The sequence below is a fragment of the Zalophus californianus genome, chromosome 7, assembly GCF_009762305.2.
Source record: "Zalophus californianus isolate mZalCal1 chromosome 7, mZalCal1.pri.v2, whole genome shotgun sequence".
NCBI classification, from domain to species: Eukaryota; Metazoa; Chordata; class Mammalia; order Carnivora; family Otariidae; genus Zalophus; species Zalophus californianus.
The window spans coordinates 40,532,322-40,788,937 of NC_045601.1; the positions used below are offsets into that span (position 1 = coordinate 40,532,322).

The 256,616-nt window shown below is 37.4% G+C and overlaps 4 protein-coding genes across 15 annotated transcripts; 1 reads left to right on the top strand and 3 right to left on the bottom strand.

The window, feature by feature from the left end:
* Nucleotides 1–20,125: 20,125 nt before the first annotated feature.
* Nucleotides 20,126–37,375, bottom strand: SMPDL3A (sphingomyelin phosphodiesterase acid like 3A). Its single transcript, XM_027602653.2, has 8 exons — nt 37,112–37,375; nt 31,549–31,762; nt 30,261–30,405; nt 25,705–25,801; nt 24,772–24,941; nt 24,129–24,309; nt 22,433–22,557; nt 20,126–20,759 (listed from the first exon to the last, which is right to left on the bottom strand). Exons 1-8 carry the CDS (start codon nt 37,221–37,223, stop codon nt 20,442–20,444), a joined length of 1,362 nt encoding a protein of 453 aa, XP_027458454.2. The 5' UTR covers nt 37,224–37,375; the 3' UTR covers nt 20,126–20,441.
* Nucleotides 37,376–40,893: 3,518 nt separating this feature from the next.
* FABP7 (fatty acid binding protein 7) lies at nt 40,894–44,937 on the bottom strand. Its single transcript, XM_027602376.2, has 4 exons — nt 44,626–44,937; nt 44,013–44,185; nt 43,293–43,394; nt 40,894–41,255 (listed from the first exon to the last, which is right to left on the bottom strand). Exons 1-4 carry the CDS (start codon nt 44,696–44,698, stop codon nt 41,205–41,207), a joined length of 399 nt encoding a protein of 132 aa, XP_027458177.1. The 5' UTR covers nt 44,699–44,937; the 3' UTR covers nt 40,894–41,204.
* A 33,687-nt stretch (nt 44,938–78,624) lies between these two features.
* On the bottom strand, nt 78,625–221,385 carry PKIB (cAMP-dependent protein kinase inhibitor beta). 12 transcript variants are annotated; one of them, XM_027602619.1, is made up of 7 exons: nt 221,337–221,385; nt 220,518–220,576; nt 157,815–157,912; nt 119,440–119,507; nt 101,703–101,807; nt 84,451–84,627; nt 78,625–79,843 (listed from the first exon to the last, which is right to left on the bottom strand). In XM_027602619.1, the coding sequence occupies exons 5-7, from the start codon at nt 101,785–101,787 to the stop codon at nt 79,776–79,778; spliced, it is 330 nt and encodes a 109-aa protein (XP_027458420.1). In that variant the 5' UTR covers nt 101,788–101,807; nt 119,440–119,507; nt 157,815–157,912; nt 220,518–220,576; nt 221,337–221,385; the 3' UTR covers nt 78,625–79,775. The 12 variants fall into 12 exon arrangements, with proteins under 12 accessions (XP_027458420.1, XP_027458427.1, XP_027458418.1 ...); XM_027602626.1 differs by lacking the exons at nt 101,703–101,807; nt 220,518–220,576; nt 221,337–221,385 and adding exons at nt 89,809–89,846; nt 181,284–181,318; XM_027602617.1 differs by lacking the exons at nt 220,518–220,576; nt 221,337–221,385 and adding an exon at nt 181,284–181,318.
* Nucleotides 221,386–239,174: 17,789 nt separating this feature from the next.
* Nucleotides 239,175–239,891, top strand: LOC113927053 (40S ribosomal protein S8). Its single transcript, XM_027602615.2, has one exon. The coding sequence runs from the start codon at nt 239,204–239,206 to the stop codon at nt 239,828–239,830; it is 627 nt and encodes a 208-aa protein (XP_027458416.1). The 5' UTR covers nt 239,175–239,203; the 3' UTR covers nt 239,831–239,891.
* The last annotated feature ends 16,725 nt before the right edge of the window (nt 239,892–256,616 follow it).

Sequence of the window (256,616 nt, forward strand, 5' to 3'; positions counted from 1 at the left end):
GAGGGACCAATAAAGTCCCAACACATGCAAGGCTGATATCGTGGACCCATTTCTCACCACACCATAAATTTTTCTTCATCTTCTGTCTCCCTTTACTTCCCCCTCCCATTTTAGAACCTCAGTGAAAAATGTGTGTGTGTGTGTGTGTGTGTGTGTGTGTGTGTGTGTGTGTATAGAGAGAGAGAGAGAGTTCATATAGAGAGAGAGAGTCTATATATAGAGAGTCGTCGTTATAGTGAATTCAGGGATTCTCACGGAAAAGCAAGCATGTCTTGCTCTTTTTCCCAGGCTTTCTTGTCTTTTTTTGAAAGACCAAAAAAAGGGGAAAAAAAAGAAAGAAAAAGAAAAAGCAACAAGGGGAGACTGTTTGGCGCTGCCCAGCTCCCCATCATGCGATGCTGATGTAACGGGCTGGGGGCGCGCGGACTGGCTGCCCGAGAACTGGTCATGCTCTCTTCACACATGGAGCGGCAATCAGCTTACAACTAAATCACATCTGAACACAATCTGTCTCCACAAAGGCTATCAAAGAGGCGGCATTCAAGAGCTGACAAAGCATCTCAAAAGCCAGAAAGAAAAGGAGATCCTGAAGCTGCTGAAGGGGAAGGCTTCCAACAGTAATACCACTCTGTGTGGGCATTGTGCAGCCTACAGAGGGAGAATGACGGATGGAGCACCGTCTGAAGTTCACACTTGGAAAACGCTTCATGTTTAACACCAGGACTTAGAAGAAAGTGCCAAGATACAGAATAAACAAATAAATAAGGAGAAGAGGAAAAGGAAGATGTTGTGTGGTAACAGCGGAACTGATGGTGTTTGTTAAATCTTAGGCTTCCAGTGAACTCAGCTAATTATTCACAAGCAGGAATTTGTGAATTGCATATAATTTGCATGTCATTTATTTTCTAATATAAGCATTAGGAAAAGTCATTTCTTGAAAATTCAAATGCTTTTGTTGGAAGCACTTAAAAAAATTTAACACTGACCAAAGACCATCAAATGATATCTAAAATAGCATTTAGTAAATCTGTTCTTCCTGGGCAGAGATTGTTAGTTAATACACTATAAATTATTTACAGTCACATCATTGATCATCTCAGAAATGGATTGTACTAGAAGAAATGTAGCAGTTCTGACTTAATCTGGCCCTGAGATCTGAACCAATTCTCCTCACAGGATAGTTTGTGTGTGAAATGGAGATGGAGAGACACTTCAGAAAACATACTCCAGTTCAATCCGAGTAGTCCTGTTTCTTACTTTTTTTTCAGAAGTTACTACTCAACATCAAAAATGATTTGTTCAAAGAAATGCATAATAAAATTGCACTGTCATCGATCACATGGTTGAAAGTCATTTGATCCAGTAATTCCATTTCTAGAAACGGATGCTAGGAAAATAATAAAAAATCTACTTGAAGATTGATGTATAAGAATATCCCTTATAGCATTATTTGTTATGGCAAAGCATTGGAAACAGCCTAGATTTCTAACACTAAGTAAATGGTTATATTATTGGTTATATTATTTGTTTTAACTGCTATGTCAATGATTACCCCTGTTTTAAAGAACATTAACTACTAAAATCCCTCAAGAGATTGTGGCCCCCGGCTCCACGCTAAGAGGGCTGCACTCAGCTTTCTGCTTTGACCTAATCCTCCGTTCCTTGTCTCAGGCTGCTGCCTATCCCCTTCCTTTCTAGTTTTCCACAGGGACTCAGCTTTGCATCTCTCTCCTCAAAATGCCATGCTATAAAACTGGTTCCAGTCCCTAATCTCTCAGCTGCCTTCCCCTCCTCCACACAACTCAGGAGGGAGCAAGGTGGCACATTTCTCAGTCCTGAATTGGAAAATTATTGGTACTTAGGAACCCAATTAAGGAAGAGGGTCTTGCCATTAGGAATCCATGCAGTATCTGGCTATTCCAGAGCCAGACATACAACAGGGACTCACTTTCTGGGAAATCTATTTGCTTGGGGCAGAACCCACACTAAGGAGGTAAGGAACAAGGCTGGATCCAAAGGAATTCAAAGCAGCTGCTTAAGGCTCTGTTTATTTTAATAATCTATCTCTGTTATTTTTAAAAATCTATCCATATATTGAAAGCAGCTACCTCACTTACAACAGGATTTGTTATTCAGTCATTAAAGAAGGGTATTCACTTTTTCCACATTGCAGTATTTCTAAGTGACCCTTTATTTTGGATCTGGGGAATTTTGACACAGTGGGGGTCGTGAGCCATAGAAAGATCCTAGATAGATGAGAGTACCGTCTTTTTTTGTAAAATGGGAGGAGGGTGGTTATGAATGAGACAATGGAAAAGGACTGTCTTGAGGCTCTATCATAGGTGCTTTCTTAGGTGGATAAATTTTAGAAAGAGTGACCTTGGAAAATGCCAGCATTATATGGCATTAACTATATTCTCTTCAAGCTCTAATGTTGCTATGATTACATAATTCCAGGGATAGAGTAGGTACTGGGAATTTCAAGTCCTTCCATCTATATTCAGACAAACAAAAACTAATGCTAAACATGCAAAAAAAAGAAAAAAAGAAAAAAGAAAAGAACCATTTCTTGGACTTTCGGGCAAGCCCCCAACTTCTTATTACAAATTACAAAGACGTTTTTTCATAATTACCTCCATGCCAAAGTGCTTCTTCATTTGCAACAAAAGCCAGATTTTCAAACCTTTCCTCCTGCAAATATTAGTGTTTAATTATAAATTCCAGATGCTTCAAAGAGAAATATAATCTAAGGGAAACATGTCTGCAGTGACTTGGACAGTAAAAGAGACACGGTAGGGCTGATTAAGTCTGCCTTAAAACTCTGCAGTAAAAAGCAGGTACCACAAAAATCCCCTGTTGCTAAATCACTGTTGTTCTTTCAGTGATAATAACGTAATAGCAGCAGGAAGCACCAGGAAATGAGGAAGATCCCAGGTCACTGGTACAATGAAAATACCCTTTAAAGTAGTGCTGGGTAAGTTCTTTCATTATAACGTGCCCGTTTTTATCACTAAAAACTTAAAATTTTGAAAATATAAATTAGTGTATTTGCATAAGACATTAGGTCATCACAACCGCAAACACAAAAGAAAGCTCTACATTTTCCTTCTTCTCTAAGCTTTAAAGGGAAATGTGAGAGAAGCAGTTCCTTTCCCCAGGAAAATGTAGCTCCCAGTCACATGGCTTCTGGCTGGCTACTCATTGCTGCGTTAATATAGGAAAGAAAGAAAGCATTTTTTCAGGATCATTTAAATAGAGGGATGAATATGTCTTAAAGAGAAATGGAAAGAAGCCACGCTAGAAAGGTTATCCATTTTAAAGGCTCAGAAAGAAACTGAAAATGGCTGTGGGAAAGTAAAAAGCATGGTTCCTACAGATCTTGAACTTGGCCTTTTGGGAGAACAGATAGATTCTACCCAGTGCTTGCAGCGTCTAATCCCTATCACCTCCAGGAGAAGAAAGCCTGTAATGAAAGCTGATTACCTCACAACATGCCCCTGAAAGAATGAGCCCTCTACTTTACACTGCTTACTGAGTTACAGGGTTACCATGGTTCAGGCAGCCTCATTACAAGCAATGCTAAACATGCAGTGTGTGAATGGAGATGACATAAATGCACCGGGGATGGTGCTGTGTGAAATCCAATGGTCCCTTGTTGTAGAGCAACAAAACCATCTGCTTGAATGGTGAGTATAGCAAGAGAGAAAGAAGTTCAAGAAAGCATAATTAAGTTGTCTTCTATGCAAAATTTCGTAAGCTACCTAAAGCAATTAAGAAATAGTTTATGACACCGAAGCAAAAAAAAAAAAAAAAAAAGTGGACCTTTTAGAGAGTAAGAAGAGTGTGAATAAAACAAACCTAACAGTTTTGTCCCTAATCTTTATCACTTGGTTTAAAGTATTCTGTTATTTCTCAGGCCACAGACTGCAGGAAATAACAACCATTGTTGTTTCAGTAAGTTTCACTTTTGTTTCGGTTTTTAGCTTGGAAGTTTTTCTTGAATTACCTTTTTCATATTTTATTTTACTTTTTAACATTTTATTTTAGGCCTATGTATGTGTGTGTGTGTGTCTGAGTGTGTACGCGCATGTGCGTGCTAGGCTTTTTTTTTTCTGACTTATTTGACAGTTGCAGACACCATGCTCTTTATCCTTCAATACTTACTTCAGTGTGTATTCCAAGAACAAGGACATTTTCTTACCTCACTACAGATAATTATCAAATGCAGAGCTTTACATGAGTGCAATATTATACAATTTACATCTTATTTTCAATCTTCACTAATTATCCCAATCATGTTCTTTTTGGAAATTTCTGTCCCAGTCCAGGACTTTGCACTGCATTTACCTGTCAGGTCTCCTTGGTCCCTTTCAACTAAAATAATTCCTAGTCTTTTGTTTGCTTTAATGACATTAATCTTTTTGAAGATTATGGACCAGCTGTTTCACAGAATGTCTCTCAATGTGGATTTGTCCGATGTTTCCTTAAGTGTACATTCATTTACACTACACATCGTAGGCAGGGGTAGCATGTCATTAATGAATCACAACAGGATGCTCAGCTGTTTGTTAGTGACTTTAAAGATTAAGACTTGGTTAAGGTGGCATCTGCCGGGTTTCTCTATGAGAAAGTTACTCTTAATTTTTATAATTAACGTGTAATCTGTTGGGAGACACTTTGAGATCATAGTTTTAGCATTTTAACATCCATCAGTGATGCTTGCTGGAAATAATTATTAAATAATGGTTGAAAAATAATTTCAGTAGCTTTTGAAAAAAACTATATTGGTAGAAACTAAGAAAAGAGATTTGGATTTTGTCATTTCTCATTTTTATGTCTTTGGATATATGAAGAGATGCTTGTGCAATTTGATCGAACACGCAATTTAACCGACTTCCTAAAATGATACAGAAATTTCTTTCCCACTCACATTATCTTTGAATAGGAAGCCTTTTCTCTCATGAGGGTACCTTAATGTGTGCGTAAATGCATGTGTGTGTAGCAGTTATATTATTTATTGCTTCTTAAGAAAGATCTGTGGCATAATATATACTGGATATATATATATATATATATACATATATAGTGCGTGTGTGTGTGTGTGTGTGTGTGCGCATGTGTGTGTTTTCCAGTATAATCCTTATTTCTTCATGCAGTTGTAGGACTTTTCCTCTGTGAACAAAAGGATTGGTGGGTGGATGTCCAAATTATGGATCCTTTTTAAATATCAGATGCTCTGGGGACCCAGAAGCAGTGCAGAAACTTGAAAATCATTCCATAAACTGGAATAATCAGGTATATAGGAACTAATTTTGTAGCTTGCATAAAATGGATGCTCAATAGACTAAAATGGATAATTGACTGAGCTCCATTAAATACATAATAAGCTGTTAAAAAAGATAAAAGAAAGTTTTCTAGCAACATATTAAAGGTAACGATGCACTTAATACGTAAAAGTCAAGATTGAACAAAACTCTTTTATACTTGAAAGGTTACATTTTACCTACTCTGAAGCAATAGAAAAAAGATAAACTCTTTCTTGCATGATTCCTAAATTATATCTTGGTCAGGAGAAAAAGCAAACCGAGATAAACAATAGAAGTGTTAAATTAACAGAAGCAGGTCAAAACAATATCCTGCAGCTTTAGTGTTGGTTGTGTTTTCAACTCATCAATAACCATGGAGTATTTCTTTATAAGAAGGCACGTAGTATCTGAGGAGTGCTGATTCCGAGCTCTCAGAACAGGAAGAATCTAATATGACAGACACAAGAGGCTTCCTGAATAAACACAACATTTTGAAATATCGACGGGCAATTTTCAAAAAAATCCATCGTCTGACTCAGTTGTGAAATATATAACTAAAATTGTTCTGGTGGAAGAGTTTATTATTGGTTGTCCTGTGAACCTGATGAATCATGCATCACTGTGGAAAGTCCTGGAAACTACAAACTTGCCTGGTATAATGGAAATAGTACTGAACTTGGAAGCCAGAAGGCTTGGGCTTGAGTTTCAGCTTCTTTACTTAATTGGGTATGTCCCCTGGGGAGGTTACTCAATCTTTCTGAGTCAACTCTACCCATAAGTAATGGGGCAGATAGGTTAAAATGTTTTTGAAATATTAAAGTGCTAAAAAAGTACATTATTTTGAAAGTTCATGGAGGAAATAAGTGATAAAATATTTAATCTCATTGAGGGGTAACTTATGGATATTAGAATCGATTAAACTGATAATGCCCCTAAATATTGAAGTTTACCAGATATGCCTAAAATGTTTGGGGTTGGACTTCAAATGACATCTGTCTAGCAGTTCATCATACTGCTGCCCCATGAATTCTTATTCAGAATAAAATCAAAAGGCACAACAATAATTTAAGCTCCGTAAAGATGGGGATATTTTTTCCTGTATCCTTAGTGCCTAAAATAGCACCTAGCATGAAGGAGGAATTTCATAAATACTTGATGAAAGACTAAATTAATTAACTAGGACTAGGTGTCATCCTATTGTGAGAATCTGGGAAGTATTTGAATTGATAACTAGTTGGGAAGAAAAATTACCCACCTCCGTAAAATATACAGTCAAGCAATGCAAACTGCTGGCTTGAAAGAAGAAACTTTGTCCTTACCCCATTGTCTGCCACTGGCTCAGAAGCACAAGGTATTTACCAACCAGAAATCAAAGCTCCAGCCAGAGTGCAGGAACCTGAGTGTTAGTTTCCTTCATCCTCAATCGATCTATCTCTTTCTGTAAAAAAATTAGACTAAGACCCCCAGAAAATAAATAGGCAAGAAATAGGGAGGAGAAATGTTTGTAGAACTGTGGAAGATGTAGTCTTCATAAAAAAAATTATACGTACACGAGGGCACCTGGGTGGCTCAGTTAAGCGTCTGACTTAGACTCAGGTCATGATCTCAGGGCCCTGGCTGGGATCGAGCCCCGGGTTGAACTCCCTGCTCAGTGGGATGTCTGCTTGTCCCCCTTCCTATGCCCTACCTCCCTCACTCTCTCTCTCTCAAATAAATAAAATCTTTAACAAAAAATTATGTGGGGGTTCCTGCGTGGCTCAGTTGGTTAAGCGTCTGCCTTCAGTTCAGGTCATGATCACAGAGTCCTGGGATCCAGCCCAGTATCAGGCTCCCTGTTCAGTGGGGAGCCTGCTTCTCCCTCTCCCTCTGCAGCTCCCCCCCCCGACAAATAATAAACAAAATCTTTTAAAAAATTATATGTATAGATGTAGGATGAGCCCAAATACTACAGAAAATTATGCCTTGTCCCATAATAATGGTGTTTTAGCATCTCAGACAACCAAATAGTAGAGACAAAATAAGATATCAGCTTAAGTCAACAGAACCCCATTCTCTATATGTTTGGCATATATTTAAATTAGCTTAGGAGGTAAGCGGCAATGTGCTGTCCAACTTTAGATCAAATAATATATTGACTAAAATTCAGGGTTGCACTGTGACTTACTTTAAAATACCCCATCGAAGACATAGTGTTATGTATGTGTCACTTAGTTTAAGCTTCAGCTCTAGGGGCAGTCCATTTGTAATCGAAAAGTTCACATGCTTGAAGGATCAATGAACTTTCCATCAAGAATACAGGCCTGGAAGTGGTCAGTGTGGGTCCTAATCAGAAAGCTATTGCTCTGCTAATTTTCACACAATTGCAAAAATGGGTTTTTATTGGTCGAAACAATGGCCTGTGGACTGGCATGATGAGTGTTGGAAATGAACTCTCAAAAGTTAAATTAATGATATTCAAAGTATTTCAATTAGCTAAAACAGCATGGCTAGAAAGATGGATGGATGGATAGATAGATAGATGATAGACATAGACAAATATGCATGTATTTTTTAAGAGATACTCACTCCTACCACATAAACAAGGTAGAAGAGCCCAGAAAGATCAGCAGCCTTTAGGGATGATGCCTTAGATTAAAACTCTACCTTCTTTGCCTTCAAAAATGAATCTTGAGGGCTTTGAGTGGTGCCCTGTCCAGCCATATTGGAGCCTGAGCTCAGTAACAAAACAAGTGTGCCCTTTTACGCACTAGCCAAAATGTTCTCCCATATTTTGAACCAAATGGAAAAAGTTAATGGAATCTCTATAATCAAAAATACAACCATATATAAAACCCTGCATTGGCATAATGGGATCAGATGCCATTGTTAACCTCCATAATCGTTATGGAAGGCCAGTAACGACTGGCTACTCAGAAATGACTTTTTTATTGCATAATAATGCAGAAACTTAAACAGTCTGTCTTTATTTAAAATTTTGACATTTTGCTCATAATAAATTATTTTGCATTCATTTTGACTTTTTAAAATATTGACTTTAAATTTTTCTCTTGATTACTAAGTTTTTTGGTAACTCTTCAAATTTTGCACCAGATGCTAATGACTCACCGCCCCGATTTTGAGTGTCAGAGAATGCTACAAGACTGAAATATCTTGTTTCTAGAATTTTGGCACTTGGCTCCAGCAAACCTTTTATTCCAAGTAGTACTCAAAGCACCTCAGTGGATGATGAACTGTATCTTCTAGAGACTATAAAATAAGTAGTGTAAAATTTTTGTTTTGTTTTTATTTTCTATTGTTTTATGTTATCTTACTCATAAATAGTTAGTTTATAATTGTCTCTATGTGTGGTATAACTTAGCTCAAACCAGCTTTCATTTTAACCTGCCACCCAACAATTTCAGGATGGCTACCAATATCTGCCAAAAAGAAACCAAGAGCAAGCTGACTTAGGTTAGTTCCTAACACTCAAGGACAACCAAAGAATGAAATCAAGGGTAATGCAAATTCAGTTTCATTTACCTACATTTTTGTAGCACTTACTATGTGCCAGACATTATTTTACATGCTCTACAAAAATTGACTCACAACAAACTTCCATGTGAAATACTGTTAGCATCTCTGTTTATAGATGAGAAAACTTTCTTCTCTCTCAGTAAAAGGCAGAATCAGGTTTACTTCAGTTGAAACTGCATGACGGAAAAAGTCCACATGGATATTATATAAAACTAACACAGCAAAAGGAAAACAAAAACAAAAACACTGAAACTTAGGACTCAGAGGGGGACTATATTTTTAAATAATTCATCAAAAGAACAAAAAAAATTAGAAACCTTGTTAAAATCCTCCATGTAATGCAAAAACAATTCATAATTATGAAAAATCAGGCAAAACGAGGCAGCAAATCAATTAGAGTTATCTACTCTAACAATTTTTGGGAGAGCAGAGTAAGTTTTATTGTTAAGTTACATGTAAATCTTCATAAAGCCTTCATTAAAAATGTTTCTGCTCCACTCTTGGTTTAAATATACTTAAAACTCAATTGCAGCACTGATTAGCACAAAAATATTCTGGTTCAGAAAAATGTCTCAAAGACTGGCATTTAATGCTATCCATTCTCAGAGTGTGTCATGTGAATTCTATGGGTGGATATAATTTCTGAATTTAGAACTTCTCAGCCTAATAGCCCTTTTTTTCCTCCAGCTTTATTGAGATGTAATTGATATACAGCATAGTGAAAGTTTAAAGTGTACATGTTGATTTGATACATTTATATATTGCAATAGTACTACAACCTTAGCATTAACTAGCACCTCCATCACATCATATAATTACCACTTTTTTTGTGGTAAGTATAATAATTTTTAATTATTTATTTATGTATGTGTCTTCCCTTTTGTTTCATGATGCAGTTACTTTTGTACACTCATACCTTGCCTGCACACAAGAGGCATTAAAAAATGTTTAATGAATAAATGTAGGAATCCACTCCTCCCTTTCCATAAAATAGGTGTTGAACATATGAGTAACTTAAATAAACACATTACAAATGAGCCCACAATTTAATATTCTGTGGCCTGTCATTCTCAACTAAAGAAGATGGATAACATCTTAAAAGTACTCTTATTGAAAAGATCCTCTTTTGCTTCTAAAGTATAAAGATTCCATATGAAAAATATTGGTTCTTTCTGATACAGCAAACATATCCATAAAATATAACAATAAGTAGGGGTGACTGGGTGGCTCAGTTGATTAAGTGTCCAACTCTTGATTTCAGCTCAGGTCATGATCTCATGGTCGTGAGATAGAGCCCCGCATCCAGCTCTGTGCTGAGCATAGAGCCTGTTTAAGATGCTCTCTTTCCCTCTGCACTGCCTCACATCCCCCCACCCCCGGTTAGAGCATGCATGCACTTTCCCTCTCTCTCACTGAAAAAAGAGATCTCAAATGCCTCTAACTAGAAGCCTTACTTCAATACCTTATCATATCACTTCCCCATGACCTCTTACTCACTACACCTCCTCGGTACCACAATGGTAAGGGGACATGATACCCTTCTTTTCTTATGTCTCAAAACCTCCACCTCCTTTCTCAGTTCCTTTTCCTCAACCTGCCAATGCCAGAATCCATCTTCTCTACCTCAACTAGAATAGGGATGCTTCAATTATGTAGGATGGCTGACTAATCAACTCATTACCCTTTTGGGTAAATAAGTTTCAGTCGATGTACTGCCTAAGCCAAACATTTCCATCTTAAACTTTTAATCTCTGCTCAATGGTAAGTTTCATCTATTCATCTGGGAATTCAGGCACCAGCAGAAAATTAAGAAAAACATCTCCAAAAGGTATATACGATTTATTCATTCAACACTCTTCATTATAAAGCTGATTTGCCTATTTGTCAAGCATTGTGCTAGGCACTGGGGATATGAAGCTGAGTAAAGCAGAGCCCTCATCCTCTCAGAACTAATGCAAGAGAGGAAATGAGAGAAAAAGGAGGCATGATAATAGCATTAATGTTTTTAAATAAGGTGCAATGGTAGTCCCGAGAGGAAGATTCATTCTACATGAAGAGGTTAGATAAGTTTTGACAACAAAGGCAATTTTTATGTTGGGTCTTTTAGAAAAAATAGTATTGGAGAGAGAAATAAATGGTGGAGGGAGTAGACTGAGAAAAGGAACAATGTGAGCAAAGGTGAAGAAAATGGGTAATTGTATTTGTGTTTAGAAACTGATCGTCTATTTTAATTAGAATACATCCATGGCCGTCTTTCTAAATTACCAGTTTGAGGACACAGACTTTTTAAAAGGGAATGTATTATATATAGAATAGAATGCAAAAGAGCTGAAGTTTTACAACATAAGAGAAAGAAGTTTTATACTGATTTAATTTTTAAAATTAAAGAAGAGATACATATTGTAGAAAGGAACTCATTTTATTAAAAGATAAGGATGCTGAGGGCTGCTAAAATTTAATGAGGACAATTTTGCAAAACAGGAACTTTAGTTATGTCTTAAAAAACTAAAGTTATAAAATAGGTATGATCCTTATCTTTTCATTATTTCTTTCAATGTTTCATGGAGTGGTTGCCTACATTATGCATATGCATGTAATTACTCCAAGAAGAAGCAACCCAAGTAAGGGATTCTGTAGCAAGAGGAAATCCATTCTCCACCAAAAGAATAGATAGCTCATCAATAATTGAATCAATACTATTTTTCTTTTCCATAACTGTCCTCAACATTTGTCTAGAATGGTTTAGGCAATACCAGTAAGGAGGCAGGCAGACGATACACTTTCATAAGTCAGTCTTATTTATTCCTAACAAATTTTAAATATTGTAGAAATAGTCATACTAGTAGTGTCTAAGTTGGTTTGGCTTCTTTTTTAGGATACTAATTTATTTTTAAAAAGAAACCCTAAAATCCTAAAGAGTTGATTAGCAAAACGTTTAATGAACAAGATGAATTCTTCAGCAGCCTGCATCAGCTATAAGACACAAGGATACCCTCAATCTGTTACTCTACCCCCCCACTTACTCCCCACCAGCCTTCTCCTCACCTAGAAATCCCAACTCCCTCATGACACCACCAGCTTCCAGTTTTCCAGCCACATATCTAGGAATCATCCTTTATTTCTCTCTGTACTTCATCTCTTACATCCATGTCATCAACAAATCCTGCTGCTTCTACTTCCAAAATATATCACAAAATGGGCTACTTTTCTCCACTGCCTCGGCCTCCGTCCACCTACAATCCCCTCAGTGTGACTATTCAAACCCTCCCAATGTCTCCATGCTTTCATTTTGAAGCATTCTCCAAGAAGAGTTAAAACAAATCAATTTTTAAATGCTGGGTTTCTAATTCCCCTTACAGAAAGTGAGTATATGATATTTAACGTATAAAAAATGTATACAGAAAAATAGGGCAAACCTCAGTGTAGCCACTGGACTATACTAGGAAATAAAACTTTACCAACACATTTCAATCCCCTTACCTATCTCTCCAATCAACTTTCTCATTCACTAACCTCCAACATTCCTGTATTTGATGTTTATTTTACCAGCATACCTCTTTTTGGTGTGCTACAGATTATCTCTAAGCAATGCTATTTCTTCATTTTTAAAATTTGATATAAATGGTATGATACTGTATTTATTCCTTGGCAACTTGTTTTTTCACTCATTGTTATGCTTGTGACATTCACGAATGTTAATTTTCAGTTCTGCATAATACTCCACTTTCTGAATAAATAATATTTCATTCATCCATTCTCCTGTTGAGGTATATTTAAGTGGTTTTTAGGGTTTTTTACTGTTACTACAAACAATGCTTCCATAGATATTTTTATACTCTTACTGCATATTTTTGAGAGCTTAATCTTAGGTATACTCCTCAGACTAAATTGCTAAGCAGCAGAGAATTTCATCTTCAAATTTATATTATAGAACCAACCCACTGTGGTTATTTTCAGTGATTCAGTTCTTTTGGAAGATAAAATAGCTCCAGTAGTTAGAGGAAGGTGAATACTACGTTCACCTGCCAAGGGTCTAGAGTAATAGAATTCTTTCAGGAGTCTGAATGCAAGATCAGATGATGTCTCAGGACAAGGCAACACGCGGAGGGCTGCTGAATCCACGAAGCAAATTCTTCAACTGCATTCATGCAAGATGGAAGATGTCTGCTCAGTTTAGCCAACACACTCATAATATGCAAAGATATTACTATTATAAATGGGAAGAATTCATTCGAATAGATATTTCTAGTATTGCATACATAAGCAGGTGCATTTTGCCCTTAAATCTCTCTACCCACTGAAATCAGTGGCTCTTATTAAGACCTATCTGCCATTTTCCTCACTTTTGCACCCCTCCTTCCTATCAACAAAACTGGTTTCAAAGTAGCAATTTTAAAAATCTAAGCAGGATGTAGGTTATGAATTTGTCAAAGCGCTATCCATAACCAGAGACAAATCAATACAAGTTTTAGTGTGGCATTATAATATTTATCACATATTTGAACATAATGTTACTGAATCCCAAATTTGACTGCCTGTTGCAGGAAAGATCAACACTCAGTAGACAAGTGTTGATTGGGAAGGAACAGGAGCTTTATTCAGGAGGCTGACCACCTGGAAGACTGCAGGCAATGAACAGGTCAGGGCTAGATGGTCTCCAGGAGGGAATCTGAGAGATCTGTCCCTGAAGATGCGGAGGCTTCTTTTGTCTCGAGGAAACTGCCTGTTGATTCCCAACTGCCAGTTTCACTTTTGACTTGAAGGGAAAGGAAAAGAACATTTGGAGCAAGGTGACTACGGGTGAGTTTGTCAGAAGGTGAGTGGACCAGGTGAGTTTTTCAGAAGTGCACAGCGATGTAGTTTTTTGTGACGTGCCAGGTGATTTTGTTGTTGTCTGAGCTCTTCTGTTCTGGGAGAGGCACAACATTTGAGAGAAACTAAGAACTTGAATAACAGTCAATTTCTTCAAGATTCAGGGCAGATATGTTGTGTGTGTGTGTGTGTGTGTGTGTGTGGGTGTGGGTGTGTGTGTGTGTGTGTGTGTGTGTTTATAATCTCTTGTGTAATGGGAAATTCTATTTCTATCCCGCCAATTACCCCTGTTTGGTTGGATTTTGAATAAATGGAAAGAATACAGCCAGGAATCTATGACTCAGAAAAGATGGTTTTCTATTTTTTTTAAGATTCTATTTATTAATTTGACAGAGAGCACTAGCGAGAGCAAGCACAAATGGGGGACAGAGGCAGAGGGAGAAGCAGGCTCCCCGCTGAGCAGGGAGCCCGATGGAGCGCTCGATCCCAGGACCCCAGGATCATGACCTGAACTGAAGGCAGGCACTTAACCAACTGAGCCACCCAGGTGGCCCAATTTTCTATTTTAATACTGCCTGGCCAATATGCCATCTAGAATCAGATGAGAGATGGTCCCTAAATGGATCTTTAAAATATTACACTATTTTACAGTTAGAGTTTTTTTTGTCAAAGGGCAGGAAAGGATGATGAGATACCCTATGTTCAGGCCTTCATGTCCTTACATCATAAAGATGCTGCTCAGGAAACCAGTAACTTAATGGCGCAGAGACTAAAAGAAAGACCAAAAGTGCATCTTGATGATGTGAATGAAAATCAAAGAGAGAAGGAGGAGGAAGAATATACGGTAAATCTAGCTCTACTGTTTCCTCTGCCAGAGTTCTTACCTCCACCTTCTTCTCCTCCTGTTGGGGCTTTAATCCCACCATCCTATGGGATGTGACAAGGGAATCCTGGAATCGTCTCTCCCTTTAAGACCTGACAGGGTATCCAATTTGGACAGGGAGCACCTACTATGGTGCCTAGGCAATATCCTTTGAGACAATACCCATTAGAGAGCATTGATGCTCAAGGATAGCCACTCAGATATTATTGGACATAAACTCCTTTTTCAATTTCAGACTTAATGAATTGGAAAAAAATGACAATCTCTCTTATAGGGATGACCCCCAAAAGGTGGTGGAACTCTTTTTGAGCATTTTTGTGACCAATCAACCAACTTGAGCAGACATATAAGCTTTAATGAATATGGTATTAACTGCCAACAAAACACAGCTAGTACTAGCTAAAGCAGATGAGGAAATCCAGCCCAAACCCCAGACCCAGCAACTGCCGTCCTATTGGTTGAGTGCAACTGGGACCCAAACCGTTTGAGCATTATCAGTGGTGTAGGATGGCAGGTTTAAGTAAAGAGGTTCCTAGGAGCAGTACAGTTTGGGTAAGATTCAAGAATCAAGGAAAGAAATAACTGAAAACCCAGCAGCCTGGTTAGAAAGAACTTATCAAGCCTGTTGGAAATATACATATTGACCCAGGGGCCCCAGAAACATGACCTTCATTGGACAGAGCACCCCTGATAGATGGAAAAAAACTCCAAAAGGAGAAAGGAGCAATAGGAATGAATGAAGAAGCCCTGGGGCTCCCTGTACCTCACTGATCATTTCCCCACAGGATCCCCAGGTACAATTGACAGTAGGCAACCAACTGATGGACTTTTGAGTAGATACAGGGGTCACACACAGTGTCTTGAATACTAAATTGACACGGAATGCCCAGAAGACTGTCTCCATGGTTGGGATCTCAGGTCAAGCACAACAAAGCCCAGCAAAGGGCCATATATACAGAAAATGGCCCATATCATCACCCAGAGATGCCCTATATGTGCAAAGAATAATCAGAAAATGAGAGACACCCACCAAGCCAAGGGATATAATATAAACGGGAATTGGCAAATAGACTTTATACAATGCCTAGAACTACAAGGAATTTTAAATATTTAATAGTGTTTGTAGATACCTTTTTGGGATGGGTTGACTTTTTGGGACGGGTTGAAGATTACCCCACCCAAAAGGAAAAATCTTCAAACATTGTAAGACTCTTGCTAAAGGAAATTTTCCTAGGTTTGGTTTACCCTACACTATTCAGAATGATAATGGACCTGCCTTTGGATTTAATGTGGTACAGAAAGGAAATACTGCTTCACAAATCAACTAGAAATCATATGTTTCATGGAAACCTCAAGGAAAAATAGCAAAAAATGAATCATACACTGAAAAAGACTTTGGCCAAAATCTCTCAAGAAACAAACTTGAAATGGGATAAAGTTCTATTGCCCTGCTCTGCATTAGGGTGGCCCCCAGAAGGCGGCTAAAATCAAGCCCTTTTGAGATTATAAATGGAAGACCCTTTCAGAACTCGGCTCTGGGGACAGCACCTTTAGACTAAGAAAGTGAAAATGGGAGTAAACAACATGTAAAACTTTTGAGTCAAATATGGACTGTTTTGCAGAGGTTTGTCCCCTCTAGGTCTATGTATCCATCAGATGAGCCACTACATCCTTTCAGGCCTGGAGACACAGTACTATTAAAGACCTGGAAAAATTAAGGACCCAGTCAGCAGTTGGCTGAGAAATGGTTGGGACCTTGTGAAGTCTTACTAACCACTCATACTTCTCTAAAACTTGCAGGGGTAAAGTCATGGATGCACCACACCAGGGTGAAGAAGGCTCCACCTACTGACAACAAGAGGCCACTAAAACCCCCCTGCTGGGAAAGCCATCATATTCAGGATTTAAAATACTCCTCCGGGAAAGGAAATCCATGACAACTGGGTTTACTCTGTGATCCATATTAACCATGTCTTCTCTCACCCTGGATTGGAAAGACAGGACGCTAGGATGGGTAATTCAGACTTTGGCTGCAGCTACATGTGCTATTGATTGTTGGAGATGTCATCCAAAAACCCGGCCGGTGCTGGACTATGGAGACCCCTTGGTCCACTCCATTTATAACATCTCAGAAATCCCCAAAGGCAATTGGTTTCCAATCCCTAAGGCCAGGATAAAAATGCATAGGGTTAGAGGGCGCCTGGTTGGCTCAATCAGCAGAACACGTGACTCTTGATTATGGGGTCACGAGTTCATATCTCACACTGGGCATAAAGCTTATTTAATTAAAAAAAAAGACTATTTAAAAATATATAGTGTTAGAATAGCTAGATTCTCTCAAAATGATCACGAGGCACCCCGATGTCTCATAGTCCCTCTAAGTACTGTATTAAAAGAGGTTATTTTCAAAGGACAGAAAATAGGCAGCTATTCCCCAGTTAGATATCACATGAAACCATCTCACAAAGGGGACCAGCTCCCTATGTGTGAACAAGAGTCTTGTTTACTTTCTGGCTACGGATGACAGCCATAGCCAGGTTCAGGCAAGCAGAGATTGGATGGACTGAGCTGCCCTGTTGGTAAGCTGATTCTCACGAAGACTTGAGAAGGACTCCACCTTTCGTCATTGTTCTCTGGCTGGGTTTATCTTTACTTGCAAATCAGATGGAGTCCCCTGGGCCACGGACTGTATTACAAATTCCTCTACCCTTTCTGGACACCCCAAGAATCCCCTCGTCCCTCTGCTTGGCTAATGAGACTAAACATTGGGTTAGTTCCCTGAAATTATTTACTAGACTGACTGTGACCACACAGGTAATATCCCTGATGGGGATGAATATTTCTTTGGTTACACAGTGTTGCCATAATGGGAAGCTGCCGCCCAGCAACATGTGCTTTACAACTTGTCCCAAACTCTAACCATCACGAAACCACCAAATCTTTGGCTAACTTGAGCAAATATCATTAGATTCCCTAAAGGCCTGGATAAGCATATGGCCCTAGACTATATCCTAGCTTATCAAGGGGGAGCTTATGTTGCTGCAAATTCATCTTACTGCACTTATATCAATACCTCCTCAGAAGTGAAAACCAGTATTGATAAAATCAGAAAGCAAGCCACTTGGTTGCAACAAACTCTAGATTGCCATGCGCCCCTGTTCCAGAGAGGATGGAACTGGTTCATAAACATCTTGTCCTGGATACCATCAGGACTTAGGTCCATATGAGAAGGCATTCTAAGGCATTCTAAAATTAGGACTCACCCTCATGTTAGTAGTATTATGTGTATACATAGGAATTAAGCTCATTACAATGTGTGCGACAAAACTGTGCAAGCCAGTCACATCAGTTGTGCATAAAGGAATGCTTCAAACCCACATTAACATGTTCCATTCGAAGGCCCTGACTATGCCCTATATCAGCATAGAGAAGCTATGGAAAATGGACTTTGGTCCTTAATCCCATAGATATGGAATGGTAAATTGACAGTGGGGAATTGAGGCTGCCTTGATCTTCATAACTAGCAAGATGGTCTTTAATAGGTGTTCTTAAGTTCATATGATTGATTTACTAACCCTCCTTGTGAATCTATAAATCTTACCTTCTTTTCTAGAAGGAGAAAAGCCCTCACACATCCCAGAACAGGAATTAGGCCTCTTGCACTACCCTCAAGCACTGAAAGTTGTAAAGAGGCACCACTAGATCTACAGAGAATCAAGAAATGATACAGGCCACTGCACCCCCTCACTGATTAATAAGACCTCCTGTCCTTCTAAAACCCTCTTGGTGAGACAGAAACCTCAGAGTTGGCTTTTGGACAAGTGTCTGCCTTCTCTCCAGGTGGCTGGCCTTCTGAATAAAGCTCATATTCCTTTCCAATCAACACTTGTCTCTTGAGTATTGACCTTTCAAACAATGGGCAGCTGAATTTGAGATTTGGCAATAATAACCTGAAAAAAAAGCCATGATAAATAATTGTAACATGCTCTGATTTTAGAATGGTAAAATTCATTTAATTACTGATAAAATCCCTGAATATTACTTGAAATATGAGACCATTTATTTCTATTTTAAGGTAAAAGTAATCTGAACACAAAAAGATAGCGTTAAAGATTTTAAGCCATAGAATAACGTAAAAAGGACCCTGCCTGTTCACTGCCCCAAATCCTACCCATTACAAGAATTTCCTCCACCATAACCCTGCAAACCCAAACTTCTTCACTCCCACTGCAGGGACTCATTTGCAGTCAGTGCACACCATCTTTGGTTTTCGCCATTTAAAATTCTTTTTCTTATATGGTACAAACCTGTTTTTCTTAAAACTTCTGACCATGAGTATAAATATATATAAATACATAATGTAGGCATTTGACAATACCAACTTTGATTATAAAATTGAAGGCAGGATGAATTCTAAATAATGAGATTATTTTATAACAATGAATTTTTGCTTTGTTCCCAGATCCTCACTTTTTTCTAATTAAGAAAATATTTCCTTAATGAATATCGATAGTCTCTTAGATGTTATATTTTTATTTTGCAATATTTGTCTTCTCAGCCCTTTGGAAATCAGAATAATTTAGTGTCATTATGGTGAGATCTCACATGTATAAGGTTGTTTTGTTTTGTTTTGTTTTACACAAGTCAAACCAGTCACAGGATAATGAGTTTAACCCTTGTTGACTGACCTCAGGACTGACCTCAGGTTGATTGTATTCAGTGAGCCAAAGTATTGAGGTTTCCTAAATCTCCAGGCCTCCTCCTCTGCTCTTCTACTCGAATTCTCCCACTTAGCCCTGAAGCAAAGAGCAGCTTGAGGGAAGCTGCTGAGAGGCAAGCAACCGTGGGAGAACCCAAAAAACAATCCCACAAAATAAAAGATAAAATTTTTATCTTCTCTTGAAGTATCGTGACAAAGAAAACACCACTGCTGCATCCTCACAAATTTCTTTGAGAAATACTCATACCTTTCAATTCCTTTCGACAATTATTTACCAAGTGCTACGCACTGGGCCAGGATCTAGGCCTTATGCTAGTACTGCAGTTACAAGAAGCACAACTTGTGACATTCTCTTCCTTAAACGTTAGCGGTACTAAAGAGGACTCCCCTTCATTCACAGAGTAAAGACAGCTAAGCAACTCATGTCCTGTGGTGTTTCCAGGCTCCATGATGGCCTTGATGAGACCTTGGTGTTTTCCCAACAGTAGACAGTGCAGGGAAGCAATGTTAGCCTCAGTTTACACATGAGATTTAAACAGTTTGAACCTCAGTTTACACGTAAGTTTTTACGAGTGAATTAAAAGAAAATTTTCCTATTAAAAATAATTCATCATGGAAAAAATAAAACAAGATGAAATCAGAGAGGGAGACAAAACATAAAGAGACTCTTAATCATCAGAAACAAGCTGAGGGTTGCTGGAGGGGAGGGAGTGGGGGGAGGGAGTAACTGGGTGATGGACATTAAGGAGGGCATGTGATGTAATGAGCACTGGGTGTCATGTAAGACTGATGAAACAGTGACCTCTACCTCTGAAACCCATAATACATTATATGTTAATTGCATTTAAATAAAAATAAATATATTAAAAAAATAAAAATAATTCATCATACTTGAGGAGAAACATTTGCTTTATTGCATAAATGACAATTTCAAGAATGTACAAGAGTTTACATTAGATCTATAAACTGGAAGATAAAATAGTCACATCCAGACATCATTCTAGAAATGCGCAGTTCAAATATATTCGATATAATAAAGACTTAGAATGTTACAAATATCTACATTTGAGGATTATAAAAAAGAAAGAAAAGATAGGAATGCTGCTTGCCCACTCAGTAACTCACAAAGATTTATGTAACAATTCCCACAAACTAATCTCAGAAACAGAACAGTGTTACATTTTCTATGAACACAAACCTTGAAATACTAGGGATGGAACTTTATATAATGCTGTTTGAGGCAATCTACATAGGAACTATGATCAAGACTCAAAATTGCACAAATTTGATAGGTCTTACACTTCCCATCACAAATTACACTGCTGTCGTAACTCACAAAGAAGTAATTGTAGTATTTTGTAAACTGCTCACTGCCTAGGACTGCAAATTGTTTAGCTAATCCGTACAAACTTTTTGGCTGCAAATCTTCAATGCTGTAGGTCTGAGTTAGCACATACTCCAGCTTCCAATTGGGTTCTCCCTTTAGATTTGCATCTGTCAGGTTCAAATAATACTGCAACATATCCTATAACAAAAACAAAGCTGGGTTCATTCTTTGGCATATAAAGTACTGCACAGCAAGAAGAGTCCTTATTAGGATTTGTGTGACATTCTTCATTTAAAGTTGTAGTCATTTAAAAACAGCGAGAATTGGTTTTGTTAAAAAAAAAAAGTCCCAATAGAAAAATCTATATTGCTTTTTTCTATGGGAAATAATGAAGGAACATAACAGAAAATAATCTCAACGATACAGAGAGATGTACAAAATAAAAAGCTTTTGATTCACACACCTCAAAAGTAACCACTGCTAATCAAATCCCTGCATATAAATCAGTGGTGTGCTGAGGCCCCTTGTATCAGCTTGTATCAGCTCGCAGAGCCGACAATCCAATTTTCAGCAGTCTTGCAAGGTAACTGACATCACTTTGGCAGCTTAAAATTGGCCGTGATGGGAGTTCTGCATCATGGAAATCGGCACTATAAATTAAAGTGGGTCTTTTTTCCCCAATGAACAACTTGTTAAACATTTATCAGCACTCCAGTGTATGTGTGTTGTTCTAGACTTTATGTACAAACCAAATATAAATATTTAGAATATATATACCTATTTACTATCTTTTTGGCTTTTTCAAAAAATGAAGTTATACAATGCACTGTTTTGCACTATTAAAAATAATTCAGTGCTATATCACGGCATCTTTTCATGTCAGTATGTGTGTCTGTATATACACACACACGTATATGTACATGTATACACATATATAATATATATAATATATACGTATATATACGCGTATGTGTATCTGATGTTCAGATCCAAAAATAGGAAACTAATAGTTGTAAAAATAATTCAGTCAATTGTTTCATTTAATCTAATGTTTACAAATTAAATCAGACTTTCCCTGCGCTTCTTCCTTCATAAAAACATGTTCTACAGAATAAGAGAGCTACTTCCTATTAAATTTATCTAGAAAAAATGCATTTACATCAATAGAGCTTTAATTGAAAATTTCTCTTCAAATTATATTAATTAAAAGGGGCAGTACTCATAAGCAAAACACCCAGCCTTTCGAGGCTAAATTGATCTAAAACATAGTCATGTGTAAGCTCCAGAGAACGTGTGTCTCAAAAATAAATGTCCAGCTCAATTTATTTTCTTTACAAAAAAAAAATTTGCCAACATGTATTAAGTGCTTACTATAAGCCAAGCATTTTTCTAAGTGTTTTACATATATCTGTTCACATAATCCTGACAGCAACTCTGTGAGGTCAGTAATGCTTAGTTTAATCCTCCTTTTACAGACGAATAGCCTGGGGACAAGGAAGTTAGGTAAAACAACTCTTGAAAGAGTAGGGCTTTAGAGTCTGCAATGATCTGCACAACTATGTTTTAGGGAAGAGTAATTAGTAACAAATAGGGCTTAGTGAAAAGCTTCAGTATGTATACAAATCCACAAATCAGGCCCTGCCCAATGTGCTAAACCAACGAGAAGTCCTTAAAAGGACAGAAACAACCTCCCAAAAGCTGACCTCCTATACCCCTACTTAGCAAATGCTGATAGGCCAAATATAAAAAAGAAGAAAGACATCATGAGATTTCAATGTAGAAACAACTTACATAGTTAAGCTGAAAACGTTCAACTAAACTAATGAAAACTGTACAAAGACATGAATAATTCTAAAATTGTGCCAACTTACCAGTAATTTATAATCATGAGGATCATACTGAAATAGCCTGACGCCGGGATTGTTGGTCTGTTTTTGCAAAACACTCTTCACTGGGGTAACAGCAGGAGCCACAAACAAAGAATTTATTGGACTTCCTGGATAAAACATATGTACATAAACATATTTTTTTAAATTGAGTTTAACTTTATTAAAAATGTGAACAAATTCAAGATTAAGAGATTAACAGACATAACAGCCAAATGACATATGATCCTTGATGAATTCTGACTTGAAACAACTATAAAGAGACACTTTTGAGAAAATAGAGGAATCTTTATTACGATTTGGTATTAGATGATACCAAAGAATTTTTGTTGATCTTGTTAGGTAAGTCAATCATATTAAGATTTTGTAAGTTAGGGGCGCCTGGGTAGCTCAGTCGGTTAAGCGTCTGCCTTCGGCTCAGGTCATGATCCCAGGGTCCTGGGATCGAGCCCCATATCAGGCTCCCTGTTCAGTGGGAAGCCTGCTTCTCCCTCTCCCACTCCCCCTGCTTGTGTTCCCGCTCTCTCTGTGTCTCTCTCTGTCGAACAAATAAAATCTTTAAAAAAAAAAAGAAAGATTATGTAAGCTAGTCATATATTTTAGCAATGCACACAGAAGCACGTAGGGCTAAAATAGATCTAATGTTTGAGACTCACTTTCAAATACTTGAGGAAAAGAAAAAAGAATAAAAAAATGAATAGATAAAGCAAATGTGGCAAAATCTTGATAGGTGTTAAATATAAGTGATGGTACATGGGGGGTTGTTTTATTATCCTCTGCTTTTGGGCATATTTGAAAATTTTCATAATAACAAAATCCAAGTTATTACAAGTACACACATACAAAAATACAAAACTAGTTTGTTCTATGCATCTAACTAGAACAATATGCCAATAATGACACATAAGGATCTGATTAGTGTCACCATGTTTTTATACATAGCTACTATAGGACTAAATTTCTGAGTAAAAAAAGCTATCAAATGCTGGAAAATGGTCGTTTTTTTACCAAGCCTATTCATTGTAGATGAAAGAGGTAATGCATTTTGAAAACATTCCCCAATTGCTGAAAAAAATACATAGTTTTTTCCCTAGCTGACTACTCTAAAATCAGAACTCTTATTTTGTTAACTCCCAATTTCCTGTCCTTGTGAGGAGGTCATCTTTAAAAATAGGTAATCATTGTTTGATGCTCGAGCTTCTTCTATGTTTTTTTCTTCTAATTCTGAGTAAATGACAATGTTGATTTGCATTTAAAATTAAGTGCTTGATATATTTTAAACCAATGGTAAATTGTGCTTTGCTAATCAAATTCTGAGAAGTAAAACGAATCATATCACAAGAAATTTGAGTCTAGGAGGTAAATAACGAACAGCAGTATTTCTCTAAACGTGAGGATCTGAACGAAAAGTGGAGTGAGCTAAGGGTTTCAGAGTGGTTTTTTGTTGACAGCTATCAAATGATGGTGGCCCCATGGAACAAATAGGGAGAAACCCAACTGCAGGCCTAAATATGAATTAGACACTTGACTTACAAGCAAAGAAGATAATTCAGAAAAATCTGGGGCTGGCAAGTTGATTTAGTGAAACTTTTAATTTGCTGGCTCAATGAAAATTACCAGATACCTACTGCTCTGCTCTAGCATCTTGGACTGGCGAGATGCAAACAAAATATCGTATTACCTTTTTTATCAGAAAGAACCATCATGCTATCTCTGTGAGTGTGTCCATAAAATTGTCCTGCAATGACACTGCTGTATTTTCTGAAAATATCTATCAATTTCTCATTATGGAATTCCCTCATTGCTGTGGTGCTGCTGGAATAGGGCAGATACCCCACCGGAATATGTGCTATGATGTACACCTGGGAAAAAGAAACACAAGGAAAACTGATGAGAATCTTTTTGCACACTTACCACAATCAAATGACAGTTAGATACCCGAGATTGAAAGTATATTAATTAAAATTTAGAAAGCTAATATCCCACCTCTCTTATGCCCCCAAAAAGATAAAATTCTAAAACTATTAATATCACTATATTTGCATTTGACTCATTTAAACTACACTGTTGATGATATTTGGTAACTGTGACCTTGGTCATAATTTTTTTTTTTATAAAAAAAACAGATATCAGTCAATCCTCAAAGCATTAAAAGCAATGCAAAATCAAACAAACACAACAGAGTTAATTAAACCATAAGGTGTTTCGTGTGAAAACATCTTCAAATTTTAATACTTTTATTAATACCTGACCCCACTCGAGTTAATAAATGCACACATTTCGCCCCTGTTTATGCCCTGATAGATTTGGTCTCTGGGATCTACCTTCTCCTTATTTTGCTGAGAGGTGTTCAGTGTATTCTCGAGCCATTCAAACTGATTTGCTGGGTCAGTCTCATTCAGAGTCATGATATTTGGGCCGTAGTACAAGTTTGTGTTTAGACTGATGATCCTAAGGTTCAGATTAGGTGATACTTTCTGTGAATAAAAGCCCCCTACAAAAAGAAATTTAAGACACACTCTAGAAAAACACACGTAGAGATTCACAGTGACTATGAAAGTAAATTCTTAATTATGGCTCACAAGCCAGTCAGGAAGGTTATACTTATTTCTCATTATTTAGTTTGTATATACACAGGCTGTTCTTAAATAAGAATCAGGTTTAACACTTACTGGAAACTTACTGTGTGCCAGGTCCAGCGGCAGCCTTCCCACATACCGAGCTAATCACAACAGTTGTGTCCAATATTCAGATGAAACATGAATTGTTTGGGCACTAGGCCATGAGGTATCGAATTTTAGAAAAGAAATATTAGTGCATCAACTTCTACCTCTGCATGTTTGGGGAGTTAAGATGAGAGATAGAATGAAATATAAAATGCAAAGAATGGGAACACAGTTGGACCTTGCCAGAGACTGCCGTGGAAGAGACATCAGATAAACCAGAGCTGCTACAGTCTCCGGGGGGCTGAGGCTTAAAGGCAAAATGCCCCTCACACCCGTGAGCCGGTGATGACAATACCCAAGGAGCTGCTGCAGTGATACTTTTAGAGCTAGCCCCTGACCTTGGACCTGCTCCCTTTGCCCTGGGTCCGCTCACCACCCCTACCTCTCCTCAGCTTTCAAAGATGACTTATGGCCTCCAGAAAAACTGGGCACATGCAGAATGAATACACCCAAGCAAACATTAAAGATCTTGGTCTAAACAACATGAATAAAAATAGAGACAAATTAAGGATGAATAAATCTTTCACTTACCTTTCCGTAAAGTACGAATAGCTTCTTCATCTAACCAGGGTTTCCAGAGATCTGCTACTGCGTTGTATAACTTGCTGGTGACTACAGGCAGTTGATCCTGGCCACAAACAATATAACCCACCATTGAAACTTTAAAGACACGTGGATTAACTAATTTAAACATTACTTGAGCACATACTACTATGTTAGACATCTGGAGATGCAAGGATGAATCCTAGATAGACGTAACCTTCAAGGAATTTATAACTCAAGGAGACAAAAAAAAATATATAATCAATCACCTATAAGACAATGTGCAAGGTGATACCACAAAGGTTCTAGGAGGATAGAGGCATGAATAACTGAGTCTGGCCCACAGCATCAGGGGGAAAGTGAAGAGAACATACAAACCAGGCCTTGAATAATGATTTCATCAAGTTGACAAGAAAGGGCATCAAAGCAAAGACAATGACCCAGACGCCTACATGCACAGTGCAATTTATAGAGAAAAGCACTTTTGCTGGTTGGCCAGGATATAGGATGGATGTGGGAGTGAGCTCATTAAACAGACACAGAGGCAGGTTTGAGTCTGAACATGCACACTGGTATAGCACGCTGAGGGAATGGTTTTAGAACTAAACAATGTCCTCTGAAATGCTCACCCCAGTATAAAACTTCTGAACTTCTTGAATGAAAATTTACAAGCACATGATTTTGATTAGAACACGTCTCTTTATATCAGGTTTTGATTTTTTTTTTTTTGAAGATTTTATTTATTTATTTGACAGACAGAGAGACACAGCGAGATAGGGAACACAAGCAGGGGGAGTGGGAGAGGGAGAAGCAGGCTCACCGCTGAGCAGGGAGCCCGATGAGGAGCTCGATCCCAGGACCCTGGGATCATGACCTGAGCCAAAGGCAGACGCTTAAAGACTGAGCCACTCAGGTGCCCCACAGGTTTTGATTTTTTAAACAATATGTGTATAAAACATATTTATTATCATAAAGTATTTTTTATCATCCTATTTTATCATATTATAAAGAATCTTTATGGTGACATAAGCTTTAAGGAAGGAAAAATACCCCAAACTTTAAGAAAATACATACTGAATAAAAATGCACAAATCATGTGTGAAATTTGGTAATTATTCCTATTTTTCATTTTAAAAAATTGTATTAATAAACTGAAGCCATTTTCTTCACTCTCCTTATATTCTTCTGTATATTGGTAATATGGACCTATCTCTTAAAGGAGTTTTCCTGTCAGCATTAGTTAAAATGCTTAGTTATTTTTCAAGATGACACCCAAGTTACATTCATTCCTAATACATATCTCTAATACATGATGAAAATATAAGTACATTCAGGGAATGTAATAACCAAATGACTTGTTCTAACTAGAACTAACTATCCTAAGTATATTTTCAGTTATGTAAGATATCAGAATCATCTGTCTGAAAATCATACAGTGACTTATAAATCAATCCGGATTCTGATTAAAAATTGGTTGTCATCAACATCAAAAACTTAAAAGTGTTAGCCATGCCAACATACTGTTATGGTCATGTGCAATCTTAAAATTACACAAAATTACTCTAGACTCTTCTCTCAACTTTAGATACGAGAAATATGAGCACCAGAGAAGTTAGATGATTCATCCAGCGACAGCTGATCAATTCCAGAGCTCAGTCTAAATCCCAGGTCTTTCCACCATCACTCCTATGTCTAATTATCTAGTGTCCCATGCCATTATCTCAATCCTCTTTGGCTGTGACATGAGCACTGCCAAGAAATGAGGTATAATGAGAAGTGATTCACCCATAAGTTTGTTGGCACCAGTCTTGCCAGTGTAGGAGTAAATGAGGACCCTGGCCCAGACTGCTTCCTTGGGTGGCAACTGGAAGGAATCCCTGGGCTGCCCATGCTAATATCTACTTCTGATGTAATGGGTGGGAATGTGCATCTGTATATGTATGCTTAAGTAACTAGGTTTATGTGCATGTTTATGAGATTAAAATGAAGAATTAATAGTTAACAAATTTGCTCAATTTATTACTAACATATTTGTTACTAACATTCACCAGAATCCGACCTTGGCTATCCATCTGTCAGAGAATTTGTTGTGGGGCTTTCATGTTACATTTGACATTTCTGAAACTGGGGTGGAAGGGTGGAAGTAGAATAATAGAAGATTTTCAGATATAAAGTCATAAGCTAGAAAGAGAAAAAAATTAACTCTTTAAGGTATACAGGCTGCCCAATATACCCTAGCTATACATATAATAGGATGTATTTTAGAATTTAGATATCATCTATATCTTTGAATTATTATAAGATTTGACTTCACAAAAAGAAGACAGAAATAAAAGTAAAATGAAACAAATCCCCAAAGGAGTTAGGAAAAATGTATCCCATGTCACTGCTTATTGCTGTAATAACTGCCACTTTCTACTTACTGAGGGCTTAGTATGTGCCAGGCAAGAAGCCATGGCCTTTTCATGTAATATCACTAATTCTCACAAAAACTTTCCAGCATAGCTATTTATTGCTCCTATTTATAAATGAGTGACTTATGTGTCAAGGACAGTAAGTGAATTATCCAAGTTAGTCAAGCTGTTAGGAGTAGAGCAGGATGGGGTTTTACATTCTAGTGAATACAACTCTAAACCCCATGTGTTCTCCACAACGCCATTCTGCCTGTCACCTAAAGCATATAAAAACAATGTGTGTGGGGCACCTGGGTGGCTCAGTCAGTTAGGCGGCTGACTCTTGTTTTCGGCTCAGGCCATGATCTCAGGGTCCTGTGATTGAGCCCCTCGTCGGGCTCCATGCTCAGTGGGGAGTCTGCTTCAAGATTCTTTCTCTCCCTTTGTCCCTTTCCCCTCTCACTCTCTCTCTCTCAAATAAATAAAAAATCTTTAAAAAACAAAACAAAACACCAACGTGGGTAACCTTTGGCTTCTAGAGATTGTTTATCCCCAAGCCTTTGCTCTGTGTGGTCTACCATCTTAGCAGTAACAAAGTTGACCACCGGCTTACAGGATGACTTGGCAAAGACATATTGTTCATTTCAAGCCTGGAGGCCGGTGCCAAGAAATTACTTGAAACTTAAGCTCATCCTAGAGTACAACTTTTCAAAATCATTCTACTTCGGTGATCAAACCCCTCATGAAGCATTCTTTTGACATGAGATAGAAAAGATATTCTAAGCAAGGAGATAAATCTAGACAAAGAGAGGTAGGAAAGTAAATACCATGTTCAGGAATACTGAACATGTGAATCTGGCAAGAACAAGGGATATATGAAAAAATGTTAGTCTAATTGAACACCAAAGATCCAGGATGTGGGCTCTACAACTAAGCAATTGTGAGCACGTGAACAAACAATGTGACATTTCTGGGCCTCAGTTTTCCCATCTATAAAATGAAGAGTTGATCTAGACCAAGGATCAGCAAATTTTTTCCTATAAAGGGCCAAATAATAAGTATTTTAAGCTTATGGGCCATATAGTCTCTGTGGCCACAAATCTACTCCGCTGTTCTAGCGCAAAATCAGAAATTAGCCACAAGCAATACAGAAAGAAGAGCCACGGCTGTGTTCTGATAAAACTTTATTAACAAAAACAAGTGGCATGCCCAATTTGGACCACAGATCACAGTTTGTCAAGCCCTGAACTAAAAAAACGATCTCTGAGATCTCTTGAATCTGTATAAGTCTAAGATTCTACATTACTCTAACAGGACCCTGTAGGCAGGGCCCAGCATCCAACTGTTATGTATAGGCTGTTTAACAAATGGCCACTCTAATAGGTTGAGACCTGGACTTATCAGCCATTAAATATTCTGAACATAATCTCTGTCTTGAATCACATCTTAATTAGATAAACTAGACTTGAATAGGAACCTCCCTTTTTGGTTCTTATGATAGTTTGCTATGTTTTGGGTTGGGTTTTTTTTTTAATATTTTTTATTTATCTATTTGAGAGAAACAGAGATAGCGAGAGACAGCATGAGCAGGGAGGAGAGGGAGATGCAGGCTCCCCGCTAAGCAGGGAGCCTGATGTGGGGCTTGATCCAGGGACCTGAGCCGAAGGCAGACACTTAACCAACTGAACCACCCAGCCGTCCCTATGTTTTTGTTTTTAATCACAATCTAGCATAGATCAGAGTGTGGAGAACTGTGTATGTCCAATAGAAATTCTGCAAGATGTTAACATTTGTCAATATTAAACTTCCTTGCTAACCTTATCATGGAAATGTGAATGGATAACAAAATGATTCAAAAGAATGTAGAAATTGAGGAAGAATATGAAGGAAAACAAGAACCAATAATCCATAAACTAGGCAATTTGCTTCCATAACTCACTAAGAACATAACTTTTTTTATGGATTATTAAGAGTCACTTTAAAGTCTCCAAAGCACTTGTCTTACCTTCTTCAATAGTTATTAAGAGCACACTCCCCTACCGCCATGAGCCCCGCTCCCACGCCCTACCATCAGCTAGTTATTGTCATAGTTTTGACAGTTCTGATGGGAAAAATCCTTTAAACGCTTTTGGAAGTTAAAATCAAATTTACCTGTGGCCAATAGTCATGATTACCCAGTGCAGGGAAAACCTGGAGATTTGGAAAGACACTCCGGATGGTCGTTGTCATATTAGCAATTACATCTATGACTTTGTCTGTTGAGAGTTCATGCACTGGAACATGAGGTGGGCTATCCCTGAAAAAGAGACAGAATCATAGAGAACAAAATCAATTTCTAAACTTTTTTTTTTAAGATTTATTTGTTTATTTTAGAGAGAGAGTGCAGGCAGGGGGAGGGGCAGAAGGAGAGGGTGCAAGCAGGGGGAGGGGTAGAGGGACGGGGAGAAAGAATCCTCAAGCAGACTCCCTGCCGAGTGTGGAGCCTGGAGTGGGGCTTGATCCCAGGACCCTGAGATCATGACCTGATCTGAAATCAAGAGTCAGCAGCTTAACCGACTGAGTCACCCAGGCGCCCAGAGAACAAAATCAATTTCTATAACAAGTCACTAGATTTATGCATGATGTCTTGTTACCCTGAGGGTAAACTGTACACTTCCACAACAAAACAACAGATGATTTTTAAGAGTTGATAAACTACTCTTCATTTACCTTTCTCCCATAGAGAGTCCTATTTTTAAAAAATTGCATAATACAAATACAAGCCTATTACACCACTTGACAGAAGATTTATGAGAAGCAAATATTTTAGCAACTAAAAGCACAGATTCCAGAGCTAAAATGCCCAGCTTTGCCATGTACTAGCTATGTGCCCTTGAGCAAGTTACTTAGATGCTCAGCCTTCATCTCTTCATCTGTAAAATGGGAATAATAATAATATCAATTGCAAAGATTACATGAGTTATAATGTATAAATTAAATAGCACCATGGTCATTAGAGCCAGCACAGGAAATCTAGACCTCGTCAGTCTGTCATGACAGACAGAATTAATTATATCACCAGGAGATGATATTTACAAAATTGCTATCACAGGTTAACTCCCATTGTAGCCTTTTATTTTTGATTATCTAATCAAGACCTATTATCACATTAATAAACACCTCAAAACACTGATGTAAGTGTTCTGTTTGTGGAGTCATCTCTTAGCTAACATCGACATTTTTCTAGAGCCTGTATACTAAAAAAAATAAAAATTCAGAGACTTCTAAAATCTTCCTTATCTCTAATAATCTAATGATTAATTTGATATAGTATTTTTAAAACCCAAATAATTCTTAACCTAAAACCTAATTAATCTTCATAGGAATTCAGCATTCTAATGAAGCTTAGGACACCATAGATAAATATTGAGTAACTAACGGTATTTATATAGTCACTTACCCTGTCCATATCATGAAAGATGCTTCTTGTCCTGAATTTTTAATAAAATCAAATGCTGACAAAATAAGGTGATATGGGGAATCACACAGAACATCTCCAAAAGGGCCAGGATTGGAGGCATTGGCGCCTTTAGATGAAGCACACACTTTTGTGTGGTCATCTGTGATGTGGTAAGTAGGGTCTAAGTGCAAGTCAGTCACATGCCAAAACTGTCCTGTTGATTAGAAAAGAAATGGTGTTAAATCTACTTCCCTTTAGCAATTCCTTTTTTTTTTTTTTAAAGATTTTATTTATTTATTTGACAGAGAAAGAGAGACACACAGCGAGGGAGGGAACACAAGCAGGGGGAGGGTCAGAGGGAGAAGCAGATCCCCTGCTGAGCAGGGAGCCCGATGTGGGGCTCGAACCCGGGACTCCAGGATCATGACCTGAGCCGAAGGCAGTCGCTTAACGACTGAGCCACCCAGGCGCCCCCCCTTTAGCAATTCCTATAAAAATATTTACAGTAAAACTAGAGATAGTCCTCCCTGTGATGGAGGAAAGCCTTAATGATTGAAATGTTCATTTGCCCTGGAGGTAAATACAATACTTCTCTGTCAGAAGATGAGGATTCTGAAGATAGTAAGAAGAATTTACTAAAATTTACTGCTTACATGTGTCAGAACTCATGAGCTCAGGGATGGCATGACTACCCAACAAAGATTACATAACAAATGTTAAGTTGCATAATGAAATATAGGGAGATATCCTTCTGGGAGGTCACTAAAAATATATATTGTGTCTTAGTATGTTTCCTTCCTTGTAGAATTTAAGGTTTTAGAGTTTATTTATGTTCGTCTTGTGGAAAAATTGACATAGAAACATGATGTGGTCTGTTAGAGTTTCACAGTGAATAGATTGCAGAACCAGGAACTAAATCTCACTCCTACTTTCTTGAAAATCCTTGCCTCTCAACATTAATGGAAAAAGAATATAAATTTTTAATACTAGCTTTAAGCCAAAAGTAGGGATTGCCAGAAGTTCTTAAAAGGTACTAAATACAGGAAAACCTCCTAGTGTACACTTGTATCAAATGTTACTAATATTAAGGAAAGCATTTGTTAAAGAGGATGAAACCTCAGGAAGAAACCGAGAACTCATTTGAGAACATGGGAAAGATTCTTTAATTGAAGGAAATACAAATATAAATAATCATAGTAGTACCTCTCTTTATTAAACATTTGTGCCGGGCATTATAATAAGGAAACTAAATATACTATGTCATTTCATTCTCAAAACTTGAAGTAGGAATCACTGTTCTCATTTTAGAGTTGAAAAACGAATGCTGGGTCAATTAGGAAATTTGCTCAGGTACACACAGCTAATAATGGCAGAGTCAAAATCTGAACCCCATTTTGAAAGGTCCTCCAGTTTGCTTATACCTAATTTACATATATCATCTATGATTTTGCTGCCTTATTTGCAATTAATAAATTATTTTAATATTGAGGCTTTCTCACACTTTGAATTTGGAGTTCACTCTGATGATGTCTAATTTATATCAGAAACACATCGGAAGTGACATAGCAGCTAATCCTACACCAGAAACGTGGAGCAAACAAGTAGAAGGCAAACTTGTATCTGTCTGTACAAAGGTGACAAAGGCTGAGTATGGATGTGAGCAAACCCCTGAAAAGAACCCAAAGCTGGGATAATAAAGCAAAAAACTGAAAACTGTTAACTTGTTAAGGTGAAAAAAGCATGTTATAATTGGGTTTTTTTTTCTCCGCAACATTGTTATAATTATATAACTTATTTAAGTTGACAGCTAAGAAGTAGTAGACAGAAGATCCAGGAGAAAGTAGACATAAAGCAGGCTTTAGGATCAGTTATTTGGTATTCCGTCCCCATTTGAAAACATTTGCCAAGAGAGATTTATTTTATTCTTTAATGCAGAAAAATACTCCAACTTTTATTTTTAGCTTAGACATACTTTAGCCAGAGCACAAAGTAGGATTGGCAAGCAGCTCAGAATCATCCTGGAGGCTGTCCTTCTTGGCGTATAAATATATATTACCTCTTATTTTTATGCAAACTTTTTTTAATTATGTGTATAATGTTAAGATACAATAAACTGCAAACAGAACAATATAGTGTTGTGATTAAGAGTGGGGACTCCAGAGTGAAACTACCAGGACTTTCAATCCTGAGTGACACAGTTGGTTGAGCTATCAACTCTTGGTTTCGGCTCAGGTCATGATCTCAGGATCATGGATCTAGACCCGCGTGGGGCTCCACGCTCAGCACAAAGTCCACTTAAGACTCTCTTCCTCTCCCTCTGCCCTTCCCCACCCTGCTCTTTCTCTCTCTCTCAAATAAATAATCTTTAAAAATCAATCAATCCATCCAAGCTCCACTTACTAATCTAATGTTGTGATCTTGGCTTGTTTTATCTGCAAAATGGGAATATCACTGCCTCCTGTATGAGAGTTAAGTGATTTAGTAGAACAAAGCTCTTCGGAGATACCTGGCATCTAGTAAACTCAACGTTAGTTATACTGTTATTATTTTGACCCCAAGCTTGAATTGAAGATTGAACCTCCTCATCTCTAAGTAAGAGTCAGAATTTATCAAGTACTTACTATAAGTTTCGTAGTGTTTTTTTATGCTTTACATGCATTAACTCATCATTATTTTCAATTTACAGATAAGGAATTGCAGCACACAGAGATTAATTCAAATCACATGTGTCATATACAACAGAGTCGAGCTAGGGATTCAGGAAATCTAACACCAGATTCCATGCTGCTCTTAACCACTGAACTGCTGGCCTCGCTGTGTGTGCTCATCTTCAAATGTCCTTCCGTCCCACTTGCCTCATGTAAAATAGATGACAACACCTGCATGAGATACCGTGATGATTAAGGAACATGAGATAATATTAAAATTTTATAAACCCAAACTGGAAACACATTAAGAACACATCTCTAGTACCTAGATTTATGTATCTTCAGTATCTGGAAGATGTCTGACCTATAGTGGGCCCTCAATAAACATTCTTTAATTAGGCATAGGCAGATTTCAGGATTTCCTCAAGATCACATGGTGACTCAGTAATGAAAGCTGAACCAGAACCAGTCTCTCCAGACTTCCAGTAGAGTGCTCTTTCCACTAACTTGCATTGCCAGATCCAGATAAGTGAGGGGGTAATTACTGAGGTGCACTGAAGGAAGTCTTTAAATAGAAGCCAAGAGGAGCTCAGCCAGGTTCTTAGCCTGGGATTTATGAATAATGAACCTCTGGAGGCCTCACCTTCCACCTCTAGTGAAATTATAGATAAAGTGCGGTGTGTGTGTGTGTGTGTGTGTGTGTGTGTGTGTGTGTGTGTGTCTAAGGCCACAAACCTGGCCTGTGGCAGAGCCCACACTCTGCTACAGATTCTCTGGTTTGCAGTCCCAAGTTCTTTTCACTACACAATGATTTCTCTCTTGCTCTGCAGATAATATTCAACAAGATTTCCACAAATGTATATGCATATGCATGTGTGTGTTGTCAACATAGCTAGATAAATGCTCAACACTATACCAAAAAAACCCCTTATAATTTATCTAAAAACATAATAATTTATCCTAAAGAATGTAGGAAACCATAATTCAGATGTTTAGACACATTATTGTTTCAAATAGGTATTTTTGTTTGTTTGCTTATAATGTCAGTTCCTACCAAATACTCCCGTAGGCCCTGACCTACTAATTCTTTTTTTTTTTTAAGATTTTATTTATTTATTTGAGAGAGAGCACACACAAGCAGGGGGAGTGGCAGGCAGAGGGAGAGGGAGAAGCAAGCTCCCCACAGAGCAGGGAGCCTGATGCGGAACTTGATCCCAGGACCCTGGGAGCACGAACTGAGCCACAGGCAGATGCTGAACCAACTGAGCCACCCAGGCACCCTTAACTCTAAAGAGTTGTAGACAAACACAGCCACATAAGGTCTCCCTGGGTTGTTGTCCTCTGACCCCTGGGACTTGACAGGACTGGGAATTTACACATACACACACACACACACACACACACACACACACACACACACACACACACACACACACACACACACACACACACACACACACCAAGGAAGCAGAAGCCAGTTAAGGTGGGTATTGTAAAGGAAGCAATTTGGGATGGGGTCAGGAAGAAAGAGAAGGTCACATTAAGTGGAAAACATATAAAATAATATATCCAGTGAAACTGCTGAGTCGACACGTCAGCAGGTCTTTAAACACCAGTTACTGCATCCTTACCCCCTCCCTAAGTGACTCAGCCTTATAGCTTCCCTATCAAAATGGGGAAGTGTAAGTGAAAATACCCTACACATCAGAAAGCTGTTGTTGAGGCATTCTGCAATCAGATCCTTAAAGCTGAACAGCAAATTTGCCATTGGGTGGTCCCATGCAAGCTGGGACATTTTATCTCAAAATCCGAAACAGTCCCATAATTAAAGAAAAACAACACTAGCTTTAATAAAAGCAGAAACCAGCATGCATAAGTATTTCGGGACAATTTCTTGTTATGACTGACAGTTGGGAAACCAGATTCACAGTTCTTGCTTTCAACTGCCTGACAGCTGAGTCATGAAAACTTGGCTCTCAGACAAAGGGGAGGGATTTTTTTTCAGAGCGTTTCCGAAGTTGTGTGAGAGCAAGAGCGTCAGAGAAGAGGGGAGGTTTCAGCACCAAGCACTGTGCTCGCTGAGGCGGGGGGGGGGGGGGGGGGGGGGGGGGTACATTGATCTTTGAAACTGAAGGCTCAAAAGGCATTCAAAAATCTTAAAACTCATTAAACAGGTTGTTGGGCCCCCATTCTCAGAGTTTCGTACTCCATAGGTCTGGGGTGGGTTGGAAACTTGCCTTTCTAACAAATTTAGTTGATGCTGATGCTGATGCTGCTGGTGCCGTACCACATTTTGAGAACCACTACTGCAACAGCTACTGAATTAAAGTGTTAAGAATGAATAAAATTGGTCCCACCCACAGAGAACCCCGTGGCATCCAGGTCCCACAAGTTCTAAGATAGACTAAGAGGTGGGCAGCGTCGAGACTGTGATGGTCCTCTGCTGGAGGAGTGGGAAGAAAAGGCCACCACACCCCGGCGAGCAGGACAGAAGACACCCCGAGTCCCACCGAAATGTACACCCCTGTGGGGAAGAGAAAACTCCGCCGCTCCCCTACGCTCTGGGCAGATCAAGCCCTCTGGGAAGGCGGGACATCCAGATACTCTCTTCAGTTTTCCCTGGGACAAGCAGAGATCTTCCTTCCTCCGGGGACAAACACCGGAGGAATCTGGTCTCCGCAGCCCCCTGCAGCGCCCTCCACTGGCAAGGACACTTCCCCAGCCCGACCTCCCGCCCGTCGCTAGGCGCTCTGGTCCCGCAGTAGCCCTCCTTCTCCCAGCGCCCCGCGCGTCTGGGGCTCCACTCCCCTGAGCCCCGGCGGGGGCGCACTTCTGCCCCCAAGCACTTCTGAGCACGGGCGCTTTAACCCGGCGCTCTCCGGCAGGTCCCGGCGTGGAAAGGTTTGCGGACTCACCCATGGCCGGAGCGGGACCCGGGCTGCCACCCGGCGCCAGGGGCAGCCCGAACCCGGGACGGCCATGCCAGGCGACCAACAGGCAGCAGACGAGAGCACCCAGCAGCGCCATCGCGGGTCAAGGTCACGAGCCGGGGAGCCTGGGGCTGTCTGGCCCGGGGGTGGAGAGAAGGCAGAAGGCTGAGGGTGTAGACGCCCAGCGGTCACGTGCGAGGGCAGATTCCAAAACGAGTGGGTTCGTTTGACCTTCTGCAACTGTCTAGCGATTACCTGCCCTTTTATGTCTTAGCGTCAGTGACTGGCCTAGGAAGGAATGTGCTTGGGCAAACCCCAAGCAGATCATCTTTCCTAAACGCCACTGGCACCAAACGGATGAGGCTCCTCTGCGGAACACACGCAGAGAACCTTGGAAGTATCATAATTTGGAGTAGGTCATCAGAAGTTTTGGATAGCACAGTGGATCTCAAAGGGCGGTCCCTAGACTAACAGCATCGGGACCACCTGGGAATTTTAGTTAGAAATGAAAATTCCCGGGTCCCATCCCGGATCAATGGCATCGGAAACTCAGGAGGGAGGGTAGGAGTAGTTCAGTAATTTGTGTTTTTAATAGCCCTCCAGGTGATGCTAAAGTGATGGTGATGTTTGAGAACACTGCTCAGAGACACTAGGTTTTAGTTTTTTGGTTGTTTGGGGGTTTTGTTTGCTCAACTGAGTTAGAACAATGTCTCAGAACTGTGCTTTAAGTGGTCCAGAGATACATGAAAAGCATAGAGCCAGTTGATTTTACTCTTCTAAGAAATTTTTGGAGATGCTCAGTCTGACAATGGAACCAAGATCCCCAAACTGCTTTGGGTTCTGTGTTCCTTCTTTTACCATTTATGATATAAGGATGCTGATCTCTTTAAGATAAAAAACATATAGCTTAAATTTGTAGGGCATGGAATTCCTTTGGAGAAGAAAATGTCCCGCAGAATGACTAACCTCATAAAAGAGGTTGTTAAATGTATTTGTTTCTCATCAGAGGAAACCTTATATTGTGTCCTGTGTCATGGGAAAGTGCCACATGAAAGGGGCTTTGAAATGGGAATTGAGGTGCCTCCATCTAGGTTCATGTATTGCCAGAGTGCTTAAGTCCTGCCTCAGTTTTAGGATAATTCAAAAGCCTTTCTAGAACCAAAATGCTTTCCAGCGGTGGACAGAACGGTCTTTGGAATTTCTCAGTCCACAACCTCAAAAGTCTGGAGGAAAATGGGCAGGGGAAAAAATGGTGAACAGATGAGAGAGTAACTGTAAGGACAGCAAAATAACTTGTGTGTTTCTAGCCCAAACATTTTCAAAGATAGGAAAAGGATTTTTTTAAGTGTAAAAATAGCAATTTTCGGTCTTCTCCATCCCATCTCCCCAGTTTCCGTTAAGCTTTAGTGGAAGTGGATTGATTGTGAAACAATTCTTCAGTAAGTAAGCATAAAATACCACCTGCACATTTTGAAACCTAAGAAATGCTTGAAATCCTAAAAAGACAACGGGTAGAAACATCATTCTGCCTTCTACTCCCTCTGCTTTCTTTTGTTTTCCTTTATACCTAGTCTCTAAGAAGCACAAAGCTCAGTGCCTCAACATCTCTGCCTTTTCACCTTAGCTTTGGAAATGTATTGATAGGTCCCCATGTTCCAGAAGGAGGAATGGTTTGTTGTGAAGTTGTACATTTGGGTGAGAGAGAACACATGTGACCAAGTGGAAGCCACTGCTTACTCATCATCAGTGGTCCAAGTGTGGATTTCCCAAGACAGCCTTTACTCAAGTTTGCAGACCTTGGGATTTCACAAACGTTTTTCCAGGGCCTGTTGGTCAAATTCCCTGTGGGCTTGGTAATTTTCCCTTTTCTATTAACTGTGTTAAAAACAAAAACAAAAAGGACAAATCAGAAAAGTTAGTACACTGGCAGATTACTGTAAGAGCTGGAATACTGCTTGAAGAAAAACTGATTTGCAACTACCCTATAAACATTTAGGAGGCAAAAACATTTGTTAATTACTTTCCCAGAAAAATACATTTGGTCCACCACTGCCACCCTTGATCTTTGTAATTGTAATTTTCATTTTGTTCTCATTTAGGCCACCCAAAACCTTTCCCATTCTTCACTCTGCGAGACAGTTGTTATGGAAATAAACGGCAGCAGGATGTTATTTGGCCTAATTATACTGAGCCAAAGCTGCCAAATCCCCATCCTGGGCCTTGTGTCTTTAAGAATAGAGAGGCCAGAATCCATGCTTCTACTGGAGCTTAGGCTGGAATCACCAAGAGAAATCAGTCCTCCAACAGAAGCAAAGATGAAGGGTGTCTGAACAATTTGGAGCAAACACTGTCTCGATGTTCTGTGTCATGCTTTTAAACACAAAGTTATGGGGTGCCTGGGTGGCTCAGTTGGTTTAGCAGCAGGCGCTTCATCTCAGGGTTGTGAGTTCAAGCCCTGCATTGGGCTCCACTCTGGACTTGGATCCTACTAAAAAAAATGGGGGGTGGGGAGATAGAGCCTGTGGTTTTAGGAATTTTCATCTTAGCCAGCCTTATCTTGGCATTTGGTAATAAGTGTATTCAAATGTTAAATCCTATAGCTACACTTTAGTTTTTTCTACTCTTCATTATAGTAATTAAAGTGATCCAATAGTCAGATAATAGTATCATTATGGTGAATTTTGTAAGTTGAAGTAAGTTTCCTCATGCTTATATCGGTAAGTTAATTGGGCCTTGAATTAATTTATAGAAATTTACTGAAATCGGATGGCTGATTAAATGAATATTGCATATTTTTTCTGAAAAAATATTTACCCTATTTTCCTACCAGAGGCTAACAGAGAAAAGATTTCCTAAGGAGTGATCAGGGAAACTAAAACTCTTGCTTTTTTTTTTTTTTTTCTCAGAAGAGATGTTAAATGAAATGTCAATTTTTGAGAAGAAATGAAGGGGAAAATCACAAGGTTTACAGTTCTCAGTATTATTCATTAATCATGAGAATGTGGACATGTAAAGCTAATATTCAATTTCCTCTTCAGTAAACTAAAAATAATAGTATCTGCCTTACCTGTTTCACATTGTTGGTTTGGGGAATTGGCTAAAAAAGTATTTTACAAACATGAAATACAAAATAACATTTGATGTTTCTACTTACAAAGGCAAATCCTAGCCAGTTACAAATAGATATTTACTTTCCCTTGGTCAACTCAGTTCGGACAACTCCCACCCCACCCCCACCCCCCAAAAGAAGGGAATTTGAATGCCTTAATGCATTCTCCATTTTAGCACTCTTATTGACTTAGTTGAGCTCAATGTACTTGTCTGGAGACACATCTTTATAATCCAGGATAAAATTCACTTTCTTTTCCTATATACCTTTCAAAAAGAAGCAAGTTACATGACATTTTGATTATGTGATATTTTGACTATATTTACCTTTAAATATAAATAAGACATTTTCATGTATATCATTTTGCTTCAACAAACTACCTGTTTCTAATAGCAGCACAACCCATCATTACAAGGCTCCTTTGGGTTCTGGCCAAATGAATTTAATTGTCAAAAATTCTCTATGGCAGTCTCAACCAAAACTGTGGCATTTCCACTTTTCCCCAGGCTTCTGCTTGTTTCTTTTTAATTCATATTTTAAACAAAGTGCTAACTTTTCCAGCTTTACCTTATACAGTAAGAAAGGCTATTTTGTCTAAAACCTCCTAATGTCTAATTCCCCGCTAGATTGCTGATATTAAAAACAACGACAAAATTTCTCATGGATGTAAGATTTTTATTCCAATTTGATTTGCATTCCAATGGAAATTATAAAATGTATTCACTTTATTTTAAAAATGTGGCTTAAAATTTTTAACGTGAATTATAAAACATGATAAATCTGCAGATCAAAATTGGTCTAGTTGCAGTAAAAAGTTTTTAAAACAAGTTTTTAAAGCACCGTTTTCTACCTCCACATCAGAGATAACCTTTAATTAGTGATCACCCATGCTGTAAGAGCAGGATAACACTGAGACTTGAGTAAACAGAAAAATTGTAGAGATTTTCCAACCCCAGATCAGGAACCTTTCTATGCCTTCTCATAGTGGCGAACGGCAACCACATCACCAAAAGTAAGAGTCTGAAAGATGCAAAAGATAATCAAATCTTTTTACACAAGAATATCAGTAGCTGAAATTTCTAAAGATTCTCCTATATATAATTTATGTGTTATGCAAAAGAATAATGTCATTTACAAACATTAAATGCTGCATCAGCTCTTCACTTCTTAAAATAAAAAGAAAAGAAACTTTTTTATTTATGGAGTGAATAACACGTATACACAGTTCATGTCTCTAAAAGGAAAATGAACTGAAACACCGAGATTAACTATGTAGATTCAGGTCAAAAGAATTCCTTTTGCCTTAAATTATCAGGGTAATTGGAGCAAAATAGCTATCTGCTTTGAAAGTGAATCTGTTTTCATAACAGATAAATTTTGAAGAATTTTTAGAAAATCCAAATAATTTGGACAAATGGTATTTGGAATGACTGGTTTCAAAGTCATCAGGAAAAAGTAAAGTTACAAATGTTCTCATTGTTTTGGTCATCATACTTTAGCCGACGTGGACCTAGGTGGCTAGGTGGGTATGATATGGAACATGGGCTTTTATGTCAAATTGGAAGAATTGTTCTAAAACCTCTACAAAACCTAGGGAGGTTTTTAATGTTCATTATTTTCATGTGTTGACATGACTTTCAAGAATATAGCATGCTTTCATCATCCATTGTTTTAATCTTTTTTGAAATCAGTCTTTACTGATCAGTCATACATGCCAAAGCTGAGCTATCCACTGTCCTGTATCCATGGGAAAAAAATGGAGATAAAAGCATAAAGGAGAATCTCAGATTGGATCTTTTATAAATCAGTCCTTTTCTTCGACGATCAGTGCAGAAATAAGTGGGCAAATATTCGTTCACGTAAAAGGAAAACTGATCCTCTGTTATCCATCCCATTTCCACCCATGAAAAGAAGTATGAATAATGTAAGCCCTATGTCTTAATCTAGAACAGCCCTCATAGCAGCAGTTATGGAGAAGAGAAAAAAAACAACAATTTCCTTAAATCACAAAAACGAGAAACCCCTTTCGTCCACTTAGAAGGAATAGGTACAGCAATACCCACCCCCCCAAAAAACCCCAAATGATATATTTACTATTTTAATGTTATCAAAATACCATTACTCAGTTCACAAAATAGTGCCTGGATGTTAGATTAAGGCATTACATTTTCCCCAGTTTATGATGTTACTCCATTATTAGAGAAGTTTTATTTTATTTTATATCTTACAGGTTTTTACATGACTACCAGTATTGAACAGGCATGTTTACAAGGCACCTTATGCCTCAAAAGAAAGACTGGAAGGAAGTAACCCCAAAATGGTTCCCTCTAAAGAAATACTACACTTTTCTGTTACATCCTAAATTATCTGCCCTGAACATATGGAATTTTATAAACTAAAATATAAAATGCTTAAAGATCTCTTATTTATTACAGTAGCTGTAATTTCTCTGATATTCAGGAAACTTGAGATTTTTATAGTAATATCACTCCTTTTATATATTTCCATGAATATTTTTTTAAAGATTTTATTTGTTTGTTTGTTTGTTTAGAGAGCGAGAAAGAGAGAGAGCGTGAGCAGGGTGAGGGGGTGGGGGAGGAGCAGAGGGAGAGGGAGAGAATCTCCAGCAGACTCCGCACTGAGCACAGAGCCCTACATGAGGCTTGATCTCACGACCCTGAGATTATGTCCTGAGTCGTAACCAAAAGTCAGATGCTTAACAGACTGAGCCACACAGATGTCCCCACGAATATTTTTTATATTTAGATTTCATTTGAGGTTTAGACATTCATGGTAATCCTACACATTCTTTTGGCACAGTTGTAGCTAAATCAGTGGCAACTTTTTAAAAATACGCTACGTAGAATTTTTCTTCTTTTGTATAATTAAAGAGGCAGAGCTGAGGATACAGTTAGCTAGGACATTTGTACTTCCTCTGTTTTATGCATGGTCAAAGAACCTTTGTTATCAACGAAGGGAGGGAGGGAGAAGGAGCTGGGGAACAGGAGTGAGCTGTGCCAAGCTAGAAGGAACCAAGGGACAATTGCCATTACTTACCATAGCCATTTTGCCATCCTTAATTTCTCTTACAAAATTTGTTTCTTTGCCATCCCATTTCTGTACATGAACAAGTTTGTCCCCATCCAGGCTAACAACAGACTGAGACCAACAACAAAATGCAGAACATAGCAAAAGGTTCAGATTAGATTCTCATATAAAAATCAAGTGAAGTGGTTTTTGAAGGAACTACATAATTGAATAAATGGTGGGCAACTAATTATCATATTAGTACCATACCCTCTGTTGCTTCTAGAGTCATTATAGAAGCTAATAATTCATAATTTGATTGAAATATGTACTTCTAAATGCAAAAACTTCATCAGAAATGAAAATCCTGAACAAGTACTCTCAGACCAGTCACTCTACTCTTTTAAACAAAGCTTTAAGATGAGGCAAACTATTTAGTCAAACTGAGGCAATCAGAGAGATTAAGCAAAATGCAGTCTTTATTTTAAATGAACACTGTTACTTTTTGAAATACAGATATGAAAAGAAAAGTGCAGAGTAAGAAATAGACGAGATTTGGGCTATAGTCAGCACCCACTGTTCAGAACATCACATGTGTGCACTAGAATGCGAAATTAATCCTCATGTCCTCTTTGAATTGAAATACAGAGAACATTCTCTACTTCTCATCATCTAAAAAAGAGAACCATGCGGACTCTCTCTTTTATTCCCTGCTCCCCACCCCCTTCCCGCGAAGGCTCGGCTCCTTACCTTACAGTTTCTGTCGTCTGCAGTGGTTTCGTCAAACTCTTCTCCCAGATGGAAACGAATCTCTGTGTTCTTAAATGTGCTTTGAGTCCTGATCACCACTTTGTCCCCATCCTGACTGATGATCACTGTTGGTTTAGTCACGTTTCCCACCTGCCTAGTGGCAAAGCCCACACCTAAAGAAAAGCCATACAGTTAGCTACAACTTCCCAAATAAGTCACATGACGAGAATCTGCTTTACTATTCTGGAATCCGGGCCCTCAAGTGTAAGTTTCATCAGCCCCCTAATCAGCCAACACAACTACTGAGCTATAATCACATATGGATGCTTAATTGGATGCACAAATGGTAAGTGGATGCTGAAGAGAAAACAAAAAGGCACAGAAGCTTCCCATCCTCCACAGACTACCAAATGCCCCATTATTTAGCCCCAGGCAAGAAAGCAGACACATGCCACATTAAAAATCCCTTCTGTGGGAAATGCCTAGCCTAGCATTCGATTACGACAATAAGGTCTGTCTTTGTCACTCGCCAATCTCATGGGTGAAGAAAGGAATGGGCGTACTACGGAAGCTGCAGGTTAAAAGGAGAGCAGCACATCTTATTTTTACCTACCTAGAGCCTTCATGTACTCGTCGAAGTTCTGGCTGTCCGTCAGCTTCCAGGTAGCACAGAAAGCCTCCACCATCCTTGCCCTTTCTGTCAGCTTTGAAAACAGGTAAGAGACAAGAGGGAGGATCTCTGGATCTTACTGCCACTGCAACTCAGAAGACCGCTTTGCACCTCACTGCAGCTCCTGCCTTCTTATTTGGAAAAGAGGCAGGCAGAAAGCCAAGGATTTGAATTGCAAACGCACCCTCCCAGTGTCCCCCTTTCCAGGAGGCTGTTGCTGGGGGAGGGGGGGGAGGGGGAGCTCAAGTGAGGTTCCAATCTGCTTTGTGATTGGCTTAGGCCACTGGGTTAGCGGAGTAGGGCGAGTGCCTCCCTAACCTCACTCTAGCCTTTCTGCTGAGAAAGCTCTGCAAGGATTCAATGGGGCTGGAGGCAGGGAATGGGGGAAATGAGAGAGGGTCTTTCAGGTTTGGCTCAAAAACTTGGCAAAGGCAATTTCAGACTGTGCGGGAAGAAAAAGATGCACAATAGGACATTCAGATTGATTTCCGTTAATGGCAAAGCTGGTTACAAATGAGGACCCCCTTTAAAGAAAACCACTGAAATATCAGACTCTTCAGACAAAAGAGGCTGAATAGTGTCTTTTATTTTCTCTCATATTTACAGGGAGAGCAAAACACAAGCTACAACATGCCAAACTAGGAAAAGAAGAGGGGGAGGGGGTATAAATGCCTTCCCTAGATTGTACAACCAGAAGGCTACTCCGTCTGAGTATCAATGGGGCACTAACTAACTTTGGCCTCTACCCAGCACAAACTGAGTGAATTTAAAGATCCATTGTCCTTTCTAAGAATCTGAGAGCCAGACTGAAATGGAAAAGGGACCTAAGGAAGAGTATGGTTAGGACTCATTAATGAGGTGCAAAATAAAAGAATGTTCTTTTTTCTCTCCTTCAACAGATTATAGAATCCATGTGGAAAAATTGAACATAAAATCATTTAATAAGATTTTGAATACATTATATGTTAAAAAAAGAAGAAGAAGAAGATAGCAGGAAGGGAAAAATGAAAGGGGGGGAATCGGAGGGGGAGACGAACCATGAGACACTATGGACTCTGAGAAACAAACTGAGGGTTCTAGAGGGGAGGGGGTGGGGGGATGGGTTAGCCTGGTGATGGGTATTAAAGAGGGCACGCTCTGCATGGAGCACTGGGTGTTATACGCAAACAATGAATCATGGAACACTACATCAAAAACTAATGATGTAATGTATGGTGATTAACATAACATAATAAAATTAAAAAATATATATATATATAATATCATAGAACATCCTATATGACCCAAATCATCAAAATCAAATAATTTTGGCAGTGAGATTACTATCCATATGGCTGAGAAATAAATCATGTTTATTAAAGACTAAAAAAAAAATAAGATTTTGAATGACCTGCACTGTAAGACCTTTTGATTTCCTGAGGCCACATCTATGTAAATACCATCTGTATATAAGTTGGGTATTAACAATGGGGGTAGGAATTGGAGAAATTGTGAGAATCAGAGGAGCTTTGGCTTTCCTTGTTCTGATTCAGGGTACCCCCAAGTAGCAAAATACCTCAAGAGTTCTAAGTAGAGTATTTAATGGAGGTCTCTGAAACTACCTTCCCCAGAGGTTCTTCGTGCTTTACTTAGTGTAGACCAAGATGAAAAGTAGGTTCCCTGGCTTTCATGGGGATGGAACAAGGGAATCTGATTTGGCAATTCCTGCTCTCCTCTATCTGCTAGCATTTAAGCCTCAGCCCACTGCCTTTTAGCTTCTGCCCACACCGCAGATGAGACACAAGCCTCAGAACATGTCTCATTCCCCTGCCAGCTCCAAGATTCTACTGTGATGTTTCAAAGATACCTCAAAAGTGCTCTTTTAATATAAATTTAATCTTTACCCATACCTGGCCTTTCTCCAGTTTCACCATGTTTGTAAATGGCACCATCAGCCACCCCACGGCACAAGCCAGAAAATCTGGAATCATTTCTAACACTCTATTCTCTAAAATCAAAATCAATGTCAAGTTCTATCTATTTTGCTTCCTGAATATTTGTCCAATTGTCATCCACCCCCTGTCTCTACAACCACCATCTTAATTCAAGCAGCCACTGTCTTTTATGAATCCTTTTGATGTGGGAAACAAAGGCAGAAGAAAAATTATTAAATCTCCTTACTACTTAAAGCTCACTGACAAGTCTTTGAAACAGGCAGAGTGACATTCCTCTAGGAACTCAACTGCCTCGATGTTAATACTTTGCTAAGGGCAAGAGGCAATTCTAGTCTGACCACCTTCCCCCCATTCCTGTAAGTCTACTTTAACGTATAAGAATTCCTTTGGAAACTTCCTTTATCTTTACACCCCCAAGATACATGTTGCCAATCATCCACTAAGCATATGACCCACCGACATACATCTGAAGAGTCTCATGACTGAGTTTTTACTAAACAGTGATAAATGACCTTTTCTTAAAAATAGCTAGCCCCCTCAGGATCCTGGAGACCTTGTTTCCAAAATGCCAGGAATTGGAGGAACTGTGGGGAATCAGAGAGGTTTTGGCTTTACTTGTTCTGACTCAGGGTACCCCCCAAATAGCAAAATACCTCAAGAGTTCTAAGTAGAGTATTTAACAGAGGCTCTGAAGGTCCCTAACCCTCTCCCAACTTGAAAGTATATAACGGGCCACTCCTCACAGCCCCAGCACAGCTCTTTGTGCCCACAGGTCCTGTCCCCATGCTTTAATAAAACCACTTTTTTTGCACCAAAGGTGTCTCAAGAATTCTTTCTTGGCTTCGAACCCTAACATCTTTCTTACATCACTATGGCAACAGCCTCTCAACTGTTCTTCCTTCGGCCATGCCTGATCTCCAGTTCTTTCCCGACACTGGAGCCTGAGTGACCTTTTAAAATACAAATCTGCATCTTCCTAGTGACAAAAGGTGTTGAGATCCTTTTCATGTGCTGCTCTGCTATTTGTATATCTTCTTTGGTGAAGCGACTGTTCAAATCTTTTGTCCATTTTTAATTGGGTTGTTTGTCTTACTGCTACTGAATTATAGAGTCCTCAATATATTCTAGATACAAGTCATTTGTTTCTTCATTTTCTTCATTTTTTTGATCGTATTAATGGTTTCATTGGTGTGTCAAAATTTATCAGGTATGTACATTAAATATGTGCAGTTGACTCTATGCTGATTATAGCACAGTAAAGCCATTTTTAAAAATCTAAATTTTCTTATTATTATGTTCAATTAGCCAGCATATAGTACATCATTTGTTTTTTAACATAATAAATAAATAAATAAAAATCTAAATCTTATCTTGCTCCTCTCCTGCCTAAACTCCTTCATATGACTTCCTCCTGCCCTCACATTAAAGAACAAAATTTCTAACATTGTATATACCTGGCCTGCCCCTAACATTTGAAGGACTTGGAGTAAGAACTCAAAGGGAGGCTGACATGCCATTGTGTCTCAACCATAAAAGTTAGGGATCCAACGATGCCCACAGCCTCACTAGTGTCCCAGCTAGAACTCAAAGCCTACCCCTCTACCCTTTCCTGACAGGTCATCCTGTGGCTCCTTGCAGGCCTGAGCACTAGCACAGATCTGGTGAGGCAGGCGGGCAGAAGCTGATCTGGAATCCCCTAAACCTGGGATGGGGACTAACCTGGACTTGGTGTTGTGCTGACATGACTAAAGATGCCAGAGGCCACCATGAAAAGCCTGAAATGAAACCAACCCAGAGAAAGCAAAGCGTATACAGTCAGACCCTTCTGACATCAGTTGAGCCTTTGAACCAAGTCCCTAAAGCTAGCTCCATCTATGACCTTTTCATAAATTCTCTTTTTTGTTAAATCTAGATGACTAATTAATCCATTATGCAAACAATCCTCTATGATGGAAGTTCTTAGACCATTTTATTTTGTAACATCAGAATATTCTTATATGTTCCATTTAATAAAATATGCTAAAACTAGTAGAATGTTTAAGTATTATTCTAAAATATAATAAATCATTTCTTTTCCATTGTCCAAGAATGTAAGATCATTGAAATTGTACATATTCACCTTAGCTCCTTTTAGATCATGGTGCTGAAATTATTCAACCATACTCATTTATTTCTTCCACTCTCTACATAAGGATATAAGTTGATGATATACTAATTTTAACTTAAAACTTATAGTCTGTAACTCTGATTCTTTCTTACCTCATATAAAACATAAAATCTCAGCAATTTAGAGACAGTCTTTTGGTTGTATATTAATATAATGTGAAGTGGAAGAGAATTTTGTTATACACATGTCTATAGTAGAAATTTAAGGAAAAGCCACGTGACGATTTTATAATTCTCTAAACTGACACTTTAACCTTACTCTTTTTAATTATTTAAGATGTATTAGTTTATACCTAAGAATGTTTGCTTTCAAATAATAGGTTATTTTTCTCTGATTATTGGAGATTTTACTAGAAGAGAAAGTGAAAGAATAGCGAAGAGACTTTGTTGTGCTAAGAATGATTCAACTAATAGATATTTTTTCCAATTTTCCTACACCTGAGAGCAGTTTATGATTTTGCTATGGCTTTTATAACACAAATGCATCCACAGGCTTTAGAAAGGAAATACTGTGACAGATTGACCACTCTTTCATGGCTATTTCCTTTATGTATTAACTAATGACAATAAATGAAATAAAGATTTTTTTTAAATAGTGAAATTAAAGGAACAAAGAAAGAAAAGTTGCTTTGGGAGATCTTGGCAAAATCTCCACGTGGAGTTGAATCTCCTGGCACCTGCTTTATGGTATTTTTTTCCTCTTAAGAAAACAGAAAGTATTAATTTTAACACTGTTCTTGAGCAAAGTAAGCCAACCATGCATAGCTTGAATTGGAATTGCTGGGCCATAGATTAACCTTCAATTTTGGAAGATAATGCCAAAATGTTTTCCAAAATGGATGCACCAGTTTAGGCCCCCACAAGTGGATTCACATCTTCCCCAACACTTAGTATTGACAAGCTTTTTTAAAATAGGCCCATCAGATGCATATAAAATGACAATTTTGTCTTGATTTGTGTTTTCCTAATCTCTAATGAGGTGAACATCTCTTCATGTGTTTATTGGTCTATGGTTCCTTCCTCTGTGAAATATCTATCCATCTTCTGCCCAATATCATGTAGATTGTTTGTGTTTTTCTTATTGCATGTTCTTGATCCTAATTGTTTTAGAGTGTGGTTGTCATGAATATCTTCTGTAAATTTGTAACTCACTTTCTTTAATGTAGCTTTTGATAGCCAAAATTCTTACTTTTTAATTTTTTTTTAAAGATTTTATTTTATTTGACAGAGAAAGAGCACAAGTGGGTGGATTGGCAAGCAGAGGGAGAGGGAAGGGGAGAAGCAAACTCCCTGCTGAGCAGAGAGCAGGGTTCTGGGATCGTGACCTGAGCCAAAGGCAGATGCTTAACCAACTGAGCCACCGAGGCATCCCTTTAAGTTCTTGCTTTTAATATTGTCAAATATATTAATATTTTATTTTATGGTCAATGTGTTTTGTCTTATTTAAGGAAATAGCTTACCCAAGTTCCATAAGATAATTATCTGTATTTTCTACCAAGAGTTTTAAAGTTTTAACACTTGAGCACTTAACTATCTGGACTATATTTTTACGTGTCGTGAGAAGTAGGGACCCAAACTATACTCACCTCTGTAATTTTCAACATTCCATACATGTGTTGATCTCTGCATCCTATTTAATGCTACTAATCAATTTTAAAATCCCTCTACTATTGTTAAGTCATCTTAATTTTTATAGCTTTGGGACAATCCAGTATGTGGAAGAGCAATTCTCCCCAACTTGTTATTCTTCTTTGGAAATATCCTAACTATTCATGGCCCTTATTTTTATATATATACTAAAATTCTATTAACATCCATAAAGAAATTTTTTTAATTGGAATTACACCTATTTTATAGATCAATTTAGAAGAATTGATACCTTTATGTGTTCTTATTTATGTAAATGATGTATCTATTTATAGAGTCTTCAATATTGTGTAATAATGTTTCATCATTTTCCCTCTAATGCTTTTGTACATATACTCTATAGACTTAGATAACTGGGGTTCCCTGAGACTATGGAAAAGAATATCTTCTCCTTAATTATATTTTCTAGTGGTTTGCTGCCATTTCATAGAAATATAACTGACCTTGGGAAACATCTGATCTGTAGCCTGTTCACTACTATCTTATTATTTTAATAACCCATAGATTATTTTTCTAGGTAAATAATGATAGCATATATAAATTATGCTATTTCAACTTACTCGTCTCTGATATAATTTTTCCTATAATATTGTACTAAGAACTTCAACTCAAGGTCAAATATAAGGTAAAAGCATTGTTGTCTCATTCCTGATTTTTAAAGGAATGCCTCTAATGTTCACCTATTTACTATGTCATTTCCAGGATTTTTATAAATCATCTCTTTTTATAGTAACAATGTTCCCTTAAATTCCAGGTTCCCCAATTATTTTTATTATGAATGGGTATGCTGGTGGGTCATATGCCCTTTTGCCATCTAATATAGTGTGCCTTTAAAGCTTAAAATAAAGCAAGAAAGTCTTTGATCTACTCCACCATCTGCCTCCTGGCCACAGGATGTTAGGTCTGTGCCAACCAGAAACCTAGCAAGACATATTTCCTTGGATATTGCAAACAGGAACATTACATTTTAGATTGTTATAATTCTATTCCCTCTTTCCTGCCCTTTCCTTCTCCTCCCTTGAAATTAGAAAAGGGCAGGAAGTAGCTAGCATAATGCTCCCTTAGAAGTGTGGTTTCTACATACAAGGTGCTATTATCTCAAGCAAATAGTTTAAAACCACTTAAGCAGTAAATGATGAATATGGTCATTTTTTTGCAGGTATATCCCCAAAGTGTCAGAGAACTAAGCAGTGAGGACAGAACATTCCAATTCATTTCACATTTGTTTCACAACTGGAAGCTGATCCCACCAAACCTACCCTCTAGCTAAGATAGCTCATTCAGACAGCTCCTCTATCTGAGGGAGGGGTCTATCAGTTACTATCTGTGTAGCAAGTTTAGTTAAAAAAAACAAAAACAAAAAACACTACTCACACTGTATGTAACAAATGCCACATCTGAATGATTATTTCTTTTACTACACTTGATCTTAGCCAAAAGGCAATAACCAAAAAATAATAATCAAATGACACATGAAATCTGTGGGCATATCTACAAAAAAGTAAAGGTCACATTATCCTGACAACAGAGAACAAGAGTATACCCTTGAAAATTTTATCAAAAGAAACAGAAGAAAAAAAAACAGAAAAATATATCTGGCATATTAATAGGTGCGAGTGGCTTCTATAAGACAAGAGAAGAACTGGGGTGCCTGGGTGGCTCAGTCAGTTAAGCAGCTGCCTTCAGCTCAGGTCATGATCTCAGGGTCCTGGGATGGAGCCCCACATCGGGCTCCCTGTGGGTCTCTCCCTCTGCTGCTCCCTCTCTTGTGCTCTCTCTCTCACTCTCTCTCTCGCTCATCTGCACACACACACTCTCTCAAATAAATAAATAAGATATTTAAAAAAAAAGACAGGAGCAAGAACCCATAAGAAGAGAACAGATTGAAATAAAGGATAAGCCTAATGAAAACAACAACAACAAAAAGACTGAGATTCAAAACTAAGCTGAATGTGATCAAAAGACGCAAGGAAATTAATAACTAAATAGAAGGTATTATATCAACCGAAGAGACAGTAATAAATAGAATGATATTGTTTGAAGAGACTCTCCAGAATGCAGGGAGACATTGTGAGTAGTGAAAGTGAAAACGTTAGGTATGAAGAGAATGAAAATGCAGCCTAATTATTACAGATATCATTAAGGTAGACATCAAAACAAATGGAATAAACAAAATCATAACTGAGAAAAACCTTCTGTAGCTGAATATAGGCATCAGTATATAGATCAAAATAGCACACCATTTCATATAATAAATGAAAATAGAATCCAAACTCTATTTCTAGCAATATTTTTGAATCAGATATAATTCAAATAAGTAAACATATAAATAAGGGGAAAAGCCAACAGACATTCAATCAGAGTTGAAAAGACCCATAAAATGTTATAAGAAGTATAGCTGACCAGTCTTTCCATTATAGCATTTACATACCAAATCAATATAGAGTAATGTCACAGAGTGTTTGAAAACAGCTGTGGTTCAAATCTGTTTTCATTATATGTGAATGTAGAAGACATGTTCTCTTTGAAAAATCAATCAACAGGCGTTCTTATTATACCATTTTCATGTGTTGTTTGTCTGCAGGAAGAGACTACATTAGGCAATGGACTTGAGAACCCAACTTACTCTATAATTTTATTTCTCTTACAAATTAGTAAATTCTGATGGCATAATCCAATCCTGACAGCCTAGTTTTGTCTGCTCCTGGGACAAGATCAAGCTTTGCTGTCAAAATGTGTTTCAAAATTCTCAAGATCAAGTCCGAATTTAGAACAATGATAAACACTTTAAGGAAATGGCTTGCAACTCATAGAAAAGATACATACATTAATCCTTTCTCTAAAGGGAGGCTCTTAGGTGCGGGAAGGGAGGATGTGTTCAGTTAAAGAAAGCATATAAAAAGTACTCATCGTTTTGACTTATAATGTCAAGGGTCAGCATGCAGTTTTTATCAAAGAGGTGATGGGTCATAGAAGATTGAAGTAATGCTTCAGTTCAAGATTTCTTGGGGATCCTTTTGGAGAGGATAATCTTTCTGTCTCTTTGAACATCTCCTTTTCAAAATTTTAAGAGATCAGAATTGAGTTAAAATTTATAAATTCTGTCAGCAAGGATTGAATCATTATAATATGTAGTGTTTCCATTTAGAGACCATAGGTGTTAGCTCCATTTATCCAAAGTATGATACTTCTTTCAGGAAAATGTTTACTTTCCACATAAAGTCTGTATCCTCAATCCTTTTACTCTCCTCAAGACAACTTTCAATTGAACAAATAATTAAAACAAAAACAAAATGAAGCAAAACTCCATAACCCAGGGATTAGCATTTTTAATCTTAAATCTATTCAAATTTAGTACTCAAATAAGTTAATATAATAATCTTTGGCTGCCCTATATTAAAATCCTATTATGAGAAGATTTTCTTGTTTTGACTTTGAAAGATTACTGTCTAGGCTTAAAACAGGGTTTCTTCCACTGGCTCTCTGTACATTTTTCCTTAGATAAATTACCTAACCACATTAACCATCTGAATCCTGGTCTAGAAATGATGACATTACTCTAGATCATCACTCAGATTCCTTCTTTGTTAAATGTCCTAGGATTCTCTGATACTTCTACATTATGTTGGTCTATTTTCAAATTTAACTTCATGGAAACCCTGTCAGAGAGTTTAAGAGACCTTGGACATATTTATGTTAACGGTGACCTTGTATGAGCCTTAGCCACTCACCCAGATAGAATTGGGGAAGGAAGAAGGAACTAAATAGCTATGTTTGAGGTTCTTTGGTAAATAAAGCTAACTTTAACCTGTAAATCTCATAAATTTTGTTTCAAAACAAGTTTTATTTCAAAATTTGATTATTCACTTAATGAGGAACTATACACTAGTCACCTTCAAAAATGCAAAAGCACTCATTTTAAGTTGTTATAATGATACATGCTCAACTCACTATTATTTTTCAAGTATTTATGGCTAACAAAATGGCCCTAGTCAACATCAAAGAAAATGCTCAGCAAAGACTCATTTTATTGTTCACAACAATTTTGAAACAAGTAGTGCATTCAAGAAGCCACATTTACAGATTTATTCCTCAAAAACCTTCATTTTCTCATTTCTTGTATTTTGTGGTTTTCATTTTATCCATTTTGGATGAAACAACATAAAATATATATATAACTATGTATATATAATATATAAAAGCACTATATATGGCAGAAAATAATATACAATATAATAAGATATAGTAATACATAACAATGTAAAAATAGTGACTTTATTTAAATAAAATCGAAATGTTATAACAAATTAAGATATTGTTTTCAAAAAGAGCCACTTTAAAAAAATTAGCTATTCCAATTGACCAATTTAATAATTAATGTAAAACTACTCCTCAGCCATATTTTTACAGTCAAAAAGAAAAAGAAAAGAATTACACCTAAAAAGCTTAAAGTGCCTATAACAATTAAATGCTAAAAAATGTTCAATTAACCCAAAAAAAAAGACAGGTGCAGAAGAAAAAAGGAACAAAGAACACATGGGATTGGACAAATAGAAAACAAAGAAAACATGGTAGAATTAAGTATATGTACATATATATTCCTGGGATATGCTTTCTACAAGAAAGTTTACTTTAAATAGAAAGTCACATATGTTAAAAGTGATAGGAAAAATATCGTGCAAATGTTAATCGAAGAAAGCTGAAGTGGTTGTGTTATTATGAGACAAAATAGAACAGTACAAGGAAACTTACTGTGGACAAAGAGGGACATTTTATAATAATGAAAGTCTCAGTTACTATTTCTTGCAAAGGGGCTAAAGACATAATGAAATATAGAGTGATGAAAATAATCTCTGTCTTGATTAGTCTGTTGTACACTTGGGTGTACATTTGATAAAATTACCAAACCGTACGCTTTAAATAGATACATTTGTTGCATTTGAATTATATCTTAATAAAGCTTTAAAAAAGGGGTTCCTGGGTCGGTTAAGTGTCCGACTCTTGATTTCAGCTCAGGTCATGATCTCAGGGTCATGAGATTGAGCCACATGTTGGGCTCCAAGCTCAGTGGGGAGACTGCTTGAGATTCTCTCTCTCCCTCCGACCCTCCTGCCCACCCCCCCCAACATGTGCTCCCTTCCTCCCTCTCTCTCTCTAAAATAAATAAATAAATCTTTTAAAAAATAAAGTTAAAAAAAGATGAAGAGGGGATGACTGGGTGGCTCAGTCATTAAGCGTCTGCCTTCGGCTCAGGTCATGATCCCAGGGTCCTGGGATGGAGCCCCGCATCGGGCTCCCTGCTCGGCAGGCAAGACTGCTTCTCCCTCTCCCACTCCCCCTGCTTGTGTTCCCTCTTTCGCTGTGTCTCTCTCTGTCAAATAAATAAATAAAATCTTTAAAAAAAAAGATGAAGAAAAAATTGACATCTGCCAAATGAACCATAAGTAGGCTAGAGGTAGCCTTACAGCATAGCAATTCAGATCATGTGCTCTTTGGCCAGACTGTCAGAGGAGAAGTCCTGCCTCTCCTCCTTACCATATAGAAAATTAGCTAAATCAGTTCATTTCTCTGTGCTTCAGTTCCTCTTTAAAATGAGCAGAGTCATAGTTAAACAGTCATTGTAAGGAAAATGAATTAATATAAATAAAGTGCTTAGTAAGTTACTCAATAGAAGTTAGTTATTATCATGTCCTGTATTCTCTGCTTAAACCTGATTAACTGTGGATGCTTCTGACAACCTGTAACATTATTTTAATGCATTGAAAGTAGAAGAATAGAAGGAGAAAAAGAAAGAAAAATAGCCAATTTTATTGGAAATAATTTCTAATTTATTGGAAATAATTTTTTAACCTAGGGATTAATTAGAATTCATTTTCACGTCTAGATTTTTAGCTTGAGCAATGCCAAACCTCTTCCTGTAATTTGATTTGCATAGTTGGCAGACACCCTGTGGGGAAAGATGGCAGCCAAATGCAATTTGGAATTGTTGCCAAGAGTTCTTGTTACTTGATGTGGAGACTTTTAGGAAGAACTTCTGGACTCTATACAGATAAGGTGTACTTAATTAATATGTTTGAATAAATGAATGAATGGGAGGGTGTAAGACTCATTCTGAGTATGTGATGCTAGTGGCCCTGCTTCATAACTTTATAAAGGAAAAACCCAAGAAGAAAGCAAAATATGATGTTGGTCCCAACGGAACTTAACAAACTTCTCAAAGCACTATGCAGGTCTACCATTTTATAAGATTTAGAAGCAGCCCTGCTCATTGCTGTCCTATTGAGCAATGGTGTCTAAATATTTTTTATTTTGCACCTCATCAATAAAAAATGCTTGTCCTTCATGTATATAATTTATTCACTTATTCATAATTTATATGTTTATATTACTATATTAATATAGTATGAATTTTACATAAAAATATGAACTGAAGAATGAGATGAAGATGAAATAATTTCATTTACCATCCTGCTAATTGCAGATGGCTTCCTATTGCCATTAGCTACTATTTCAAGGCCAAATATACTCTTAAGGGTGAGGGTTATCTTCAGTAATAATGAGCATAAATTCACATTTCAAGTGGACTTCTTGTAACTGTGAACTTTCCAAGCCAATATTTTTTTGTTAAAATGATCTATATGCTCCCAATTTATATTTTAGAATGTGGCTTAGAAAAACTCACACTAGGAAGAGAACACATTAGCAGCACTCATTTTTTTGTTATAATGTTGTACATTATTAACATTGTCTTAAATCTTCAGTATTTTTGTACACATTTTCCCAATCTTTTTATTTCATTTTATAATGCTTTGTTTAAATAAACCTAGATAACATTATTTGAGAATTCACTTCAGTGGATTCACATACAAGCCAGTAATTCACAGTAAGCTGAAACGGGATGAAAAATGGGACTACCATTAGACTACCACGTCGCTTTTTCCTCAGGACATTTCATGACGAGTGACAGACATTATACCTGTGTGAAGGGCCAGTATCAATCCACATCTAAAGATAGTAAAGATTAATGTAAGTCTTGTTTTATATAAAGTTAAATATAAATAGGAGTACTAATAATTTCTTCTGGAATCTTAATAGATCATCTTGCAGACTCTGGGATTCATGTACCCTCCTTGAGAGACCAATCAGGAAAGGAAGTCCACAAGCCACATAAAGAGGAGAGAACCCTCAAGGATAGCATGTATGAATTTGTAGTCCAGACCTACATATTATAACATATGTCTTTCTTTTCCTATAACTGAACTTGATTACTAACTCAACTTCCCATTTTTATCTAAGGGCAGAAGACTTGACATAGTCCCTTATCGGCAAATTCAGTAAAATTTGTGATTATTGAAGCATTTTAGGTTTACACTAAGTCAATTCAAGAATTTCCTCTTCTTCCTTCTCTGCAAGGTTTCATCCAAGATCCGAAGACCAGGGATGAAATGGAGGTGCCAGAGAACAGGGGCCAGGAAGAAGTGGCGTTATGGTGGTATCTTGGCATCTAGTTCTCATTCCTCTTTGGGCATTGGCACTCATCTCCCGTGTATCTGATGCCGCTGGTTCCTGCCCCATATGAGAGAAAGGGCAGTGTCGAGAAACATTACCAGACTTTTGGCTGGAGCCACTGCTTGAGGCTAGACTTCGAGGCACCTATTGTCACCACTGATGAACAGGGAAGGGGAAAGCCAAAAAAAAAGAAGAAGAAGAAGTTGTAAAGGCTAACACTCTTGAGCTGAAAAAGGTTGAACTTCTGAATTATTTGAAGGTCCCTGGGAAAATTAAGAAAAAGGGTACAGTCTCTGGAGAGAAGTCCTCGAGGGGGTGGAAGGCCTGAGAAGTCCGGTGCAGCGAAAGAGTTGCCTTAGGAGTGGCAGCATTTCTCTCACCGAAACCGAAGGCATATGGCACAGCATGTGGCCAGAGAAGCAGGGAATCCAGTGGATCGGATTGCAGAAATGAGAAAATACTTGCCTGATTTTCCTCTCCAGAAGACTAAAATTAAACTGTAAATGAATTGAGATTATCTAGGTTTGTTGGAGATGAGGTAGAATCCGCTTTGTGGAATTCCTGTTTGAAACCAAGTTTGAATGTAGAAAAATAAAATTACATTTCTTATACAACTGAGTCTTGCGGGCTCATAGTGGTACCCACAATACGTGGAAGCTTCTCTCTACCAAATACATGCATTACAGAACCTAATCATCTTGAGGTGAGAGATGCGAGAGAATTGGTGGGTGGGAATGAGGTGGACTCTAAAGTCAAACTAATTTCAGATAAACCTCTGGGTGTGAGCAAATGACTGAATTCTTAAATTTTCTAGGTAGGGGTATGGGAATCTATGTAAGGGAAGAAACAAGAGTCAACAGAACTTTATGAATTGCTACAGAAATTCAATCTTCTAAATCCCTGGAAAATACCTAGGAAAGAGTGAAAGTTATATTAAAGCCCATTCCTTAGGTTCTGAATTTCTTTAAAAAATTGTCTATGGAAACACAGCAAGACACAGAATTTCTTTTACCTTGCAGATTTGCCATCAAGCAGTGGCTTGAGGTTATGTGCCAGGAGACAGACCTTGCTTTGGGAGAGGAGTTTGGACTCCCCTCCCTGGTAGTGCCAGAGAGAACCACTTAGTCCCTGAGAAAGAACTCTGTCAGACAACTGCTAAATATTTAGTCTGGAGAAAGCATTTTTCTTTTTCTTTGCCTTTAGGAAAGCAGCATTTTGTTCTTAGCTTACGCTCTTAAAAAGAAACCATAGCTAAAAACAACAAAGGCCATGCAGGCTTAGGCAGACTCAATAGGTCAGAGAGGGGCCCCAGACCCTAGGCAGCCTAAGCTCAACTAACGTTTTCTTGAACTGAACAATTGAGGCAAAGACTAGCCAGTTGCCATGTGGAGGGAGTGGCTATGGCTAGGACTCTGGTGGGGAACCTGGCCACATTTTCTGTAGACTCTGAGTGCCATAAGGCTTGGTTTGCTGGAAGGGAGAGATTATCTCAGTTCGTACCTATTGTCCTGGCAAAATTAGAAATGATGTCCCCTTTCACTTTCAAAATGTCTGAAGCTTGGACAAAGTGTAAAAAGCATCTTAGCTATAAGCAAAGCCAACCCTTCACACCTTATATAAAAGCTTTCATCAGAGCTTATTCGTGAAGGATGGCTTCAGCCTGCATGATGGTCAGTGTCCTCAGAGGAGGGCAACGAGGGCCAGGAGTGGCTTAGGCCAGCACTGGAAGGAGGAAAATCCCCTCTAAAAATGACCGGCAATTCTACTCAAGGGGGTTGCAAATGGAAGCCACTATTTGGGCTTAACCCTGGAGGCGGGGGAGGAAATGTCACCCAGAGGACCATGGGATACATTGCGTGATGCGGAACTTACTCTTCTTGTGAAATAGATTTTTGTATGGAAAAACCAGCTCTCAAATTTTTTGGAGATTGCAGAGAGGGACAAACGCACCTAAATGAGAAGTCAGTTTTCTTTCTCCGAACACAAAGAGTGACTAGACCAAAATAGTATTTGGAAAAGTAAATCATTGATTCTTTCTTTTTGCTCCTTAGCCTTTTTCTCAATCACATTAGTAAATTACCTAGCTAGTCAGCTAAGTCACCAAGGGAGGAGAGTTTTCCACAGACAAAGGCAGGAATGGGGTATGGTGGAAAGCCTGGGGTGGGCAGTAGATTTTTCAGTCAGAGAAGTAGAAGTATTTGGGTTTGGGGACTCAGGCATAAACAAGAGCCAGTCCCCCATCTCAGATTCTATAAGGTCCATAGGAAGGAAAGATGACCTGGGCAGAGGCAGAGGGATGAGAGAAAGCAAAGGGGGTTGAGGAGGGAAGCCAGAGAGCTTGGGAGCTAGCGAGTCCCTGATGAGGCCCAGGGTCCTTCATTGGCTCCCTTTCCCCAGGCCTAGTCCTGAGGTGTAGTACAGAACGAAATCCTGTACATGTTTCGAAGGATCTGAGAAAGAGTTTGTGCCTCAGTTCTCAAGTGGAGAGAGAGGAGGTAGCAAGCTTAATTAAGTTCCTTTCTTATCCAGAAGCAGAGCAAAGTGTTAAAATAGAGATAGCCATTTGCTTATCTAAGTAGGTGTGTCTGACACAGAACTTTCCTGAGCTAAATGTGCGGAAAAAAGGTGTGAAAATAGCTAAGTGTGAAATGAAACCAGAAAGGCCTGTAGCCAGGATGTGGTAGTTACCTGACTGGAAACTTCAGAGGAATGGTACTTCTCAGCAAGGGTACCGGCATTCATAGTGATGAAAATCGAGGACAAGATGTATCTGACCATACTTTGCTCCTTGGGGACCCACCATCATCACCTGGAATGTATGCCTAACAGCAAGGATGAAGGTGGAGGTAATAAGAGTAGTAGCCAAGATACAGGGCTTCCTACAGACCAGCCACTATTCTTTTTTGTTGTTGTTGTTATGTTAATCACCATATATTACCTCATTAGTTTTTGGTGCAGTGTTCCATGATTCATTGTTTGTTCATAACACCCAGTGCTCCATGCAGAACGTGCCCTCCTCAATACCCATCACCAGGCTAACCCATCCCCCTACCCCCTCCCCTCTAGAACCCTCAGTTTGTTTTTCAGAGTCCATCATCTCTCATGATTCGTCTCCCCCTCTGACATACTCCCCTTTTCTTCCTCTCCTGTTATCTTCTTCTTTTTCTTTTTTCTTAAAATATGTTGCGTTATTTGTTTCAGAAGTACAGATCTGTGATTCAACAGTCTTGCACAATTCACAGCGCTCACCGTAGCACATATCTTCCCCAATGTCTATCACCCAGCCACCCCATCCCTCCCACCCCCAACCACTCCAGTAACACTCCGTTTGTTTCCTGAGATTAAGAATTCCTCATATCAGTGAGGTCATGTGATACATGTCTTTCTCTGATTGACTTATTTCACTCAGCATAACACCCTCCAGTTCCATCCACGTCGTTGCAAATGGCAAGATCTCATTCCTTTTGATGGCTGCATAATATTCCATTGTGTATATATACCACCTCTTCTTTATCCATTCATCTGTCGATGGGCATCTTGGCTCTTTCCACAGTTTGGCTATGGTGGACATTGCTGCTATAAAAATTGGGGTACACGTACCCCTTCGGGTCCCTACATTTGTATCTTTGTGGTAAATACCCAGTAGTGCAATTGCTGGATCGAACGGTAGCTCTAATTTCAACTGTTTGAGGAACCTCCATACTGTTTTCCAGAGTGGTTGCACCAGCTTGCATTCCCACCAACAGTGTAGGAGGGTTCCCCTTTCTCCACATCCCCGCCAACATCTGTCGTTCCCTGACTAGTTAATTTTAGCCATTCTGACGGGTGTGAGGTGGTATCTCATTGAGGTTTTGATTTGGATTTCCCTGATGCCGAGCAATGTTGAGCACTTTTTCATGTGCCTGTTGACCAGCCACTATTCTATGTAGTTTATATATATGAACACATTTAATTCTCACAACAATCCTAAGATAGAGGTACTATTATGAAACCCATTTTGCAGATGAAGAAGCAGGCACACAGAGGTTAAGAATAAAAATCCAGAATTAATTTAGATTAAGTAGAATTGACTGACATCAGTTTTATGATTACTTCTAGACTGCTCAAAAAATTATATATGTGTGTGTATGTATAAATGTATGATATAATTGAATTTTCACACAAAGATTTAAACCCACTGAAAAGACGCTTAAGTGTGAATTTTTTAATTATGAGTTATTATATATAACAGATAATGGCAAGTCAAAGTAACAGCATAGTTAAAAAAAAAAAACCCACAAAACAAACAAACAAAACCCCAAACCAGAAAATGTCAGAGTAACTGAAGCAATCCCAAAGAACAGGATAAATGCCACAATATTTCCTCTTCAACGTAAACCTAGCCTTTCAGTGTTTCCTTATTTTCTCTTTTGTCAGCTACCTCGTGACTTCATTTTTCTCTCTTCATGGGCCTTATCCTAGAGTAAGTCATTTCAATGCTGTTTTTATCAACAGCTTATATTTCTTTCACAACACCCAGGGTTAGACTAAGTTTCTTGTCTCTGTTCATTCCACCTTTAACACCAGCAGATCCCAAAGTAAGAGTAAAAATGGAGGCTCACATACTGTTAAGTACATGTTCTATGATTTCATGAGGGTGACAATTGGCAAAATATCAAAAACAAAAGAATTCAGTTATTATTGCCCATGTCTGATTGCACTGTTAATGAACTACCAACATATGAATGGGTAATAATGACAAGCATAATTTGTGAATTGTTATACAATTATTCCATAAAGTATATTTTCTTGCCTTCATTTAAGCAAAATAATTAGGTAGTAATAATCAAGATTTTCCCCCTATTTTGTATTCTATTGGGAGTAATTATTCTAAAGGATTAAAAGAGAGTATGAAACTATATTCAATATGTACAAAACTTGAACAGTTTCATTAAAAAGGAGATTAAAATTAACATAAAAATGTAAAAATGAAAATTATTTGTATGTTTTCAAAACACTTTTCTTCTGAAATGTCCAACATTATCTATTAAAATTATAAAGCCAATACAAAAAACTAATGAATATTAAACATATTTAAATTAATAAATATTAAACATTTTAATTTTTAAAATTCACATAGATCTTGTTATATATGTCAATAAAGTGTAAACCTCTCAGAATTCTAGTATTCAATTTTCATCTAGTTGAACTGGCCTCACAATGTATATCCAAAAGTAATATCAATTACATACTACTGTAAACCTTAAAAATAAAATAGCTAACTACTTTACCAGCAAAATGAGCTTATTTGGGAACAGCAGAGGAATTGGAATTCCAGAGATGGAGACTATGGTGAACTGTTAGCAAGTCCAGAGAACAAGGGAGTGGAGGTTTCTTTTATAGAGGAAAAGAAGGAGGTGAAGAGAGGCTGTTTGGAATGAAACGGTGTTCAAGATTGTGGCGACTTACTGGCTGGAAATGTGGCAGTTTCTCATTGGCTGGGTTGATATCAGCTGGGCAAGGAGCAAATTCTCCCTACTCCTCCTGGGGCAGTAAACTAAGCTGCTTCCTGTTGGGTAAAATAAACTGCAACAAATGGTGCATGGGTGAAGGTAATAATAGTAGTAGCCAAGATACAGGGCTTCCTAGTGCAAGTTCCTTGCCCTTCTTTCCTCTAAGTAATATGGAAATGTTCACATATACACCAATGCAGAGAGAATGTGAATCATCATTTAGCTTCCACTGTTACCACCATGGTCACATGTTCTTTAAAAATGTGTGTAGTATCACAAAATATTTTCAAAACTCAGGAAAATAAGATGTTTGCCCTTTGCTGATTTGCTCCTTTAATAAATATAGGTATCGAAGTCTTCTCCTTCTATTGAATTTCACTGGGTTCATATGGGGCCAACCCTCTTTGTTCCTTGCCACAGTGGGAAGAACCAGTACCAGTCATTGCCCATCCAAGTACCTTCTTTCTAGAGCCAAAAGGTTCAGTACAGGAGCATATCTTCAGTCAAACTGACACAGTATTCCAGAAATTATTTGCTAGAACTGTTGGGGAACAACAGTCTCTTTCCTCTGTGAGATCTTTAAGGTGGGAGTCAGGAGTTTGGGATTGTTGGTGGCTTTCTTGTCAGTCACACGTCTAGTCCTAGAAAAATCAAGCCAGACAGAGATAAGCAGAAGCAAGGGAGAGGGGCAGATCCCTGGTGACACAGCTAGAGCCCCTGAATACACCAGACACAGAGGGCTAGGAAATATAGACAGAGAACAACAGCACTATTGAAGGCTCTGGACTTCTTTTCTTCAGAAGTCATACCTCTGGACTCTAGTTATGTGAATCAATAAATTCTTTTTGTTTAAATTCAGATTGAGTGTCTGCATCTTGGAGTCAAAGAGCCCTATGAGTAATTTAAGTTCATCTACAATAACTTGATTAAGATGGTTAAATACAGTCATACAAGATACAATGTAGACATGACCAGCAGGGGGTTGGAGGAAGGCAGACAGGAGAGTGTCTGTACTCAGTGGTGGTAGGAGTGATACAAATCGCCCCATCACAAAAAGTGGGCATTGAAGATCCTCTCACAGCTAGTTTAGTAGTACTGAGTATCTGTGCAGCAAAGATTTACTGGTTTAGTGTCCTCACATGAGAGATATTTTGAGGTTTGAAAACAGTGAAAGTATTCAAGGTGTGAATGATGTTTTGGGACGTGAGGAAGAAAGTCTCCAGGTCAATATCTCCACCTCCCCTGCCTGCTCGCTCCTGTTGGTGCACGTCTTCCAGAGAACTGAAAATCTGGAAACTGTGGGTCAAGTTGCAATGTTTCAGTTATTTTATTTTGAGAGACGGAGATTTTTAAAAATTGTAAGAAAAATTGAGAAATTAATCATTGTTATGAAAAATAAAAATGGAATACTTGGGAAAATCCATGTTAATTTACCCATTTCTGTGACATTAGCATATATGAAAGAAATAGTGAAATAGGGTTAAAATAAAGCTTTTTCTCTCTTTTTTAAAAACATACTTGACTAGAAATAGGAAATTTAGAATAACAAATCATTAAGTTTTAAAATCCCAATATCAAGTTGCTTAAGAAACCATGTAATCCCGACAATAAGGTTGAATTAGCTCATCACCAAAGAGCCATAGAAAAAGTACTAATTTGACTAAAATCTTTTGTGACAGTATATTGAAAATCAAGATTTAAATCTTTTCATTACCATAAAGGAATTAAGAACCACCATAAGCAAAAGGTTTTACATTTAAGAGCATTATGATAGCCATCTTTTAAAAGATATGAGGTCATTCTCACCAAATATTAAAAACTATGGTCAAACTTAAGCTTGGTGTATCTTAATTACTGGCCATTTTTATTCTGAATATAGTCTCAAAAACTATAGGATACTATGAAATGTATAGCTATTATAGATAATATAAATGCATTTATTTATTATCAATGGAGTTTTGTTTTATTATGTGTAATTCAACAAATAGAAGAGGTATTTTCTTAGCTAAAAAAACATGTTCTCTGCTTAATACTGCCATACTTCTTGGAGATTAAATAGTCTCTAAGTTGTTACAGATTTATTGTAAATATATTAAAATAGAAGAATCTCTTAAGAATCTTTTATGAAAAATATGCAATGTGGTTAAATAATTCAGTTGAGTAGTGAAACATATCAGTACTTTTGCAAATAAATAAGTTTATTTAATTTAAGCATAAACTTGCAAATGGTTGGGTTTTTAAAACTGTACAGCTAAGAATTTTAGAGACCTGTGGGCGTTCCCAAATTTTTTTTAAAAGATTAGTATACCTGTGGATAATACACCTGAAATAAATTCTTAACTGCAATAGAATTTTATGTTCAAATTTTCAAAATAAGATACAGAATTTATTACACAATGATGATAAAATATACCCTTTAAACAATATTGATGAGTTTATAGATTTTTGTTGTTCTTATATATTTATATGCACATATAAATATATACATACATACATTTTGCTGTGTGTGTGCATATGTGTGCATGCATTTTCTTCTCATAAAAAGAGGTGCTGAAACAAAACAGCTTAGAAGTGAAACAGTCTTTGTTAAAAGGACGATCTAGGAACATTTAATTCATAGTGATTCCCAAACTAAGATTGCTAGATCCACTTTGTGGTATTATTAAAAACTATTTAAAGCATGTTAAGGACTACTTAATATTTCATCAATACATCATCCAATTGCTTATTAAAATGTCTGTGCCACTGTACATTTCCACCAGCATGAGAGACACAATAACTTATTAAGATTAAACTCTTAACATATACTAGGACTGTGCTGAACACATTAAGCTCATTTAAATCATCACTCATCACTCTAGGAAGTCGCTGCTATTGTTATTCTCAATTTGCTGTAGGAAGATGGAAACTTGCCCAGGGCTGGTAATCACAGAGGCATAACAGCCATTGTCTCAGGTCTGTTGGCCTCAGACCCTGGCTCTTAACCACCACACCATATTGCTTTATTTTGGCTAATTCAATAGTCGGAAAAAGCAAAATATGTATTTTATTCACATTCTCTTATTATTTTTTCAAACATTTGTTTTTCCTCCTTTGTGAACTATTTTCTGGTATTGATGTGGGAAGCAAAGGAGGAAGAAAAATTATGAAATTTCTTTACTACTTACAGCCCTTTGACAAGTCCTTGGAACAGGCACAGTGACATTCCCCTAGGGACTCAACTGCCTGGATGTTGACACTTTGCTAAGGGCAAAAGGCAATCTTAGCCCTACCCCTAGGTTCCTGTAAGTCTACTTTAACATATAAAAATTCCTTTGGAAACTTTCCCTATCTCTACCCCTCAAGATACATGTTGGCAATCATCCTCCAAGCATATGACCCACCGACATACACCTGAAGGGTCTCATTAAGTAAGGGACGGGCAGGGCTAGGTAAGGAGAGATAGGTAGGGGGCTACCTGATCAGCCTCACAGAAATTCCGGAAATGCTGAGACCTAACTAAATCAGAAATACGGGAACAAACCAGACCACTCTGCCCTGGGCATCAGAGGTGGGGTCTTTTTATGGCAGTCACATTGTGACCGACAAAGAATAACCAGACCCCAAAGAAGAAACCATCAAAGGTGTTATCACCAGTCCTTACTCAAACCAAGATGTCACAAGAATGTTAAGGCCACCAGCATCCTGGTCAGTTCTAAATAAAAGACTGTCAGTGGAGGCCCACATTGGCAGCCCTGTCGGGACCCCTCTCACTCCTGAGAGCTTTCTCTGTATCCCTGCTTAATAAAACTCTTATCACCTTACTCACTCTCCTTTGTCGGCGACATTCATTCTTCGACTCCGTGAGACAAGAATTTCGCTCTCCCACTTCAGTATCATCCCTTATTTATTTTTTAATTTGAATACTAATGCTTTTCATACTGTTTTGAGTTCTTTTATATTGTCTAAGGAATTATATTTTGCTCAATTTTTATCTTTGTTTTATATAATGAATTCTTTCTTAAATAGTAAAACCTAGAGAATTTTTTCAGAATAGAATTTGTAAAAGAACTTCTGGGTCAATTCCCTCATGTAGTATTTGAGGAGACTCAAGGTCACCCACTCAGCTAATTGCTAATCTCTGAGTATAATGTGGAAGGCAGCAGGTAAGAAATATACTATGTTAACATTATATAATACCAGAATAGATTGGAACTTCCAAAATTATTTATTTTATTACAATCATTATTTTTGAATTAGACCTCTTTTTTACCCTTTTATAGGATTTGCTTAGAATTGAAGTATGTGGCAGGGCTCCTGGGTGGCTCAGTGGATTAAGCAGCTGACTCTTGGTTTTGGCTCAGGTCATGATGATCTCAGGGCCCGTGGATGGAGGTGGGGCCCTGGGATGGAGGTAAAGCTCCCTGCTCAGCAGGGAGTCTGCTTGTGGATTCTCTCTCTCCTGCTCTCTGCCCCTCCCCCTGCTGTCACATGCACACACTCTTTCTCAAATAAATAAATAAATAAATCTTTAAAAAAGGAATTAAAATATGTGGCTATTTTGTTCAACTAAAACATAAAAAGACTTAAAAAATGTATGCAGAAGTGATATAAAATATGCAGAGATGTAGTATATCTGCTTGGCTTTCTTTTCAGTGTTACCTGGATCCAGGAAAATAAATACAACTGAGAAAAATCCACCAGGCTTTTCTTGGCTTTCTCTACTTCATTCCTATTTTGGAAAAAATCTTGACCTTAATCCAAATAGGTGGCCAAGGGTTGAGTATTACATTTGCTTTGCTACTGGTCCTGCTGTGAACTTAGATTTTGCTTTTTCTCTGCTAGAAGAAAGTGAAGAGTAAATGATTGACAAAGTGATTCCCAAGGAGGAAATTCAAACATTTGCCAAAAGCCAAAGATAATTTTATTTCATGCTATGCCTTTCTAATTTGTTGTCTATAAGCATAAATGTTTATGATCTAGGATTCATTCTATCTCACAAGATAGCATATGATTTTGTAAGATTTCTTTATAGAAACCTGTGTTCATATAAAGGCAAAATAAGATGACATAAGCAAAGTATGTTTCCAAACAACCGCAAAAATTCTCACACTCTTTATTCCTGTTTTTGCTTTAAAGAAAGAGATAGCATGAGTCATTATGGAAAACAACCACGCTTATTATTCCTGTTACCCCAACCCCCTTCCCACACTACTCCAAACACACACACACACACACACACACACACACACACACACACACACACACACACCAAGAATTCAGCCCCCAAAATACAAGAAGGACAACTTTGTAGAGATGGGTTTATTAATAATAATGTAATATTAACATTTTCTGGAAAACACAGTAAACTGTAGGAAAGACAAATTCAAATAGGGGGTATAGAGCACTTTAAAATATTCTTGTTCTTTATAATTATTTGATTAAACAGAAAACAGTGATAACAGAATCCGTAGAAGCTTCATGTTGATGGAAGATAAAAAACTGACTTGTAAAATGTGACATTTTTTTGTCTCTACACTAAATGGCTTCAAGTGTACCAAACTCTTTACACGGAAAAATGCTTTCCAACAGCATCCTTGGCAATCTGTAAAGATGATCTCGCATTGCCAAATGGGCTTTGAGCTGCTTCCTAATTTACTTTTTTCTCAGTTTGTTACTTGATGTTACACATACTAATGTGCCATCCTAGGCTAATTTGACTTCCAAACCCTCACCATGCCTGTGTTTCAATGCTCCTGTTCTTCTTCTATTACCCTCCAAAATCACTGAAATCAACCACTGCTATTATTAGGAGAAAAGCAGAATATAGAAAATATGGTGCCCATAACTAAGATGCCTGAAACATGTTTGTTTTCCAGCTGATGCTCATGGAGCAGAAATTCAGGGTATCTTTTAACAACTATTCAGTAGAGAGAGAACCACTCCTAGTTAAGTTGCCTAGGCAACCATTTGGAGCAAAATCTGCAGTTAAATTTTTTTCTCTCATGTTCTATTTTTCTAGACATGGCTAATATCTTCCCCTTACTTTTCAATATCTATTTCTCCTCACATTTTTCTTTATACATTATTTTCAGCATTTCTTCTCCTCTTGCTTTTTTTTCTCTTTTTTTCTTCTACTAATTACCCAAACTTTCTTTCCCTTAGGAAAGAGATCAACAAATATTTGCCTTTAAAGTTGGCCTGTCAACTACCATCTGGTTACTATTTTGTTCCTTTTTAGAAAATCAACTGTAGACCTTTCATAAAAATGGAAATTCTGCTCACTTACACTAAAAATCAACTGTAGACCTTTCGTAAATTTGGAAATTCTGCTCACTTACTCTAAAAATCAACTATAGACCTTTCATAAATTTGGAAATTCTACTCACTCTAAAAATCACCTGTAGACCTTTCATAAATTTGGAAATTCTACTCATTTACACTAAAAATAAACTGTAAACCTTTCATAAATACGGGAATTCTGCTCACTTACACTACCAGAGCATGGTTGAGTACCAGTTTATTAAAATGCGGAAGTCCCCATTTTAGAGACAACAGTGGTTCAGACTCTGATTTCCACATCATCCTGCTTTCTCTGAAGGCTGAGGGCATTTGAAGTGCTATTTCTTAAGCAACACCAGAAACAAACAAAGGGTGAAGAACCTTTGATCTGAGGAGAGATTGCTTTTGTTAGCAGACTGCTGGCTAGGGTGAGTTAGATTTGTAAGAATTAGATTGTTTAGGGAGGGGAATACGTGAATGCTGAGCCGTCATTTGTATGGACTGAGATTTCTTACAGCTTCCCGGATCTGGCTCTGATGTGGAGATCTTTTTGACAGATTCAGCTAGTTTTGGTTAATTGCCACCCATTTCTCATTTGACTAAGAATAGAGCATAAATATTTTCATTTAGATAACTTAAAATAAAGGTGTTTGATAACTTTCATTTTACTGCTTCACTACTCAAAACAACAAACAAAAAACACTTCTTAAAGTGAGTTGCTATTGCCTACAGTGTAGGGTCCAGATGCCTTGGCCTGCCTTTCCCAAGTCTCTAGAATCTGTTCTGAATCTCATTTCCGATCTTATTTCCCATATCTTCCACCACTCTCTGCACCTCAATACCAACCACACCAGCCCATTTCTCTCCAAATATACTATGTCATTTCTGTCTCCTCTCAGCCTTTGGTCATAACTGAAATGCTCTTCCTATTCCACCAATCACATTGTCCATCATTTGCAGCTGGGCCCATATTCAGGGAGGCAGGAGATACCCTGAATAGAGCACCCAGAAAGGCAGCCGGTGAGGTTTTCCCTCTTCTCTTTTCTGATGGTTGTTGCCAAAGACCTCAAATTCCAGAGCCATCTAAGAATAAGGACCAGATGAGGTGAGGAGTCATAGATTATTTCAAGGGGTGAAAGTCTTAAGAAAGAGAGAAGAATGTCCTTATGGTCACCAGCCACTCAGATGAGGTGGGCTCCTTCCCAAGTGTAACATGGTGTCTCAGGACATAAGGAAGTCAGACATGTATTAGTGGAGAGCTACCAATTTCTATATCTTGAAGAAGCAGGGAGGGGAAGTGAGGATAGCTTTAGAAAGGCACTCAATGTAATTAAATTGAATAAATGAAAGTTTTATATAGTATTACTTGTTAGGGAAACTCTGATCATTTCTTCAATTAATACTGAGAATTTATGTTATCACTCATTTGTTGAATATGTGGACACATAATGTCCGGTCTGCCTCCTCTTAGCTGGAAAAGTGAAATAAGTAGCCAGAAAAAAATTTTAAACAAACAAAATATGAATTTGTTTGCAAGCTAAAAGTATATATTCTACTATTACTGATAGCCAGTTTCATTTCTCAAAGTATCTCTTAAAATGAGCTTGAAAATCAGAAACTATCAGATAAGATTTAGAGGACTCCTAAACAACTTCATTCTACATAGAAGAAAACTGAAATTCCAAGAAATAAAGAATGCTTGTATTTGAAAAGAACCTGCCAGTGAAAAAGAACCATTCTCTTTTGGATTTTCTGTCCGTACTGGTGACAGAATCATCCAGCCCACTGGTGCTCACTTTGGGCTAGTAGGTCAAGTAACTACTAAGCTATCTCCTTGGGTCTACAGCCTCTGATGGAACACCCTCCCTGCAACAAAACCTCACAGAATCTCCTGAGCAACAACCTACATCCATTGCTGCAAGCTGTTCTCACCTGCAGAGCGGGGCCATTCATTTTGTCAATTACCAGTGGGGGGGACAAACATTTGGGGAAGGGACCCAAGGCCATCTTGGCTATGGGGGGCAAGGGGAAGAGCGCTAGGAAGATGGCATGAATGGAGGGCTGGCTGGAGGTGGGAGGAAGGTAGGCTTCTAGGAAGTTGCCCAGAACCTTGGTGCGAAACAGCACTCCCTCAGCACATACTGCTCAGCAGAGGAAATCAGTGTTTCTTGTTCTCCCTATTGAGAGTCATCGTTTTCTGGAAAACCCCAGCAGTGACAAGAAGCTTGAAAAGAAGAAACTCATCCCCATGGCTAGACCAAAACTACCAAAGAGAGGCAATGGGACTCGGGGACAGCCTGGAGGCGGTAACACCATGGATGTAAGAGAACCCCAGGGGAAAGAAGCTCAGGGCTCAATTCTGCAGCTGTTGAGTTGTCTTGAAATGGACTTTGTTTTAAAATCTTGCCTTTAAGCACAACTTTGACTTCAATCATTATCTTAAACATTTTACTGGCCCATGCCTCAGTTTCTTCAGTTATAAAATGGGGACAATAATGCCTACATTAGGATTATGAGAATTTAGAGAGTATATGTGGGCAAAGCACTTAGAAAAGTACCTGGCATATAGTAAACACTGGGTTTACTCTCCTTCGAGAAGATGGTATAAGTTAGTGGTTACAAGCACAGATTCTGTTTCCGATCTGCTTTGGTTTGAAACTTGGCTTTGCCATTTACTAGTGTGATCTTGGGCAAGGACTTCTCTGGCCTGTTTTTTCATATGTTGTGCTGTTAAGGGAACTAAATGAACACACATAAAGCCTTAGTACATTGAGTGTTAACTGTTAATGCATATTAAGCATTATCTCTCCCTTCCCCTCCTCGCTCACCCACATGTGGCCTGTCACTGAATCTGGAACGTGTGTCCAGTGACAACACTCCAGAAGTATCAAGAAGCTGTGCTCAGGACCTCTTACCGCCCGCAGGGACCTTGTCAAGACTACTTGGCCAGCATCCCCTTTGTGCACTCAACTTTCCCACACAACGTGCAAGGGAAGTTATGGGAAAAGATTTCCCTGTTTCCCTTCCTGCCCTTGGGAGACCAGGAATAATCACTTAGTTAACCCACATTCTATTTTCATGAGACCCATCTTTCTCCTAAGTGGAAGAGAAACTCTGAAGTGATAGAAGATATTTTTAATTAAATCAAGAATAAAGCCACATAGTCATATGTCATTTACTTGGGCTTAAGCTGCCCGGGGCTTTTCAAAGTCTCAAAGTCACAACTGAAAATAGTACTTCTAAGTTTAAAAAACATCAAAGGCCAGTTCTGAATTTAAGATTGTAGAGAATTCAGAACTGTTTTTAACTTGATTTTAATGAATAAGACATTTGTGCATAACCATCTTAAATTTCAAAAAAGAAAGAAATCCAGTTGACCCTGTTGTACAAAGAACTCTTTGTTGCATGGAAGAAAAAGTTGCAGCCGTATTTCTAAGAAGTGTATTTTTAAGATGTATTAGAGCACCCTCTTTTGGTACCTAAGAACATAGGGTGTCCTAAAAATTCAATAGCCAGAGATTCGTGCATTTCCTAAGCCCATAATTTCCTTTCTAAACTATCTCAGAAAAATTGTGTCTGAAATACTGTAATTGTTTGTTGTTGTTGTTGTTTTATTTTTGCAATAATCCTGAACAACACAAAGAGCAGAACTGGTAAAAACCAAACAAATCAAAACAAAACAAATTGGAAACCTTAGGAAAAGGGATTAAATTTGACCCATGTGAAATCAGTAAGAAATGTGGTGCCAGCGCCACCTAGTGTCGATTTTGAGTAATCCTTGCATATAAAAAAAAATTTACCCCAAAGACTACAATTTAGGTTACAATTAGGTCACAATTCTGCAACCAAATTCACATTTATTGACTGACATTCCCCTTCTTTTTTTTCTCTTGTTCTCCAGAATCTTTATAATATCAAATAACGGAAATATTTTAGGAGTAAATTTTTTCCACTAAGAGAAATCCAATTTAGGTGAAAATTTTTTTATAAAACTGGAATACTTGGATGTCTAATATGTCTAAAGCACCATGAAATCCTTCAAAGAGCTATCAAAGTACATTCCATACATTCTAAGGTGAGGCAAGACTTTTTCTCTAATCTCTTGCTCTGAGAATGGTTCCCCGAGGCCTCCAAAGTGATCCCCACCTGGTGCTTCAGGTTCTTCTCGGCCATCTGCGTGGCCAAATATTATTCAGCTCCCGAAATAGATCTGCATGGAAGAAAGGCGATCATTCATTTGCCTGTGTGGCCCTACCTTTAAGATATTTATGGTTAGTTCATGACAGATTATTTTTGGGATTCCCACAGATTATCAACGTGACTTTTCCAGTCAGAGGCAGCCCCAAGACAAATGCAAAATGAGGCAAGTTTGGGTCTCTTCTTTTCAGCGGAGCCTGTATGCCTTTGCCTCATTTTCAGGGTACTACCTCCCACCCAAAAAAGCCACAAACTCCTCACCAATTTCCGTCCCTCAGAGTCTGGCAAGTTAATATGAATTAAACCACAATTGCACTTGCCATATAGAATCTTTTCTGCAGTAAGGTAAAATATAAATGAATGAATGAATAAATGCCAAACAAATAAATAAAATTCCTGGTGCTGAGACATAAATGCCTCATGATGGCTAATGGGCTATGCTGCCTATATACAACCTTTCAATTTTTTTTAGGAATCCTGAGTGGAATTCAGAAAAACTTAATAAGACTGGCAGATGAGATGGTTTGAAGAAAGGGCCTTTTTGTGCCAGAGAGGCAGTGCATATTCTGGCTCTGAGAACCTCATCCCAGGTCACTGTTGTTACTTTCTTACATGTGTGCATTCCCAAAGGCACTTCCTGAATCCATTTTTTTATCTGTAAAATGAGTAACATTAGCAACTATTTTGTATGATCATTAATCTGAAGCTTCAGGGGGATCTACTATGGTACTTAGTAAGCACCACTCAAAGAATGGCTATATAATAATAGTAATTATTATTATATAATATATATACATATTATTTTTGTTATTCCTATTGGTATATGCTCAATAAGAAATCTGTCCTAGAATTCTAATAGGGAGCAACAACACTTTTCCAGCCTTTTGTTTGAGTCAATGCTTCCATTTTTAAATAGCTGCAGATTTTCAGTGTTCAATAAGAACTGTCATCAATAACTCTGGAAAAAATAGAATCCACTCTGATTAATCAGTTTTAGCTAAAGAGGTGCTGGTTTTAGCTAAAGAGGTGCTGCTCATGGAAAGAAAAGAAAGCAAAGAAATAGGAAGAAAATATACTTTGGCAAATAACATAGAAAAGAACAGACATTCACTTTAAAGTCTCTGCCACTCTTTATGCTCAGGAAATTATTAATAATAATTGCTAATAATAATAACAGCTTTTCTATGTATCAGGCACTTTCCTTAGCACTTTACTAGTATTCACCATTTGACTTGCACAATTTACTATTTTACACATGGGTGAGGAAATTGCAGCACAGAGACTAAAATAACAGTCATGACAGCAAATGGCAGAACTGTAATTTGAATTTGAGGTGTCAGATAAGGCAATAGGCTAGTGTGCTTTGGTAACTCTCTCCCCGCCCCCCATCTCTCTCTCTCTACCACCATCATCTGCCCAAACTGGCCAAAGCCAACTGAGCTAGCAAAACTGAAGCTAATGCACCATTTCCTTTTTTTTTTTTTTGCAAATAGGACATCTTGCTCTGTAGTCACTCAGATTCTAAGACAGTTCCAACCTCTCCAGCCCAAATCACAAAAAGATCTCTTGGCACATGGCATAGAATTTTTTGTTGTTGTTCTGCTTTCTCCTCCTTTATAGCTTTATCATTACCTCTTGTCCTGGTTTATCTGACAGTACTAATTAAGACTTTACAGCTATTGACTAAAGCAAGTGGCTTATAAATAGACAATGGCAAAAATGGGCTTGGAGATTTTCTTTAATGAGCCCCAACTAGATAGTTTTGTTGACACTGTCTTTGACAAAACAGCAAAGGTTCTCCCAAAATAACCTGATTTTTTTCAAGAAGTTGGTAGACAAATTCAATTTTGCCTTTAAACTACGATTGAACTCTCATTCTTCTTTGTCTGGAGTCCATCTTAGCAAAAAAATAAAAATAAAAATAATAAATAATAAATCCTTTCATTAGTAAATATGCAACAAGGCTGATACCTTCTGTAACACAAAATACTTATAAATATGTATATAATGGGGAACACCTGGTTGGCTCAGTCGGGTCATGATCCCAGGGTCCTGGGATCGAGTCTCACATCGGACTCCCTGCTCAGCAGGGAGCCTGCTTCTCCCTTTCCCTCTGCCTGCTTCTCCCCCTGCTTGTGCTCTCTCTCTCTCTTTGGCAAATAAATAAATAAATAAAATCTTTTAAATATGTATATAATGGGACATGTATGTGTGCATTGTGATGAATAAGTGATTTAGGATATACATTTGGGATGTGTGTCATTATCAGCAATAGTGAGGAAAGACATGGCTTCATTTCTCATCTTCTAATTCTAGATGAGAAGTAAATACCATATATAATACTATGACCCAAGAGTTGTTAATTTTTTTCTTCTACATTTTCACGGAATGAGTTACTCATTTAAATACTCAAAATTCTGTTTTGTTGCAGTAACTGTCATAAAACATTAGTGAGGTGACTCATTGTTAAAGGATAATACTCAACACCTATCAGCAGCTCATTAGCATATCTGAATTGGCACTAATGTGGTAATTACTATGAATCGTCAATTTCCATTATAGTGTCTTCTCCCAGCACCAAGAACAGGGGATGTTTGTGAAATCACACAGGAAGGCAGAATATAGCCAAATTAATGAGTTCAGTTGCCCACTACCTCCACTACCAGAGAATAATGGCAAAGCATCTGGAATAAAAATGATGATGATGTTAGCGAATATTTACTGAATAAGTATTCTTTGCCAGCCATTCGTCAACTGTTTTACATATACTATCTCATTTACTACTTCCACTCACCCTACAAGGTATGTACTATTCTTAATACCATTCTACAGAGGACAAAGCTGAGACTTGGAAACGATGTAAATTGCCCCAAATCATGCAGCAAGTGAGTAGCAGAGATAGAATTCAAACTCAAGTCATATGGATCCAAAATCCACATGCTTATAAAACTCAACACTCAAAACAAATAATCCAACGTAAAAATGGGCAGAAGACATAAATAGAAATTTTTCCAAAGAAGACATACAGATGGCCAATATACATGAAGAGATGCTCAACATCACTGATCATCAGGGAAATCAAAACTACAATGAGAGAGCACCTCACATCGGTCAGAATGGCTAAAATCAACAATGTTGGTGAAGATGTGGAGAAATGGGAACCCTCTTGCACTGTTGGTGGGAATGCAAGAACGTAGAAAACAATATGGAGTTTCCTCAAAAAATTAAAAATAGAACTACCCTATGATCAGCAATTGCACCACTAGGTATTTACTCGAAGAATACAAAAATACTAATTCAAAGGGATACATGCACCCCAATGTTTATAGCAGTATTATCTAAATTATCTAAATAGCCACATTATGGAAACAGCCCAAGTGTCCATTGACTGATGAATGGATAAAGAAAACATGGTATATATATCTATATATATAGATATATATATACACACACACACACATACACACACTATTTAACATATAATGGAATATGACTCAGCCATAAAAAAGAATGAAATCTTGCCATTTGCAATGACATGGATGGAGCTATTATTATAGGTATTATGCTAAGCAAAATAAGTCAAAGAAAGACAAACACCATATTATTTCACTCATATGTGGAATTTAAGATACAAAACAAATGAGCAAAGGGAAAAAAAGAGAGAGGGAAGCAAACCAAGAAACAGACTCTTGACTAAAGAGAACAAACTGATGGTTACCAGAGGGGAGGTGGGTGGGGGATGGGTCAAATAGGTGGTGGGGATAAAGGAGGACTCTTGTGATGAGCACGGGGTATACAGATGCGTTAAATCACTATATTGTACACCAGAAATGAATACTATACTGTATGTTAACTAGAATTTAAATAAAAACTTAAGAAAAAGAATGAGGCAAAAAATAATTATTTCAGAAAGTGAGACTTTATAAATGTAAGAAAGCAGGGGAGCTATGAGGACTCAATTTGATGTTGGCCACCATGTTTTTATAATGAATCCAATGTGTGTAATTCCTTCACCCAGATCAAAAAAAGAAATTATTGTATAAATACTAAACATTTGGACAATAGGAATGATCTGACAATTTGTAGACAATAAAGCACTAATGCTTAATAAAAAAAAAATCCACGTGCTTAACAGTTTAATTCTACTTCAGGGTTTCTTAAGCTCAGCACTACTGACCCCCATAGCCAGATAATTCTTTGCCGTCAGGGTCTCCTGGTAGGACTGCAGGATGCTTGGCAGCTTGGCAGCATCCCTAGTCTCTGCCCACTAGGTGGCAGTAGCGCTTTCTCTCCCCGGCCCCCACCCTAGCTGCGTCAAAAATGTCTCCAGATACTGCCAAATGTCCTCTCTGAGGCCAAATTGTCACTCCCGCAAGTTAAAAACTACTGTTCTACTCTAACGCTCTTTATACTGTTTACATAATAGCATGTCATTCCATAACTCTCTGAAATATAGTTTTAATGGCTATAATACATTTTATTGAAAATTAATTTAGTGCTACACCTAAGATATTAATTTAGATTCTTCTATAAAAAAATTGTATTTGAGAAAACAATCGGGTTCTTTGAAGTCTACCCCTCTGGTATATGTAAGATATTAAGTTAGACTTTGTCGATGAAATAATACGTAGGAAGTGATTTATACTGTAAAGTTTAACTTCCTCCTTTAAAATGTGTCGCCCTTTTTCAGTTGGTATAGCTAATACGATAAAAATAAGACTTGTATCGGTAACAACTTTCTTGAACAATGAAGAGTTTATTTGATTACTGTATACAGACATGACCTAAGTCAACAATCAAATAAAAGAGCATGCATATATATCTGAAAATGAAAATAAATTCATTAATCCATTGTTTAAAAATTCAGAATTTTATTATTTTCCTAAAATGTCTAATAAATCAAAATTTACTAAAACTTTGGTTTTGTTTTTGTTCCTTTTAAAATATATGCTTAAATATATATTAAAAGCAAGCATTTTGCTATTTCTACCTACAACATTCACTAAATATTTATGTGTTATGTTATCTACTTTAAGAAAGATATAAAAACTGAGGTCTGCATTCCTGAGGAAATCATTTTAGAAACAAGTCACAAGACACAAAAGCCCTAAGAATAAGAAAAGACAGTATAAAGTAACTAGTAAAGTGTTTTGTATAATTCATATCAAAGAAAAACATATGCACACACATACGCCAAAGTTAAGGAAGACAGCGAAATTCATTTAATAAGCATGTTCCACATAAACAATTTGTCACAAATTTTGTGTTCTGAGAGTCCACATGAAAAATCACAGTATACATAGACTAGAAGTAAAATGAATCAAACAAAAACATCCTGGAGATATACAGGTTGTCAAACTTTTGCAATTTTTCCAAATCCTTTTAGGGTTTGGGGAAAAGTGGTGCATTTTTGGTTAAAAATAAATATTCTCTATATGTTTTTGATTACTATTCCTTCCTGTCAAAAAAAAAATGTCCTACAAATTCCATAAAGTTTTAAATGAACAGTGTTTGCTTTATATTTACCAAGAAACGGGTTATCTGTTACCATAAAAATGGAATTAAAAATACATCTGGCCAAGTAAATCTAAATGAGAGCAGTGGATTTTGTTGGGTTTATAGATAATGATATGTATTTAAGTGACCATACATTCTTAACCTTTTCCTGGAGTGCAATTTGGAAGTAATATGTCTTTTAATAACCTACATTGGACATCAATGGTTGCATTCCAAGTGAGTAGCATCACAACAAAATTGTCTAATACACACATGTTGCTTAGGGCTGCAATGTTACCATAGTTACTACCAGATCAAACATTTCAGGAAAGCAGAGCCATTAAGTCTTTCAATGTACAGAAATTCAGTACTTTTGATAGTTTTTGAGCCTTCATTTTTCTTCTTTCTTTGGCTTTTCCAATTGCCTTTGTGTTGTTTCTTCATTTTTCTTTTTTACATCTAAAAAAAATAAATATTTTTATTCACTTATAGAATATAGTGAAATATACTTCATATTATACTGGAATGAAACAGCTGAGATTTCCTTTATGCACCCTAATCATTTTCTCCTTGATTCCAACACGCTTTGCCCTCAATCTAGATATAGACACTACACAAAGGAAAGAAATATGAGTCGGTTTGGCAATCTACATTCTGCTAGTTACCTTTCTCTCCTATTCTCCAGAAGTATTACATGTCAGGCAGTCTCCTGAAGTATTATTACAATCTCCATTTATAGACTAGTCCATCAAAGCATAAACAGGTTAAGTGACTTGCTCCAAGTCACAGAGCTAGTAAATGACAGAGACACAATTTGGACCTCACCAAGTGGTTCCATAGCCCCACCCCCTTAATGATTTCCGCATAGGCATCACACTCTCTCTGAGTTCCTCACACTTTCTACCTCCCTTGCTCTTAGGAGATGATCTTTCTACTTCACAGGAAAAAAAAAAAAAATCAAAGCCATCAGGGCGCCTGGGTGGCTCAGATGGTTAAGCGTCTGCCTTCGGCTCAGGTCACGATCCCAGGGTCCTGGGATCAAGTCCCACATCGGGCTCCCTGCTCCTTGGGAGCCTGCTTCTCCCTCTGCTTCTCTCTCTCTCTCTCTCTCTCTCTCCCTCTCTCTCTTTCCCTCTGTCTCTCATGAATAAATAAATAAAATCTTTAAAAAATAAAAAAATAAAAAAATAAACCACTAAATCTGTGGTGATCTGTTAAAAAAAAAAATCAAAGCCATCAGATAAAAGCTCCCTCAACTTTCTGCCACCAAACCTCTAAAACCCCATCGTCTGTATTCATTCCTACTACCTTCCCTCCTATTACAATGGAAAATGTGCTCCTCAGGACCAGCTGCACAATTTATTGGAGCCCAGTGCAAAGTGAAAATGCAGCACCCCTTATTCAAAAAATATGGAAAACTTCAAGACAGCCACAGTAGCGCCTGACACCAAGTGCAAATCTCTTCTGAGCCCAAGGGCACTGTTCAACCACACTCACCCAGACCTTTGGAGCCGGTCTGGTGCTGCTCAGACTTTCCAGGTCTATTCCTTCATGATCGGGGATCCTATCCATTTCTACCTCATCAGGAAGCTGACAAGAGTCAGCTCTTGTCAGGACAATCATCCTCCACCTCCCTTTCACCTGACTTTCCCTTTCTCCTGACTCCTCATTTCCTCAAGTCACCACTGCCTTCACACTAACAAAGGCCTTCTTTCAACCACAAATCTTCCACATACTGTCTTGTCTTTTATCCTTTAAAGTGTATCATCTTTTGCTGTCTCCATTTTAAATGAAAACTATTAAGTCTCTATTGCTTCTCCAAAAGTGCTTACTGAAATCATCACTGGCATCTCTGAAGTTAAAGCTGACGGACTCTATTCAGTTCTTCAACTTTCATTCAGGAAATATGTATTAAGCATGTATTATGTACCAAGCAGTGGGGAAAAAAAAAAATCCAGCTCTCAGGAGACTTTTAATGAGGAATATGGGGAAGAAGCAGAACAAGTAAAATGTGTGGTATGTGAGGAGTCCTAAGTGCTATGGAGGAAATGAAAGAATAGGTGTTGTCAAGAAGTCTTGGGGCCTGGAGGTTGTGGTTTTAGATAGGATTTCCTGGGGAGAAGGGGCATGCGAACGAAGCCCTGAGAAGGGGCGGGGTGGGCTATGCCGGTAGCAGGGAGAGAGCGTCCCAAGAGAGGGAACAGCAAGGTCAAAGGCATCAATGTGCAGGAAGGAACTGTAAGATAGGCAAGCAGAGAGCTCAAGTAGACAGATGGGTATATGAGTGTGAAGTCAGAGCAGCGTCTGGCTCGAGATAACAAATCTGTGAGTGATCAGGAAGATGACATTATCCCAGTGAAATTGAACGATCACTCAAGAGGAGGGAATGTTGATAGAGAAGAAGTCAAAAGACAGTTCTGGTACCATCTACTTCATTAAGAGATAGGGGACATTAAGAAACAACAGCAGGGGAAGGAACAGTGAGTGAAGCAGGAAGAAAAACCAGGAGAGTGGAGTGTCCAGGAAGCCCAGGGAAGAACTGGAAGAAGTGTTGACGGGAAGAGGCCACGATCCACCAAGACACAACTGCCAAGAGATCGTGTAGGGTGGAGACTAAGAACGGACCACTGATTTCATCAGAGACAATGTCATTTGTGATCTTGAAATAGAGGGGTGGTGTGGTGAGGATCAGAGAAAGAGAGACAAAGGATTTGTAGGCATGTCCATTCTAAGAGCTTTTTACTAGCTGCTCCTTCTGCAAAGACCGTGCTTACCTCTGATCTTCGTGTGCCTCCTGCTTTCTTCAGCTGCCACTCAAAACACACCATCGTCATTCAGGTCTCAGGAAGGGTTGCCCTAATTTCTCGGTCTAGAGTCACGCTGTAACTCTACCACAACATCCTATTTGATTCTCTGATAGAACATATCACTGTTGACATATATTTACTTGTTTATGATTTAACTCTCCCATTGGAGATAGAAGATCCATGACAGCAAGACTCTGTCTGTCTGATTCACCACTACGCTACTGGTTTTTAGAACGGTGCTTAGCACCTAGTGGGCACTAAACTGAACGATGGATCAAATAGCGACGGGGGGGGGGTTAAAGAAAGGCCCTTTGTGACATTTACAGCTGCCACCCTCTGTCACCTCTTGCTGATATGTTACCAGGCATCATTGTCCTCCCTATGATGGTTATTAATTTGTAAGAGATAGATTAAGACAGAGTCTGAACCAGGCAAATCTCAGGCAGGTTAATTTCATGCAGGACGCAAGGCATTTGAGATCCTAGAGTTCTTCCCACCTAAAAATACTTATCAAAAACAACGACAACAAAAACCAAAGAGGACAGATCTGAGGGAAACTACCTAACAACCACTTAATAATCCACCTAATAATCCCTTTGCCCTTCCCTCTCAGGGAATGTGATCTTGCTTGGAACAATCCTTTCTTTTCTTTTGCTAGTCATTTCCTTGGCCCACCCTCCTTCTCATAAAAACTTTTCATTTTGTACAACTCCTCAGGGCTCCCCTCTAACTTGCTAGATAGGATGTTGCCTGATTCATGAATCCCTTAGTAAAGTCAATTAGATCTTCAAATTTACTTAGTTGGATTTTTGTTATTTAACAACATAAAAATAGTAACAATATTCCTTCAAATAACGGTCTCTCTAGTGACCAAAATCAAACGGTGAAGACTACTAATTCTCCTACAGTGTATTTTTTTCTCTTTCTCTCGTTTAGGTAATGTCAACAAGCATTAAGGTTTTGTGTGTGTGTGTGTGTGTGTGTGTGTGTGTGTGTGTGTGTGTGTGTGTTTGGGGTATGTGAACTTTAATTAGGCCTGTCATACTAATAAGTAACTTAGCTTCTCTACCTCTCTGGTTGAGGATGGCCCTTCAACAGCAATATCATGTTCTGGTAACCATATTCCATTTTCAAACTTAAAAGGCCAAAACCATTACACACATTTTTATTTTTTTTTCTTTCTTACCATTTTCCCATCTTATAATAGTTTGTATGTACATGTGTGATTTTTTGCTATTATTTGTAGTGTCTCATATGAGAAATGCAATGACCTCTGGGAACAGGTGAGGTGTCCCTGGCCAAACAAAGATATACTTATTTCATAGGGATCAAACCAGGAACATTTGTAACTTTGCCAGGTAACAAATAATGTCCTGAGGCAGAGGACCAAGAGCTTTCTTCTGGGACTTGCATGAATAGTGTGGATGTGTAGAAGCTGTTAGCCTCTTGCCTCCTTGGCAGCAAGAATAAATTTCTACACACATACTAAAGTCTCCCTTGACATCTAAAATGGGGCACAAGGCACAGGTAGGTATCTTGGTAATGACGTGGAACTGAAATTTTCTTTAACCTTCATGAAAATTTTTTAAATAAAAAGACTTCTTTAAAAATTTACTGACAGTATGATTATATTTATTTCCAGAAGACTAAACTCTGGAAGCTACATGAACTGTATGTAAGCAATGGGGAGACAAACCCAAGTTTTCCTTCATCGGTTTGACAGCTCCCCTTTGTCCTTAATTCAACTTTTTCCACTGAAGAATGGTTACCTTTTATACAAATACTCACCTTACAGATCTCATCTTCAATTGATAATAAACTGCTTTTTAGATATGAGAAATGGAAGGACTTATAGAATACTATAGTGAAGCACAAGCTTCCAAAGTGGTTTGCTAATGGATGACAGGAGGAAAACTATCTTATTTCTGAGTGTTTCTTGATAAATTTTTAAGTTTATTGAGGGAAGGATTATATTTGTTCACATTTTATTCCCAATAATGAGCACTACGAGTGACTCTACATGTCCACCAAATACATAAATGTTCAACTTGCACATACACATCAGGAGAGAAAAAGATGAAGCTGTTCACTTTCAGAAAGCCTAAAAAAAATGTACTTAGCCTTCAACAAAAATTGAAAGATCTTAGTCAACACGTAAGAAAAAAGAGCACTTATAACTCGTTAAAAGTGAGACTGTTCCAGAGGCAAGGATTGATTAAGAAGAGAGGGCTGCTAATTCGAAGAGAATTTGTGTGTTACCTTCCTTTATGGAGAGGGCCTCCAGTTTGAGGGGCAACTCTGAGGGCCCACCTGTCCCGGCTGAGCCCTGGATGTCTGGCACAGCATTCCGGCGGCCGGTCCTGGCCGAAGATGCAAAATTATTGACCACAGACTCCACATCAGTCATTTCTGATGGATCTGTCCTCATAACAACATCTGCAAATAGAACGTGCACATGAAGAAGAGGATGAGCCTATTTTGAGGTAAATGTTCACGGTGGCAGTGAAAGGTATGGCCAGATCAGAACCACAACAGGCTTGAGAATGGAATCACTGATCCCACCTTGCATCTCTGTCTACTGTTAGAGTCCTGAAGCTTCCATTTGCACATTCGCAGCATAGAGCAGGAAGTGCTCAGTGTGAGCCAGCTTGCTATAAATAACCCCTGAGCCGAATAAGCCACTTCGATGCTTTAGGGTGCAGTAATCTCTTGCCTTTTGTTCTATTTTTCTGTGGATGGATCAGACAAACCAGGGCTTGGAAGGAAATGAAAACTGACTTGTTCGGCCACTCCTGTAGAGACCCTGCCTGCCAGGATTTGTTTGTGGTGCTTGTTCAGGCTGAAATAAATCACTATAATTTGTAGGGCCCACATGAAACACACTCAGCTCTTACTCCTTAGAAATTCAACTTTATCTCAGAGGCGTTTTGCCCCAGTGACAGCTGTGTATTGCGTTCTGCTCGGGTCTCAGACCTAATTTTCAACAGCCTCATGTTCGTGTTTAGGAGAGTAGAACCTGTATTGCCTCTTCTTGCCTTTAAGTGGACCTGGTAATTCCTAGCGCTTTTCAAAGCATTCTTTATCATCCTAGTAATTGTCTCTATGAAAGAATTCTCAGGAAATCACTTACTGTACAGGGAGGCAGGGAGGCAGCCGATACTGTTTGTTCTAAAACTAACCCTCTTTCATATGATGTTTTCTAATGAACCTTCCCTAAGAAGTCAAAGCTGAGTAGGATCTCAAAAGCTGTGGTGGCAGCAAACATTTATTGAGAACCTATTAAGTCCTAGGCTTTCAGCTGGGCAACTGAGAGTACAAAGGAATAACAGACTCTCCGTTTTTAGGGGACTTTTACTCTCAAAGGGGAAAAAGAAGGTATACATGTGAGGACAGATACCACAGAATGTGCTCAGTACCAACCAAGGGATGGAGACAATCAATTGTGGTACTTGAGGGCAGAAATATGTGAGTCTTGACCTACCCAAAGCAAACCAAGGTTTTCACTGTTGTTGGAAGGGGGCCCTTTCCAATCGGTTAACTTCAATTCAGGAAATGCTAAAAATAAAGTGAAATAGTCACAAAACAAGTGCGTTTCGTATTCGAAACACAACTCTTTTGGTTCAGCAGACCCAAGAAATGGCACGCTGAGCTTAGCATGGGCCTCAGGAGTCCGGGAGTAGGCAAGGCTCCTTCCCCAAATTGGCTCATCTTTGCAGGAATCGTGGAAAATTTGAGAACAAGGCTAGATTTTCAGACACAACTTTGGAATCAATTAGACTTCTCACTGTTCAGTATTTGCCAACTGTCTGGCATTGACGGACAGCACAGAGTAATCTAAAGGGCACTGGACTGTTAGACAAAAAGAACTTCACCACATTACAGGCGTGTAGGTGATACTGGCTAATCCATTTAATTTCTCTGAGTCACAGTTCCTCCCTGTGTAAGGGATATAAAAACATTAGCCTGGCTGATTCACAGTGTTCTTGGGAAGAACTAATGAGATAGAGGATATAGAAACTCCTCATAACTCTAAAACCATGTTTGTTTATTGGCATCTTTGTTCACATCTCACAAAGTTTTATCTACTCCACTGCCCCTCTATATATCCCTTTAATCCTACCAAGAAATAGCTTCCTACTGGAAGAGGAAGTTTCCTAAGAGGGAAACCAGATTTATTCAATACAACATGAACATTTTCATACCTATTATCTCATTTTAAACCTCCCAATAATCTTATGAGCTAGTAAGGAATAACCCCCACTACATGGATATGGAAACCAGGGCTCAGGGGGTTTAAATGATTTATTTAATCACACAGCTGCTAACAGGGCAGACAAGCAAGCAAATCCAGTTTCAGTTCACTCTTAAGGCATGATGATATGGATTACCAAACAGTTATCTTCCCAAATCGCTATACATGAGTGATATGTATAGACAGACAGACAATAGCTACTTTCAATTCTGCCCTTCATTACTTTTTAAATAGGGAAAATTACATATATACGTATGTATGTATGTATGTGTGTTTGTGAGAGAGAAAGAGAGGGAGAGGTTCCCTATCATTTCACAGGTGTTCTTTACTGGCTTAAATGTTTGGTTATCTTGTGAGCCTCCTCCTTGCACCCCCAGCCCCATGATACATGAATGATAATTAGAGATCTCTTCTCTATAGCTTGTGAGATGTGACTGACACCAAGTTTGGAAAAAAGACCCCATTTGCAGGCTTCTACTCTGTCCTCAGCCAGTTAACAGCACATCAGAAGCCATGGGCATGATCAAGTGTTTATTTCTGTGGAGCATCTTCCTATGTCACACAAATAAGTTAACTATACTAAGATTGGAGGACCGGTTCTATGAATACCTTGATTATTCCTGGCCTGATAGTCCAAAATCTTAAAATTGAAGATAACGATACATATAAAAATATTAAGATATGCTATTTAGAATATTTAAATGCTATATATTTTATGTTAAAGGTGTGAGCAAACTTCTTTAGTAAGATGATCTATGTTAAAAGAAATATTGCATTAGAATTTGTATATAATTGAAAGGGAACTTCCAAAAGGTGGCCTATAGAGTAGGCCGTCAACATGGAAGAAGAAATTCTGGTCTCCAAGTTTATTTCAAGGCTTCTTTGCTGTTGGCTGCTATTTTGGAAGTTTCTGCTTTTGCCTCTACATCATTATTTCAGACATAGGCTTTCTAAATGAATCCTTTTTTGCTGATTAGTGTTAGAAAACAAGATCATCACAAAACTCTCAAAAAGTTTGTCAAAGTTATACTCGTTAACTACCATTTTAAGATCAGAAACAGAACTGGATGTGCAGGGTGGCCAAGCCTCAACAGGCTGCTTTACTCTGGAGCTTTACTTGGTCATTTCCAAGCTCTCTCTCTTCCCAGGACCATCTTCCTTTGAGAGCCTGCCACCGACACCAGTGCTGAGTGACCAGGATGCCAAGCTCCTCCACAAAACAGCAGTTCACCCAGACTGGCCCTCAGGGCTGTGGCGAGAGGGAGTTCTCTACTGTGAAAAGTCATGTCATCTTCCTGACAGAAGGTGTCGGTGACTTAGAGCTCACTGGTGGGTAGGTACACTGGAACCCACGGGGTGATTCTCAAATGGGCTCTTTTCATTCTCTGGCAAGGAGATTTATTGCAGCATTGGAAATAATCTGAAAGTCTGTGAGGGAAGAACGGTCGAATAAACTATATAATATTATATTATGGAACATTATACAGCTACTATAAAGAATGTGTTAAATCCAGTTAGATCTACCTACGGAAATGTGTCCGTGACACATTGTAAAGTAAAGCAAATTTTAAAAGTAATACTTACAGTGTGGGGGAGGGGAAGTAATGAATATAATATGATCTCAACTTTGTAAAAAGAATAAAAAACGCTAGCTGAAAATATAAGAGAGAACAAGGAGAATATTAGCCATTTGGTGGTACTTCCTTATGTATGTTAACTTGTAATAATGAGCCTGTATTATCATTGTAATCTAAAAGTACTGAAAGACATTCATCTGGCAAAACTAAGAATACACAGATATTCTAGCACAGAGTCTCTAAGAGTCACACTTTGACAATTTAGCCAAAAATAGCGTATCTTTAAGTGTAAGCTTCTCCCTGTCCCAAAGAGTCATCTTACATGCCTGTCGTTATTGTCTTCTGCAACATTGATTGCATATGTCTGATTTTTTTTTTCTTTAGAGGGATGATTATATACGTTGTAAAAGAACAAAATGGAGCAACAAAGTCTAGCTAAGAGTCTCCTTTAAAATAGTGTTGGGAGGCCATAAGGGAGGAGGAATTTATGCACATCCTCAACGGAGAAACTATGAACTTTTTGAACTTTTAAGCCAGCCGCAAGCCCTCAGCCTGGACTTAACTTCCTCCTCACCATGGCAACTGGATCACCCACGGTCTTCGTTTCTAAAGGAGCCAATTCGGTTTAACAAGCTTCAATCCTTCCTTTGCATACACAGCCAATTCCAGTTAACCCAACTTCAATCCCTCTTTCTCACACAGAGGACCTAAATGAAAACTACACTCCTAACCTTCCACCTTTATAACTCTGCCTGCCCACCGCCACCCCCCCCCCGCCTTTGTCTTCGTTGGAACACAATTTGGGTGTCTACCTGAATCTGTGTTTCCCGAACTGCAATTCTAATTGCCCAAATAAATGTCTATCCGCTTTGATTTTCAGTGAATCCTTTCTTGGTCAACATTATGGAGAGGAGAGAACTGCTCTCTTCAAATGCTTTGTGACATTTAAAAAATATATAAATCCACAGAAAGAGGAGGAAATAGTACTAATAAATAAATACAGAAGAGAGATTAACATCCAAGTTCTTTTAATTTTCTGGGCTTAAAAAAGCTAATTAGGTTTGTTTGCTAACCAAGGCAGCTGACTCACTAGCAACTCTTCCTCTTCTTCTTCTACAGAATTAGGCGGGGAATCTGGATGAGTTCTGCTTTGTCAACTGCGGGTGATTACAGGAGCTGAAACCATTTGGACATTTGGAGATTTCAGAGATGTCCTCGCATGCCCCCAGCAAGATGATGTAATTTTCATCTCTTTTGAAAACACACCATTTTCAGGGTGCCTTAACCAAAGCCCGTCCCCCAGTCCCATATACACACATGCCGGCATTTGCATCTATGCAATATCGAAAATGCAACAGCAGCACAACTGAAGAGGACAAAGATGTTCAAGCTAAATGGAGACCTGGAGGAAGACATATATATATATATATATATGTAATATATATGTACTTATATATACATATGTATGTACACGTGTGTATTTATATATATTTATGTATATAAAATCACTAGTCAGCTCCCAGTGGGCTCAAAAAAGCCTGCTAAGAAAGGAGTGTGTTAGTACGTTGTAAGTATAATCAGAAACAAAAGTTTTTGCAACTTCTTTCTCTCCCAGCGGAGATGGCCCACCCTCTTAGCTCACACTCATTCTTTTCTCAAGTTTCCTTACTTGAAGCCAAGACGGCAAGAAGGTGGTTAACTTCTCTCTAATCTCTGGATCCATATCACTCACTTCATCTCCCACTGTGAAACTCATTCTGCATGTAAGACTTGAAATACACTTCTTACCTGCTAAATTAGTTCTTTGGGGGTATGAGTCAAGCTATCTGAAAAAAAAAAACACTTAAAGTAACAAGGAAGAACATGTATTTTGGAAAATTAGTGCTTTTCCTGGTCAAAAGAAAGAGAGGATGAGATAGAGTGAGACATGGACTGGTCTCAGTTGATAAACAAAGTCCTCATCTGTCTCTCTCCTGCTTTCAGCACCTTGATACCTTATGCTAGATTTCTTCAGTTCTCTGCCTACAGCTCGTATTTTGCAAAATTTTCTGTTCTGGAGTGCAAAAACTTCTTCCAAACAAGGTGAGAGAACTATAATAATTGCCTCTTAATGTGGACCAACAAAAACAGATGATTATTTATTCATCCAGTTGACATTTATCAAGCTCCTACTAAATTATTAAGTGCCCGGCCCTGTGCTAGGCCCACAAGCTACAGAGGAATCCACAGTCTGGTGAGATCAAACACATTTTGATCTTTTCAGTAGCTTTCTTGTCCTCAAACCCTGTTCTTTGGAAATAAAGTGTCCACCTCTAAAAATGGGAATCCTAACACAGCTATTCACCTAAGTACCAAGACCATTTTAGGCTAAACAGAGTTTACATGAAATGTATACCTATATAAAACTTTTTTTTTTTAACTTAGAGACCTTCTTTTTTTTTTTTTTTTTTTTGGTAATTCCTCCACATATGGAACTTCCGTGCTTCAAGTACAAGCCAAAGGCAATTCTACCTCTTGTCTGTTGACACACATATTATTTTTCATGCTTAAATTCTTGCCTGATAATGATTTAAACAGGCCCTTCAACATATATTGGTAGGCACATGAAAGCTATTTTTCCCACCAGAATTTTTGACAACTTAAACCTATAAAATTCTAAATATAAAGTCCAATTGATTTTCCCATAATCTTCCAGATAAAGTAGTGAGCAAATCTGAATAGCTTTGTGGCATAATAACATTCTTATACTAAGATAGGGTCACTTAGAATAACAATACGGACTGATGTGGATAAAGATAAGAACATCAACTTCACTAAGCATGCAATCTCCTTGAATGTAGGGGTCACATTTAACTGGTCATCCTACTTTTTCTTTTCCTGCTAGAAACTCTTGCCCAAAACACGCCCTCCATAAAGGATTGTGGGGAGTTAGTTTGCCACAGGCCAACCCCTACCCCTTGCAGCTTCCCAAAATAGTAAGTGATACAGACCCAGACACTTCCGTGATGCATTAACGTGATACAGCCAGTTTGTGTCAAAGTCTTTTCTAAGTTCAGACAGTATTCTTTCTGCCATTATCATGACTCCCCCTGCTCCTCTCCAAAACAGATTTCCCTAATTATTAGTACGTTATCTCGAGTAGCCCATACGTGTGTGTGTGTGGGAATTATGCATGATGGGTGGTATCCAGCACACACAGTGATATTTTCAGTTCTCCTTTAGATGAACGTAATTCTAAATGGTTTTAAGTTGTTGCAAAGTATCCCTCTTATTTTACATCTGACATAGATTTGGCCTTTTACTTCCCACCTTTTTATTTCTATCTTTCTGAGTGATCAGAATTTGAGAGCACTTAGCTTGAATTAGAAGGAACCATTTTCATTCCCCCCGCCCCCCGCGCTTTACCTCAAACCCTACCTGTACGCCTTCATTCTCACGTATTCCTCACATTTTCCTTTCTATTCAAGGGACTCAAGTATCATTGTTTTCTTATTTCATTAAGGTACCGGAGCCTACTTAAGGAAGTATTTGGATTCAATTCAAAAAGTATTTATTTAACACCGACTGTGTGTAAAGCACTGTGCTATTTACCACAATAAGTAAAGACTTCCCCTGCCTCAATTGGAGACCTGGAAAGGCTGCATGACAGGCAGCTCCCCGACATGCACACAGGAAGGAGTGGTTAGTTCCAAAAGAGAAGATGGGGCAGAGCTGCAGAGGGGGGTCCCGGAGAAAGAGCGAGCAAATTCCAGAGAGAGACTGCTCTCAGATCATTCACTTCTCATCTTTGCCTTTTCCAACCATTTTCGGACACAAAATAACTTTTTAATTCGAACACAAAATAACCTCTCAAAATAACTTTTGAAATCTTAGATTTCAAAAAAGGCACAAAGACTCTCCAAGCTCACAAAAGCCCAAGAACTGAATTTGCACTACTGGGAAAATGAAATAATTTTGAGGATCCCATGGTTTGCTTGTACCACTTCCATGCCTGAGTGAACACAACCTGTCTGTGCAGAGGGTGTCCGTGCAAGTCCTAAGAAGTCATTTCCTTTTTTTAATGAGATGGTGGTTTTAAAATGTCAAGTGACTTTCGATGACATCAGTAGGAAGGAGAAAAAGGGAAGCTAATCTGACCAACATGGTCATGGTAAAAATGCCTTTGTATCCCTCTACCTAGTACATTATAGTTGCCTAATAAATTCAATAAATAAATATTGAATTAATAGCTGCTATCTATAAATTATGGGCAGGCAAACATAGCTAGTGAAGGTGCTTTTAATTATTAATATTCTCAATAAAGACTGAAAGTTCAGTTAATCAAATATTAAAATGAATTTTATGACATCACCAATAAAGTAGGGCAGGATGTAGGCTAGTGGCAAATACAATGCCTTGCAGGTGTGGGTAACATCAATTGTCATATGCAGAGCAGAAGTTAATGCAAAAACTCTTATGGAATCACCCTCACCCAAGGCATATGAATAGTTACATTCTTCAGACATCGGGTCTCTGGAAGGGATTCATAAACATTAAACTGTGAACAGACTGCCCTACCTAAAGTCAGTTAACACACAATTCTATCAGCTTTCCCTTGTGCAAATATGAAGTCCTCTAACACTTTAAATAGCCCAGATCCTATAGTTTTAACTCATTTAACTAATTCTCTTTTATCATTTTCATTCTCAACAAGGGGAAAAAAATAGAGCCTTTAGCCTCTGGGCTTATTTTCTTTACCTGAGATTATTATTGAGAGTGATACATCTATGACAAAAAATAGTCCCATAATTATTATTCCATTGTAAAGGTAATCTAAAGCAATAGCTTAAGCTTGGATACTTTAAACTGCCTGCTTTTATTTCAGAAAATTTTTATAACTTATATATGCTCATCTGTCTTCAAAAGGAAAAATGTAGTGATACAAAACAAAAGAAATATTTTTACTAACGTACACAAATTTATATATATAAATGTGTACCGTATTCATCAAAGCCATTACTTTAGGAACTACATTTGTATTTCACCTCTCAAAATATTTTTGTGATTTCATCAGTGCAACCCACTTTATACTCCTATATAATATAATGGAAGAATAATGCTACATTTAAAATACAACGTTATATTTTATAGTGAATTGTTTTTAATTAAAAACTATCCCAATTGATCACCCATTTCTTTGTACTGAAATGACTTCAGGTTTTCTTCAAAGCTTCCTTAAGTAATTTAGATTTGCATATATTCAGAAGAATTCTATTTCAATATTTCAGAGCAGAGCTTTGAGCAAAGACAGCATTACTGAACTACCTTAATACACCCTTGGAATGACTGCCCTTAAATCAGTCCTCATATTTATTAAGCAGCCCAAATGGAATAGTGGAAAGTTTGGTCACCTAAAAGTGAGCATGTAGCAGAATCTTGCATTGCCTTCTAATAAAATTGCAACTTTCTTTCCTTTTTTTTTTAAATTTTATTTATTTATTTGACAGAGAGAGACACAGTGAGAGAGGGTACACAAGCAGGGGGAGTGAGAGAGGGAGAAGCAGGCTTTCTGCTGAGCAGGGAGCCCAACGTGGGGCTCGATCCCAGGACCCTGGTATCATGACCTGAGCTGAAGGCTCAGGCTTAACAACTGAGCCACAAAGGTGCCCCTAAACTTGCAACTTTCAACAAGACATTTAACTTCTCTGTTAATTAAGTTTCTACATTTATCAAAAGTAGAATTAATATTACCTATTTTACTACCTTGGAACCCAACAAACTAATGGATATAAACATGCTTGGTTAACGACCACACAAATGAAATTTGTTTAGAAATCAATCATAATAATTTATAGGCACTATAATAGATTATCATTATAAACATTGATTATCCTGTTAAAGAAGGCTTTTCCTTTGGCTCTAGAGACAGCCTCTGACATTGTAAGTTACAAAGACAAGAAAAGATTAACACAGAGATATTTCCAGAAATTTGGTGTTTCGGAGGAAAACAGCATAAAAAATTTACATTCTGCCCCCCGAAACCCCTCCAAGTTGGCTACCGTTCTGCAACATCTCTTCCACATAAGCCACCTGTCACAGAAGACCACATCTTACACCATTCATCATGGTTTCTCCCTAAGGGTAAACCGTTTGTATACTTTCAGCAATGAACTATGTTTGGGTGTTTCATTACTAGCTAAAATGGGATTGGAATTCTCTATTTCTTCATGAAACCTGAAAAACAATTCTTAATCTGAGTAATAGCATAACAACATTATATGGTGAGGAAAGAAGGATCACAAAATTAGCAAGAGAATTCTGCCTTTTCAATAAGCCTCCTCACCCCCTTTAAAACAATGTCTTCTCCCGGTTACTCCTAACCTCCCTTAACTTGCTCTATTTTCCCTTAGCACTTAGTAGCTATAACACATATTATAACTTACTATGATTGCACTGCTGTTTACTATCTCCCTCTACTACAGTGTAAGCTCCACAAAGGCATAGGTTTTTGTAGGCACAGGTTTTTATAGGTTTTTCACTGATGTATCCATAGCACTAAGTCATGCCTGGCACTCACTCAGTAGGTACTCTGATAGAGTTTGTTTACTGAATGAAACAATTATCCTTCCACATTTCTCTTTCAAAATGAATTCTTTTCTTTTTGCATATGAAAATAATACATGCTCATTGTTGGGAAAAAAATGACAATTCTTCTGGAAGAAAAAAAAGGAAATTTCCTTTTACCCATTATCCAGTGATAGTACTATTATAATTCTGGCGCATATCCTAACAGAATTTTTTCAGTGTTCACAAACACAGATGCACACAAACATCTTACATGTCTGTATTTTGAAGTTAAATTATATTTATTTAATATCATTTTGTCATATCTTTTATAAATCATTTGATCATATCTTATAAAATATAATCGTTTTCAGGCTGACACAATTCTGAATTTTTAATGAAAGTTTGAAAAAAGGAAATTTTCTAGCAAATCAACATTTCAGGGCTCATACCAACTATGTAAAATAGACAGAGCCAAAAGCTCAAACATGAAAAACATGACTGAGGACTGAAATCATTCACAAACCTTTCCTTAATTAAATTGAATAAAGTTGATTTATAGGTAAGATGCTTTTTAAAATGTACACAACTTTAAAAGTTCCAGTAATGTCTTTTTCTCCTATTTCATCAAAGTAAAAAAAAAAATTCTTTAGGATGTTTTTTAGTCTCTTTTTGAATAGATTTAATTTTCATCTTTTTTTCTTCCAAATGAGAAAAATGAGGAAATGATTGAGCCTTTTCAAGCTCTGATTTGTTTCCTAAGTTCTCTTCAGTATTTTATTTTTCTTTGCAGAAGAAGAAATCATTTTAGTGTTTCATCAAGCAAAAAATTCAATCAAAATCACAGTAGCAAAAATTTTAAAGTTGTTTTGAGGATTTTCTGGATCATATAGGCAAAAAAAAAAAAAAAAAATTCCCAACCAAATAGCAAGTAACTTCAGAAAGAAAAGTCCTACCATTGAAAGATTTTTGTTCTTCAAATTATGTATATTGATGTTTGCCTAAAATTAGGTTAATAGAAATGAAATTATTTATATGGATGCATCTAACCTTTTAAAAAAGCCTTTTGTAAAAATAATACAGTCTGTTACTATGTTTCTTTAATATTATATAAGTTCATTAGAAAAAAATGAATCTTCATGAAAAATGGTATCTAAAATATATTCAACAGGCATAATAAAAAAGTTCAAAGCCAGTATATATAATAATTTTCAAAACAGATGCTCAGAAAAGCATGATAAGGGAAATATCCAAAATTTTAACAGTAGTTCTTCATGAGTGGTGTTATTATACATGATTTCTATTCTCAGAACTTTGTGCTTTCTAAATTTTCTATGATGAAGATTTTTATTATGTGAAAAAAGGTATAAACATGGGTTGAACACACACCATTTTAAATCACTTTAGTGAAATTCAGTGCATGTGATTCTGTACTGTGGGGCAGTCATTACCATCTTCATTTTAAAGGTGAGAAAACTGAGGATCATAAAAATGAAATGATTTGGCTAAGCAACAGAGCTAGCGAATGGCAGAGGCAAGCCCAGAAACCATTTCATCTGACACCTCATACATTGCTCCTTCTATTACATCTCACCAAATATTTGTTGAACAGAGATTCAGCCTTCATTCAGCCAACTGTTATTGAGCATCCTTCATTCAGGACAAGATTCTAGAGAAATAAGACTAAACACTGTAATTACCAGAGTGGGGACACACACAAAAAAGCATAATGCATGGTCTTTACTCTGAAAAAGTATGTGACCTAATTGTACAGACGAAATACATGCACATTAAAGGGAATGTAAAAACAGAAGTCAACATATGATATATCCATCTAAGTGGTATAAATGAAAAATGCTATAGAAGTATAAAAGGGAAATGGCTATTGAATTTTGGGGTGATTAAAAAAGACTTCATAGAAGCTATAGAACACACATTGGGCCCTAATATTTGGGAGGGATTCATACAGATAAAAAAGACAAGAAAAGGCTTACCAAGCCAGGGAAATAATGCAAGCTAACACATGAAGTGAGTGTAAAAGGCAACTTCCAAGTAAAGGAAAAGGAAACATCTAGCTCTCATGGAATGTTAAGCCATGTAGAGTTGGAAAAATAAGTTGGATCATAGTCATCACTGTAACCCAAATTGCAAAGAAAATGAATGCCATTAAAAGGAGATTGTGGGGGCACCTGGTGGCTAAGTTGGTTAAGTATCCCCCACTCTTGATTTCAGCTCAGGTTGTGATCTCAGGGTCATGAGTTCAAGCCCGGTGTTAGGCTCCACACTCAGCAGAGAGTCTGCCTCTCTCTCTCTCTCTCTCCCTCTCCTTCTGCCCCGCCCCCCGTCCCCCCACCCCCCACCCCGGGCACACAAGCTCTCTCTCTCCCTCAAATAAATAAATAAATCTTAAAAAAAAAAAAAAAAAAGGAGATTGTGTTCCTCCCTCTGAGCCCTGGGGAACCATAAACACTTCTAAGTCACATAATAAAAGTGTGCATAAGATGCATTGTCGGCAAATAGAGACTGATGTGAAGGAGTATTGTTAGAAGGCTATTAAAAATGGAAGTTCTGTAAGCAAATCCACCGTAAGAGTGATATGCTGATCACAGAATTTATATGTAAATACAACATACCCAAGAATAACTTCTTATTTAAAAAGGAAGGAAAAAGGTAGAAGGACTTACAATGAGAACTCATTATAAAGTTTAAGGACTTAGATCATCAGATATAAAGATTGATTACAAAGTTTTAGGTATTAAGATAGTGTGGCATTCTTCAAGGATAGACAGAATAATAGAATAAAATAGAGATTCCAGAAATAGACACATACATATGGTCTTTGATTTGTGAAAAGGGCAAAGCTGGTGATGTGATCACTGAACCATTGCTGGTGATCTTGGAGGATTCTTAGAGAGGAAACACCAGAAAACTAGGTATTGACATTGATGGGAAGATTGTTGATCATGGAAAAAAAGAGATGGGGCTTATAATAATTTGTGACAAAATTCTAAGATTATTAAATGAGTGACTTCAAGTTATGGTTTCTTCCCTTGAATTTTGTATTTAAATATTGTCATACAGATAAATTGAAAAAACAGTGTATAACCTCCATTTGATTTCAACAATTGGTAACAGCTATATTTACTCTCTCTCTGTAAACATACACACAGTTTTTGTCAATCATTTGAAAGGAAGCTTCTGATACCATAACACTTCCCATCAAATAGTTCAGCATGTATCTAAGAACTACATTCCTCTTTATATCCATAATACCATTGTATTTCCACATTTTTTTTTTTTTGCACATTGCAATTCTCAGATAATTCCCCCTTTCCCTTAAAGTACAGCTTTTAGAAATTCCTTTGGGAAATTAGTGGGTTTTGTATGTCTGAAAAGATCTATTTTATCCTCATCTTGGTACACTATTCTAGGTTGAAGTTACCTTCTACAAGCACTTCAAAATACTAACCTACTTTATTCCATTTTTGCTGTTAAGACGGTTGTTGAATATAATAATTTTATGTGGCAACTTGGCTGAACCATAGGGTGCCCAGTATTTGTTTAAACAATATTCTGGGTGTGTCTGTGAGGGTGTTTCTGGAATTAACATTTGGATCAATGGACTAAGTAAAGAAGATTGCCTTCTCCAAGCCACTGAAGTCCTCAATATAATAAAAGACTAAGGAAGGAAAAATTTGCCCTCTCTGCCTGACTGTCTCACAGCTGGGGCACCAGTCTCTCCCCTGCCTTCAGATTCAGACTGGGACTGGAACTTAAATCATCGCTCTTCTGCTTCTAAGGCCCTTAGACTTGGAAGGGAACTATACCATTGTCTCTCCTGGGTCTCCAGCTTACTGACTACAGATCTTGGAATTTCTCAATCTCCATAATAGCATGAGTCAATTATTTATAATAAACATATACCCTATTGGTTCTGTTTTTCTAGAGAACCCTGATTAATACACTGATGGTATAATTGTCATACTTGGTGGTTTGTGGAGTCTTTTTTTCTGGCTAATTTTGAGGGTTTATCTCTTTGGTGTTCTGAAATGTCATACAAGGTGCCTAGGTACCTTTTTGTTTAACCTTCTCAAGATTTGTTAATATTCCTGAATTTAAGACTCACCAATTCTGGAAAATTCTCAGGTGGTATTTATTTAAATATTACTTTTTTTCTTTATTATTTCCTTGGAAATTCCAATTAGACACATGAGGTAGACACTCTATTAACCATGTCTCTCAACCTTTCATAGTTTCCCTTTCTTTTGTTTCTCTGTGTTATATTCTGCATGTATTCAATTTTTTTTTTAAAGATTTTATTTATTTTTCAACAGAGAGAGACAGAGAGAGAGGGAACACAAGCAGGGGGAGTGGGAGAGGGAGAAGCAGGCTTCCCACTGAGCGGGGAGCCCAATGCGGGACTCCATCCCAGGACCCTGGGATCATGACCTGAGCCAAAGGCAGACACTTAACGACTGAGCCACCCAGGCACCCGTATTCTGCATGTACTCAGATCTATCTTCCCATTCACTAGTTATCTCTTCATCTGTGTCTAATCTGCTACATAAACTACATATCAAGTTTTAATTTATATTTTCCATTTCTAGACAATCTGTTTTGCTCTTTTTCAAGTCTGCTTCACTGTATTATAGTATTTTGTTCTTTATTTATAACTTAAATACCCACATTTATCTTTTCAAATATATGAAGTCTATTTTTTAAAATTCTGTATGAATAATCCTAATATCTGAATTCTTTATACTGTGATTATGTTATTTGTTTCTGTATAATCTATCTCATGGTGGCTTATTTCCTTGCATGTTTCATGATTTATGGTTGTAAACTTATATTTTTTAAAACTTTTTCCTTGAAATAACCTGAGACCCTAATTAAAGTGTTTTCCTTTATATAGGCTCTGAATTTGCCTCTACTGGGGTCCGGGAGCACTACTAAATTGGTTAGCTTTAAATTCTCAGCATGAAATTTTTCACACTACAAAGTTGCAAACCTGTGTGATTTCCGCTTATAATAAATGATCAGGAGAATTTCCTCCCCTTTTCCACCTAAGTCAAGGACAAGACTGGCAAGTATCCTCACTGTCTTCCTCTGAAGGTTAGGGTTTTGCCACATTATCCTTGGACTGAGCATGTCATTCTTCAAAAGCCTAAGCCTTATGCTGGGGACCCAATTTGATTTTCCAATTTGAGTGGTTCCTAAGTTTCTTTCCTTGTCCCCAGAACATGGCTTTTTAAAACAGAAATTGTGAATTACTGGGAACTCAGAGAAGTGAGTACACCACTCACATGCCCCTAGATTTGTGATTTCTCATTGTTCTGGGCTTATGAAGAATTCTCTTATTTGCCAACATGAGCATTAATTTTAAAAATTTTTATAAAGGGGGCACCTGGGAGGCTCAGTCAGTTAAATGTCTAATTCTTGATTTTGGTTCTGGTCATGATCTCAGGGTCGTGAGCTCAAGCTCTGCATAGGGCTCCATGATGGGCATGGAGTCTGCTTAAGAGTCTCTCTCTCTCTCTCTCTCTCTCCCCTTCGGCCCCTCCCCCCAATGCATGTGTGCACATGCTCTCTCTAAATAAATAAATAAATAAATAAAATCTTAAAAAAAATTTTTTGAAAATATATCCTACATTGTAGAATGTTGTGTACTAGGGCTTTCTAAAGGACATTAAGTCTTCCATTATTTTATAAAAAGAAGTTCTAGTTAAGTTTCAATAATTTTTTTTAAATAATGCTCACTGTCTTGTTTCATGGTATAGTGGTGGAGACAAACGGGTTTTGTTTTATATTTATATTTTAAGTGATCTCTACATCCAACATGGTGCTCAGACTTACAACCCTGTGATTTAGAGTTGGATTCTCTATGAACTAAGCCAGCCAGGTGCCCCTCAATAATTTTTTATACAAGTAACAGCAAGATATTCATTTTACTCAGTCAAAAAAACAGATGTGCAATGATGTAAATGCATTATTCTTTAACAGAACTTATTTTAACTCACAGATCCCCATTTTTCCTTCAGAGAAGAAAATAGTTTTGTGATTTCAAGTATAATCATTCACCTCCACATTAAAATTTATTCTCTCTGGGGTAAATTTCCAACCAACTCACAATCATACACAGAATTCATTTCTCCATGTGGTGTAAGGCCTAAAATAAGGCTTAATATTATATGCTGCCTTGACATCTGGGAGGGCTTTCAAATGGCCTAACTATAAGTTTCCTTCCCCACTCTGTTTTCATGGATAAGGTATGCTAGCCAAACAAAGGGACCAGGCACAGTTCCTACTTATCCTTAAGTTGTGGTTTTTGCAAGCCTGTGGAATTATTCAAACAAACCAATCATATCATCTTGTAAGAACCAGGAGGCACCACACACTCGTGTTACTACAAAGTTTGCCTCCTATATTCTCCTTGGTTGTTCACTCTGTTCCTAAGTGCAATCCCTATGAAGCCCTGCATGGCCTTCAGTACCCTTCTTCCTGAGCTATAAATATATGTGACTAAAAATTTGCTGTCAATCTCATCTGTTCAGTGGCAAGTGCTGAATGTTTAGCTATTCCCATAGCCCCAGGGCAGGAATCTCTCCCTTACCAAGGGGGTGAATAAGAGGCAATAGAAACCACTGTGTCCCAAACCACATGATAAGCTCCACCGTGACTGAGGACACCTGGTCAGCCTTAATTAATTGCTCTTGGTTAACTAATCTGATTCTGTGATATGGTAAGGCTGCCTGAGATGGAAGAGCTAATTGCTGGCAGGATTGGGCTATGTCCTGTGTGATACTCTGTTGTATTTACCAGGTGTTGCCATCACTTTCCACCCTAAAACTCTCTTGCCCCCAAGATGAGAATTGTTATTTCACTGTATCCTGCTATAACCTGGTGATGTCAGGTTTAGTCTGTTTGGCAGGTGGTCTCTGCTTACCAAGGATCAGCCTACGTCACCCTGCCTGCCTGGTGACTATCAGCAGCTGCTTGGGGAAGCTATACAGACATTGTAATTGTGCACCTCTGGGACAGGCCCACAGATAGCCTTTTGTGAGGTTTGTGGAAAGAAAGGAGATCACCACCCTGTAGAGAATTGAGCATAGCATCCCAGTTGTTCATGCAAGGGTAGTGACCTTGCTGGTTTCCTGTGCCGTTGCTTCCCTTGCCACTGTTGCTTGCGCTCTCCTGACCCTCAGGAGTATCGAGGTGCACATCCATCGTGGCCCGTGGCCCAGGGGCTGGTGAAAAAAAAAAGGTAGGGGGAGGAAGGAACATTGGTACTCAACTGCTCTCCCAAAACAAAACTCATAGCCAGTGTACCTAGGCTTTGCTCAGTATTGCTGCCTACCAGCACACCAAAGGGCTAGTCTTGCAATCATTGGCCTTATGGTCTCTGTCTAAGCCATAGACAAAATGACTTTACTGGATATGGACCTTGATCCCAGGAAGACTGGCATTCCCTGGACGAAGAGGCAACCCCCTACAAAGGAGGCTGCCAAGGTCCTGAAACTTTCCCCATAAATACCTAGAAGGTCTGCAGTACAGGTGATTGTGCAGACAGAAACTGAAAGCTGCAACTTTGTGTGGCTAAAAACCTAAAATACTTTCAGCGATTTTGAACAGAGAGAGAAAAAAAAAAAAAGGAAGTCCACATGACAGAAGAGGTGGGGCCACAGCAGAAGAGGGTTCTGATCCAACAAGTCTGGTGGTAGGCCCACAACTCTTCCACAGCACTACTCTGCTCACCATGTCTCCGTTGCAACAAACATCCTAATCCTCAACAAAACACCCATGGCACCCTTGTGGCATCATGAAGGGGTTAATTCAAATGGAACATAAGCCCATGGTCTATAAACCAGCTATTGCTATTGGGGATACTCCCAACCATGATGATACTGATTTGAGGTTCTCTGGGGGAAGAAACTTATAAATATGATAGGAGTGGAGAGCACCATTCCCCACCCCCACCTCAAGTATATCCAGTCACCAAACAACAATAACAAGATAAATAAAAAAAGAAAAGAAAGTATGAACCCTGAACACAGGAAGAGAAAACCAACAAGAAACAACTTAAAACAAAGGCCTATAATTTGACCTAACTGGAAATCCAAAATTTACTGAAACATATATATAGCAAAAGATAAAAGGACACTGATTGTCTTGTGTGCCTGTATAATCTAGATTCTGAGTTAATTTTTTTTAAGATTTATTTATTTATTTAAGAGAGATAAAGGTGAGGGAGGGGCAGAAGGAGAGAAACTTTAAGCATACCCCCTGCTGAGCGTGGAGTCCAACATGGGTTTTGATCCCATGACCCATGAGATCATGGCCTGAACTGAAACCAAGAGTTAGATACTTAAATGACCGAGCCACCCAGGCATCCCTGAATTAATTTTAATATCTGCAGAAATTCACCAATTGATCTTAACGAACACTAAGGCTAAAATTACAGTTATACCTTGAATCACACTAAAGGTAAACATGGCATCCCTTATAATGAGGGATTTACTTAAGGGAGTTACTGAATATAAGGTAGAAGACAAATAGGTATGACTCTCCTTAACTATAGGAACTTTTGTCTAGCTTAAATTCCCTATGGTTATAGCACTCATTGCCCTAAAATATCCCATAGTGAGCATGGACACTCTTACCCAATAAAAAATAAATGAAAATTACTGGCTTAACAAAATAAGAACTCACGACCCATCCCCCACTCCCTACCCCCCCAACCCCATTAAATAGTTAACATGACTCAATGTAATTTAAAACAATGTCCTCAAGGATTAAAACCTTGTTATTTAAAAGGTAAGGAGTGAATTCTTCCCTGATCCCACTGCTATTCCATTTAACAGCTTTATTTGGCCTGTTCCTTAAATCTGGAACAAATGAATGGTGGCCTATAGTGGATTGCCGCAACTGTAATGCCATGGTCCCATCCCATTAAGGTCTCTACACCCAACGACCTAATTACTGAAATTGCTGACTCCATCCAATTAGCATTGGGCTCTATGTTCAGCGAGGAGTCCACTTGGGATTCTCTCGCTCCCTCTCTCCCTCTCTCCCTGCCCCTCCCCACTCTTGTGCTCTGTAAATAAATAAATAAAATCTTTAAAAAGAATAAAAAGAAACAGGTATTGACCATCTCAGCACTCACATGGTTAAGACAACTTCAACATTTTTAGTCCCTTTTGGGTTCTGGAGGTAACATATTCTTCAATTACAAATTTTACTTAACGTCACTAATGTTGTTATTAACAAATTAGCCCACCTTGAAAGGGGATCCCACCAATAAAAGGCTCTAAAAATCTGTCCAAATTGAAATCAACAAGCACTCCAGTTTGTACCCTCAGAAACCTCTTCACCATAAGAGGCTTCAGTAACCATCTTTCATGGCTCCTAGAGTTTCTGGACCACCTATGCTGGCCATAACTTGCCCATGGACTTCTGATGCAAGAAATTGCCTTTCTTGGCTTGGCACTATATACCATTAGAATAGCAATTACTGGCCATATAGTGGGTTTTTCTGGAAATAAAACTCTCACAAACCTTGAGCCCGTGACCCTTTGTACCTGGCTAGCCATTACGCCTTGAGTTATTAAAGCAGCACCCCAAAAGCTCAGCATAGCTTCTGAGCCTTCCTTGCTACTGGATAAAGTCAAACCTGGGCCCTCTGATATGATCCACCCGCAGAGGGGGTGGCTCTTCAGTTTCTCGACAGATGTCACAGTGCTGGTGGAGGCCATGCCTTTCCCAGAGCCTTCAGCTACTTGGGGGGCCCGTTAGAATCAAATAAATGACTAGCAGTGGGAGTTCATACATTTTACTGTTGATATCATCACAATCATACATGATGGGACTCAGTGGAGAGCTGCTGTTTTTCATCCCTTAACCAGGATGTCGCTGATAAAGGAGAAAACCTAAGGGTCAGCATGATTGGCACACTTTAGGTGATAACAATTGGTCCCATCTGTACATTTTTGTACATTGCCCAAGAGTTGCCTCCTTTGGGGTAAAGAACTCTGGGAATCTCTTCACAGAACCCAAAATAAAAATCAAGGTAACAGAATTCTCTACACATACTAAGACTACAATACAAAGCTTCACTAGGATACCCCTTATCCCCTTTGGAGCTCTAGATACACTAATAGTGACCAAAGCACTCATTTCACTTGTCAGAATACACAATACTGTACCTCTGAAACAAACAATACATTATATGTTAAAAAAAAGAAGAAGAAGAAGAAGAAGATAGCAGGAGGGGAAGAATGAAGGGGGGGAATCGGAGGGGGAGACGAACCACAAGAGACTATGGACTCTGAGAAACAAACTGAGGGTTCTAGAGGGGAGGAGGGTGGGGAGATGGGTTAGCCTAGTGATGGGTATTAAAGAGGGCACATTCTGCATCGAGCACTGGGTGTTATATGCAAACAATGAATCATGGAACACTACATCAAAAAGTAATGATGTAATGTATGGTGATTAATATAACATAATAATAAAAAAAATACACAATACTGGGATCTTGAAGAAAGCATTCAAACTTTCAGCTCCTCTACAGGGCCCAGGCAGCCAGCCCCAGGCAGCAAGTTTAATTGAGGGTCTATTTAAACCACCCTGTGCCCTTCTTGAGTTCATTTTAGTCTTTCTCCTGCACCCGTCTGGCTGGGGGTCTGGGAACTCCACGTGGCCCATCTGCTGAGGCACTTCTTCTCACCATTGCTTCTCTATCTTCCTAGGGTTCTGCTAAATATGAAGCTTCTTTAAGATGCTATGTTTCCCTGAGAATTAAGTCATAGTTCTGTCTATACTTGGGTTTCCTAACTTCATTCAAATTTCTATTGCTTAATTCCCCTCCAGCTCAACCCAGAGAACTGGGCACCTTCCCAGAGACTCAGATAATACCGAGGACCTTGTCACATCTTGAATTCCTCTCTCACCAGCTAGTGAATGATTCAATTCTCTTCCCAGAAACAAAAACTAACTTTTATGTTGTCATATACTCTTTCCCACTCTAAAGTCTGTTCTCAATTTTCCAGTTACAGATAACTTAAAAAACCCTCTCTCTGAAAAAGTCAGGTTATTTCCAGAGACAACTTCGACTTTCAAGACTATGGCTCTTTGTTCACATTTTAAAAAACTAATGAGGGGTGCCTGGGTGGTCCAGTTGGTCAGTCAGGTTACTCTGTTTTGGCTCAGGTCATGATCGCAGGGTCATGAGATCGAGTTCCGTGTCAGGCTTTCATGCTCAGTGTGGAGTCTGTTTAGGATTCTCTCTCCCTCTCCCTCTACCCCTCCTGCTTATGCTCTCTCTAAAATAAATAAATAAATCTTTAAAAAAACTAATCAGAAACTTAAGTGAACATGTATCATTGCACAACAAACAATGTCTCTGGAAAGCATTAAAGGAAGTGTAAAGGAGTAATTATTTTAATTATCAGCTAGACACATTTAAAACAGCTACTCTTAATTGATCCTTTAGTTACCTAGGTATAATGGATTGCTTTATATACATTATTTTATTTAATCTTTACCACAAATGTTAGAGATACAGGGTCAGGTGAGATAGGGTGGGAATTATACCCATAGTCCAAATGAGACAAACAAAATTGAATCTTTCACATATTAGGAACTTGTTCCAAATTAAGATTTAAGCCTTGTTACATGTGATTCCAAAACATGGTTTTCTGTTTCATTTTATTGCCTCCCTTCTAGATTCATAGACCCTTATAACTTTAGAAGAGATTAGATAGCATAGAAATGCCCAGAATTATAGAGTTAGGGACCAGACACCACCTAAAATTCACCTCTATGCCATCTACCATACACATGAATCACCTTATCAAGAATATTTTCTTGATTTTAACCTCATATTCTCCATAGTGTTGAATCAAACTCACATTTTGCAAGCAATTCATCTAATATGAAAATTTTCATTCAATTTTGAATCTTAAAAATAAAGATCATTGATTGCAATAATATGCACAACTTTGAATAAAAATTAATTTTTTATTCTCTTTATACTTCTAATTAACTATTATATAATATATATACACATGGTATAATTATATAATCTGTGAACACACACATTCAGATGTCTTAAAATTCTTTCCCAGAGTAAAATGAAAGCAAATTCTTATTGCTGGTGGTATAATCTCTATAATTTAATTACTGTTATTTTCAGGTTGTTAATTTTACTTTCCAACTTATCTTACATCACAATTACCAGAATTCAATGAAAATAGTAAGAGGTCAATATAAACTTTTATGTGGGGCGCCTGGGTGGCTCAGTTGGTTAGGCGACTGCCTTCGCCTCAGGTCATGATCCTGGAGTCCCGGGATCAAGTCCCGCATCAGGCTCCCTGCTCAGCAGGGAGTCTGCTTCTCCCTCTGACCCTCCCCCCTCTCATGCGCTCTCTCTCTCTCTCATTCTCTCTCTCTCAAATAAATCAATAAAATCTTTAAAAATATATATATAAACTTTTATGTAAAGACCATAAAACTTTTTTGGGGGGGTAATTTTAGACTATTTGTTTATTTGTTTATTTTTCCTGTATTCCATCTTTGTGGTTCTAGTTTGCATTTTGTGGAAAGACATTTTCTGATTACAAAGGAGAGGAGGCCCCAATGAATGCAACAAAGGAAATCCACTATTAGACTTCCTGGGGGTAACTGACCATTGATTGCAATGTATTTACCAGGCTTTTTAGTCATTTTTATACAGTAAGACAAATAAATATGCATCTTACTGTAAAATACTGAACTTTCCCCTTGAAAACTATAACTATGATTTGATGACCTTCTCCAAGCTGCCCCACCTATATACACCTTGGCTCGAAGATCCTTTAGCTCGGTAGATACTAAATGATTAGGCACTCTGTTTCATCCATCTGCCCTGACAGGGACCTCTTTGGAATTTTTTAATAAGCTTTGGATACTTTCTTTTTATAGCTTTGCCAACATAATCATAATGCATCCTGACACCAGGCAGTATAAATTAATTCCTTTTCTGTCTTATGAGCCACTTCACAGAGAAGAAGCAGATTTTTCACCTTAACACTTGATTAAATTGTGGAAAAAAGACGACCAAAAAATAGGTCTCTGGGAAAACTGTATCTCACTTATGCCAGCCCAGAGACTAAAAGTAAATTTAAAGCAAATGAGCTCTTCCTAAGATTTTTTTTTTTTTTTAAGTCTTGACAGGGGAGAGGGAGAAAAATAGATAGAGGAAGAGACGGGGCAAGGGTATGGTAAAAAGCCTATTTACTTAAAATTAATCTTGTCCCAGATGAACTAGAGCTTCCCAAATTTGCCTGCTTATAAGGCTCACCCGGGTAGTCTGTTAACAATACAAACCACAGCCTCCAATTCAGTGAGTTTGACACCATGTTCATTATAAGCACCCAAGGAGATTCATGTTGTCACACAAATTTGGGAATGACTGAATTGGAGTAAAGGTTTGAGATCAGATTCTCGAATAATGCATTGAAAAAAAATCCCACAAACAAATATAAGTCCATAAATTTTTGGGCTTCAGGGTCTAACAGCATGTATCACCCCAAAGAATGGTTGTTTTAGCAAAGTATACCAACGCACATGCACAACCTTAGAGATGTATTCATCTAATTTCCAAGGTTATTGCAAATTTTCTTGTAGTAGATTAAAAATTAAATTAATCCCAAAATTAACTTTTTCCATAGCTGCTCTATCAGGCTCTATCAGTCATCCCCTGGACTTTTTCACCATTCACTCTAACAGTCAACCCTCAAGTCCACCTCTAAATAAGTTTAATATATTTTTCATGAAAAGTTCTGTGTGGGTGACTTGTTTTACCCCTTAGAAGACCCTACCTCCTGGGAGGCAAGAACAAATAGGTTCTACATGTGGACAGTGGATAGTGGTTGTTCAATGAGTGCTTTCCAAATGAACCTCACATCAATCTGATTTTGCAATCCACATCATCTGTAGATCCTGTCTGAGCAGATAGGAAGCTTATGTTATCAAACCTAAAAGCACTCTTTGGCATTTCAAGTATTAGTACATTTATACTCTAGGCCTGGCAATATTTCTGAACCAAGAAAGACATTTCAAATCAACCTGCCACCCTGATCCATTTCACATTAGATTTCTTTTTTTTTTTAAGATTTTATTTATTTATTTGAGAGAGAGAGAGAGCACAAGCAGGGGGAGTGGCAGAGCAGAGGGAGAAGCAGACTCCTTACTGAGTGAAGATCCCAGTGCAGGACTCAATCCCAGGACTCTGGGATCATGACTGGGGCCAGATGCAGACACTTAACCAACTGAGCCACCCAGGCACCCCAATTTCACATCAGATTTCTCATTGTTATCCTTTGACATTTGATCAAGGATGCTGAAGAATTTTGGTATAGAAAAATTCCCCCAAATCCATCATAATTAAAATAACTGAAGAAAATACTAAAAAGCTGACTCATTTGCAATAATCTGAAAATTAGTGTATCTATAGACAGTTCTAAATATCTTCACTAGCAGGGGAAGCCAAGGAGGATGGAAGCATGGAAACATGGATACATTAGATATAGCAGAAACAATTGCTCACCAAAGCTTGTTTACCTTAGAAAGTCAGCCTGAGGGACCAGAACATTCTGGATGATATTGATCAAGATATCTTTGGGTCTTTCAAATAGATTGTAAAAAAAAATGGACTAAGGAAAAGGCAAGGTTGAAGAAGATTTCACTTAATTCAACTAATATTTGGAGAGCATCATGTATAGATGTGCATCTTTTGAATTAAAAAATCAGAAACAATCTTTTGAGATGTGATGAATGTAAAACAGCTGTTTGTAAGAGGACAAATACTGAGAATGAATATATGAAGACAGTGAAGTAAGGGAAACAAACATTACATGATTACATTAAAACACATTTAGCAAAACATAGGCACTTACTCCTTCACTTATTCATTCACAGAAATATGTTGTACGTGTGGTTCCCTACAAGAAAAACTCCAAAGTCTTAGACCAAAGAAGCAAATCGTTAATGGTGGCACTTCTGCAAATTAGCTAATAGAAAAGAAGTGTTATTTGGGAAAGATGGGGGAAAGACTTTCCTGAATTATCAGCATTTTGTCTTCTGCCCATGTTTAAGGTTGGGGCAAGGAGGTTGGAGCTGCATCTGTGTTTTTAGCAGCACCAATTACATAACATCGGGCAGATTCCTCAACCTCTTTCAGCCTCAGTTTCCCTTGACCCTGTCTTGTTATGTTTCCTCGATGAGTAAATCCCTTCATTTTCCATTTGCAGTGAGGACAGTAGAACCTAGATCTTTAGAGTTTTCTTTAATTAAGTAGCTTTTAGCTGTCACCACTTTCACTCCTCTTAGCTTCACACAATTCTGCTGAAACCCACTAAACTTCCTAATCACTCATCAAAAATAACCAGAAACTAAAGAGGAAAGTAGTCATTAAACCATATTCTAGGGCGCCTGGGTGGCTCAGTCGTTAAGCATCTGCCTTCGGCTCAGGTCATGATCCCAGGGTCCTGGAATCGAGTCCCACATCGGGCTCCCTGCTCAGCAGGAAGCCTGCTTCTCCCTCTCCCACTCCCCCTGCTTGTGTTCCCTCTCTCACTGTGTGTCTCTGTCAAATAAATAAAATCTCTAAAAAAAAAATTAAAAAAAACCATATTCTAAGCATTTATAAACCAATTTGTTTCACTTTTAAGACCTGTGGACTAAATGCATTTATTGCAATAACCTCAAAATTTGGAATTTTTTGAGCTAGATGGAATAACTTTACTAAAAATATATTTTACTTGTACTAAAAAGTGTGAGCTTAAAGAAAAACTAATCACTATGTACACGATAGCTCTTGTTTCATTTGAATGAGGAATGTTCTTGTTCAAGTCACTCTTGTGTCACCAGGAGACTGTCCCTGGGTCTTTTAGTCTCAGAAGAGATGACTCAAGTTCTAAGCTACATACTCCACCCTGGAGTAGTAAGGTTTCTGAAAACCATGAAGCCTTGCATGTTGGGGACTGCAGGACAGTGACAATAATCATGCCTCACATTGTGTGGAGAGGAATATTCTGGCATTTTCAGAAGCATATTCTGGCATTTTCAGAAGCCCTGTTAGGAAATAATGAAAACAATAGATGTTCATGTTTTTTTTTTTTTTTTTTTTTGCTTACCTGTGTGTGTGACTTTCCCCAGCAAATCATCCATGAGACATGGAGGGAAAGCAGAGCTGCCTATCTTCTGTTAACTTACATAGTCTTCATATTTTATCTTTTTATTTTATTTTATTTTATTTTAAAGATTTTATTTATTTATTTGACCCAGGCACCCCTAGTCTTCACATTTTAAAATATTAATTGCCAAAATTAAAATTCAAAACCTGTTTCCCAGTAAATTCTTTATCAGAAGGCTTTCTGTAGTCTGAAAACATCATGTTTCTTTGATGTGTTTTTAATTTAAGCTAGCCCAGTCATAACAGAATATTTTCACTGAGTATTTTTTTTCCATAGGCACTTACTCAACTGAGGCCAAGTTGAGTGGCCATTTTGCCGCTAGTTAATGCATGCAGTAAACTCTTTGGAGTCTAAGAATCTTCTTCTTCTTTTAATACCTTCTGTAATTTGCCTCGGGATTTACCTGGGAAACATATGTTGAGATATTCTCATCTTTGTTTCTCAGATACATAGTAGTAATTATAACTGTAAATAGAATTTTTGGTCTTCTTAAAATTGCATTTTTAAAATATTATCTGCACTCTGACACAGTCTCTTCCTTTAAATTATTTTAGTGGTAACTCTCATTTTTAAAATTAAGGGTCATGATGGAAACATATGATTCAACCCCTAATTCTATCACCATCTATAACTGGGAGCAAGTGACTAATTTTTCATAACACTTTTTAATGACCTGTGAAGTTCAGTAGCTGAGTGAAAATTAATAAGTGTGTTTTCTGCTTTTAAGGATATATAGAAATATTTCAATAGGCTAATTTTAAAAATTGAGATGTAAGATTTGCACAAGGCACTCAAATGTCTATCTGACCTTGACCATAGCACACCTAATCCAGTTTTTTTTTCCTATTTTACAATGTCTTTTTTTTTTAAGACTTTATTTATTTGAGAGAGAGAGAGAGAGACAGCATGAGCAGGGAGAGAGGCAGAGGGAGCAGAGCAGGGAGCCTGATGTGGGGCTCAATTCCAGGACCCTAGGATCAGGATCTGAGCCGAAGGCAGACGCTTAACTGACTAAGCCACTGAGATGACCCCTATTTTACAATTTCATAGAGTTGATGCAAAGCCAAACTAATCAATGCTACTGAAAACAGTCAAGAGAAAAACAAAACAATAGACATTCCATAAGTAACTTGGAGATATCTGAGAGTTTTGGAGCTAGAAGGAGCTTTAATCATCAGCAAATAATAAAAAAAATTAAATTAACAAGAAAGGAATCCTGATTTCAAAGATGAGAAAAAGGAGACCAGATTGCTGCTATGACAGAGATCTCATTAATTTCAGAATCAAGTCTAGACAGCATGTCACTGGACATCTGGGCCGGTATTTATCCCACAATAATGATGGTTTCTAATTTTCTCAAGGATAAAACCATTTTGTAAACATCAGATCACCTATGGACATGGTGGATGTAATTTGCAATAGGAAAAGACCAAGCCTTTGGGTGTGTGTGGGAGAGGAAGGCAGACCTTTTGCTACCCCTTTCTAGGAAGGTCATGCCTTCAAGTGCTTAGGGGAAGGTTTCTGATTCTAAAGTCTCTTAGGGAAAGACATGTCCATATCCTGACCATGTGCCGTGTTTAGAAGTCAATCTATGTTCTTCTAAGGCTTTGTGAAAATAATCATTCACCCCTTTGATGGGAGAGCCCTCTTGCTTGGGAGTAGATTGTTGGGGTAGAGGCTCATTAAATACTACTACTTGGGAATGATAATATTCAGACAATAACAGTTACTTATTGTTGTAATTTTAAAGTTGTATTCACTGGGCTCTGAATTGCATAACAACTTCTAGGATGTAAAATCACAACATGTACTGATTTCTTTATGTGCAGGGAGAGGGATTCTAGCCTAGGGTCCAGGGAGGCAAGACAATATTGAAGCAACTTTGCCTGTGGAAGGAGGGTAGAAACCTGAAACAAGGCTGGACACTAAGGACACAGCCAACCAGTAGGGACCCCCTCCATAAATGGGCATAATTAATGGACTCTAGTAGTAAATGATGTTGAATATCTAATGCTATGTTTCCCATCTCTGCACTATAATTCTCACATATTATCCTCCAGTCTTGGGTAAAGTTTACTATGCACCACAACCATCTTAATGATATCTTTGCTTTGGGCAACAAAGAGAGGACCCTGAGGACAATCCTAGTCTGATTTCAACTAGAGAGAGTTGCAGCAGCATCAAAAAAGTTGTAGGAAACAGCAGAAAGTGGTGATCAGAAAGACCAGAGCAGGGCGCCTGGGTGGCTCAGTTGGTTAGGCGACTGCCTTCGGCTCAGGTCATGATCCTGGAGTCCCGGGATCGAGCCCTGCATCGGGCTCCCTGCTCAGCAAGGAGTTTGCTTCTCTCTCTGACCCTCTTCCCTCTCGTGCTCTCTATCTCTCATTCTCTCTCTCTCTCAAATAAATAAATAAAATCTTAAAAAAAAAAAAAAGAAAGAAAGACCAGAGCATCAGATGAGAAAAGTGAAGGTAGCACTCAGGATGGAGTCCTGGAATCTGAAGATTCTCAGAAATAGTAGGTGTGGGGAAAAAATGGTTTGTACATCCTGTAGTATGGCAGATACAACTTGTTCATTGAGATTTAATGGAAAATGATGCCTCAAGGATTGAAGAATTTAGATATCTGACTGAGAAAATACATAACAGATGAAAAGGTACTATGAAATAAATATTTCAAAGCAACAAATTCTCATTTTTATAACAACAATCTATATACATTTGGAAAATGGTAATATATATGGTATATGACAGTATTTATTTAGACACATATGCATACATGGTTTGTGGACCCCTCTAATAATTCTGTAGAATCCTAGGAGACCAGGATCCCCATGTTGGTAAATGCTGGACTATATAATAAATCGTCGTCCTAGTGGCCAACAACCTGTCTCCTGTAACAACTGGAACTTTAATCTCTCAAATGTAAGCTTTCTTCCACCTACCTTTAATTCACCCCTTCCACCATCTAGAATTACAGGCTATTCAAGCTAAAGAACTTTGTTGAGCTCATGTAATCTAATCCTTTCAGTTGGCTCTCCGAGATTGAAAGGCTAGATAATCATAGCCAATGTTCATAGACAGTTCCGGGGGGTCTCAGCAATGTTATCCGTAGAATAGATTGCAAAAATCTCTTATGCTAGATTCCACCCCAATCCAGGCCAATCATTTGTTCAGTCTGAGTCCTGGTAGCCTATTTTGAGCCCTGAAAGCCCACCACCACTTGAGGGCCAAGGGCTCACATTAGTGGCATTCTTCACTAGGCCTTATCCAAGCCTTATTTGTTAGACTATGATCGTCATGTGGCAAAGAATCATTCTTGTGTGAAAAAAGTAAAATGTCACTCCTGAAAATTCCAAATTATTTTCAGCAAGCTTGGGATGGAAAAGTCTCATTTAATTAGCAAGTGCAATAAAGATGTGACATTTACAAACTAATTGTAACACATTTCCATTCTTCATTGGTACACTGAATGATGACATATTGTTCTTTTATAGTTGCCATTTCCAAGTTTTAATTGCTTTGGTTTAATTGGTTTAATCCAAAAAATGTCAATTCAGTAATTACCACTATGCTGTTGGAATTAGCTTCATTTATCGTGCAAAAGAACATTGACTTCAGAAAGGGAAAAACAATTATAATATAATACCAGGGGAAATACTATATCATTAAGATATTAAAAAACAATGTTGTATATAACTGGAACTAGCTTATTTTATGGGGATAAAGAAAATGTTCTTTTTTGAATTCTAAATAATAATATACCAAATAAATAATCAAATATAAGTTAACTAATCCAGAATCACATTCGCTCTTTTATAAATTTATTAATTTGCTTGGAAAATATCTATTGAGTGCCAATTATATGCTTGGCAAAACAGTTATAGAACTACTTTCATGGAATCTAATGAGAAAAAAATAATGAACACAAATCCATGTATAAATACAAACTGTGGTCTTAGGTGAAAAAATAGTTTGTTTTTTGAGTGTATCAGAACCTGATTCATTGACAAGATGAGCTGAGATATTAAGAAAAGGAGCTAGCTGGTTGATAGAGAGGCAGAAGGAGAGTATTTCACGCAGAGGAGAAGAACATAGCACATTTCAGAAGCTGAGGGAAGGCCAGTGTGGCCTAAGCACAGAGAAGAAGGTGGAAAATGGCACAAGATGAAGTGGATCAGTTAACAGGGTCTACATCATTGGGGCATGTTAAGGATTTGTTCTATCCTAACAGCAATGGAAAGTCATCGACATTTTTGAAGCAATAGCATGATGATCAAAATTGAACTTCAAAAAGATCACTTTGGCACAGATTGGAAAAGAAGAGTGTATTCAAGAGATGAGTTTGGAGACAATTGCAGTATCCCAGGTGAGAGATAATGACCAGTAAGAAGGTAGAGTTTATGCCTTCAATTTAACAATCCATAAGGTCTAAAGTTATTTGTGTTCTACAAGTGACCTATTTTCACAGAATTACACGTATCAGACTCAAAGGGAAAAGGGAGTGATAAAATAGAAGTTGTGCCTGCTTTAGAATGAAATACACCTGGTTTGGCTCTGGTCTGAACTTTTGGCTCCACTACTTATTAGCTAAGGGACCTTATACAAGGCATTAAGCTCTCTGAGCCTCAGCTTTCACATCTTTTGAGCACAGAATACTACCTCCCACAGCTGAGAAGACTAAGTGTGACAATGTGTGTGATATTCTCAGCATGTGGAAGGCCAGTTAGTATGAAGAGCCCCGGGACGGATCGGCTGGTTTCTTCCCCTCATGTTAGAGATTCTCGAATTCCTTTTGAAACCGGTTCCACCTCCTGGGTTTCTTTCTCCATGAACAGCACTAAAATCCACCCAGTTGCACAGGTCAGAAGCCTAGCAGGCATCCTTTTCCCTCACCTCCATGATCATCAAGTCATATAAACTCTATTCTCTAAATAGCTCTTTAGTTGATGGACCAACTACTGCTCTGTTCACTTTTTTACTAACCTAGTTAAGGTCACCACATCTCCAGATTGGATTATCCCCTTCACTGTTTATCCTGCTTCAGTTTTCTTTTCCTCTTCCGTTCTTAAATTCAGCCACACAAATCTTAAATCTCAGCTCTTCGACCCTTCTCCTTAAGCCAAGAAAAAGTCGCCCAGTTCCTTAGCATGACTAACAACACCCTGTATGATCTACATTCTGCTTATATCCCAGCCTTTCCTCTTGCTTCTCCTCCCATGTGGTCCAGCAGCTGAGAGAAACTGCTCCCCACTGAGGATTTGTAGTTCTCAGAAATACTCCCTTCACCCCCAGACACAGGCCAATGGATGGATGCAGTTCCTCCTGGCTGGAGCATTCTCCTTCCAAAGCTTCTCTTCACCCAATCAATACCTACTCAAAACTGAGGCTTTGGCTCAGATAGCACTTCATTTGGGAGGTACTTTTCCTCCACCTGACTGTATCTCAGAAATGTAGGACAGCCTATAACTTGAATTTCATTATTTGAATGAACTGAGTGAGCACTCAAGTGGGGCCTAAAGAGTCTCACTGGATTGGCACAAGTCACATAGGTTGGGGTTGGTAGTGTGAGTAGAAGACCCAGGTCTCCTGCTACACGTTACAGTGTCCCTTTCTCACCATCATGCCAACACCCACCTTATTCATCTCTGATTGCATTAGCTCTCTTCATTAAACCTTAGAAACATTCACTTCATGTGGTTGCAAAAGGTTGCAAACTTATCCTATGGGTTATGATTTTTTCACTCGAAACAGACTGATGTCACTTCCTTTCCCAATATTTCTTTGATTCTCCTGACATGGTAGCCATGGCTACTGTAACACTCTCAAGCACTCCTGCAGATTTGTTATACTTATCTCCTTCCCCATGACACTGTAAACTCTTCTGAAACTAGGACCATGCTAGCTTCATTTTACATCTCTGGTACCCAAGACTGTTCTTGGGACACAGTAGTATTTAATATCTGTTGAACTTAATGGCACTCCAGAGCTAAAGGGGCAACTAACATGATGTAAAGAATGCTAAGAGAAATGATGCAAGAGTAAATGAAAGACAAAAGCAATGATGCAAGAGTAAAATGACAGACAAAAGCAATGATGGCTTTGCCATCCAGAGATAGTTGGAGAAAAAGCAGATGACTCTGGCTAAGATAAAGAATCAGGAAGGTAACTGAGAAGATGGTGCCCCTGCTGGAAGAGGCTGCCTCTCCTGGGGAGTATCTTCAGTCCCTCAGTGGCCTTCCTGCCTCTTTGTTGTTCAAGATAGAGAATTAGAGATGGGGAGGAAGAAGCTGTTACTTTCAGACAGCTGAACAGTTAAGTAGGAAAGCTGACTCATACAGCACTTTCTATGCCTGCTGGGAAGCCTACAGCCAGCACAAGAGTAGCTGGTTTCACAGGTTGCATGTTATTGAAATGGCAGAATCAAAGTCAACCAACTGCAATGGAAATGGAACTGAGCTGGGAACAGAAATTCAAAAGTTAGTTCTGGTCTTGTCCTGTGGCCTTTATCAGACCTCTGAGACTCATTTTCCTCCTCTGTGAAACAAAGGGTTTAAACTAGATGGTCTCCAACAGTCCTTTCTCACTCAGGGGTTCCACAATTTATGGCCTTGACTTGATTTACTTAAAGCAGTTACCCAACCAAGGCAGAGAAGACTGCCAATCTGGTTAATGTACATAAATGCAGATATCCAAGCTCATTCCTTCACCCCTGGAACTTGAACTGGACTAGCTGAAGCACTGACAAATAAGGATGTCCCCTCATCTACTTATGGGAAGCACAGCCATAAGCTTTATTAATTAAAAGGCAGAGATATGGTGAGGCTGTAGAGCAGTGGTTTGCAAAAATCAAAATCAGCATGGCAACTTGTTTAAAACACAAATTGCAAAGCCTTGCTCCAGATCTGCCAAATTGGAATCTCCAAGATGGTGCCCTAGGAATATGTATTTTGTACAAAGTTCCCTTGTGATTTGATAAATCAACCACTTTGAGGCTCATTTTTAAAAGAAAATTTGTGTTTCTCAAAGAGTAGCCTGTTATGTAGGTCATTTTCATGTGAATTATCTGAGATGCTCTTTAAAAATATCTGGGAATGTGGCCAAAAATCTCCATTCTCACAATTCTCTCAGTGATTTTATAAATAGTTTATATACACGGACAAATGAAATCATTATGTGGGCAAAACCTCAAAGTCTGTGAAACAATATAGTAAAGATAGGAAATTTTGATTGCAGTAGTTTCAGTATTATTATTTATATTGTATTGTTTCATCATTTCACTTAATCCCCATACAAGCCTACAATATAAGCATTTTTAACTTCATTTTATTGATAAATTGAAGCATTAAAGAATTCAGGTAACTTGCTCAAACACACAAGATTCAAATATGGATGCATTGGAACTAAAAATTAATGTCACGTAGCTAGGAAACCACCTATATTGTGATAGAGTGTGTAATTAAAATTTCAGTACACCTTTTAATTAAACAATTTGCTGAGATCTTATCTGATGAAGCAAGCAAGAAATAGGTCTTAGTTCCTGTTGTTTGGTTTTATTAGCTACTACACAAGTGTTAATTCCATTATAATAATCATAGATTACCCAAGATAAAATGACTATGAACTACTAAGCAACAAAGTTTCAGGGATATCCTAGAATCATAAAATGATCTAAGGTAGTCATCAATTCTAGTCAACAATCTTCAAACACAAGTATTTACAGTTGAGAAGCCCAGAAGTATGCTAAGCTCTTACCACCTAGTGAAGAACCCATCAGCTCCAGACCTTAGTTATCTGACTTCTTCATTAATCTCCCTTCACTCCATGGGCTCTAGACTCTGCTCTTCAACTCAGTATGACAACTATTTGTCTTAGTGCTAAATAGGACTACATTAGATTTCAAATGTCTTTCAGGGAATAAAATATTAAATGCTGTTGCTACAGATACACTTTTAGGACAAAGCTTTTTTCTTCTTCTTCTCATTGAGTCTTCTCAACTTATCTGATAAAATACATGCTTGTAAAAAGATGTGCTTGTCTTGACTTCTTGCTAAATCGAAGCAGGAAGGGTCTCCCTGATTCCCTGTTTCTGAGTTGGCCAGTTTTGGATCTAGCAGAGTAAAAGACATTTCAAAAATATGATGAAACTGACTGAAGCTTAGCTATTATGAGACCTAGCTTTGATTTTGTAAAAAATTTCACTGAAAGTATAATTGGAAAATACAAACTCGTCCGAAGCCATGTAACTTTTAACAGAATACAAATTCTTCCCTTTCCTGGGTTCACACCCTACCCTTTTCCTCTTCCTTCTCATTGATGTTACAGACTTCCTAAAATATGTGGACACACAGATATTTTCACAAAGGGGAAAAAGTAATGAAAATGACATCAAGAAATAAAAATTGCCAAAAAATTTAAGTCAAACGTTCACTAGGTGTAGATAGATTTGATGACAGTTTTCTGACCGAGGTTTTGGTTTCTTTGTTTTGTTTTTTGAGAGGTGATTTTCTGTGTGTTTTACTCTCACTCAAATTTTGCATGCCAATTCAGATTGTATAGCTATATCCTGTCAAGTGTATTCCTGAAGGAGCCAATTTTTCCATAAAATCAATATCTAATTTTCTAAATAAAGAAAAAAGGATACTTACAAGTCTCTGATTAAAATATGCTGTTATTTCTAAGAGGTTTAGGAAGAAATTCTGATAAACTTTCTTTCCTGTAAATTAATAAAAAAAAAAGCTATTAAGAACCAGAAAAGGAATAAATTCAGTTAGATTAACAAATTTTATTTATTTTTTTGAAAGATTTTATTTATTTGAGAGAGAGAGCATGAGCAGGGGGAGGGGCAGAGGGAGAAGCAGGCTCCACACTGAGCAGGGAGCCTGGGATCATGACCTGAGCCGAAGGCATACACTTAACCGACTGAGCCACCCAGACACCCTTAGATTAACAAATTTTAATCATTTTGTTTTTACAGAGTTACAACTGGTAAATACCATGACTCGACTTTCTTAAGAAAAGCAAAACCTCCAATTCTACAATAAAATTTTCTGTTAAGGGCGCCTGGGTGGCTCAATTGGTTAAGCGGCTGCCTTCGGCTCAGGTCATGATCCTGGAGTCCGGGGATCGAGTCCTGCATCTGGCTCTCTGCTCAGCAGGGTGTCTGCTTCTCCCTCTGACCCTCTTCCCTCTCGTGCTCTCTATCTCTCATTCTCTCTCTCTCAAAAAAATAAATAAAATCTTAAAAAAAAAGAAAATTCATCTAAAAAAATTTTCTGTTAAAAGTCAAAAGGCCCTCATTTCAAATAACAGGTGTTAGTACTCTTCTTGGACTATTGCAACAACATCCTAAATGACTCTTCTTGTAAGCATTCTTGCTTCCTGCAACTCCATTCTTTACTCAGATGTCAGATGGAATTATTTCAAAGTAAATGTGCTCACAGTCATTGTATAGTTAATCCTTCACAGCCTTCCCATCACCTACAGGATCAAGTCTAAGCCCTTTTATAGCATGTATGGTGCCCTCCAGGAGTTGACCCTTCATTTTCACCCATGCCCAGCCTGCATTAATCCTAAAGTTCTGAGGTCATACCCAGTTAATGGCACCCCTTGGCCTTATTTATATTGCCCCTGTGACTGAAGTTCTTTGACCTCGATCCCCTCCTTATCCCCTGGCTAGCATGTATTTATCCATTCAGGGTTAACTTGGGCACCCCTTTCCCAGAAGACTTCTATGCCCCTCGGGCTAGTACATTCCCTCCCCTGTGCTCTGAACACTGGTGTATCTCCATTATTGAACTTATAAATTTCTGATTACTGTCTTCCCATCTCCACCTCACACAATTTTCAAAGCCTTTTGAGGACATTGGCTGTGACTCATTCCTCTTGCACAACATTTTGTACATGGTAGGAGAAATAAAATAAATATCTGTTGAATGTCAAGGTGCATGAGGTATTTTTCAGACTCAGCACTGCCTGAATGCATACTTTATCACTGTGAAAGAATTTTAAAATCCAAAATGGACATCTTTTAACCTCGTTTCTGTACCCAGCTTCCCTTATGGTTTGCACTGTTCCTCTCACTCTGTATCTGGGACTATTTTCCTTCCATTGAGTCTAATTTGTTCAGGCCAAATACAAGGAACTGAGAAGAGGAAGAGAAAAATAAATGAAAACACGATCATGGGGGAAGTTGTAATAAAATAAAAATTTATAAGCTTCAAAATTTATGTAATATAATGTAAATATTCACCCCTAAAAGCAAGATTACAAAAACATACTTTTGTAGTACTAATTTTTTTTCAAACATCTGCATACAGCTCTTGGCAAAGATCTAGTAGAAACTGCAAACAGGAACCCAATTTAAAGTCAGTTTGATAAAACTAAACATTGTTATTTGTGTCTTTCAAATGCATGTTTTAAAAAAATCCCTATTGTATACCTTTACCAAATTAGTGTTTTCATTTTATGAATTTCCACTATTTTTGCCCATTGTAATAGAACCAAGAAACAAAAAAAGAAATAGTATGCTGACATAATTATTTTTCCCTCTCTACCTCTTTGCAGCTTACGTTATGTCCAAGTATACTTATGGGATGGACTTTGAAAATAATATTCCATACATATTTTTGATAACTCACACCCATCAAAATTTAGACTTACGAGGGATATGCTAAAGATTAAGAGACTGGGAGAGTCTCCACTTATCCTTAGTTATCAACTATCAACAATTTTACTAACAAAAGAGCAGTAATTTCTGAAAAGTTTTCAAGAACAGCGGCACGCCCCTAACAACAACAAAATTGTTTTGAGTATACATCTCCTATTTATGAATATTACTATTTATAAATTATAAGTATCACTCTACTAATAGACTAATATAAGTTATATGTTATATTATAAATAAATATATATTAGATACATTAACAGAAATTTTAAAATGAAATAAAAATAATATAACCAGGTATTCGACTATGTTCTTCCTGAACTTCAGTATAGGATGCACAATCTATAGGACATTGCTATTGCACAAGGTCTAATTCTCTCTCCTACCTCTCTTAGAACTACTATTAAATCTAGAGAAAACACAGTGTTATACATGAAGGCTAGGAGATATTCAAGGCAGTCTCACCAAAGGGTGTTTGTTGCATGCCTGACAAAAGAGTAGCAGATCAAGGTGTGGGTAGGTCAGCAGAAATCCATCATATCAGAACTACAGGTACACTCAGAATTGTGAATCATCTAGTCCAGTGATTCTCAAACTATTTTTTAAATATTTTTTTTTCCAAATGAACTCTTTAGCAGATGGCCAATATGTAAGACACATACAGGCAGAACTGCTCTGGTTAAAGCAGCTCCCAGGCTCTACCCACTCTCTCCTCTTGCCTCCTCTCCTCCTCCTCTGAAGATGTAGTCTGAAAATGACATAACCACTCTGCCATTAGAGATGAGGCTACCAGGCTAGAGATGGGAACAAGAGCAGCCATTTCAAGACAGAATGTAATAAAGCAGCTAAAATTACTCCAACTGGCCACTTGTTCATCCTCCCATTTAATACCCCTGCCTTGTTTTCATGGAGTGGTTTCCCTGTGTATCCTGATTTGATCTCAGTTGTAAATGTAAATACTTAAACTATGATGATCTGATGGCATTTAAGATAATTTTTGCTTCTAGTGTTTGGTAAAATAATGAGTATTTATTTTCTCTTTGAAATATATATATCCTCACTTGAAAGTTTTAATGACTCAAGCAGCCAGCCATGTCGATATACAAATAATTTACATAAAGAAGAAGGATCCAGCGTACTTCAAACACGAGATTTCAGGAGGTCCCTGAATCCTCAGAAATCAAGATAAATAACATTTAATGCAATTTTTTAAAAAAATCAAAATTAGTGACTAAAACTAATTAAAAACTCTATGATGAAACTTTATGATGAAAAAAAAAAAACATCAAAAATCTAAATAAAGATTTGACCCTGTATTTGTAACTCAGCTTCACATACCTTGCCCTAGACCTGGACCTGGTCCAGCATCTTCTCTGAAAGAATAAAGAACTAAATATAAAAATAACATCAGATTAGTTGTATTAAGTAAATGTAGGTCTCTATTACCTAGGATTATAGAAAAAGAAGAAAATGCAGTCTGGAGGACAAAGTCCAAACAAGGTGTGTTCTGTGATATACATCTTCACACCTCAGTCTGCAGGACTAAGCATGAGGTTACTGTGTTTGGGAACAAAGAAGCAACTGGACAACTGTAACACATGAGGTGATCTTCAGTTCATGCTTGCATTTGAGAAATTTTACAATTTCTATGAGCTACTAAACCTAATTATAGCTGCTTCAATAAGCATTCTATTTTCATTTTGTTTTTTAAAAGTAAATCATAGTTCTAAAATGCATAAAAACCTGAAAGTTGAAAAGTGTCAAGTGAACACCATCTGATTCCTAAAAGCAAACTAACCACTTCGACCGCAAGACCTCATTTCAAAAGGCTGTTCTTAAAATGTATTTAACCTCTCAAGCATGACAATGGTGAAAACAAGCTTCAAACAAATGAATCATTGTGACATTAGCAAGTATGTACGTTCATGAAGATGTTTCCATCCACAGCACCAGTTTAAGGAAAATAAATGACTCCGTGATTGACACAGAGTAGGCACTCAACCCATATTTACTGGATAAATAAATGAATCAATGAACTTTGAAAAAAAGATTAGAAACAGGTAGAATAGGACCAGATTACAAAGAGCTTTGAAGGTTAAGAGCAAAGGTTAAACAAGGGGGGAGGGGAAGTGGCTCTTTAAAGAAAGAATGGGTGGCTTGATAATGAGCCATCAGTAAACCCAGCTAAAAGTCACCAAAAGTAATCTTGGCAATGGGCAATAAAGACCCGCCAAAAGGTAAAGACAATAGAATTGGAGTAAGGAAGGTGTAGCAGATGCTGCTGGTTGGCTCCCAAAGTTCTTCTCCTTGTCTTCTGTAGAAATAGGAAGTTTAGCTGGGCACACAGCTAAGGACCATATAACCAAGCCTCCCATGGTGCTAGATAAGGCCATGCAACTGGATTTTGCCATTTAAAGATGGGCTCTGAGAAGAAGTAATGTATTTCATTTCTAGGTTATACCCTGAAAGAGAGGGGAATGTGGCTTCTGCCTCCTCTTGTCCCCTTTTTGAACATTGGTCTGTACCTGTGGGGCTGAGCCATCGTTAATCAAGCAGACTAGGACAATCAAGACTTTGGGGATGACAAAGCAACACAATGGAAGGAGCCTGCACTCCTAACATGGCCATGCCTCTCTTCCACCCCTGTACCAGCAACCTGAGCTGTACACAACACAAAACTACATTTACATTGTGTTTAATCTAGCTAGTTTGGCTCTTTGTGATAACTGGCAAACTGATCTCTTAACTGATACAGATGAGTCTAAAAAACATTTCAAAATGGAAAAATCCGTGGAACGTGGGGATAGCTATAGTGAATGAAGGAAAGCAGTGAGCTGAAACAATTCCAAGGTTTTATGTTTGGGGAACTAGGAGAGTGGAACCACTAACAAAATAACAGGTGAGGAGGAGAGCTGGTGACATTTAAATGGTCCCAGCGGAGCCCAGGGGACGTGAATGGTAAGTCACTGGAACTATGAGCCTGGGACTCAGGCAAGAGGAGAAAACTGAAATTTCAGTTTTCAGAAAATGGAAATTTCAGCAATTTTGTGTAGAATATAGTTGAAAAGATGAGAATTGATAGAATCTCAGGCTCAGAGAGATCAATGTGTCAAAAACTGAGTAACAGGTGTTCTCCCAGAAGGCAGGAAGAAGAAGCAGTAATCAGCAAAGGCAAAAAAAAAAGTTTGTTCTTCTCTTAATAAGAGAAGGGTAAGGGTAATGATTTGAAATCATGGAATAACAGAACTAACCTTAATCCAAGAAGATAAACAAATTTAAAAGGAATTTGATGTAGGCTATACTTCTTAAATCCGTTTAAAGTTCTCATGAAAAATTAAAGCAAGCATTTCTTGAAATAGAAAAGCATTAATCAGGGTTCTGAACAAGTCAGGTCTCAATCGTGCTTTAGTTTCCATTTAAATGTCCAGAATCCCAAGACAGAAAAGAACAAGCAACAGGTATGTATACCATTTTCTCTTTTCCTTATTCTCACAGTAGAGGAAGGAACGAGATGAGAGGAGTAAAGGGAGTGGAAGCAGAAGTTTTGCTACTGTTCTCATCCTTTCTAGGAGGCTGATGTTTGGAAATGACCAAATGAAACAAAAGCCTCCTCCCCAACTTTTATTAAGTTACATTCAAAGACGCAGTGGACCTCAGTTTCACTTTGGATCTAAATTTAATTCACATTGGATCTAAATTTATGCTTTGAAATTAATACAAGGTTGGCAACAGGCAAGTCAACTGTGACATCTACGAGTCTGGGAATCTGTACCACTTGCCAGATGCTTTCCAATTACTGGAAGATCACCAGCATTCCAGAATATTCAGGCAGCATTGTGTGCCACACTCTTAGGTAGTTTTTCCTCCCCACCTGGCCACTGCCACCCACCCAGCAGGACATTTTTTAGGGAGCCGTCAGACCAGAGATTTCTGTTCGTCATTCCACTGTCCAGCACTATCCACTTCAGACCGATGACATTAACTATATGAGCTTTTTCTTAAGATTTTTCTTAAAAAAAAAAAGTATTTTCTCCCTAGCTTTAGGCCGCAGAATGTACACTGTAGTTACCCAAGGACATCAAAATTCCAGGATTCTTTACTTTCATTGATCCAGGATTCTTATTTTCATTGAAACCAGTCATACGAATTCACTTTGTATGAAGAATTGATATTCCCCTCCTTTCCTTTGAAGAGAAGTCTGTTAGTAATCTCTTCCTCTTTTCCTCTTCACATAGTGACTGCATTATCCATGGTCTTTACATGGGGGTTAGTTTTTGTCCTTATTGTTTTTAGCATTATACTTGAGTTTCATAATCTTTTTCAAAGTTCTTAATACTGGCTCGAACTGAAGGATTCTACCCTCCCCTTTTTTTAAATGTAACAATCAGACATTACTATTTATTCCTTTAAGTAAATCAGGGTAGAAAGGCTTGCCCTAAAATGACCTCTCTTTTATAAATAGTTGCAAAATACCTGAATAAAAGTTACTGTACACCATCAAATTAGCTTGGGGCAAAAAAAAAAAAAAAAGCTTTCTTCTAATCTTGAGCTGATAGAAGGGAAGAATGTGTGTGTGTATCAGGGGCGGGGGTAGGAAGGAGGATTGTGTTTAGTTAGCATACAACATGCAAAATTGTCATGCTTCGCTCCCATCTGTCCTGCACATCTCCTCAGGTGTGGCTTGTGTGGTTTGAAAATTCCTGGCATCGAACATATAAACTGAAAGCCACTCTGATCACTCAGGAAAGCCCCTTTCTCTACCTCCTTATCATGTGTCATAGAAAAACCACCTCGCTAAAGCACCAGTTGCACATTTATTATAAACTACTCACTGTTTCTTAATTTTGCTTGCCACGCTTCAATAAAGGAAGTTATGTTTTAAATTTTTCCAACAATATTAAACTTCTTAGCCTGTATTACTTTCTTGCTTCTGTCACAGTCCTCGAACACCAGGAAATAATTTCATAAGTCTCAGATGTGTTCCAAATGATTTACAACATCTTAATAGGTATAACTCGGGCTAAAGAGAACACTGTTAGGCATCACAGTTAAGAATGTAATTTCAATGTTAATTAAAAAAAAAATAGACTTAAAATTTTAAGTACTAACCCCAATACTCTTATATTCATACTAGCATATTTAGATCTGGCATTTATGTTTACAAAGAAAGCCAATGAAAATGATGTGATATATGAAAGTGAATATACCAACGCGGGAGGGAAGGCAGTTAACAATTGTGAAGTGTTCGTGATTTTCCAGATGTCTTAAACATTCTCACACTGAATCCTTACAAAAGCCCTCGAAAGTAGATATTAATACTATTGGATGCCTGAAAGAGCCTGTAGTTATAATAGCAGTGTCAAGATTGGAACCCACGTTCCAAGCAGTGTCAAGATTGGAACGCACGTCTGCCTGACACCAAGCAGTGTCAAGATTGGAACCCACGTCTGCCTGACACCAAGTCACACTGTCTCAAGAACAGCAGTGTAACTTGATTAATTCAAGCCACAGGAGCAGCGAAAAGTAAATATGTGGAAAATATGCCACATTTTTTTTAAAGTGGTTTTTATAGGACATTCTATTAGCATTGTATTTGAATACCAAATGCTCCACCCTCACCTTGATGAGATCAGTAACCTATTCAAAGAAGCCAGCTCTGTTTTTTTAGAAGCACAGCAATATCCTTGAAGACAGTTCAGGACAGCACTGGATGATGGACATGAAGGAGGGCATGTGATGCAATGAGCACTGGTTTATTATATAAGACTGATGAATCACTAAACTCTACCTCTGAAACTAATAATACACTATATATTAATTAATTGAATTTAAATTAAAAATAAAGACAAATTAACCAACATAAAAAAAACAAAAAAACAAAAAAACCCATGTTGCCATCCTCCCATATCTACCAGAAAGTGATTTCACAGACTCTTAGAGTAAGGGGTGCAAAGTGGGCGAGGAGTACCAAGAAACAGATCCTCAATTTTAAATAATATATATTATTAAATGTAAAAATATTACAATATATATTATTCTATATAAATACATTTATTATTATTATTTATCATTATTATTATTATTTAGTGCCTTTTTGGGTAAGACAAGATGCTTTCGTGAAATGGACATAATGACCTCTTACAAAACAGTAAAGCCTTCGGACTGCAGTTTCTCTATCTGCACAGATAGCCTGTGGGAGCTTTAAGGGTTTTTGCAAAGTAACCCTTCTTGAAACTTGTTGAGAGGCAGTGTCAAAGGCGGGAACACGGGGCAAAGGAAGTCAGACAGTCCAAAAGTTTTGGTCAGAGAAGGCTAAAGCTGGGACAGATTCTAATACTAAAGACAGTATAATGCTATGCACATGAGCTTTGGAGCCAGACTGTCTCTAGAACTTAATAGCTATAACTTGGATAACTTCGGCCCAACTTTCTTTATTTATAATGTGGAAAGAAAACTTCTGCCTCACAGAATACGTTATGAATGTTAAATGAGACAATGTCTGAAAAGTACTCAGTATAATGCCTAACACATAGGAAGTGCTTAATAAATGATAGTCATTATTAGGATGTTCCTAGTACCCAAGGAGAAACTGTACTTTAGAAGGTTAAGTGACTAGTACAAGATCATAGGCCATTTCTTTATTGTGAGGGGAAGGGAATATAAACTCAGCTTCATCTGAAACCAAACTGCTTCTAAATAACCAATTACCAGGGCACCTGGGTGGCTGTCAGTTAGGCAGCCGAATCTTGGCTTACAGGTCAGGTCATGATCTCATGGGTCTTGCGATCAAGCCTTGGCTGATGGTCGGCACTCAGCAGGGAGTCTGCTTGAAGACTCTCTCCCTCTGCCCCTCTCCACATGCTCACCTGCTCCCTTGCTCACTCGCTCTCTAAATAAATAAATCTTTAAAAAATTTTTAAAAATAAATAACCAATTACCAACATAGGACCAGAAAAGGTCTGAGAAAGTTTCAAATGCACTTTATTTTTTTCACTAACAAAACTAACTTTACAGCCAACTCTTTTCTTTCTCTTCCTGACCTCCATTTCCTTTCAAATCTAACTGTGTGAATTCCTGTGTGATTTTGATTCTGTTAGTTCTTGGGCTAAAGGTCTCCTTCTTGCATCTACTTTGTCCTGATATTCTTAGTTATGGCTATTTCTTTCTCCTACAGTCTAGGAAAAACACACATGAAAGAGAAACATACAGAGGAACATTATTCAAAAAGCATTTATCCTTGCTCACTATTTAACATCCTGCAGATTTAGATGTTTCTATCTGAATAAGATACAGAATGTCAGTCTCAGATTTTAGAATAATATTAATAAAAAAAAAACCTGAAATAACTTTTTGAGATAAATCCATTCTTAAAGGGTCTTTCAAGAGTTACTCTTAAGCACCAACTGTAAAAACAGTCTCTGAAAAGCAAACTGACCAGGTAAAGACTTCGTAGTCAGTTCATCAGTAAAGAGACTCAGGCCATAATGTTCATTTCTGGTTTTCCTATTTATCTTTGCTAAGGGATGCAGCCTAGTCTTTGTTTCTTTTTGACATTGCTGTTGCTTGTTGTCATTGTCATTTTAAAGATTTTTCTTTAACTCAGGTGTATGGGTCAACTAAAAAAAAACTTCACTTTTCTAATTTATGATCCGGCTAGAACTGGAGAGGTATTTGGAGCGGGCCACTGCGTTAGGCTATATAGCCGGCGCTTCATGACTACCACTCACACGGTAGTCCCACACTCACAGATGAATTTAAATTGAATTGAATTTAAAATTAAATTTAAATTTAATTGATGCCATTGAAGTACAAATTTATAACAAAGGAAAATCTTAATACACATTTTTAAAGATTTATTTTCCCCCCGGAGTGTTGTTTACTAGACCCATTCAATTCTTTATATTAAATACATTTGCTTTTTAGAAGATGAATTAACTTATTCACATATGCTTCACTTTAACTGATTTAGATATGCTTCACATTAAGACACTAAATTCAATGCACAGTTGTGGAAAGCACAAGAGGCAAAACTCAACAAAAATTTATTTAATGTCAAAATCATCCCCTTCCTTGCATTTGCGAGTGACTACATGTCTCAGACTTAGGCCAGTGACATTTATTACTAGCTGCATTTACATCTCCAATAACAGCACCTTATTCATGTCAGGATTTATCTGGCTCAGAGAAAAATGGCAGCTGCAGTGGTGATTCACTAAAACCAATTCTCAGTGAAGCACCTGCTGCCAAAAGCTGAGCTTCTCACATCAATCATTTGCTGATTGTCACAGCTAGTTGAGTCATATCATCTGCTCCGTCTATTGATTTCATGGTTGTTGATATTTGCGTTGCGTTGCAGTACTACTGTTGTCATATCATATGCTGCGCTAGTTGAAATAACATCAGCTTGGGGACCCTTCAAATATGAGAAAATTCACATCATCATGAAAATACAACCATTTTGGGAAGGAGTTGGTGAAAGAGCAATCATTCTAACTGCTAAGAGACTAACTTATTTTTAGTAGAATGAGTCCCCCCACTTCTGGACTTCTCTGAGGGATTAGCCTCAGTCAGTGACACTTCAGCAGTGTCACAAATACCAGATTTGGTGTCATAGGTTGAATTGTGTCTCTTAAAGAGACATGTTGAAGTCCTAACCTCAGTACCGATGAATGTGATCTTATTTGGAAATAGAATCTCTGTAGGTATAACCAAGCTGAGATGAGGTTATATTGAATTAGGGTAGGCCCTTAATCCAATATGACTGTGTATCCTTATAAAAAGAGGGAAGACAATGTGAAAATGCAGAGATACAGGGAAAATGTCATGGAAAGATGGAGGCAGAAATTGGAGTAATGCACCTACAAGCCAAGGAGTACCTGGTGTTACCAGAAGCTGTAAGAGACAAGGAAGGATCCTCCTCTAGAGGCTTTGGAGGGAGCATAGCCATGCCAACACTTTAGTTTCAGACTTCTGGCTTCCAGACTGCGAAAAAAATAAATTTCTGTTCTTTTTTTTTTTAAAGATTTTATTTATTTATTTGACAGAGGGAGACACCACAAGAGAGGGAACACAAGCAGGGGGAGTGGGAGAGGGAGGAGGCTTCCCGCTGAACAGAGAGCCCGACACGGGGCTCAATCCCAGGACCCTGGGATCATTACCTGAGCTGAAAGCAGATGCTTAAAGACTGACCCACCCAGGCGCCCCAATTTCTGTTCTTTTTAAGCCATTCAGTTTGTGATACTTTGTTATGGCAGCCCTTCTGGGGCATGGATCTGGGGATGGTGAAAGAATCTCAGCTGCTCCCGGAGGGCATGGGTATAAACAGTGTTGACCCAGGGAACCATAGTGCCTACACAGATTTTTCTTACAGGCCACATTTACTCAGATTAGAGACTTTTCTCAAGTTAAAGCATCCTTAAGATTATAGATAACTCTGAGGATAAACAAAATCAGGACATGACTAACAGATCTCAGATTTAAAATATGTAAAAATAGCTTGAGATGAACCAATTATCCCACAACACCTTATGTTTCTAGTGCTTCCTGGTGTTAATCTCATGACCTGTCAGTATTAACAGATGTCAAGCTGTCACCACATTTACTCATGCCTAAAAGTTCCAACACACTCAAAAAAATGAACAGATGTATTAGAATCACTAGAATACCCATTTCCATGAAGTTTTTCAAAGCAAAGGAAGTGCAGAAGAAATGGCACATTGAGGATAAGGAAGACAGAAATACACTTAAGGGATTGAGCCATTAAATTAAATCTTCATAATTCTTAAGTTTTTCTCTTGGAAGGTAGAAAAACATAGCAGCTAGATTCAGACACCCTTGAGTTATGCTAGCCCCACCACTAATGAGTTCTGTGTCTTTGGGCAAGTTACATATCCTCTCTAAACTTCAATTCACTCATTAGTAAATGAGACTAATAATCCTACCAACTTTATAAAGAAAGCATTTGGTAATTATAGGAATTATTATTATTATTATTACTAATCTCCATGTTAACTTAAGTTGCCACTTCACTCACGGAAGAGATGTGCCTCTACACCTCTGCCTTCTATTTTTAATCCAGAAAGAAATAAAGCTAGCTGCAAAATGGGTCGACTCTAAAAAGTACCCATAGTGCCATAGACTCACTTGGACTACATGCAATTGCACAGAAAGAGAAAATCTTTTGCACATTTATTGTTAAGAATTTTTCTAAAACATTCTAATCCCTTTCTCCTGTTTGGTAAATGGAAGATACTGGACTTGATACTATCTTTTTAATCACTGAGCCTCTTGCAGTTTTTGATGGTCAGTATGTATTCTGAATATCAAATATCATTAGGATGATCTTTTTTACATAATACTTTAATAAATATATCAAAATGGACTTCCATAATGTACAAAGCATGCTCACTGTGCTAAATCTATCCCCTTATAGTGTTATCCTATTCTTTCGCCTCGTTTTGTTTCATCTTCCATAGGTAGAATTTCAGATATCTAAAAAGCCAGTTATCATGCCCTAACTCTTTTCTTCTCAAACTAAATAAATATCAACTATATATAACTTGTTATTTTTAAAACCTCTTCCAACCTGTTGATGAACAGTTACGTTTTGAACCTAAATATAGTTATTTACTTTTAAGGCTGACAACTTTAATATTGTTGATTTCAGCTCATCAATCTGGTCGGAAATAAGTATCAATTCTACCAAATGCTGCCCCTTCCAATCTTGTGTCATCAACCAAGATGAAAAAGAAATGCCTTCTAATATTAAACAGAGCTCACCCAAAAACAGTGCTAAGGAGAATATCACTAGAGATTTTTCTCCACCTTGAAATGGGTCCATCCAAGAAAGGAACATAGAGTTTATAGATAGATTTTGGATCTGAAGACTTAAGATGGCTAAGATGGCAGTACTCCCCAAATTGATCTACAGATTCAAATATAAGCAACATTAAAATCCCAGCTTGCTTTTTTGCAGAAATTGACAAACTGATTCTAAAATTCAGCTGGAAAGTAGGAAATGTAAAACAGCCAAAACAATTTTGAAAAAGAACAAAGTTGGAGGACTACACATCTTGATTTCAAAACTTAACACAAAGCTTTAGTAACCAAGACAGTGTGATGCTGACATAAGGATAGACACGTAGATCAGTGGAACAGAATTGAGAGTCTAGGAAAAAAAACACACATTTATGGTCACTTGATTTTCCACAAGAGTGTCAAGACAATTGAATGGGGGAAAGAATAGTCTTTTCAACAAATGGTGCTGGGACAACTGGATATCCAGGCGCAAAAGAATGAAGTTGGACCCATCTCACACCATACACAAGAATTAATTCAAAATGGATCAAAGAGCTAAATGTAAGAGCTAAAACTGTAAAACTTTTAGAAGAAAAATAAGTAAATCTTCATGACCTTGCTTTAGGCAATAGTTTCCTAGATGTAACACCAAAAGCGCAAGTAACAAAAGAAAAATAATAAACTGAACTTCACTAAAATTAAAAACTTTTGTGCATTAAAGGATACCCTCAAAAAGTGAAAAGTTTATCCACAGAATTGAAGAAACTATTTGCCAACCATATATCTGATTAGCAACTCGCACCTAGAATATATGTGAACTATTACAATTAAATAATAAAAGATAAATAACCCAATTTAGAAAATGGGCAACAGGCATTAATAGACATTTCTCCAAAGAAAGTATGCAAATAGCCAAAAGGCACATGAAAAGATGTGCAACATCATCATCCAATTGGGAAATGCAAATTGAAACCACAATGAAATCCCACTTTATACCAGGATGGCTGTGGACAATGACAAGTATTGGCAAGGCTATGGAGAAACTGAAAGCCACATCCAGTGCTGGTTAGAATGTGAAGTGGTGCAGCCTCTTTGGGAAATAGTTTGCCAATTCCTCAAATTGTTAAACATAGTTACTTTATGACCCAGCCATCCTACTCCTAGGTTTACACCCAAGAGAAATAAAAGCATATACTCATGTGAAAACTCATGCAAGCATAACATTTTAACATTGCTTCACAGCAATGTCGTTCATAATAACCAAAAAGTGGGAACGATGCAAATATCTATCAATTGATGTACGCATAAACAAAATGTAGTCTGTCCTTGCCATTTAATATTACTCAGCAATAAAAAGGAATAAAGTACTGACACATGCTCTAACATGGATGAAACCTGAAAACATTATGCTAAATGAAACGAAACACATGTATGTTTCCATTTATATAAAATGCCCCAAATATGCTAATTTATAGAAACAAAGTAGATTTGTGGCTTCCTAGGGCTGGTGTGGAGGGAATGGTTTGGGGAGAACTGAGGAGTCACACTGATGGCTTTAGTTTCTCTTCGTGGTGATGAAAATGATCTAAAGCTGTTTTTGGTGACACATGAATATACTAGAAACCATTGAACTATATACTTTAAATGGATCACTTTTATGGTATGTGAATTGTATGTCAACAAAGATTTTTTTTTTAAGTTAAATACATTTACCGGGGCACCTGGGTGGCTCAGTTGGTTAAATGTCCGACTCTTGATTTCTGCTCAGGTCATGATCTCAGGGTCGTGGGAGCCAGCCCCACATCGGGTTCCACACTGAGTATGGAGCCTGCTTAAGATTTTTTTCCCTCCCTTTCCCTCTGCCCCTCCCCTGCCTCTCTCCCTCCTTCTCTAAAAAAAAAAAAAAAGTTATACTTACTGCAAAACATCGTCGAGGATGGTAATGTTCAGTGTGAATACTAATATGAGGGAGGATTTATGTGCAATGTGCAAGTTTATCCATACAGCCATTTATTCTTAAAGAATTTTGAAAAACAAATCTCAACTTGAACTTGATTCTTTTTTCGACAAAGAGAATGTAGAATTAGGATGCCCGCTTGTTACATTGAACATATTTTGTATATGTTCTCTACCTTTTGATTATTTTTCTAAAACGGTAAGAAATATCTAATATGAATATTCAATCTACAAGTATAAATGTTTGTATATAGAAAGGTTTATTAAAGGAGCAAGTGTTTTAGATAAATGGTAATATTGATTTCAGAAATGCACAAATCACTGAGATTTTCTCCTCTATTTACAAATCAGTTCCAAATCTGTTTTCCTGAAGAAGCCACATATTTCCATACAAAAGCATGCCCTCTTTGGTCTCTTAATCATAGACACAATCATCCTTTTGACCATAAAATAGTATGGGGAGGGGGTTGCCTTATCTTATTTTGATCAAGAATTTGTGCTTGATGGAACAGGAATTTTTTGGTGTAAATAACCATGTGCTTATTTAATTCCAAGATATTCAAGCCTTTCTTTCTCTTTTTTTAAATTTTATTTTATTTTATTATGTTATGTTAGTGCTTTCCACTGATTACCGTTCTAAACATACAGCAAGCTCTTCTTGCTATGAAGCCTATGCAAGGAGGAAGTGACTACGTCTATGGTTTAGCTTCTAAGAGAACTGATCACAGAGCTACAGAATGCTAGAGTTGGAAGGAGCCTTAGAGAAGAATATATTTAACTCTTTAATCTCAATCCTCTAATTTCAGAACAGAGGCCCTCTATGCCATAGTTCCTGAACAAGTTGCCAAAATATGGAGCAGAGGCAGAGTTAGATCAGGTCTTCTGAGTGCCTCCCCAGTGTTCTTTTTACCACATCAGACTGTCTTTCAGTGCATAACACAATATGGGCTTCTTTGCTCTTGACCATGTTGTCAACAACAATGTGCATACAAGTATGATAAACCTGCCATGTTTTGTGGGACTTTTCTTATGCACATCAGAATCCTCTGGGTTCTGCTGTGTTCAGAAAACACCTGCAAATGAGTCAGTGTTTAGCTTTCTCACTCATCCAGAAATTTGACATTTCTAACTCATTTGTAAAAGCAAACTGAAGTACATAATTAATTTTCATGTTCTTTCAGAATATTTTAATATCATGCTGTGCAGCATAAATGTTTTTCTTGTTTTTTCTTTTTCTTTTGTGCAGTGCTTTCTATTGTTGACTGTCATTCTCTGTGTCTTTTTATATAAAAGGTTCTTGGGTCTTACTTTTTTCCTTATTTGTGTCCTCTAAAAACAGTCTGAGCAGAAATCTCTCAGCTAATAGATTTTCAAATTACTTCACTTTTCCATTTACAGATTCTCCTCTTGCTATTTCATTTAATCAATGCCAGTCCATACATAGACAACTTTACCCAAAAAAAGTTTGAGACAGAGTGTTCACTAAATTAGAATTTTAGATGCTAGTTAAGAATATGACTTCTTTCAAACAGTGAAATTCTTGCCATGAACCTTAAGGATGACAGAAGAATATTCTCTTCTACTAAGTTGAAGCTTACTCAGTGCTTGTATGGAAAAAAAATATGCCAAGTACCTATAGATAAATCATATAACAGTCAAATGGTCTTGAAGAATAATTTAACACTTTGTTTGATTTATCAAAAGATTCATGATTCACAGTGTCTTTTAAAACCATAATTTAAATTTTGCATCATCTCTGAGGGAAACAGCATAGTAAGGGCTGAATATTCTTCATGCCAACAATTTTGAAAATATGGAATAACTCTATGGCTTGAAATTTAAAACTGCATTCAAGTATATTTTATGTGTATATATAAAGTCTCATTAATTTTGCTATGCACATTTATGGAGTAAATAAAATTCTAATGAAAAGTAGAGATCTTCAAACTTGTCAAGAAAACAAATTATTTTAAAGTATTGGGAAGTATCTATTTCCATGTAAATAATATGCAAATAAAAATATTGTATTCATTTAAACAGTCCATATGACATCTATTTGGTGAAGCCTAGTTTTTGTTCCTCATGAAAAAAATTGCTTTGATTAAAAATATTAAGTGGAGCTTACTGTTTAATATTATTATAAAATGTTAGTAACACTAGGCTATGATTCTATTGTATTCAACACTATGTTCCCAGTATTTAGAAGAGTGCCTGGCAGATGGTAAGTAGGTGCTTAATAAAAATTTGTCAAAGAGTGCTAAATAAATTAACAAGTATCATTGTTAATATAAACATCTAACATTACCAAGTGCTTTGAATGTGCCAGGAACTGTGCTAAGCTTGATTTTATTGCTTTCATCCTCTAACAGACCAACTGGAGACAAACTACTGTCATTTCCATTTTATAGGTTAGGCTAAGTTCAGAAGGTGAAGTCCATCCCCAGGGGTGCCCATTGAGCAAGTTTAAGGATCTAAACCCAGTTCTCCCTGACTGCAGAACCTGACCTTCATCCCTACTCTATAGTAACAATAATGGTACTAATAATATTAGCAATGCTGTAATAACAATAATAATAATATTGTTGAGCCATTCGTGTGTGTGTTACACATGGTTTTAAGCCTTCACGCATGTTAATTCATCTAACCCTTATATATTCTTATAAATCAGATACTACAATTCTCAACTTTTGGAAAAGCAGACAGAGTCTGTTATTCTGGTTTCCCCTCAATTATTTCCAATTATTAGGCTTGTTTTTATTATGGCTTTTTTGAGTAATAAGCCAAAGAAGAAAAGTATAGTTTTGGTCTTTCCATACTTTGTTCCAAGGCCTGTTTCTGGTGGGACTCTGGTTAAGGCATAAACATATAATAAAAATAACTTCTACCGAGCAATTAAAATATGCTAGGTAACTAATGTGACTTATTATCACAGTCCTCCTAACATCCTGAAGATAAATATGATTATCCTCATTTCATTCATGAGAAAACTGAGGCTAGGAGAGGTTGCCCAGACCACAAGCTGGTTAGTGCCATGGTCAAGATCCAACCTCAGGTCTTGAGTCTAATCCAAACACACTGATGAAATATTGGTACTTCTCATCTTCTGGGGATAAAAACTTTCCTAGAACTTTGGCGAACTAAAATTGACCCATTCCTACCTTGCTCCCCAAAAGCAGCCTCTTCTCTATGAGCTTCACCACTGTGATTTCAATGATACATTAAAGCAATAAAGACAGTGTTAGGTTAGTGTGGTTGGTTTGGAGTCAATACTAACATATTTCTGGAATTCTTTTCCATAGTGGACCCAGAGCAGTCCCTGGACAAGAAACTCACTGATGGTAACCTGATTTGTTTTCACTCCACCGTCTCATGGAATATAAACTCTTCCATTTGTCTTTAGTAATGTTAATGCCTTATGCTTATAATACTGCATTTTTCATGTTTTATCACATTCAAAGCTGACCAAATCCATTCATAAAAATATCTCATTAAGGGGCACCTAGGTGGCTCAGTGAATTAAGTATCTGACTCTTAATTTCAGCTCATGTCATGATCTCAGGGTTGTGAGATGGAGCCCCATGTCAGTTCTGCACTCAGTGGGGAGTCTGCTTGAGATTCTTTCCCTCTCCTTCTGCCCCTCCCCCCACCTCTCTCTCTCTCCCTCTCTAAAAAAAATAAAATTATATATAGAGGCACCTGGGTGGCTCAGTCATTAAGTGTCTACCTTCGGTTCAGGTCATGATCCCAGGGTCCTGGGATGGAGCCCTACATCAGGCTCCTTGCTCAGCAGGAAGCCTGCTTCTCCCTCTCCCACTCCCCCTGCTTGTGTTCCCTCTCTCGCTGTTTCTCTCTCTGTCAAATAAATAAAATCTTTAAAAAAAAGAATTACATATATATCATTAATTCTAACAGTTTTTCTGAAATAACAATACAATGTTTATTTTGTGATAAAGTATAGAGGCAAACGCACAATTAGAATGAATGCTGAGAACTTCCCTATTGAAGAGACCCACAATTTTTTCACATACCTGTCTTCGGTGACCCCTGGTTCAGATTTAAGGCAAAAAGACGTAGAACTAGTGATGGTCCTGAATCAGGTCTGCTCTTGCCAAGAACATGAGGCTCTCCCCTGGCCCTAATTTAGAAAGAGTTCTGCATGGAGGTTCCCAATTACTAAGGAAAAGTCAAGCTTGAACTCCAACTTTGTTATACTTCTATATGTATATATATGTAATGTGCACATTACATCATAATGAGAGAAGTAATTGCAAGCTTGAAAAAAGAACAATGAGTATATAAATGAATGAAGGCAATTAATGAAAAGTTAAAAGTCAGGCAATTGGATTTATTGCACCTCAAGGGATAGTATTTATGTCATAATCTTAAAGGATTCAGCAACCTAAACCAATACATTTCCTACTCCATGAGTAACATGTAACCAAAAATTTATAAAAGTATATAAATATATATTATAATTAATTATAATTCTATAAATATATAAATAATATATACATAAATATACATAAGTAATCACTTATCTGAATTTGTAAATCAATTGTGACGCATCATTTACTAAGGATTATTCAATTCTCATAATTATATAACTAATCCAGTGCCCATATGTGCAGGTGTCATCAAGGCACCATAGAAATGACTTCACTCAAACCACTTCTGCAAATATAAGTTATATTTAATATTTCCTACTAATTACTCCAGAACCAGCATAAAGCTAACATCTTCCAAAAATATTTTAGAGACCCCCAGAAAATTAAAAGTATATATTTCTAATTAGTCTTACTTCACAAACTAAGGTTCCATCCAGGCCCATTTTTCTTTGAAGTTTGCATGAGATATTAGTAAATTTAATGCATATCCTAATCAACATGATGTAAAGAACTTAATCTAGAGATTCAGGACAACATCAAAGAATTAGGATTTGTGAGGGGAACCTTGGTGGTACAGTTGGTTAAGCGACCAACTCTTGGTTTCTTCTGAGGTTATGATCTCAGGGTGGTGAGATCAAGCCCCATGTTAGGCTCCACCCTCAGTGCAGAGTCTGCTTGAGTTTCTCTCTCCCTCTCCCTCTCCCCCTCCTCCCTGCTCTCTTTCTTTCTCTCTCTCTCAAATAAATAAATAAATATTTTTTAAAAAAGGACTTGTGAGTATTTCTTTAGGGTTATCATATATATCACCACAAATCTGATAATTGACAAGTCTCTTATCTTTAGTCATGTCCCTTAATTGCTCTAGCAAGAGCTACAGATTCCTGCATCTGTGAAGCTGGACTGAGAGAACTTATATTGGTTGTTTGAGTACATTGAGATGTGGCTGAAAGTTAGTGTTTAAGTTGAATTACTCCCTAATCTTTCCAAGCTTAGAAACACACAGCTGAAAAAAAAAAAAAAAAAAAAAGAGCTCAATAACTATCAATACAGTTTGTTGAAAACATCAATGTAAGAAAGATCCCAAGAAACTCTTGCTTAACGATGAGGAAGAAGGAAGCAGCATGCAGATATCCCCAAACCAAGAGACAATCCAAATACTTCTGTAATTGTTCACTCATAAATTCCTTTCACTACAAACTCTACATATTACCCTCAAAACAAAGCTAAATTAGCTGCAAAATTAAATTACTTTTATTAACACTGTATTAAGTCTATTCTCTTTTGCAACTTACACTTTTTTCCATAATACTCGTCACAATTAGTAGCTGTATATTTGCCTGTTTGTCTTCTCTGCTAGACTATTACTTCCTCTGTGAAGGCGGGTACCATTTCCACTTTTGTTCCATGTCCTTAGGCCCCAGTAGGCCCTCAATATATTTTTATCAAATATATGGTATTTAGATATAAGAATTTAAAATTCCTCAGCGAAATGCAGGAAAGGAAACATGGAGACCAAAAGTTATTTAAATTTCTGACCATATTAGCAGTAAAAACAAAAGGTAAACTGACATGAGACATATTTTTCTTGTACATGAGAAAAATAAATCTAAAGTATTTAGATGTCAAAATTTCCTTTCTCAATACTAATTTATGAGAGAGTATAAAACTTTTAAAAAGATAATGGTAATATATTCCAATAGGTTGTGAGTAAATCAACACAGAAAAACAGAACACTAGTAACTGGGAACAAGGCTTACAACTGTTTTTAGAGTTTGAGGATAAAATACCAAAATGTAGGTTCCATTCTTAAAATCTACACTCACACAATAATACCAGTTGGTATTTATGGTTCTCCTTAGCCTTGGTTAACAACCCTAAACATAGACTTTCAATAAATGTCTGTTAATACAATTAACATCCTAGAGGTAAAAGGTAATGATTACGGGTTTGCCTTTAGAATATAAATTATGGAGGCACAGCTGAAGGACTGGAGGAAATGTCTGGAATGACAACTCTCATCTCCACCCTTTGCGTATATATTTGTGTCCACACTTTTATGTTCAGAAGGTAGAGTGGGGGGCAGCAGCAAGAAAAACACATTCTGTTAAGTGCCTATCCTGTACTATGCACTTCTCACACACATGATCTTATTCCAACATAATGTTCTGAATTATCTCCATTTTTCTTTACAAGGAAACCACAGTTTAGAAAATTTCACCTCTTAAGATATAAAGAATTCCAGCCCTGGTGCAACTAGTTAGTCCCCAGAGCTTAAATTCCTCATACTACATCCCACTGCCAGAGCAGAACATCAGGAGTCAAGCTTGGGCAAGACTGGGAGAGGCAACAGAGGGAATCTGGTTGTCCTTAAGCATTAAAATAATCTGGTCTAAAGCACAGGTAACGTCCCGCTGATCATAAATAGAAAGGGGAAAGGCACCCAGTGGAAGAGAGGGCTGCTGATTATTACCAGGAAGCACCGCCCACCCCAACTGTTTTTCTTCAAACAATCCTTTTCAGCTGTACTAAATGGAACAGGGAGTTTGATACAGAGGGAAAAGTACATGTTTTGGAACCAGACTCCTCCTACTCCCATTCCCTCCCACTCCCCTGCTGCCTCCCCTGCCATCCCCCAGTTTGAACTGTAATGCATCAGATAAGCTGCCTTCAAGGTTTCCTACAAAAATCTCACAGCCATAGATTGCACCTGAAATCCTGTCAGAACAATTTATGTATTACCTTTTGGCTACCAGAGCATATACAAGAGTCCAGAATGGCCTAACACACATCATTATTCCAATAAACAAGTCATATGAGCTTTGCTAGAAGGTGGTAGTCACCTGGGAAAAATAATCCAGGAGGACCTGCCACTTTGTTTTGTGATTGATAACCAAATGCTTTCTCAGGAATATGTGCCCCTTTCCCTCAGAAGACATCATTTTAGTCACACGTCAGCCTTCTTTTTCTGAAGTACATTTTAAACATTTTAAACAACATACCAAGAAAGCTCAACTATCCAGGGACCAGCTTTCTGGAATTTTCAAATTCTAGAATTCTTAAACAAAACTAAATTCCAAATCTGTTGAAAGAATCAGCCCTCAATAGGCAGCAATGAATGAATACAATGGAAAAGACTCCTGGACCCAAAAATCAAGGCTGACCCACTTTGTTATGGACGTTTTAACTGCGTAGCAATTTAAAGACGCTAATAGCCACAGACTGCAAATAAGATGATTTTCTGGAAGGTGAGAAAATCTGTTGAGGAAAGGTCACTACAGGTACCTCTTTTTGGGGAAAAAAAAAAAAAATGGACTACATCATGCTACCAAAGAGCATATTGTAGCTGCAATACTTCATTCTATTTTTAAGGAAAAATTAATGACTAAAAAGCAAACTATTGTCTAGAACTTTTTCAAGAAACCAAGCCCTAGAGCCTGTACTTGGGTAATTAGCCATAATCTTTATGGACACATCATTTATATCTGCCTATAAGTGTGACGACTATGAGTAATCAAGAACAAAACTGAACTATTAGAATTGTCAGTCTTATGTGTTAACTATTCCAGGCTATAGTCCCCAATTATTCAATCAAACCCTAATCTAGCTGCTGTTGTAAAGGAATTCTGTAGATGTAATTAGCATCTATAATCAATTGATTTAAATAAAGGAGATTATCCTTGGTAATCTGGGTGGGCCTGACCTAATCAGTCAAAAGAACAGAACAGTGGTTTCCCTGAGGAAGAAAAAATTCTACTTGTAGGCTGAAAATTCAGTTCCTGTCAGAGAGTTTCTAGCCTGCCAACCTGACCTATGGATTTTGGACTTGCCTAGCCAGCCTCCATAATCTCATAAACTATAATCATATAATCTCTCTCTTGGCAGAAACTAGCAGGGAAAAGAAAGGGATAAATTTAGGGCTTGAAAGTCCCAATTCAAGCTCTGCATAAATTACCTGAAAGCTTCTATGTCTTCCCAGAGGGATACCCTTGTCTTCTGTAGCTGTAGGGTTGAGATTTCAAACCCCAAATTTCATTCTATAAATTGCTAAATTACAACATCTGTTAAAGTGAGGGTATTGATTGGGAAAGAATGGGATGCTGAAAATTGCAATACAGACATATGAGAAATTCCAATGAAGCTGAGGATGTCAAACCCCTAAATTATGCTGAGTCATTTTTGCCAGTAGAAGCCATTCTTCCACTCCTGTCTGAAGAGGTCCATCCCTGCTTTCTTGAAAAACTTGTAATAGTCTCTCCTGAAGTAGAAGCCTTGCAAGACATTGCTGATTCTCCTCAGGATCTACCCCTGCCACCCTTCTTTGTTTCTAGACCAACCAATAACGAGATTCATGGTCCAGCAGTATCCGAAGGGTAAGGTACAAAGTGTGGCCCATGAGAAAGTATGCTACATACCAAATAAGCAGCACTATTTTTCTAAATTGTTGGATAATTGTGGCAGAAACATAAAGTTGAATCAGAACGAGTTTATTGATATGGGTTCACTAAGCAGAGATTCTGGATTCAATGTTTTAGTTCAAGGGTTAGAAAAAGGTCTAACATTTTGGTTGGTTGGTTGAAACATGGACCAACATTAAATGAAATCAAAAGGCCATAACTGACTGCCTTGGTATACTATAGCATAATTGTTAAAGTGGCTTATTATGTAATACCTGCTTACCTCCCCCAGGACCCAAACGACACACCTTTCACTATGATGTAAGAAATACATTTGTGAGGGGAACCCCAGTATCCTTGAAGAAATCTGGGGTCACTCTAATAGGTCAAAAATTACAGTGAGAATTGCTGCCACTGAACTGAATCCCTAAATACAATGAGGAAAATTGGATGATGGGGGCAAGCAGCAGCACTTAACCACCAAAGACAAAGTAGATGTAGTTACCAAAATGGACAGCAGAGCCAAAACAATACTTAGAATAGTCTGACTTGCCCAGAGAAACCGATGGCATTGGGTATGTGATCATGGTGTCCCTAGACAATGGATGGGCTATCTAATACTTGATCTATATCAGCCTAAGAGTTCTAGGACTAATGAACAGAGGTCTCTGTTGAATTATCAAACAGAGTCACAACCTCTCAATCAATCCCTAACCTTGACCTAGTTTATAGACCCAGAACCCCTTTGAACGAAGGGAAGGCCAACTCCCCTTGAGAACGTGTTGTACTGACAAAAATTCATACGGTTGATCTTTCTCCCAGGCTATGAGTGCCAGTGGCAGGCAGGGACGTTGTCTGGAGATGTGGCAAGCCCTGCTGGTGAATTACAATGCAAACCCTGAGGCTTTTGGAAAAAAGCCCTCCCTTCTGCAGATACCTACTCTCCTTTTGAGAAACAGCTTTCGGCTTACTATGGGGCCTTAGAAGAAAACGAACACCTAATCATGGGACCAAATTGCCATGAGACCTGAGCTGCTAATCACGAACTGGTTGCTGTCTGACCCAGCAAGCCATAAAGCGGGGCACGCACAGCAGCACTCCAGATCAACCGGAAGACGTCTGTATGAGATTAGGTTCGAGCAGGCCCTGAAGGCATAAATAAATTACAGGATGAAGTGACGCAAATGCCCATGGCCCATACTCCTGCTACATTACCTAATCTCTACCCATCCATACCTATTGTCTCAGGAGAACTTCCCTAAAGCTAGTTGATTGCGGAAGAGAAAAGTTGGGCCTGGTTTTCAGGTGGTTCTGTGCAGTATGCAGGTCCCACCTGAATGTGGACAGCTGTTGCAAGGCAGCCCTTTTCTCAGATATCTTGGAGGCACAATGGCGAAGGGAAATCATCCCGGGGGGGCAGAACTTTGAACAGTATTGCCAGGTGTCCATATTGCTTGGAAGGAGAAAAGGCCAGAGGTATAAAACTGTCCTGACTTCTAGGCTGTGGCAAATACTTTGAATGGTCAGTAATTTGGAAAGAAAATGTTCAGAAAATTGGTGACAAGGAAATTAGGGGAAGAGGTATATTGGTACTCAGACCACTCTGAATGGGCAGCAAACATGAAGATATTTGTGTCCCCTGTGAATGTTTACCAAAGGCTGCCCTCAGCAGAGGAAGATTTTAATAATCAAATGGATTAAATGACCCTTTGTGTGGATACTGTGCCTCTTTCCCCAGCCGCTGCTGTCATTACCCAATGGACTCATGAACAGTGGCTATGGTAGCAGAAGTGATGATGATACATGGGCTCAGCAACACAAGATTGTACTCACTAGGCCAACCTGGCTACAGCCACCGCTGAGTGCCCAATCAGCCAGCAGCAGATACACACTGAGTTCCCAGTATGGCACCATTCCCCAGGAGCTTCTTTCCCTAGGGACCGTATTTCTCCCAAAATTACCATCCATGGATTTATAGAATGTTTTCTCTACTATCATGATATTCCACACAACATCGCTGCTGATCAAGGAGTTCACAGCAAATGAAGACCAACAATACTCACTCACTGGTAACACCATGTCCTCCATCACTCTGAAGCAGAGGGCATGATACAACAGTGGAATGGCCCTTGAAGACTCAGTCACCATGCTAATGAGGTGGCAGCACCTGGCTGGGCTCTGGCAATATCCTCCAAAAGGCTACATATGCTCTAAATCAACATTTAATTTGGGCGCCTGGGTGGCTCACTTGGTTAAGCGACTGCCTTTGCCTCAGGTCATGATCCTGGAGTCCTGGGATCGAGTCCCGCATCGGGTTCCCTGCTTGGCAGGGAGTCTGCCTCTCCCTCTGACCCTTCTCTCTCTCTCTCTCACATTCTCTCCCTCAAATAAATAAATAAAATCTTTTAAAAAATAAGTAAATAAATCAACATTTAATTTATAATACTCTGTCTCCCACAGCTAGGATTCATGAATAGGAATCAAGGGGTGGAAATGGGAGTGGCACCACTCCCTGTTACCAATCACTCATGATTAGCAATCAACTAGCAATCTCATTTGATAAATAAATGCAAGGTTTCTCTAGACAATATTCATGATTATAAAGAAAATCTTTTAGAAAGAACCATGGATTTCCTTCTATTGAAAACAGTACTTGGGGAAATAATGACTGAAGCTTTGGAATTTCATAATAGCCAAGTTAACAACAACAACAAAAAAAGTGAATGTCAGTGTAAGATTTAATTCAAAATCTAAGGAACAGGAAACTTTAACAGAAAGCTGTGAAAAGCTAAGACACAGACAAAAGACTCAATTTCAAATTTTCTCTTTTAGTCCTTGGAGGTAGACGTCTTAGTTGGATGCCGAACATTTCCAAGTAACATAAGTTGGCCTGAATTCCCCTAAATGATGATTGTCAGGGAAAGGCCAGTGAACACTCCATGTCGTTGTAAGGAAATTAATTTCAGCAACTTCTACACTATTTTCTCCTCCATTTCAAGTAAGCTTAGCCAAAAACAACCACCTACTTGCTAATCCTGTCATTTTTATACTCTCTTCTCTGATATATGACCTCTTAGAATAAATCCAAGGAGAGGAAGGAATAACAACACCTCTCTATTGTATGTTTCACTTAACCTAGGCCCCATGTGAGCAGTTTCAATTGCGTGGAATTTAATCTTAACTGAAGGTTACTGCAAGCCTTAAAACAAAACAAAAACAAAAAACAACAACGGCAAGGTTCATTACATCAAAGTTGCCTTCTAATCTAACTCATTAGAAATAAAGCACAGTTTAGTAATTAATTAACATGCTTGAGTTTTTCAGTTTTCAAAAGACAGTCACATGAGTCTATACTGAGGACTATCAAAGTCAGCATCTGTAAAGACCTGCCTGGCTCCCTGCTCCAGCTTCCCTCCAAGCCACGCAACTCCCAGACTGAGGATGTCACAAGTCCTTTTTACTCTGAGGCCTCTCCCCCATTCTCCCATAACAGGGTCTCTGCTTTAATGCCCTGCATCGTACCCTATTTCCTCCAAAATGGGCCTGTACACTAGTCTACCCAGTTTTCCCAGGGCCTGAATTTCAGGGACCAGCCCCAACCCTAACCCTGGGGCCCCACTATCTGTGATCAGACCTCTCTGTTTATCTGCCTGGATATCACCTGCTTCCAGACTCTGTGTCACCATGGCACGCCCACCTGCTGGGACACCATCTGCTGCCCCTGGCTGGTCTTCCTGGACTCCGACCCCCTGCCTGTCAGGACAGCCTCCTGTAGCTGTCATCATCCTCCCTAGAGAGTAAGCCCACTAGCTTGACTGGATTTTCTCCCATCAACTGAAACAAATTCCAATTTCAATAGCCTCTTTTACTCTGGTAGGCATTGCTGTCCTGTTAAAAAAACAAACTAATCCATCCCTCTACCAACAAGCTCTTATTCTGATGTTAGACTGCTCTATGCCTACAAAATATTTTAATTAATAGGTTTCAAGCTTAATTAAAAGATATTGCAAGTTCTTTAACAAAGAGTTATATATGTGTGAGAAGCTTAAAAAGATAGAAGCCATATACCAACCTGTACTAAAGAAACCTGAGAGACGGTGGAATATTCTTACTGATACTACAGAGGTGAAAAGCAATCATCAAATTCAGTTTTCCGAACAGCTTGCCATCTGCTAGCACATTTATAAAGACAGAAATTGAAAAATGAAATAAATGACATTAACCCTTTAGAAGGTAAACAAAATGTCTACACAATGCAAAAAACAAGTTCCAAGCAGTTTTAGAGGTGTCACAGTATATACCACTATGAGATGGATACATACTTTGCCTAGGTTTTAAAACAATTCTTTAGGTATGCATATGTGCTTTAAAACAAATAACAGGGGCACCTGGCTGGCTCAGTTGGTGGAGTGTATGACTCTTGATCTCAGGGTTGTGGGTTCGAGCCTCACATTGGGTGTAGAGATTACTTAAAAATAAACTCTAAAATTTTTTAATTTACTTTTTTAAAAAGATTTTATTTATTTATATTTAATTTTTTTAAAGAGAGAGAGAGAGCACATGCAAGTGGGGGGAGGGGCAGAGGGCAAGGGAGAGAGAAAACTTAAAGCAGACTCCCTGCTGAGCATGGAGTCTGATGTGGGGTACGATCTCACAAGCCTGAGATCATGACCTGAGCCAAAATCAATAGTCGGACACTCAACCGACTGAGCCAACCAGGTGCCCCTAAAAAAAATTTTTAAATGACCAAAAAAAAAAATCATCAGTGTTCAACCACATAGCCACTAATACTCTGTACACAATGTTTTCAATAGCATAAGTTTAATGAGTTGAAGGTGTGTTGAAAACAAAGGCAAGAAACAGAAACTTAAAATGATACAATCTTCCAAATGGAGATATTCTCATAGAAATCAAACCCAATGAAGTCCAATCACATTAAAATTTTATTAAATAGTCATATGGGCACTAAAACTTTTTATAAATACCAGTTAATTTAATCTTCTTAATAACTGTATAGGATAGATACTATTGTCAGTTCCATTTTATAAATGACAGCCCTGAAACAGAAAGGTTAAGTAACCTGCCCTAGAACAAACAGCCAATAAATGGCACAAGCAGGACTGACATTTGGCAATTAATGATTTGATCCACTGCACATGCTCTATCTCTGAATGACTTACTAAGACTCATGCAGCTAGGAAGTGGCAAAGCAAGGTATAGAATAGAGATTTCGGGGAACTTGGGTGGCTCAGTCGTTAAGCGTCTGCCTTCAGCTCAGGTCATGATCCCAGGGTCCTGGGATCGAGTCCCACATCGGGCTCCCTGCTCTGCAGGAAGCCTGCTTCTCCCTCTCCCACTCCCCCTGCTTGTGTTCCCTCTCTCGCTGTCTGTCAAATAAATAAACAAAATCTTAAAGAGAAAAAAAAAGAATAGAGATTTCATTTCCAATGTTCAGTGCACTTTCCACCAAATCTTTCCTGGTGTTCAAATGTTTGCCTAGCATCAGAGAGACCTGAAATGACATATGGTGGGCTAGTAAATTGCCACAAGCAAAACAGCCAAAGAGTATGATAAAGTGTTGTTGAAATTACAATTGATGTGATGAGATTACGTTATGATATGCATTTAAATAATAACAACAGACTCTTCAACTAACATAACATATAGCAAGCAATGTTAAATGAAGTGGCTCCTTTTGGGGGCAGTCAGCTCACAAAGCTGAGCCATGTTCCACATAATCTACAAATAACATATAACCACGAACCAGACAAACCAAAGAGGAGCTTTCATAGGTCGGCAGTGTGGATATGACTGAGGGACAGTGTCCTTTCGGCCACCCTGCAGCCGCCATGCCCACACATATGGAACGGTAATACACTGAAGACTTTAATAATACTCAGCAGCTACAACATTCATGATGTCTTCCAGCAATGTGAAGATACGTGATCTGAGACAAATAACAATAATCAGCTCGTGTGCAGCTCTTGGACAATGATTTCATCTTTTTAAAAGTTATATCCCTGACCTTTTAGGGTTGTGTTTTAAAACAACCACAAGCACTTCCCTACCAACGGATTTTTATTTTTCATGACTATACAAGTTCTATGCTATTCACAAGGTAGGATAATAGATTGATGTTAAATTAATAAAAAAATAGTATGTGTTCTCAAGCATCTGTAAATTAAAATTTTACAGGCTAAACTTATTTGTAAAATAATCAAATTACCATAATTTTATTAAAAACCCACTTAGGTGAAACTTGATACTTAACACATGATAAATCTTCACTTTCAGAATACCATATAATTTATATAGAGGACATTAGCAATTGAATTTTATTTCCAGCAGGTAGTCAAGAATACTGGTTTTATTTATCTTACAACTGTATAAAACATCTTGGAAAACAAAAACAAATTTGAAACAAGTAAAATTTAAAAACTATTTGCAAGCCTTTAATCCAAGGTTGCATTAGAAGTTTAAAATAAAAATGAAATGATGACTTATTTGTCCTAACTCCATGTACTATAAATTATCCAATTCAATACCACCTTACTATGAAGAACGCCAGAGATGGAGCCTGTTTAAAGAGAACCGCAGACCTGAGTTGGAACGGAAAACCCTTGGCTAACTGGGGAGTGACTTCTCTGTTTCCCGTACAATCTTGGCACACCCAAACCTTGCAGCAACAGACACGTCATGTTCATTAACTTGCCAGTTGTCAACAAGAAAACTACAGGGTAAAGCAAAGCTGATAAGTAACTGGAAAATAAGTGACCTCTGATCACCAGTGAAACCTGATTTACCTGATCACATTCTGCTACCTATTGGGACAAAGGGGACAGAGTGTTAATCCAGTGGAAAGAGGCAATATTGAGGCTTACCTGGGCAGGGGAGAGAGCAATCATAGGGAAAAATGATGGACTAAAGCCATACTGTACCAGCTATTCTGAAGGCAGGGTATCAGGCATTTTCCTGATGAGGTGGCCCTAAGAATCCATTATCTTCTATCTTTCTTAAACATAAGAAAACATGATGAAAAGAACAATGGACTGGAAAGCTTTGTCTATTTTACCCCATGCTTGTTTGAATTTGAGATTTGGGCTGGGTATATTGAGGGCTTCCATTAACCATCTGTGTAACCCAGAAAGTCATTCCACCTCCCAGAGCCTGGTTTTGTTGCTGTTGTTGTTTTGTTTTGTTCTTCATTTGTGAGCTAATTCTCCATTGTGATTTGCCTGGGAAAGTCTTAGTTTATTTACATTTTCCTGACTTCCCATCCGGCTTAGGTTTTGTCATTTTCAAAAGGTCTTAGTGCTGACAACATATAAAGACGTTAAGTTAGAATGATGTTTTCTCCTAACTCATCCAGCAATAACATCCTGTCATCCATGAGCCCGATTTAGGAGCAAGGGCGGCCAGTAGATGTGAATAGCAAATGTCTTATCAAGGAAAACACAAATTTCACCAGGGAGAACAGAGCTGGAACTATATATAACTACATGGATCTCAAAAACATAGTGTTGGGAAAAGCACTCTGATATTATTTTTGTAAATTTTAAAAACACAAACCAGGACTAAATATTGAAATGGTTGCATAAATACATGAGTAAAGTATAAAGTAGATCGGAACAATAGACACTAATGCATAAGATGCTTCTGAAAGGAGATTGAACTAATTGTGGATTTTTAATTTCTTTAAAAAAAGATTAAACAAATATTATAAAATGAGATGTGATAATTCTGAAGAGAGAGGAGTGGATTTTATTCTTTGCTGATTTTATTCTCTGCATTGCTTAAATGTCTCAATATATAAATTACAGAACATGGGCTACCGAAACAAAAGAAGCTAATCAAAGGCAGGCCTGGAAAAGCAAGCATACAGAATGGCTTGTTAATTGCAGCTGGTAAACATAACTTGCAGTCAGCCAGTCGCTGAGTTGGTGTTACAGGCAATCACTAATTGCTTTATTGGCTCATGTTGGCATGAGCTGACTGTAGGACAACCACCTGAGGTTCTTTTGGCCTTCTTAATGGGTAATTCAAATTATTCAGTGGTTGATACCAAGCACATAACTGTAACACAGAAACTGATTGCAACACAGATATGACAACCAAAGCCCCTGCAACTTTCAAAGTCATCCAATGCACATAAGCAGGCTCTCCTTGAACAGGTCATAACACATTATCCAAGGGCCTTTTTGATTTAACAGAGGTTGACCATACGGGTCCCTTGGTATAATTCAGAGAGCTAGAGACTGAGCTAAAAAAGGAATCTTTCCAGCATCTAAGAACAGATAAATAATATTCAAATGCTAACAAAATGTAACAACTGACCCAATGTGTTTTATAATGTTGTATGTGTTTACCATTTTTCACTGTACATTTTAGAAAGATTTTGTTTTTATAAATCCCAGGATAGGGCAAGAGGGACTTTCTACATTAATGGGTATCCTTTTTATTTTCTGGATTGTTTAAGGCAGTCCAAGTATTTCCCAAGATAAGACTCTAGGTTCCCATTATAACAGTACCATTTATCAAGTGTCTATTATAGGCTAAACATTTTAAATTAGTTCATTTACACTATTTTATTCAATTCTCACCACTGTCCTGTGAGACAAATACTAACATTATCCCCATCTGTCTGATGTAGGCATTTAAGGCCCAGAGATGGGAAATTTGGCCAAGGTCTAGGAGTTAAGTACAAAGCTGGTGTGCCTGATTCCAAAGCAGCCTTAGAGTCTCTCACTGAATTGTCTTCAGGGGAGCCCTTATTATATCAACGATCTCAGTAAGAGATCCTAGAACTTTCATCAGAGATATGTTAACTAACAACCCTCCATCCCCAGCCCCTTACCATCCTATATATTAATTCCTTGTGCCACATTCTTTCCTAGCGGTGGAACCATCTCAATGACCAGAGTAGCTTATTATTAACTTCAGGTAGCTTTTACTTTGATTAAATAAAAATGGGTCTTCCTCTGATTCCCATCCACTCAACCTAGTTTTTCTTCTCAATCATGTAGAACAGATGATATTCCTCACATAACTGAAGAAAGTTAGCATGTCATCCGCAGGACCCCCCCAAACTACTAAATAAAGGGCAGTCTCTCTTTGGGGTCTCCTCACAGTTCTGGCAGTTCGCAGACCCTGGGGAATTGCAAAGTGTCTTCTGCTGTGTATCCTCAGCGCTCACAACAGAGCCTGGCACAGGGTAAATGGGGTAAGTGCTCAGTAAATACTCACTGAACCAAGGAATGAGAAAATGAGTTTTGCGAACACCACGAACATTAAATGACTATTATTTTGATCACTAACAATTAGTGCTAAACTGTCAATGACCACCTCCATTCTTTGTTTGTGTTCCCTTTTCTCCCCCATTACAGGGGTGTCTGTGTGCTCTGCTCTTTTGTTGGTTAGTTGTTACTTGTTTGGTTGCCCATTTTCCCCTCCAGAACTAACTGCTTACAAATAGTTTTCTAACAATCTTCAAAGATGACAGTCCGGCTAGCATGAATATCAACAAGATTTATTTCTCTGTCTTTAGGATTGTGCTTGTTCGGGTTTTTTTACTCTTAACACAAAATGGTGAAGCTTCTCTTTTGCTTTCATTATGGGAAGAAAACGTTCTATACATTTCTTTTGGCTAGTTCCAGGCCTTTTTCTGAGGATGGTCAATAATATATACATACTAAGTGTATATCTATGAACAAATAAAATACATGCATAAACAAATATTTGTTTAGCAGGGTTATTAGAGCTAGGGTCTAAGCGGGATTATTTCTTTTAAGATTCAGACATTTCCAGGCATGTCTCATGAGCCAGCAGGATGAATGGATAAATCTGCCAAGGATATAACTTCATGAATACTTAAGAGTTTTTATAGGAAGGACACTGATAATGGCTTTTAGCCAATCCCCAAACCAAGACCTCTAAGAGAAAAAGCCACCCATTAACAGCCCCACTCTTATGTCAGAGAAGGAGAAACATCTTTAGAGTTGGTAGCTGAAGAGAGTTGAAGAAACAAACCTGATCCAAGGGCAATGGTCAGGTTAGAAAGGAGGGGAAAGTGGCTGAATGTAGAACATTGGGCAAGTTGACCCTGGAGTCAAAAAGCCATCACAGATGGGGAAGAGACGGCAGGAAGGGAGGGTCTCCATGTCAGCTGAGGAACCACTACAGAAAGGCATGGGGCAAGGGGAGTGACCTCTGGAGGAAAGCAGTGGCCAGGTATCCACACATTTGACCAGAGACACTGAGAAGGACTGGATGTGAACAGAAAAAAAGACCCTAGGAAGTTCATGGGCCTGCTGCTTCCTCTTTCTCATGAGACATTTGGAGCTCGGAGTTTAGCAATTTTTCTAACAGGTTCCAGGATAGAAAATTACTGTTTTGTTAGTATTAGTGTGAATTGTCATAGTCCAAGCTGATATCACCTGGGATATTTAAAGTAAAACTTTTTTTCTTTATTTCACTGTCCATTGGTGACAATGAATTTTGCTTTCCCACTTGCTCCAGGGCCCCAGCATTGAAGGAGCAAAGCTACTCTGGAGGGAAAGGAAGAAAACAATCTTTCTTGCACCATACTCTACAATAAAACAGGAAATACTTCTCTCCAAATTTGATCATTGTGACACCCCTCTGCAATTATCGACTAGACCACAATCCAAGCAGGAAACTGTAATGATTTCAGTTTTATTAGAGATAACATATTTTAACACATTATATAAATTCAAACATTACTCAGTGATGTTGTACATTACTTCTATTGAAATGGAATGCCTTGGCATATGTTAAGAATTATAAAACTGTCTAGCTAAAATCCCTTACTCTCTTGGATGTTATAACTCAAATTTAGTTGACCTTTTTAGCTGGAATAATTCTAATTTCTATGCCACTATTTGGTCATCTCTAGAATCCCATCTTTATTTTGAGCTAAGACATACTGTACATTCACTCTACAAAAATGTCGGTAATGCTCTGTGCCTACAGCAGGTACAATACCAAATGACTACTATTCCAGGATGGGTTCCGCTTTATTAAGCCTTCAGACAGTAGTGTATTTGGAATATTAGTCAGAACTTGCTGATCTATTAATTCCCAAAAAATCAAGAAAAAAGAATTTTCAAATTTCACATTGCTAAGCATTCTGCTTGAGTCTTTTTTCTCCTTTATGTACAGAAGTTTTGATATGTTCATATTCAAGTCTATCAAGCTTCAATTATGGTTTCTGCCTTTGATGTCATATTAGAAAAGATTATAAAAGTATTCACCAATCTATTTTCTTCCAGTTATGTCTCACTGTTTTTTTTCTTCTTTAATCTGATAGATATTTGTATATTGTATGAATAAAAGATCCAATGTCAGAGTTTTTCCTAACATTAATCAATTATTGGAACTGTGTTCAGGTAATAATATTTTCTTCACCAACATGAAATGCTGTCTTTATTAAACATCATCTTATATGCTTAAATCTGTTTGGGGAATTTTCAAGCTTAGTTCCTCTAAGTCTCTATTTTAGTAAAAAGTGCTATACCATCTTAGTGGTTGCAACTTTATAATCTTTTTTAATACTTGGAAATGAAATTCCTTCTTCATTATTCTTTCTCAAAAATGTGTTTTCCCTTTCTTCCACATGAATTTTAAAAATCCTTTTGCCAACATCTCGCTAAAAATCTCTTTGTTTTTAAATGGAATTGCACTAATTTTTGTAAATTAATTTGGGGAATCCAACACCATTACAATATTTGCTATTCTCATCCAGGAATACAATGTAAATCTCCATTACTGCTGATCTTATTTTGTGTTTCTCAATAAAATGTTATTACTGTCTTCATTTAAGTCTTATACATTTCTTAGGCAGTTTACTGATAGATTGTAATATTTCACTGCTGTTATAAATGGGATTTCTTCATCATGTTTCAGCTGTTATAGAAAAGTCAACGGATTTATTCACGTATCTTTTGTATGGCCACTTAACAAAGTTTCTTATTCTAATAGTTCTTCAGTTAATTTTCTTGGGCTTTTTAGTAAAAAAAATATATAAACATTTTTAAGTGAAAAAGATGTCTCCTCTTTTCTAATAATTATAACCTTTGAGAGACACATGAGTTAAACTGCTTTAGTTCTAATCAGTTCTACCACTTAACTAGCTGTGTGATCTTGGCCAAGTTACTTAGCTTCTCTGGGCCTTGGCTTCTTGATTTATAAAATGAAGATGATAATAGTTCATATCCTAGGATTGTGAGGGTTAAATGAGTTAATATTTGTAAAGTATTTAGAATAGTTTCTAGCATATATAATAAGAATTTTAAAAATGTTAGTCATTTTTAAAATTTGTTGTATTGGCTAGAATTTATAGAATGATGTTAACTGTAAATGATGAAATCGGACACCCAGGAGTCTAATGTAGACAGTGGCAATATGTTCATTTTCATGTGTTATCAGAGCATTTTTACTTTCATGTCCACCTTTAAATTTATTACTGCAGAGAGTAACATGTCTTAATTGAAATGTACCTTTTATTAGGAAGCAATTTATACCAATAACTTTTTCAAAAACATTTCTCTTTCTATATATATATATAAATAACTAAAATTTCCATACTAAGAAAAAATAGCAAGTAAAGTTGTAAACTTTAATTTTGTATTTCAGAAAAATTGAGACTAATATAAAACAATTTATTGAGTCTAACATTTTTCTGTTTTCTTGAAATTGCTTTTTCACAATTTAATAATATCTCATTATTTCTAAATTACTATGTTGTATGTATGTGTGTTTTATTAAAAGAAATACAGTTGAATTTTATCAAATGTTATTTGGAATTCTATTAGGAAATAAAAAGGAGGGGTTCTATTCTTTAGCCTATGACTATGAAACTATTTTAATAAATTTCCCAATATTGAACCACTTTTACATTCCTAGAATAAACATCATTTGTTGTATTGTTCTATTTTGTTGATTTCTACATTCCTATATCCAGTTGAATCAATGAATTTCTGTGATTCTCTTTTTTGTCCTACTTTTATTAGTGTTTGGGGGAGGTTTTTTTGTTTTTGTTTTTTTTAGTGTTATGCTTTTTATTAAATGAATCAGAAAAATGTTCATCTCTTTTGTAGAGTTCATAGAGTATGGGATAATGTGTTCCTGAAAAAAATGTGTATTTTCAACCACTGATTATAAATACCTGATGAAAACAAGATACTTTGCTCATCTAAACAGGATATTTTAGCTCCTGCCAAATTTTCCTACCCAAGCTGGTCAAGAACATAGGCTTAAGCATCAGACAAAATTAGGCTCAAATCCTAACTTCACCACCCACTGGCTAAATGTGTGCACTTGGCAAGGTGCATTTTTATCACAGGGAAAAATCATACTTTCCTTACCTTCTTCACATGGAGTTTTTAATGAGGATTATAGAAGATTATATTTATAAACCACTATACACTCCACCCACAATAAAGACTCAATAAATTATTTTATATTAGTCTCAATTTTTCTGAAATGCAAAATTAAAGTTTACAACTTGCTATTTTTTCTTAGTATGGAAATTTTAGTTATATATATATATAAAAAGGGAAATGTTTTTGATAAAGTTATTGGTATAAATTGCTTCCTAATAAAAGGTACATTTCAATTAAGACATGTTACTCTCTGCAGTAATAAATTTAAAGGTGGACATGAAAGTAAAAATGCTCTGATAACACATGAAAATGAACATATTGCCACTGTCTACATGAAATTACTATGGGTTATTAAAAAAAAAAAGTTGTACTGGTTTTGAGAAAAACAAGCAATGAGCCTAAACCAAATTTAATGTCTTCCACTCTTTCCTGTTCCCTTGGAGCTTTTTGTTCTCATGGGAATCTGAGAGTGGGAGGAGAATGTTAGAACCCTCACAAAGGCTGAGGTTTATTCCATGTTTTCTGATTGGCCATCTGAACTGCAACAGGGGGGTCAGTCTCTCTCTCTCTGGCTGGGAGAATGCAGCACTAAGAGATTGAAGTGGCCTCAAATATAAGTCCTACCAACATAACAGAATTTTTGTGAAATATTAAGACTGCAACATGAATGTAGCCTCATTTTTAAAGGGCCCATGATAGATGAATATAAGCATATACAGATATAAATATAGACACATAAAATATATATACTATATAGACATATGAGTATATACAGAGATCTATATCTATATATATATATATTCATAGTCACCTGCACAAATGGGTGTCATTTATATATATATACATTATCGTCATATATATGTTATTTATAAATATGAAATATGTGATATACATGGATATATAGACACATATCACCAGCACAAAGAAATCTGTTTCTCAAAAAAAGAGTATTTCAGATTTATGTATACCAATCAGTGTCATCAAGAAATATTTGCTTGTATTTACTATGGTCTCTGAGGAGATTAAAATTGACCCGATAGGTAATATAATGACTTTCTCTTCTGTTTTAAAGGCTATAAATTTAAAACATTATTTTGGTAGGCTGACTTCCTCTGCTAAGAACAACTTCAATAAGCACAGCTAATAATGTAAATATCAAACCAAGCTCGGTCTCTGTACTAATCACCGGTCTCTGGCAAACACAGGATGAAAATGTCTATCTCAAATTCTCAGCATGCATTATTTGCTATTAATTTGACAATAACAATAGATTCTACTAAGCTGCAATTAAACTGTATTGATTTGTTTTCTAAAATAAAGACCTACCACCGTACCTCTTGTTGGCTGTCCTCTGGCTTTATAGTAACAAAGATATTTTTAGGGACATCCTCAACAGCAGGATTGATGGATCAAAAGCTTACCTACCTCTGTCTTTCTGCCCCCTGTGTGGCCTCAATAACTTGACGGTTCCCAGCTTCCCCTGGAGTTCTCTTGTTTGAGTGCCTTTCAGTATACCGTGATCCCTGAAAGAAACAAAGGGGAAAAAAGATTTATTAAGATTAACATCTCTCATTCCTGGTCTCTTTTGGAAAAGAATAAATGGTTCCTGGGGCAATAACACTGTCTAATTTAACAACACAATGCCACACAATTTTAAAACAACATTCATTGTTATTTTTTCATTCCTCATCCTGATTTCTTTTTTATACTCTTCTGATTTATAGCAGGAAGAGGATAAATTTCCTTGAGTTCAATACTCCCTTATAAGTGAGGAGTGTTTTTCTTCTTATTCGTTCACTGTTCAAACTCATCAACTGTATTCTGAGCAATCTCTTCTGTTTTGCTTCTAAGACTGGGTAACAAGAGCAGTCACACACATTCTTACTAAATGGTAAAATCAACAATATAGCAAGATATATATTTTTATTCAGCTTTTCAAATTTCCATTGAAAATAGATTCATGAGCTGAGTGACAACCTTTCTCAAATGTGTGATTTTAAAAGCAATAAATCCCCACAGCAGTCCATCTTTGAATTCCAATGCCAAGGAGCAAGGACATTGTCTTTCCCATAATATTTGGAATTCTGGAAGAGAAAACAAACCCCATAAAATTCAGCCTGCATGTAAATGCCTTGAAATCAAAAGGTAACTTGAAAATTTGCTGTGAATAGGCATCTGACCCACTTGCTTGGTTTTCCTGTTCATATCCTTTTCAGTACTTATATAGCAAAAGCCCCTATTTTACAACTAATACAGAAAACAACTTGGTTATTTTCATTTCCACATATATTCCTGATAGAGGTGGCTACAACTGATCACTGGGTGAACCAGACCCCCTTTTGCCTGGGCAGTCTACATATGTGAGCACATGGTAAATGCCTAGTTGTCCTAGATGAGAGCACCATGTTTCATGTTACAGAGATTTATCTGTTCCTTTTTCTACAAAATGTGGGGCCAGGAGCATCAATATTCCTATGCTTGTATGTGCCGCCTAACTTGACGAGGGTTATTCAGAGCAGGAAAGAGTCCGGGGCTGTCAGCTGTTTTCTCCTCTCCCCTCTTCCTCATAAACCACCAAGTTCTGTCTATTTCAGGCTCAGAATGATCCTCAGCTCACCCTTCCAATTCCATTCCTACAGGCCCACACCTTCCTCCACCCCATCAGTTCTTAGAGATGTTAAGACACCTCTCACTAGGTTCCCTGGTTTGACACATGCCCCTTCCAGTCCACATTGCACAGATCATTCATGTTGGGACACTCACTGAACTTTTCATTTGTATGAACCCCAAGAATTATACATAGTGGAAATACTGAATCATTATTCTCAAATAAAGTATCTTGTCTCCCAAAAGCCAACAGCATTATGGTAGCCATCTATTAAGGTAGTTTTCAAATAATTTCACTACTCTTCTCTTTCCTTTGCTTTCCATATTTCCTCACAGCTTACAAGTAACCCAGCACAAGAAAGCACTAAGGCATTGTAATAAAGAGGCAGTGACCTTAGTTCTAGTTCCAGCTCATCCATTTATCACCTGTTGACTTTGACGAGTCATCTCCTTTCTTGTTAGGTAAATGGCAGAGCCTTGTTTATCAAATGGGGATGGAGATATTTATCCTGCTTATCTCTCTAGGTTGTTCTGGAAATCAAGGGTGATCCCATACAATAAAATACCAAATGTGCAATACTGCTATTACCTTCCCTGAAGAACTGCAGAGATAAAAACTGTGCTTCTTGTGTGTTAAGTCTAGATTCAGACTGGAATCCCAGAAAAGGTAGCTGTGATCACACTTTTAAGTCTTGCAGCTTCCCTTTGGGACTGTGATGTTCTAAAGAGTTTTGTTTTGGCTTCCAAAGGGGGAAAAATACCAAAGGAATCATACTCTAACATATTTGGATTTCCAAGACATGCTGAATCTAAAGAGGAAAGAAAGGGAGAAGGGGCTCAAAACAGTGACAAATTTTAATTGGCTAAAACTACCGTTAACTAAAATAACCCAACTGCCATTTGTGGCACAAATGTTCAGGCAATCTCCTTAAAACCTAGATAATTCCTCCAGACATTACTGGACCCTTTCCAATATGAAATATTTGCCTATTCTTTATCATTGTGTTGTAGGTTTTAACTGGAGAATGTGGAATGTGTATAACAGGATGAGTTTGTTTGGCTTCTAAAGGGGAAATACAAAATATCAACCCAAACACCACTTCATATATAAACAGCACTGCAGCCTCAGTTCAAGGACGTTTTTATTTTAGACTAAAAAAAGAAAAAAGGAGGGGGGAATATATTTGAACTCATGCACCTAAACAAACCAAAGAAAGCATAGAAATTAAGTATATAGAGAGAAGCGCAGAGTGATAGGAATAAAGACTACAGCTTTATTTTCCTAAAATTTGGTGAGATGAATGTTAATCAGAGTTTACAAAGTTAAAATTTTCCTTTGAATTGCATAGATATAATCAGGTAAAGAAAATAACCCTCCATGAAGTATAATTTTTCTTGAAATTATTGTTGCATATTAAGAAGGATCGATAAGTGTATTTATTTATTCATTCAGATACTCAAAACCCACACTTACTGAGTGCCTTCCATGCATGAGACTTTGCACAAGATGTGATAAGATGTGCTGGTTTGAACCCCTTGGCCATATTGGGCTAGCAACAAATGAAAAAGAACTGCACAAATAGGACATATAAAAAACACCCTGCTCTTCTGCCTAGAATGCATATCATCCTTTGCTCTCTGTAGCAGACTCTGAGCCATCCTTAAAGGATCCCAACTCAAACGCTGCTCCTTTTGTAAAGCTCTTTGGAATTGCTCTAGTTTGATACTAACCATAAGCCCTGCCATTGAATCACTTCGTTCAAAACTCTCTGGTGTGCTAACCATGGTCAGTTTTGCATTAACAGCACTGTGTGTGACCATCTTCCCTAGCAGCCTGTGAACATCTTGAGTGGCAATGTTTTATTCATCCATCCACAGGACTTAGCACGACACACTGTAAGTACTCAATTAGTGATTACTGAATGGAAAATTCATACATCTTTACTTGCATAAGAAAAAGATACATCATAACTTTAAAATAAAGCTTTGCAAATGTTTTATGTTCACTCTCGCTCTATTTCTAAAAAGATGAATTTATACATGAATGTGAAAATATGGAAAACATATATTCATTTATAAACATCTTTACAATAAAATTAGCATTATTCTATTCAAATTCCTTTATTTACTTATTCTTAAAAGTTTCCCTCTCATTAACTCAACCTATTCTCTCCTATTTTTCCTACTATATATGCTTGATTTCTTTTTTTTTAAGATTTTATTTATTTGAGAGAGAAAGAGAGAGAGCGCACACGAGAGAGAGAGAGCACGAGACTGGTGAGGGTCAGAGGGAGAAACAGATTCCTCACTGCGCAGGGAGCCTGATGCGGGACTGGATCCTGGGACTCCAGCATCATGACCTGAGCCAAAGGCAATCGCTTAACTGACTGAACCACCCAGGAGTCCTATATGCTTTATTTCTATAACAGTATTTTTTTAATTTTATTTATTTATTTGAGAGAGAGAGAGAGAGAGACAGAGATAGCAAAAGAGAGCATGAGTGGGTAGGAGACAGAGAAGCAGGCTTTTAGCCAAGCTGGGAGCCCGATGCAGGGCTCGATCCCAGGACCCTGGGATCATGACCTGGGCCGAAGGCAGACGCTTAACTGACTGAGCCACCCAGGCGCCCCTCTATAACAGTTTTTAAACCAACCTGCTAACCAAATCCTTAGCAACTGCTGTAACTTCAAAAGCTTTAGGAACTATTGTACATATATAAAATTCTAAATAACCTGTTTCATCCACTCATTCAGTCAACAAACATTGTTGTCTACCATATGGGAGATACCACAGAAGAAACACAGACCCTTTCAGGAGAGAGAAGTTTACAGCTAGAGTAGTTGATAAGAAATATACACCAATGACCAAAATCAAAATGCCACCTAAATGTCATATTTTTAATTTATCTGAAATTATGAAATATTTTTTGAATGAAGCCTCGGTAGCTGAAGAATGAATTAAGAGGAACGGATGAAAATTACTAAGAATCAGAGATCTATTCATGTTTCCCTTTCAGTTAAGACAAATAGTTAAACAGCCAGCTGTCCTCTTAGATTCAAGTCAATGGTATAAACATTTTTAATAAGCAAAGTAAAACCAAGTTTTCTAATTAGAAATGTACTGCCTGCATTGTACAACTGCTTTTATATAGGAATTTGGCAAAGTTGATTAACTTTGTCTTAAAAATGTTGACAAACTCTGCCCCCATAATCCCACTGTGAAATCCCCTTGACCCTTTTGGTCCCCAGGATAACTCTCTTTTTACTTCACTGTCAGTGTCGCTGCTGCTGGGACGAAGAGGAGACAAAGGGATTTCAACATTTAATAAACACATGTTCTGTGTCATAAGCCTTGCTAGACACTTAGCATTTTATTCCATTTCATCATCACAATTAATATACCACTTAGCGGACTTTTTTCAAAGCTTAGAAATGGCGAGATAGCTCCCCCCAAGGTCACATAGCTAATAAGTTACGGAGACAGGATTCAAATTCAGTTCTATCTGACTCTAAAGCCTATGATCGATCCACTGTGCACCATGATGCCTCACAATATTCTTGGGATATTTTCTTTTGGGACTTTTCCCTATATTATTTTTCTCTTATGACTAAACAGTAGTTCCAAAATAAAATAAAATAAAATAAACAGTAGTTCCTTAACACTTATTGTTTTGCTTCAAAGCTCTAGGAAACACGAATTTTTTTTTTGAGAATTGATCCAAAAACAATTCACTTATTCATTTCCTTTAATTTTTCTTTTAACCACTTCCCATTCCTGCACATCTCGTACACCAAAAAAATATATATATATATACATACATATATTTATATACACGTCACATCTCATACTGAAGAGAAACAACCTCAGTGCCAAGTGCCTGCTGAATTTATCTTACACATTCACAGAATTTGGGTGGATGTAAAGAAGCATGATTAAAAAGGCTCCCTTCTGTGGACTATAGGCCCATAGCACAAAATAAGCAAACTTAGTTATGTAAATGATTTCATAGTTTGCACTCTCTTGCATTCTCTCATCATATCATTAGAACCTGAAACAAGTCTGTTGTGACTACTGACTGGGTCGCTCTCATGAAATAACATGGAACTTAAAGTATTCTGTAATGATCGAGAGCACAGATTCTAAAGACAAACTTTCTGATCATAAATCTTCACTGCGTACATTTGGCCCCATTACTTAACCTTTCTGGGCAGGCCTACACTTCCCCACAGGTAAAATAATCTTAACAATAATACCCATCACATACAGTTACTGGGAGGTTTAAATGACATGGGTACTTAATTGAAGTTAAAAAGAATAAAGCTGGGTATATACTGTGCTTAATGTTTTAGATTTATTACCACTCTTCTATAACTTTGTATAAAAATAAATAGAATGCTCCTACCAATAATACATATGATAAAAAGAGCAAAATGATCACATCTAAATGGTAAGTAGCGATAAATAAGGCATCTTAGAAAAACATCAAAATTTTCTATGTAGTATTGATATAAATATCCAAGTAGTCCTCTCACTGACCGGCTTAGATACATTAGTGAGTGTGCATTATGAGTGTAAAACAAAAATCTGTGTGAAATTCTTGAGAGGAATTTTTAAGCTTTTAAGTTTTTGTTGTTGTTGTTGTCGTCATTGTTGTTTTTAAAGAATATAGTTCCCTCAAAGAATATAGACCTAATGCCACAAAGAAGCTTCCCCTTTGTCCCCATGGCAGCAGGCAGTTACAGCCCAAGGCCAGAAGCACTAGATGGAAATGAAGTGGGATGAAGGGACATAACGTTCATACCACTTGTCTCTAACCGGTCAGTGTTAATTATTTCTCAAATCTGACAGCTTCACGTTCCTTTGCTTCACACTTTAGCCTTTGATGTGACCATGTGCTATTCCAAGATATTGAAAGAGCTCAATTTTGGCCTTCAAAATATGTGCCTGGATCTTCAGGAGAAGCCAGTGCTCAACACAGGCAACTTTAAATCCTAAAAGCAGAACTCAGCCTTCTTATGAAAGCTGATTAGTTTTGACATTTTATCAACTCTCCTGAAGAGTCATTTATGGACTGTGTCAAATATTAAAAATAAAGTAAGATGTGGACCTGGTTAATTATATTCTGACTCGACCAGACCAGAGTCAGCTTGCTGATTTTTCTCAAGTGTAAGTATTTGCTTTGGCTAAATACTGTCAATAGGGAAAGTTACATATTCCATGAGGCATAAAGAAAAATTACTTTTCCATTACCCAGAAGCTTACCTGGCAACTAAGCCTGAAGGAGGAAAAAAACTGGAAAGAACGTATTTGAAATGAGAACTCTGGCTGCGACAGCTACCTGACTTGCTCCCAGTTCATGTTTAATTAAATTTACATCAATAATTCCATAAACTGCTTGCATGTTCATAGAATATAAATTATCATCTTTGATTCTAAGGTCAAATACTTACTGCTAACAACCCTTGTGCCTCTGAGGGAGGCTTGGCCCCCTGCCAAACTGTACTACGTCGTCCATGGGGGCCGGCCCACTACTGTAAAACTCCATGGGAAATGATGCATCACCATGGCTCCTGGTTGCTCGGTAACAACCCCTTATGAGTGCTCCATGGGGACTGCTGGGCAATAGCAGTGCTGAGTCTGACCCAGCTGCTCCCAGAGCACTGCTTCTCGAGAGGTAACAGGAGGCCAGGGGCCCTAAGTGACTAATTACATAATCTACACATTTCTCAGAATGCTCTCCAACTGTCGCTAAATAAAAATCAGAGCAGAGCTAGTTCCTTCCCTGAAGGGTACTCTTGAATGTATCCTTAATTTAAACTCTATCCCTGGATCTTTAGAGAAGCTGACAGAAAACTAATGCATCAGAGCCAAAATCTGTGGCCAAAAAAAATCTATTTAAAAAAGCACATAAACGCATAAAGGAGGTCATTCTTTTTTCAACCACATTTAAAATATGGCTTTCAAAGCTTTCATAATTTCAAAGAATTTTGCTATTTAGATATCATCTGTTAACAGACCAAAAAATGGGAAAAACATAAGAATTTTACAAGTCTGTTCCTAACATATTTTAACACATAACTCAAAGTACAGCAATTTCTAGGAAAGACCTTCAATTCTAATCAATAGTTAAACCCACATTTACATCTTCAGTTTCAATGTCTCCTTCTACACTCAACAAATCTAAACTGTCATATTTTTTCATCTATATCCAACCTACCTCTTAGGACAAAGGCCTAATCAATCTAAAAACCTTAGGACAAAAGCCTAACCAATCTAAAAACTTACACATCAGTGCATGAGTACAGCCTTGCCCCAATCTTCCCTACCGTCCCTTACATCTCTATTGTAGAGGAAGAGGTAGGTGCTATGAAAGACATGGGCTTGCAACCAGGACACCATAGATACAAATAGGATTCTGCTACTCCACTAATTCAAAACCATCAGTCAAGTCCAAGCTGTTTAGTATATATGTAAGGCATTTCTGAATCTACTTCCCATCAAACTTCCAGCCACATCTGCTTAGTCCACCATGTGATTTAATTGTAGTTCCCTGAACACATCACACACTCTAAGTCTCTTTCCTCTTCCCAGGACACATTCCCCTTTGCCTGGCGAACTATTGGTTATCTGTCAAGATGTAACAATAAAATCACCTCCTCTGAGAAACTGTCTCTGATTTTAGAATGACTCATAACCACCTCTGAGCATCTTTATTCCTGATTCACACTGCTATGATGGCGTTGGTCATACTGTTTCACAGTTATTTACCTACTTCACATTAGCTCATTGTTCAAAGGCTAGAACCTTATTCTATCCAACCTGCTTTCCTCAGTGCCTGGCATATTCCTTAGCATTAAGAATGAGTTTATACTATAGTTTAATAATGATGAGAAAATTGTGTTCTTAGGCAAAATGGTAAAATACATGAGGATTGGGCATTTTTAACCTGTTCATTAAACAATTTACTAAAAAACAAAAATAAACTAGTCTCCTGACTTTTGGGCTAGTCTTTTTCTCCCTAAAGTATGAGGAATCATTGAAGGTAAATAAGCAGATACCTCTGCATTGATGCAATCCATCCAGTATTATGGCTAAAATAATCAGATTGCATATGCCCCTTTTGTTATAATTATAATAACATGAAACTCAATGGAGCTATATGGTCTGGCAACCAAATCACTAAAAGCTGGTCTGGAGCTGGTCTCTGGGAAGATAATTTCCCATTCAGATTAGAAACTCTTAAAACAGCTTTCAGAGAGGGGCACCTGGGTGGCTCAGTTGGTTAAGCACCCAACTCTTGATTTCAGCTCAGGTCATGATCTCAGGGTCATGATCTCAGGGTTCTGAGATTGAGCCCAACATTAGGCTCCACACTCAGTGGGGAGTCTGCTGGAGATTCTCTCTTCCTCTCCCTCTCCCTCCACCCCTCCCCCACTCATGCATGCTCTCCTTTTCTCTCTCAAATAAATAAATTTTTTAAAAAGTTTTCACAGAAATCTTGGTGGAACTAAAATACAGAAGAGAATATAAAAGAAATTAACTAACTAAAGGACAAATAAAAAGCAAGGAAAAGTTATTCTAATTTTAAAATTCCCTAAATAATAAGTCACAAAATTTTATTTATTCAACATCTGTGTTCCTCAAAGCACTAATTTTAAAAATAGGAACATGACCAAACAAAACACAAAAGCCCACAAGTGTTGCAACCAAGTGTAATATCTCAAAGCCGCTCAACCTCTTACCTCACCACCACCAGAGATACAGGCCTCCATTTTCGAATATAACAATGCTTTTATGATTTTTCCATGATAAGTTCACACATATGTTTATGCAACCATCTTGCCAAATACTCTGATATTAACAGCAACATGACTGTCTAGGTTAACCCATGCAACACAAACTCTAATCAATGGAAATCTGAATTGTGAGCCTATAAACCAGAATTCTTAGTCTATTAAGAGTTTGTCGGTTCCACACACAGCTAAGGCTGTGCACTTCCGAAACTAGGAAACTTGTATTATTGGAAGTATTTGTGTGTCAGAAAGTACTCACAACCACGTAATAAATTTTGTATATCAAAGAAGTCTTACTTGATAGTATATATATTAAAGCATATTTATATATTAAAACAAAAAAAACACATTATAAAGTAGAATGAGAATTTAATACTTGTCAGATGAGTATAAAACTTCAGAGAAACTGCCCTTTTCTATGGAGCACTTTGAGTTATGCCTCTAGATTTCTGGGAATTTTTTGGTGGAGAAGAACAATTTGACCACGGCAGAACAGAGTTGGGCCATCATTTCCTTTGTTCTGGATAAGACACTGCTATTAATACAACTTACAAATATACTACTTTTGTTGGACAAACACTTGACAATACCAATTCATATTGAATTGGCTATAAACCAGAATCCTTTAGTATTTTTTAAACCAATTCTACTAATAACCATTTTTTCTCTATTTAGTTTCTTTTAAAAAATACACACCACTCTTGTATTTATCCTCATCTAAAGAAACTGTCAAAATAATTTTTGACTCAGAGTGCAGCACTGATTATATGACTCCCTACTCAAAAACTTGTGAGAATACAAATTAACTATAAATTTAAGTCCAAAATCTGCATGCCAGCATTTAAGATTTTTCACTACAGCTCCAATGTATCTTTCCACCCTTATCTTCTCCCAGTCCCTAAATAATTCTACATAGCTCTGTCCCACTCTTTTCTGTATTTGTACCTTTGTTTATGCTGTTTTCTCAATCAGGCATATCTTGCCCATTCATTGAAATTCCATCAGTCCTTCAAGGACCATCTCAATTACTACATGTTCTATAAAGTCTTTCTGATTAATCTCAAAGTTTATCTTTCTCTTCTTTGAAACCCCACGGCAATTTTTAGTTCTTTTGTGGTCCTTACTACTGTCTGCCTTGCAGGAAAGTTGTCTATTATCTTCCCCCACCTCCTCAGAACAGATGTAATTCTAAGCTTCTTTAGAAAGGATGGAGTCTCATTCATTCCTGTATGCACTATATCACTAACCACAAGTACCTGAATCCAAGAGGGTGCTTTTTGATAGATACTTGTTTATTTGAATTTAGTTAAGTATTCATATCAGAGTTGCATGCGATGAGTTCCAAAATTCATTAAAAGCTTTTTCTATTATTATTTATTTTATTTTATTCGAAGATTTTATTTATTTATTTGACAGAGAGAGAGCACAAGCAGGGGGAGCAGCAGAGGGAGAAGGAGAAGTAGGTTTCCCACTGAGCAGGGAGCCTGACTTGGGGCTCGATCTCAGGACCCTGGGATCACGACCTGAGCTGAAGGCAGATACTTAACCAACTGAGCCACCCAGGCACCCCAAAGCTTTTTTTTTAAATACCATAACACTTTATTTATTTATTATTTATTATTTTTAAGTAATCTCTATACCCAATGTGGGGCTCGAACTCACGACCCCAAGATTGAGAATCATATGCTCCCCCAGCTGAGCCAGTCAGGTGCCCCCATAAAAAGCTTTAATGAAGGACATCCATAAGCGTCCAGAGAAATGAACCTGAAAATGAATGGGCACATGTAGCACTAAAATATGGAACTATAGACTCTAATAGAATAATTCAGGTACTTTTTTCAATGTACTGATTTCATGATGAAGAACTGAAATCATATTATTCATATTAGTATAGTCAAGTTGACAAAAAACTGAAATCTGAAAAGATTAAGAGACTTCTTCAGGGTCACATGACTAATTAAAATCTGAGTTGGCCTTACAATCAAGCTTTTTAATTTCTAGTTTAGTTATAATTTCTACTTTTATCTCCCAAATCATGTGTCAATATGTTTTCTTTTTTTGTTGTTATTATGTCTTCTTAAATGTAGCTGCAAAAATATTTGTGTAAAGAAGGATTCCCTTATTTATTATTTATCTTCAAAATATTATTTTAATAGGCAGAATTTAAAATAAAATCCATTAGTGATGATTAAAGAGGATTACAACAAACAAAATTTATTTATACAAAGCTTAATTATTTTGTAACTTAACTATAAAGAATAGAGTAAAGAATCAGGATATTAAAAATGCTGCTAAATAAATGTCATAAAACCTACGCACTAATAACATTTACAGTCTTTATTCACAAGACAGTCTTACAAGTTTAATCAGCACCCATTTGTGCTTCTGTTTTGTTTTAGCCTGTGTGTCACCAGTTTGACGGATAGTAAAAATTTCATCTTCTCAACATCCATTTCCACTTTGAGAAGCTTTCCCTCCTATATTTACTCCATGTGATTCGGTTGTTTCCAAGAATAAAGTTGAGACTCAGATCTTACAAATCTGAGCTCCAGATGCACCTAGCCACAGTGATTAGTTCAGAAGTGGTACATGACTCAAACCTGCCCCAGAAGACTTATTACATTTTTCCAACCCAGTAATGCTTAAAGAGTGAGTTCATGATGCAAGTTAGTCCATCTTAGGACTGGTGCGAAAGCTACTAGGTAAAAATACTTTTTTCTCTTTGAATTTAAACTTGAGAATTTAGGCTAGGAGCTGTTGATAGCTATTTTGTCACCAAGCAGAGCATGAAGATAAAGACAGGCGATATATAAGAAGAAACTAAGGGATTTCAAAAATTTCAAAAGTGTAGACTCTTTAAAGTCATTGACTTACTCTACATAGATAGCGTAGATAGCATCCTGGGAAACCTCTCAGGTCCAGAAAACCAGGAAAGTTGCTCATGTTCTTTGGGAGTATAAGGATCCCTCTAGTAATTTGCATAAACAAGAAGATAGGAGGACATTAGGTCACGAAGGACTCAAAATAGATGAGGCTGTGAAGTTGCTACAGTTGTAGGGGAGAAGGTGGTCAGGGACTAGCCAGAACCACACAGAGTTCTTAGGTTCTTCACTGACTTGTGCTGATGGAAACATGCAAAATATCTTACTCCAAGCAGTTTAAAAGTATGGAGCGTGAAAATAGATGGGTCAAAAATCAGCCATCCCAGTGAAGCCGCAGGACAAATGTAGGTATAAATCTTTGGATTGGTGTTAAAAAAAAAAAAAAAAAAAGGAATATAGGGTGCTATGCCCAGAGAGTTTCTGAATTTGAAGTTGTAGGAAGGAATAATTTCATATGATAACAAGTCCAGGGTGTGGCTACAGAAATGGTTGCGTAAGAAGCAGTAAAGAAAAGATTACTGATTGGGTTGTAGAGATCAAAAACTGAGAGGTCGTGGGGTTAGATGTACATATGAAGTCACCCAGATTGAGGACAGAAGGCTGGGAAAAGATGACCAGTCACTAGAGTGTTGAGTGAAGGAAGAGTTTGTTCAAGGCGTGAGTAGATGATAGGAATGAGCAATGGTAGAGAGCAGTATAGCCAGATGGCTCAAAGAAATTGGGGTGAGTAAAAGAGGGCGGAGAAATAATGGTTTAGAGATGGGATATGGAGAGATGTAGGGCATATGACCCACCTATCTACCCTGAGATTCATGAACTGTGGAATAATAAACAGTTTCCAACAGAAAGAGCTCAGAGGAAGTGAGATACCAAGTTTCAAGGATAGGGAAAAAAGTGGAGGTAAAGAGGAGTTTACCGTGATTGAATAGGTGTTCCAGAGGGCATGATCAAATGGTTTTGAAGAAGAACAAAAAGCAGAGATTAGGTCAAGGAGAGACAGCACAAAGCATTATAAAGTTTCAAGGCAGAGAGAAAAAAATGAGACAAAAGAAAAAAACAGAGGTTTGAAGCATTAGAAAATTATCTGTTTTTCAGGACTAAAAAAAATTTTATGTTCCCAAACTGGTAATATGGGAATTTAGGAAGAGCTAGCAATTATGATATGGGGCGTGGAATTCCTTTTCCTTCTGGGGTGAGGTGGTGAGTGACAGATGTAGATCAAGGCATCTTAGGGAGACAATCAAAGAGTCTGCAGTCATGTGCAGGAACAGTGGCAAAAAAAAGTGTGTGAGTAGAAAGTCTGTGGGACTTCACAATAGTAGGGACAGGTATAAAGAAGTTGGGCTCCAAGGAGGTACAGGAACAAGGAGCCATGGGATGGGATTCAAATCAGTGGAGAAGGGATCAGTTATAGAACAAATGGATTCAAGACAAGACTAGCCATTAAAAAAATAATAATAATAATAAAGGTATTTCCCCTAGTTCAATGCCTACTAAAATAATTTCCAAAGGATTAAAAATTTAAATTAAAAAAAATCCAAAATGCTATAAAAAAGTAGGTGAATATTTTATAAGTGGGAAGGTTCTTCTCAAGCTTAACAAAACAAGAAACTACACAAGAAGAAATTGATAGCTTTGACATCCATAAAATGTTAAGTATTCTACAAAGCAATGTTCCCTAAATAACAGCAAAAAAAAAAAAAAAAAAAGAAAGAAACTGATTTAAAAATTGCAGTGTAAGGGGCGCCTGGGTGGCTCAGTTGGTTAAGCATCTGCCTTCGGCTCAGATCATGGTCCTGGGATGGAACCCCGAGTTGGGCTCCCTAGGGGCTCAGTGGAGAGCCTGCTTCTCCCTCTCCCTTTGCCCCTCCCCCCTGCTCATGCTCTCTCATTCACTCTCACTCTATCTCAAATAAATAAATAAAATCTTTAAAAATAATAATAAAAATAAAAATTGCAGTGTAACAGACACACAAGGAGTTAATAATCTTATGAATAAAAAGTTCAAAACAAACAAAAAAGGATTAAAGGTAGGCAAAGAATATAAAAAGCAACTCAGAAAAATTAAACTAAAATATCCAATAAACATATTAACTAACTAAAAATAGTCAAAGAAATTTGATCAAAGAAATACAAATATGAGCTATCTTTTCCCACTGATTTCTAAATTTTAAATTTTTGAAACACTATTAGTATATTAGTAAAAATGTTAGAGTATAAAACCTACAGGCCCTCTGAAATTTTGCAAAATGTATCAAAAGTCTTTAAAAAGTGAATGTTATGACCTACCAATTCTATATCTAGAAATTTATCCAAAGGAATTAATCAAACAGGTATGTAAAGTGTATAAAAATTATGAACAAAGTTATTTACTATAATATTTTTAATAAAACCAAACTTGGAGGCATTCTGCATATTTACCAATAAGGATTATTTAAAAATGTAACAGAACACTATGCAGCTGTTAAAAATATAATTTGTTGCCTAGGAAACATATATTGAGATGATATATTAAGTGAGAGATAAGTGTATCTGTTACATCAGTTTTGGTTTTTTAAAGCTACATATGTGCAAAGGATTTTATAATTCATGGTGGAAATACCGGTAGAGACTATTTTCTTCTTAATGCAATTCTGAAATTTCTTGATTTTTCAATGTAATGTATATTACCTCAAAAACACTTTAAAAATTTTAAAGTTTAAAACTTAGTAGTATTTTAAGTGGCAAACATTACCTGATCTGGAAATAACATGCACAATAACTCATAATATAACAAGGGATAATTGACAAAAAAAGATAAGATTGAGTAAGAATCTGTGATTCTTGGTAAAGAATTTACAATAGCAAGCACATATTGTTCTTGGAAAAACTGAATTCTATATTTGAACACTGCTAATATTTAAAGCAATGTATTGTAATGCATTGGGTATGTTTTTCTTTTGTTTTCTCAATTCTCAAATCAGTGATTACCACAGGATGGAGCAAAATTAGAATGTACCCATTTGGTAAACTGGAAAGTGAACTGAAAGTTCACCTAGCCAAAAACTATTCATTGGGTCACTTTACATAAGAAGGAAAATATGCTAGTTTTTTAAAAATTTGCAATAGGATAATCTGTATCCTATTATATATAAAAATATAACCTTATAAATGTACCAAGACTGGAAGATAATCAGTATTGAATATTAAAAATGAAATTTAAAAATCTTTAAATGTTCTTAATTACATATGGCTTTATGATAAAAAATATCTGAAAGAAGTTAACAAGTAAACTTTTAACAATCTTTTTGTAAGATAATTTGAGATGTTTTTAGATAAAACCTAAACTGTTGTCATTATACAAAATCCTGATTTCATTAATCCATTATTTAAAGTGGAATCATATTGAGATAAAACCAACAAACTGAAGAATTGAACCCACTGACTATTAAGACCAATAATAATTATTGATAAATAATATAAAAAGTTTTCAGCAAATTAGGATAAAATAGGGTACTTAAAGTTGGTAAAAATAAACATCTATGAGGAAAAAAGTGCTTTGTTTCCCCCATTTTGCAGTTAAAACTGAAAGGTTTATATGTCTTTTCAAAAGATTCAAACTAGAACCCAAAACACGGACTCCTCAGAGTTGGAACAACTTATCCTGGGTTTTACCTGAATCTTAATATTTTTTGGCAAAATTCCACAAACATCTCAGGGAGCGGACCCAGATCTACCCTGTGATATGTGATATGTGATACCCTGAAAATATGTCTCACTTCCCCCTGAAAACCTGCTCCCTCTTTATTTGCAAACAAATAAAAATTTCACACCCCCATGTTGTAGACTGGTCCCATTTCTGCACTGTCAAATCCATATGCTACAAATGAATGGAAAACCTGATTCAGTAGTACAAGGCTTTGACTATGTCAGGATACAGTGGATACACTGCCCAAGTTATCACATTGCTTTTTTGTAACCATCTTAACAACCGATACTGAGGAGGGGCGTCTGGGTGGCTCAGTTGGTTAAGCGACTGCCTTCGGCTCGGGTCATGATCCCGGAGTCCTGGGATCGAGTCCCGCATTGGGCTCCCGGCTCAGCGGGGAGCCTGCTTCTCCTTCTGACCTTCTCCCCTCTCATGCTGTTTCTCTCTCTCTCTCTCTCTCTCTCTCTCAAATAAATAAATTTAAAAAACCTTAAAAAAAAAACAACCGATACTGAGGAGGGGCATAGGACATGTGTCATATTCAGCAGGGACAATTAAGAATGTCCAATATGGAGGGGCATCTGGGTGGCTCAGTTGGTTAAGCAACTGCCTTCGGCTCAGGTCATGATCCTGGAGTCCCTGGATCGAGTCCTGCATGGGGCTCCCTGCTCAGCAGGGAGTCTGCTTCTCCCTCTGACCCTGCCCCCTCTCATGTTCTCTCTCTCTCTCATTCTCTCTCTCTCAAATAAATAAATAAAATCTTTAAAAAAAAAAAAAAGAATGTCCAATATGGAAAAAAAGAAAAAAGAAGGTCCAATTATGAGGGGCACCTGGCTGGCACATGTGACTTTTGATTTTTGGGGTCACGAGTTAGAGCCCCACATTGCGTTTAGAGCTTACATTAAAACAACAATTAAAAAAGAAAACTAATAGGGGGCTAATTTAGGAATATTGTAAAATGAATAATATATTAATGAAAAAATAAATGTTTTTAAAAAAGAATGAGTGAATGAGCTGAGTATTTCAAGTTAGAATGGCAGGCTGTGAATTTAGGCACCAACCAAACCTGGCTTTTTATCTCAACTCTGCCACTTTCTTCACCTACTTATTTAGAAAATAGAGCCATAAGGCCAACTCCACAGGTTGGAGAATAAATGAAATATGTGAAAGCACCTAGCCTGGACCTGGTATGCTGCTCAGTAAATAGAAGTTTCCGACCCTGGCGGGCGCCTGGCTCAACCATCAATGCTTGTCTTCAACTCTTGGTTTCGCCTTAGATCGTGATCTCTCATTCGTGAGATTGAGCCTGCATGGGGCTCTGCACTCCGAATGAACTCTGCTTAAGACTCTCCCTCTTCCTCGCCCCCTCCCCACTGTGCTCTCCCTCTCTCTCTAAAATAAATAAAATAAATCTTTAAAAAAGAAGTTTCCATTCCCTTAACATGTATAATCATTTCCACTGAAAGAAAAAATAATTATGGTCCCTTAGAAAAATTTCAAGCTTATGTTACAAATTGAAAAATACATGTTGAAGGCCTCTACTTTTGTTCGAATCCCATTAGCTCCTTTGGAAATCCGCTTCATGAATTATTTTTTCTGTACCTTCAGGCTCTTGCACACTAATTACTTCATGCTTCTAAAGAGAGAACCAAGGCTCTCCTTGGAACAGTAACTAAAAATTAATTTGACCCTATGTCCTCACCCCCACTATCCACCCATTTTTTCTTCCATCTTTTGGCTATAATCCTAGGATGAGTACTCAACACTGGCTGACCCCATTCCCTTACTTTCCATTTCTCACCCAGTAAAATCTGGCTTCCACCTCCCGATCATAAAGCTGTAACTCTGCCTTTCCACTTGTCAAATAAAAAATCCTTTCAGCCCTTCTACTGGGTCATCTCAGGAGTATGACCTATTGATCATGCCACACATTTTGATGCTCTACATACCCTTGCTGCTATGACAATGCCCTTTCCAGTTTCTCTTCTTGGGCTCCCAGGAGAACTTACTTCCCAGATTTCCACTTTCTCCCATTTCCCTTCTTATTCCATGTGCTAACCATAGGAGGTCTCATTATTATATTTACCTCCTGGATGCTAAAGTCAGCTAAATGTACACTTCCTGAGCTTGTTAAAAAACAGCCTCTTGGATATCTTTACCTCTGATTCCTCTTTTACTCATCCTCCTCCCCCATACCCACTATATTAGTTTCCTAGGGCTTCCATAACAAATTGCCACTTGATTTAGGGGCCTTAAAACAAGATGAATTGACTCCCACACAGCCTGGGAGGCCAGCAATCCAAAATCAAGGTGTCAACAAGGCTGATTCTTTCTTGGGGGACTCAGAAAGAGATTTGTTCCGTGACTCTCTCCTAGCTTCTGGTGGTGGCTGGCAAATCCCTTGCATCTACATAACTCCAAACTCTGCCTCCATTGTCATGTGTTTGCCTTCCTCTATGTGTCTCTGTCTCTGTGTCTTTTCTTATTAGGACAACAGTCATATTGCATGAAGGGCCCATCCTACTCTGGTATGACCTCATCTTAACCAATTACAACTGCAGTGACCTTTCTAAATAAAGGTCACATCCTGAGGATCCAAGAAGTACATGAATTTTGAGGAAATTTGGGTTATCCAACCCAGTAAATCTGCCAAATCTTCCCTCATTCTTATACTGCCTCAGACCTCAAGCCAAGATCTGAGAAGCACTCTTCACACCCACCTCTCTCTAACTTCATATCCCACTTATCAAGCCTGATCATTTTCAGCTTCTAATATTTCTAGACTTCAAATACTCTTGTTCATCTCTAATTATTTATCCCTCATCCCTGACTTACTCTTTAGCATCTCTTGCTTGGGCTATACATGAGTCTGCCCAACCCCCCTCAAATTCAGCCTCCTCAGAACTAGAAGAGTATCTATAGCTACAAATACACAGTTTCATGGCATATTAGAAAAGATGTAGAGTTGCTTTTTATTTTTGTTACTTCTTCCTTACTTCAATGAACACAATTATGATAGATATCCTTTTTCAGGGATGTAGAAACTAAGAGGCAGAGTGGTTTCTGTGGAAGCCTTGGACTTCATAACATCTTTTGGCTTGATGGACCCTTTATAAACCTTTAGAATGTGAAAAAATCCATCATATCTACAATCTAGCTTTTTATTAGATTTCAAGGCCTCTTTGGGGAAGGCAGACAAGGGGGGTTTATTTCAGTGTTTTGAAATTTAATAGTGTATCTGGCTCCAGAGACTCCATGACAGAAACACTTATTTTCATCTTTTAAATAAACAAACATAATAAACTAATATAATTGCATGAGTTGTAAGACATCCTTAGTTACATGTGCACACGTGTGTGCACACACATACACACACTGATTTCTAAAATATTGTTTTCAGGGCACTTGGGTGGCTCAGTCGGTTAAGTCAAATCAACTCTTGATTTCAGCTCAGGTCATGATCTCAGGATTGTGAGATCAAGTCCCGCATCAGGCTCTGTGCTGAACATGGAGTCTGCTTAAGAGTCTCTCTCCCTTTCCCTCTGCTCCTCCCCCCACTCACATTCTCTCTCAAAAAAATAAAAAATAAAATAAAAAATAATATATATACAGTTTAATATATATGTAGTTTAATATATATATAGTTTTATATATCCATATATAGATAGATAGATATCTATATATCTATCTATATAGTTTTCTTTTGAGACATATTAGCCCAGCCCATAAAGATTAATCTAGAAGTCTAGAAGTAAAGACTGATATAGTCATTTAAGTAGATGCATGTTTGGGAAAAATTGCTTAACTCTTCCTTGTTTTCCATGGTTTTATTCCTAAAACTATCACACTCGACCTCAGTTTCCGCCTTTATTTCACTCAAAAAAATGAAAGCCTTAGAGTTAACCATGATGATTTCCATATTCCCAAATGGGGATTCTTTTTCATCAACATGGTAGATATTAGGGCTTAGCAGGAAGTCGGGACTATGGGAAGGAAGAATTTAAGAGGTAAAAGAAAAAATTTAGCTCCATTTATTTTCCCTGTAAATTCTGCTAACAGTGTTCAAGCACTCATGGCTCCAAGACTACATAATCTTAAAGTGTCTCCATATCCTTGGCCCTCCTTGCAGTCTGAGAAATCCTGTTCTAACTGATCCAGGATTCTAGGTAAGATTATCTCCTCCTGTTCAGGTATATATACAAATCCAAATTATTTTGTTCTTATTTAGACAGCTCTGAAATTCTTTTCTAACTAAACATTCCAACTCTTGGACACCATGATATTTTAAAAATAGGAGTGACTGGAGGACACAAATCCTCTCTGACTTATAAAGCCTACAACATACACCATTCCTGGGCATAGCACTGCTTTTGCCATTGAGAACTGAAATAATTTATCTTACTTCGGTGAAAAGCAGACTATATGATTTCTCAAAATCAATTGTATTTCCAATAAAAAAAAATTAATAATAACTACTTTTGGCTTTCTGAGCATGTTCAAATTCTTAACCTGAATTCTTTTTATGGAATGTCACTAACTGATAATGACTTATAAAAAGTACATACAGCATATTAACATGAAAATTTCTGAGACCAACAAGATTCAGAAGAGCACTGTACTAACAGCAGCTTTGTTTTGTTTTGTTTTGTTTTGTTTTGTTTTGTTTTGTTTTGGCAGCAGTGGGTGCAAAGGAGAGGGAGAGAGAGTCTTAAGCAGACTCCACGCTGAGTGCAGAGCCTGATGCTGGGCTGGATCTCATGACCCTTAGTTCATGACCTGAGCTGAAACCAAGAATTGGACACTTAACCAACGCCACCCATGCACCCCAGTGGCAGAAGTTTTAAAACAGGAATACAGGAGCCCTAGATTTATCCTTAATACATGATTTTTGTACATATTACAAATCAATCACGGGCCTTAGATCTCTATACCTAAGAATAGACTATGTTTAATTATTATTTAAAAGAATTATGAGGCATCATGGCTAAGGAAGCTTACTTTATTACAGGATTTATAGGGTTTTTTTTTTAATATTCAGAAATAAATGATTTTTTACTCAATTAAAATCTTGTATTGAAGGAATAGAAAACCATTGAATTTACTACCAAGCCATTCAGGTCTGAGTCTCATCAACATTTAAAACGCAACTTTCAAATTGCTTTCTTTTCCATTTTCAATGGACACTAAAGGAAATTTAGTCTTCATTAAGCCTGATTTACACTCCTTAACCATTAAAACAAAAGAAATGGGGGAAAGGTATGAATAGGCAGAGAACAGAGGATATTTAGGGCAATGAAAATACTCTGTATGATATTATAATGATGGATGCCTGTCATTACACATTTGTCCAATCCCATAGAATGTACAAGAGTGAATCCTCAGGTAAACTATGGATTTTGAATGATTACAGTGTGTCGATGTAGGTTCATCCATTGTAACAAATGTACCACTCTAGAGGGGGATTTTGATAATGGGGAAGGCTATGCATGTCTGGGGGCTCAGAGTATATAGGAAATCTCTATACCTTCCTTTCAATTTTGCTATGAATCTAAAACTGCTCTAAAACAACTGTCCTTAAAATATTTTATTTCTGAAAAATACTACTTCTTTTTCAAAATTATTTGAGCTCTAAATTTGAAAGGAAACAAAGTGTTTCCTCTCCCAAACTTCTCTCTACATATGTATCAAATCATACAAGATCTAGTAAGAAACACTTACTAGTAAGAAACACTTATTTCTCCAGAATTTTCTACATTTCATAAATATATAACTTCTACATAAAAATCATTCTATAATGCTCTTTCAAAGTTAGACATGTTTATCATACAACCCAGCAATTTCAAGTCTAAATATCTACCCAAGAGAAATGAAAACACATATATCCACTAAGATTTGCATGTAAATGCCGTTAGCATCATGATTCATAATAGCCTCAAACTGAAAATAATCCAAATGTGCACTCACTGATGAATAGATAGACAGAATGTGGTATATCCATACAATGGAAAACTATTAAATAAAAAGGAATGAAATACTGCTACATGCTACAACCTAGATGAATCTCAAAAACATTATGCTAAGTGAAAGAAGCCATAAACAAAAAACCTCATATTGTATGACTCCATTTATATGAAATGTCCAGAAAAGGCAAATCTAGAGACTGAAAAGAGATTAGTGGTTGCCTGAAGCTGGTGTGAGAACAGAGATTAACTATAAATGGACATGAGGGATCTCTTGGGTGTGATGAAAATGTTAAAATTGAATCATGGTGATTTTTTTACAACTTGGTAACTTTTCCTTCAAAATCACTGAAAGGGGTAAATTTCTAAATATGTAAATTTCTAGTTTAAAATTGACTAAAGAGGAGAAAATTTGTTTAACACAAATGAAATGTGACACATTTTTAAATATCCTGCATAAAGCATTCCATTAGCCTTCGATATTTTACTACAGAAATATGTGGTAAGGATAAGACTAAAATCAATTACTAAAGACTTCCCTCCCCCCAAAAAATCATACTTCGCTTCAAAATTCAATCATTTTATCTTCCAGAATATCTTTGTAGAAAATGAACTCTTTTGAGATAGTGTCAACAGAGAGGCATTGACCAGTATGGATCATATTAGCAGGAAACAAAAAAAGGTTTTCAAAATGCTGGTCTAACCAACCTTGATCCAGAATCTATCTATTCCATTACACTACTTTCTGTGAGCTATGTGGCCATCACATCTCATTTTAATAACCCAAATTCTGAGCTTTCTGAATACTAAATCCTAGAAGGATTTTTTAAATGTGTAGCAATGTCGATATGAAGAAAGGCATCTTGTAAAGAGTGGAGAGATGGATTTTGAATCTACATGTACACAAAGAGAAATGCAGTGCTCATAGTAATTCTTATCCAATACTTTTTCGGTATCCAAACCATTAATTGTTTTTAGTTTTTGATTATTTTCTAAGTGGATGTTTAAGTGGTCTTCTGCCTTGAATCTCCACTTTCCAGTCCTGCAGACTCTGACTAATAATACCTGCTGGGTTGGGGCGGGGGTTGTTTTTGGCTTTTGTGGGTTTTTTTTTAAGTGTGTTTCCTGTTTGTCCCACTCATGCCAAGCGCTTTCCAAAGGAACCGAGTTCCGCTGAGCTTCCTGGGATGAGTTCTACGAAGCTGGGACTGGCCTGTCTGTCTCCGCCTCACTCAGCAGGGAGCCGGCAGCGGCAGCTGGGCCATCTTTCCCAGAAGACACTTCCAGGTGCTTCCCCAAGGGGTTGCAGCAGCAGCAACGAGGACCCACGCCTTCCATCTCCTAAGCCCCTAGACCACTTTACACTCGGGTCCCTCGCGGGCAGGGGTCCTAGGCTTGGGGAAATCCCAATAGCTGCAGGGGACCCTCAGGATCATCCGGTCTAATCAGTCCCATATTTTGCCAAAGAATGAACGGAGACTAGTGGAGTGAGGCAAGTTGGCTAAAGCCACGGAGCTCGACGCTGGCAGAGCGGGTTAGGGCTCGGGTCTCTGCCGAGCGGGTGGCCGCGAGTTTGGAACGCGCAGCCCGAGGAAAACGACGTAGCGTTGCGGGCGAGAGAGACTAAGGGCTCAACAACTTACGACAGGAGGTCACTAATGTACACCTTCAGAGCAGAGCCGGCAAAAAAGCAGGTGACCGGACTTCCTTGGTTACCCCTGTTGACCTAAGCGCCCTTTTCCACTCTAAAGGTACCTTAGCTTGCATAGTAATGATGTGGTCGCTCTAGCATACGGGGCACCTGCTTTGAATTCCCCCGTGTTTGTGCAGACTGAGAGGCAAATGGGAAAGTTGCACTTACCACATCTTCTCTCATTCAGTCTCCCCTGCAACTCCCCAAGTCCTTTTCCTCCTTCCTCGCACCAGCCACGCTCACGCCCGCTACCCCTCCACCTGGTACGTACCAGCGGCTCGCAGAGCTTCTTGGGTCAGGTGTTTTCGCGCTCCGGCTCGCCCAGCGTCCCTGTGGCCGAGAACAGCGACGCGGGCTCCAGCTCGCTGCCGCCTCTACAGTCCACTGGGATGCGGCCGCGTCTGAGCTGCGGAGCTGGGGCGCAGCCAGGAGGTGGCAGTGACTCGGGGGCGGAGGGTGCGGCCGCCGGGACCCGCCCCCAGCGCAGAGCGCGCCCCCCACCACTCTCTTCCTTGTCCACTTGGCAGTGCAGCCCTGGGCGACTTGGGGCTCGAGGGCTAGCGCGACGGAGGCTCTTCCTTAATGGCTTTCCTGCGTGCACGTTAACAGACAACTAATCGTCGGGGATCGTCACGGCACCGATGTCCTCCCCGCCTGCCACTCTCAGTTCCCCTGGGTGACTGTTCAGTTTCTAAGAATTCGCTTGATATAAGTGCGGGAATTTCGCTTCTCTCTCTCTTCCCAGACGCTACAACTTGTCGGTTGACCCATCTGTGCACGCCCGGAGGGTTTGTGCTCCAAGTGTCGTAAGGTTGCCTTTTGATCTAATCGCGGCTGTTTGGAGAAGGTAGGAATGTGCGTAGTTTTCTTATCTGCACCCGGAATTTGGGTCTTCGTGATTATTAGCAGATTATTTTAACAGATTGGGAAACAACATGCAATGCCGACCACTTTTGGACAAAGTAAAACTGATAACAATGCATATCCAGTTTCATCTAAAGGTTCTCACTAAGGAAAATGAGGTCCGTATTATTAGGGTTTCATTGTGTCCTTTAAAAGCCATATTAAATGGATGACAATACTGCTGAAAAAACTAAGGTACGGTTCTCTGCTTCCTGAGAAGGTGGTTTGTCCTCACTGAAGTCCTGAGATCACCTCTGTTTTCCTGAAAGTCATTTTTAGTGCTCAAAATCTTAATACCAATATGGTACTGTGCTCTGGCTTCCTACCCAAGGCCTATGATACCTGCCACTTCACTACTGACTACTTCTAAATTCCCTTTCTAGGCAAAGGCTATGTGAGATATGAAAATATAATCAGGGAAATAATTCATTTAAAGTATCTACTAATGGTGCTATAATCAGGCCCTTTAAATTATATATTTCTGCCTTCACAATGTAGTAATAATCATTGCTTGCCATTTTCACTTAATAAACTAAGGCCCAGGAAGGTTTGAATGAAGTGAAATAGCTAACAAGACTGCAAATCAGTTTTTGAACTTAGATCTTTCTGCCTTTAAGGTTGATCAACTTTTGGGGCACCTGGGTGGCTCAGTCAGTTAAGTGTCCAACTCTTGATTTCAACCCATGTTATGATCTCAAGATTGTGAGATTGAGACCCAGGTGGAGCCCGGGATTTGGGCTCCACAATGGGCGTGAAGCCTGCTTAAGACTCTCTTGCTCTCCCTACCCCACCTTAAAAAAAAAAGGTTGCTTGACTTTTTTTTAAACCTACACTCTGTTAATAAAGCTTGTGATTTTTCTAGAAGCTGACCTGTACGTTTTATTTTCTAAAAACATAGTTACTTGTGTGGTCATACAAATATTAATTAAAGAGATTCAGAGTTATTTATACTGTTAATGTAACTTCAAAACTTACTATTTGACATTATCAAATATATTTGTATATCAAATATATTCTAAATATTATTACTAAGGGAAATTATTCTAAGTTTTAATTATTTTAGATAACCTATAATAGAGAATGATACTAAAATGTTTAGATATGTGAGTTACACTACCATGACTGGATTTTTATGATTCTGCATCTGTATTCCTTATACTCATAAAATTTGTTTTGTAAAACCTGTATTTTCGGTTAAATTTGATAAAATGATTAGTCCTCATTGATATACTTTTAAATTATATACTTGAAATAATTAGAACCACTTGAATTTATGTTCCATGAACACTGTATCTTTAGTAGCTCAAATAGTACCTGTCAAAACAAGTGCTTAAAAGCAGTTTTTAAATGAAAAAATGTAATCTCATTTCCTTCAATTAAGACAAAATAATGACTTAAGAAAATGCTATTTATAGAATGCTTTTGTCTACTTATACTGGATTGAAGATTTTTGGTAGTCTCTCATTTCTATGAGGCAAGTAAGGGAGATGATGCAATCAGGCAAACAGCCTAAAGGTTTGTAGTAGCTGCTGCTAGGAATGGTGGAGAGAAGCTGATCATAAGCCCGAAGAAATACTTTTGAGTCCAGAAATTGGTGGAAGTAGTAGCACACCATTATGTGAATTTGAATAAAATATATGACTCTAAATGCAGAAAGGCTAATCAACTTTGGGGTTTTACCAAGTGATCTGATGAAAAAGCAAGGAGAAAACTTGGCTGCCATTACTAAGAGAGTAGTTGAAGGACAGAGCTATGAGATTAATGTAATATGACATAGGAGAATAGATGAAGACATAAATAAGGAGAGAAAAAGAAGTCAAGGAACTACAGATATAAATCAAATGAAGGAGAGAGAAAAATAAATTGTAGTCAAGGCAGTATCCTGCCTTCAAGTTTCTTGAAAGTTCTAGTAGTAGTGATGACATGGTTTATGGAAGAAAAGTGGGTGAGGTTAGCTGACAAATGAAGATCAAGAAATTGGAGACTAAGGTACTGAAAAGGCCATCCACATGGACACGGCAGCCACCCACAGTGATAAGAAGCCATGAGATAGAGAAGGAGTGAGTCAGATACCAAAGATTCCCATGAATGTGGTGGAATGATCTGGAACTGAGTGGATGACAGTGCAGAGTTGGGGCAGGAGGTACACATACAGGGAGCAAGAGGCTAAACAGATCAAGGGCTGGTATAAGAGGTGGTACACTGTTCAAAACAATAGTAGGGAGCTACAAGGATGCCAATGCTGCCTCTCTTTGGGGTCCTGGGGAGTTAAAATAATGAGTATTTTATATTGAGGGAAGGTCTATGGGAAACTTTTCTCAGAAAAAAAGCTGATTTTTCACATGAAGCAAGAAAATGGATAAAGCATAGTGTGAATAATTATGAAGGTAGTGGGGTTTATCAGTATTGCACAAAGACTCTGCCAAGTCGGAGTGGATACATTTAGGAGGCAGAGCTGGCCTCATGGGTATGCAACCTGTGCAGGAGCACAGGGCTCTACTTTGAAGAAGGCCCCATGCTTGGCTCTTCTGTTCTTGTCTTGAAATTCTTAATTTTAAAATGACCCCATTTCCATTTTCAACGGTTCCCTCAAATTATATAGCCAGTCCTGTTTGTAGGAAGTGGAGAAGTGGAAGTGTGGTGAAGCAAGAAACAGTGCAATCCCACTGAAGATTAAAGTATGGGAGAGACTAAATCAGGAGATTGTATTTTGAGGGGAAACCAAGAATGGTGGAGGAAGAGGTGGGGCTTCAAGGTTTCAGATGACTTCAGGTTTTGCTGTCTTCAGGGCCAGGCTAGCTGAGACCTGGGCAGGAAAGGCACACAGCAGTCCCTACCAGCCTGCTTTATGTTGCCATCAGCTAGTGTGCTCATTTCCTAGGGCTGCTGTAACACACCTCCACAAACTTGGTGACTTGAATCAGCAGAATTTTATTTTCTCACGGTCTGGAAGCCAAAGATCAAAATCAAGGTGTTGGCAGGACAATGCTCCCTCTGAAGGCTCTAGGGGAGAATCCTTTTTTGCCTCCTTAGCTTTTGATGGCTATAGGTCACCATTGGTGTTCCTTGGCATGTAGCTGCATAACTCCAATCTCTGCCTCCACCTTCGCATATTCTCTGTGTTTCTTCTCTGCTGTCTGTATCAGATTTAGGATCCACCTGGTTAAACCTGGATGATCACATCTGGAGCTCCTGATCTTAATTACATCTTCAAAGACCCTTTTTCCAAATAAGGTTACATTCACAAGTACTGGGGTTAGGACTTAAACATATCTTTTCGGAGACTGGCAACCAGTCCACACAGTGAGGTTGGCTGAGGCCACAGGAATAGCCAGTCTGAATGACACTGGGAGCTGATAGTTTTTCAGGTCTATTTGGAAAACCAAGGTAACTATAATAATATGAAGTTTATCAATATTTCTAAAGCTTTCCAACCATGAAATTTAATACATATGAACCAGAAGATTAAAACTGTCTAGAGAGACTTTACATCCCTAGGAGTGGCTATCTATCCTTCGGAACAAAATGCACTGAGGAGAGAAGTCATGTACTTGGTTCAGTATCCCGACTGGTTATAGAGAATTGAGCAAATGGTACCTTCCACTCCTCCTCTTCAGCCGTCTTCCATTCTGGAGGACATATATGGTCCCCTGGTACTAAGGAGAGCCTACAGGATGACTGCATTTCATCCCTCCCTGAAAATATAAGATTTAGAAGGACTGGAAGAGTGATCTTGTGAATCTGTAGCAGAGGCTGAGCTAGCGTCCCAAACCATGACTTATAAAGAACAATCTTAAAAAATTCCTAGAGAAGGAAGAAAGAAATGTTGAAACTGATTCTAACTGTGCTACCGCATCCTCCTCCTCCAGCTGACAGGCACTCCGAAAAATGGTTGAGTAGCTGTCAAAATCAAATGGACTCCCCTTAAAAGGAGTCACACTCTTCTGCTTAAAATAGAACAGGAGCCATAAATTCCATCAAAGCTTCCACCCATTATATTCTGGGTGAAAACAGTGAGAGGATCCCAAGTTGTGGCAGGAGGGCATCAACATAACTGGGCCGAGATTCGCAGCAGGTTAGAGGAGCATCCATCTTTGGTTGACCTTGAAAGAAGTTGCCCTGAGACAGAGCTTGGATGACATAGTGACCTTGGCAGAAGGGAGTGGAGCCTGAACTGCCCAGTGGTGACTCTGCTCCTATTGTGTGGAAGAAATGATATCACAGACCCACATGCATCAAGGGCTGGTAATCCATCTATCTGAGGCTATAGAGTAAGGCAGAGGGAAGAGGAAGAGAGTGCTTTCATTTTAGTATTTAGAGTAGAAATTTCCTAACAAAGTATTCCCAATGATCATTATAGTTATATGTTTCTCTTGCTTCTAGTCAAAGGAGCATCATTTCACAGTGTAACAAGGTATATGAAAACAAACAAACACTGAAAACAGGAAATCTTGGATTCTGATCCCAAGTAGCAATGTCACTAATAGTGTGTACTCTCACTAACGTCAGTTTTCTCTGAAGGGACATGGAAGGTATATGATCAAATGATTGTTCTGCTCTAAAATTCTATAAAAGTCTGAATTGGCTTTCTTATTCATTCCAAACTCCTCCACCCAACATTTAGAACACTGAATGGACCCATCTCCATCTCACTTCAATTCTTATCATTTCCCAACACAGATCCTTTTTCCAGATAAGCTAGTCAACTTACCAGTCCCTGTGACTGACTTTTGTGTTCCAGGACTCATAACTGGTGCAGGGAATATGCTTATTTTCACCACCTTCTACTCTTAGACAATGTCATTTAATTTCTTCAGATTCCTGTTCACAAATAATCTACTTATGGAGACCTATTGATGAATTTTTTCCATCTCTGATCATTTGTGCAAACATATGCTATGTGTCTGGGGAGTATAGCAATTTTAAATTAAAAGAAAAATAGTATTTTTCTTAAGTTTCATGTGTATTAAGTCTTCTAATTATACTGCAAGTTTCTTAGCAGAAAGTTCTTATATTCTGTAATAGTATTTTCCAACTTCATCCACTAAACAAGACAATGTTTTAGGACTAATAAAAATAAAATTGCTAACCATGGAGCCATACACTGGTACAGCATCAACAAAGTTCTTGGCCCAGAGTTGGCATTCCATAAATATTTTTATGTAAATATATAAGTAAATCAATCAAAACCTTTCTACTCAACCATGATTTTATACACACACACAAGCACACATTAAAAACACCAACCATTCTTCCTCTTTTCAATATGATGACATTTCCCCAATATGTGGTAGTTTATTTGGCCAAATCAGTCTTATTTTTAACAACATGTTTTAGAAATAGTTAAAACATTTTAATAGACTTTTATTTGAATTGCTTCTGTGTACATTCATAAAATCAGAGATGAGAGCTTTAAGAATAGATGATCATCATATTTCAAAAATTAATTAATAACTTCTAACACGGGGGATCTCAGCATCTCTAGAATTTTCTTTGTCTCTGTCTCTCTCTTTTTTTTAAGTAAGCGCTACACCCAATGTGGGACTTGAACTCATGACTCTGAAATAGACAGTCACATGTTGTACCAACTGAGCCAGCCAGGCCCTCTAGAATTTTCTCTTATTACACATTTTATCAGAAGTCCAATAACATTTGCATGATACCTATTATATTATTCATAGTAAATATTATTTATTATGGCCCTGAATTACTCAATAACTATAGATAACTATATTCAATCTAAGTTATCTTATAAAATGATTTGGGTCTTTTTTGATTTGGGGCAAATGGTAACATAACTTAAGTGTCACTGATGGAAGTTAGGATGGGTGGGGCCTCCTAAAAAGGGAGGCCTCTGAGATGTTCCTGGGGCATTGGATTTGAATGCTACCCTCTTAAAAATTTCCTTGAAAACTGAGAATTTAAACAACTCAATTGCAGCCCTCTTTTTTTTTTTTTAATTTTCTTTACGCAATACAGAGTTAGAAAAGCTGTAAAAATTAACATTAGCCCATAAATCTAAGGCAAATGCAATATTGTGATTTATAAGAAATAATATATTTTGGTCATTCAGATGAATGGTGACCAAAATATATTTCTCATTTGTATTTGGTTTCCTTCCATGGTTTCTGGCTCACAGTTCCTAAAACCTTTGGAACTTCCTGTGCTAAGTATGATAAAGGTATCTTTTGTTATGTTAAAGAGATCACTTTTGGAAAGCTCTTTAGGTGACCTAGGGACAGGGAACTGATTTCTAGAAGAACCAACCATGCGATTAGAGGTTTGGAACCTTCAGTCCCAGCCCCAGACTTCTGGGGATGGGAGAGGAGCTGGAGGTTGAATCAGCCAATGCCAATGACTTAGTCAATCATGACTGTGCAATGTAGCCTCCATAAAACCCCTAAAGTACAGGGTTGGGAGAACTTCCACGTGGGTGAACACATGGAGGCACCTGGTGAGGTCATAGATGCTCCTCACCCTTTCCCCATACTTCATCCTATGTATCTCTTCATCTGGCTGTTGACTCACATCCTTTTTCATATCCTTAATAAACTGGTAAATGTGTTTCCCTGAGTTCTGTGAGTCACTCTGGCAAATTAAAAGAACCTAGGGAGGAGGTCACTGGAACCTCCAATCCATAGCTGGTAGGTCAGAAGTATAGGTATCAGCCTGGGGTTTGCAACCAGGGTCTGAAGCTGAAGAAGGATAGTTGGAAGAAAGGCAGACAGGGACAAGGGTGGTACCCCACTCTAAGAGGAAACCACCCTTAAAAGGATTTTACATCACCCTGGAAGGAGCCTTCCACCCCTTCCCACATGATAGATGATAAAAACCTGATTGGATGGAAGGGTTAATCGGATTAAAACAGCCCACCAACTAGCCCATAAAAAACCCCAGACTTAGAAACTCCAGTGGCAACCCTCTTGGGTCCCCTCCCTTTTTTTTTTTTTCAATATATTTTATTATTGCTCAATAAAACCTTGCTTTGCTGTCCACCACTCTGTCTGGTCCACCTCTTCATTCTTCAGAGTGGCATGACCAAGAACTGCGGGCACCCAAGGAGAAGGAAATCTTGTAACAAATTGGGGGTGGAGAATAATCTTGTAGGACAGAGCCCTTATCCCGTGGAATCTGATGCTATCTTCAGGTAGACAGTGTCAAAATTGTGTTGAATTCTTGGACACCCTACTGGTGTCTGAGAATTGCTTGGTGTTGTGGTGGGAGACCCCCTCACCACACTGGAATTGGGTCCAGGAACCCAAAAGAGTTACTGTCAGTAGAGCAAATACCAACAAAAAATTGTATGCCTTAATTTAAAGTATCTTAACAATTGAAATATAATCTTTAGCAGTAACGTTTGTCTGGGTTTCTTGGATTAGATGCATTTTATCCATGATTCTCCTTATTAGTTGTAGCCCTAGACAAAAATTTAAGTAAGTAAAGCCTGTCCCCTTTCTGCATCTTTTTCATCTTCTCCTTCCCAACTGTTTAAGTTCTCCTGTGAGCCATGAGTGGGTTTATAAACATACTGTCCCACTCAGTAGCTTTTTGTGCAACACTCTTTGAGATCAACAGTGAAGGAGTAGAGCAGAGTACTGACATTGCAGAAGAGAACTCTAGAGAAATAGTAATATCTGAGAACAAATACTTGATATCCAAAGGTTAGAGTTTAAGCACCGCTCTGATACCTATGAGGGGACATCTTCCTTTACAAATGAGACTTTAGCATTACTAATTAATAGAAATGCGTAAGATAAATCTTTTCTCCAACCTTGTATTGATTAAAAAGAGGGGTGGGGGGAAAGGTTTGGAAGGAATAAGGAGTGACTACAATCAATCACCTTGAGGACTTATCAGATAAGGCCCATACTTTCCTGATTCTAAGCTATTTAATGAAGATTCCTTTTCTTAAGTAATAAGGAAAATTTTGATATAGAATTCTATATTGGTCGACATGTTCTTTTTCCCAATACTTTTTAAAAGTTGTTATACTTTGTCCTACGTACAAAATATGTTTTTATTCTGTTTTTAAGATTTTCTCTTTGCCAGTGGTTTTAAGCTATTTTATTATGAGCTCTTTGGTGTAGGTTTCTCCATGTTTCATGCACTTGAGGTCCATTGCATGTCTTGGGTTGGAAACGTTTCAATAATTTCTTCAAATAATCTTTCTGCCCACACCCCCTACCCCCTGCCTCTTGAGGATTTCAATTAACACATAAGCTTAAGCTAGTTCAAGTTTTGCCACAGACCACAGTTACTCTGTTCATTTGTTTTTGGTCTTTTTCCTCTCTGTGTTTTATTTTGAAGAGTCCTTTTGCTATCTTCAAGTTCACTGATTTGTTTTATTCTGCAGGTTGACTCTACTGTGAATTTTATACAAGTGTCCATCTAATCTCAAACATTGTATTTTACATCTCTAGAAGTTTGATCCAGGTCTGTTACATATCTTCTGTGCCTCTACTTACTGTGCTCCATCTCTCCTCTACATCGGATATAGCTACAATAACTTCTATAATGTCATCACCTACTAATTCCATAGTCTATGTCAATTTTGGATTGTTTCTATTGATGGCTTTTTCTCTTCATTTTAGGTCATATTTCTCTGCTTCTTTACATGTGTCATAATTTCTTATTAGATGCCAGACATTGTGATTTTTGCCTTGTCAGGTGGGTGATGGATAGTTTTGCATTCCTATTAGAATTCTTGAATTTTGTTCTTGGCCATAGTTAAGTTACTTGGAAGGAGTTTATCCTTTTGAGGCTCTCCATTAAATTTTATGAGGTAGGATTAGAGAGATCTCTTTAGTTTAAGGCTAATTTTGCTCCACTACTGAGGTAATAACTTTTTTGAGTACTCCATCTAATGTGTTCTGAATTCTGACTAAAATTCTGTGTAAGAACATGAATACTCTCAGCTCTGTTTGAACTTTGGTGATTGGTCTTTATGTTTCTTCATGTGGTTCTTGTTTCCTTACATGCATAAACTGATTTGTACTCAACTGAAGACTTGGGGTATCTTCTGGAGATTTCAGGAGTTATTGGTCTGTGAAGTTCTCTCTGGGCAGGGACTCTGCCCTGCAACCTCTAACAATGCCTGTCCCCCCAGATGACCACTTTCATCCCTTCGACTCTGAGATAAGACCAGATTTAGCCTGGGTTCCCCCTCCCTGAACTATTACTAGGAAATCCTCTTCAGACACTGAGCTGAAGCAATCATAGCACTTACTTCATTTGCTTCCTCTTTCTCAGGAATCACTATCCTGTGCTGTCTGATGTTCAATATCTGCAAACATTGTTTTATCTGCTTTTATAATTGTTTCAGACAGGAGGGTAAATCTGGCCTCTATTACCCCATCTTCACTAGAAGCAGAAGTCCATATAGTAATTTGTTTTTGCTTTTTAGTTTTAGTGTTTTCTTTGTTTTTTCGTATAAATCCTTTCCATAAAACACTTAGTAATAGTTCACTGCACAAAATAGACTTTTTATAAATGTTTTAGAGTGAATGAAATAAATATTAAAGAGAAAGGAGAAATTCTATTCACTTACATGTTGTTGCTCAGAGAAAAATCTATCTGGAGAATTCAGTGAAGGACACGATTCTAAGAGGACAGTTCTGTTCTCAGCTCTATTTGTAACAACTTCTCTGGCCTTAACTTTTTATGCCTACGTTTTCATATAAAATGGTAATGGATGTTGACACTCCTCTCTAAAATTAAGAAAGGTTTTTCTACATTATATTGAAACAAAGACAGTCTTAACTAGGATTATATTGAAATTCTATCTATATTGCCTCTGAAGTACTTTAACAATTGTGAATGTTATCTGTTTATGAGTTATTCATTATCAACAAGGGAGCTGATTCCAAGTCATGCTCTGGAAATCATCTGATAAAGTCACCATTAATAGCAACATTGATGATATATCTCAAGGAAGGGGAAAAATAAAAATTATTTCTCATTTCAACGGTGATAATATTCTCAGCTTTCACATTAACTGAGTGACTTAATGGGTCTTTATTAATAAATGTCCCCATTTTTCCACAAAACATCTCTATGATGGTTATATAAAAGCAGCTTATGCAAATTTCTGCCGTATTTCAAAAGTAAAAGCATTAAACTTGCCTCATCCAGCTCTTTTCCCATCATTCCTCCTGGTTCATATCAAGCCATATCAGGCATTCAAAATAAAGAAAATTAAATAGCACAAATACATGGAAGTATTCTGTATCTACCCCAAAACCCATGTGTGCAGATCTATAGACACATTTGACCTAATGTGTTAGAAGATTTAATTTCATTCCAATGAACAGTAAAGGGACAATTTATGGCTGAATATGTTAGTTTGGCAGCACACACCTTTACCATCAATGATATTTATAGTCTGTGAAAGTTCATGACGGAAAGTGACCTCCAAACATTCTTAGATTTCAAATCAAAAATATTAACCTTAACTGACCCTAAATACCAGAGTTATGTAAGTCATTGTTATGCAAGATCCCCAGACCAGTAGAATTCATATCAGCAATGAGCTTGTTAGAAACATAGGATCTCAGATGTCACCCCAGACCTAATGAGTCACAGTATGCATTTAATAAGACCCCCCCAACTGATTTGTACTCACATTAAATTTGAGAAGCACTGGTGTACATCGCCTTACATCCCTAACTCAGTGGCTAAACCCAGGGTTTTACTCTAGATAAAGTATATTTTTCTTACTCTAAGAAAGGCCATGCCTCTCACCATTGTACAATAATCTTGGTGTTGAATTCAATTTCTGTAATGACAATTGCAACTTACAGGCAAAGGTTTAGGTGCATGAGTGAGGTGTTGTAGAAAATCATTCAAGAAAGCAAGGATCTTTCCTTCCTGAAAATATGTCCCAGATCTCTTGATTCTTAACTATAAGACACTGCATATGACTATACAATATTAAAAATGCAAATCCTTCATGATTCTTTTAATGATTAGAATTTTCCAGAATTTACTCAAGCCCCTAATTTAAAATAAAAACCAATTTTCATTGTTCTGATAGAAAGGTTGGATATAGTTGTTGAAAAACCCAATCATAATAATAGAAATTTAGATCAAGAAAGTATACTAGAGGTTATTTAGTTCTCCTATTTTAGACCACCTCCTGTTATTTAAAGGGAAGTAATCTTCAATAAAAAATTGCAGAACTTGTTAATTATCCTCTATATAACTGACCCTGCCAACTTCCAAAAAGAACTTATTATTATAAAATACCACTATGGGGCACCTGGGTGGCTCAGTAGGTTAGGGCTCCCACTCTGGGTTTCCTCTTAGGTAGTGATCTCAGGGTCCTGGTATCAAGCTCCATGCTCAGCAGGGAGTCTCTTGAAGACTCTCTCCCCTTGGCCCTCTTCCTCCTCCCCCATGTGCATGCACTCCCTGTCTCAAATAAATAAATACATCTTTTAAAAAAATAAAGGAAAATACCGCTATATGAAATAAAACTGTTAAACTAGATTTATTTTTAAAACTGTATAAAGGAATGAAATAAATATATCAACCACCTGGCCTGTGTTTACTGAGATTAAACATTAAATTTGGCTCTCCACTTCCTGGAAATTAAGTCAAAAAAGGGAAGCAAAACAGAATATATAACCAGTTAGCATTTGCAATCCCATGTATAGAATCTCAGTTGAGGATATTAATAACCACATAGTTCATTTTGCTTTTTAAAACCTTCTATACAGATGATCAATTTTTTGAACCAGACTTTTATCTGAAGAGTTATATTTCTACAGTAAATGAAAGATGGCTATGGCTATATTTGGTTCCATGTCATTCTAACTGTTGAATAAAGTCTAATATACACAAAAAAGTCTAAATTCTATGGGCTAAATCCTGAATAAAGGAAACTGGTAAGAACAAAGATCTGGTTTAATTTTTTAAAAATGAAAAACTTTGACTTCCTAATGTTTGATAAAGTCATATTTACCTGGTCAAAACCCTCTAGTTAGGTATCCACGAAACAACTGGTATTATGTAAATAGAGTGCTTTTTGCTCAATATAAATAGTGTTCCTTAGATGAAGACACTTTGAGAACTAATAGTTTTCATGTACATTTGTATAGGCTTATTCTCTGACAATGTTGGTATTAAGACCAGAAAAAGAATACTGCGTTCTTGACTTGGGTTTCAAATACTATCTTGAAAATTAAATTTGAATAAGTTCAGATCTATGAGAAGTTATTTTACAAAGGATAGTAAATGGATATTTTTCATTTCTAGTAAAGGTAGCAGTAGAAATCAGTCTATTGAAAAAGAGCAAAGCAAAGCATTAATTTCCAGTAGTCGTTCAGTTATTCAGAGGAAAAGCATATAGTCATTAAAAGTTTTTCTACCCTGGCAATGTGTGTGTACGTGGCAGGGTGGCAGATGGTGGTATGTGTGTGTATGTGGCAGGGTGGCGGGTGGTGGTATGTGTGTGTACGTGGCAGGATGGTAGGTGGTGGTGGTGTGTGTGTGTACGTGGCAGTGTGGCGGGTGGTTGTGGTATGTGTGTGTCCGTGGCAGGGTAGGGGTGGTGGTATGTGTGTGTGCATGGCAGGGTGGCGGGTGGTTGTGGTATGTGTGTGTCCGTGGCAGGGTGGCGGGTGGTGGTGTGTGTGTGTGCGTGGCAGGGTGGCGGGTGGTGGTGTGTGTGTGTGCGTGGCAGGGTGGGGGGTGGCGGTATGTGTGTGTGTGTGCATGGCAGGGTGGTGGGTGGTTGTGGTATGTGTGTGTATGTGGCGGGGTGGTGGTGGAGGGTGGTATGTGTGTGTGTTGAGAAATAGAAATTAGATGAAAGACCTTCCTAACTATACAATTATTTAACAAGGAGAAAGGGGAGCATGTGGATTTCCCACCCACTTTAGTTATCTCTAAAGTTAGGGATAACTTAGATAAACCATAACCTGCTCATATGGCTGAGATCTACATGTTTTGTTCTTTGCTTTTTGTGTTTTTGGTTTTTTTCTTAAAGTAAAGCTTGTGATAGATATGCCCATGAAGGGAAGAATCAATTCTAAAGGAACCATGCAGCTGGGGAATAGTTTAGCATTGGCAGACCATCTCCATGCTTTTATCTACTTCCATCTACTCCCCCAATCCTTGTCAATTGAAGTCAGTTATCATCTGTGTGCAGAGGACAGCCCTGTAGGCAGAACACTGAGCAGCTTCATCTCCCCACTATCACTTTTATCTCCAGCCTCTCCCTGGCCATGTTCTGACCGACTGTCCCTTCCCCTTTGGCCACACTAAACCAAGAAAAATGGCTGATTGTTCTGTCCTTACGAAAACCCTGAAAAGCTTGCCACAGGGTTTAAACTATCATATCTGTAAGATATGTGTCTATATTCATCAAATTAACTAAAAAGCTAAATAATCTATACTTTTTTGTAGAACACTGATAAAAAGCTATCATTTTACTGTCTGCCTACATTTATAAACTTATACTAGAAGGAGAAAAAAGTAATTCCTCTCCAGCTTACTGAGTACTCCGAAGCTAAGTGCTTTTCTTTCATTATATCATTTATTACCTCCTTAAAACAACATGCGAGGTATGCAGTATCATTGCCTTTAACAAAAGGGTAAACTGAGGCATAGATAGATAAGTAACTTACACAAGATCTTACAACCTGTAAGTAGCAGAATCAGGTTTCAAAACTTAGGTAAACATGTTTAAATATCCCCCTTTCTTTTCTCCTGATCCTGATTTTTACTCATTTCTTCTGATATCCACTGATGTCAAAACATATGTAATAATTAAGTGCAGAAGCAACAAAAGATAAAATATTTCAGAATAGCTAAACCCTGAAAATTCTGATCTTTTTCAGAGTCTACGACATAATGAATACTTAAGTATTTGGACTTGAAAAAATTGGTTTCTTATTACTAATGAAATGAATTCTGTTGACAAAAACATGATCAGTTTCACTATGTTTTTTCACTACTGCTCCCTATTCTTTGTGATTTTCTTCATTTCTTATAATAATTAGATACCAGTAACTCATTTATCTCTTTTATAGAACGCTAGCTGGCCTAGAATGACAACCTCCTCCTGCACATCTGCATATTCCCTCCCAGTCCCTGGTGTAAGATGAGGTCAAAATAGAGGCATACTGAGTTTTTATTGGATCCTGTGATTTTAAAAACTTTTCTTATATTACACAAATAATTCTGAATACATTCTATTTTTTACAAATTAAACACGGAGATGAACTCAAGCCACCTTTGAAAGCCACCTTCAACTTTTAGTCCTACCTCCCCTATAGGTAACTGTATCACAAATTTAATATATTTATTTGCCATCTTTTCTTAATTCTTTCATATACATGTCATGTAGATCTGGAACTACTTTATATATTGTTTTTTTACATGTTTGTGGTGTTGTACATACTGTAGATACTCTGCAACTTTTATTTTTATTGTACAATGTCTTAGAATTCTGTTGCTATTACCAAACATAAGTATGACTCATTCTTTTTAACTGTTGCAAAGTAACAACTTTATTTCATAGAATAAAAATATTAAGATTCATTTAACCACTCCCCATACAGAAACATTTAGGTTTTTTCCAGGATTTTATTATTATAAACATTACTGGAATAAGTTGTTTTTATGAATCCTTATATACATGTATTATTCTAGAGTAGATACTGAGAAATAAGATTTCTGACTACATCTTGCTCTAAGAGATATTTCTGTGGTAGGAAGTTATATTAGGATCATAAAGGCTCAGACACTAAAGTAAGAACCTCCTCAATCCTGGAGTCAAGAGTTATAAAAAGTCTAGCAACTTAGCAGCAGTTGTATTTTTACAATGGAAAACACAATGTAGTGGGAATCAAAGGAAATGGACACTAACCACTCCTTCTGCTAATGAGAAGTTCTGCAGCCTCTCCAGACTTCCATATTCTCACTTACAGTACTAGTGGATGGGACTAGATGATTTATTTCTCAGAAATGTTCCAGATCTATGTGGTATATTTCTGTTCTTCCTTTATTCATTCAACAAGCATAAACAACTCATATATAAGAATCTACAGTGTTTCCATAAGGACAGAAAAAGAAATAATACCAGGAAACCAAGCAATGTATAAACAGATATTCCTTAAACAAATTTATCTAGGCCACAAAATGTGTGCTTTCTAAAAGAAAAAAAAAAGTACAAAAGATAAACACTTCTCATTTATTTAGTTTGCTTTATTTGTCTGAATAAAGCAGTTGTTTGGTATACCTTTATCTGCAAACAATAAAATCTGGAGTAAAGTTATTGCCCTCTCCTCCCATCTTACTCAGGTGGAAGCATAAGAAGATTTGTTCTAACAGGCGCTTAAATGTTTCCTGTGGCCCCAAAGTGGTAATTGCCCAGAAGAGCTATGGCCAATACTGAGACATGGAGTTCTGGGGGCTGTTTCTTGTGTTCTCTAGATTTGTAGCTGTCCAAATTCAACTCAAGGTCCATCTACTGGATTGTTCTCCTAAATACAAGGCCTCCCATCTGCTATATCATAAATTGCACATAGCATGCACACACACTGATTAAAAAAAGGGGGTCAAGAAGGGGAAATATGGGGCAAGGACTTCTCAAGAAGAGACTATTGAATTTAATACTTATGAAAAATGAAAAAGAAAAATATAACCACTTTTTATCCAGGTTTTTAAGATTCCTCTCCTTGAGCACTGAGTCTATACATCTCTTCATTTATTTAAGTTTCTTTGAAGTTACAGTAGCTTCAAAGGCAAAAGGACTATGTGAGGACACAAAAAAAGATGAATCACAATAGACAGTGTAGAGTAAATAATGACACTGAATTATCAGTCTGCTGAGAAGACAGCCAAAAGTGAATTATTATAAAGTGTAGCTATATTAAAATGAGGAAAACATGACATATCAAGACTGCATCTAACAATTACAACATAAATAATGAAAAACCTAAGTAGGAAAGCACCATCAGTAAGTTCCTGTTTGTCAATGCCATCCTTGGTTAAACAGATCAGTTTATTTTCAGCTAGACAGTGTCCACCCATACAAAGTGGGAAATTAAAACACTCTCTGAGTAAGTGACTTCAAAGCATGACTTCACTAACCCTTGGTCGATTACATCAATTTCATTAAGCTTAATTCAGTTCAGAGAACATTTATTATGCACCAGACATGCTATTAATTGCTAGGAACATAAACACGATAATGTGATTCCTACAAAAAAGAGTTTAACTTCCATTGGAAGTATTTCAAAGTTCTCAAATCTCAAAACCAAATTAATTTCAAAGTGTGTCACCTTTAAACAAAGAGAAGGAAAACAAAGAAGAGAAACAGGTTACGTATATATTTTGCAAGAACTCAGCATGATTAACATCCTAAGGAAGTAATAACTCCAAAAACACTAGGAATCACTATTCTGGATAATTTGAGAAAATATATTTTTGCCCAATTTTAATGGGAAGCAGGATAGTAGGGAAGTAGTAGGATAGTAGGGAAGCAGGAGAGTAGGGAAGTAGTAGGAGAGTAGGGAAGTAGTAGGATAGTAGGGAAGCAGGACAGTAAGGAAGTAGTAGGATAGTGGGGAAGCAGGAGAGTAGGGAAGTAGTAGGAGAGTAGGGAAGTAGTAGGATAGTAGGGAAGTAGTAGGAGAGTAGGGAAGCAGGATAGTAGGGAAGTAGTAGGATAGTAGGGAAGTAGTAGGAGAGTAGGGAAGTAGTAGGATAGTGGGGAAGCAGGAGAGTAGGGAAGTAGTAGGAGAGTAGGGAAGTAGTAGGATAGTAGGGAAGTAGTAGGAGAGTAGGGAAGTAGTAGGATAGTGGGGAAGCAGGAGAGTAGGGAAGTAGTAGGAGAGTAGGGAAGTAGTAGGATAGTAGGGAAGTAGTAGGAGAGTAGGGAAGCAGGATAGTAGGGAAGTAGTAGGATAGTAGGGAAGTAGTAGGAGAGTAGGGAAGTAGTAGGAGAGTAGGGAAGCAGGATAGTAGGGAAGTAGTAGGATAGTAGGGAAGTAGTAGGAGAGTAGGGAAGTAGTAGGATAGTGGGGAAGCAGGATAGTAGGGAAGTAGTAGGATAGTAGGGAAGTAGGATAGTAGGGAAGCAGGATAGTAGCATGGAAAGAACACTGGACTAGAAGCTAAGAAACTAGGATTTAGCTATGCTCTTTCATTAACTGGCAGTGTGTGCTTACATAATTTAATTTCACTTGTATATTCTTTAAATTTCTTTAGCTGTGAGAGAGGGAGGAAATTAAATAATGTATGGACACTTTCAACTTTAGCCAGCTATTAGGCTTCCAGTTGTTTGTGTAGAAAAGTAGCAAATAAAGGTAGGTCAGATAGGTGAGTTCAATGAAAGCCAAGTAAAGTTGAAAGGTATTCAATTATTCAGTAGACCATCTGCTGCTCTTTGTATATCTTACTTCACTTGTATTGGATAAATATTCTTCCATTGATCATAATACTTTGCGATTAAGGTATTTACTGAATTTAATATTTTGAAACAACAGTAAGTTCATCAGACAGCTCATACTTAGTCTCAACCTTCCATTTTAAAATTCTTTCTTAGTAGACTAAGGCCACTTTTCTGACTATGAATAAATAATGTGGTAAATATAGTATAACATTTCCTTGGTTCTGTTCACTTTTTAAAATTATACCTAAATCTCTGTGATGTAAAAGTTAATAATATCTGAGATAGGAGATATTTTTACCTAATATTTTTAATCTTTCCTCTAAATGTGGAATGTAAGGGAAAAAATCCACTAGATTGTTAATCAGTGTATCACAGGCCTCTAACTTGTTGCTATGTGATTTACTTATTAAATTCATTATGCAAAAATAAAACACCTGGTTAGAATTCTATTCATGGTTGAGTTAATCTAGAATTTATTATAATTTCCAAATGGTATTTCACTTTTGTACAGACTTAAACCCTGGTTTGTAGATGTAAATTTTAATTTAACTTATGCATTTGCTGTTCTCCTGAGATAAGAAAAAGTGGTTCTAATTTGGGGAAATATGTACCGAAAAGGTGGGGATATTGTCCTAAAATCTTGTACATATAACCATTCTTACATTCTTCCCATTCCTGATATGTTTTCTTAATGATGAACTGTAAGCATTTTGATTAGATCTTATCTATACTAATTGTCAACCTATACTTTAAATAGCCATTTACCTCATTCATAATTATTAATGATGTATAATCTCTCATAGGTAAGATTAGTCCTTCAGTTCTATATATACTTGTATGCTAAGTGATTTCTCATATACCAAACCTTACAAAGAATTCCACTCAAATCATCTTTCATCTCTTCCAAGTCCTGGACTGGGCCCAGCATTGTACATTCGAGTGAGTGCTGTACACTCATCATCCAAAACCTCATCTCAGGTAGACAAGTAAAGGTAGCACAAATAATTCAAGGCATAAATGCAATCTGATGTCTGGCAGGGGCAGGACTGGTGACAGCAGTCTTCTTAGATCTATTCCAGCAGCACTGCCATCTCTTCTCTCATTTCTCAAACGTCCCAAGAATCCTCTAACAAAAGACATTCCAAAATGGCTGTGGAAAAGCTATGAAAGGTTTAAACTTAGCTGACACTCCCCCTAATGTCAGATAGGATACATTCATACATTTCAAAGGAGTGGGCAGGGTATCAGGCCACCAGAAGAATAATAGGTAAGATCATCCCTTCATTCCTCTGTGGCGTCCCAAGTTAGACTCTCCCAGAGTGCAAAGACACAAAATACTAACTCTCCAGCTCTCCGTCCACATGAAACATTCATCTTACACCCAAATGAAAGTCTGATAATCCTAACCGCTGGCCTTTCTGCTCTATACTCCCTGGTCTCAGAGGATCTTAAGGAACTGTTTACCTCTCAAATTGAAAAAATAATGTAAGTTTGTGAAAATAAATAAATAAACTAATTCAGAATGGCTTATTCCTATTGTTATTAATATGATCAGCATCATTGTACCTAGAATAAAACTAAAAAGACACATTAGGGGCGCCTGGGTGGCTCAGTTGGTTAAACGACTGCCTTCGGCTCAGGTCATGATCCTGGAGTCCCCGGGATCGAGTCCCACATCGGGCTCCCTGCTCAGCGGGGAGTCTGCTTCTCCCTCTGATCCTCTTCTCTCTCGTGCTCTCTATCTCTCATTCTCTCTCTCTCAAATAAATAAATAAAATCTTTAAAAAAAATTAAAAAATTAAAAAAATAAAAAGACACATTAGGATTATAGCGGCAGAATGCATATGTGTGTGATTCTGTGTGTGTGTGTGTGTTTTAATTAAGTAAATGGTGGGAAGGGGTGTAGGGCTAAACTAGCATCCTAAAGTAATAGCAGTAAAGATTTAATGGAATAATCTGGTAAACAAAGGAAAATGTTAAAGAGGCATTTCAGGGAATCATTTGTGAACAATTGTATTCTCCAAGATGAATTATTAGTCAAATCTTTAATATATGTCATACTGGTTTATTACCCATGTCATTATTAGAACAAAAATTCACAATTCTAAGAATAATTGAATATTGCTATTAAGAATGTGTAAGTCCTTCCACAGAAGTGCTTTAGCACTCTTGTCTCACCCTTTGTTGTCTCCATAATGTAGGAGATACTATTAATATTTCTGTTTTAAGGCTAGTAATAAAATTTTCTGAAATATATTCTCAAAATTATTAAATACTCTATTAATTTGTTCAAAATAATCTTCACCAAAGCTTAGTTTGTTTGATTCTTAGTGTATTATGCAATGAAATCAAATAGCAACCCATATAATCAACCCATTTGAGAAAAATAGCCAAAAAGAAAAGAAAAATATTAATGATGGGAGTATTTTTCTGTCATGATTGCTAAGGCTATTCCATATCTTAATCTCTTCAGATTATCTAGTATTAATACTCAGTAGATGATTATGAAGTCAGGAAAACATAACACAACTTGCACAGTGAAAGATGACAAAATGCAAGAATAAGGTGTCCAAATTTCTACTACTTTATTCAGTAACTGTCTCTTTCATAACTACTGTGTGTTAAGTACCATTTTAAGTCTTAGGATGTATAAACACAAAACATGAAAATCTCTGACCTTGTGGAGCCTATATTCCAGTTCTACTTGAAGATATTTATATAGATTGGTATGTTAATAGGACCATCATTGCCTTTATCACAGAGATACAAAGATATTGTACCTTCTACAAATACCATCCATCATCATAAAGAAGGCAGTTATCATCCCAGGTACATAGGGTAGAAAATGCATCTGGTCATATATTTCTCTGTCTAGCCCCTACAGCAGGTAACACCATCCCTAGCTTTAACTTCTTTGAAAGACATATTTACAAACATTAATAAGAGTGACATTTGAGGGGGAAAGAAAACAGACTTTATATTCAGAATCTGTTTGTTTAATAATACACTATGGTATAAAACTGCCTTTTGGCCTTTGGAATCATTCCCACTCATTCGCATCTGAATGAAAGCCAAAGTCAACAACTGAGTGAGTTGTTGGAAGGTAACCACATCTCCTTATTCCTCTGTTAACATTCTCTTATTCACCTCTCTTTTTTCATGGCAAATAGAAGAAAGTAAAGAGAAGCCCGGTGGCAGGACTGATAAGTTCTGCTTGCTGAAGAATATTTACTGAGGAGAGACAGTAAGGTTCAAGGATGACCTGGAAGACTGTAGGACTTTAACTTTTTTTGTATAGAATGTTAACTATTATAGTATTAGTTCCATGGAGGTGACAGAAAATAAACAATTACAGAGTCCACTCATCCATCAACAGGCACAAACATTTTTGAGCATCCGCTGTGTATTAACCATGAAACATATATTGTATGGTTCATAGTGTAAAAGACAATCTCTGCACTCAAACAAAGAAAACCCTCTCTCTCCATATATGTGTGTGTGTGTGTGTGTGTGTGTGTGTGTGTGTGTGTGTGTGTGTATTCTCTCTCCATATATATATATATATATGTATGGACATATATCTATCTATATCTATCTATCTATATAGATGGATATCTATCACCTATCATCTATCTATTACCACCATGAACAATGGATGATTCATAATTCACATGTATATATTCACATATATAAATGTATGCATATGTACACATACATATATGCTCATGTATCTGTATGGTTCATATGTAAAAGGAGGGCATAAACATTTTTAAAATACAGAATGATGGGGGCACCCAGGTGGCTCAGTTGTTAAGCGTCTGCCTTCGGCTCAGGTCATGATCCCAGGGTCTTGGGATCAAGCCCCGCATCGGGCTCCCTGCTCAGCGAGAAGCCTGCTTCTCCCTCCCCCTCTCCTCCTGTTTGTGTTCCCTCTCTGGCTGTCTCTCTCTGTCAAATAAATAAATAAAATCTTTAAAAAAAAGTACAGAATGATGTCATATTTTACATTTCACACCCACTACCTGCCCTATATGCAGACCATTCTTGCCCATAAAGATAGAAAGCTAGAACAAAAACTTCGTAATTGTGATGTATAGAAAGATGCAATCATGCAAACATATCCTCATGGCTCAATCAACTAATATTTACTCAGCAGTCGGAGACATCTGGCACAATCAAAGATCTGCAACGATCTCTGCCCACAAAAAGAGATTAAGATGTAATAAGGAAGAAAAACAGAACAAAAGTATGATAAAATGCAAACGCACATGGATAAATCACAGAATTGTAAGAACAAACACGTTAAAAGGAGGATTAAGTTTGTGTAAGAGAGAAAATGAATTTTTTTAAGACTTTAATCTTGATCTCGAAATTTTAAAGATTTGGCCATTGTTTTTCAACATTTATTTGGCAAGTTAGTTACACTTAATAAAGTCTTACATCTTCCATTCCTGATCTAAGTCCTTTGAGAGACTCTCTGACCAAGCAATTTGCATTACTTCTTTTCTGTTCAGTTTTTCCTGGTCATTGCCTGATTTTGATAATAACTAGCAGTCATAGGTCAAGATGGAAAGGAATATCTTTCACTGTTAAGGAAATCTTATAATAAAAACAACTCTGACATGAGTGATAGGGGGAGGAAATTCTCTAAGCAGAAATCTGCATTTCCTAGGAGACCTTAAATTTCAATACCAAGAAATTGCTTGAGACCTGAAAAGTCTATTCTATCTTTTGTATAGAAAAATTATGATAGGATTATAATGGTTCAATTCTTCTGAATCAATGTGATATAGTAGTTAAATTTGTATTTCCACAAAATTACTAGGTCTATTTGAGGAGTGAGTTGATATCCTGGCTGTGTGATCTCCAATGGTCCTTGGCTCTAGTGCGATCCTAGGTATGTCTCAAGCCTGTGATTAATGGATAATCCTCAATATTTGGCAACCTAGAGTTTGTAATATAGATCAGCGGCACCCACCTAGTGGTAGCCAAGACAACAAGAATTGATCATAATGATTGTTTCTCCATCAGCTACGGTTCGCGTGTTTTCTCGAGGGAGTAAAAAAGCAGATTTACCACAGGTGGTGTCAGACAAGATATTGCGCACAATCCAGTAATAATAAGTAAACCTTACTATTCCACTTATCCTTTAATTTTTCATTTTGGAAGCTCACTAAAACAGATTCAATTGATAAAAAGAAAGAAAATGCTGGTGTGCTAGGAACCAGAGCAAATAATATCCTCTGCTGCTTGTATGATACATGCAGATATGATGCAGGAAAATTCCAGTGCCAATGTTGCAGCAGCATGAAGGAGACCTAACTATCAGTGTGAGGCTGGGCAAACCCTGCCCAGGCAAACAATTCATTTCATTAAAAGGCTAACAAAGAAATTAATTTTTAAGAAAGAAAAAGGGAATGAGGAAAAATGTGATGTAGGAGAGATATATTTCTAATTCACTTAATAAATAACATACTAATGGCAATAGGTTTAATAATGATTTTCATTTCATCAGAGAGATGAAAACAGATAACATCGTTACATGCCAAAAACGTTTTCCAGAGATCCCAGTTTCCCATCAAAATCAACCAAATTCTAATTTCTAAAGTTTGGTTTTCTGTAGTTCATAATTTAAGATACTACGAGAATGCTTTTCCATGCTTAGATTCCACTTGAAACATTTCAGGCTATAGAAGAATCTTTAAGAAAATGATTTTAGTGTTTGAATTTAAATGCATTCACATAAAATCCCTATTCTCAAAGAGGGAAAACAAATTTTAAAACCTTTAACATATTGGACTAGTAACACTGGTCAGATATAAAATAGTTGTTATATAATTTCAGTATAAAGTCACCAAAAATATTTTTGTATTATAAAAATTAAAATAAAAATGTGTTAATTTTACTGAATAGAAAGCACTTTAAAACCAACTTTTAATAATTTCAGGACAAAGCTGATGACATTCTCAGTCTATACAGCTGTCTTTGCACTTGAATCTCTCTAAATGGGAAACATCTGGTTGTGCTTAACATGTATCATTTATTCAATGTGGGTCCTTGTGTAAGAACAATTCCAATTTCCCCAAGCTGAACTACGGAGAGGTTGCCACTTTATTATCAGCAATAACATTCATTATTTACAACCTGATCTTGACATAGGGGGCCCAGAGAAAACACCAGAAGATAACTCTTATTATGTGCTATAATACTTTTAATTAAGAGATGATACATCTGAAATTTTAAAATGTGAATGAATAAATGATCAAATACTCAAATACATCATATTTTTGTAAATAGTACTTTGTTACTAATTATTGATTGATACTCATTCACTTCAAGAAATATGTACTGAGCACCTAATTTGATATAGAGCCATAAAGATGAGTAATACACAAATCCCTGCTCTGTAAAAGCCTATAATCTAGTACAGGAAATAAAAATAACTCACATATTCTTATAAGAGAATTTCGAGTAAAGGAAGTGGCACAAAAAATAATAGGAAGAGAATTTAAACAAGAAAACAACTCCAAGGAATTTGATGTACCAGGAAAATCTTCATAGCGGGATATAAAGATGGCTCTTGAGGAACAGGTTAAGGCCTGTCGACCAGAAGGAGAAAAGGAGGCTATCCCATGCAGAGAAAGCACAAATACAAAGACACAGAGATGACAAAGGTTGGGTTGTGTCAGTGCATCGGTGAAAAGTCCAATTTCATTAGAACGTAAGATGTCTATAAGGAAATAATTGGAAATAAACCTGAGAAAGTAGGTTGTAGATAAATTATGGCAGTCTTGAACTCCTGACTATATTCTGAAGTAACAAATCATGGAAGGGGTTTGAGCAGGTGGAGTGATGTGATCAGATCTGGCCAGCAGAAGATTACATCATCAACCATGTACATTGCGGGAAAGAGATGGCAGGCTCTGAGAGCCCAGGCAGGAAGTAATAGAGACCAAGATTAGGGTAGTGACCTTGGCAATGGAAGGAAGTAAAGATTCATTAGAGAGAGGGACCCTGGACGACTAGGCATATAACTGAATGTAGGAAATGGAAAAGACAAAATAACAGTTTGGCATCTCGGTGACTATAAAATCAGTGTTGTAATCGATAGTAACAGGTAAGGCCAGATGAAAATGGATTTTGCATGAAGAATCGATGAGTTCCATTTTGAACAAGCAGAATTCAAGACTTTAGAAAGATGTCAAGGGAGAGAGGTCAAAAATTATATTACCCTTTTTTCCCCCATATAAATAGCAACCTTGAGAGCATGAAGGATCATATGTGATGCTAATTCATTTCCCAAATCCTCTGAAAATATCTTGCTTGGATCCTGATTTTATTTTTGTCCATACCTCCCTAGTCTCCTTTCACTCGCATTTGAAGTAGAATCGATCTTCCTGGCTCTTATTATTACTATTCACATTTCCTTCTAACTCAAGCAGTATTTGTTAATTTCTCACCAAGCACATTTCTCCTCTCTTTTAACACCATCCTAAAATAATTCGTGCCCACAAAGTTTTATACCTTTATACTAAATTTAATAAAGAGGTTATATTTTCCCCTGAACTATGCTCTTTTTCATTTCACTTCAGTTAATGCATTTTAAATAAATGTATGCCTTCCCCATTTAAAATAAATGCATAAATGCAATATGTTAAATATATCTTTTTAAATCAATGTTGTCAGCAATGTTTCTTATAATGCACTTATGTTTACATATAAATTGTATTCCTGGGGCGCCTGGGTGGCTCAGTCTGTTAAGCGGCTGCCTTCGGCTCAAGTCATGATCCTGGGGTCTTGGGATCGAGCCCCACATCTGGCTCCCTGCTCAGCAGAGAGCATGTTTCTCCCTCTCCATCTGCCTGCCACTCTGCCTACTTGTGCTCTCTCTCTCTCTGTCAAATAAATAAATAAAATCTTAAAAAAAAATAAATTGTATTCCTTTCCATCATATTACCTTTTGTGATTTTTTATGCTTATTAAAGTAGTGCTGTTTGTGGTGGAAAACTTGGGAAATACCAAAAAGCATAAAGAAGTGAAAAGATCATTCATAATTCTACAGCCTAGAAATACTACTGTTAATTTGGGGTGCACTTTCTGCATGTTTTGATACATGGGATTATAATTTATGTACAGCTTTATGTCCTGGTCTATTTTTTTAACATATTGTGAGTACATTCTTTGTCACTAAACATTTTTAGAAAATATCTTTAATGGCCACATACTGTTTGTTCTCTTTGAGAACAGTACCATAATATCTTTGCCTATCCTTCTATATATTAGGCCTTTGGATAATGTCTAAATTTTTAGGATTATATATATTACGAAGAAAGAGTGCTATCATAAAATAGCTATCAAGTAAATAACTCAATGTTCAGCCCTACATCACGTTGCTAATTGCATTATTTAATTTAATCTTCATGATTTTCTATTAGATATAATTATCCACATTTACAGTTGAGGAAATAGGTTTAGTGAAAAGAAAAAAATAACTTACACTAAGTCACACAACCAGTAAGAAGTAGAGGAGCTATTTGAACCAAAAGTTTTCTGATGCCCAGCTTCTCTCTGACCAGGAAAACCACAGCTTTGATTGGACCTTTAAAATTAAATCCAAGAAGACAAATTATTGAGGCAAAGGGACCAACATTCTAAAATGCTGCGAGCACATTTGAGAATGTATGTATCTCCTAATGGGCATTAAGAGTAATTAAGTTTTAAACCTTTGCCATTTTTAGAGATGAATATTTTAACTCTTATTTATTACCCTTTTCTTCGATTACTAGTGAAGTCAGCTAAAAACTGATTAACTAGTTTATTATGACTTCCAGCCATTTTTGTCTCCTGTTAGAGAATTGCATGTTCATATACTCTTGCATTTTTCTATCAGGCCTTTGTGTTTTTCATATTGATTTGTATAACCTCTATATACTAAGGATATCACATTTTTCATTTGTGGTAGTTTCCTAGTTCAGACAATTTTGTTTCAATTTTTTGCCATATAAAAATTCACTCATTTTTGGTTCATTTTAGTATACAAACTTTTATAGCAGTTTTAGATTCACAGTAAAATTGAGTAGAAGGTACAGAGATTTCCCATATTCCTCCTTCCCCCGCACATGCAAAGCCGCCCCCATTATCAACATTCCCCACCAGACTGGTACATTTGTTACAAATGATGAGCCTACACTTACATATCATTATCACCCAAATACCATAGTTGATATTAGGGCTCTCTTAGTGATGTACATTCTAACGGTTTGGACACATGCATAATGACATGTATCCACAATTATAGTATCTTAACATTTACATTTTTAAAAGTCAGTTCTATCAGACTTAAATTTATTTGTCTTTTGTACTTTGTAAAGGTTTAAATAACTATTAGATGAACATTTCTTTACAACTATTAGGTGAATTTTCTTTACAAATACTTTGTTTTACTTTATATAGTTTGCATAATCATTTTTATAACTTATTTTAGACATACAAAAAACACATGGAATGATGTAGATACACAGAGCTACAATATAGCTTAAAAAATAGAACATTACTGAGTCTATGTAACCCTCCCAGTAACATTCCCTTTCCTTCTCTCTAGAGGTTTTTGCAATTCTGATTTTGACTTTATCTTTCCCAAGAATTTTTTCTCATATATTTTGTTACATATTTTGTATCATTTTGCATTTATGCAATTTTTGCATATATGACATTGCTTTGTGTGCTTAAAATTATTTTGAATATGCTATTGTTTCACAAATACTACCCTACTTACGAATTCTCTAAAAATTCCTTCTTTGATTTAATATGTTTTCAGATTTACCTATGTTGATACAATCAGTAACTGATTTCTTATTAAGTTAGCCAATTTAAAAATTAAGTGAACAATTCACAGTGCTCACCATAGCTGTAAATTGTGCAAGACTGTTGAATCACAGATCTGTACCTCTGAAACAAATAATACATTATATGTTTAAAAAAAAAAAGAAGAAGAAGAAGAAGATAGCAGGAGGGGAAGAATGAAGGGGGGAAGTCGGAGCGGGAGATGAACCATGAGAGACGATGGACTCTGAAAAACAAACTGAAGGTTCTAGAGGGGAGGGGGGTGGGAGGATGGGTTAGCCTGGTGATGGGTATTAAAGAGGGCATGTTCTGCATGGAGCACTGGGTGTTATACACAAATAATGAATCATGGAACACTACATCAAAAACTAATGGTGTAATGTATGGTGATTAACATAACATAATAAAAAAATGCAAAAAAAAAATTAAGTGACGATAACCAGTCCTAGTGTTTTATCTTGGGTCCTTCCAAAAGTAGACTCTTGAGATGAGGCTTCAAGTGTAAGAAATTTATCTGTATAGTACAAAGAAAGTCGGCAAAGTGGGGAAACAAGACAGGGAAGAGAAAACAGCAGATTAAGAGTGTGTTCTATAAATTGGTGCAGCCACTATGGAAAACAGAATGGAGATTCCTCAATAAATAAAAATCAGAACTACCATATGATCCAGCAATCCCCCTTCCTGATATATATCTGAAGGAAATGAAGTCACTATCTCAAAGAGATATCTGCACTCCTGTGTTCATTGCAGCATTATTTACAATAGTCATAGCATGAAAACAACCTAAGTGTCCAATAGTGAATGGATTAAAAAAATGTTGTGTATATATATATATATATATACATGATAAATATTATTCAGTCATAAAAAAGAAGGAAATCCTGCCATTTGTGACAACATGGATGAACCTGGAAGACATTATGCTACTTGAAGTAAGACAGAGAAAGGCAAATAATGTATGATCTCATTTTTTTAAGATTTTATTTATTTAGGGCACCTGGGTGGCTCAGTTGGTTAAACGACTGCCTTCGGCTCAGGTCATGATCCTGGAGTCCCGGGATCGAGTCCCGCGTCGGGCTCCCTGCTCAGCAAGGAGTCTGCTTCTCCCTCTGACCCTCTTCCCTCTCGTGCTCTCTATCTCTCATTCTCTCTCTCTCAAATAAATAAATAAAATCTTTCAAATAAATAAATAAAATCTTTAAAAAAAAGATTTATTTATTTATTTATTTATTTATTTATTTATTTATTTGAGAGAGAGAGAGAGAACACAAGCAGGGGGAGCAGCAGAGAGAAAGGGAGAGGTAGGCTCCCTGCTGAGCAGGGAGCCTGTCACGGGGCTCCATCCTAGGACGCTGAGATCATAACCTGAGCCAAAGGCAGACTTAACTGACTAAGCCATCCAGGTGCCCCTGTATGATCTTGTTTATATGTGCAATCTAAAAAAACTGAACTCATAAAAACAGAGTTAAATTGGTGGTTGCCAGGGGTGAGACGGTGGAGGAAATGGGCAAAGGTGGTCAAAGGGTACAAATTTCCAGTTATAAGATGAATAAGTTCTGGGAATCTAATGTAAAGCATGTTGACTATAGTTAATACTGTCTTATATGCTTGAAAATTGCTAAGAGAGTAGATCTTAAAAGTTCTCATCATACACACAATAAAAGGTAACTGTGAGGTGATAGATGTGTTAACTAATCTTTTGTGGTAATCATTTTGCAATATATTCCTATATCAAATCATCATGGTATACACCTTAAACTTATATGTTCAAGGTATATGTCAATTATATCTAAGTAAAAATGTGGAAATAAAAGACTGTGTATGAAGCCAGCTACCACAGGTGGGTGGGTGACTGGAGCATCATTCTGTAGATACTGGCATAAAACAAGATGCCTCGAAGGATAGTTACTCATCAGCTCCCATCAGTCATCATTTAAGGGCTGTTCCTGGGATATGTTAATTCCCCACCATTTCTGATCTGCAGCACTCACTTGGACAGAAATCCAGGCAGAGAAATACAGATGTCACCAGTTAGAAGTCACCTGAGTACACCAAAATGGTACAATCCAAGGCAGATAAGGAAGACAACTGTACCATCTACTATAGCCAGGGAGGGCACAGTGAAACTTACATCTCTGTTCCTTTCTAGGAATGATGTAATTTGCCACAATTCTTTTAGAAAGACGGCTATCTATATATCAAGAGCCTTAGAAATGTTGGTACTAAGGTCAACTCCATAAAAATAATATAATTACATATATACCCATATATATGTAATATATAATTATATACATATATGTTCATCACAGTGTTACTTATAATGTTAAAAAATAAGAAAAATTTAAATGTCCAACAATAAAAGAATGGTAGGAAAATTATGTATGTCTAATGGATGAAATTTTGCCATTAAAGCTGAGAATTATGAAGATTATATAGCTGTATGAGAAAATGTTTTTGAGGGAGAAAGAAAGCAAGAAAAAGAAGAAAAATGAGATGTAGTATTTAAGAATGATGATAACACAATTGTGCTGGGGGTTGGGCTTATGTAGTTATATTATTTTTATGCTGAAAATAGCATGTTTTTAAAGCAATATAAGTATTGCTATAAAGATCATCCAAAAATGTTTTAATATGTGCTTTCTATCTATAACTTCTGAGGTTCTATATACAATCTCATCTTGCCATCACAAAAATTTTAGGAAATAAATCAACTTAGTATTAGTGTCCTTATTTTACAGATGAGGAAATTAAATCTCAGAAATGGCCAAATGGCTAGAAAGTGATGGAATTGTGATTAGACTATATTTCTTCTGACTCCTGGCCCTGTGCTCTTTATGACAGTGGTACATATCTGTTATGTTTGCTTGCTCCGCACCCTTTTATAGTAACTGGATTTCTTGTTTTATTTTCAAGAACCTTCTCATCTTCCCATCTCCAAGGGTGGGTAGTAGTAGACCTAAGCCTGACTAGTGAGAGTGCACAGTGATTGAGAAAGAATTGGGCAAGTGACCCAAGTTAGGCCAATCAAGGACAGCCCAGGACTTTTGATGGTTTCTTCCACTGACCTTGCTACACTGCTAGAAAATGGAAAGCTTGGAGTCGCCCATGCTTTGTCAGATCATGAGAGAGTCTGCCTGAAAGTGAAGGAAAACAGAGCTAGAAATGGAGAGAGACTGATTTCTTATGCAATTGTTAAAGCACCTGGATATTCAGATCTGGCCATGCCTCAAGCCAAGGTCTACCCTTGGCTTGAGGCATATGGAGATCACTTGTTGTTACTGACAAATCTTAATAATGTCGAGTTGGTCAAGTCAAGATAGGCTACAAGGTAATGAAAGTTCCCCTCATACTAGCTAGAATGCGGTCCACCTGTGCTATGCAGTAGCAAAGCAGATAGTTCAACTGTTACCTGTTACACCTTTGGACTCAGGTTCTGTGTCTACTGAGGTTAGAACTTGAGGGAACTTGGTAAAAACATGTCAGGATCCTGGAATATTATAGCCAATTCTCAATACTTTAATCTTGACTATTTAAAAGCAAAAAAAAAAAAAAAAAGAAGAAGAAAACACAGTCTTGCTCTATGGCTACATCTAACAATCCAAGACAGCTGAGATTCAAATGAGCCCTGTGCTTTAAAAATTGAAAAAGCCAAATTCCTCATCCTAAGAAAAACTTAGTGCATGGAAAGCCAAGGAGTTTGACAACAACATTGCAGATAAGAGGATCTAGGAGAAGCTACAATATGATTCTCTACGCCCTTCCCAAGAGCCTCAACTGCTACTCCCTGCCTGAAGAAGGTGTTAGGTGAGAGTTTTTCAGGTGGAAATGACAGAAACTCCAATCCAATGATCTTAATTAAAAGACAGTGGAAAGCACTTCCCCTGTCATGCCACCTAGAGATATGGAGAGGATTAGTTATGACTTCCAATCCCAACCAATTGTTCTTTACCATTATAAACCTTTAAGCTAAGAGTTGGAAGGTGGGTAGAGCATTGAGGCCTACTGCTAAGAAACAGAAACTACAGTCTCAGATTTCTCTTGAAACTATGATTCAACATGACCTCAGTTTCCACTTACTAGTTACTAGTCTATAGCATTAACCAAATGCAAATTAACTGGATGCCTATCAAGGTTTTAATGATGTTTTCCTTCCAGAAAAACTCCAGTCCTGGCAAGCAAATGCTCATGAGTACTTAACCCCTAAGCATTCCCTCCACCATCAAAATTTCACCAATAGGAAGTATGTTGCTAACATATGGCAGCCACCAAAAACACATATCAAATATATCCACAAGAAGATAACTGCCAAGTAAAATCCACCATAATGCAGATTCCTTACCAAGGGACTCACTGTCCTTCCACGGCAGTAAAAACTTACAATCTCTAATGAGTAGAACAACTGTTTATTTACTTTTTCCCTCTTCCCATTTCCAAATGAGAATTTTATTGAATTTATCTTTTATTTACTCCACCGTTGTCTATTACATTTCCTGTAGGTGGTTAAACAAATATATCATTAGTCATGGACTGCCAGGCAATAAGAAGGTATATCTGAGACTGACGCACAAAGCAAAGATCCTGATCTAGAGGTAATACAATAACTGTACAACATTCATTTTTACTCTTTAGACAGGAGGTGAACATAGTATTTGTTGTGCATAAAATAGTTGTTTTGTGTTACATAGGAGCAATGTATGTATAAAAATAAATTTTGAAGTATATGAATTAAAAAAAAGTATATGTGTTTGCTGGAAAACCATGTGTGCTATAATAGAGATGTATTGATTTTACCTATCAAGCATCCTTGGCAATAGAACCCCTCTTTTTCTTACAGACCCCTCGATTTTTCAATGCATGATATTTGGATGAACTGCCCCGGATCCAGGAGTATACTCTGACCTTATCATTCACAATCAGAATCAATAATTACTTAAGAGATGGCACATGACCCAAGGCAGGTCAATCAAATTAGCCTGAAGATTTTTGCTGGGAACACCTGGGTGGCTCAGTCGGTTAAGCATCTGCCTTTGGCTCAGGTCATGATCCCGGGTCCTGGGATAGAGCCCCGCATCTGGATCCCTGCTCAGTGGGGAGTCTGCTTCTCCCTCTCCCCCTGTACCCCCCTCACACTCTCTCTCTCAAATAAATAAATAAAATCCTTAAAAAAATGATTTTTGCTAAAAAGCACTGGAAAAAGAGCACTCCTGTTCTATTGGTATTGGCAAGTTGTGTAGAATATAAGCCTGGAACTACCAATGCTCATCTTTGCTAACAATTAGAAAGCTTTTTGGGGTGGGGGGAGGGGCACAGGGAGATGGAGAGAGAGAATATTAAGCAGACTCCATGCCCACTGCAAAGCCTGATACAGGGCTCAATCTCACAACCCTGTGAGATCATGACCTGAGCTGAAATCAAGAATCAGACGGTTAACTGAGCCACCCAGGTGCCCCACCATTTAGAAAGCTTTTGAGGTGGAAACCACCCAAGAAAGCAGCTTTGAAAGGTGCTGATAGAAAGGGAGACTTTTGATAACGTGTGAGCACCTAAATTTAGCCATGGCCAAAGCCCATATATACAACCTGCATTTCTCAGTTATTTGGATGAGCCCTTAAATTCCATTCTCTGCTTCAGTAAGTTCAAGGTGTATTTCTTAAGCAACTGAGCCACCCAGGCTCCCCCTGGAACTGCTCTTAATCATGAGGGCCGAGAGTTGGGAAGAAGAGCTCCTCTCTGTCACTTTATCTGACCACAAAGACCTCCAGAGAATAAGGGTTGCTGTTTCACACTTGTGCCTTCCAAATCTGATGCATGTTCTCTTTTGGTTAACTTTAACTTATAATCTCACAGGGGATACGATTCTGGGAAATGTGGTTCTTAGCTTAACCAAGTTGACGCAGCACAATCCAAAACCATTCTCTCCTAGTCAATTTGTCATCAATGCATACCTTTTTAAACCATATTCCATCTAAAGCAAAAGAAAAACCATGCCTAACATCATGCAACTATCTCTTGCTTAACTGAAAACACACTATTCTTCCCCCACAAAGAAGAATATGCAAAATACCATCTTAGAGTGATTTTTTTCTCCACATTCACTTTTTGATATCCTATAACTAAATACTGAGCCATCAGTTTAACCACTATCTTACTTATATAGTAGGGAAATAGAAAAAGGAAGGAAGAAAGAAAAATGATCAGTTAGTATAGGTAAAAATAAGCTCATGTCAAAATAAAAAAGAAATACTTATAACTACAACACTCCTTATTTCACAACTGGTCATATTATAGCTGATATTTATGACCTTCTTCACCAGCCATTCCATAATCCCTTTGCTCTCAGCAAGCTTCTCAGTTGGTGGTAGTTTCTTCATAGAGAGATCATCAAAATTTTCATTTTGAAATAGTCTATACCTTTATCAGTCCTGCCTCTATTGATTAGTTATAATTCCCCCCCCATTCCAAATATAATCCTAGTTCTCCATTGTATAGGAGTAACCCAATTTCCCCTTCATAGTCGGGAACAATCACTCCAATAATATAATAACTCCCCTTCTTACCAATTGGTAAGGTGGCATGAGGAGCCCACAGGGGCCAGTTAGTCTCAACAATCAGTTTAGTGAAATCCTTGCTATGTCCCCTAGGGGAAGTATCTGTCCCTTGGGAACTAAGACCTCCAAACCAGCAGTCAAAATTTCCAGAAATAAGAGGGAAAATGTTGATAGACAGACACTCCCATTTCTGCCCCCTTGAATCTTGGCTGTGGGGAAAACACTACCATCTTTTGGTCTCAGATCCAGATAATATTACTAACCCTGGAAGACATCACTTCAGCCCCCAAAGGTGTTACTGTCCAGCGGGCACCACAGCTGAGTTTTCACACAGCTCTATCAGGCCAGCTGCTTCAGGGAGATAGGGAGCATGCTAAGTTCAGTGAATTCCAAGAACACAAGCCCATTGCCACACTTCATTTGTTGTGAAATAAGTTTATGAGTCAAGGGTAATTTGGTGTGGAAATCTATGATGTTAAATAAGGCATTCCAGGGCGCCTGGTTGGCTCAGTTGGTTAAGCAACTGCTTTCGGTTCAGGTCATGATCCTGGAGTCTCAGGATCGAGTCCTGTATCGGGCTCCCTGCTCAGCGGGGAGTCTGCTTCTCCCTCTGACCCTTCCCCCTCTCATGTGCTCTCTCTCTCTCATTCTCTCTCTCTCAAATAAATAAATAAATAAAATTTTAAAAAAATCCTCAACTTCCTTTAAAAAAAAAATAAGGCATTCCATAAGTCCAAGGGTGATGGTTTTGGCAGAATTTACAGATAGGGAAGGAAAATCCATATCCAGAGAAGTATCTATTCCAGTGAAAATAAAGCAACATGATGGAAGAGTTCAATGTAATCATCCTGCCAGCACGTGGCTGGCAAGACTACCAGGGGAATAATGCCATATTAGATTTTGTCTATTGGCAGGTTGGACATTCAGCACTGGCTGTGGCCAGATCAGCCTGGTGTTGCTGAGTCCATACAAAACCTCCATCCTTGTTTCCATGGCCACTTTCTGTGTTTATTTGGCAAAGACTGCAGTAGCTGGGGATAGACTCTCACTGACAGCCACAGAATAGCAACTTTTCAAGTGATTATTAGAATCCTCCCTTGCTGATGTCACTCTTTGTTTAACCTTAGCATAGATCATAAATATCTTCATATGTGAGACATAGTCAGAGATCTATCTATATATCTCTTCCTTAGATTATCTTGTAACCAATTTTCTGATTGTGTTCCTTCCAAGTCCCTGACTATTATTCCAAACATTAAGCACTGTATATGGATCAGGGTAGATCCATGTCTCTGGCCATCTCTTCTTCTAGGAAGAAGTGAACAACCATATGCACTGCTCTGAGTGTTGCCCGTTGGAAAGATTTCCCTTACCACTGCCCCTTAGGGCTATCACTCAGTGGAGCTATAGTACAGCAGCTTTCCTCTTTAGAGTCCTGCCAGCATATTGTGCAGACCACATGTAAACCAAACCACAAATTTTGTTCTTCCTTAGTAGGTTGGTCATAGGGGCTCCCTATCAGGCCATAGGTACAGGTTGAGATAGAGGAAGCAACGTAGGCAGAAATAGGGGTCATGAGCATCTGTGACACTTGCTCTGCACTAACTTTTGTCTTCAAGACATGCTTGATCCTGATCTTGTATATACTAGTTTAATTTGATGAAGTGCTGTGCAATATACATGCTTAATATTTTAGCTTAGTGCCAAATACCTGGTTCATGGTAGACAGCTCAGATGATTTGGTGACTTAAAGGCCCAGGATCCAGCTTTTAGTTTGGTCCTACTACTTATGACTTGCCCAGTAACAAGTCAGAAGATGCTTTTCAAAAAGGGAGAGTTCTCTGCAGAGGATGCAAAGCTTTGTTCCAAAACTATTAAAGCTCTGTGCTATTACTCACTTGTAGGGACTGCCAAAGGTTCCATTCAGCATCCCAGTCCACCTCTGACCCTTCAAGAGCCATCAGATCTGTGCAGTATGGCAGCCCGGACCTGATACAAAGACTTGTCTTTCTCTGGTTCTACTCAAAACTGGCAGCCTTTGGAAATATTTAGTAAATAAGTTGGAATAGCATACACATTGTCTCCAAAAATCCAAAGAGGCCTACAAGGGGTTTGTCTCTTTCTTAGTGTTAAATGAGGCAGGTACAGTAGCTTGCCCTCATCCTCAAAGGGCTGTATCAACATGCCCCAGACCGCCAGACCTCCAGATATTTCACAAAGGGGACAAGCCCCTGAACTTTCATGTGGTATTTCTATATTATACAAGGGCTTACATTTCCAAGGTTGTGAGTTTTTCTCTTGTATGTTATGATAAGATTAGCCTTCTGAAAAGTATCATTACTAATAAGGAAGAGCTAAGTGATAGGGAAGAGGATCTTCAAACCAACCATAAGTAATGTTCTGAAAGAAAGCAGAACACTAAGATAAGAGGGGCCCCTGGGTGGCTCAGTCGTTAAGCATCTGCCTTCGGCTCAGGTCATGATCCTGGGGTCCTAGGATCGAGTCCCAGATCGGGCTCCCTGCTCATCAGGAAGCCTGCGTCTCCCTCTCCCACTCCCCCTGCTTGTGTTCCCTCTCTCACTGTCTCTCTCTGTCAAATAAATAAATAAAATCTTTAAAAAAAAAAAAAAGGAACACTAAGATAAGAAATGAAACCAAAGACTAAATCCTAATAGCAATTTGGAAAAAAAAAAAAAAGAGGGCCTACAGGGTAGGAAATCACAAAATTAGAATATGAAATTACTCCTCTCCTACCATCAAAAAGCGAATGTCACATTCAAGAGGAATTCTGCAGGTCCTTATCTTCTTCTTTATATTTTGTCCTTGCTTTAAGCATTTGGTATGTCTTTTACTTTCAACCTAATGCTGAGTTCTATCAATTATCCTTACCATAATCTATCAGTTTCCCAATGCCTCCTTGCTGCCTATAAGATAAAATGCTAAAAAACTCATAGCCAAAGTCTCCTTCAAATATGACCCCATCTATCCTTCCAGCCTCAGCTGCCCACACAATCTATTCTCAAACCATGCTGAATTCTTCACCTTTCCTAGAATACACGGTATGTTTTCACAACTACCAGTCCTTGTGTGTACTGGTCCCTCTCCTACAAATGACCTCCCTCTTCTTCTCCTGGATTGCTCAATTCAACCTCAAGATTCAACTCAAATATCATTTCTTCTCTGATTTCCCTTACTTCCCTGATTCCCCCTCAAAAAAGTGAATCAGTCTCTTCTCTGGGTTCCCCACAGCATTTGGATCATAATTGTTAGAGTGTTCACCACAAGAGATTGTTGTTTTTCTATCTATATATGCCTATTTCAGTGAATAGAACAAAGAAGGAGCATAATAAACATTTGCTCAACAAATGAATGGATGGATTTATTACCTTCTGGTTTGCCAAGATCCTCCACTGTAGAGCCCCATCTATTCACCTGCAATTTGCTGTTGATTTTGTTTTAAATCTTTAAAAGGAAAGTTATTTTTCCAAAAGAGCTCTGTAAGCAATTATCTAAAGCCATTAACAGAATGTCCCTTTGAAATAATTTGTTTAGAGGTCATTTAGAAGTCTGCTATTCAATGTCTAATTTGTTGATATTTTTGGTGGTCAACCTTTGCATGAATCTCTATATAAGAAAGAGAATTGACTAGGTAATTAAAAAGTTGATCTTTTTATAGTTTACTCTAAGTTACATACTTATCTCAGCCAGAATAGTGGACAGAGACCTTTATCAAAGTCCTTGTTTTCCAATGTACTGTGACATTTGACAGATAATCCCTCTACTGCTCAGTTATCTTTCCACTGCAAAATGAAGATAATTCTTGCCCATCTTATAGATTTCTTGAAAATAACAGTTTATTAAGTGAGTACAAACACTAGTCAAATGCAAGCATTATGAGTATTTTTTGTGCCTAATAAAACATATTGATACATTTAGTGAGTACCAATGATTTGTATACTCTATGGTTTATTTAATATTATATCTCTACCAACCTGCACAATGTCAGAGCAAAATAGAAATCCAATTAACATATATTTAAATATCTGCATTTCAAAGAAAATCATTGAGACAGTACCTGGAAAATTCAGAAGTCTTTGCTTCGTAGTTGGAGTTAATAATTTTTTTGCCACTATTGTCGCTAAAATATTACTTTCACCAGAAAGAAACAAGTAATTTGTAGTCACACTAGTCTAGTGTAGTAGTCCTTGTGTCTAGTTCAAATTCCAGCCCAGGTAAATCCCAACACAGTGGTATAGAGTTTTAAATTGGTAAATTTAAGGAATCTATGAAATGCTAACTTCTGAATTTTTTTTTTGAGAACTACAGATTCTCAGTCATTCTTGCTGACCTATAAATGCAAATGTCCACCAGAATACCGAAATACACTGATAATTTGTTTTACCTAAATTAGAAGTGTTACTTTGCTCCAACTAAGTTAGAAGCACCTGTGTCACTTTGCACCAGTCCTGTGAGTTGTGAAGAGCACCAAGCTCAAGCTGGTCTGCCAGCTACTTTGAAAACAGTGGGGGCGCCTGGGGGGCTCAGTCGGTTAAGCATCCGACTCCTTATTTTGGCTCAGGTCATGGTCTCAAGGTCGTGAGATTGAGCTCCGCATTGGGGCTCCTCACTGGGCATGGAACCTGCTTAGGATTCTCTCTCTCCTACTCCCTTTGCCCCTCCCCCACCCCCTTTCTAAAAAAACCCAACCAACCAAAAAAATGAAATAGCAGGTTAGTACAGCTGTAATTGTGGCAACAGCAGTGGAAGTAGGGCTACACATCAAGGAAGAATCATCCTACCAGGTACTTACTATTTTTCCCTCTCCTGAAATTTCACCTTGATTTTGCTTTACATTCGTAGTTCAGTTCTCTATGGAAGAAATTGTAAATTAGATTCCTTACAAATTCAACACATTGATTCATTCTGCATAGATTTATTAAGTTTTTACTATGTGACAAAATGGCAATGTGCTAGGTCTGGTAACGGAAAGAAAGATAAAGAGTTCACTGTAAACTCAGGGGTTCATACCTGTGAACAGCTTATGCCCTAAGGGAACAAGAGGCAAAAAACAAAACAAAACAAGCAAACAAACAAAAAACAAATCTCAAGAGAGAGAAAAGATCAGGAAAGTCTTTCAGAAAAGGTGGCATTGAACAATCTTGTGAGATGACTATGCTGCTGAGTTAAGGTATGTCTAAAGTAAGGGAACTGCACACACTTAAGGCCCAGGAATATTAACCTGCTTTGTGAATTGTGAAACCTCTTAGAAAGAAAAAAAAAAAGAAGTGTTTAGAGATGGGGAGCAAAGTACAGGGCATTCAAAGATAGCCAGGGTATATATGCATAGATGGTCAAGGCAGATACCATGCCATTCCCCTGTAGGCGATAGACAGTCTCTTAGGCTTGAAGAGCAGGCTCACAGTCACTGTAGCAGTCAGGACTGAATCAGAGTAATTTGAACAGGGATGGGTAATATAAAGAATTACTAACTATAACAGCAGGTTACGAACTATAATACCCAGGGATTACCTAGTAAGAAGTAAAAAGAACTGTAGAGAATATAGGAATAGCAGCTATAAGAAGCAGTTACTACCTCTTAGGATGAGATAGAGCCCAAGGACAAGCCTACCTCTGTTCCCAAAGGCTCCGATCCAGACCTTGTTGGAGAGGGCACGGAAGTGGCTCACTGAATGCAGAGAGGACGCTGTGATGCTGCACTGGTGGAACTTGCTGGAAATATACCCACCAGAGTGCCAGTGAAAACTACTCACAGAGAGATGACTCACTGGAGGCCTCTTGTTATAAAACTGCCTTAGGGTGGAGATGCTGAGGAAGCTGCCGGCTGCTGGGTTCTGCTGCCCAGCGTGAACTGCAAAGCTGGGTACTGGAGAGGCTGTCTGGTCTGGAAAAGTCTGGGGCTGCAGAAGCCCCCCAAGCTTGAGGAGCCAGACAAAAGGAACACACTGGAACTAGGAAGGAAAGCCCCTTACTCCTTAAATGTCTTTCCAGCACCCTCTAGTGACAAAGCTGAACGTTGTGCTACCTGCAAAGAAAATATTTCATTGGCCCATCTCAATTTTCCCAGAGCAGGTGAAAAGGGTGAATTTGGAGTGAGGGAAAGCAGTGGAGACAGCACAGAACCAATATGTTTTTGTATCAAGAATGCACAAAAGGCTTAGCAATGGGTCCACCTCTAGAACTGGCAGGGAAGACAGAGGCTAAAAATGGAGGATGGGTGGAATACTGTTTAAGTAGTTAGATCCACTGATTCCTTCCCTCACGCCCTGCAGCAGGCTGAATGTCTTCCTTCAACCCAGAAGGAAGACCAGAGTTTTAGTCTGAAGACAAACAGAAGGTCTCTGGGCTGGGACATGCCAGACACAGTGTGAAAACTAAGTGAAAAAGTGAATACAGAATGCTGAATGCTGAATGCTGAATGTTGAGACCACTGTGTTTTCCCTCCTGGCTTCCAGAAGCTGGCTCAATGTTGACAACTTTTAGTTCCACACCCTTAAAATGAGAAGATAAGACCAATAGGACATCTGAGGAAGTCTCTTTCATGAAGGATAGAGACAAAAACAGTAATTGGAACAAAGACCTTAAAAGGAGAAGAAAGCAAAAGAGGGGGGCGGGGAGAAAGCTCAAATATTCTCAAAGAAATCAGAAAACTGCAAGACTTAAAGAACATTTGGTGGGACGGCTGGGTGGCTCAGTCAGATAAGCGTCTGCCTTGGGCTCAGGTCATGATCCCAGGGTCCTGGGATCGAGTCCCGCATCGGGCTCCCTGCTCCGCGGACAACCTGCTTCCCCCTCTGCCTGCCGCTCCCCCTGCTTGTGCTCTCTCTCTCTCTCTCTCTCTGACAAATAAATAAATGAAATCTTAAAAAAAAAAGAACATTTGGGAAACAAAGGACAAGATAAAAAGTAGGAGATGAAAAACCCAAGAGTAGTGATGAAAGATTATGTCAAGGAAGTGATCCAGAAATTGGAGGACAAAGATAAAGAGATGGGAAATGACAGAAATGAGAAAATCAGAAGATGGTTTGGGAGGCAAAATATTTGCATCATGGATGTTTCGAAAAGGGAAATCCGGGAAATCAGTTTTTGTCTCCGTCCTTCATGAAAGAGACTTCCTCAGATGTCCTATTGGTCTTATCTTCTCATTTTAAGGGTGTGGGACTAAAAGTAGCCAGGAAATCACCAATATTATTTTAAATAATGATAATAATAATTTAAGAAACTTTCTCTGTTCTGAAAGACATGAGTTCCCAGATTAAAAGGGCCCACTAAGTGATAGGGGGAAAAAAAAGATGAAAAATAGATCCAACTAAGGCCCATAAGTGCAATTTCAGGATAATGAGATACGTTTCAAGAGAGAAAAAAAGAACTGTACTATGTCATGCAAAAATAAGGAATAATACTGTTCTCTAAAAGGAGTGGAGCAGCCCTTTCAAAATTAAGAAGAAATAATCATTTCAGTATAGAAATTGATGCCCAACCTTCTAGCGTTATGTTAAAATAAAGATATTTTCATGTATGCAAATTCTTAAAATTGTATTTCCCATGCCATGCAGCCTTTCTCAAGAAATAACTGGAAGATGTGCTCCAATAAAACAAGGAGTAAAAAAGAAAGACGAAAAAAGATATCAACAAAACAGGACACTAGGGGCACCTGGGTAGCTCAATTGGTTAAGCCCCTGCCTTCAGCTCAGGTCATGATCCCAGGTTCCTGGGATCGAGCCCCACACTGGGCTCCCTGCTCACAGGGAACCTGCTTCTCCCTCTCTTCCCTGCTCATGCTCTCTCTCTCATGCTATCTCTCTCTCAAAGAAAACAGGACAGATATCAGAAGAAAATCAAGGGAATTCTCAGCATGGCAAGGAAGAGAAATTCCTGGACAAGTGCTTTGCAGTATCCCTAAAAAGAATGGAGGTCTTCAGATGGGTGACTCCATAAAAAAATAATTGGAACTGATGGATTACCTACGAATGATCTTGGGGAAATGGCACTAAAAGGTTATTGTGAAAAGTTAACAAAAGTTTAAATGAAATCAATCTAATAAAAAATCAAGGCTATTATTTTCAAGAAAGATAAAAGCATAAAAGGAGATATAACTTCAGTAAATTACTAAAATGATCAACTATAAATATTGACACAGTCATAATAATGTCAGCAATTAATTAAATCTAAACAAAACTTTTAACGTAACTTTATTGTAAGAAGTGGGGAGGGAAAGCAAGGAGATGAAAGTGTTGGGGAGGATTAATTGTTTTCTTCCCTTCAGCCTCCTTCTAGCTGGACTAAGAATCAAATTGACATGAGACAGATTAACAGGAGAAAATCAAATTCAGTTTTGTATGAACGGGAAATCCACACAGACATGACATTCCAAAGACAGTCGAGCAAAATGAGATACATATGTTATCCTGAACTAAGGAGAATGGGGTAGGGGTTTGGGACTTCAAAGGGAAAGAATGCAGTTCATAGGGCAATAAGAAGAAGAAGAATAGAGGTTTGATAATTAGATTTTTGTCCCACCATACAGATGGGTCACTCAGATAAAATTTATCTCTGGTAATAACTCCTATTCTGGAAAAGACTCTCAATTTAGATTCTTCTATATAGTTAGGGGAGGAACAGAAGTTTCTCTTGAGCCCTCAGGCTTCTTGATTGCCTTCAACTCAAAATAGTCCACAAAATAGCCCACGCCAAAATACACCACTTTGGTCAACTCAAAATACACCAAAGTGGTGTATTTTGGCGTGGGCCTTGGCCCCTACAGAAGTTTCCGGGAGATAAATCCTCACCATATTAGAAATTCAATAGATAACATCTAAAATTGAATAATCAAAATATAAGAGTATAGGCATATTATTTAGAAATATTGATATGTATGAATCTGAGAAGAATTTGACAGAAAATTATAATATTTTGTTACATATATTTGACTTATAAACTGTGTAAATATTACTTTTTCAAAAATGACATTAGCCTAAAAAGGAAAAAAGAATATATTAGTTAAAAATGTTTTCATATTCACACTCATGGAACAAATTTGTGCTGAAAATTTATTGTGTGCCCAGCTCAATGTTCTGCACTGGGGATTAAACTGAAATAAGACAGAGTCCCTGAGCTCAAGGAGCTGACAAGTTTAGACAGGCTTAGAGGGGTGGCGAGAGAAACATGAAACAAAGAAATTAGAGGACGTTGCCGTCAGTGCTAATTGTAGGGTATGAACTGTAGCATGGAGAATTTAATTATCTAGAGAAATATGAAAAAAAATTCTTGAAAATAAATATTTTCCACTTAAAACAGATTACTGTATCATCTCATTAATAATAATCATAGCTGCTTTTTTTTTCTTTTTTACAGCCTCATATGTATGAGATACTCACACCAGGTTTCTTACCTACACCTTTTGACTTAATCCTAATTCTAATAGGGCAAATCTTATTAGCCTCATTTTACAGATGAGCTGAATCATAGTAGCTTTAAGAATAGAAGAGATTCACATCTGTGTTGATGGCTGACACATGATTCAGACTCAAAGGGAGGGAATGAACTAAATTATCTTCTTGGCCTACTTCAAGTACTGTGATTTTACAGTGTATTTCTTTCTGTGGGTTGTAGTTGAGAAAGTGGAAAGTCACTGCCGTAAGGTTATCAGAAGCTCACAATAGTATTGAAATAGACCTGTGTGCTAGAACATGGAGAGGTCTCTGTCATACAAAACATTCCTTTAAAATTCAACGTTAACTATGTAACTATATATATATATATATATATATATACACATATAATATATAGTTACCTAAGAAAGTATTTTGTCTTTCACTTTAAGTAAATTTCTTAAAATTTCCATGTGAATGAATTCAAAGTACAATCAAAATATGCCTAAGTGTTCTCTTCTTTTGTAACTCCCAAAATGCTAATATTGTCAATTGTACTCTAATATATTCTGAATAATATAATTTAAACCCTAGCTACTTCATTTTTCTGACGATTTAGTCATTGTTCACCTGCCATATTTGTCTCTCTTTATAACCAAAAATAAAAGATGAAAACGGAATAATAAATAAAATGCTTCATTCTATTTTGTATTCATTCTGCCATCCTATTATTGAAACTCTTTGAATAATATCTAGAGATGACCCATATAACTATCACAATACTGTATTCTAAATTGAAACTAAATAATAATATTTGATGTATTTTCCTCCTATTATTCTCTATGTATGCTTTCTATCTTGATGTCAGATGACCATTCTAAAAAGAGTAGGATGAAATTTCATATTTGCTAAGAGATTTCTTTGTTTATGTTTCAGAAATGCTTGGAAACTTAAGAGTTCAGCTGTTGAAAGTCTATATACCCTTGAGAAATTATAGAAGCTTTTAAAATCCTTCTCATAAAAGTCTCATAAGAGGTTATTTTCACATTTAAAATGCACTGTGGATTTCTTTTTTGACCAGAAAATGAGTTGAGAGTTGTCTGTAAGCTACTGTAATTCCCAGGTGTGTTTTCAGTTAATTAGAGTCATGTCCAAACAGGTCTGTTGAAATTAAATTACCTTTGTTCTTCCTTTACAACACATTTCCAAGTCTGGGAGGAAAGAGATTCAATAAACTAGCAACCAGGTTCCTATTCTCTGAAATATGAATGGTAAATAAAATGTTCTAAAGTTACACAGAGATTTCTTTTATGGATTTAGCTTCATTATTCACTGTTCTAAAGCTGACTTGTATGAATTAAATGGTAAATAAAAAAATGACACCAGGCAGCAGTCATAATCCCTTCTGTCCCTTCCTCTGTGTGGCACTTATTCTGAGCCCTTGTTAACACATGCTGTGTTCTACCTCACATTGTGTTGTGTGTGTCTCATCCCCCTACTACAATATAGCATGTTAAGAAAGCCACCTTTTCTTATTTAACTTCTTATTCCCACTGTACCTAGCTCTGATTTTGTACATATTTAGCATTCAATACATTATTTTTATTAGTGCTTTTAAAAAAATATGATTAAGGAGTATTTGAAGAATACGGTAAAGCAAAAAAAAAAAAAGAAAGAAAGAAAAGGAAAAAAAAGAAATCAAATGAACACAATTTCTTCCTCTAAATATACAGAGATAATGTTTTAAAATATCCCTCCCCTTACTTTTTTCCTGTTTGTGGCCATTTTTATATGGTTATAAGCATGATAGTCACTTAATTTGTACATAAAGTTAGACAGTGAAGATGAACAGTCTCCATGTTAATTTACAATCATAAAATAGTTCAATAGCTACGTAATATTTCACCTAGAGGGTATTAAAACATAAAATTATTCCACATTCTTCTATTGTGAGACATAAAGTTTGTTGCAAACTAAGCTGAGTCTCTAAACCCCCAGTGTTTCTGAAATGCATCCTTTTGAGAATAGAAGTGGGGCAAGTGATCTGGTGATGAGATCACATCTTAAAGTGTAGGTTTTAGGATGAATTGTATCCAACTAAGGGATCCTTGTATTAGCCACAGCTCTGATGTATGACATACTGTGGTCATCAGACATTATTGGCAATATTGTCCCCCTACTTTTCTACCTTGGCCACTCAAAAAACTGACTTTCTCAAGAAAGAAAACTGTTTGTAGCTTCCAGCAGCTGAGGACCTTGTTTCTGGTGGACATTAAGTTACCCCATATTTATACTGCTAATTGGAATGCTTCCATTAGGGGTGCCTAGTGGCTCAGTCGGTTAAGCATTTGCCTTTGGCTCTGGTCATGATCCCAGGGTCCTGGGATCCAGCTTTGCATCAGGCTCCCTGCTCAGCGAGGAGTCTGTTTCTCCCTCTCCCCCTGCCCCTCTCTGCCACTCATGTTCTGTCTCTCTCTCTTTCTCAAATAAATAAATAAAATCTTTTAAAAAGAAAAAAAAAGAACGCTTCCATTAAAGAGAAATGAGCCTTTAATCTGAGAAGACTCCTGTTCCTGGGACTTCACCACACATTAACAAGACCTCTTGACTCTATTCACAGACCCCCAGGGCAATCTCTCTGGGTTCTACCTCTAACCCACACACTTAATCCCAATAACTACTCTGTTGTCCCAGATACCAGTCTCTGCTCTATACTTATATTCACCTCTCTGTTTAGTCCTTTTAAAGCTGGTGGTCCATTCAGATAATTTTTTTTTCTTTTTTTTTTTTTTAGGAAAGAGTGGGAAACCTCCATTAAGTTCTACTATGGACCCTCCCTTTTCTGGCATACTCCGTTCTTACAGCCAGGCCCAGATCTCAAAAGCCCCTTCCAGATCAGAGCCCTGCACTGTTTCCCTTGAACAAGAAGCCGGGGAGCTTCTTGTTCAAGGGAAAAATCAGTATTGGTTTTTTGAAAGATTATTTTCACATTTCAAATGTTTGTAAGTTTTACTTAATATACTATGTTCAGACCTGAATATTGGGCCTGAATATTTTTAAGGTTTATAAAAATTTATTGATATATTTTCTTTAGAGCCAAGATTAGTTAAGAACTTTTCTCAAAGTGACACCACTAATGAGGTATAGAGCAAGGGCTTAAATCTGTATGTGTTTTAATTCCCAAGTCTATATGCTTAACCTCTCACCAGTTTGCCTCTCCTATGACCACACAGTCCAACTATCCTGGAAAGAAAAACAGGTAGCAGAACTAATAAGAAGAAATGAGGAAGAAGGCATCATCTTGCATGGTTAGTGGACTTCTTAACCACACAAACTATGGTTGGCATACAGGTCATTACTGGATAAATGAATAAGAATAAGCAGTATAAAACCACAGGGTCAAAATTTTATAGTTGTCATTTTAATAATTAATTACATAATGGACCCAACATGTCACACTTTACTAACAAAGAACTTATACAGAACAAAAGCAAATATTGTTTGAATAAATAGTGACTATATAAGAGGAACCCATAATTGAATATTTTTTAGAGAAGAAAGAAAATAGAAATAGTCAATGATTTACAAAGAATATTTAAAAACCTTAATTTTAAATTGGGTACTTGTAATCAAACTGCTTAGAGAGTTACTATCTGATGAGTGAAACTCTCACCTAAAGTCCCTGAACATTAAAAATTAATTAATTAATTAAAATTTCAGCTTACAAAGACCAAACAGGTTTTGCAGACATAGATTAACTAAAAACAGATTTCCATGACAAGATAAAACAAAACAAAAATTCCAAGCCATGTATTGAGAAAAAAAAGAAAGAAACGAAAGGAGACACAAACTGAGGTCAGTCCTTTCAAATTTAGAGGGGAGAAAGGAACTTGTTTAGAATATTGTATAAATTACCCCTGAAGTCAAAGATGCAGCTTTTTTCACTAAGAGGAAAGTTGACCATTCCGAATGCATTACAGCAACTACAAAAAGTTCTGGAAGAGGTAACGTGTGTGCTGGGGAGAGGAAATCACTAATCTAGAGAAAATATGAATGAACGTGCACTGGACTTTTTTTTTTTTTGCCTTCCTTTCTAGAAATCCCACATAGATAGAAATAACATCAGTATTTCTAGTTTCCAGCTACCTTCTCTGAATCTTTTCCTTAATTTAAAAATGGCTATAATAATATCAAGCAGAGTTGTTGTGGTGACTAGCAGTGATCTGTATAGAGAGATGTATTTAAAATACCTCGGCATAGATTAGATTATGAGTGAATATTATTGTTGTTGTTATAATTAACAGAAAAGAATTAGATTCTTTGAAAAGAAGAAATCAGATCACAGGTGAAATTTATATACGATGGTTCTATTATCGGTGAATATTATTGTTGATGTTGTTAACAGAAAAGAATTAGATTAGCTCATAGGTGAAATTCATATTTATTGGGAGTTGGAAGAGTGAGAAGGTGAATGGGCAGAAGATTGCAAAACACAAGATATGACAAGAATAAGAGGAGGATAGGGAAGATGGTAGATAGAGGAGACAAGAATTGGGAAGCCCAGTTCACACAAATAAAGATAGAGAGAAGGTAAGATGTAAGGCATTAGAAGGTTTGAGGGTCATGCAATATGACTGAGATAATAGTTCAAGTTATACCTCGTGAGAAACAGTGAGAGAAAGAGGTGGCAGACATGTGAGAAAGGAAGCAGGAGTCAGACATCATCTTAATACGATCGGGTAATGTTTTCCTGAGTTAGTTTTTGGCTGTAAATTGTTCTTGTTGCTTGGGTAATCAAATACAAAATAAGCTCACCTTAAAATATAGTTGTTGTTCTCCATGCATGAAAAGTCTACAAATAAAACAGTACATGAAGTCTCTTATGCCCTGAGAATTAAAATGCATTGTAACATGAAAGAATAAACTATTTTTGTTCCTTTAGTTATTTTACACACACTATTTAGATCAGAAATCAGTCTTGGGCACCTGGGTGGCTCAGTTGGTTAAGCAACTGCCTTCAGCTCAGGTCATGATCCTGGAGTCCCGGGATCAAGTCTTACATCGGGCTTCCTGCTCAGCAGGGAGTCTGCTTCTCCCTCTGACCCTCTTCCCTCTCGTACTTTCTCTCTCTCATTCTCTCTCTGAAATAAATAAATAAAATCTTTAAAAAAAAAAAGAAATCAGTCTTGATGGTGGAAATTTAAAAATTAAAGAATTTCTACTTTCTAACTATAATAGAGAAGTTGATACTGGACTTGCCCTTCCACAATAAACAAATAGAAAACAGGGTAAAATATATGAAACAATGGTCTTCAGACATTGGCCAACAAGCAGTCCAAGGCTGTGATCCCTTTAAGGGAGACAATTGAGGTTAGCTTTACAACATCCTTGCTATCTCCCTAGAGGCCTTTTCTAGACCATGGGTTGGGAAGAAGGACCCACACATAGCATGATGATTTCTCTGATTATGAAGACAGAGATTGGAATTTGGATTGACTGAGGTAGCTGTGCTGAATAATAGAAATCTGACCAAAACTTTCTCTCTATAGTTCAATTTGGCCAGAATCATGTCTCCATATAACTAATCTTCCTTTAGAACCATAAGGATTATTGTATTCACTTTGCTGATATGAAAGGGAAAGAGAAAAAAGTGGTAGATTCAATGCAACCACTATCAAAATCCGATGGATATTTTTGAAGAAATACAAAGATTTATTCCAAAATTCAAATCAAATCTCAAAAAACCCTGAAGAGCCAAAACAATTTTGAAAAAGAAGAACAACATAGGACTCACACTTCCTTATTTCAAAACTTACTACAAAGCTACAATAATCAAAACAGTGTTTTATTGGTATAAACACATACAGATAGGCCAATGAAATAGAATAAAGAACTAAGAAGTAAGCCTTAGCATATATGGTCAAATTATCTTTGACAAAGATGTCAAGACTATTTGCTGGGTAAATGATAGTCTTTTCAACAAATGGTGCTGGGAAAGCTGGATGGATATCCACATGCCAGAAAATGAAGTTGCACCCTTACCTTACTCCATATACAAAAATTAAGTCAAAATAGATCAAAGACCTAAAAGTAAGGGGCGCCTGGCTCATCTACTGACTAGTAGAGCATGCAACTCTTGATCTCAGGGTTGTGAGTTCAAGTCCCATGTTGGGTGCAGAGATTACTTAAAAATAAAATCTTTGGTTATATATAAGTGATGAATCACTAAAGTCTACTTTTGAAACCAATATTACACTATATGTTAACTAACTAGAATTTAAATAAAAACTTTTAAAAATAAGGAACACCTGGGTGGCTCAGTCAGTTAAATGGCTGCCTTCAGCTCAGGTCATGATCCCAGGAGTCCAGGAATCAAGCCCCACATGGAGCTCTCTGCGCAGCATGGAACCTGCTTCTCCCTCTCCCTCTGCCTGCTGCTCTACCTACTTGTGCTCTCTCTCTCTCTGTCAAATAAATAAATAAATGAAATCTTTTAAAAAATGTTTAAAAATAAAATAAAATCTTTAAAAAAAAAGACTGAAAAGTAAGTGCTAAAACCATAAAAGTCTTAGAAGAAAATATAGGAGAAAAACTTCATGACATTGGATTTGGTGATGATTTATTTGATGTGATACCAAAAGCATAGGGACAAAAGCAAACATAGACAAATGGGAATACATTAAATTTAAAAACTTCTGTGCAAAGAACACTATAAAGAGAATAAAAAGGTAACCCATGGAATGGGAGAAAATATCTGCAAATCATTTATCTGATAAGGAATTTTTATCCAGAATATATAAAGAACTCCCCAAACTCAACAACAATAAAAAACAAACAAGGGGTGCCTCGGTGGCACAGTCAGTTAAGCCTCAGACTCCTGGTTTCAGCTCAGGTTGTGATTTCAGCGTCGTGAGATAGAGCCCCAAGTTGGGCTTCACACTCAGTGTAGAGCCTGCTTGATATTCTCTCTTTCCCTTTCCCTCTGCCCCTCCCCACCCCTGCATATATGTGCACACTCTGTCTCTCTCTATATATTTTTTTAAATGGGCATAGGACATGAATAGATAGTTCTCCAAATAAGATATACAAATGGCCAATAAACACATGAAAAGATGCTCGACATTATTAATTGTTAGGGAAATTCAAAGCAAAACTACAATGAGAGATACCTCATGTGCATTAGGATGGCTACTATTAAAATAAAAAAACAAACAAGACAGAGAATAACAAGTGTTCGTAAGGATGTAGAGAATTTGGGATCCTTGTACACTGTTGGTAGGATTGTAAAATGGTACAACCACTATGGAAACCAGTATAGAGTTTCCTCAAAAAATTAAAAGTAAAACTACCATATGATCCAGCAATCTCACTTGCAAACAAACTAAAAATAGGGTCTCAAAGAGATATTTGCACACTCATGTTCAAAGCAGCACTACTCATAATAGATAGCTTACAGGTGGAAGCAATCCAAATGTCCATCAGTGGATAAGTGGGGGGGAAATGTGGCATATACATGCAGTGGAATGTTATTCAGCCTAAAAAGGGAAGGAAATTGTGTCATTTGGTACAACATGGGATGAACCTTGAAGATATTATGCTAAATGAAATAAGCCAGTCACAAAAAGATAAATCCTGTATGATTCCATTTATATGAGGTTATCTATATTATACAAATTCATAGAAATAAAAATTAGAATGGTCATTACTGGGGCTATAAGGAAGAGGAAAAGGGGAGTTGTTTTTTCATGGGAATAAAATTTCAAATTTGCAAGATGGAAAAGTTCTGGAGATCTGATCTACAACATAAATGTACTTACCACTACTGAACTGTAAATTTAAAAATTATTAAGATGATAAATTTATATTATGTATTTTTACCACAATAAAAAAATAATGTATTCCTATCCTGTACAGTAATGTGTATACTTCCAATAATGCTTCCTTGAAGGTAAAAGATGATGGTAAGAAAAATTGAGTCCTGTGTCTGAGGATAGAGATAAATTTTATTTCAGATTCAAACAAGGAAGGGAGAAGAAACTTGTGATTATAGTACATCAACTTTCTAACAAAGAATTAACTGTTGGAAAATGTTTTGAAATTGAATATGGAATTCACGGGAAGGAACTCTGATGGGAGAGCTTATGTTTAATTATCCACTTGTAAAACTCTATGCAACAACACTGTTGATACTTAATGAAGAAATCCTTAAAGATAAATGCATGACCATAGATAGTAGCCATGGCAGCGATAGGTCCTGTGTGCTTCCTCCTGTGGAAATAAGTATATTCAGTTTCAGCAGAAAGATTTTTGACACTTTCCTCATGAACAGTTTGAAGAAAAAAGGCCAGATTATGCTGAGGAAGCTACAAAGGAAGTCGTATATCTACAAAGAGAGTCTGAGAAGAAACAATCACTTTATACTAGAGAAGCGGTCTAGCATCAATGCAGGAGGAAAAAAACCAGATGAGAAAACCACATGCACACTTAGATATACTCTAAGGATCTGAATTTTAAACTTATAAAGTATCATAAACACTTAGTGGACACTAACTATTCTAAGTGTCAGGGACATGATGATTAACAAAAAGACATCACTCTTTTCCTTTAAGAGCTTGAAGAAACTAACCCATACATCAATAGTTTCAATGTAATATAACAAATGCTATGATAAGGTATGAGTAGAGTGACAGGAAAGCAAACTAAAAAGGCACTTGGACCTGCCTGACATTTAGGAAAGGTGTCTTGGAATTGATGCCTGACGTTGGTCACCATGGATGAGTATGACATAGCTGGGAATATTAAATTGCTTTGGTAATGAATGGCATTGCAGGGAGAAATTTTTGAGAGGTAGGAAACTGCATGATAAATGTGGAAAATGCAAATAGTTCAGCACAAGCGTGGAGAGAAGAGATTAGCATGTCATATCTGGGCTATGGTGGACCTTAAAACCCTTGCTAGTGTGATGTCTTCTGCTTCCATCTAGGGCTGGTATAAGAAATGTTGCTTCCCCCTGCTTGGAAGGCATCTCCTGCAGTTCTCCACCTGCTGCTCTGTCTCAGTCTTTAGTTCTCAGCTTCAAATGGTTCCCCTTCAGAGATGTCCTGACAACCTCTGATTAAAGCAGAGCCTTGATCCCTCAGTTTCTCTGATGAAATCTCCCCGAACATACTTGAGCAGTTAGTTCCTCTCACTGCTAAAAGATCTGCATATGCTATTCTAAAATACTGTATTAAAGTAAGAGTATCTGTTGATTTTCTTCTATCTCCTTCTAGATTGTGAACTCTTAAAGCAGGGTTGGTAACATAGGCCCACAGGTCAAATCCAGCCCACTGCCTGTTTTCTACAGCCAACAAACTAAGAATGGTTTTCATATTTTTTAATGGTTGGGAAAAAACTCAAAAGAAGAATATTTCATGACATGCAGATTATATAAAATTCAAATTTCCGTATCCATAAAGTTTTATTGGAATACAACTGTGCTCATTCATTTTTTACGGTTGTTTTGCACAACAGCAGAGTTGAGTAGTTGTGAGACAGAGACCATGTTATCTTGTAAAGCCAAAAATATTTACTCTTTTGTCCTTTACAGAAAAAGCTGGCCAATTCCTATTTTAGAGGGCAAAGTTGGTATTTTATTCTTTTTTAAATCCCTGTTGCTTAGTGTATAGTGTTTAGTGAACATTTGTTTAATATTTGGACATTTTCTAGAAGTGTTAAAAAATAAAATATTTTTAAATTTTTTTTAATAAAAGTCAGAACAGTGGTTACTTTGGGGATTGACTGATGCCTGGGACTGAGTACAAGGGAAGTTTCTGGGGTTCTAGAAATATTCTATAACTTGATTTGGATGGCCATCAGGATGTGCTCATTCTGTAAAAATTCTAAGAAATGTGCACTTACTTGTGTGCTTTTCTGAATATATATGCTATGTTTCAACAAAAAGTCAACAACAGCAACAAAAACCAAAACCTCTGAGTGATTGGAAATATTTCCAACAACCTTTTTACTTCTAAAAATTCTGAGATTCTAAGACAAAAATTCACCAAATAAATATTCAGATGATCCATATGGCCAGGTACCTGTATCATTCTGGACCATCGGTGGGAACAGGGTATCAGCACAGAGTAAGCTAGGATGGAAGTCAGAATCAGGTATCTGTTCATCCCCATTCCTTAATAGGCACATCTTTCAGATGTCCCTGGAAGAACTTAAAGGACAGACCAGGAAAGAGCCTTCCCTGTTCCAATGTTCAATGGGGATCTCTCATTCTTCCATTACTCCTTGTCTCTTCTCCCTAATTTCATTCTTTGGCTACTCCTATTTACAATACATGTTTCAATATTGCCTTATTGGGTGGAATTTCTTCACCTGCTTTCTGATACTGTTCTGTCTTACTTGATTCTAAATATTCTATATCCCCTCAATTTCAGTCAACCTGGTTCTTGCTACAAACTAGGTCTAAGTGAAAGATGATGCAGCTGCAAACTAGGACACATAGCAGCTAGAGAGGCCTTCCCCAGCACACACACTAATGGAGGGATCTGGGACACAGGAAACTACATATGGATTACAAACATGAAAGCAGGCCAGGCCTGGGGTCTGTAGCAGAACAATCAGAATTGGGAATTCAGACAAAGGTTATGGAACCAGTTATCTATAACATATTAAAAAGGAAAACATATTCATAATCCAAGAGTCTATCTTAGCAGTAGGCACAAAGAGACTTGGAAGTTGAAGGCAAGAATGTGGGCAAGTGACTGGACATTAGTGATCAGAATCATGAGTGATGAATGTGTTAAAAGGCACAGGGAACTGAAAGTTAGCTTTTTTTTTTTAAGATTTTATTTTTAAGTAATCTCTACAACCAATATGGGACTTGAACTCACAACCCAGATATCAAGAGTCACAGGCTCTACCAACTGAGCCACCAGGCACTGAGAAAGTCAATTTTTTGATTCATTTTGAGATCTCCTATGGGGTTACATTAAAGCAAAAACCAGTCCTCAGAGAAGTTGGTCTGAAGCCTGAAGGTGAGGATGAGTGGAATCACCTAGATGATATGAAGACCAAATGACCAGAACAGAAGATGGCTCAATATTTACACTATGTCCTCCAGGGGGCCAGATACAGGTTTGCTCCTTAATCATAAGTAGTTACATTTGTGCTCTTTGAGATTTATACTTTCTGGTGCAGGACACCAAAATTTTATTACACTAGATTCTACAGGGAATTCACTAGTCATTATAGCTCCTTTAATTAACAGTGATTTTAAATATGAGCCAGGAATCTAAAAACTTCTGAGGAAACAGTTAACTAAAATTTTAATTAATAAACAAGATCTCCAGTGAAGATTTTTGACTTATTTAAATGAACAAATGAACAAACATGTAGATGACACTCATTTATATGTGGTAACATCATGATAATCTGTCATTTGTTCTTAAAGCAACTTCTTAAGGGCATCTATTAGAAAATAATTTGTCCTTCAAGTTTCTGTGTTGTATATCAAACTATGAAAAGGCCTTGTTCTTATTCTCAAGTATTATTTAATTCCAACTTTATCTTGTTTAGATTAACTTGATCTTCCCATGAATCTGAATGAATAAAATTTTTCTAATGAAAATTAGCTGTTTTGTCCTATGAGTTATAAAGTATTTAAAAATACTTTATAAAATAAAAGTAGTAATTTGAAAATCTTTTATTCTCTGTAAGTGACAACCATTGATGCTTACTGAGCTCAAAGAGGTCAGAAATCAAAAACTAAATATAAAAGACCTTTTTTATATTTTATTGTTTGGCTTTCAAAATAAGATGTTATGCCTGGAACAAATAGCTCAAATCCAAAGGTTTATAATGAAATGATAATTCTGTGAATAGAAAACAATTTAGCATTGCGTATTAGGGTTGAATTTTTGATGAGTTCGTTAACCTCCATTTAAAGTCTTTACTTTTTCTTCACAAAGAAGAATGTAAATTTATAAGAAACTACATTAATACCAATTATAAGATTAAAATAATTTTACAGTTGGGTTATCTCTATAAGCATACCATGAGAGAAGGAATTGTTCAAAAACTTTACCATTTACTCTTGCAAAGACCTCAGTCACAGAACCATAGAATAAATGTGATACCAAGTCTGAATAAAATTACTCTCTAAAGCAGGATTTCTTATCTTGGTATCCACAGAAAGAAGATTGGTAAGGACCCTGAAACTGTCTTCTTTAAGTCCGTTAGATATAATAAACACTTATACTGCAGCTTTAAACATCCGTATGTATGCCAGCTTTGTGAACCTGACTCCTCATTTTATTATTCTGCTCCATTTTGCTAAAGGTAGCTTGTTTTTCCAAGTGTGTTTTAAATAGTCTTATGAGCCTTAAGGTTTTATGGAACTTTATCAGTGGAACTTCTTTGAGGCCTGGATAAGATAGTTTGTCCCCTTAACATGTTCCCTTTGGGATACCTGGATTGGCCTCTGCATCTCACTCCAATCTCTCAAATTGCATGCAAGCCCAGTGTTCCTGACTTTAATAATCTACCCCATTAAAATAAAATCTAAACTGCCGGGGAGCAACACATGCCCTCAGTACAAATGTTGACTCTAACACTGACCTAGAGAGAGACTCATGTCTTACTGTTTCTGGTCTTTGAGGATTCCATCACTTTCCCTACCTACACATTTTATTTTTTTTAAGATTTTATTTATTTATTTGACAGAGAGAGACACAGCGAGAGAGGGAACACAAGCAGGGGGAGTGGGAGAGGGAGAAGCAGGCTTCCCGCAGAGCAGGGAGCCCGATGCGGGGCTCGATCCCAGGACCCCGGGATCATGACCTGAGCCAAAGGCAGACACTCAACCAGCTGAGCCACCCAGGCACCCCTACACATTTTATTTTTTAAATATTTTATCCAGCAGTTTGTTTTTTACTTTCACTCCAGCATCCAGGTGGAAGGAGAATACCACCTCTGTAATTTGTTTTTCTCAACGTACAGAGTTAAGAGCTGGTGAAACTACACATTGCAAATGCTTCTGCTCTTACAGGTATACCATCACTTTTCTTCACATTTCACTGGCCAGAATGCCATATGGCTGAGCCGAGTCTCAATGCTGTGGGAAGGTATGTTCTATCCAAGGAAAGCACTATGAGCACATGGCAGCTGATGGAGGTATATTATTCTTTTAGAGGGCGGGAGAGAATGAATAATTGGAAACAATAATACAATCTGCCACAACAGAGATCACAGATGGAAGAGTGAATGTGGGGAGTGAGATGATGTGTTTGCGTGAGACATGTTATGCTTGAAATATCTGTGAGACATTCAAGCACAGATGCTGAGCAAGCAATGGAATATATGGGTCAGAAGTTGAGGGAAAAAATCCGAATGGGAGATATATAGTTTAGAATCATTTATATTAAAAATGGTAGCTGCAATCTTATGGAAATAAATGAAAATTTCCAGAGATAAGAGAGTAGACTTGCTGTTTGGACATTAACATTTGAATTCTTCCAATTTTCCTTAAAACACAAAGCCCTCTTGGTCTTTCATTTTCCATTTTTTTTATGGAAACATAGAAATCAAGAAATATTTCTCTATTATAAGAAAAACAATAGTCCATGTTTTAAGCAACAACCGAAGCTTAGACTCAGTGCATTAAGAATATCAAAGAGTGGTTGTTGGAGAAGATTGTGCATGTTTTGCAAAGGGGCCATCCAGCACACAGCTCCAGCTATCACCAGGTGGAAATACTAGCTTAGGTTGTCCAGACAGTCCAGTTTTCCAGGAAAAGCTGAAAACAGATTTCATATGTAATCCCCCAATTTTTAAATTGGATACATTTCAAAATATTTCCAAGGTCAAATTATTTGTTATTTGTTATTATTACTATTATTTTTATTAAGCTTTTTCTTTTAATTCCAGTATAGTTGCCATACAGTGTTATATTAATTTCAGGTGTACAGTACAGTGATGCAACAATTCTATACATTACTCAATGCTCGTCACAAAAAGTGTACTCATTAATCCCTGTCACCTATTTCACCCATTCTGGTAACCATTAGTTTGTTCTCTAGTGTTAAGAGTATGTTCCTTGGGAGCACCGAGAGGGATGGGCATCTCTCGGGATAACTGGCACAAGCGCCGCAAGACCGGGGGCAAGAGAAAGCCCTACCACAAGAAGCGGAAGTATGAGCTGGGACGCCCCGCTGCCAACACTAAGATTGGCCCCCGCCGCATACACACAGTCCGAGTCCGGGGAGGCAATAAGAAGTACCGTGCCTTGAGGCTAGACGTGGGGAACTTCTCCTGGGGCTCTGAGTGTTGTACGCGAAAAACAAGGATTATTGATGTTGTCTACAACGCATCCAACAATGAACTGGTCCGCACCAAGACCCTGGTGAAGAACTGTATTGTGCTCATTGACAGCACACCGTACCGACAGTGGTACGAGTCCCACTATGCACTGCCCCTGGGCCGCAAGAAGGGGGCCAAGCTGACGCCCGAGGAGGAAGAGATTTTAAACAAAAAACGATCAAAGAAAATTCAGAAGAAATACGATGAAAGGAAGAAGAATGCCAAAATCAGCAGTCTTCTGGAGGAGCAATTCCAGCAGGGCAAGCTTCTTGCGTGCATTGCTTCAAGACCAGGCCAATGTGGCCGAGCAGATGGCTACGTGCTAGAGGGCAAGGAGCTAGAGTTCTATCTGAGGAAAATCAAAGCCCGGAAAGGCAAATAAATCTTCCTCCTATCTTTGGTCACGTAATAAAGGTGTTTATTGTCCTGAAAAAAAAAAAAAAGAGTTATGTTCCTTGGTTTGTTTCTCTTTTTCTTTGTTCATTTGTTTTGTTTCTGATATTCCACATATAAGTGAAATCATACGGTATTTGTCTTTCTCTGACTGACTTATTTTGCTTAGCATTATATTCTCTAGCTCCATCCATGTTGTTACAAATGGCAAAATTTCAATTTTTATGGCTGAATAATATTCCATTGTATATATACCACATGTTCCTTATCCTTCACCTATCAATGGACACTTGGGCTATTATAAGTAATGCCGTAATTTGGCTATTATAAGTAATGCCGGGAAAATAGAAGTACACGTATCCCTTTGAATTAGTGTTTTTGTATTTTGGGGGTAAATACCTAGTGATTACTCAGTCATAGGGTAGTTCTATTTTTAACTTTTTGAGGAACCTCCATACTGTTTTCCACAGTGGCTGCACCAGTTTGCATTCCCACCAACAGTTCAAGATGGTTGCTTTTCCTTTTTTTTTCTTTTTAAAGATTTTATTTCTTTATTTGACAGAGAGAGACACAGCGAGAGAGGGAACACAAGCAGGGGGAGTGGGAGAGGGAGAAGCAGGCTTCCCACGGAGCAGAGAGCCTGATGCGGGGCCCGATCCCAGGCCCCTGGAATCATGACCCGAGCCGAAGGCAGACGCTTAACAACTGACCCACCCAGGTGCCCCAGGATGGTTGCTTTTTCTCCACATCTTCACCAACACCTACTGTTTCTTGTGTTGTTGATTTTATCCATTCTGACAGGTGTGAGGTGATATCTCATTGTGGTTTTGATTTGAATTTCCCCTTTGAGCATCTTTTCAGGTGTCTCTTGGCCAGCTATGTCTCTTTGGAGACATGTCTGTTCATATCTTCTGTCTACTTTTTAATTGGATTATTTGCTTTTTGGGTGTTGAATTGTGTTTGTTCTTTATATATTTGGACACTAATTTATCAGGTACGTCATTTACAAAAATCTTCTCACATTTACTAAGTTGTCTTTTAGTTTTATTGATTGTTTCCTTCACTGTGCAGAAGACTTCTATCAACTATTTGTAGGCAGATTTGGCCTATAGAGTCACTAGTTTCCAATCTCTGATAGAGATTGACAAGAGGACAAAGAGAGAAACTTGAGAACACTTAAGGAATGAACAGAAAAAGAAAATGCCACTGAGAAGAGAAGAGGACTGGGGAGTAACATAACCCAGAGGAAAAGAATATTTCAAGAAGACTCTGATTATTTTAAGGCATTGATGTTTTCCTATTTCTCAAAAATGCACAAAATAAAATGTATCTTATATTGCTTGAAGTAAAGATAGAATCCTGAAGTGCTAGTGTGTTAGGATACCACCACGTTTTTAAAGATGCTAAGACATGCTCTGAAAAGTGTCTGCAATGCAAATCTTTACATATTTCTAAACCAATACATTTATTACCTTTATGTAAAATGTCCTTCAGCGGATAAAATATGTAATTATGTCATACCAAAATATGAGAGATGTGAAAAATATTATATAACATGGCAAATATTTAGTTTTCGAAAATTTTTTATTTAAATTCAATTTAATTAACATATACTGTATTATTAGTTTCAGAGGTACAGTTTAGTGATTCACCAGTTGCATACAACACCCAGTGCTCATTACTTCAAGTGCCTTCCTTAACACCCATCACTCAATTACCCTATCCCCCCATGTACCTCCCCTCCAGCAACCCTCAGTTTGTTTCCTGTGGTTAAGAGACTCTTATGATTTGCCTCCCTCTCTGTTTTCATCTTATTTTATTTTTTCTTCCCTTCCCCTATGTTCACCTATAGTGCAGTTTGTTGGAAATATGCTAAAATCATTTTTCATGCTATGGGAAATAACTCTCTGTGCATCCATGTGTCTCTAACAAACATACTGAAATTAGACAGAAAATGCATTCAGAGAAACTAACATCAACTTTCAAGGAGTTAAATGAAGGGCAGCATTGTTTGATTCAACTGCTGGACACTGATCACTTAATGGCTTGAAAACTATTTCAACCGTAGTAAATAAAGCAGTGTTTCATTAGACTCATATGTATTCCAAGTTGTTGAGGCCCATACTCCTCAAGACAAGGTGAACTTTATAGTTAAATGAATTATTTTATCAAAAGGAAAATGCATTTAATAGACGGTAAAGATTTTAAAATAAGAAATTACCGAGATTATTAAAGATTCCTAAAGCCAGGATGCCCAAGATCAAAAGACTTGACACCCACTGACCTCAGAAAAGAAACTAATTACTCATTGCTGCAAAGTCTACCTCAAAAGACAATAAATATAGGTCCAGTCCACTGAATTAGGAATGAAAAAATGCTTTTAAATATACCCCTCATTGGCATCTTTCCAAAGAATATGAATAGTTAAAATATATATTTTAACCCCTAGAAAATATTTGAGTAACTGCCATAAAAGGCATTGGAATCAACTCATTATTGTTATTGGAAACTATAACGTAGGTGGATGTTTGGCTAAATAGAAATCTTTTTGGATTTGTTTTGGCCTTTCCATATTCTTTTTTTCTTTAAGATTTATTTATTTATTTTAGAGAGAGAGCATAGGACAGCAGGGGTGGGGGGCAGGGGGTATGGAGGGAAAGGGAGAAGCAGACTCCCCACAAGCAGGGAGCCCAGAGCAATCCCATGATATCATGGGCTGAACGAAAACCAAGAGTCTGATGCTCAACTGACTGAACCACCTGGGAACCCCAGTCTTTCCATATTCTTTTCCTCTCCTCTATATTTGTTTTGTATTGTAATCCCTATTTTCTTCGGAAAATTGTCCTTCGTCAACCCTGGTCTGGAAAGTGGGCTGCTAAAAAAATCACAGTGCCTCATCTTCACAACCTAAGACATGGATTTGTGACCAAGGCCTAACCAACCATGGTTGTCCACTGCCCTGCTATAGAAAATAGGAGAGGAATAGGCAAGACTATAGGTAGGTATTTAATCTGCCTTGTAACATCCCCAAATAAACAAGTCCTCTCTTTTGGGGTACTTAACTGAACTGACATGTATCCTTTTGAAGGAAGCTTATGGTAGTAGAAGAGAATGAAACTACAACAATAAAAGAAAAAAGAGAAGTGATAGAAAAAGAGAAAATCCTGAAGACTTTATTTAAATCCCTGGATCTAGTCATCTTGAAGTACAAGATAAATTCCTTTATTTCCTTAAGCCAGTTTGCATTGGGTTTTAAGAAACAGAAACATTTATATAAATTATTAACATCAAACACCAACTATCCATAATAATAGTAGCATTTGGATTAATTTACAAGTAATACATAGGCCTCTTATGAGGCATAATTTTTACTTCCTCTGTGACTTTTAAATCTCTACAAGAGTTGCTATGTGAAAATTTCAGAGACTCACTACCCCTGCCTGATTTTTTCAAGGAAGATATGTAATTAGCTATGAAAAATTACTGAAAAGTGATCTTTAACAGAAAAGAAACCAGGATCTACACAATTCGTGAGCTGCAGAATTCATCTCCAAAAAGTCTGGAATTTGCTTTATTCAGTACAAAAAGAAAATATTTTTGGTACTTATCTCATAGCAAATAAATTTCTCCATATCTAAGAAAATGTAGTATCTATTTATTTTATAGAAATTGACCATATCTAAGAGTCCATGCATGGACGAGGGGTAAATTCTTAATTCTCTGTAGCAACCAGAATAATTCTAGAGATAATCTCATACAGCATTTTTGTGTGTGAACTCCCAGCTACATGGTGTAAAAGTTTACAACTACCAATGTGGAAAAAGACTCGAAGTTATTTCTTGTGCTGTATAAGTTACTGCAAACAAAAATTTACAGAAAAGAGCTAAAATAGAGAGGCAATCTTCTGTTTCCTTCCTCATTATTACAATTCTATTTCATTAATATTTATTGAGCACCTAGTATGTCCTGGATAGTGAATATTAAAAATGAACATGAGGGGCACCTGGGTGGCTCAGTCAGTTAAGTGTGGCTCAGTCAGTTGTCTGTCTTTGACTCAGGTCATGGTCCCAGGGTCCTGGGATCGAGCCTCATGCAGGGCTCCTTGCTCAGCGGGGAGCCTGCTTCTCCCTCTCTCTCTGCTGCTCTCCTGCCTGTGCTCTCTCTCTAATAAATAAATAAAATCTTTAAAAATAAATAAATAAATAAATAAATATGAACATGATATAAACTCTGCTGCCTAGAAATACAAAGCCTATTGAGGAATTTTCTTCCATTATTCCTAATCTCATTGGGTGGGTTATTAAGGCAAGAGCTTTCTCTATCACAGGCCAATCTGGGCACTGTCTCAATAAATACACCAAAAAACTGATTTATTTATAGAAGCACAGTTGAAAGGATTAGTTTTGTATAGTCTTATTTCTGTGGTGCAAAGCTAAGTCTCATTCTCTTAGTTGTATTGTTTCATCCCACTTACCCACTCTCACCAAAACCACCCTGACTAAAAGTGTTCAAAAAACTTTAAAAACTGGGTTCAGGGTATACATGAAATACATGAACTTCCTGCATTATCTTTGTAACTCTTTGATGAATCTAAAATAATTCTAAAAATTTTTATTTTTTAAAAAACTGAATGTGAGGATAATGAGCTTTCTTTGTAGGTATTTTGCCAGCAATTATCAATGAATAGTCCAAGAATCATAGGACACTGAAAAACATATGAAATGCTAACACTATTATCTTCTGTATTAAGTATTTTCCTGAAATGAAAACAGAATTGAGATTTATTTTAGAGGTAATTTTTTTTTTTACCATTCCTTTTCAATACATGTTTTTGAACCAAAAGAACCAAAACACATTAAAGAAGCTTAGTGGAGTTTAGCAATCATCTGCCAATGTTTCCCAAAGGAAGCATCATCGACAATTTGGTTGGGACAATTTTCTATATTACAACAATACCTTATGAATTAAAGGATAACTAATATTCTGCCCCCTGCTCTGTAGCACTCTTTAGTTACTGTGACAATTAAAATAAATACAAATATTTCCAAATACCTTCTGGAAGGCAGTACCATCTGGCACCACTAGCTTAATCTCTGTTTTTAGAAAGGGGAAAATAGAAATCCAGAGTAGTCATATAGGCTTGATTAAGGGTGACAAAACTAGTGAAGTCAAAATGGCAGGTAGGCTTTTCTTAATCAATATTTCTAAAAAACAGTCCAGTGTTTTTTAATGCTATAGCTTTCCTTTCCAGTTTTCTGAATTTTTGATGTTTGGACTCAGTGTGAACTAATAAACCAAATTTTCAAACAAGAAAACTCAAGGCCTGTGTGGAGTTGGATTTAGTAACTGATTTTGAATTACTAATAGATTTTTTTTTATTTTGTTCTCTATTGACATGAGCATATGCTTCATGACTCTAAAGGACAACTTAAGAAAACAGTTAAAAATTAAAAGCAGGCAATAAAGCAAACAGTAGGGATAGGAAAGATCTTACTCCTTTCCCGCAGAGCCACAGAAGATAAATGACTGCAAGAACAGGATTAGTGGGAACCTAATCCTGCAACCTGGCTATGGATCCAAGAAAAGAATTCTATATACCTAGAGTAAAGAGTACAAACAGGAAGGTCAAAGTCAAGTCAGCAAATATTAGACTGGCTAGACCACCTCTTATGTAAAGATAATTAAGGAAATTTAAGGCCCAGGAAAAGATTCTGAAGGACAAGAGAAAGGAAACATAAACCTGAATCTCAGAAAAAGGATGAGCACGTGAATTTTGTATTCTAATGAAGGAGAAAAACATTTTAGAAAACTTGGAGTTCTTGGTCTCATGCAAAGAGACAAAGCAGAACTCCAGGCTAAATATTCTATTTATGAGACACCACCAATATCAAAGTTACAGGATAATGAACACCTATGTGCTAGAAAAGCACAGCATCAAAATATACATAAAATCTAATAGAAACGTGAAGAAATTGAGAAAAATAATCCCACAATTTTCCATATAAGATTTTAATACTTCTCATGCTTTGACAGCTCAAAAGGATTTATTTTTTTAAATTGAGAAAATTTTGGAAAGCCTAATTAATGAAGTTGAGTTTAGATATACAAATAGATAACTTATCATGGGAAATATATCCTTTTCAAGAATGCATGAAACAAAAAGTAATCAACTACTGTGACACAAAACCTCAATTTTCCCAGAGCAGAAATGACAATAGCCATATTCTCTGACTACAATGTAATAAAAAGATAATTTAATGATAATAACTTAAACCAAAAGGCTTACCCTTGTGGAAAATGGAAAACATGTCCTAAAAAATTGTTGGGTTAAAAGAGAACCAAAGCTACGAGTAAAAAATTTTGAGAAAATTTTTAAAAATAGGAACTCCTTCTATTAAAATGCATAAGATATGGCAAAGCTTTAAGTAGACAAACACATAACTTTTTATACATCAATTATTATTAATATAGAAAAATAAAAAGAACGAGCACTTCAACAAAATAAAACATGAGGTGTTAGAGCAATGAAAATTATAATAAAAGTCAAATTAGAAGCTGAAAGAAAAAGATAGCAAGCAAAACCTGATTCGTTAGGGGGAAAAATTATTTGAAAGAATGTCTCTGAAATCCCTTATTCTAGTCCAGGAATTAGTGGAAAAGAAATATAAATACATTTCTGGAAGAGTCTTTGGTCTCATATTATTTCTGGGTGCTCAATGGTAATTCTGATTTAGAGTCCAGAGGTGGCCCGAGGTCAGAGATCCAAAAGAAGCACATACTTCCTAGCAAGCTCACAGCTTCCCTATGACCTGGTCCTCTTTCAGAGTTTTTGTCCCATGAGCACTACACATGATGGTGATTCTCCCAGTATGCTTATAACTAATGCTTCTTAAACCCAAGCACTACTTTCTGCATTTAGCAAAAGTAAAACACTCTATTTATTTATCTGGATCTCCAAGACCAAGCTAGAATCAGTATCCTAAGTTCCTGCGCCTCTAGCTCACTGCTCTGGTGGCCCTCTGCTGCCCCCTCTTGGTTCTAGGCAATACTCTGTCAGGCACTAGGTACAAATGGCTTAAAGCCTCAGAATAAAACCTCCAAACTTCAGAAATACCTATGTAAACCAATACACAGTTAGTGGGTCTTTGCTTTTAGTAGTGTAATAAAATTACAAATGTTTTTTGTTACTCATAATCCTCACATATAAGTAAAAGAAATTTGCCTACTGTAAAAGCACAATATTTTTACCAAGTAGTTTCAGAAATTAACTTCAGCTCAAAGCTTTCTAGATTAACTTTAGTTTTCTAGATTAAAACAGTCAAGACATACACTAATGAATGGGCCCAATAATTCAGTGATTCTTTACGTTTCTGAGTCATGAACAGATTTGAAAACTACAGCCCAGAAGCCATCTACCAGGACACCATGATATAGTTACATGATTCATTTTCAAGAAAAGATTTGTTGCACCAACTTGGGAAAGTGTTTGCCTGACCAAGGCCACCATACCCCTTCTCATGGCCTATACCAACAACTGATTGATGTCAGGTCATAAAGGCCCCACTCAACTCTAAAGTGTCATTCTGGCTCCAGAGGTTCCGCATGAAATTAGTTGAGGCTACGGGTAGGCCTGTATCACAGCACAATTTCTCCCTCTGCCTATCCCTGTTTCCTCCTCATCCCTGCTGCAGGTACCAATCCCAAGAGCACTACTTATCCTTATTTACTTAATAAGGATATTAATAAATATCCTCATGCTAAACTTCATCTCAGAGTTTTCCTGGGGAACCCAACATGTCACAACTATATTCAAGCCTGCATAAAGCAGCATTTTCCCTTTCTCAGGGGAATTATTCAAAAGCTACAACAAGAAGCTTTTATAAGTTCACAAACCATTTTTGGAGAACTTGGAAACACATATAATTCCCCGACTCCATTTTATAATAAACACTGACAAAAACAGATGACATTCATTGGGAACAAAAAGGAGGCAATGGAAACAAGAATCTGTAGAGAGAAATCCTAAGAGCAGGGAACCAGTGAAAATAGATCTCCAAAAGCATCAGCAAAAATATACTTCCTGAAAATTGAGGTACATCTTGAAGTCAAAAAGTAATATTCCAAGGTTATGATCCTTGGTGCAAGGACTAGCTAGAGTTGGCACATCTTTCTTCCTTTGAAGAGGTGGGGCTATAAAAAGAATTATACAGAAAAGTCATATTTGCAGGAAGCAGTATGACTGTGTAACAGAAAAAGAGAAAGCCTATGCTCTATGAAAATTAGCTAGCCTAAAACCCAACTTTGTCATCTTCTCCCAAAAGGAAAATCTTACAAATGATGAATTCAAGAAAACGTAACTCATTCAATGATGAGTAATAGTTTAAAAGGACAGAATTGATTTTTTTAAATACCACTTTTTTTAAAAGTCTATTCTCCCTTCCACTCTTTAAAAAATATTTATCTATTCCTTTCTCTTGAGGCAGCCAAGACCTGTGAAACCTATAGGGCCAAGGAGACTGTTGAGGCTGTTGAAGTAGGCAGGGCAGAGGAGGCAACCAGCTGGGTCAGTAGTTTGATTACATATAAAAGGAATGAGCAAATAAGTAAATGATTTAAAAATAATGGGAACCAGATTTTTCACTATTAGAAAAAGGCATTACAAATATGGAAAAGCCAAAAGCCAAAATCAGCCAAACTCAACAATACTGATTTGGAATTGGAATTATCACTGTGAATGCATGGTATTTATTATATAGATGTAGATCTAGAAATAGATACAAATGCTTGTATGTAAGCATAGATGGATGATTGGATGGATGGATGGATGGATGGATGGATGGATGGATGGATGGATGGATGGATGGATAGATAGATAGATAGATAGACAGATAGATAGAAAAATAGATAGATAGGTAGATATTTCCTCTGCCTGATGGGAAACCTTAGAAGCCACTACATACCAGAAGCAGCAAATAGACCTAGTGGTCAGATCTTGGTTTCTAAACAGCATTTTCCACTACATAGAATGAGAACTCCTTGGGACAATAAAAGAACAATATGAACCTGGAGATCTTGTGCCAGAAAGTAAGAAAGAGCTGAAGAGAAAATGATGGGGAAATGTCAAAAAGACACAGGATTCAGCTTTGGGAAAGGGAGATCTCACTTACCAAATATAGTTGTCTCTCCTAATCTGTGGGGAATATATTCTAAGACCTTCAATGGAAGCCTAAAACTGTGAATAGTACAGAACCTATATATACTATATTTTTTCCCATACATACGTACCTATGATAAGGTTTAATTTACAAATTTGGGCGCCTGGGTGGCTCAGTCAGTGAAGTGTCTGACTCTTGGTTTCAGCTCAGGTCATGATCTCAGGGTCCTGGGATTGAGCCTAGTGTCAGGCTCCACAATCAGCGTGGAGTTTGCTTGAGATTCTCTCTCCCTCTTCCTCTCCCCCTCCCCCCATATGCGCTCTCATTTTCTCTAAAATAAATAAATATATCTTTAAAAAATGTTTAATTTACAAATTAGGTACAGTAAGAGATTAACAACAATAATACAGCTAGAATAATTATAACAATATACTGTAATAAAAGTTATGTAAATGTGGTCTCCATCAAAATATCTTACTGCAGTGTAGTTACACTTCTTGCGATGGTGTAAGATGATAAAATGCCTGTGTGATAAGATGAAGTGAGATGAAGTTAGGTGAATGATGTAGGCATGTGATATAGCCTTAGGCTACTATTAACCTTCTCACATACAGCAAAAGGCAGATCATCTGCTTAGAGGATGATTGAACACAGGTAACTGAAATAGCAGAAAGCTAAAGCATGGATAAGAGGGGATTACTGTATGTAGCAAATTGACATCAAATTAATAATTATAGCAAAGGATTATCAACCCATTAAGTAGAATTCTATAAGTGTGTGTATATGTGTGTGCATGTGTATACATGAGAATAAATAAAGTGGGGGAAAGCTATTACTTCCAGCAGAACTCAAATAAAATGTAGAAATAATGGTGAGGGGCACCTGGGTGACTCAGTCGGTTAAGTGTCGGACTCTTGGCTTCGGCTCAGGTCATGATCTCAGGGTTGTGAGATGAAGCCTCAAGTTGGGCTCTGTGCTGGGTGTGGAGCCCGCTTAAGATTCTCTCTCCCCCTCTCTCTCTGCCCCTCCCTGGCCCCTCCTCTCGCTCTCACTCTCTCTACAAAAAAAAAAAAAAAAAAAAAAATGAAATTAGAAAATCACAATTTGGCACTCAGCAGAGTAAGAATATATTAAGGTAAAAATGGATACAAAAGTGAATGGATAAACAATTATTGACTAACAAGATATTTACATAATATCAAAATATCTCTCTTCAAAATACTTCAAATTACAAGGAGAATGGAGAAACTTGGCAGATACCACTTAAACAAGTGATAAAAGTTATTATCACCAATAATGGAACAAATTGATATCATATGCTTACTAATGGGGTACAATGAGAAGAATACAGCTTTACTTCTGTAATATTCCTGCCCCAAATGCATAACCTGAATCTAATCATAAGGAACATCAGACAAATCCAAAGATGAGAGGCATTCAACAGTTTAACTGGACTGACATGCTTCAAAAAACAACAGGGTCTGTGTGTTATACACAAACAATGAATCATGGAACACTACATCAAAAACTAATGATGCAATGTGTGGTGATTAACATAACATAATAATAAAAAAAAAGAACAGGGTTATGGAAAAAAAGGAAAGACTGAGAATTGGCTCTAGATATCAAGATAACAAACAGACATGACAACTAAATGCAACATGTAATCCTTCACTGGATCCTGGACCAGATTTTTTAAAATCTATCTATCTATCTAATTACCATAATTAGGTAGGTAGGTAGATATAGGTAGGTAAGTAGATAGATAGATACTGCTGAAACATAGAAGATAAAACTAAAAATCAAACCAGTGAAAGAGAAATAAATTTAAAATTGATAAAGACAAATTTACAGGTATAGAAGATGAAGAGGGTGGGATCAAGCAACTATGATTGGAAGCTTCAAAGAAAAAGCTAAAATAATGAAATAGAACAAATAGTTAATCACATAATTTGTAAAAAATGTTATAGTTGTTACTCTGGAATGAACATAGTAATTACTTGAGACTGAGTTTAGGGGGACTAAGATGACTGCAGGACTTTTCATATCTGAAATATGACCCAAAATGATGAAACCAGACTCAAGACTTCTTCCATTGCCACAGGAAGAAGTAGCATCATGACTTAGACAAAAATAAAGTGCTTTATTTCTAAGTTTATATGTTCAGTCTATCAGTTACATTTTTATGTGTGTCTCTGAATATATTCTGTCTAGAAGAGAACCATAAACTGGCACTAGAGGTTGTTGCAGGGGAAAGAAATTTGTTGGGGATTTGGAGGACAAAAGTGGAAGAGAGGCTTAATTTTGGTGACCAACATCTGCTGCCACACAAAAAAGAGAAAAGGCAAGAAAGATGTAGGGCAATATCCAAACCTTACACTGTATCAATCCATACTGCTCAAGTGTACTCATTTTTAATTCATGATAAAGAAGACATCAACAGATCCAGTTAAGGATTCCATCCTCAGGCACACTTCAGTCTGCTGAGGATTTCTTTCACCACCCTTCAGGTCAGAAACCTGAACTTCATCTTCTGTTTTAACATTGCCTTTGATGTTTCTGCTGTTAACTAACCATCTTCCTCTCTCTTCAGCCTTTGACTTGGAAGTGTGTTAACCATCCCTTTGTTTCTTAATTTGTTTCTTGTTTGCTATGTGTACTTCCCTTGGATTCTAATTTCTGTATTCCAGTCACATACTACTGATTTTATCCTGAATCTTAATCATTCCAGAGAATTTAATGTTGTTTTTATTGCTGATACTTCTGCCTTTTACCTGGAGGATGATGCTACTTTGAAAAATTAGTTTGTTCTAATATTTTAACCCAAACCCCCCAAATAAATACTTTATGGATGACTATCTGTTCTATTTGTAAAGTAAGATTCTAATTTTCCTTTGGGAAATAAATTCAGTGTATAGATTCTTACTTACAATTCTTATTTATATCCCATGTAATAGATTAATCCAGTTTTCCCATTTTGTCTCATTTTATTCTTAATGGAAATATAAACCAACTAGTTACCATGTTCTGAAAAAGAGTATATTTGAACAGTGTGTCCCCAATCCTAATCCATGAGATGTGATATATGCTAATTGTTTTGTTTTGTTTTGTTTTGTTTCAGGAGACAGAAAGTCCTGAGTTGTATAAATTAAACACTGGCTTAATAGGTTTATCACAGGATTTCTCAAAGCCTTTAAAATATAATGTGTGCTGTGAATCTCTAACAAAGAAAGCACTTATTTGAAAAAGATCTCTTTACTTTGGCCCCCCTTTTACTTCAGAATTCTCCTTTCTTAACAGAACTACATAAAATCTTCCCATAACAATTCCTCAGTATTTTCCAAAAATTAAATCATATGTATTCTTTGAAGTTGTCCATATTCCAAGAGTTGATGGGAATGATTCTCAGTTAAGATATAGAGTTGGACTCTGATTCTAAGGCACAGTCCTACATCTTTTAACAAATACAGGGACTGAACACGTGGCATTATTTTATATGATTTAGTTTGTATCAATTAGGTTTTAGGTATTTGATAAAGGCATTTTTTTTTTTACCTCAGATATTTATTGAAAAGTGTATGGATATGGGGGGAGGGGCAAGATGGCAGAGTAATAAGAGACCTAAATTTCATCTGGTCCAGGAATTCAGCTAGATAGTTATCAAACCATTCAGAACACCTACAAACTCAACAAGAGCTGGAAGAAAAGAATAGCTGCAATTCTATGAACAGAAAAGCAACCACTTTCTGGAAGGTAGGATGTGGAGAGAAGTGAATCCGAGGCAATATTTGGGAAGATAGACCACGGGGGGAGGGAGCCCCATCAGCCAGCTACTGGCAAGTAATAGAAGAGCGAGCACAAAATCAGAACTTTTAGAAGTTTGCTCTGGGGCACCTGGGTGGCTCAGTTGGTTGGGCGACTGCCTTTGTCTCAGGTCATGATCCTGTAGTCCTAGGACTGAGTCCCGCATCAGGCTCCCTGCTCAGCAGGAAGTCTGCTTCTCCCTCTGACCCTCCCCCCTCTCATGCTCTCTCTGTCTCATTCCCTCTCTCAAATAAATAAAATCTTAAAAAAAATAAATTTTTAAGTCTGCTCTGCTGAGGGACGTCGCTCCAGTGGTGAAGCAGGGGGGGTGGAATCCTCTCTGGGACAGTATCTCAGGACCCTCGAGATCACAGAAAGACCTGGGGTGCCTGAGTGTGGCAGAGCTCCCAGGTATCAGAGTAGGGAAGCTAGCTGCAAACATGGAGCTGAGAAGTGGACTCTTAGCTCAGGGCTGCCATAAACCATGAAAGGGGCACAGTTGGGCCACTATCTTCAAGCCAGGACCCAACAAGTGGCAGATCCGGGGAGACACCCCTTCCTCCCCCCAGGAGGAGTGGCGCAAGAGTGCACTGCAGGAATCTGCTGGGTTTGGAGACTCCAACTAGGTTGTGTGCAAAGACATTTGAGAATCACTGCAACAGGCCCCTCCCCCAGAAGATCAGCAAGAACATCCAGCCAAGACCAAGTTTACTTATCAATGAGAACGGCAAAACCCAAGTGCTAGGGGAATACAGCACATAGAATTCATGGCTTTTTTTCCCCATGGTATTTTAAGTCTTTCAAAGTTAATTTTTTTAATTTTCTTTATTTTTTCTTTTTCTATTTTTTTAGTTGAATTTTTCTTCTTTCCTTTTTCAACCAACATCTTATCAATTCCCTTTTTAAAATCTTTTTTAACATTCATTTTTACAGTCATATTCTATCCTTCATTGTATTTAACCTTATTTTTTGTGTGTATATATATATATATATATATATATATATATATATAAGTTTTTCTTTCTTATAAAATTCTGGGATACAGTTACTTCTAACAGGCCAAAATATACCCTAAATCTAGTGTATGACCTTTTCCTAGTTTCCTGCATTATCACATTCTCTTTTTTCTTTTAATATTTTTTCATTCTTTTTTAAACCAACTTCTTGTCAATTCATTTTTTAAAATCTTTTTTAATTTTCACCTTTATAGTTACATTCCATCCCTTCATCGTATTTATCCTTATTTTTGTATATATAAATTTTTCTTTCATTAAAATTTCGGGAGGAAATTTCTTCTAACAGACCAAAATACACCCAAAATCTAGTGTGTGGCTCTGTTCTATTCACCAGCCTGATCATATTCTTTTTTTTTTTTTTCCTTTCTTTTCCCCCCAGTTTTGGGTCTCTTCTGATTTGTTTAGAAGATGTGTTATTTTTCTGGGATCATTGTTACCCTTTTAGCATTTTGTTCTCTCATTCATCTATTCTCCTCTGGACAAAATGACAAGACAGAAAAACTCACTTCAAAAAAAGAACAAGGGACAGTACCAACCGCCAGGGACCTAATAAATACAGACATTATTAAGATGTCGGGACTAGAGTTCAGAATGATGATTATAAAGACACTAGCTGGGGTTGAAAAAAAAGCATAGAAGATACTATAGAATCCCCTTCTGGAGAAATAAAAGAACTAAAATCTAACCAAGTCGAAATCAAAAAGGCTATTAATGAGGTGCAATCAAAAATGGAGGCTCTAACTCCTAGGATAAATGAGGCAGAAGAGAGAATTAGTGATAATAGAAGACCAAATGATGGAGAATAAAGAAGCTGAGAAAAAGAGAGATAAACAACTACTGGATAACGAGGGGAGAATTAAAGAGATAAGTGATACCAGAAAGTGAAACAACATTAGAATAATTGGGATCCCAGAAGAAGAAGAAAGAGAGAGGGGCAGAAGGTATATTGGAGCCAATTATAGCAGAGAACTTCCCTAATTTGGGGAAGGAAACAGGCATCAAAATCCAGAAGGCACAGAGAACCCCCCTCAAAATCAATAAAAATAGGTCAACACCCTGACATCTAATAGTAAAACTCACAAGACTCAGAGACAAAGAGAAAATCCTGAAAGCAGCTCAGGACAAGAGGTCTGTAACCTACAATGGTAGAAACATTAGACTGGCAGCAGACCTATCCACAGAGACCTGGCAGACCAGAAAGGACTGGCATGATATATTCAGAGTACTAAACAAGAAAAATATGCAGCCAAGAATACTATATCCAGCTAGGCTGTCATTGAAAATAGAAGGAGAGATAAAAAGCTTCCACGACAAACAAAAACTAAAAGAATTTGTGAACACCAAACCGCCCTACAAGAAATATTGAAAGGGGTCCTCTAAGCAAAGAGAGAGCCTAAAAGTAACATAGACCAGAAAGCAACACAGACAATATACAGTAATAGTCACCTTACAGGCAATACAATGGCACTAAATTCATATCTTTCAAAAGTTACCCTGAATGTAAATGGGCTAAATGCCCCAATCAAAAGACACAGGGTATCAGATTGGATAAAAAAACAAGACCCATTGATATGCTGTCTGCAAGAGACTCATTTTAGACCCAAAGACACCTCCAGATTGAAACTGAGGGGGTAGAAAACCATTTACCATGCTAATGGACACCAAAAGAAAGCTGGGGTGGCAATCCTTATATCAGACAAATTAGATTTTAAACCAAAGACTGTAATAAGAGATGAGGAAGGACACTATATCCTACTTAAAGGGTCTAACCAACAAGAAGATCTAACAATTGTAAATATCTATGCCCCTAACATGAGAGCAGACATTTATATAAGCCAATTAATAACAAAAGCAAAGAAACACATCGACAACAATACAATAATAGTGGGGAACTTTAACAACCCCTTCACTGAAAAGGACAGATCATCTAAGCAAAAGATCAACAAGGAAATAAAGACTTTAAATGACACACTGGACCAGATGGACTTCACAGATATATTCAGAACCTTCCGTCCCAAAGCAACAGAATACATATTCTTCTCTAGTGCCCATGGAACATTCTCCAGAATAGATCACATCCTAGGTCACGAATCAGGTCTCAACTGGTACCAAAAGCCTGGGATCATTCCCTGCATATTTTCAGACCACAATGCTTTGAAACTAGAACTCAATCACAAGAGGAAAATCGGAAAGAATTCAAATACATGGAGGCTAAAGAGCATCCTACTAAAGAATGAATGGGTCAACCAGGAAATTAAAGAAGAATTTAAAAAATTCATGGAAAGAAATGAAAATGAAAACACAACTGTTCACAATCTTTGGGATACAGCAAAGGCAGTCCTAAGAGGAAAGTATATAGCAATACAAGGCTTTCTCAAGAAACAAGAAAGATCTCAAATACACAATCTAACCCTACACCTAAAGGAGCTGGAGAAAGAACAGCAAATAAAGCCTAAACCTAACAGGAGAAGAGAAATAATAAAGATCAGAGCAGAAATCAATGAAGTAGAAACCAGTAGAACAGATTAACGAAACTAGGAGCTGGTTCTTTGAAAGAATAAGATTGATAAACCCCTGGCCAGACTTATCAAAAAGAAAAGAGAAAGGACCCAAATAAATAAAATCATGAATGAAAGAGGAGAGATCACAACCAACACCAAAGAAATACAATTATAAGAACATATTATGAGCAACTATATGCCAGCAAATTAGATAATCTGGAAAAAATTGATGGATTCCTAGAGATGTATCAACTACCAAAACTGAACCAGGAAGAAATAGAAAACATGAACAGATCCAT

Coding starts and splice junctions, on each gene's coding strand:
- PKIB (XM_027602616.1), bottom strand. Junction 84,628..157,814: donor CAGGGGGCAGAAAGACAGAG/GTAGGTAAGCTT, acceptor TTCTATTTGCAG/ATGTTGTTATGAGGACAGAT. Junction 79,844..84,450: donor GGCCCTCTCCATAAAGGAAG/GTAACACACAAA, acceptor TATTTTTTTTAG/ATGTAAAAAAGAAAAATGAA.
- SMPDL3A (XM_027602653.2), bottom strand. CDS start 37,223: ATGGCGCTGCTGGGTGCTCTCGTCTGCTGCCTGTTGGTCGCCTGGCAT. Junction 31,763..37,111: donor GGGTCCCGCTCCGGCCATGG/GTGAGTCCGCAA, acceptor TCTAATCAACAG/GACAGTTTTGGCATGTGACT. Junction 25,802..30,260: donor ATCATGACTATTGGCCACAG/GTAAATTTGATT, acceptor GTTTGTGGCCAG/GATCAACTGCCTGTAGTCAC.
- FABP7 (XM_027602376.2), bottom strand. CDS start 44,698: ATGGTGGAGGCTTTCTGTGCTACCTGGAAGCTGACGGACAGCCAGAAC. Junction 44,186..44,625: donor CGAGTACATGAAGGCTCTAG/GTAGGTAAAAAT, acceptor GCTTTTCTTTAG/GTGTGGGCTTTGCCACTAGG. Junction 43,395..44,012: donor CAGACGACAGAAACTGTAAG/GTAAGGAGCCGA, acceptor TGTTGGTCTCAG/TCTGTTGTTAGCCTGGATGG.
- LOC113927053 (XM_027602615.2), top strand. CDS start 239,204: ATGGGCATCTCTCGGGATAACTGGCACAAGCGCCGCAAGACCGGGGGC.